This window comes from Phaenicophaeus curvirostris, chromosome 22 (assembly GCF_032191515.1).
Source record: "Phaenicophaeus curvirostris isolate KB17595 chromosome 22, BPBGC_Pcur_1.0, whole genome shotgun sequence".
Classification (NCBI taxonomy): domain Eukaryota; kingdom Metazoa; phylum Chordata; class Aves; order Cuculiformes; family Cuculidae; genus Phaenicophaeus; species Phaenicophaeus curvirostris.
Window position 1 is genome coordinate 5,016,694 of NC_091413.1, and position 278,325 is coordinate 5,295,018.

Sequence of the window (278,325 nt, forward strand, 5' to 3'; positions counted from 1 at the left end):
AAGTCTCTAGCAGTCTGTGACTCACCTTATGGACTGCCCCTCCTTTCCTCTAATTTCTGTCCCTGCTTTTGAGAGGGCTCTTTGCTACTGATGTGCACTATAGAGGAAATGGTTTAAGATCCTCACTGAACCTTGTGTGTAGCCCACAGTTTTTGACTGTTTATTCCCCCACTGCCCCTTCTCTCCCTCATAACTCCAAGTCAGATTAATGTGGGATAGCCAGCAACTAACTGCTGTTTTCTGCTTTCTTTCCCAGAGTTTATCTGTCATAGAGCTCAGGTGTGGCCTCTGCTCCACTCTTTAATGGGAAGAGTGCTGGATTGGACCTTAGCAGAGCAGGATGTTGCGTGCTTCAGGAGGAGACTGGTGAAACACAAGTCAGCTCCTGTGTCTCTGCTTCTCATTTGCAAAATAGGACAAACCTTCTTCCCTCCAGATTTTTTTTGCTGTTTTTAGATAAGTCTCTGAGGTGTTGATATAGAACAAATACACAATGCAGAGGGGCCCTAAATCCTATTGAGATCTTTAAGAATGCTGTAGTATCTAAGGGAGTATTTTGTGGCAGAGAAGTATGTGATTCCTTACTGGCTCAGCTGTTATTCAAGTATCCATTAAATTTGTGCCCCCTCAAATGAAGGAGAATCTTGACTATCCATTCCCTCTTGCTCCACTGAAACAGTTAATAGATAATGTTCTTGTTTGTAGTCCTGTCAGGATTTTTTTAATTACCTGTATGGTTTTATTACAAAATGCCGATGCTTGCTCTGTTAGGCTATTGGCATCTTTGCAGGAAGCGAACAAACCTACTGGCATCCATCAAGGTGAGTAATTACAGAGAGTTTGTTTACTTTTTTCAGTTTTCCTGATCAATACTGGCACTAGCTCTGCAGCCTGGGCTCCGAGCCTGGCTGCTCATGCAGCCACTGCTTCTCCTGCTGCCTTAGCAGTTGGCGAGTCGAGAGATGATGAGGGTTCCATAGTCCTGAAACAACGCGAGTGGGGCAGCCAGAGGAGAGCAGAAGAAAAGCCGTGTATTTCTCCCTCTGTGCCTGTCTCCTTTCCTCTCCAAAATGAGAGCCTGGGGGAAGTGGAACAGGGCCTTATGTGCTGACGTGCTGTTGATCTGAAAACTGCTGTGTCTTGGAAAGTCAGAGCAAAGGTTCCTAATTGAATCCAGCAGGCGCAGGAACCCAGCTCAGGGGCTGTTTGGTATTCAGCTCTGGTGCAAAGTGCTTAAGAAAAAACTTATTAATTTCCCCTTCCACAAAGAGCAGGAGTGCGACAGTAATCACAGTATCAAGTCATAATAATAAGAAAAACTCCATTGAAAATAGCTGTTAAGACTCTGGAGGGTTCAGCAGGGGAAGATTGTATTAAGATAAAGTAGATTATAACACCGGCAGACATTAAAGGTTGTCATTGTATGGTAAATCACATCAGGAAGTCACAAAAGCTGCTCTTTACACAGTCAGGGATAGAATGCTCTGATATAGCACTTGATTTATTCTCTGCCCCTGTTACTCCATCCCTGGCAAACCTGTAGGTAGAAAGAGAGAAGGAAGGCAGCAACTTGCCCAGCTAGACTGGATTGCTCAGCTGTGGTTTGGGGGAAGAGGGGTGGGACTGGGGTGGAGCCAGGCACATTCATCCCATCCCCTTCTGCCGGGTGCTGGGGCTCTGCATGCTTACTGCAATGCAGAGGCATGGATTGAGGCTTTCCCCCAGATCTCTCTCTCCTGTGGAGTAGCAGCAGCAATCTGAGCAGGAAACACATGGGTCTAGCAGTGTATACTCCCCAGGGAGCATCCCATGCTCCCCTTGATTATGGAGGCTGCCAGCTGGACTCATAGAATCATAGAATAACCAGGTTGGAAGAGACTCCCTAGTATTCAGGCTGTCTCATTGCCACCACAGAGGCAGCAGCCCACTAGCAGTCCCCAGTCCCCAGTATGTGCATATCCAGCCTGGAACATACCCTCAACCCAGTCCTTTATGTCCCAAAAGTGTCCCAAGCACATCTGTCCACCTTTCAGCTGTCCAAACTCCTTCGAAAATTGCCTTCTCCCTTCTGTGCCTGAACTAAATTCCCCAAATCTCTGGACTCCTTGCTTAACAGTTACAATCCAGCAACAATGCAAGAACCTGCCAGACATTTCCTGGTGGGACTTACGTAGCTTGAGCAAAGCCCTTTCACCATTGGAAGCATGTGTCTTGGTAAGTGGGCAAGACAAGGTCTACTGTCTCCCTCCTCCCTGGCCAATACTATGCGTGCATCTTCCCAGGAGTCTGACCCAGTTCTGTCTCAGATATGGATTAAACTAATGCCTGAAATTACCCCCCTTCCCATTTTGCAGCCGAGTGCTTTCAAACTCCTGCCTATTGTAGTCCTATGTCCTTGACAGACATGCAGCTGAAAGTCATTTTGTATTCTGCTCCAGATCTAGTGGTAATGATTTACCAGATAGTCATACCAGCAAGGGATGTGAAAAACATGAATGGACAGGGGTCTGTGAAGGCTGTTTTCCTACCACCTGATGATTTTCTTCTGTACAGATACTACTAACACCTGCAAAAGAGTTTTTGCTAGTGCAGCTTGTGTGGCTTTTGCAGGTGGTTTAACTGTAGGAGTGCTGAATTCCTTCCAATGGTCAGAGCAGGCATTGTATGCTCCTGAAGCCCTGGCAAAGGTTGGAGCACTGTCATCTTCCTTGCACACCGACGGTAACCTGCTCTGTCACCATCAGAAGTGTCCTGAAGAATGAAGGTGTTGCCCGGTTAGAGTCTATAACTGACAGCAGGGTCTGTTAGAGTCTCTGGTCTGGTCCACAGGTGAAGCCTAGCATGACAAAAGGCTTTTTTAAGGTGCAGTTATGTTTAAAACTTAGCCCAACCCACATTATTTTATCTTGCTTTTTCAGATCAAGCAAATATTGTTTACACAGTTGTTCTTCCGAACACTCTTCGGTGTGGAAAGCTATATGGAAGCAGCATCTCTCCACATTTTCCTGGGGAAATGCTATAGTGCCAGTATATATAGCGTGGATATCAAGGTCTTGCTAAGCTTCCACAGTTGTCTCTTGCACAGATGTGCTTCTACAACTAAAATGTATGCTTTGTTTATTGTCTTTGATACCCTGGTCTCTTTAGTACTGGGTTAAGAATCAGTATGCTGGTTTCATTAGTGCTTCTGAGTTTTATGGTCCCGAGAAGTGAGGAGAAGGCATATTAAGTATAATAGGCTTCTGCTGAAATGAATGTTAGCTTGTGTAGATTAACTTAGTAAGTTGTTTCACCACCTAATATGCACATTTAGAAACAATTTTAGAGTGTGAAAACATTTAAAAGCAATGCTAATTTCAAGCTGAGAGAAATATGTTTGTGTAGAGAATAAGAAAGCAGGGAGTGGCCTGGCAAGAACCATCTGAGTTTAATTCTGATTCTTTTGGTTCAGCTACATTGCTGTTTGCTAATGTACTTCAGATCTTTTGCCCTTCATGCTGCTTTATGAGCTCTCATGAGGTGGAGGGAGATGAGAAATAAGTCACTACATTCCTAAAGGAAATAAAGGGGAAAACGTGAATAATAAAATGAAAGCGCTGGCAATGGCCAAAGAGCTGGAATGAGAACGGAATAGCAAGCTGCATATTACAAACAAGCACTGTGATTAAACTGCATGATTTCAGCTAACTTGCTAATGTATGGTTTTCTGAAGAGCAGCCTGGGTTCACCCAGGTGCTGAGCTCTGTTGAAAATATGAAACCTCTTGTGGGCACTGGTTCTGTTCCCCTTTTTTGCCAGAATCACATTGTCAGAAGCAGAAGAAGTTAGGGGAAACCTGACTCAGTTTGTTCCTGATACTTCTTTTCCCAAATAGTCACGCAGGGACATTTTGCTGGTACAGAGGTTTTATGAAGTAATTTGCAGTTGCATGCACAAGCGCTCGGAGGAGCCAGCAAGAACATTTACACACTTCTGTGCTCTTCAGTTGAAACCGTTCTATCTGACTTACCCAGCCAACAGCAAAGAAACAGCTGCCTAAGCCAGTGAGTTTTTATCAAAACTTTATGTCCAGTGCAGATAAACTCAGTGAGCAGCTCTGAATAATGACTGCACTTCTGGAAATTCTGATTTCCATCACTGTAGAATCACAACTTGTGTGTATTTATCCTTACACAACTCTCTGAAATGTGACAGTGCCAAGAAGTTGCATCTGGTGTATACTAAGGAAGCTAAGGAGGTGACTTGGTCACAGCCTTTAAATACAAGGAGAAGATTGCTGATAATAGAAGGCTCATTAATCTAGCAGACTGGCCACAGAGAAATCCAGTGCCTGGAAGGTGAATAGCTGGGAGTGTGACTCACTTAGACATGAAATAAAAATTAAACAATGCAATAATAGGGCATTGGAACAGCTTGCCTAGGATTGTGATGGATTGTTGTTAGGAGTCTTCAAATCAGTCTGAGTGTCTTTCCAAGAAGCATGTGATGCCTTGGGTGGCAAGGCTTGTTGCAGCAATGAAGTGGTCTGTTTTCATGCTTGCTTATCAGGTTAATGATCAAAATGTTTCCTTTTGGCTATAACAGCTAGGAGCCCTGCTCCTGCTTCCACATCACATCTACCTCCTTATAGCATTATAAAGGGTGTAGAAATAGGCTGTGGATAAAGTCCCCCAGCTCGTTAAAATCAGCGGTGTCTTGGAATACTGACTTCAAAGGGATCAGGATATTACTCCTTGTTGTTTTACTGATGCCTTTGGTTCCTCCAGCCTTTGCTTGTGGCATGATGGTCCCACCAGGAGAACTGTGCCTTGCAAGTCTTGATGCTTCTTATTCTCTTCTGCTGCCTGATGGAGGGACTGGTCTTTCCCCATATGAAAACCACTTCTAAGCTTGCAGCTAGTGAGACGCTTTCAACACCACTGTAGGGTGTTCCGAACTGGATTCCGGCTGTCCCCTGTGTCTCTGTTTCTCAATGAATATTAGTATTTGAAGCAACAGAGAAGCCTAAGTTCAAGGTCCTAGGGCAAGGAGAGAGAAGTTGTAATGTAGAGCAGACCAGCCAGAAGTGGTTGTTCTGGAGTTTCCCTAACAAAACTGAGCTCTGTTTGTTTTCTTGATGTAGGGAATCCAAAAAAACTGTCTCTTCTATGTCATCTCTACCTGCTTCATGTAAACTATTTTCCAAGCAGGTTTCTGAGCATTTCCCTCAGGGAAAATCCTACATGATTTTCCTAGGGAATTTCCCTCTGGATCTTGTGTCAGACACGCGTTCCTCACCTGCTGGGAAGTATAACTTTTGTGTGTGCGGTGAAACTGCACATACAAATAGTCTCATGGAGGCTGTATGTTTGAGGCCTTAGTTCCATCATCTCCTGCTGTCAGAAGCCTAATGAGCTGTGTTATTAAATGGCTCTACACTGTTACTTGTGCTGGTGATGAACATGGCCAGAGGGCAGAGAGGAGCTAAGCTTCTCAATTGTATTGATTTCTCCAGTGCTCACAAATTCTGGGTTGCATTACTGTCAGGGAGTTGGTTTAGCACTTTAGTGACTGCCCAGAGCCTCATCCCACCTAGGAAAGGCAAATGCGACCCACAAAAGTTGCTGCAAGTAAGGGAAAGGAGGGAGCTCAGCACAACTTCTGTCTCGGGAGAGAATGCATCTTGTGTGTTTTGAACCCAGCCTAAGAACTCTCTAAGTGAGGAGTTTCTGAGAAGATGCTTCCCTTGCCCTTGTTTTGCCAGGATTTGAGGCTGGATTGTTGCTGTGATTGCTACTGTGACAGTATATGGAATCCAAAGGACAGGGATCTATTAGATACTGAGAGACAGTGTTGCTTCCCCAGAGCTGTTGAGGCAGATAAGATAAACAGTGGACAAGTGGAGAAAAAGAGGCATGCACTGACTTGCTTGTTCATTGTATCTCCTCTTGGTTGGCTGGAGGGTGGCTATTCCAGCTCTGTTGTTGCATGTTTTATTGTTAAGCCCCGGTTCATTACTTGCTCACGTGTCTGAACACCAGGACTTGCTGTGAGGGAGTGATTTGGAACTTGAGGTGGTCATAGTAACACTCAAGCAGGTACCTGCTTATTGTTCCTGAGAAATAGCTGTTGTTCCATGGAAGGGACATGTCAGATCGTGTTTTGAAGGCAGAAGATATCAGTCAGCACTTGGAAACCAAAAAACAAAGTAAGAGAAAGTTTGCCTCGTTACTGAGTAATGACTTGTTACTATCTCCCATTCCTGCTGGCTTAGAGGGAGGCAGATAGTGTCCAAGTATTTCTCTCTGCTAAGGGCACATTTGATTTAGGAGAAAGGAACAGGAAACAGCTGTGGTATGAGACACAGGTAATGCAATTATGGTGCAATAAAACTAAGAACAGGCACATCCTAAGTGACAGAACAAGGCTAAGCTGTGTCTGGAGCGTGGCAGAGCTGTGCTTAACTTCTCATCTGCCTCCCTCACCTTGTACTGGGGTGTGCTGTAGGGAGCTCGAGCACCAGCACCGGGGTGACAGGGCTGTGAAGGAAATAAATGTACCTGTGCAGAGTGCTGCCCCCGGGAACAGCTTCCTATTAATAACAGTAATAACATATGCCAGGATGTGGAAGAAGCATCTTTTGTAAAGTGCTGATCACTGCCACTGTCTGGGGCAGAAACAAATTGAGAAAAGGAGGTTTCATTATTTTGTAATGCACAATATTGCCACTTTTATATTTTTTATTATTTCCTTGTGTTTAAATTTTGTCTGTCGGAAAGCTGTTTGTTTTTAGCAGGCCATGCTGCAGATTCACAGGTAAGTTGGGGTGCTATCTGAGGGACAGTGCTCGGCAGCCCTAGTCAGAAATATCTGGGGTAGCCAGAACAGAAATGTCCCAGAATCTAGCTGCTCTGGAGCCCTATCCACTGAGACATGTCACGGTCAGCTTGTCCTCCCTCTGCCCCAGATCCACTGCAAATGGAACAATTTGGAATGCAGCCCGAATCCCACTGGAGCACTTGGGATGCAGATGGCGAGGAAAGCTGAAGGTGATTTCCTCCTCCCTTTCTGCCATACTAAATAGTGGAAGGTGCAAAGAGAAAAACCTTCCTTGTACAAAGGGAGAAGAGGCAGGGAAAGAGTGATTCACAGAATTCAGACAGTTCTTAGGCCAAAGTCTGTGCTGAAAGTGAGCTGCCTTCAAGATCAAGGGATGTCCACTCATGGGATTAAAGCAAGTATGGATGCAGTGCAGAGAGTGCAAGTCTGTGTAGCACAGGGACAAGGAGAAAGAGATCACCCTGCAAAGGTTGTTCTGAAGGAGTTAACCTGGGCAATATCGAAGTACTGTAGCTTCAATAGCTTTTACTAAGGAAAACATTTTTGCTGTTCTCATAAACTAAATACAGCAAAGCCTCCTTATACTGAATCATTTGTTTTTCCACAGGGGAAGATGGCTGTGAGTGTAGGCTCATTATGGAGAGTGCTGCAATGTGCTTTTTTGCATTGATTGAATGAGAGCGTTTCCTGCTGTTCCCTGATGCATTGAGTTTCTGTAAAGGTGAGTAATCTCTAGCCGCTGAGGGTGTTCCTGCTGGGCAGACAGTGCAGGATTCAGGCTGGCTTCCAAGGCTCCAGACCCAGTGCACACCGGGCCAGAACTTGTGGAGGCTGGTCAGAGCTTCAGTGGTGTTCATACATCTCTGCTGGTGCCATAGCTTGCAAGAAATGTTGGTGCCTGGGTTTAGAGTTGTAGCAATACAATGAGGTGCAATGCCAGATCTGTGAATGGGGGCTTCTGATCAGCCTGGCTGATTAAAACAGCCCCCGGACAGAGAGCAGCCAGGGAGAGCGGCTGCCACAGCAGCACAGCAAGCTGGTGAATTGCCTGATAATCCTAAGCACGTCGCAGTGCCCTTGGCTGTGGCACTGCCTCTACCACATGTGAATAGCGCTCCTAATAGCATATTAGATGTATGAGATGTCAAAGAAAATGCCTAGCAACTTCTTCAGGTTTTGGCTCTCTGCTCTTCTCCCAGGCAGCAACTGAAATGGCCTTGTTTCTTCCTGCTGTGCTGGGCACCCATGCAGAACTGGAAGGGTCTCCTTACCTGTGTTATGCATGTGGTCATATGGAAGTAGCAGCAAGAGGCAAACAAGAGGAGTTTTTCCTTTTTTCCTGAGGCTGAGACAACACAAGGCTCTGTGTGTGGTTTTTTTGTTTCTCTTTCCTTTTTTCTTTCTTTTTTTTTTTTAATGAGATGCACAATGAAAGGAGGAAAAGCAAATTTAATTATAAAGCCGTGTCTTCTTCCCCTCTCTGTCTTTCCGGACTGGGAAGTGCAATCATCCTCCCTTTGATGCAAGAATGAATTCAGCAGCATACATTGTTAAATTATTATTTATTTAAAATGAAAGGAAATTACTTTCAGTTTAGTGCCAGTTTCTAGCTCAGCGAGAACAGCAAGGGGAAAACATACAGCAGCAGCACTTTAGCAGGCAGCACCGTATACATGTATACGTGTATATGCCTAGCTGGTAAAGGAGCTGTGGCAGCTGCACCAAAGGGTTGCGTGCTTCCCTGGGCATGTATTCCCTCTTGCTAGCAAACAGATGTTAAAAAAAAGCAGAGAACACAGTGTCTTGTTTAATCCTCTTGCGTCTCCTTTCCATGCCAACTTGTACCATTATGACACCTAGACCCTTTAGAATAATCCACTATACTGAATTGTAAGACTCCAGTTTGCAGATGAGGAAAGAGAAGCGAAGACAAGTAATGAAATACCCTCAAAGCCAGGCTGTGGATCAGTGAAAGAGCCAGGAGCAGATTTGGTAGCCACAGCCCACCATATTGATAGGCTGCATGTGCCTCATGTGATCTTTAAAACAAGCTGAGAACACTGGATGTGTTCTCTGGGACATGGGAACTGTTCTTGGTTTGTCTTCGAACCTTGTGTAGCACAGACGAGTCTTGGTTCACTGGCTGATGCTCCTGCTGCTACCGTGGTGGGAATGGCAATATTTCACCAAAGCAGAAACATTCTTGTTTGTCAGAACATCGTATTCAGAGCAAGCTGAGGGAAGGGTAAGTGCCAATGATGAATTTCCCTTGAACCATCATTTAATTTTTCTGGTTATGAGCCAGACACCCCTTTGTCCTTGCAGTGCGCTGTTAAGAGGGAGGACAAGGCCACCCAGCCTTCAGGGCCTCTGTCTCATTCTGCTTCTCTACACTGTGAGCAGCTTGGGACTTTGTGCAAGGCCTTAATGAGGCCCAAGCAAAGGTTGACTCAAAAAATAAAAAAGTTCCTTTATGATCTGTGCTGCAGATGGAGCAACAAATGGATAATAAAAGGGCTAGAGACTGGAGGCAAATCCTCCCCTTAGATTAAGGGAAATTAAGTCCTTTGGAGGATGTGTAATGTATGAGGCTTCATTATTCTTCTTGGGAGAAGCACCATATGATCCCTTCGTCAGAGAGATAAAAGGATCATAAACTGAAATAGCTCCACATAGTGTGTGTGACTCAGATGGCACCAGAGAATCTGCTGGACATAAACTAGATACTACTCAGACTGCCTTGTGCTGTGAAGCAGCTCCTGTGACACGGGAAATCATATTGTCCCCACACTTCCGTGTCTTCTGAGGGCAGATGGATACACGCTGTCTGCATGGATGTCTTAGCTGGGGAGAGGGTCTTCTGGAGGCAAGTAAAGGATCCCAGAAGAGAGGTGTATCAGGAATAAATCCGTGTCAGGAAGCCTCTAATCCCTTCTTCACAGTCCCAGGTAACCACTCTTCTCCTCTGCAGTCTTTCTGGCTGCTCCAGCTCATGCCCGCCTCTCTTTTAGTCCCACAGAGGCTCTCCCTCGCCCCCATCCTCATCTCTTTTGCACCCAGAATCTTATCCGCCTTGTGATGCCCAAATACTTTTGGTTCCCCTACTCCCAGCTTCTTCCCTTTGTTCATTTGATTAATTTTCTTGACAAAATTTTCAGCTGATTTATTCTGTTGTGAGTGGTCCCAACACAACCTCCATCTTCCCTGAGCTTTAGGAGCACAAGCTTACCTGTAATCAGCACGATTCAAAACAGCATCGGTGCCTGTCCCCGGAGCAAAAACAAATAATGTGCTTTGTTCTGCTGCTCCCTATTCAAAGCTAAATTGCTTTTCTTTCCTCCAAGAGCAGATGCTCACTTCTTTTCTTTACCTCCCTCCCTAGTGTCTAACACAGATTTAGGAGAAATCACGTTCCCTGGCTTTTTATGGAGTTTGGGGATGGAAAGAAGGTGTATTACTAGATAACTTGACATATCTGTTATTATTGAGATGTAGATCAAAGAAAGACAACGTATGTTCTTGTACTGCTCGTAGCACTGCACAGGGGAGGGTCTGTGCATCTTTTGAGTTTACTTTCTAGATGCCTAACACACTTGTAGATTCCATGCACTCGTGTATCTGTGTGTGTGCCCCTCTCCTTTGTGTGCGCTGAGCTGTTGTACATATCTTGTGTGTTGTACAAATATCTTGTGACTTCGTGCATGCCCGTGCCCTTTTTGGTCTGTGGTGCGTGTATCTGTGTGCCAGCGCTGTTCCGAGGAGCAGGTTTGCTCCTGCTGAGAATTCAGCACTAGATTAGATTACAAACTCTAGTGCATGTAGTGAATTGCTGCAGCTTGCTTTGTATTTCTTCAAGTACGGGGCATCACCTTTCTCTTCTGTAGTGGAACTGGGGTTGAATGCCTCTGCCAGTGGCAGCTCCCTAACAATAAAATGCCCTTGCCATCAAAACCATCCAGTCATCTTGCCTGGAGGTGATTAATCTCTACCACAAAGCTGTGTAGCTAGCAAATGGGAAAGCAATTCCTGACTGCTGCTGGTATGGCTGACACCAGAAAGCCCTGCTCAGCCGTGTGAGGCGTTGTAATTTGTGGCTTTAAAGCAGGATCACCTGAATCACTGCAAACACAAAAAATGGTTTTCATGTTTCTTGTCTTGCTTTCCTTCTGTTGCTCTGAAGTTCTCAGAAATCCTGGGTAGATTTTCCACTCTTGGCTCACTGTCTCCGTCTCCATCTTTTCCCTTTGTTTCTCTTTCTGCCTCTGCAAAGTTGTCACTGTGGTGAAGCTCTGAATGGATTCCTGGGTGACTCCCACCGGGTGGTGATGGATTGCTGCTCTCTTTGCCACACACTCCAGCTGTCTCTGCAGTTCAGTCTGCCGGATTGACAGGGCCCATAAATCACTCTTGCAAGGCAAGGTGCTCTGAGAGCTCTGGCCCCGTATGCTGCTTGCACGTGGACTGTGGCTGATTTGGGGAGGATGTGGATCTCAGATCTGACTGCCAGGCTCTCATATGCCCCTCTTTGGGCTTGAGGAGGCTGGGTTACCAGGGATGGGAGCATGCTGTCTCTCCTGCTGCTGTTTCCTTTCTGTGCATACAGTGCTTCACACAATTGAAAAAGGAAGGAGCTGTGATCTGAGGAAGTTCAAGAGGAGAACTGGGACACTAGGTGATAAGGAGGCAGGAGTGATGCACCACGCAGGCAACCACAGAGCCTCCTTACAGGAGATGTGGATAGAAAGTAGGGGAAGGGAAGAATGTTTTTAGTTAGCCCTCCCTTGCCTGTTTTGGGGATTTTTCTGTGTTGAATAGAAGGAGCTGAAGGGCACAGTGAAGAAAGGGCCTTGGGAGAAAAGAAGAGGAATCTCAGCAAGCACGTTAGACTATCCCAGGATACAAGAGATGCTCAATCATTGCTTGTGTCCAAGAATTTGCCAAAGTTGTCCTTGGGAGCCTCAGCAGCAGTAGTCCTTCATCCTCTTGATGCACATGTCCCCTGTGCACCATGGGTATAGCGCAGACACCATCAATCGTTCCTGCAAAGCATCTGAGCGTCTTCCTTGCAAATTCTGCAATTATTTAATGGAAATGCCCTGGTTTCATTACCCTTGAGTCTCATCAGGGTCACGACAGCCTCACAAATCTCTTTAACCACCATAATAGCCGTAGCTTTGTGAACCTCTGGAGTGGTCCCCAACAATTGGGGGTCATCGTTTTCCACAGGGTGGCAGCAACAGGCTTCCATTTGCCACGATGAGTGATTCCACTTGGATGCTTCCCTGTCAAGGTTCTGGCTAGGATTAAACCTGAAAAGAGAAATGCTTCTAGGAGGAAGAGAGGGAATTTGCATGTACTCTATGCAGACAGCATACATCCCGAGATGAAGCATCCTGACAATGTTAAAAGACAGCAGGCAGAGCCATGTGCAGGATGTTCCTGCTTCTTTCTAATGCAGCATCAACCTGCCTTCCAGATTAACCCTACTGTTTTGTTCCCCCCTGCACAGAAAGCCCTCAGGGTGGGAGAGAGAGAGATTTTGTTTCTCAGGGGCTGAAACTGTGAAATGACAGATGAAATTTTTATTATGATGATTTTTATTTTTGTGTCTGGGTTGGAAATGATGGTGAAAATCCTCAACAAAAATACCTCATGAATATTCAATTACAGTGCCAGCAACACTTTGCAGTCATGGATTATTTATATACGAAATAACCAAAGCTTCATAAATAATAAAATAGCAGCAATCTCCGCTGTGTTTTATGTTCCCCATAGCCGGCACAGAGGTGGGGAGGATGTGTCTTTGTAGCACATTTACATGCTGTATCAGCCCTTTGCAGGCTGGGAGCTGTGGGCAGAACAGAGGTAGCAGAAGAAAGCGTACAGGTGAAGGCACAGGAGGTGTGGATGTGCCCAGCACAATATGTGCACAAGGAAATGTTTCATTTGCTCCAGTGCTTCTGGGTGCATCTTGCTGCAGAGGAATTCCAGTGTAGAATGAGGCATATGAGGTTTTGAGGGCAGAGGTGGGAGCGCATGCAGGATTGTGGCAAGGGGACAAAACTTAGCCAGGTCACGTTCTTTGTGGACAAGAAGATCAAGCACTTGACTGCCTTTGGCTTGGTGTGGCTTGACAGCAGCTGTCTATATGACCATAAAAATGTAGGGCATCCCCATAATGAACTGCAGTAAGAGCAGGACATCGAGTTGTTTAAGGAAAGGAAGCCCTCACTTCTCTGACTTGGCCCTAATTGGTCCATGGTGTTTTCAGATCATCCAAAAAGCCTTGTGTCGGCAGAACTAGTGATCCCCTCTTGGGAAAGGTTCAGGTTTGCCTGAGTGTGTGAAGGTAAAGGACAGGGCAGCAGACTTTCCCTTCAGCCAGAGCAGCACCCACTTGCAGTCCCCTCTCCTTTAAGTAAGCCTGTGCTTTAATTCCCAGGACGAATCTCTCTCAGTCCCATTTCCCAGCTGAACAACTGGCATGTGCTATGCAGCTTGTTATACAAGAAAGCATGATCCTGGGGAATGTCTAACGGAGTTCCTCTCCTCCAGCATAACCTCACTGTTCCATCAATAATAGAGTAGAGTAAGACTTAATAGCTGCTTTCCTTGTCACCAGACAGCAATGTGAACACCTCATCTTTGCAGACTCGACTGCTTTCAGGAGAAAGGCTCTTCTGCTCAAGTGCAGTGGTGAGCAGTCCAGTGGGGGTGAACAGAGAGAACTGAGACCTCCATTGCCCATAGTCTTCTCTCCTTTCCTGAAGGCTTATGCTGATGTCCATCTCCCTACTGCTCCCACTGGGAAGCACTAAATGCCAAATCAGTAAAAGTGTCGTTGGTTGCTCTGAGGGATGATTCATCACTCGGGTTTGGTGGCAGCATATTTATCCCCTCACCAGCCCACCCAGCAAGAGAAAAGAGATAAATTGCTGTCATCTCTTTTTATGGAACATATAATCAGGTGGTAACATGGAGAGTCGCCTGGCTCTAAGTCATTCGGGATGAATTATTCATTCGCTTTAAATCTCTTAAAAAGAAAGGGAAGTTGTCTCCTTGAGACAGTATCTCTTAGGGGCATTGCTGCAGGTGGGCATTGCATGAAGAGTCCTGTTCTGATGCACTGCATGAAGTATGGACAGGTCCTCATCAGAGCCAGGACCTTCTGCAGCTCCCTGATGGCTGACATAGCACTTCTGCACTACTCCCAGGGAAGAAGACGAATCTCCCTGCTCAAGGTTTGGAAACAGACTCAAATGTTTCTCAGCATCTTCCTGAGGGCTTGTCAAGGGAGCTTTAAGTGCACCTATGCCTTTCTGGGCTGGATCTTTACATGTGGGAGAAATCTAGCTCCTCTCTAGGGTCCTCACTGAAAGCATCTCACTTTTATCCCTGTAGGAATATCTGTCCCATGATCGTTGTCCCTTCCACAAAGAAAAACTCCTCACAGTGAGCTCAAGAAGGCCATGGTTCTCAGAGAAAAAAGGCTGAGATGACCTTTTCTGAAAGAGCTTCAGAAGCAATCATCTATCCATGACTGTACCTCTGTCTCACAGGAATCCGGCTTTTTAGAGAATGCCTTCCTGGTCTGTATATGAGGACAAGTGATAGTTTCCGATACATTGAATACTAATGTCCTTGTTTCGGATTCCTCTGTTGGAACTGACTGAAGCTTATTTTTTTTATGAACTATCTTAAATAGTTATAGCTTTCTGGAAGAAGGAATAGTTTATATAATAGTCCTGGAAGAGCACTGAGCAACTTGGGAGCATGTCTGAGGCTGCTGAGTCACTGGAGCGGAATGAGACATCTCCCATAGAACAGGCTTTCTACTGAGGTTTACTCATCTTGCCAAAAATTTCACCTCAGGCTCTTCCTCGGTATTTTTAGGATTTTGCTGAAAACTGTGGGGTTTTTACCCATTGGAAAATGTTTTTTAATTAAAACTTTGCTGAAAAATGTCAGTTATTGACAAATATGGTCTTTTAATGATTTTGTAGTATTCTCCATCTGGTTATTTGGAGTAATAGTCAGCTTTTTATATTTACCAAAACAGACCTTTTCAGGTTAAAGCGCATTTTTTTGTTTGTCTCTGTGGTAAAAAAATATTGATCATGTTTATGTGAAAAGTTTTGAAAGGACTGAAAATCAGCTTTTTCATTTCCCATCTCAGCCAACAAGGAAGAAGAAAAATGCTCTTAATACAGAGAAAATTCCTCTGTATCCACTTTCTCCACATAACAAATTTTATGCTTGTCTTTTTCCAGAAGGATAATGTTGGGAAGCAGAAGTTGCTGAGAAGGAGAAAGATTCTGTACCCATATCACTGGAGGTGTGGAAAAGAACCTCCATCTATTCCAGTGGCTTTCAGGTAGGAGCTACCATACGTAGCATAAGTGTTTCTGGGATTGTGTGGTGGGGTTTTTTGTGCTGTGCTTTGGGGAAAATGTGACTTAATTTCTCATTGCATCCTAATCTGTCTGTGCAAAAACATTAGAAACACCCTTATAACACCTGGAGCCACCCTTGCCTACCTGCCTTTCAGTTCTGTTTCCTTCAGGCTCCTTTTACCACGTTCATTAGCACACACACAAAACCCAGGAGAGAAGAGACTGGCAGAATTCAGAACTGTGAGCGTCTGTCCATGCAATAACAGCACTGGCAGGATATCTGAAGGGTCCTTGGCACGATCAGCTGAAATGTTTAGTTCTGAGCAGTAAACTATTTAAACTTGGATCCATCAGGAAAACTTGGAAAGGCCTCCCATCTTTCTTGATGCACTCTTTGGTCACTGTCAGAAAGCCATAACGGCTTGGTGTGTTTTACATCACCTGTCAGAACAGTTACAGTTCTTAGCACAGAGAAAGTATTTCATTTAATGATGAGTACTTTCTGTTGCATGATCTCAATGAGCTGAGGTAAATAAACCCTGTGCTGTGAGGGAAGGATGTTATATCCTTGGTTTATGAGTGGGGAAATTAAGGCAGGAGAAATCCATAAACAGTCCCTTGACATCATAAGTGCTAATGTTGTCCTTCCCTCTCCACGTTCTGGAGATTAAGGAACCAGTTATTGACGAAAGCACTTTGTTTTAATGGCCATTTCCTCTCTATTGCTTTTTGGGGAGGGGGTCTGTTTTGTTTACTTTCCACTAATTTATCCTCACTTCAAATCCAATAGCAGAAAAAAGGTAAATTACTTTCTGCTAAGAACACGGTCATGTATCTGAGCTCCTCTCTGTCCTGGAGAACTTGGGCAGTTCCCCTTTGCCATACAGGTAATTCAATTTACAAGTAAGATAATGGTGAATGAAGCATGAGCTTGTTATGTCCATGGAGAAATTAGTTCTCAAAAGAACACAGCTGAAAGAAGTAGGGAAGGGAAAATGAGCAAAATGAAATGAGAAAGGTTATAAACACATTAAGCTGGGCTTCCCTGCTTCAGTGTTTGGAGCTGTCTCTGCTATAAATTGTATTGATTAAGAAACTTATTGGAGCTACCTGCTGCTATCAATTACTTTCCACTTATTGCTTCACCTGCTCGGCAGTCGATAGTTTCACAGAACTGAAGCCCCAAGTCTTCTTAACCTAGAGCTCATGAGAGCTAGAAAACAGAAGAATCTGATTTCCACTACTGATGTTTTATACTGGAAAGGGAAACAACCCACGTGGCTCATAATGGACAGGCTCTTTGTGGTGACCGGAGATGGGATGGGTGAAGTCCATGAGCATATGGAATAGGAGCAATCCTACAAAATGCTATGAACTGATGTGCCAAGCAGTTCTCAGCATTTAGTCCCACGGTGGCTGGTAGTCTTGTTGTGTGCTGTGTTCTGAAGCTGGAATCTGCCTCCAGAGCCTTGCACTGCAGAGCAGACTAAGGTGTTGTCAGGTAATGAAATAAGGGATGGGATAGAAGATTCCTAGGACAACGTACTCCTCCATTTTTCCACTCAATGCTGCAGTGACTCTGGTAAGTTAGGAGAAATGTGATCTAACCTGTTCATTTTATGGTAAAAGGGAGGGAAAAGAAATAAAGCCACAAGACCACGAATGTCAGCAGCCCTTCTGCTGTTCTGGTGTTTCTTTGCAGTTCCCTTTTATACCCTGCAATGATTCCTCTATAATATGCAATTCTTGACCCTTTAGGCTCTCTGATGATGAAGGAAATGATTGTCTGGTTTTGCTGATTCTTTATATAGATCTATATATATATAAAAGATAAAAAATAAAGCAAAGTCTAGCTCCTCTTTTCTGAATTCAGACCTCCAGAATCAGAGCAGCCCACAGGATTTTCCTGGAAACAATCCACTAAAATAAATGGAAATGAACATTGGAGTTGTTGAAAAGGCTTTGAAAATCTCTGCCTGAGTCCTTAAAAGTCCATTTACTTTCTCACTGCTGTGACTTCAGGTCAACTTGGGCTCTTGACTTCACTAACTCCTTTAAAACTACCTTGAATTTCTCATCTCTTTTATCCTATGGGATTTTTCTTTCTTTGCCTTTTTCCTCTGACCCTTCATAAATCTTTTATTTTTTCCCCTTCTTGCACAAAACCAGCCAGAAATGCAGAGTGGAGGCAATGGGAGGGCGTGCCCAGTTCAGAAATATGCCCCTGGCATGCCTTGCAGCCACATCACCTCAGGCTGTTGTCAGCTCTTGCATGCTAAGCAAAATTGGGATGGATGGCAGATGCCAAAGGAAACCTGGAGTTTGGAGGAGGTAGTGTTGGGAACCTGTCGGCGTTCTCTCCACAAACTTATAAAGGTATCCTGTTTGATAAGCCAATGTGATGAGTTATAAACTGTCTGACTTAGGTTTGAATTCAAGGGACTTAAAGAAGCCCCAGCAGGCTTTTGGAGGCAGCTGGTGCTGTGCAACTGCGTTCTTGACCTGGAAGACCAGGGATCTGAGGGCATTTTTACTTTTAGGGTGCTGTTTTTAATTTCTTGTGTTGTGACCATGGTTCAATATGGTGTGGAGGCACTGGCAGCCCATCCAAAATCTTTCCACATAGTTTTAGCGAGATATGCAGGTCTTTATTTTTCTCCTGCTCTTTTGCACCAAGGGCTCTTGTGCTCTTTTCTGCTGAAGTGGTGGATGTGTTTTATTTACATGGATAAAAAGAGACTTTTTAATGTAAAAACCTGAATATGGCTACACATTGCAAAGAGATACTGTTTAGCATGCAAAAAAAAAAGCAGCCTTATTCTGGTGTGGCAGGAATTTGTTTTCACTTGTTAGAATGCGCTATAAATTCAGTACTTTGATAGCGTATATATATGTGCAATCTTTCTATTTAAAATTGTGACAAATTCACCCCCAGCCATGTCACGGTTACTGCTCAGTTTCACATCTTTGCATCTTGAGAAGTCATTGTGACAAAGGTGATTGAACTCGGATCTGCCTGGTTCTAAAATTAATCGCTTTTCATACATGAGCTAAAGGAATTTGCCAAGGTCCTTTTGAGCAAGACTCAGGTATGGACCGTGACAAGGATTGGCATCTCTGAATCTGCCCATCAGAGTGATGAAATGCTCCTGTGGAGGAATACACTGACACTTGCACGTGTCTCCTGCCAGATCATTTGCCTCGGCTGTACACCTCTCAACTGCCACATTAAAATTGTAATGCCTGGAACGGGTCCTGAAATTACAGTCATGAGCCATATTCCTTTGACCTTCTCGGTATTCTGCTTGGATTCACTCCTTCTGCCATTGTAGCTAGACAGCCAGAAAGTAAATAAATGCTCCCCACCTGGAAGGTGTAGAAAGGTTAGATTTGCATAAAGTGGCCACTGTAATTTCTCGTGTTTATTGTCACCTCTTCTCTCCAGCTGGGAATTCCAAGGCAGATAAATGTCAGCTGGAAATAGCACTCCAGTGTCAGTAGTTAATCCCTTCCTTTTCTTTCTCTGTAGCCTCTTTGTGCCACCTGGATCAACCCACCACCTCTAGTGTGAGCCTCTCATTACTGGGCTCTTCTCTTCCTGTTTTGCTTACAATCGTGACTTTCCTTTTATGTTTTCTGTTTGTAAATTAAATTCTTCTCAACTGGTAAGTCACTGCTAAAATGATTGTGTGAATCACCTACTACCAGTTTCATTCCCTGAATCGTTCAGTGTGTCTCTATCCTCTCTTCCTGAGTCTAGACGGATTAAGAATCGCATAGATTCTCTTCTACATGTTCATCATAGAGCAGGCAGATAATATCTAAGTTCTCAGGCTGAGAATTCAGTTCTGCAGATCTCTAGGCTGTTCCTGAGGTCACTGACTGCTGCTTGCTTGCTGATGTTACTGAGAGTCTAAAAGAGACAGTTGGAATTCTGCGTCTTGGACCCTAAAATCTCAGCAGTGCTCCTCTGCAAGTGCTGGTCTCTTGCTCAGGAACTGCTGGCTAATTGCCATGTAGGAGGTAAGGGACTTTTTAATCACCCTTTTCTCCAGTACCGTGTCTCTCTGTTTTTTTTTTTCCAGGTTTCCCATGCTTATTCTGATTGTCCTGGGTGATCTGCTCCAGCTCTGGTTATTTTTTCTTCTTCATCTTCTTGTCCTTTCTCTTTTTCTTTCACACATAAATGCCCCCTCAACCATTAGTCTACAGTAAAGCTCTGTCTCCAGCGACAGCTCTGAGTCATAGCTCATGCCCTGATAAGCCCTCGTCCTTGTGTATTGAGTGGTAACCTCCATTGCTTCAGTTTGTACCAAAGAGATATATAAATGTTCCTTGATTTAGCCTGGACCACACAGCCACTCTTCTCACTGGTTCCAATGAGATTTAACTCATCCCAGAACAACGAGGTCCATATTGCCATCTCCCTCCTGCTTTGCCCATGTGCCAAAGTGGTAACGCCTTCCAAGCAGCCACCTGCCCCCTGTTTTTTCCAGCTGCCTCCGTCTGCTCTCAGTAGAGTCCCCAATTCCTTAAGAGTTGTTCCTGGCTGGTCTAAACCAGGCTCATCCATACACTTGGAATAAATTGTACAACGGTTTTGGCATTTCTCCAAGAACAGTTTGGCCCTTTCGTGTTGGACTGTGGTGGAGGATTGGCTTTCTGTTCTGTCTCCCCTTCTGTCACGTCTTCCAAATGTGCTGTTTCAGATGGCCTCTCCGTGCTGCTATCGCTGCCTTCAGTAAGAAGGAGGAGATGAAAGAAATAGATCAGTAATTTGGTTTTAAATCACTTCCCCAACAAAGCCAGTGCTGAAGGTCACTTGTAATGAAGCTGTCATATGGGTAAGGCCTCACAATCAGAGAAAAAAAAGGGAAAAGGAAAATGAGACTGGAGATGAGCGCATGGTAATCTTGAAGCAATTTGTGGAGATGCGGGTGTTTGGATTGGAGGCCAGGATGCCAACAAGAAGGTCGTGAGAGAGAAACTGCTTGTGTGGAGCTTCTCTGTTGTGGTAGGAGAGACTGCGTGGTCCTTTAGGGGTGTTTAGCCCTAACTGTGTGAAAATCTGTGAGTCCCGTGCCATGCTTCAAGCTCTTTGGGGGAAGGAAATTATGAGATTAAACCATTGTCACCCTGCCTCCATACCTCTGAACAGATTAGACATAGATCCACATCCTCGGAGAGTTGCATGAGGATTTGCATGGAGGTTTGAAGCTCTGGGACCCCAAATCCCTTCCCATAGCAGTGTGGTGGCATGCAAAAAAGAAGCTCTGGTTTACAGGAGAAGGAAAAAATAGGATTCTTAAACAAAAGTATTTATAAGCTGTAGGAAAAAAAAAAAATTTTTTTACATTTAAAATGTATACTTCCAAACAAGAAATTAATTTCTAAAAAAAAGTAAATATGTCTTTTAAAGACTGACATAAAATGAGGTTGTACAAAATTATTGCAAAAAACCCTATCAATCGACCCAACTAAATTTTTTTAGGAAGGAGGATTTTTTTGGTTTTTAATTTTCCATCTGGTTTCAAGACGGAGATTCTAGTTTGTCAAGATTGACAGTCTCTGGCTTTCATCTCAGGCTAGCGCTGTGTCTGGGTATGGGCTGCCTGGGGCTTCTATGTCCAGTATGAATCTGCTCCTTCTGCTGCCATTCAGCTCAGACCAAAAGTTGGCACAAAAACTGTACCCATGTAGCCAGAGCTTGGGAGCCCAATTTGCCCACCCAGCAGCAGGCAAGGGCACCAGGAAAAACACTCTGTGTGTGGGGCTGAGACTTGCGTGTAAAACCTGAGCACTCCCCTTCGTGCTGCTTGTCCCTCAGCTCTGTGCCTCCATTCCCATCTGTCCAAGGCTCATCCTGGCCCCCAGTGAAACAAATTGTTCATTGATTAATCTTTTGATTCAATTTCTTGCCTCTTTTCCAAAACTATTTCCCCTGGGATTTCCCAGAAAAGCACTGCAGCAGAGCGGGGTGGGAGTGAAGGAAGGAAGTACAAGCAAGGTTTCCTCCCTGATATACAGCCTCGAGAGCTACAGAGATGTTCCAGGGAATGAGATGGGATGCTCTGTCTTTCAGATGACCCTCTAGGGTGCATCGTAATAACAGTTCCCTTTAATCCATAGGAGGAGGTGTGAAATTTAGGGTGGAAATATTTTCTTTTGGTGTCCCTGTATCTAAATCCATCCCTTGTTCTCACCCACCACCGTGGATTTCTTGTGATCTCTGGAGAACCCAGATCCCCAGCCCGAAAAAAGCATTATTTAAACTTGGCTCTTGCCCACCAGGACTCAGTGTGATATTTATACTGGCAACGGTGGGAAAAGAAATAGTGCCCTTGCTGGGTTTTACAGAGCCTGTCATGTTTATCATCACTAAAGTTCACTGGAAAAAGACTTCAGGAAGGACAAGCAGGAAGTAAATCTCTCTCTTCTCTGGGGAGGCTGTTTGGATTGTGAGAGATTTCCATGACTAAGTTCACAAGGACCTTTTCAGACTGCTAGGCAGGGGACTTGTATAGCATAAACTGTGGATTTCAGGGGGGATTCCTCAAAAAAGAGTGGTCCATCTCTTGGGTGCAGCACCCTTTGGGGAGAGCTTTGGGCCACTGATGATGAAAGGCATCAGTAATCCTTCACAGCGGCGTTTGACAGTGGCTTAAGTGAGGTGTAAGAAACTGTGTGAATCCAAGCATGTTGAACTAGACTTCTAAATGTCTTTCAGAGCTTCTGGAGTGAAGCCTGAAAGGAAAAGTCTTGAGGGTGTTTTGTCGAGGTCTTTTGTTTGGGGAGGACCTCAAATGTCTATGCTTTGGACATCACAAAGCCAGCATCCTTGGAGAGCTTATTATCACTACTCCTTGAATAACTGGCCGCTCCCAGAGGGCAGAGTGTGCAATAATGTAATGAAGAACTGTTGCCTTCAGTCTCATGCTAGAGCTCTTCTATATCACACGCCTGCCTCTTTGTACGGCTCTAGACGTGTGGCCTTTGTTTGGCTAATGAAGCTGTCTGGAGCTTTCAAAGCCCAAAGATGCTCCTAGTGCTCATTACCTGGCTCCTACAGCAGGAACGTCCACCAGCAGCGGCCTCGCTTAAATACCTGTTATCTCATAAGAACCAAAAGGATCAGTGCCATTGGGAAAGGAATCTTGGAAATAATGGAGAAAACAGTGCAGGTAATTAGGCCTGACGAAACTTTTTCATAAGTGACTACACCTTTGAAGGGAACATAATCTCCTTCCGTGGGCATCATATCTATACCCTGATGAGTGCCACACATGCATATATGGACACATATATAGGCAGGCACTTTTGTGAGAATATGACACTGTGTATGCAGTATACACGGCTGAGATGCAACTTGTGCACGTAAAGAAATACTTTGGGTCCTAATACTGCATAATACTGCCCGTATCTGTGTAAACAGATGACAGAAGTTTGGAAATGTAGAGAAGTAGTTAAAAACTGTCCTGCTCTGCTTGCATTTTCTGCAGTTACAAAATATACTGTAGCCAAAAATGTTGATTTGTTTGCTGGAAGTTTCTATCAGCACCCCTCTGTCCCAGTGTCTGGGTTTACTTTACTTATTTATTTGTGTGTCACACCTATGACAAGGACATAAAAAAAACCCACCTGTGTGGTGTTGCAGGCTGTTGTCCTGGGGCATAGTGGGGAAAATGGATCTCTTCCAACATTTAAAAAAAAAAATCTGAAGTTTTCCTGCAGAGTTTTTGTACTTGAAAATTGTGTCCTTGGTTGCAGGCTCATCTGTTAGACAATGCACCTTGACGTCATACATCCTGAGCCAGCCTGCCATCCATCGTTCCCTGCTAGAACATGTAATTGGGCTGGGGAGAAAAGAGCAATTGTGGGATACAAAACCAACTCTCCGTGGGACTCTTTACAAAGATTTTTCACAGTGGGAGCTGGCCACATTCCCCTGAGCCACTCAGATGCCTGAAAAGGGGGCTTGAATTTCCATGGCAACAGGCTGCATTCTGCTGACTCTGTTAGTCTGTCACTCTCGGGATATGTCTGTCACCTGTGGTGCTCTGAGTTTGAAGGCCAACAATGTGTGATGGACAAAGATTGAAGTGAGGTTATGATAGGGTCAGGCATCCTGGTCAAGGGGATGTACAGCAAACACACCGGGACAGAGTTGCTGAGAAGTTAAGATGATACAGGCGAATCCTCCCGTCTGGCTCAGTTATAATGGGATCTTGCTAGCTGAGCCGTTTGCAGGTTACTAGGAAGCTCAAAGGCATCATGTCACAATATGATGTGCAGAGCATTTGACACTGTCCCACACTGTCCTCGTCCCTAAGTAAGAGAGACACAGATTTGATGGATGGAGTATTTGTTGGGTAAGGAATTGGCTGGATGGTTGCACTAGATGGAAGCAAGGGAGGAGAACAAGGTGCATGAAGGGCGGCGTGAGGCTGAGTGCAAACTCAGAGCAACAGGAAAGGCTCTATCTCTGTTGAGTTTGTCCTGAGTTCAGTGCAAGCTTGATGGCTGACATAAATTTTGTTTCCCAGGACCCATGCGTTTCCCATGGGCTGCAAGAAAAAACAGGTTACAGCTTATGAGAGAGTGTTTACTGAAAGGGCTGTGCATTACGGGAGCCAGAAGACTGGCCCTGGGGGAGAGGGTAGAGGGGCTCCTAAAGGAGGCTGCTGTGATCATCTTTGAGGTCTTAGCCAAGCTGCCTGGAAATGTCTTCTTTTGACTTGTGCGTGAGGATCCTGGATTTTGCACGCAGCCACTCCAGCGCAGAGGCACTACATGTGGCAGGCTGGGCTGAGAGGAGCTGTAGAGGTGGAGGGATGGTGTCTTGTTCCATTCTGTGGGGACATGTTAGTGTGGCTGTGCTGCGAAACGGTGGGGACTGGCAGGCAGATCACTAGCCTCAGCCAGCTACAATAAAGGAAAAAATGTCTCTTAGCTCCCCTGGGGACACCATTCGTACTGAGAAAGAGATATCGAACCAAAACATCACTTCTGCGTGCAAATGGGTAAGGACTGGAGTGGAGAGATTCATCCCCTTTGAGAACTGGGTTATCCTTTGGGAATTGGCATGCAGGGGAAGCTGAGCATCTGTAGTCTGGCAGGCAGCGCTTGCCTCCACCAAGCAAGTACGTTTCTCTCTAGAGCTCTCAGCAATGTTTATGGCTGAGGAAGGGTGTAAATCTCACTGGATTCAAGTCCTTGGTGGATAATTATTCCCTCCTTCTTCTGCCCCCACTCCTCATGCTCTCCTACCCTGGCTACGAGACGTGTGAAGACTATAAGTGGATGCAATCCTATGCTTAATGTGGACAGACAGGTGAGGCACTGGGTGGGAGGCAGCTTGCCAATTCCTGCACCTTCCCACATGCAGTCAGTCCCTGAGCCTCCTGTCACACTCATCTGTGGGAAGCTCATTTCTTCCATTTCCTCTTAAAATGACTTGTAGCCTATAAAGCCCGGAGCAGGGCAGCTGCGTGCTCAGAATCCTAAGGTGCTGTCCCTAACAAGAGAAGGTGTGGGGGTGCAGGGAGGGGGGCCGTGCCACTCTAATTCCACATCAGGACTCCGGTTTGGCTCTTGCGGCTTATGAGGCTATCAAAGCCTCTCACTTAATTACAGCCATAGCAATCAATCTTTCTTCCTGTTCATTATGCTTCCAGCCAGGGTTAGCAGTATTTTTGTTCTTGAGGCCTCAGGAGAATTTTCAGCTCATAAGGAATCACAGCCAACCATAGTGACTGGTACGGGTTGTGACTGTAGGACTGCATTTCTGCCCCGTGGCTGGAGGAAAAGTGTGGAGCAGTAAAGCCTGAGACATCTGACACTGCGATTTGGTTCTGGTTTGCATGATGAAGGTCCTTTGAATGGGCCCTGTGCCTAGAGAGGCATACAGGGCTTTGCATTCACTGGACATGACCAGCTGAGCTGCTAGAGCCCTCGCACAGTGGCAGTTAGTTGTTCCAAGGCATTATGACTGGGCTGAGTGCAACATATCAAGCCATTATGGCATTATCTCTTCATTACACGGAAAGTGCTGTTGGAGCTCGGGGAGGAGCACAGGGACAAAGACAGAGAGGAGGGAAGTGGCTCATTAGCTGCCCAGAGGAATCAAGCTGAACATCTCTTTTTCTCAGACAGAGGCTCTGTCATCACCCCCAAAGGAGACATCTATTAGAAATTAGGGCTTGGCTTGAGGACGGCAGCGTATATCGGTGTGTACATGTGCAAATACACAAGCTGAACGTGTCACCAATACACCTTGACCAGTGGGCCAAGTAACACGCATACAATGCACACCTTGGATACTCCCATAATGTAAGAACAAGCATCTTCCCTTCCGTCACTGTCCATTTAAATTTAGAAACACAGGTACCAAACCATGCTCTTGCCTCTACAAACCTGCTCATCTGCATAATAGAGACTGCTTACAACCATGTCCAACACAAGTCTCACATGTGCTTAGCCTCCTACGACAGAGCAGGCACAGCAACTGCACTGAGCCAGCTCCCTGTGGACAGGGAGTTACACTTCCCCTGTATCGTTCCTCTGTGCTCACACAGTGTGCTCTGTCCTTTCAGCTGTGAAATCTGCTCCTACACAGATGCATTCACCAATACAAGCATGTTCTCGCTTTTTTCTTCCTCCCAATGTTCCTTTATCCTGGTTTCCATGAGATCTGCCGGCATGCTCTGGGGTTTCCACCAGTTTTCCCACAACAGTACCCTGTCAGAGCGAGGTGGAGCTCTTGCAGTGAACACGAGGGCTGGCAGGGTGAGGTGGCATCAGAGCTGAGTGAGCTTTCCTGGGTACCAGGAAGCATGGCAACTTGCATGTTATTGTGGGTGTCACGTAGGAAACAAACTCCTGGTGGTCTCTTAGCTCATCCACCAGCTGTGGGACTTTGTCTGCAGTGACTTTGCAGCACTCCTCATCCCTGCTGCCCTCCCTCTTCGGACAGGGGTCAGGAGGCCATTAACTTGTTTACTCCATGTTGGCCCCAGCCTCAGTGACTTCTTGCTGGACAATATATCAACAAAAAACATTTGGTAAGATTTATGGGGCTGTTGCTGCCAACTGTGGTCTGTGGAAAGTAAAAAATGTCCTTTCTGAGGCAATAAAATATAAAACAGGACCCAATTTCTCTCCAGGGTAGGAATCATTATGTTTGACAATGCTGTAAAACACATGGTGCTACAGCACGGAGGTGAGAGCCAGAGTAAACGCTGCCTTCGGAAACCTCATTCATTGCAAAGCTGGGATGTGTGACTCATTGCAAACAAAAGAAGAAGGGTCTTTGGTGGAGACAGCCTCCCTTCAGCCTTTCTCTTCTCTGAAAGGAATGGAAATCCCTCTACAAGCTTTGCACAGATTTTCTGAAATGGATTTTAAATTCAATCCATTAAATTGGAGTGAGTACTCTAGGTATAGACAGCAAGACTGGTTTGCTCTTTTATTAAAGCAGTTTGGCTTAATTGGCTCACAGAACGATTAAACTGATGGAGTTCTATGAAGAAGTTTTCACTAGTTAAACTGTACCAATTACAATTAGAAATTAGAATCCTCTTTGCGCAAGAGGCTCTGGGTTTTTTATGAAGACTTTGTCTAGGAGAGGAAATAAGGAACAGTTCTCAGCTGATTCGTTTCCACTTATGTGTCTGCCTGTTTGTCCTTGGTTTTATCTCTCCCTGTTACTGCGCTGGTCTGTGCATCTCAGGCAATGTCACTGTAGTGAAATGCTAGCTACAACAGTTTGATTTAAGTTACATTATGATAGGGAAGACCTGTATTTCTAAAATCTGTTGGAGCCAAGGGAAAGAGAAGGTGTTGCGTCAGGCAGGAATAGAAAATGAATGAGAGATGAGAGAGATGTAGCTGTAGGGCTCAGTTTTTCTCCTGGGTGTGGATGGGAGAGAGATGTTTGTGCTAGAAATGTAATGCAACCTGCATTGTCTCGTGCCCTGTGCAGCGTGTTCTGCAGAGCGTGTGTGCTCAGTCGGGTGAGTCTGGTGGGAGAAGCATTTTTTCTGGGTCCTTTTAACTTCATGTTGACATTTCCAATTCTTAATAAACTCAGATTGCCTCAGGACTGAAAACTCTTGATGTTCAGTTCTAGAAGGGCAATAATGTAAATAGAGCCCTTTGAGAGGAAGGAAAAAGTATACTGGGCAAGTCTGAGACTTCTGTTCTTTTCTCTAGGCTGACTTCTCCTGGAAATACACCCCATTCTTGCTTTGTAAGTACTAACCAGTGTCTCTGCAGTTGGAAAGGTGTCCCAATAGTCTTGTATTTGCCTGAGCTTGCTGCTGGATGATCCTCGGTAGATCAGGGAATTAATGTTATAAAGGGGGCTGGAGAAAACATAAGATGAACCTGTCCTTGATTCTGTGTATCTCAGAAAATGCAGTGCAAATGCAAAAGGCAGTGAGATCACCTCAGGCAAAGAGAGCAGGGCTTTTGGCTTACCAACAGCCCACCTTGTACGAGCAGAGGACAGAGGACTCCACTAAGTGGTTGCTTTGCATTTCTGGATGCAGACGTTTACCAGAGATCAGGCGCTGGCACTGACAACTCCCGACAGCACAGTAATAAAACTTGAACAAATGCTATTCTGGATTAATGTCTTTGGGTGCCACTAGCAGCAGGCCAGGATTCCTTTGATCCTCAGCAGTGCATGTTGTTGCTAGCTTTTTTTCTCCAGAGAGTTCCTTCTTTGATGAGTAGGTTTCTTTTCTGAAATGTTTATACCAATACTGAACACCCCGTGTAGCCCATACTGTGTGTCCCATTACATCCTAATAAATCTCTATAATATGGACTATTTGGGCTAAATTTTCACATCGTCACAAGCTAAGGCTGGACTATTTTAGAGAGATAAGCACTCCCTTGATCTCAGCTGTTTGGGAATTCTGATCCATGTGGTAATGAACTGCTTCTCCCTGCTTCTGCCTCCCCTTGCTTTTCCCCAGCTCCTTCCCCAGTCTCTGTTTTGTACATCACAACCACTTTGGTAAACATGCAAAAAGCCTGGTCCCCACTGGCTGGAAAGCACTTGAACATTTTCACACAGCGACTGCTGTGGAATAGGTCAGTGTATTATATAAAGCATTCAATGTCAGACAAAGGCGGTGGTGTGATTATGATGTGTGAAAGAAAAGGAAAGAACCCTTAAAAACAAAGGAAAAAGAGGTGATAAAACACATCGAGGGCAGCAATATCTTGTTTGGACAAGAACTATTTTTAGTGAAGAACCCCTCTTTTATTTTCCCTGGTTCTCCTTATCTTCCAATGCTGTATCTCCCTCTTCTATCAGGAACCTGCTCTGGGGTTTATTCTTTACTATGCAAGCTTGTCATGTCTGCGTTTAATGAAGTTTAATTATCTTCTGAGATTCGATGAATAATTATAAATCTCTTCAAGATGCAATCACAAGCACTTCATGGTTCGTTAGCGGTAGAAAATCAATTGTAATTCACGTAATCCCTCTCTCCTGACCAGCCGTACGCTTGTCCCCTCTGTGCACCTTGTTGTTCCTCCCTTGTTTCAACACCGGAGAATACATTAATCTATTTTCCTCTGAAAGAAGTTAGAGTTTAGCTAGGGTAGGGGTGAAGAATTGGAGAATGCAGGGAGTAGGGAATGAGAGCCTAAGCAGGGAGGTTAGATAAACCTACATGTGTGCTCTGTCTCATGCTGTGGGTGCTTTGGAGGTGTTTAAAAGATGGGTAGACCAAGTGCTCAGGGATATGGTTCAGTAGTGGACAGGTACAGTTGGACTGAGTGATCTCAAAAGTCTTTTCTATCCAAATGATTCTATGAAGTCATGAGCTCCTGTTTCCTCAGTTTGAAGAAACCTCCACGAGTTCAGTGGCCTCCCTTTAGGAATTGTCTTTGCCTCTATGTATCTTTTCATCCTCTTGGTCTGATCTTGGATTTCAACTCAAATTACAACTTTCCCTCTTGAAAATCTCCCGAGATCTGTGATCCTTTGCGCTATTTGAAAAATAACGACTGAAAGTTTATTTTTGGTGGGACTGAAAAAGCTGAAGGTGCTGGCTCTGGCAAAGGAATCTGTTCAGTGCTATCTTTAACTTCCTAAACAGCGGGTAGCATGTGAATCCGGCTGCACAATGGTCCTGGAGTGACCTTTCTAATTGAAACTCTTTAACCTTTCTGCACAATTATAGCTACAAAATTTTACTGAATGCATAAAAGATGGTTGTTTTCTACTTTTTTTCTTTATAAAGGTTAAAAGATTGAAAAATAAAAGAGAAAGTAAGACAGAAAGAGGGATGGAAATTAATGCAGTTGAGTTGCAGTTTCCAGCAGCCCCAGGAGAGCTCTGCAATGAAGATGACATTTCCATACAATTGACATTTCCCGGCTGGAGCAGTCCTCTGATTTGCAGCTGCTTGTGTGCAAAGACCATCATGAAGAGGATCATTTAGTTTCTCATATTCATCAAATGCGATTTAATTTTTCCCCATTCCCACATCCCCCACATCTCATTCCAGAACTGGCACAAGCTACAAACTCTGCCTTTCCTTCGCCTTTTGTAGGGGTGATCTTTGCCAGACCTTCTGCTTTTTTAGCTCTCTGCGGAGTCTTGCAGAAGTGAGAACGTGCTTTTTCCTTTTTTTTACTGGAAAGATCGATGAGATGGGAACAGTGGCTCTCATGAGTTTAGCTTCCAGTTTTGGAAGCAAGTTTCTGTGTGTTTTTCCATTTATTTGTATGTTTGTGTTTGTGTGCTCTTGGCAAAAGTTGCTGTACGGCACTACAAGGACCCCTCGCAGAACTTGTGGCTTTCAGGGTCTGCAGGCTCACACACAGGCTTCCAGCATCTTACATACAAGCCTTTCATGGGCAATACTTCATCCTGGGCACAGATTGCTGCGGAACAGAGCAGCTTTTCTTCCAGATTGTGGAAGTTTTTCCTAAGTGTTTCAAGCTAGAGATGTATGCTCCACAACACGACATCGCTTTGAATCTGCTTAATTCAATTGAGATGAGTAGGATATGCATCTTCAGCTGAATTATTCCTCTTCAATAAATATGTTGCTGCAGTAATCAATTGGCACGTAATTAACAAACAATAACTATCTTATTAAATCTAAATGAAATGCAAATGCCATTCTGATTCATTTAGATCGGTGGTGATGAGTTCCTTTGCTTCCCCTTCAGCCTCTGCTCCTCTTGAACAAGAGCTGCTGCTGTGGCTGTCGCTAGGGACAATAGGGTGGCACCGAAGCAGTGTTTCTTGCATGCCTTGCGCAAAGCTGGATCAATTCAGTCACCAGCTGTAGGCCACAAGGCACAGTGCTTTTATTAACCCACTGATCCTGATGCTCTCCTGCGGGGGCATTTCAGACAGCCCAGAGACTGAGGCCAGCCCTTTTACTCCTTGCCACCAGCTCTGTACCTTCTCTCTGTGCCCCAAACCGTGGCTCTTCTCAGCCCGTGCTTTGCCACCACTCAGTGCCAGGCTGGGGTGCAGCTGCAGCACTTCCCTGGACCAAAGCCGCAGCTGCTGGATGTGCACTAACTGCTTGCTCTGTCACTTTGCTGTCCCTTACAGCAGCTGCTCCCCTGCCTGCCGCTCCAAGTTGGGCTCTGAACATCCCTGAGCACAAGGGCAGGTTAATACAGTTCCTGGCCGGGAGCGGTTGTGTTACAGGGAGCTCTGATGGATGGTTGAGAGTACACTAGAAATCCCAGCAACTTGGTGAAACGGGCTTTGCTAGCAATCAGATAATGTTATTGTCCTGATCAAATCTGAATTCAGGTGGTTACCAGCTGTGTGCCTTGGGATAGGATTTTGAATTGGTGAAACAAATTAGAGAGAACATCTAAGCCTCAGTTGTCCTAAATTGCCACATACCATTGGTATGCAGTGCTCATAACACAGTCTTAGCTGAGAAATGGTTGTGTTCAGTGGTGAATGAGCTGATCTTTACCTGGTGTCATCCAGGGTGTTGAAACAACGCTCAAAGCACTTGAGTTTGTTTCTGGCTTGGCCCGTAATCTGCTCTAATACCTTAAGCAAGTTGTTTAATCTCTCTGTGCTTTCATTTTCCTCTTTATAAAATGGCTATATACATACACTTCCTGAATAAAAAGCTTCAGTATCTTTGCTGAAAAGAGCTGTGCAAGACTGGAAGTTTTATTTAATATCCTCTAGTTTGACGTTTTGCTAAAATAAAAGACACTACAGATAAGATGATTAGATATAAGTTTGGAAAGTGTTGACAGACTGTTATTAGCAAGAAAGCCACTGGAAATCATTCCTTGCAGATTTTGACCATCATGGGCCAGTTCTTTTCTACAAATGTCCCCCCCAGATCTTACTTGCGCACAGGTTGCCTTTTGATCATGCTTATACTGAGAGAATTGGTGACTGGCAAAGAACTTGATTATTTAGGAGAGAAGCTGGAGATAGGATCAGTATGTAAGTAGATAATTGCGCTTCAGTCATAGAGTGACAGAAAGACTTCAATGAGTGGTATTCCTGTTGTCTTAAGTGTGCCCACAAAAGAAGGCTACTCTTGTAAAACTAAATTGCCTCTGACCTTCCTTCAGAGCAGAGATATACGCTCACAGAATGACAGAAATACTTTAGCGTCTTTTAGAGAAGAAGTGCCAAGTACAGTGGAAGCTTCTGCCTTAAATTTCCAAACTAGGATCTCCAGGCCATATTTTCACAGCTTTTAATTAATTGATGGTTCAATTCCTGGCATCTTGCAGGTGCAACGTAAGGTAGTCCAAGAGCACGTCTCAGAAATTTCACAATTCCTCATGCTGATTTAGGCCTGATTCTCAACCCAAAGGACATGAACAGGAGTTTATCAGTGGTTTCAATAGAGCAGGGGCAAGCCCTTTACAAAAGGAGGCTTTGATTACTGTGCAGTGCTGGAAAGGGTCACTTAGAGGGTCAGAATTTTCAATGCTTATGTCTCAGAAAGAAATCCATCTGTTTCCTACACAGAATATGCAGAGTCCAGCATTTGGGATCCACGAGATCCATTGTGGTGGATATAAATTGGCATTGATCTTTCATATATTCACACTTAGAGCTGCTGAGGATCTGGTCTGGGATGATAAACTGCAAACATATCAACTTTTGTCCTTTGTGAGATGCTCTGTATTTGTAGGAAATCTAGCGACTACCCAAACCGAACTGTGGCTTTTGGAAAGGTCTGTACAAAGCTGAAAGAGTGATTTCATCCTCTGTTGTCGTGGTCCAGGCTCGTTACTGAGCAGAATGTCATCAACTGCATGCCAAGAATCTTGTTTACATAATTTTTTTTAGAAATTGTAGTTGCAACACTTTAATGCCCTTGGAAATCATATGGGAGATGAAACTAGGAGGAAGCCACAGGGGATTCTGATGGGAAAAGAACTGGCATTTGGAAATAGAATGTAAAATGCAAGGGTCCAAATGCAGGGTCTGCCCAAAAGCATTAGAACAGTCCAGGGCTGCAAAAAGGTTATGAAACACAGATTTGTTTTCCCCAGTCCTGCAGCTGTCTGCCACCCTGCTGAGTGGGAAATGGCTGAGGACTCCTGTCATGTGTGCTGGTTGCCACTTGAAGGTCCACGTCCTCTCTTCTGGCTGTATCAGAAATGGGTGCATATTTCTATGTACGCGAGCAGAACAATACAGGGAGAGATCAACTTTCTTCTGAGTAATTTTGATGATGACACTCTGGAATATATCCCACCAAGGGGAGCAGCCCCTGGACCCATTTCTTTATTGCTTTTTGCCTGCTTTCACCATTTTTTGGCAGGGTGAGATAGGTGCAATGCAGTCTTACTCCTAATGGTGACAGTTCACAACTGCTTTGCACTGATATAAGCTGGGATGCAAGAACGAGGTGAAGAACAGAGAAGGTCAAGAGTTTGCCCTACGTCCTGGAAGCTGCCTGCACTGCTGGCCTTTGCCCTGCTCTTCTTAGGAAGCAGGGGTGAGGGGCAACTTGTGTTAAGTAAGGGAGCTGCTCTTTGGGAATCATCTCTATTACAGAGCCATTAGATAGATGTTCCTGAAATAGCAGCAGATCAATTGATTCATAAGTAATTAATGCATTCCCCTCCCATCGGGCAACTCAGAATCTATAGCTCAGGAATTAAATAACACAGCTCAGCTCCGTTTAGCTGAGAAAACATTGTTACTTGTGTTCCTCCTGGCCCTGCACATACTACTGTGAGCACCATCTCTTCTACTGCAGACACCTTCCCTTCTTGTGCTGGGAGCCCTGGCAATTATCTGCTGTGTGAAATGGACCATCGCCTCCATTTCATGAGGAATTCTGGTTTTAGCTGGATGAATCACCTGTGTGCCCCCTGAAATGCTGCGGCTCTCCCACTTTTTCCCCGTTTGTCTGATAATGTCACTCTCAGTGTTGTTGCCTGCAGCAGCATGCGGAGTGAAAGAGCAAGAGATGCTTCCGATCACCACTAGTGTCATTGAGATCAGAATCAGATCTTTTCCAATGTTACAGCAAGAGCTTTGTAGAACTCTAAAAAGGAAACAAAGTCTGGTGCTTCCATCTGTGCGAACGGTGCACAGTATCAGACACAGGCTTCTGTGTAGATTTATGTGTCTCTCTTGGAGCATCAGGACTTTGCAGCCGTGTAGGAACACCTTTTCCTTGCCTGTATCGCTTCTGACTTAAGAGTATGAAAAAATAAGGCTTTGTTTCAATTCTGGATCATAAACAACTTGTCCATGATGGTGGTCCTTGTATGAGAAAGGACAAGCCATAAAACCCAGTGAAGCTGCAATGTGGCCAGCTGAGTGGTGTGTTTTTTGGGCATTCCAGTGGTGTTCTCTCTGCTGTCAGGGACAGTTCGATTAAATGGAAACAAAGACCTTCAAAAACTTAGGCTGAGTTACTACAGCTTTCTAATCTTCCAATATCCTGCAGATGCTCTGATTCCAACTGTCTGAGTGTGCATTAGGGATTGAGCTGTGGGCACGCATTGCACAGAAAGGAACCCAGTTCCTTATAGTTCTAAGGCTTACAGGTATGTTATTATTTTTATTTATTATTTGCAGTCACTACAAACATTCATTAACAGCCTCCCAGGGGAATCTGCTAGCTGTGCGTCCTGCTGGGCTTGAAAGCTACTGCGTTCATTCTGTGTTTAAGTTGATGTTTTAATTAAACTGCCCCCTAATTATCTTAACTAGCTTTTAAATAATAACTTTCCACTGAACCGTTCACATCAGCTGCTAATTGGCTCCCTTCTGTTTACATAGATCTGGCTCGCTCAGACAAATGTGGGAATGGAATGGCAGATAGGTCTGGGAAGGAGCTACGCTCCCGTTCATACCCTGGACTTCTGCTGTTGTTTGCCATCACGATAATGAATCGGATTCCAGGGTGAAATGGAGATGGCTGCGCTGGCAAGTGCTTCACCGTTTATTCATGGGCTGTGTGTGATGAGGGTATTGTACGCTTGTGTTTCCACAGTTTACTCCATCTTCAGGGCATCTGATCACTAGCCCAATGGCAAATTATTCTGTTTCTGTGCTCACCCGGTTTGGATTAATTCACAGTGCATAATTAATGGACCTTGCCCAGGCTGGGAGCAGGGTCAGTTCTTGCACAGACAGTGGCATTAATAATGTACGCCGTGGCTGTTGCAAATTGTAGAGGTCACCACACAAGCTCAATAGTTCATGGACTTGCTGTGTCTGTAATTCAGTAGGACTGGGAGGAGGAGCGGTGTATCCACAACTCCAGGCATCCCTCAGCACGCTGATGTTCTGGGAGAAGGCTGGTGTTGCCTGACTCTCTCCCTTCTCAGCCTTTCCCCTGAAACCCACAACAACCTTTTGAGTGACACAGTGTGGTGCTGGTCACGCTCCTCACACAACATCTGATGCAGTTCTATAGCAAACGTGTCTTGGGTTGATGGTGTTGATGAAGTTTGGGGCGTCTGTGGGTTATTGGATTACTTTATGCAGGACTAAGTATAAAGGTGTAGGTTCACAGACGTGAGTGTGTGCTTTTACGTGCACTGCAGGCTCGACCCATGTGCACATCTGCAAACAGCTGCTTGTTTCTGCAAAATGTGGCCCTGCAGCCCCACTGTGTGCAAGTACAGGACTGCACACTTGTTAGCACATGGAGGTTAGATTTCATTCAGAGCTCCGTAGTCATGTGTTATTTAAATGTTCTCTGCTGGATTGCATTCCCAAGGTTCTGATTTATACATTGCATCTCATGCAGTTTGTCAGCCTGCTTTTGCTTCTTGTTTTCCTGTGTTGGTTTAAAACCTCTACCACAAAACCAACAAAACATGGTGTGAAGAAAAGTGTCCCAGAGGCAGCAGGTGAACGTGTGTAATCCTTCATTACTTGTGTCACCAATGCAAACCCATCCTACGTGCCATCAGCTCCCATTTGGAGATGTGTGCTAATTAGGCTTTTATTACAATCTGTATTTGAAAACAATTAGAATTACAGCATGTGGCTAATTCAACCTCACAATGTCGATTCGGTTAAGCCAGCAACTGGTGACTTAGTTTGATTGCCAGAGTACACGTGTGTGTGAATTGTCTTTGATCAGGTGCCACTGCAGCCATCTGCCATCGCACAGGGACACACACACTCTTCAGTGCTCCCCAGCATCATACAGGCTCCTGTCTAGGTAAATGTCTCAGGGGCCTTGAACATTTATGTTGGGCCAGGAGAAGAAAGTATGTGTGGTGAATAATGTACCAGAATTGGGTGGGCTGGATACAGTCTGTCCTTTGCCTCACACTCAGACAACATCTTCTGACAGCGGTGGAGCTGCTGTGTCAGTATTTGCACCCACATGCTCCAGTGCCAGGGTGTTGTAACACAGGGATCATTCAGCTGGGGATGGAGCAGCACAGACCTCTGTCACCTTTCGAGTCGCAACTCCAGAAGTGCTTTTAGAAGGGACAGCCCTGGAATTATTGACACGTTAGTTTCTGTGGTTTTCTGTAGCTTTGTGGAATGAGACAGGACCAAGACCACCACCTTGGCTGACCTGAGACCATCAGCAGACCCTAGGGCAGTGATCACTGCTGACCCATTAGAGCCACTACCTGAAAGAAAAAGGCTTTCCCTTCACTGCTAGTCGCCTGATTTGTCTGGCATTGCTCCAAAGATCTCTGTTGCCAGAGGATGCTGAACAGAACATATTCTTGGAGATAAGTGATTCTTCCCCCTTGAGGAATTTGTATTCAGCAATCCTCATCTACACTTATTAATTTCCATGTCACAAGACAAAATAAAATCCTTCATCTTAGACATTTTCAAACAGCAGAATTTTGCCTGTCTTGTAGAAGCCTCTTTTTGCCACCATCACCATCTGTTTTCAAATAGACTGTCAGGAAATCAGGTTTGGTTTTAGTTTAACAGAGACAACTTGCTGTTTGTCTGTAAATCCTTTTCTCTTTGGAAAGGCAGCAGTGTTCCACGTCATAATTGTGACAGGTTTAACTTCTGCAGCTGTGCTTTCATGCTTTACATCCTGTATGTGGTTTTTTTAACTCGTGACTGTTAAATCTGGAGCTCTGGAAAGGAGGGAACAGGAAGAAAAAGGCCATGTGTTTTTCAGGGAATGGCTTGTCCTTCTGTGCATGCTCTCCCCAGCCGCTTCTTTTGAATGCAATGATGGGAGCCTTTGGCAGCCTTTGTCTGGCTTCCAGTCTCCGCCTGGATTAATGCAGTGGTTACGCAGTTTTAAAGCACCTTGCATGCATGCCAGTGGCTGTAATTGTCAGTTAAAATTTGCTGGTGGAAGAAAATGAAGACCCTTGAAGGTATAAAAAACTAAAGCTGGAGATAAGGAGGTGTTTTCTATTGACTTTCATTTCAGAGACTGGAAGAACACAGGCTTTTTGTCATCTGAGCAAAGCCTTTATGCACCAAAAAGGACAGAAAGGCAGAGTGAGATGCAGAGATTTATGGATGAACAGGAGGAGAGTAGGAAGGATACATAGAAAATAAGAGTGGTGAAAGGAACGGTTTCCTGTAATTTCAGTTTTACATTAACAGACATTAGGTTGCTTCTTCTAAGGGCACCTTCACAGTTCCAGAGCAGTGCAGATGTGAGCACAATGGCCCTTCAGCATTTTCCTAGCACCTAAGGGGAGCTTGTAGGGCTTGTTTAACAACACACACAGATGTCTGACGAGAGAACTACCAGTTTCTGCATGCAGGCAGGAAAATGAACAGGACGAGCTTTGTTCCCCCTTTGTGCATCTTCAACAGAGAAGTGAGGCATGTCTTTTTTGACTGGATCTTTTTGTCAAGGATAGGAGGAAACCTGAAGCTTTGATCTGCTCTGTGCTCACCTTGGCGAGCTGTCCTTACTGATCTCAGTACATGGAATATAGCCTAGAGTTAGCGGAGTCGAGAACTAGGGTATGTTCTTTTACTTTGAGTCAGTAAATCAAGACTCACGCAGAAGTTTTCCACTGAAATTACTGAACGTTTTGACACTAGATTCAATAGAAGCAGGGTTTCACCTTAGCCGCCTTTCTGAAAGGCACACTTGAAGCTAACCACAGGGTCTTGGACTTTGTGTAGCAATGCCTGGCTGAAGTGCTACGTGCTGTCCTACGCAGACTAGACTACTGCAGGACTTTCAGAGCTGATAGTATCTCAAAATAGTCCAGAAGACCACACCTTCACCAGTTTAATCAAAATGCATCATCATTATTTTCAAGGTTTTGTGCCAGTAGTTTTGAAAGTGCATCGTGAGTTGCGTGGCGCTAGTTGGTCCCCATGGTTTATTGCCTTTCCTAACTCATTGTACCTGTCTATTTGAATTCTTGCTATGGCTGGAAGCCAGAACATTTCGAGAGCTTCATTCTTCTTGACCAAAACCTCATGTTTTCCTTCTATTTCCAGGGAGGCTAAGAGAACTGAATTATACTGTTCAACTTCTTTACCTTTATTTAAGACAAGCTGTGCTCATTTTCTCTGTTAATCAGTTTGAGCTATTAACACCACAATACATAAACAAAGGGACTTTGTGTCTGGACAGGAGTCAGATTAATGAGTACACTGGAGCTATAACACAAATGAACTTTGCTGTGAACACAAATCTTCTGAGAGCTAGCTGAGAGCTAAGTGGTATCTAGTGCTCTGCTATGCTGGAGTGACGGAGGAGAGAAGGCTCACTGGACTTTCCTGGAATGGAGAAGCAGGTCTTTGGGGATAGTTTGATCCCTTTACAGCTTTAATGTTAGCAGAACTTACTCATTTTGGCCTGTTACACTCATTGTAAAACTCAGCTTCATTGTTAAAAAGTCATAACTGAAAAAAAGCTGGAGAAGGGAAAAGATTGGATTTTCTCGGTTGTATAATTTTCTTTGAAAACAAACAAACCACTTTCCAGCTGACAGGATTTATGTGGGTGTTTAATCTGGAGGCAATCACACTCCAAAAATGCAGCTTCCTGGTAGCTGGCTTGTTGTAATACCTAAATTTTATAGAATTGGTGCAGCCAATCTGGGACCCTCAGAGAATCATCTCAGCCCAGTTCCTCCTGCTGAGAGAAGCAGCCTGCTTCTTTTTATGACGTTCACCCACCCTTTCAGCTTCCCTTGATTACTGTTTCCCTGAAATTAGCTCCTTAAAATTCTTATAGCCAATCTCCTAGACCTCCCAGCTGACACATCTATCTTGTGCTGCTGTTCTCCTCCTTCATAAGAATTCACACAGAGCGTGTGAAGTGCTTCACATTTTGTTTGCTAATAAAGACCATGGAGAGACGTTAAACCAATAGAAACCACCTTACGAGAGGATGGTTTGAAAAAGATTTTACTGCTGTATCCTGTCTTTGATTCATAACCTCAGCTCCCAGTCTGGCAGTGGTTTTAAGCTGGGTATTCCTAAGAAAAACAAGAAATAGAGGTGACAATAGAAGGCACTGTGGTTTAATGGTGAATGCACCAGCTGCCAACGTTGCCACCAGCTCAGTTCTGTGGCTTCAAACCATAAAATGCCTTTATTTGTTTTTATTTTCCTGTGTGTAAAAAAACGATGTCACGTTGCTTTTTCATTCCCTCTCTTGTGGTAATCTCCCCTCCATGGTATTTCTGGTATTTTATTCAGTGCACTCGAGTAAATCCATAGCATGCAGACCTGCTTTAAAGCTTGAACCTCTGTGGATGATTTGGTAATGTCTTGCAGTTTCTTTATCTTTTATTTAGAACTTGAGGGTGAAGCATCTGGAAAACATTCCCTCTGCCATGCCCTTGTCTCTTCACTCAGCTTATTAATTAAATATTTATTTCTTTTCTTCATTATTTCAGATTTTTGGTTGCCTCTCACATCTGGAAAAACTGAGAGAAATATTTAATGCATTGCCTGCATGCGTTTCCTTGGGGAATTCCTCCTGCAAGCCTGGGCTGTTTTGGTGCTTTGTTGACTTGCCTTTGCTGAGGGGTTTTATATTTACTCAATTAGCCAAAGGTGATTATTTATTCAACCGGAAGAAAAAAATCATAAGCAGCTGCTAGGCTTTATTTGTACTTGTGTTTTTCTTCTCCAATCTGCAGTTTGTTAAAACCCACTGTACGAGTATTTAACAATCCCTTTTTTCCCTCTTGCATGCCTATTTATGAGAGGAAAAATAGACACTGATTGCATGGTGTAGCTGATGAGTTAAACAAATGCTCTGCAAGCCTCAGCCATACTGGAGCTTTCTATATTGACCTCACATACTATCTCCCTGCACATAACAAATAGCAGAGTGGTCTATATTCACACTTGGCATACACTGGTATAGCGAGAGCTGCTGATTTACACCACCTAGAGACGTGTTTACCCTGCGAGTAATGACGGATTTCATCAAATCTCCCGATGCTACTAGCAGAGCCGATGATAATGAGAGCAGGATGGGCTGGGATCAATAGCATCTTGATTTCCTTAGGTCTGCAGTCCTGTAGCAAGCGCATTTTTTTTCATTATTATTCTTTCAGAACCATGGCCGGCAGCCAAAGTGGTTCCATGCACTGCACCGAGCTCTCTGAGGGATTAAGTTGTGTCTCTTGGTTACTGACAATGGCATGTGAGTCTCTGGTGGGACTGTATAAATTCACTGCAGGCCTGAAAAATGGAGAAATGACTCCCTGAATACGTTTTCCTTATCCAGAAACGCAGCAGAGTCAGAAGCAACAAAAGAAAACAGACTCTGTCTTGTTCTAACAAAGTTTCGCATCCCCCTTATCTCTGGAGATCTGGCATTCTCATTATCCCTGAAGTGATGGGAGCAGTCACAGGCACAAAGTGACGGAATGCATAGGAGATACTCATTTATTCTTACAGATGAGACAAGTATGGAGAGAGCAGGCAGGGGGGAGTTGGCAGGGAAGATGCAATACTGCCATCCCCAACTGCTGCCGCTTGAAGACACATCTTTAGATGATGTTCCCAAGACACAATTAGGGAGGTAATTAGATAATCCTGTGAAAAACATCCTGGTAGCCAAGTATATTGTAGGCAAGGCAGGGGGTAGGCATATTCTCCTTTCTACCACTGCAACAATTTGTAAAGTTTAGTCTCTGACTCCATAAAAGTCCAAACAGAACTAAATTAACGAGCAGCGTGTTGATGAAAGTGCTGTTCATCCAAATGACTTTGAGCAGGATGAAGTTTTTGTCTAATCTGAAGTCTTGGATTGACATTATATCACAGTGAGCTTAGCATCAGCATCTTTTATTTAGCTTTTCTACATAACGATAGCAGATGGATTGCAATGGGACAGCAGTCACAGAAGGATGCAAAGGGATGGATGTAAGTGTAGGTGAGCCGTACGCACCCGAGACACCTGGAAAGAGTGTGGAAAGCAGCCCATGTGGAAATTTATGCTTCTGTTGCTGCTATGTGCTTGTTTGGCTCAGGTACTCACTGCAGGCAGACTCCAGTTGCATTGCAGATGAAGGTAACAGGATAAATCAGTTGCTTGTACTCATTTTTACAGGATAAGGGAATGCGGAATTCCACAATGATCACATCCAGCTGGAATAATGTCAAGGCATAGGCAAGACTGTTTAAATTTTCTGGGTTGCTTTTTCATCAAGGGACCTGAACGCTCTGAATTGTGTAGCAATTATGGCTGTAATAACTTGACAATGTTAAATATCATTAATGACTGATCTAAGGGAACTTGCAAATGACCATGTAGTTACACAGTGTTTGCAGCATAAATACCAATTAACGTCGTAGCTGTTGCTGTTTGTACTTAGTAGATGATATCAGGGAATCCCACAGAGTGGGAAGGAGCTCTGAATGATCCAGCACAGGAGAAAAGATTGATAATATAAAACTGATAATTAAGGAAAATCTTAGTCTTCCCTCTGGTACATCTGCTAAAGCAATAGGGATGTTTGGGAGCTGTATGCAGAAACCTGAAAAACAGTATGTGTGTGTCTCTATCTACATCCACCCATCTGTCCCTACCAAATTAGGCAAGGTAAAGGAATTACTCTGGCAGTTAGCTCAAGAAATTTTGCTTTAGCTTAAGCTGCAGAGGCTGTATTCCTAGATTAAAAGGCTCGGGGCTCTGGATTTTGCTCAGTGATTTATACAGTGATTGTCTGCAGTATGCAGCACGTATATTTGTTTCAGCAGGAAGCTGGAACATGCTCCAGTGCAAAGACACTCCTGGACTCCCTCCAGAGCCCACACTGATGGCCAGTGAGTGTCACAGTCACCAGTCACGGTACTTGGGGAGCACCAAACGATACAGCAGCTCATCAATTCCAGCAAGGAGTTTGTATCTCGCCTGATGAACTGGTCAGGAAGATGTTTGTCACTCTCATGAAAAGGGGAGAAAGCAGCCAGTCAGCCAGAGTTCGCCTCACAAGGAAGCTTAGAAAGCAGAGTCTGTATTTCATTTTAGACAGAAGTTGCTGATGCTGTTTATTTCCTCTTCCCTTGGCTATAAATGAGACCTGGAGAGATAAACAGAGAGAACAAGAAAAAAGAACTGATAAAATGCAGTACTGACCTTTCATCAATAAACTTATTTCTAATAGGAACTAGAGCAGCAGCAGGCGCCCAGTGTCTGTTCTGCTGCAGGTACTCATCCGAATGGTAGGAAACCAGATTTTAATAATATTTGCATTAGCAAGAATGTGAGGTAATCCCAGTGAACTCATGGCGTTTATCCTGGATTTGTACCAGAATCAAAGAAAGCAAAATCTGTCTGATTTATGTCAAGATCTTTCTTCACTGTAATGACTAAACCAGCCCTGCATTGCAGCTTCCCTTTCTGCAGGCTTAAGGATGCCTTTCTTTTCCTTAGCGCAGGGTTTGGCGATTCCATTTCTTGGCACATCTGTCCTTCCCTTCAGAGATGGTGGCCACTTTCCTGACTGGAATTCTTGATTTTGTGTTCTGGTCTAGTAGATGTAGGAGTAGGTCCAGCACAGGTGTGGAACACATCTCTTCGACATGGGCTGGTATCCCCGTTTCCTGCTGGGGGTAGCAGTAATCAGACATTTCTATTTGAAAGAAAGAAGTTGTAAAAGGCATAAACAAGTGGAAGAGTGGAGAGAGGGCTGCAGCTTGTATGGGAGAGGCAGGAAGAAGAGAGAAGAGATGCAGTGGAAAATTGAAGCGACAGGGGTGGGGCATTAGGTGATGCAGATGGGCACCTGGAGTTCTTCCAAATCACATCAGAAGAGACCTGTCCCAGAGCTCCGACCCCAGTGACGGCTGCATTAAAAACCTGTCCAGCAAATCAATCTCAAGTGAGTACTGGCAGCAAAAGGCGTGTTGTAGGGTGAAGTCAAAAGACCTAGATGGACAGCTGCGAATATCAAGTGCACACAAGAGCTGGCAAAAGGCTTTCAGTGCGGTGACTGGGACAAGAGCCTGGGAGAGAGGTACAAGGGAGAGCAGCCCAGGAAACACTGCGCCCTCTAAATATGTCAGTCTCAGAGAGGTGACAGCTGTCAGGGGAGATGACAGCCTGATGGACTGTCACCTGCACTAACAGCTCTGCTTATTATGGAAGATTTTATTTTAATCATGTGCTAGTTTTTTTCCTGTTTTCCATAATCAGAGAGAGTTGGTCTAGATTCTGATCTCTGTTAGATGCCGTTAGTGGTTTCCACTGCAAGAAACCCTTTTAGGTCTCATCAGAAGCATGATTTGGCTCCAGCTCCATTGGTCACACTGGCGTTGGTCTTCACTGGGTGGAATCAGAAGGATTCTATAGGCACAAATGCATGCAAGACCAGCGGTGCTCACATAACCTGAGGATGGCACTCTTGTGGCCTCAAGTTAGTGTAACCAAGCAGTTTGGAGATTCCATTATTTTTTCTCCTTCTCCTTTCTCCTCTATGGAGTTGAGGAGAGGTTGAACTGCAATCCTAACCATTAATTCAGAAGACGTTATCTGCACCTCTGCTTTATTAAATCATTCAGATCTGCGCGAGGATTTAAAAAATCTCCCTGCCAAAACATGCCTGTTCCACTTACTGTGTTGGCTGACAGGCAAGAGCAAGCAGCCTTGGAAATGCATTCTTCATCATCAGACAGGCCAGGCAGTGAGACATCTCCTGTTCCCAGCAATGTCTGGAGCAGATTATCGGGCCATCAGTGTTGTTTTGGTGCTGCTGTGCCTTTTTTTCCTGCCAAAGAAGTGATAGAAAGGAGGGCTCTGGTGGTTGTTCTTGTAGCTAGGAAGGGAGCGGGGCCATACCTCATTCTTGTTTTATTATTATAAGTTCACTCAGTTCATTCTTCCTGTACTTTGTTTTGTGTGTGAATTTAGTCCTTGAGAAGTAGCTGCAAACATTTCTGCGTAGCCGCAGAGTCAGTTCAGTGCAGGTAGCTTCTTAACTAGGTCTTGGCTCTGTCCTGGAAGGATGTTCTGTAGCAAGGATTCAGGGTTTATACCTGACCTGCCATTCCATATTTAGCTCCTGCCTTCTCTGCAAGCATCTCCAGATGCTCTCTGCAGCTGTGATTCCACAATCATTGTACAAGATCAATACAATCCTGGTTGTTCCGGCAGGACAAATTTGATTCTTGCACTCTGTTCCACATGGCTGCATTTCTATTGGATTAGCCCATGCACAAAGCTCAGAGTTTATGCCAGTTTACACTTTTATGTCGGCTTACGTGCTGCCTGTGGGAGAACGAGCAATACCTGAACCAGCACAAAGTTAGAGCAGGGCAGACGGATAAGGGACTCATTGCTTGGCAGTGTGATGCTTTATCTGGGACTGTCCTCCCAGCTGGGGAGAGTACAGAGTGTGAATAGAAGGGATGTTGTGGAAGAAACCTGGATAGGGAGAGGGAGACTCACTAAGCTGCAAAAAAAAAAGAATGGCAGAAAGAACTAGAGAAAGAAAAGCAAACAGGACCTAATCCTGTATTGTACTGAGTTCCCTTTAAGAAGCATTAACTGCTCTCAGCTCCTAGTGACTGTGGCAAGGTTGGCTTTTACTGAGTATTTATATCACTTTTTTTTATTATTTTTTCTCCACGGTTACAGACAGGATCAGGATGGAGGCAGGAAATTCTTAGTACCCTGCTGAATCTGACCCAGGGTGAAAGAGAACAGCAAGGGCACAACTCAGGGGCTGAGAAAGAGCCAGGGATTGGGGACAGCCAGGAAATCTACTCTATCATTTATCCTTCCTGCTCCGTGACCCCTTACCAAACACCAACAAAGATCATTGCACTCGCCAAAGTGCAGGAAACCATTTTACAGGGGGAAACAAAAGCTGGTAGAGAAGGCGGCTCCTTTTTCCAAATGAAGCTGTCCATTTTGGATGACTCTTTTCCTGCTGAAACATCCGTCAGGTTTGTATGAGATCCTGCACGTTGCCAGAAGAGAGCCAGAAACAGAACCCAGGAGACCAGATTGCTTGAACAGGGGGTGCAGTTCCACATCCCAAAGCAGCTGAAGGTCAAAGGCAGGAAGGAGTCTGCAGCTGGGGTACCAGCTGAAATAGTTAATGGAAGGAAATATTCACCTAACCTTTAATTATTTAGAACCAGAGTTAATTTTGCAGTTCTTCTGGCAGGTTTCTCTGGTCATTAGGGCACTGGCAATGAGTCTTTCCCAGCAATCCAGCTATCGATCAATCTCTCTGAAGGCTAATGTGTCACTGAGAGATTGGAGATGGCTGTGTCTCAGGGCAGAAGGTGAGCAAGGCAGAATTCATCTGTGCTCTTGAACTTTACTTTTCCTTCTCTCCTCCCCCTCCTCTCAGGGAGACGATAAAAATAAAGACACATAAACTCGAAAAGAAAGAATAATGGCTTCATTCCTCTGAGGGACTGTATTTTGAGATTTTGGCTAGCTTTCATCGTAAGTGCTGCTGACTTGAAGAAATTCTTTTGATCATCTAAACCTTGGCTGGATTAAATTGCCAAATCCCATTAGATACCTTGAGATTTACAATAGATGCTGAATGAAAGATTTATCAGTGGCCCACCAGGTCTGTGTGGCCGTTGAGACCTCTGCTGTCCCCAGGGGCACTGGGCAGCATTGGAGGAATCATCTTTAACCCCTCATCTATTGTGTCTGAGAAGATGAAGGTATCACCTGATCCTACCCAGGGCACAAGGATAATTTCTAATGGAAGTAGGTCCTGAACAGGGGCACTCTGGATTTCTGAGGAGATCTTTTTGTGCAAACTCCAGCCCTGGAGGGGGAGGGTAACACTGTGTAGGAAAAAGGAATTAATTCTGGGCAACAGTCTGCAAGATCTGTTTGCGTTAGGACTCTACTTTCGTGCTTTCTCCTTCTGTCCGCAGTTTTAACATCACACAAAGGTTTGGGAGTAGTGGGAATAGCTTTTATGCTATTAAATCTTGTAACCAGTGGCCAGGCTAACCAAGCCATTACAGAATCAGCTCCATTTCATGCCCTCTTTCCACTTTCTCTGGCTTGACTTTTCTGCTCTATTTGTCTGAAATGTACAGAGATGAAGTGCAATGACTTAAAGCCTCTTGCTGTTTCGTGCTCAAGACCTAGAGGGAGATTGAAGTGTTACTGTGTCTGGCTCACAATTTGTGGCTCTACTGCAACACAGCCTTTCCCCATCAAGTGCTAACATGCACAGAATCCTCTCTCCCATTCAAAACTTAATTTGCATGCACCACCCCCCTCCTTTCTTGTCTCACTATCCCTATGCTCTGCACACTTCTCCTCCATAGGCTCCAGTTTGCCAGATGTTGAATATTCCCTGAGAATTCCAGCAGTGCACAAAACTACACAGGGAGTCCAGGTGTGATAAGTGAGTTAATACTTATGTGCTTCCTTGCTCAGACCCAGAGGGATCTTGGGTACTCAGTAGGATCCTTGCCTGGACTCCAGGGAAAATGACAGTGGCATTCAATTTGATGAGGCTTTTTTCCTCTGGGATCCATCTGTAGCTTGCATTGCAATTGTATTGTAGGCACACAACATCCACGACCCCCACTGAGATGAAATATGATAGCGATGCTGTTGTTGAGGCTTCTGCCTCTCTGTGCTGTGCGAAGAAGCTGGGAGTTCTGCCTGGAGTCAGCCAGCTGTCGGAAGCCACCACACACTGGGGTTGCGTGAAGAACACCCACCAAGCATGTCTCCTTCTGCTCTTTGCTGGTTGAGCAATTGTTCCGGCTCTAACTTTTAATCCTTTCCACACAGGAGCTTCCAACTGGTACAGCCCATTCTTCCAGCTTGGTGAAATGTGTTTTCAAACACTAGCCTGAAACTTAGCGGATGGTAATTACACTTTGACATTAATATTTAAACCACAAACACAGTTAGCGCTCTAATACCGTCCCCAAAGGCTACTGCTCATTTAAGTTTCATCCTTATGAGACTTAATTATTGTCAGGGATGAATCCTAAAAGGCAAGAAATATTACAGCTGGAAGACTAAACAATCCCTTGATTATTAGAGCTACAGGATTTGGGCACAGAGCATGGAAAGGACCTTGGTTATGGTGGTAACATTGATACTGCTACTGAAATCCAGTGAGTTTTTAAATCCTGAAGCCTGATTTTTAAATGACTGCTGAGATTTCTTTGTACTTAAAATTATACGGAGAACTCGGTGTTCAGTTAGTTTACCCAAGAAATAACTTTGCAAAACTCTAGATCTCATTATGTGTTGTGCAGCTGGAGAAACAACACTGCTCCGAGGGCCTGACCCAGGGAGCATCAGGACTCTGTAGCCTCACCCTTCTCCTCTCTGGAATAAGTAGCTGAGGTGGTGATAGCAGCAAGGCCCTGATGTTTCAAGCCTGCCGGTTAACTATTCTGCAAGCCATTTCTCCAGAATAACCTCTTTATAGACCTTCTGTAAGTAAGAACACTGGGATCCCACATTTTCAAATCAGTTTGTGCAGCTGCAGTTAAGTTCCCAGGATACGAAGAGCTAGCCAGCCATATCAGATGCTTTTTGGCATTCTGCAACACGCTTCATTGTTTGCAATACAATAGGGCAATCTGTAACAGAAACACCAGTAAAAAAGTTAGATTTTCTGCTAGTGTAACTCCAGAAGCATCAAAAGACTGGGCTGTGAAGGGAGTTCGGCTGAACACCACCGATTTGGTCCTCAGTGAAGGAGTCTGTTGAATTCCTCTCTGGATTTCTTGTGCCTCTGGGTGAGAGGAGAGCAGGGAGGAAGAATTCCTCCTGTGTTCCTATGTCAGCAGACACCCCCCAACAGGTACCACCCAGCAGTGGGATGGCAACTGTTGTTGAGGAGACAGGCTGCTGTTGAGAAAAAAACTCGTGCTCCCAGGGTCGTTGTAGGGGATGTACGAACGCTACCCTGAAATCCAGATAGTACCAGAGGATTTTCTTGACCAGCAGTCATGATGTATTGTCATTTGCTTCAGCTGAAAGCTTCAATCCCAGCCAGATCAGGTGCAGGTTAGAGGCTGGTGTCTGTTGTACTGAATTAAAGGAGGAATCAGCATGGTTAGACTAGTTCACAGCCGGAGGGTATCAGGATCAAGGCATGTGGTCAGAGGTGACTCTCCTTCAATTCTCCTCCAGCTGCACTTCACTGAGGATCTCCTGATTTTTGTTTTGAGTGCACACAGAAATAGCCACACAGATAATGAGCTGAAATTACCGATTCCACCTGGCCTAGCAGTAGCAATTGTAAAATGGCTTGGTTCCAGGCTTCTGAAGGGAAATCGTGAATTCCCAGAGATCTGGTCAGAACTGAAGCCAGGTTTAAATTCGCCACCTTCTGTCTGGAACTGAGTCTTGAGCGATGTTGCACTGGACCCAAGCTTGCTCTCAAATTTTGCAAGTCTTGGCAAGCCTCTGGCTGAGCCTGGGATGAATTTCAAACCTGAGGCTGTACCCCAAAGTGTGTGAGCTTTCCTATTTCAAAATGTCATTATTTACATTTTGCAGGGTTATAATAAAAATCAGAGCCAGCAAGCTGGATTTTATTTTTCCTCCCGCTTCCCTCCTTTCAGCTTCTGTGCAGCGCTGGCTACTCAGTAGTGATATTGTATCTGGTGGGAAAACCAGACCTCACGGAAGGAGAGAACCCTTTGACACAGGTCTTTAGATTAATTACTAGTTTCTTTAACAGTCTTACAGCCTTTAATGAAGGGCAGTGCAAACTCTACCACTTGTGTCCAAGGAAAGGCAAGTCTGCTGCCATCTGCTCCCTCAGCCTAAAACTAATGAGTGCATTACTTCCAGAGAAAGATTCATAAACTTCAACTGCCTGAGGATGCTGTGAGCTGTTGATGTTTAAAGAGTAGCCTCCAAAGATGGCTTAGCTGGCTGTGCTCCGTTTTATTTGCAGAAACCCATCAGAAGGCTCCCATTATTCATAAAAAGGTGTGTGATTTTTCTGGGAGGGATACCTGTGTTCTTCTAGATTAAAACCATCATTTACATTGCTCAGGAAGCTGGGCTGGCGAGCTCCCTCCTACCTCTCTGGCAGATGAATTAAAAAATAACAAATACGGGCACAGAAGATGCAAAGTGTGTGTCCCCCCTCACAAACACGTGATGTGCGTAGGATGCTGGAGCACTGGAGTGGCTGTTTGTATGTTGATGTAAATGATGACCCAAGGAGCAGTGAAACCAGAAGGATTTACAGGACTCAGACAAGGAATTGAGTATCAGGAGCAGCACCAGAATTCACAGGTCCTATTCTGCTTCCACTTTAACTGGTGTGAAATGCTTTTTTCCATACCACCACAGCACTGCATTAATTTTCTCCATATCCTTCGAGTCAAATTAGATTTGTCCTCCCTTTGAGTGTCTAATTAGTCTCTATTTAACATGCAAGTGCAATGTTTTAAATGAGAAGCCTTGATTTGTGGAAATAGGCATTGACGTTCAATCTATATTTAAATTCATGGGCAAACAGCCTGTGGACTGAGATACAAGCTGACAGAGTCACTGAAGTCCCCGTGGAGGCTGACACTGAGAGCCTGAATCACTGCTGTGTTTGCCCCCATAAAATGATGGCATAAATGCAGATTAATACAGGCGTGACTCAGATACTTTGACTTTAACCCAGGTTGTTTGGCTGGCGTAGAGTTGGGTGCAGACTCATGTGCCTACGTTGCATGTCCCAGCTTGTTTTGCCTCGTAGCTCAGCTGAATGCTGACCTGAACCCTTTTGTGTACATTTGCCTCATTTTTAAACACCAAGCCTCTAAATTTTCCAAGTAGCTCTTTGGGGCTTTAGCCACATGACTGACATTAAAGACCTCAGCAGTCACATATTTCATTCTCATGTGCAAAGTTATCCCGAAGCATCCTGGGATGCAGCTATTGGGAACCATTCTGCTTTTTTGGCAGTTGCCAGTCGGGTGAGGGTGATGAATTTCCCTGTTGTGTTGTCTGGTGAAATGTTATGCTCTGTGAAGTTGTTGAGCACCTGCTTCTTCGCAAAGGGAGAAGGTTGGAACTGCTCCCTGATGCCCTGTCGATGCTGCTAAATAGATAAGGAGGGAGTTGGGGTCAGATGGGTAAGTGCTAAGATGAGCAGTGTGCTAAATGCTCACACCTTTTAGCACTGGAGCTTCGCACACAATGAGTTTAATGACATTCAAAAATGAGAGAAAGCAAGTTTCTGTTGTTGCTGTTGCTGGAGCTGATGTTCTCCTAGAGGCTGCGATGCTAAGCACTAACGCAAAGAAGTGCACAGCAGAGGCCGTTTGCCGTACGATATCTTTATTGTATGTAGTACACAACTTCCAGAGTGTGATCTGCTGGCCCCTGATTTTTTAGCCAGCTGCATGTAAACAGATGTCTGGGTAGCATTTTGGTAATATTTGAGATGCTAGTGACCCAGTGGTGGCTGGTGCAGGCGTTTGGACAATGACACAGCCTATAAAAATGAAAATGATACAGCGCAGTTTTAAATCTCATTTTGGAAGAGACATGGTGCCATTTCTGAGATGCAGAGGTTGTTTTTTTCCCTCGGATTAAGATGCCTAGTGCTTTAGAGAAAATATTGAGCTTTTTCTAAGACCCCTATATTCTATACATGGGTGAGAGGTGCCCTGATGCTCAGATCAGCTCAATGAAGGGCCCGACTCTGTCGTAGCACCTGACTCTACTTAAGCAGTTGGATTTGTTGTGACATAAAATCCTATTGATGACTCTGAGAGAGACTTGCCAAGAGGTAATAAAGAATAAATGTGGAAAAGCGTTCAACTGCAATTACCTTAGCTGCTTTTAGTAACAAAAGAATGAATAATTTTGTATGCAAGTGAAGCTACGCAGAGATTAATTTGGCCTATAGCTTTATTTTTTTGTGAGCTCTCTGTACATTTTTCTTTTCAAAGTCTATTTTTCTGCTCACTATTTGCCAAAAGAGATTGACCATGACAAAGAACGAGCACATGGTAGTTTTAGGAGTAGCCTGACATTTCCTGTTTATCCTTTGATTTCAAAAGCACACCAGATAGTTCTATCTGTCTAATCCTCCTTCTGTAAAGCCCTCCTTTTCTTGCTTTTTTTTTCCTCTTCATGAAAATTATAATAGTACAATTGCACAGGAGCTGAGATCTTCTTGACCAAATTGTAGCACAGGAGCAAACTTTCTGCGCCAAGACATGAAAAAGAAAACCTCGAAGGAAAGAATATAGGGAGTTAAGATGGAAGTGCTGATACGACCTTAACTTTAGTGTCATCCACAGCAATGCTTTAATTTATTCAATCAATTCCAGGGCCCTTAGGCTGGGAAAGGATAACGCTAGGATATTAAATCTGTCCCTCTCTCCAATCTGTCACCGGTGTGTCAGAACACATTGATTCTTCTAGTCCTGCTTTTATTAACTGCCTCCTCGATGTGGCCTCTCAGTCTGTCACAAACTAACCTGCAATTGCGTGCTAAGTGCAGGACCCCTGGAAAACCTCTGGATTCTCTGCTGACCCCATTTTTTATCACTGTCGTTGCAGATGTGTTGACCTGCTATTACTGTATGTCTTTCATCCCCATATACCTGGGAACTGCCACGGAAGACTCGACTAGAAGTCTATTTTGTCTTCTACTCTCTCACAGCCTAGCGACAGATGCATCCAAAAAGATGCACTGTACCTAACTAGCCATGTTGTAGATCCCATGGGATGAGGAAGGGTGCTCTGAGGGATGTTCCTCCCATATCCTTGGTGATGCTTGTGTGTGGCCCGCAGGGTGCGACCCAATCATGCTTGTATGTTGTCAGCAGCTTAGTTAGTTTGATTGCACAGGGCATTCCTGCAGATGGCATTTCCAGCTTGAGCTCTACTGGGCCCTGGGGCCATCTCAGGCAGGCAAGTGGCTGCCTGGGGCAGTAAATGTTTTAATAGTTGCTTGCTGTGCAAACAGCTCAGAGCTGAAGGGCAGGCATTTCACAGTTTGACTCATGTCAAAACACCTAAGGCTGGCTGGACTGTCCCTAAATTAACTCCATGCTTCAGATTATTATAGAAAGGACTGAATTCTTCCCTGCTATAGCTTGCTTAGTATGGATTCAAGTCCTTTTTAAAGGCTAAACCAGCTTGTAAGTCTACTTGTAAGGTTGTGGGTTAGTCTCCAGATGTACTAGTGGTTGATGTCAATAGTTTTTTAGACATTATAGAATAGAAGCATAGAAGGGTTTGGGTTGGAGAGGACCTCAAAGATCACCCAGTTCCAACCCCTGCCATGGGCAGGGACACCTCCCACTGGATCAGGGGCTCCAAGCCCCATCCAACCTGGCCTTGAACCCCTCCAGGGATGGGGCAGCCACCTCTGCTCTGGGCAACCTGGGCCAGGGCCTCCCCACCCTCACAGGAAAACATTTCTTCCCAAGATCTCATCTCAATCTCCCCTCTTTCAGCTTAACACTGTTCCCCCTTGTCCTATCCCTGCACTTGCTGATAAGGAGTCCCTCTCCAGTTTTCCTGTATACCTCAGCACAACTTTGCCTCGGCAGTTACTGACCCCCAGGAGCACAATGAAGCAAAACATACATAGTCATGAACATTAAAGCTGGGAGCAACATTTTGATCACCCGCTCTGGCCTCCTGCCTGGCGCAAGCTAAAGACTCGAACCCAAGCTGCCTGTCTCCTCAGCTCGGACAGCCTCTTATTAATTTTGGTTTTAGCTGGAAAATCTACAAGGCATCTTGCATACAAGTTGAAATGAATCAGATTAATCAGAGAAGTAAACTGCCTACGGAGCCCAGCAGGGTAAGGGAGCCACACGTGCAGCACACCCCACCTCGCATCATGAATGAGAGGCTGAGAAAACCCTGAGAAAGCCAAACATTGTCACCGGGGCTTCATCTAGCCCTGTTATTCCTGCAAAATTGTTGGTTAAGGTTCCCATTATGACCTTCCCAGCTGCAGCGTCCAAATCCACTTGCAGCTTTGAAAATGTCAGCCGTTTGGCTATTTCCTGATCACGTTCTCCACAGCCCCGAGTGCTCTAGAGATGAGCCCAGTGTTCTAAACACTGCAAAGCTGGGCACTGGCAGCGGGTGCTTCGAAAAGCTGTGAATGTTTGCAGTTGTGGAAAGAGGTGCTTTTTCCTGCTGTACTCCAAGCAATTGAGACACCTCTCTTTCTTGATTTATTTGCCCATAAAATTCCAGGTGTTTTTGGCACTGTTTCTTTCCCCTGTAGCATGAGCAAATATTTAGCAGAAAATCCTTGCCTTAATTTCATTAATTATCTGCTCGGAATTGAAGCCTCTGGAATAATTTCTGATTTTAATAGAGATCTCACAAGCAAAATAAGCTCCCGGTGCCTCCACATCTTTCTAAAGTCTATTTCTCCTTTTCTTTGAATCTGATTTTAATTCCCTCTCCTTCACCTTCCAAGGACTTTCAGATTTCTTTGTTTTCATCTGAGATGGAGAAGAATAGGTAATTGTTTTTCATTACCACATGCAATACAGTCGGATCCAGGCTAAGTTTCTCACTCCCACAAACAAACAATGAAATGAAGTCTCTAATTCATCCAAATGATTTTTCTTTTTAGTGCCTGCATGCTTAATTATTCACTGTGTCTGTCTCTGAAGATCTCTAAAGATCTCTGAAGGATGGAAAGAAAGAAGCCTGCTTGCTTTGCTGTACATATCCCAGCATGAATAATACACAGAGCGAGGAAAGGAAGTGGAGAAGAAACAGCTGACTAAAGTCTTCCTGAAATGATCCTATTCAAGTTGCAGGCTCTTATTAGCTGGAGTCCTGGCCAGGGACCCTAAAGCAGATGAGAAATCAGGATTTTTTTTTTCTAGAGAAGTCCCTGCTGCTGGGAAGTTAAATCTGACTTTGATGATCTCTGATAGTCCCGATGTGTTCTGCTGCCCCTTTCTTCCCAGCAGCAGCACTAGGACTGAAAGGAAATTAGCAAAATAAAAACATTCCCAATTGTTTAATTTAAAATTAAATATTCATGAGGATGGAGGATGGTGCTGAGAGCGCAGATCCCCACTAGTTTATGGACAAAACACTTATGTAATCACTTGGAAAGCAGACTTGCCTAGGAAAAGTACCAGGACATCCAAATAGGTGAGGCCAGCTTGGGGCAGTCTCTGCTGGCTGATGGTGCCTTGAAGGAAACTATCACAGGTTATGGATTTCTCTCATTATTTTGTAACTGACAGTGGAGAACTCCAGGTGACTAAAAAAGCCATTTCTCCCCTGAAAGAATTTGACTACCACCTTTCCTTCTTCTCAGCCCTCCCCTCTGCAACCATTCAGCCAGGGCCTACAGTGAAGGGCTTTGGAAATAGTCTTCGTCTGTGAAAACAGTGATGTCCATGTCTTGGGGTCTGTCCAGGCCTAAAGTTGGCCAATTTGCTTTCCAAGTATAGTACTGTGTGCTTTGGGGGACCCAAAGACCTCCACATTTCTCACAGAGCAAGGAGCACCACCTGATCCATAGTTGTACATCTGCTTCACTGCCTATTACGTTAGAGGTTGTGTTCTCCAGGTAGACTGGTCGCGGACTCTTGCAGCCATGAAGCAAGATTTTATTGAGTGTCCTTTTGGTTGCAGGCATGCTACCTAGACGTAAGGAAGAATTTCTTCACCATGAGGGACGGTGGGATGGTGAGGCACTGGTACAGGTTGCCTGGGGAAGCTGTGACTGCCCCATTCCTGGAGGTGCTCGAGGCCAGGTGGGGTGGGACCTTGGGCAGCCTGATGCAGTGGGAGGTGTCCCTGCCCATGGCAGGAAGGCTGGGTCGAGATGGTCTTTAAGGTCCGTTCCAACTCAAACTGTTCTATGATTCTATAATTCTATGATTCTATGACTCTATCCTGAATGGTGATCACATCAGCCTCACAATGCTAAGCAGAGTAACTTGTCAGATGGACGATATCTGTGGCATCTCAGGGAAATAATGTGTTTATTTTAATAGATCAAAGGTTGATTTGGAGCTCCAGGCATGGAGGCAACTCATTAGCACTCCTCCACTCAAGCCAACTTGAAATTAAAGCCCAGCATGCCGTTTGGTTATGGAGAGTGCACATGTGCAGGATAGACACCCTCTATCATGACCGGTTGTAGCATCGTTTTCCATCAGCTGCAGAGATTTGTCCAGCTGCAGTCTATGTAATTACATCCTGCCTGTTTGTGCTTTCCCATTCTTTCCAGTGCATTCCTGGCTCTTACAGCAGGGCCCTGGCACAGCTCCTCTCTTCTCAGTGCTTCAGCAGAGCAGGGGCAGACTCACACAGGTCACACGTCGTTGCGGTCACATCATCATGCGCTGGTTTAGTAGCACTTGTGTTCCTCCCCAGACGTGACCGTACTGCAGGGAGCAAAGCATTTTTGTTAGTGTGCACAGAGCAGCACCCATGAAGTCAGGGGAAACCTCTGCTGCCTGCAGTGGAGCTTCCAGGCAGCCTGGTACTGCCGTGCTCCAACAGCATTGCTGGCATCTTCTGTGTCACCCCATCACTCTGGGCAGATTCAAGACCTGTAGCATCTTAAAGAGACAACAATGTTCATTTTGCTAAACTTGACTTGCAGTTTTTTCCAAAAGCAGGAACGGGTTGTTGTTATTCTGATTGTGCCCCTCTGCTTGTCCCAGTTGAGAACCATCCAGCCCCTCAGCCTTTGGCTTAGAGGAAACCCCTGTCCTGCTGTACCGAGCTGATGGGAGCAGGGGTGAGCTGGTTTATTCCCCAGGGTGAGGAACTCTGTTTGCAGGTAGGAATAGGAGACTGTTCAGGGCAATGCTGGGTTTCCACACAGGGAAGTTGGTGGCTATTACAACAAATCAATCTCTTGCACATAAAATATGATTATAAACAGGGACCATATTTCTCATCTAGTCAGTCTTTCTTCTGGGACAAACAGGCGGACCAGAAGTTCCAGGAAAATTAAATACATCTTGCAGAGGATAGATCGATGTGCTGGCTTATGGGAAAGTGCAAAGCATGGCTTGTGTGCAGGTGTAGAGGGGTGACAGCTGCTATCAAGTGCTTTCCAAATCCTATTAAAAATGTTGCACTGCAGCGTCTGTGGGAGAGAAGGCTCTGTGCGAAGAGGGATGAGTGAGCCAGAGAAAGGAAGGAATGTTGGTTTCATTGAGCAAGTTTTCTTATTAGCACTCCTGAGAGCAGTGTGTGATACGTATGAAGATGTGGTAGATTGGTGTGTTAGTGAATTTTAAGTGGGGAAAATCACTTTTGTAGGAAATGCTTTAAGACAGGATTTCAGTCGCTGTGAGCATGGAGAGCATAAGTATTTGCAGAGTGCTTGTAACTAGTTAAATACACAGAAGAAGGACAGTGGATCAGTCAGGACAGTAATCCCAGAACTGGGACAACTCACTTTAAGAGTGCCATGGGAAAATCATTTAGAAGATCTCCCAGAATAATTAGGCACCGTCTCTTATCTTTATTTCTAAATATATTTGTTGGTCTGTCTCTTTTTTTAATCTGAATCTCATTTTCCCACGAATATAATAGGGGATGTTAGCAGAAAGCCTTTGGGGATGAAATACATCAGCTGTTAACATCGTACCCAAACATCCTGGCTGGGAGGACTGACAGCAGTGAGTAGACAAATAGGCTGGTAGGTAGTGGCAGATAGATCGGTAGATGGATAGAGACAAGCAGACAGGCAAACACATCACTGTGTGCTGTATGGTTTGCTTCTATAGCTTATCTAAGGCTCGCTGGTACAAGCCGCTTTCTGGATTTCTGCTCTTGTCAGGAAATGAGCATGGGGTTTGGGCCCTGTCGTGGACACACTGGTATTTAAAGGCTTCAGTGAAACCGAGTGTTCGCCTCTTTGGGCTTGGCTGGGAATTCCTTCCAAACTTGGTGACTCTGTCAGGTTAAAAGGAGAATTGCAGTGATTGCTGCAATCAACTGATAGCAATAGAGGCTTCTGAAGAAGTACGTTACAGGGGTAATAGCACACACAAGTGGAAAAACAAGGGCCAACATCTGTTTCTAGGCATTGACACAAGATATGGGGTGGAAGAGAAGGGTGTAGTTCCCATAAATAACTTTGCAGGCACTAACTAGTATATATCCACAGTCTAGAACATGTTCCTAATAGTGCCTCATCTGAGCAGTTGCAGCCCCAAATTGAATTGCCTGGTTAGGTCATCTCTGCGTCTCCTAATCATGTGTGACATTAAACACTTATTCAATGAAACTCTTTTCTCCAGCACTAATTATTAAGCATGAAAAGTTGATATTGAGCGAGGCCATTGAGCCAAGACGATTCAATAACTAGCAGGGAGGAGAGATTATTTCAATAAAATAAGTTCGCTTGAGCCAGATGGAATTCCCAGGATGCACTGGGACAATATGACACATGAAATTGTCCCCTGGCTTGTGTTGACAACTCTAACTGTGCTATTAAAAAGCCATCAATGAACTGGAGTGAGGAGCTGCAAGAAAGGACACAATGATGGGGGGAAATTGAGGGCATTTTAGACAAAATGGAGGTAAGTGGTGAATATAAAAAGTGCAGCAAGGCATGGCTGGAAGACTCCAAATTCCTCTGCCATCCCTGGGGACAAAGGTCCAAGGGAACCGCTGCATTTCTGCAGGATTAATAGGCAACTGTGACTTGCCCCGCACAGGGACAGGCTTGTCCACCCAGTGAATTTCCAGCTAAAAGACCTCTGCATCCCACTACTTAATTTAAGAAGGAAATGCTTTGTGTTTGTGTTGGGAGAAACCTCCAAGTCAGTCAGTTTTCCCTCTAGATATGGAGACTATAGCTGGAAGACCAGTGCTGGTATCCACCAGTTGAGAGCCACACACCAGTCCTGCTAGGTCTGTAGAGAGACAGCTGGAGATGTTTGTGCACTAAAAGACACATTTGTAAAACCAGAAAACACATTTTGAAACCAAACTCTTTCTACCTTCTCTTTTCTCCCCTCTTTTATATTTGCTCCCTTCCCTTTCATTTTCTTCATCTCTTTCTTGCTCTGTATGCTGTGCCTTGTCCTGTTTTCTCCTCTCTCCGTTACTAACCTGACCCAGAGAGGTCCAGTTTGTGGACCCCCACTTTGTGGGACCTACGCCTCGTGTTGTCTGTCCTGGGATGCTGCTAACAGCCTCTTTAGGAAAGGAAATGCCGCCCTATAATAAGTCGGGTGGTATATGACATCTAATTATCCAAACAGAATATAATGTAATTTCACCCATGGGCAGCGCTGAAAGGAATGAATTTCCTCTGAGTGTGATGTATGAAGCAGCCTCTGCTATCTCTGTTTGCTGAGCCCCTTGCTTCATTCCTAGCTCCCCGGCAAATCTCTAAAGCTCAGAAGACGCTGGAGCACAGCACGTTTCACAGCTGAGGAACCAAGATAAACCAGAGACATAGCAGCTTGTTGTTTAAATCCCAGAGCAAACAGAGGCAAATTAATGGATCTATCTATAGCCCTCCCTTTCACTCTTCTGTTTGTCTTTTCCTTTCTTGTTTTCTCTCCTCTTTCCCTTTTCCTTTGTTCTTTTCCTTCTTTGTTTCTTGTTATGATAAACACGATTCATGCCACAATGGCATTCAGCCTTAAAGACTTTGCTTTACATCAGGGGACTGGCTAGGACAAGACAGGACAGTTCAGGGGATTTAGCAACTTGTATTTAACCTGCTTTTCCCATGGATGAGGTGCTAGTTGGAAAGGAGGACAGAGCTGTGCTGAGATGGGTTAGTTAAATCCTGAAGGGAGGGACCAGTAAAGGCACTGGGCTTTTTCCAATCTTAAACCTCACAGATTTTACTATTAGATATCTCAATAGCAACCCTCCAGTGAGGAAGTCAATAGCATTCTTGACTGGCTCTGGTTAGGGACAGAAGTTTAGAGATGTGGAGGCATCTGCAAACAGAGAAACACATCTAGCAAGGTGTTCAAAGCACCTGAACAGTTTGGATGTTTGACTGGGAACATGAAGGGGAGGCTCATCGCTTTGGGTACTTACTGGGGTCTCGCTGCATGAGGGTCTGCATCACGAGGTGCCAACAGCCCACAGTAACTCTGGCTTTGTGTTTTAGCTCTGACCAGTGGATGCACAGCGTGTTGTGCTGCCTTTGAGTACTTGTACCCTCTGTCTGCCTGCACTAAGCAGCGTATTGCTGCTCCTGAGTTAAAAACACACAGCAAACTCTATTCCTGGTTGCAGAGTGCCTCAGGCAGCTTTGGGAGGTGCAAACAGAGACCTGGATGTTATTAACATGCTACCCTGAGCTCTTAAAACTTCCTTCTTAGCAGGGAATCATCCTGACATGAGCAGCAGATTATGCCGTGATTAATGAACCACAGGTGTGAGAAAAGAAAAGGAAAGGATAGAGGAGTTGCTGGTAGAGAGGTGGGATGTTTTAGGTTAGAGCTACTCAGGTCCAAGCAGAGGAGTTGCTCTGATTAGCTGAGATCAGGTGTGGGATTACCCGAATGCAGCAGTGATGGTCTCTGTAATCCAGGGCTGTGCCACTGGAAAAGGACAATGATACATCAAAGAGAGTCTGGGTAGACTGTGATGCAGCCTTGAATTGTAGGATCACACACAACCTCCTGCATCATGCAACACATCAAACGGTGTGCCCTGCAAACTCCAGCTGTATTCTCTTAAGCTTCTGCCTTCATGTTTATTTAAAAGAGCTGGCTGTGAAGCTTGTTTAAAAGTACATCCAATGGAAAATGACAGCAAATGATGCTGAGAGCAATTGTGCAAGTCCCAAAGGCCTGAATGTAAGGGAAACCCCTTTCCTATGGGAACAGCAGAGGGAGGATGGAGGAGAGCCAGTCCTGTCAGCCCTTTTAATGTTTCTCTTCTACTCTCCTCTCTGCCTTTCTCCTTGCTGTTTAAGGTAAATACCAACTGGTTGCTCCAGGCATCTCTGGCCCTCTGAAGTGCTGGTGCCTATTTGATCTGCCATTTGAAAGGACGTTGTAGCAGTTTGGCATGTGTACGTCTTTTCTGCTTCCTTGCTGTGTCTTTGTCAGAGGTATAATTTAGGACTAATTAGTTCTCAGCTCTCAGGTCTCACAAAGGAGCATCAGCACCTGGTGGACTCTGTTTGCTAAAGCCTTTATGAAATGGGAACTCATCGGTCTTTCATCTTATTGTACAAATAATTAGAATATCTTAGCCAAAGTCCCCTGGGATGCAGTTCATGCTTAAAACACTTGGCTTCCATGTCTGGCTCTGTTGGCCCTCAGAGCAGAGAAGAGCTAGAGGGCCAAGACTTCTTCCCTCTAGACACTGCCAGCCTTTTGTCTGTATCCCCGTGGGCTCCAGTCCTTTCTAAGAAGCTGTATGTCAGATCTGTGCCTCTCCTAGAGAGCAGCTGAAAAGAAGGGTGATGTATAAGCTTGGAAGAGGCAGGATGGATGACAGATTTTGTGTGTGAACGCAGTAGATTCTCTAACAACTCTTCCAGCTTCGTGCATGCCATGTCTTGAGGGACATGCCTTTCTGTCAGACCCTTTGACTCCATGTGGTTCTGGGTCACCCTGCCAGCTCAGTACAACAGAGAAGCACATGCAGGAATGCTCACTTTGGCTGGTGGAGGTCAGCAATAAAGGTAACACCCCCCCTCATAGAGTCACAGAATTGTTTGTTTGGAAAAGACCTTTGAGATCAAGTCCAACCATACCTGTCCTCTACTGAAGCATATGCCTGAGCACCTCACCTACCCATCTTTTAAGCACCAGGGATGGTGACTCCACCACTTCCTTGGGCTGCTGTTCCAGTGCCTGTTGAGATCTTTTCTGGTTTTGTGTGAGACATCTTGTCACAGACAGATCTGAAATGTTTCACATCTCTGGGATTTCAACCTTCCGCAGTCCTTCCGCTGTCAGTAACGTGAGCCCCTCACGCATATTCAATTGCTGCCTTGGGTGATAATTTCCCCGCTTTTAATGTATGTGCACATTTGAGGTTGAGTTACAGTTGCTGTGGGAACCATAACTTTGAGGTTTATGACTCAAAAAGAAGAAAAAGAGTATATTTATATAATTTATTTTGTTATGAATCAACATGTTAATATTGATGCAATGGAAGGAGAAAGAGAAACAAATTTCTAAAAAGAAAGGATAACATCAAATACCAATCTGTTTATTTTCCCTTCTGCAAAGTTCCCCTAACAGGCAGAATCTCTGTGATAAAAAGGGAGAAATTATGAACTAGGAAGAAGACAAAAGGGAAGAAAGAAAGCAGTAGATAGCTGAGAGGTTAAATTAAGTTGTTGAGAGATAAAATGTTTGATTTAACAGACAGATCGCAACTTGCTGGCAAGCTTTATAAAAAACCAGCCAATAACTTGAGACGGTGAGATCAGTAGAGTCCAGGACTTACTGTGGGCAATTCAAATGCTGCTGCTGTTGTCGTTCAGGGGAGTAGGTAGGGAAACAAATCAGACAGAGAAGCACATGGGGGAGACCTAAAATCTGTATATGGCGTCTGTCCCGCAGCCCTAGGGGAGCTCAGGAGTTTGTGAATTTAAAGCAGAAAGGTTTCTTCCTCACAGACTCAGAGGAACTGGAATGTGTTTGTAGAAGGCTCTAGCTGCATTGCCTTTTTTTTCCTTCCTCAGAGTGAGGGCTCTGGTTGTGAGCTCTTATTGGTGTTAAGTCAGAAGGAACTTTCTCCAAGTTAATGGTGTTAGATGGCATAAAGCAGGAGTAATGGGGGAGAACCAGGCTGGGCAGTGTACTACACCGGTGTTCCACTTCCCAGCAGTGGCCAGAACTGTGTCCTAGTCACAAGTTAATATGATGTAGGATGCTAAAGTGCATTCTGTGTCTACCAATACCTAGCACAGCTACTTCGGATGCAGCCACAAAGGTAACTTTTTTCATTTTCTCTCTAATTTAAAAAAATACAACCCCTTTCCCTCTTGCAGCCCACAGCCACTCTGTCACACTGCCTCCTGCGATTTAATTTGTTATTGATTTTTACTGAGGTGGTGTCCATAACGGAAGTGAAGCAGCCCGAATCACAAGTCCCTTCTGAAAATTGTGATCAGCTTCTTACCAGCCAGCGGAGAGGAGGATTAAAAATGACTGGAAAGACATAATCAATCAGAGCGCTTTGCGAAGTTGTTTGGATGTGCAAAACCAAAAAGCAAACATTAGCAATATTAAAATCAGATTCTTTCCGAAGCTTCAGCTGGCCCCTGTGTGACAGAAAGAGCTTTGTTTCCTAAACACAGGGCAGGGATTTATTTCCACGGCAGACAGGGACACAGATGAGGAGGAGTCGCTCTAGTGTGTCAGATAAATAATGGCCATTTCTAACATTATTTTGCACTCCAAAGCTCACAAAAGTCACAACGGCCTTCAGGACAATAAATCTAGAAAGCAGGTTATGGATTTAACATTTTAGCTCCTGGATAGCTGCTGTGAGAGGGGGGAAATGGGCACCCTGGTGGATCCATGGGTTCTCAGGACACACGTGTGCCGCTCAGTTAGGCTCCGAGCTGTGAGGAAGAGCTCACCTGCAGCCCATGGCCTCATTCCAGTACCAGCAACAACTCCCGTTGGGGTCAAGCATAATTTCAGTGATGTATTCACAGGGTTGCTGTTTTCCTGGGAGCACAGCACATGGATATTTATAGATGTAGGCTCAGACAAACCTTGGGAAGCAGTGAAGCGTTAGCACAGCCATGGGAATCAGACACATGCAGGCATTAAATGACTTACCTGTGCAGCCCAGTGTCTCACTCAGCACTTGCTGTCAAGGTCTTCAGTGGGTGTAAAATGGTCTAAATCCATCAGATTCACTGGCAATACACTGACCACACTGATCTGGATGCCCAGGTTGAAGAGATTGCCCAGAGAAGCCGTGGCTGCCCCATCCCTAGAGGTGTTCAAGGCCAGGTTGGATGGGGCTTGGAGCCCCTGATCCAGTGGGAGGTGTCCCTGCCCATGGCAGGGGGGTTGGAACTGGATGAGCTTTAAAGTCCCTTCCAACCCAAACCACTCCATGATTCTATGATCTACCCCATGGTATTTTGGAAATTGTGGCCTCAGATGGGTCTGAGGTGATTGCTGACTGTGAGAATCTCTCTCACCAAGCTCAGCTGGATGATCTGTTGTGGTATGTTGACAGAGCAGGTGACTGCTGGGAAGGAGGTCCAGAGAGATGTCTCCATCCTCTTGTAAGGCAGAAGCGAGGTCTGGCCAAGCCATTTCTGTTCTTGCCTGTCAAATGTGCTAGTTCTGCATTTCCATTACATCAATTATGGCCACAGCAAATATTTGATTTTAGTGAGACGTGAAAGGAAAGGGAACTACCTTTTCTTCCTGGCTCCAGGTGGGCTCGATGTGAGTTGGAGTAAAAGAGATGGGGAAGCGGCTCTCACCGTTTTGTGGATGAAGTGGCATGAATATGTATGAAGCTGTAATTGGCTCCCACACGTAACCAAGGTGCCTGAAGGCCCAGGCGTCCTGGCTAATTGTTGTAGACAATTAATAACTTAGATTTTGCTAATTCCATATCGTGCTGTGCAACTCATTACAGGAACAGAGAGTGAGACTCTGCAAAAGCTGCTTGGAAATAGGGAGTGTTTGGGGATGCAGGCTCGGGAGCAGAGAAGGTCACAACTGGGCTGGCACCATCCTTGGCTCAAACACCAAGAAAGAGTTGTCATAAATCAGAGCCACAGCAGGAGACAGTGACTCTCAGTCTGTCCGTCAGCCTTTGGCTCAGTCCCAGGGAGGGAAGTCCCAGTTCTGCAGTCCCAGGGAGGGAAGGCTCTCGCCCTCTTGCTGCTCCCTAGAAAGAGGAGCTGGATAATGAATGAGTCTGTGGGTTTTAGTGAAGCACAGAGCAGATCAAACCACATCCTTGTCTTGTGACCCAGCTTACACATAGACCTTTCTTGTGATGATCTGAATTGGATGGGGCCTTGGACAGCCTGATCTAGTGGGAGATGTCCCTGCCCATGGCAGGGGGGTTGGAACTGGATGATCTTTAAGGTCTTTTCCAACCCAAACTATTCTATGATTCTGTGAATCCCAGAAGTCAGAAACATAATTAGGCTCCATTGTGTCCTACCCAGTGGGATCTCCCGCACGCTGGGTGACCAGTGCTGGTATGTGACTTCCTGAAGCCCACATGAGGATTTCATGATAACTTGCCACCGAAACCAAGTCTTCTAGAAAGGAAACACTAATAATTGCAAGAGGGGCTTGTGGCAGCTCCCCAGTTTGCTCTCTGTTGCAGGGCTTGGCATCGATGCAGACTGGATATGCAGGAGGACTCAGGCTGGCATAAGCAATGCCTCCCTGCGTGTCCTGGAGAAAGCTGGTATCACTCCCAAGCCAAACTGTTCTATAAGTAATCTGCAAAATGATGGACCTGGTTTTCAGAGTCTAATAAAGCTCACTTTTGCTGGGTTTAATGCACTTGTCACAGGAGCATTCATCAAAAGCAAACAGCACCTGAGAGAGTGCAGCTCCCTGGTGCTTGAGCGCCCAGGAAATGGATGGTGCTCTGAGCTGAGGTTTTGCAGGCAGCATGGAGCACATTACACCTGGAAGCAACTGATTTTTTATGGTGTTCCAACAAGCTCCTCCATTAGCCGCCTCTCCCCTCTCCTTTCTCCAGCATTCAGGTACTTGGGCTTGCTGGGGTTTTAACTGCACAACTTCAGTGACTTTTCTTTCTATTAAAGATTTTCCTGGAGTTTCATGCTAGACATAAAAAAAAATCATCCTCTGCAACTTTTCTCTCCCTCTTGCACAAATTCTGTAGCAGCAATGATAGGTGCCAGTCCTGTGCTTTAGTTTTCCTCTTCTGTTGTACCATTTTTAATCCCCTCACCTCTCCTCCACTCTTTTTCTCTGTTCTCCTTCCTATACCCACATATTCCCCTGCTTTTTTACTTTCCTTTCTGCCCTTTTGGGCAGCCTGACCATAGCAGAAGAGGTTCTGGAAGACCCTGGGCCTGTCTCTGTGTTCTGAAAGGGGCTCAGTGTCCCACAGATGGATGTCCGGGCTTGGATTACGGTGGGGATCCTGGATGCCCTGTTGTGGAACCGTGTGAGCTACATCAAACAGTTATAGAAATCCAAATAACGGCAATTCTAAAATGTAACTGCAGGGAAAAATGGGAAATAATTATAAATGAATGAATGTAACAGACTGCTGATGGGCACTGGTGGAACTTTAATCTCAGGGCTTTATTAAAGTAAACACATCCACACCACCCACCAGCTCTGGTCATTCTCACTGCTTTGCCATCTGTTGTAGGACGGCTGGTTGGACAAAATTTCCATAATTTGTAGAATGTCCTCATGCGAAGCGCAATAGGAAGGCTGCTGATAGTTTCTGGTCTTCTGGCTTTGAGGAGTCAAAGCTGGGCTTTTGCTCTAGGGAGGAGATCCAGATCCCTTCACGTGTAACTCTCTCTCCTTGGAGTTTCAGAGCTAGCAAAACTTTTTCAGAAGTTTAAGAAATTCTCCTTATTTTTCCCCAGGGAAAATGAATTTCCAAAACATCCCATGGACTGCAACTCGAACAAAACAATTCTCTGCCAGCACCTGAGGCAGTGTGGGAAGCAAAATAAACACGTACAACCCAAGCCACACGTACTGCCTGAGCTTAATGCAAATAAATCACAGAAGTATTAAGTTCAGTTCTAAATCTCTGTCCTTCTTCCTGTCTTTCATGCTGTCTGTTTCTTGCCTAAGAATATTTTATCAATCTGTCAGTCTGGGTTTACGTACAGTTTAGCTTTTTCCTATGCCTCTGTCTGTGTGCTTGCCTGTCTCTACTTCTCAATTTAACTTTATACTAAGACACTGTGTTGGTAAATAGGAACATCCCACCTAAAGGGACTGTGAAAGCTGTTCTCCAGCCCACCTCCCAGAGGACAATTGACTCCACTTGAGAGAAGGGGCTTTTCTGCAGCGATGGTCACATTCTCAGCTACACCTGAGCAGGAGGTGACCGCAGGTGGATCTAATTCCACACTGCCAGGGCTGCGTTTCACAGCCCTCCACACAGGGGGTTGGAACTGGATGGGCTTTGAGGTCCTTTCCAACCCAAACCATTCCATGATTCTATGATTCTTGGTCTCTAAGAAAGAACCAGACCAGTCACCGAGTTCCTCGCCGTGGGCTGGAACAGCCTTTCTCCCACCCCAGCAGCTCAAGCAGGCTGATGCTCAGCTGGAAATGCCTGCACAAAGACACAAAGCTTCCCTAAGAATAGGTGGAGGGTTTCAACTGCACCCCCAGTTTGCTTGAGGTATGAAAACAGCACAAGCTTTTATTCTGTTTCATAATCTAAGGCAAAATGCTTTCCTTTGCTAGATGGAAAGACCCAGAGATGAAAGGAACATTTAGCTGCTTAATTTCCCAATATATAAATAGCTGTTGCTGAGATAACTCTATGTGTGCTATTTTAGAGGGGGGACAAAAGATTTATTTGCCAAGCAGATACTATATAGAACTCGCTACTCCTGCTGTTTGAATGGACAGGTAATGAGTCATACACTCCACTGCTAGGAACTGGCCAGCCTCTCTGAGGTCGAAATGGAACAGGATTGATTTATAGCAGCTATGAATTTAGTCCATGTTTTCCCTCTACACTTAATTTTTTTCCAGAGTGGTTACATTAACAGGAAAAATACCTGATCTAAATGTGTGGAATTTGAATGACATCTTCTCTTGCATTAATCATTAAGCCAGAATGTGCCCTGGGTTTCTTATGTGCACGCTGGCACTTTTCCCACATATGGCTTGCAGCGATTTACAGTGGGAGAAGGTTTGATTTTGAGGAATCCTTTTGCTTACTAGGAATTTCTGACCTAGAACCTTCCTAGAATTTTTTTGGTTTCTGGGTTTTTTTGAGCTAGAATCTTGCTATATATTTTTTTTTCTTTCTGAGAACCTTTTATGTTTTATGGGAATTCTTTGCTTTCTTATAATTTTCTGACCCATAATCACTTCTGCAAGCAATCCTGGCTCTCCGGTACTTGAGGAGATTAGTAATATTCTCTGGTTTCCAAAGTGGTAGTAGGTACACACCCTAGTTTCAGCATGGAAATGCTTTAGTTTGATTTCTTGTCGTCCTCCTTTTTTTTCCTGATTCTTATTCTGTTCTGGCTCCTGGAGCAGGCATTTCTCCTGCCTGATTCTCAGAAGCACTTTTATACCAATATGCAAAACATCCTGATTGTCCCCACTGCATAGCTGGTGGGAAAGGCATAAGGAAGGATGCTCTGCTCAAGCATATTTTATTTTTATTACTTCAGAAGGGAATATCTGAAATCCCAAATATTTCGCTTAAACTAATATATTTAAGTTCCAGACAGTGCCTCTTAAAGATTTGTGTTTCCAGTGGAGGAGCTGACTTTTTCTGCTGGTACATTTTTTAGAAGCTCTTTATTCCTATTTATTTATTTGGGAAAAAATGCCCAGTTTTGAAAAGCTTTGAGCACTGACAAATTCTATTACAGGAAGTGGGAACTCCAGGTCTGATGCTTAGGGGTTTAAATATGGATTTGAAAACCTCCCTTTCAGCATCTGGATTTGAACATCTTGGGGTTTTATTATTGGAATGCCCTGACTTCTCCCCAGTGTGCCTGCTTCTCCTCGGGGTGTATTCCTCCTTTCGGGTCTTGCCTTCATCAGACAATTTCTGAAATGCATCAGGACACCGAGTGTTCCGAGTGGTTTCTGGCTGTGACACACAGCAGCTGAGAGGACCAGGAGACTTCTGCTACATGAAGGTCAGGCAGCTGCTAGGGCATTTCCGTCAGTGAAAATGCAGTCGAAGAGCTCAGTTAACAGCTCTCCCTCCGTGGTATCGGGGGGGCTCGGGGGACTGGTAATGGAATACGGCACTCTCTGCCTCCGCTTAACAGTTATTACTGGTAAGTAATAAGTGAAGGCTAGTGCCAGCTGACTGTGATTTTTAGGCTCTTTGATGTGACCTTGTGGAGTGAACTTAGTTTCTAAATGCCAGATTTAGTAGCCTCCTTTCAGCGCTGTAGGTGGGAGAGCGTTGCTGGATGCGGTGGGAGGAGGGATGTGCAGGGTGTGGGTGGAGAGTGTAACTTGGAAAGGGCATGTTTAGAAATCACCAATCTACTCTTCAGACACAGAGATCTGAATGTGGTGAGGGCAGCTAATAAGAAGAGGCAAGAGTGGACAAATAAATGGCCCCCCAAACCCTTCCCACCAGCAGCTTGTACAGAAGGGAGCAGAAGGCTTGTGGAAAGCCAAGTAGAGATGACCCAGAGTGATCTATTCGATACCCTAGAGTGGATCATAGAATCACAGAATGGTTTGGGTTGGAAGGGACCTCAAAGCCCATCCAGTTCCAAGTCCCCTGCCATGGGCAGGGACACCTCCCCCTGTATCAGGGGCTCAAAGCCCCATCCAACCTGGCCTTGAACACCCCCAGGGATGGGGCAGCCACCCTGGGCCAGTGCCTCATCACCCTCAGAGGAAAACATTTCTTCTTAAGATCTAATCTAAATCTCCCCTCTTTCAGCTTAAAACCATGACTGCCAGAGGAAGACCAGTAAGAATAGGGCAGCACTATCCTAGTTTATCTGTCCCTGCAGGGACACGGCTGCTCCATTTGTTCTGCTGACTTCCATCTCAGAGGGGCCTGTAGCGTATAACCTCACCAGGAGGCACAGGAACGGCTGCATCTCTCTCTCCTCCGCTATGTCCTCTGGTGAGAACACTGAAATAGAGTAAGGGATGTCATTCTCAAGGTCGCAGAGTGAAACAGTGGCAGAGCGAGCTGGGGACAAGCCTCAGGGCTTCTGGAGTCCCTGGCCTGCATCCACTGTGCATTCACCGGCACGAAGCAGCTCTGCAAATCCCGCATTCATTACAATACAATAAAGCTTTGCTGCATGGGTCTTACTTTTTTTTTTTTTTTTTTTACAATGTCTCTCAAAAACCCAAGCCTGATTTGCATTTTAAAATCACCAGTTACAGCTCAGGAAAATGCTATTCAGTAGTTCCCAGAGCTCAGGAGTAAAGATTCTCTCTCAGTTGTTCTCTCCCGGTTCTTTAGCCTAAAATATATTTTTGTCCAAATTGCACAATACTTATTGCTAATGTTGACGTCGTGAATATTCATGGCATCCCGGGGCTTCACGACTCCAGTGGGAAGCGAGCACAGGAGGCACGACAGCCCTGATACTCCTACACTCCATACGGACCGGGTAGAGAGTCAGGGTGAGGCGGCTTGTTTGGTTGGGATGTGAGCTGTGGGATACTAATGCAGTCTAGAAGCCTTTGGGGAACGCTGTAAAACTCCATTAAACACTGCAGCGAAGGCCTTTTGAACAAATAACTTCCATAAAACCATTAGCTTCACTTAATTGCAAGGAAAAGGCCCCATGCGCAGCAGGGGTTTAGAACACGCCGTCTCTCTCTACATCTGCTCCTTTTTCTCATGCAGTCTGCAGATGGGCCACTCTTTCCCAGTCAGCTTCGGGGCTGGGGAAGCTCTTATCCTCAGAAGTGCAGGATTGTACCTGTCAGCAGCGACGATGGAGGCTTCCACGTGCAAACTGACGCTGTTGCTTGACACCGTTGTTTAGCCTGGAGAAGAGGAGGCTGAGGGGAGACCTCGTTGCTCTCTCCAACTCCCTGAAAGGAGGTTGTGGAGAGGAGGATGCTGGCCTCTTCTCCCAAGTGACAGGGGACAGGACGAGAGGGAATGGCCTCAAGCTCCGCCAGGGGAGGTTTAGGCTGGACATTAGGAAAACATTTTTCACAGAAAGGGTCACTGGGCACTGGCAGAGGCTGCCCAGGGAGGGGGTTGAGTCACCTTCCCTGGAGGGGTTTAAGGGATGGGTGGATGAGGTGCTGAGGGCATGGTTTAGTTGATGGGAATGGTTGGACTCGATGATCCGGTGGGTCTCTTCCAACCTGGTTATTCTATGATTCTATGACTGCAGGAAAGCCTCGCCGTCCTGCACTGCCCCGCGCCGAGGCAGCTGCCCCGGAGCTTGCGGCTGCACGCTGAGCCGCTCCAGCGCCGAGCTGCCATGTGCGGGACTGGGTCACGCTTCCCTTTCGCTGCTGTGGCGAGAAGCCTTCACTGCTGTTCAGATGGTGCCATCTGGCTCTCGTGAAATAGATGAGAAATGTTATCCAATAAAAGAAGGGGCTGGCTGGCTGCGTGCCTTCACCTCTGTGCTCTTTGGGGAAGGGATTGTTTCTGCATCTGGGAAATGTTTAATGTGATTTTTGGAGCACTAGTGTTGCCTGAGTAAGAAATAATAGGCTGGCAGTTTGAATTCAGGCCTAAGTCAGTGGTAGCTGGAAGCTGTTTTGCTTGATCAGGTCAAGGCTGAGGTTTATAAATACACAGTGCATAGAGAGGGCTTGTGATGTGCCTTTGTTTGTTTTGTGGAGGGACAGGAAATATCCCTTTCCTTGATGTTCCGTCAAGCAGGATGTTTGGGTTAGGAAAGACAAGGAGGGGGAAAGGTCTGAAGTCTCTGACAGGAAGACACCAGGAAACAAAGAGCACAACTTCAAAAAGGTCAAGGGATGTTTCTAAACAGAGCGTTTTGTCCACGGTCCCCGTTATTTCTTCTAAAAATATGCTTTATCTGCAGCTCCATATCCTTTAGGGATTGCCCCTGGGAGCTGAGGGGTGTTGAATGTACCTGCAGATTCTTCTGGGACACTCAGCCGGCAGCTGATGAAACAGAACCTCTCCGGTTCTGAGGACTCTTTCTTCCTGGGTTTCTCCATTGTTTTTTCTCCACTTTATTAAGCTTAGTGGTGTATTCCAACAGCCTTGCTTTGAGCTCCGGCTAACAGCAAGCACTTGCAGAAAGCTGCTCAGGTAGGGAAAGTCTGAACTTCAGAGCTGGATTCTCTTCTCAGCTGGGTCCCCACAAACCCCGCTGACTCCTAAGTGCTTACTCTGCGGTGACATTTCTGTAGCTGAGCTCAGACACACAGACACAAACCCACTCCTTTTGCATGCACCCACGATCTTGCACTCTCTCCTGCACAGCATCACCCTTTGACGCGGGCTTTTCTCTCTGACAGCCAAGCACACACATTTGTTTTTGCACACGCTAGTGGAATCCCAGCCAGGTGCTGGAGACCTCGCACGCCTTCACGCGTACGCACTCACACGTCTGCATTTCACCTTCCCAGCCTGGCTCCCAAGCCACCAATGGTGTTTAATAGAAGTTCAGTGCTCAGTTGTTACCCAGGCCTCTCGGCTGTATGGCTCGCTGTCTGGTACAAACGTGAAAGCCTTTCAGGCAATCAGGCAGTAATAGACCTTGTGGAAGCTGAAAGTCCCCCAGATCAAATTTACAAGGCCGGAGAGAGCCTGCCTGGCATTATTTAACGCTTTAGTAATGAGCACCTGAACAGGAAAGATTGCTTGGGTAGTTTTATTCTGCATAGATGAGCAGTCAGAATTTCAACAAGGGGCCATAAATACAAGCAAGCGAAATGGCCGATGGTGCCTGATTTTGGTGTGGAAGGCAGTCGTGCTGAGGCTGTGAGAAGGTTAGAGAGCACGAATAAAGGGGAAGATGTTTTTCTTCAGCTTCCCAGCTGTTCCACAAGCCATCCTTTGGCCTGGAATGGCTGTAGGTGCAGTAGCAATCCTTTTCCTGCCTGCTTGTGCCCTTGCGCCTCTGTGCATGTGGCCAGGAGGTTCTGAATGCGCAGCTCACTAACGAAGACTGCAGTACAGTGCTAATGTCTCTTGGTGTCACGCGTGCGTTTGTATACCTGTGTGGCTAATGAGGACAACAGCAGCGTGCGGCACATCAGTCTGTGTGCTAGCTGCTTGCCTGTGTGCGTGGGGGGTTAATAGAAACCACAAATAATGCTAATTCTTTGTAGACACATTTATTTGCATTGTTAGTGGAGTCTGCAATAAAGCGCTGAAAGCTTTGTGTCTGGTTACGTGCAAATAATGTAGGTTCAGCTTGATATAGTTTGTGTTTACGTGCATGGCTATTACTGCTCATGTAGATAGTTCTAACCGGCGTCCGAGTAAAACATGTTCAGTGTTGCTGATTTAAACTAGTAATGAATTATTTATTCATTTTGGCCACACATGCTGTTTTGTTGAACTCTTCTGTGAGTCCTGAGGGAGGGAGATGACAGCAAGTCAGAGGCTGATGCTCTCTGAGCGCAGAGGGGCATGGAAGGAAATGTTAAGCCAGGTATAAAGCTTTCGCTGTGCACCACCCTGCCCCTGCCAGCCTCAGACATCTGAAATGTTTTATTTCCTTGCAATGCGGAATGAAAGAGACTGAAGTCACAGAAGTTGCTACAGAGCAGAACTGTCAACCCCCCTCACGCCTTCCCATCCAGGTGGGTATTCCAAGTGGCTTTTCTAGGGCTGTGTGTTGACAGAGTGGTATTTAACAGATGACTGCAGCATCTGAATGTCTGTGTATTGACAGCGAAAGGCATATTCTTCCTGTATGTATTCTAGGTGCTAACACAGCAGGAGAAACTTCTAGTTCAGCTAAGGGCTGGCGTAGCTCTGTGCTGTGTGTGGTGAAGGAAGGTGTCATGTGTGTTTATGCTGTCAGAAAACCACATACAAATCCTAGAAGCTAAAGCTGTCAAGTTGATGTACTTCTGCATGCGGAGAGGAGATGGGAAAGATTCATGCGAGAGCAGGTGTGTCAGCACCACTGTGTGTCTGTTTGCCTCCGTGGGCACTGCAGGACTCGGAGCACTGCATGCTTGTACAAAGAGGGGAGCAGGGGTCCGACGCTGGCTCACACGTGTGTGCCTGGCTGTGCCTGGAGCACTGTCGGAAGCGCTGCCGAGGAGAATCATCTTACTGTCTGAGAGCTCGTACGCGGCGCTGATTGATAACTCCCTGCAGTTTGCTGGGCTCTGCTGTGTGACTGATTGAGCGCTGTCCTTCACATCAGGGTAGGCTCCGCTCACGTCACCAGCAAAGTTAGGAAAAGGGATTTTTCCCTTTGCTGTACGCTTGCAGTTTTCAGCAAAATTGCTAACCCTTCACCATCACCTTCCCTGTTGAAACCTCTGTCACTGGCAAAAATGTGCAAAGCTGGCAGAATGCACTTTTCCTTCCGAAGCCTCATTAAATTTGCATTCCTTGGTGCCCCATGAGGAAGATGATGGTCTGGCTTTGTCTGCCTGGCCACCTATTCACTTTGGGTCACGTATCAGAAAGAGCACAATGTCTCTGGCACAGAGGCGCTGGGACATGTACTGTGCTCCTCTGATACTGACTTGACAAATCTATCTAAAAAGTGAGGTTGGGGATACTTTTCCTAGGCACCATCAACCCTCAAACAAGAATATTGGGGAAAACATGCTTAGATTACCTCTGTAGTGCAGTCTGATTAAAAGCCATTCCCATCAGGTTGTTCAGCAACTTACTGACATAATCCTGCTCTTGCAGGAATCCACAGTGTGGAATCAAAGAATCGTTTGGTTGGAAAAGAACTTTGAGATCATCGAGTCCAACCATACCTGTCCATGACTAAACCATATCTCTGAGCACCTTGTCTGCCTGTCTTTTAAATCCCTCCAGGGTAACCGGTCACCCCAGTACGTGATGGGAGGAATGCTGTTCCCTCCCTGCCTCTGGAACCGGAGTGAGTCACGGAAATAAATAAATGCAAGACCGCTGTTTCCAACACAGTCATCAGAGACCTCTTACCGCAAAGCAGAGCCCCTGTACTCAGGGGTGTTTTTATCACAAACAGAACTCTTTGGTAAGGGTCTGTGGTCATTGGATGAACAGCTGTGTAAAGGGCAAGCATGGATAGAAAAATGATTTTCTCTACCACCCTAGTTAATATATTGCCTTGCCACCTCTCATTTTATGACTCCTGCTTAGTTCAGGGATTGTTGCCACACTCCCCTGCCACTGAACACGGATGGATGTCTCCTACACGAAGCATTTATCTAGTCGTGAGCGCACAGCAAAGAGGCCAGATGAGCCGGAGCCCTGGCTCTCTGCACGGGATGGACCTCCAGCACTGCCCTGTGCTGCCAAAGTTCCTGGTAGGTTCTGTCCCAAGACGTGCCTGGCACTGGGGCAGTGGAGGTGCTGGGATCGCAGCCCAGCTCCAGATCCCGTTGCACTGGGCATTGCCTCCAGACGGAAGGCTCTCTTGGGGGTGGACGGGGGAATCCCAGGAGGCTCCGCATCCTGGGAGGGCTCCAAGTGCCCCTTGAGCTCCTGGCCTCTCCTCTCACCTGCCCTCTCCAAGCTGGGTAGAGGGGAACGGGGGCTGCCTTGGCGGGGGCTGCACGTGGGGCAGGGTTTGTAGCATGGGGCAGGGGTTATAGTGCGGGGCAGGGGTAAGAGCACAGGGCAGGGGTTATAGAACAGGGCAGGGGTTATAGAACAGGGCAGGGGTTACAGTGTGAGGCAGGAGTTATAGTGTGGGGCAGGGATTATAGTGTGGGACTGGGATTACAGTGTGGGACTGGGGTTATAGTGCGGGGCAGGGATTATAGTGTGGGGCTGGGATTACAGTGTGGGGCTGGGGTTATAGGGTGGGACCGGGATTATAGTGTGAGAATGGGGTTATAGTGCGAGACTGGGGTTATAGTGTGGGGCAGGGATTATAGGGTGGGACTGGGATTATAGTGTGAGAATGGGGTTATAGTGCGAGACTGGGGTTATAGTGTGAGACTGGGGTTATAGTGCGGGGCAGGGATTATAGGGTGGGAGTGGGGTTATAGTGCGGGGCAGGGGTTATAGTGTGGGGCAGGGATTATAGGGTGGGACTGGGATTATAGTGTGAGAATGGGGTTATAGTGCGAGACTGGGGTTATAGTGTGGGGCAGGGATTATAGGATGGGACTGGGATTATAGTGTGGGGCAGGGGTTATAGGGTGGGAGTGGGGTTATAGTGTGGGGCAGGGATTATAGCACAGGGCAGGGGTTACAGTGTGAGGCAGGAGTTATAGTGTGGGGCAGGGGTTATAGTGCGGGGCAGGGGTTATAGCGTGGGGCAGGGATTATAGCACAGGGCAGGGGTTATAGTGTGGGGCCGGGTTTATAGACCAGGGTAAGGGTTATAGCGTGGGGCAGGGGCTGCAGCACAGGCAGGGGTACATGATTTCGGGGCAGGGTCTGTAGCAGGGGCAGGGGTCCATCATTTCGGGGGAGGGTCTGCAGCACCGACAGAGGGTGTATGGTGTCGGGGGAGGGTCTGCGGCAGGGGCAGGGCCGTGTCGCTGGCAGCTCGGGGCTGGCGGCCGCCCCCTCCGCCCCCGGGGGCCGGCGGGCCGGGCTACGATCCGGCCGCGGCGCTCGGCGGAGCCGCGTTAAAAGGCGGCGGCGGCGGCGCTGGCGGCTCGAGGGGGAGCGGGAGCGGCTCTCGGCGCCGCTGCCGAGCCAGGAGGGGACGCGGCGCTGCGGAGCGAGCGGCCCCGAGCGCCGGACACGGCTCTGCCCCGGCGGCGCTGCCAGCCCCGAGGTGAGCCGTGCGCTGGGACGCGGGGGATGCGCTGGGACGGGGTGGGATGCGGTGGGACACAATGGGACGCGATAGGATGGACTGGGACACAATGGGACGCGATAGGATGCGTTGGGACGCAATGGGATGCAGTGGGATGCAATGGGACACGATAGGATGGACTGGGACATGAAAGGATGCAGCGGGACACAATGGGACGAGATAGGATGCAATGGGATGTGATAGGATGCAATAGGACATGAAAGGATGCAGTGGGACACAAAAAAAGATGCAATGGGACATGAAAGGATGCAGTGAGACACAATGGGACGCGATAGGATGGACTGGGACATGAAAGGATGCAGTGGGACATGATAGGATGCAGTGGGACACAGTGGGACGCGATAGGATGCAATGGGATGCGATAGGATGCAATAGGACATGAAAGGATGCAGTGGGACACAATGGGACGCGATAGGATGCAATGGGACATGAAAGGATGCAGTGGGACACAATGGGATGAGCTAGGATGTAGTGGGACATGAAAGGATGCAGTGGGACACATTAGGATGCAATAGGACATGAAAGGATGCAATGAGATGATAGAATGCAATGGGACACGAAAGGATGTGATGAGAACACAAAAGGATGCAATGGGACACGATAGGACAGGGGGCTGTGGGGCACAGCCATCCTGGCTGCACCGTCCCCTCGCTTCCCTACCAAGGTGGCCCTGGGATAGGATGTGTTCCCGGGACCCAGGAGCTCGGCTCGTAGCTCTCCCCTGCTCCGCAGTTTGCTCGTTTTCTTTTTTTTTTTCCCAAGCCCACCTCCACTTCCCCTCTCCCTCCTTATATTTTTTCTTGCTGCGAATCCAACAGATCAATCCCTCAGTTGTGTGTTTAGCCAACTCTCCCTGGAAGCTCTGGAAAGTTCATGAATATGCACAGAGGAGAGCGTTTCCCGGGGAGGCTGCCTCTACAATGAGCTGATTGAGCTGTGCCTGCAGCAGGGCTGTTCTCCTGAGGGAAAAGTTGGGTGCCAGAACTGAGCAGCTTTGTGTCCCCGGCTTCCCAGAGGGTTGGCTGCCCTCCCTGAGGAAGAGGAGAGCCAGCAGAGGCATTCTCCATCCCCAGGGATGTTAGCAGGTCCAGCCAGGCGGGATCCTCGTCTCCGACAGCAGCTGCTGTCAGATATTTATCTAGAAGATGCAAAGAGAATCGTGTCACCGGGCACACGTAAGGCAACCTTCCTCTTTTATACTGGCTTCTGTATAAATTGACTTTTCCTGCCTAAAAAGCCCTGGTCACTTCGTAAGGGCATTGCATTGCTTAGCAACCGTCCCAGTGGCAGCCCAGCCAGGGCTCTTGCTCTTCCAGGTGGTCTCCAAAGCCGTGCCAGCAAAACAGCCTGTGCCCTGGAGAAAATGAACTCTTTCATCTTCTTTCCTGCTCGGTGATGTGATGCCCAAACCAAAAGAGTGGGGCTGGTTGCCACTGCTCGGGTGTGCGAAAGCTCTCGAGAAAGGAGGGAGCTGTCGGGGGGCTGAGTATAACTGGAAACCTGCAGGACAGAGGGAGGAAGATGAAAGTGGCAGCTCTCTCGGCACGGGGAGGACCCTGCGTCTGCCTCTGCATCCTCTGTCGCTTGTACTTTTGTTTCGTGCACAGGCACTGCAGCGTGTTGGTTAGCAGCCTTGGCTTATGCAATTATTAGGATAGTGTTTTGACAGCTGTGCTGAGTCTGTTAGGGCTTAATGTAATATGCAAGCAGTAAGTTCCTTTAGAACAAGGCTGATGCGTGCCCTCCTTTGCTGCTGCAAAACGTGACTCAAGTTAAGTGGGATGAGGACTTGTGTGTTGGAAGAGAGGTACTTTTACAATTCAAATGACAGAATAAACACACAGACTTTGTGCTCACAAAGCCACGCGCTGATACACAGAAAGTCTGCAACCCTGAAAGCTCAATTTCATTTCAAACAATTTTCCCATGAAAATTTGGGTGTGCTTCTGAAACTGGCTTTCTATTCTCAGCAGTAAAACTTTGCTCGGGGACAATATTTTTCCCCTTTTCCTCCTCAACAACCTTGTGAAGTGTTGATAAAGATATTATCCACAGCATCAGCTTCCTTTGATTGCTCTTTTAGGCTGTGTGTCTAGATGGAAACCTAGCAACACAATAGTGATATTGAAGGGAGAAGTTTCAATAGCTACACTTCTTTTATCACACTGGATGCATCTTCAGAGGTTAGATTCGTCAAGCCAGTCTTTTTACCCCTTTGGAGCTTTATAGTTTGATTCCCTAAGTCTGGAATAAAACAAACCTGAGCTAGTGCAAAAGACAACATTAGATGGGATGAAAATGCTTAATAAGGTAAAAGAGCTGTTCCTCCTTTCCTCCTGCTGCCCCTATGAATACCTGCTGTATTCCAATGGTGAAAATGCTCCAGTGTAGAGGGGGAATGCTAACAGAAAAATGTTTCAAGAGGAAGCGAGCTATCAGTTTGTGACTGTTTCACCTAAACGTGCGTGGGGATAAGCTAAGGGATAAATGGCCCAGAGCATCAGCATCGTTCCAGTCACCCACTGTGCTGAAGATTGTGATTCAGTACAGGGCCAAATTAATCCTTAGGGGTGAAACAACCCCACTACCTGAAGTCGCTGACCCCAGATCTATGTTTACCTCACAGGCTATATCCTAGGGTTCTTGGCTGTGTTGACAAATACCCTTGTTGTACATACTATCTCTCTACATAAGTGGAGTAAGACATTTATATGGAGTCAAGATGACCATATCTGACTCGCTTTGTGTAATTTGGGGGCACAGAACTGAAGGATTTCACACTGGTGAAAGCTCTGTTAGTTTTCAGGTGTTTGGGGAGAGCATCTTTGCTGGGTGTTAAAAATTCTCTCAATACCCACTATGTCCTTGGCCATGCCCCCCAGGAGCTCGTACTTTTTCAGCATTAATCAATTAAACATCACAAATACCTTTGTCGGGCCAGTAGAAAAAGTTTTGAATTACAGGAGAACTTTGACCACTTCGTTATGTGTCATTTCTGACCTGTCAATGAGAAGTGTGCTTAACAAGCTGTGTTGTGCAGGAGGTGATGGGGGTAGCCGCAATCTGTGTGTGTGAAGGTGTGACTGTATAGCATGAGTGTTTGTAGGATGTGTGCATTTTGATAGGGCACTGGGGGAGGGTATGGATACGGCGTTAACATTGTGCATCCAAAAAACCACAGCGCATCTGGAATCCTCTTGTGATGCCAATGCTCTGAGATAAGTGCTGCCTATACAAAGACTTGCCTGTTGGGTACAAGTACTTAATAAGTAAGCTTGACTGAGACTGGAGAGGGATAGGAGTTCATACCCTGACGGCATATGGAAAATCTGGATAAGCTGTGATTTTTATTTCTGAAGTTTGACGAGGTCCTGCTGTGAGTCCCAGGGTCTCTGGGTGATGCTGCTATGGTCTCTGTGCGTGCCAACATGCAGTAAATCCTGGCAAGGCTCTCTTTAGCACAAAGCATTTAGCATACAGTTGGTTTAATCCTCTAATCTTATCAAGCACTGACATAAATGAGAACTGAACAGATTAATTCATTCTTTAAAAAATCAAACCCCATTCTATTTCTCAATGTAGCGCGCAAGATTTCTCCTTCCACTTTACTTAATTGGCTTGTTTTAGTTATCTGGGTTTTTTTGCTTAAAAGTATCAGACTATAGATTTGGGCTCAGTGGTGAAAGGTACTCCTAATCAGCTCTCCTGTGATGTGTGTTTATCTGCTGTTTAAGTAGCCTCAGGGGATTTTGGAATCAGAGCCAGTAATGTGGTCTGGGAGGCTTGGTTGCTGAAAGCTGCGAGTCTGGCAGAGGAAGGAGTTGCTGGTAAGTGTGGGTATTTGTTACCTCCTTGGTGACAAGCAGTCCCGTTTACTTTTTGTGCCTTTTGTACCAGTCAAGAGGAGCAGAACGTGCCCTTTGCCTTCCTCCTTCCCACACACCTCCCTGTTTCTCTCTGTACGGAGAGATAAGACCGTCCTCGCGGGCTGTGTGCACAAGCTGCCATTTGGCTCTGGTAATGCACAGCCAGGGGCAGGGGAAAGTGTTTCTAGACGTTGTGATGAATTTGAAGAATGAAATATTAGTTTCTAGCACACCCTTACGTCTCCCCTGTGATAGCACAGAACAGGCTGTCTCTTTAAATGATTGATTTCACACAGATTTACTCGAGTTCATTCATCTCGCTGCAGCTTTACCAGGGTGAATTTTCTGAGGTTTAGCCTTACTGATGTCTTTTCCAAGGGCTGGATCTGCCTCCTTTCCTCTCGCAGAGGAGTACCTTATTTCATTAATAGCTCTGCTGCATTCAGTGAGACTGTTTAAAGAGTAAGGTGCTGTGGTGCCTGTGACTCAGACTAATGCAAGTCAATTTAAAGGACAGATTAAGCGCAGTGTGAGTATGGATTGCAGTGTCTGGCCATTAATGACTAGTTCAGGAAAATGGAGGAGACAGAGTAAGAGTTAAGTGCTTAATCCAGCGCCATGTGAAGTCAGCAACAGACTTTCCATTGACCCCAGTCCAGAATATGTTTCAGAAGGGCTCATCTGTGAGTTTGTAAATTGTCCCATTGATGGCAGCGTGCGTCAGGCGTGAGCTTCAACGACTGTCTGAATTAGCACCCAGCAGAATATTATTTGCGACCCTCTTGTCTGTCATACTGTCATTAACTGTCCTCTGCAGCACCACCAGAGAAGTTTTCTGAGGTCTCAGCATTACTATTGAATCGTGTTTTTATGGTGTTGAAAAACAGAAAAGATGAATAGCTAGAGTGCGGGGAGAAAACGCAGACACAAAGTTTGGGAAAGCAAGCTACAAAGGTTTAATTTTGGTTGCTTAGAGCCGAGCATGATGCCCTCCTCTTGCGCGAACAAGGCGCTTGTGTGTCATGGGTTTCACCAGAACTGGACCCTCAGCACTTCACAGCTCAGGAGTCCACTTGTGTCTATTCCTGCCAGTGGCTGATGGGGGATCCACCTTCATGGGGGTCAGTTGAACCCCCAGGCACTGGATCTGCTTCACTGAGGTGGGGATGACAGAACAGCTGTCTTCTGCTGATGGGAAGCAGAGGATGCTCTGCACCTGCAGCTCGTTTTGTGCTGTGGGTCTGCAGGAACCGGGAATCCTGTCTTTCCAGCTGGCCCAGAGGGGTTTGCTTTCCTATAAAAGGTAGAGTTCAATGCTAATTTTTTTGATGATAGCAGCATTACTGACTTGGAGGGGCAAAGCATCTCTCTTTCTTATTGGAACTCTGTAAGTATAAAACTTGCAATGAAACCTATGTCTGTGCTCTCAGCTGCAGATCCTGGCAGCACAGCAAGCTTTACTTGTCCACAGGGAGGCAAGTGTGCCCGTGGCAGAGCAGGGCACCCAGACACAGGCGATCCCCTGCACTGCAATTAGGGCTTCAAAGATACCTGACCCTTTTTCTCCTGTTTTGAGTTATCTCTGCTTGCCGGGAGAAGAGCTTTGGGGAACAAGGCTGGGATACTTTCCCTGCCATCTGCCTTAAGGCAGCAGGCTTGAAAGTTGGCACAGTTAATTCCTGCTCTTTGCCAAGCTCTGTTAATAGAGAACGACTCCTCCTGGATAGAAGGCAGTTCACGTTACATAAATAGTGGAGAAGAGGGAGAGGCCAATGTGTTTGCAGGGGGTGAAAGACATACTGGCAGTCATCTGCTTCTTAAACTGCTGCTAGTCTTGACACTCTGCTGCTTTACTGGGGGGAAGTCAGGGGTGAGAATCATTTACTTTCTGCCTGGACTTCAGGATGTGGATGGTGTTGCTTCTGGGCCCTGATTCTGCAGCTGCAATCTCACTCGCTCTGTGTAAAAGCAGTCGCGTCAGTGAAGTCGCTTTGGATTTGTTACTGGGGAGGTGAGCTCAGGATCTACCTGCTAAGATGAGTACGTGGAGGAGTTTGTGTGGGCTTCAGGGCATCCTGTCTGATGCTGCCACGGATTTTCTTCCCAGCTGAACACAGAGTAGAGTCCTGGGAGATCTCTAGTTTTACACTGAGCTCACTTGGCTGTCTGATGTTGGGCTAGCAAGTCAGAGTCTCAGTTTCCTCATCTGTATGTGATGATATATATTTAATAAATCATACTCTATAATAATTTTGCACCTTCATTTCAAGGATCATTTGGTTCAATACGTTGTTTCTTTCACCGTCTATCTATGAAAATGTATTATAGGAGCCCTGCTTCCCTCTGCCTTCCCATGTTCTAAAGGATCTGTGTGTTTGCAGACCAATAGAAAGAAAATTCATGTCTTAGCATCACAGGCTTTCGCTGGGTATTAACTTCTTTCCACTTTATGATCCTGAGCATGGGAGGAGCTGGGACATCTGGTAATCAAAGCAGGGGATTGGGAAGACTTGGGTCCTGTTGTTGCTCTGCCACAGATCGTGTGATTTTGAGCAGATCTGGAAGGTTGCTGTAGCAAAGATGACTCTGGGATTCCGATGCCTCAGTTTCTGGGCTCCTGGATTGTGTCACTGACCGGAGTTGTAGGCACCGTTGCCGCTCCCCAAATGGTGACTAAAACCAGGGTCCACTTGACCAAATTAGTTGTAACTTGCCTGGTTTGTATTTAGCTTCTGTTAAAGTCAGCAAAAGTAACGGCTGAATTCCAGCAGAGCTGGAGCTACACTGTGGAGTCTTGCTTGATTCATTTGTAAACTTGAATATAATCCGTCCTGTTTCCCTAGAGGGATCAGGAAATTGGATCTGATAGGTGTTTGCAAAGGGTTTGTGCCGTCTGATAGAAGCTGATACGATGCACAAATGCAAAGTGGTCTTTGCTCCTAGGGAGATGTGCTATACGTTGACTTGTTTCTTGGCTCTGATTTACACCCAGGAGCTGAGAATGAATTGCTTTTGAGTGTTGGATTAAGGGCTGTGGAGACAATTTGGGAAAAAAGCAAAACACCACCTAATCCTTTCTACTGCTTGGGGTACTGCTGAACATGCAGCACGCCTGATTCCTGGAATCAAATAATTTGTCTTTTTGTTCCTCCTTTTAACAAGGCAAATGAATTCCTGAAGAAGATAGGTCTGCAAGCTCAGATTTGAGCTAGAGCACAACAGGGCATTTTAAGCATGTCTGAGAAGCCCAAAGCAGCCCTGGCTCCTCCTTGTAAATCAAACCTGGCCAAATTCTCTGTCTTCATGTTTCCTTTGCCGCCTCTCTCCCTTCACCTCCTCCCTTGCACACTCTCCCACTTGCTTTCCAGCTAACAACTCATGCGCCAAGTTTAATTTCCAAGCCAATTTTTATGGCTGAGTTGAAATGGAAAGGTGGACAGGCCCACAGGAGCATGAAAGTGACTCAATAAAGCAGTGGGCTCCATTTAGACTGAGGGCTGTGAGTCGGGACAATATAGACAACAGCTTGTTTCGAAAGCTAAATGTGTTTTGCTGGAGAGCTTGGGCTAGTTCTTGAACAATGCAAAGAGCTGCTCCTTCTGGTGCTTCCTGCCAACAGTGGCAATTTCCATTCCAAGCTGTGGTTCCTCAGGATCCGTTGAGCCTTGGACTCCCCTGAGTGTCAAATCTATGGACATGCTTTTAAACAGAGTGTCTCAATCTGATGTACATGCTTCAAGCCTTTTTATTCACATCCAAAATGAATTTTACTTCCGAGGCCAACCTGTCTCATTCTCATAATCGTAACCCTTCTCAGCTCTGTTGCTTCCCATGGGGCTCCCTGAGAAAGGCAGCAAGTGAGCAGCTGAGTGGTCCTTGGTCATTGGCCCATTTCACTTTTGTCACTGGTGTCGATACATGTGTGCACAGAGCATGGTAGAGACACTGCAGCGTTGTAGGGAGCTATAAAACACCAGTCTATGGCAACTGGAAACAAGATATAGCAGCAGGTAAATGTTTCATCCCCTGTGACACTGCTTAAGCTGAAGAAAGGAAGCTTCATTCCTGTAAATCTGCTACACGGAACCAATTCCTTGGTGGAAGTTACCTCACCCTATCTGCAGAGCTCATAGCATAGGTCTCCATGTAAGTGATACGCTGAAGCATTTGACCTTATTTGGATTCCAATAACGGAGAGCTGTTCTCTAAGTACCAGAGGCAGATTAAGTTAAGGCTGTGATGACATTTCCTTTACAGACTTCTTGCTGTTTCTTCTATTTCTGCTGTATTTCTGATGTGTTGTGGGGGAGATCATTCCTTCTGGATCCAGATCTTGGCACACATGTGGCTAAATTCATTCCTGCGTGCACACCACCTGCCTACATTCCCATCTATTCAGCTATGTCGCAGATTCTGGTGCTGTTTGGATTTCCATTCCTTTGGCTGATTTGGAGGGTGCCTGCAGTGAATTTGTTCCTGTACTCAGCCAGCTGGGCCTGGTTTCCAGAGGGCCAGACACAGCTCCCCTTCAGTATAGGGCAGCGGAGCGAGTCCCTTTAAAAATCAATTTATAAATGTCTGTGCGAGAGTGTGTTTGCTTGTGGAGGGGGATCCCAGGAGGGTTTGGGCCGAGGTGCATTGTAAAAGCATAGAAGATAAGATGGAGTCTCAGACTTCAGAATATGAGAGCAATTCAGAAGCAGATGATGTGATCTGCCCCAGGAAAGCAAGAAAAACTACTAGTGGAGCCACAAATGATTCCTTTGTTTTTGTGGTTTAGCTGCAGGACAGTTAGCTTGAGCAGCATCTCAACCTGCGAATGCCTGGCTGAAAAGTGTGGGATGCGGTAAGGAACTAGGAACAGTTGCCTGAAATGCTTTGATCCTTTGCCAAATGGCAGTCCCTCCGTATCCTTTTGAGTTGGACAACTGCCATAGACAAAGCTCCTGAGCTTGTGCGGCTCGCATGGCTGTTAATCTCTGAACCTTCGGTGGCAAAAGGGAAATAGGGTCAAGGGTGGGGTCTGCCTCTTCCTGAACGGCTCCTGTGCTTGACTTCAGTCACGCTCCTCCAGTCTGTGTCGGGAAGGAGAAGAAGAGGGGAAAGAAGAGACACCGCTGCTGTCTCAGCTCAGTCTTGGAAGCCTGTATCTGTATCCTGTAGACATGACTTCACTGGCGGCTCCTGGGAGCTGCCGCCAGCAACATTTCCCTCCCTTGCACACGAACTAATAGGAACCAGCTCTTAGCGTCCCTTGTCTGTTCTAGGAAGCATTCTGGACTCTCCGTGAAATTAATGTGTCATTAAAGCCTGTTTGCTTATTCTGAGACTCTACGCCCTCCCCTCCTAACAGTCTGCAGGACTGTGCTCATTGAGCTGTGGTAACATTTAATGCGAGTTTCTGCATGGTTGGTGCAGTCAGCAGTAAGCTTTAAGTCCTTGTACTGGCAGGGGATCTGCCGACGTGCCGTTCAGGCATCTTGTCTCATCGCCACATCCTCCCCTTCGCCTCAGGAAGTTTTCTTTCTGTTCTGAAACCCCTTGTGTTCACCCAGGTGCTGCTCTGGACCACTCAGCTGAGGCACTAGAGGTTCTCCAGCCTCTGGGTTTTACACCGCTGCTTCCAGGTTCCTCACCGGTCCCGGGAAGATGAAAAAGCAGTGCTGATTAATCTAATTTCAGAAGCACCAGGTTTTCATGGGAGGAGAGCAGCTAACTGCATATGTTTCAGGGAGAGGGAAGTGTGCAAGGTGAGCAAGACATACCTGCTCAGATTCCACTTCATGGGCTGCTGAGAGCCAGCTGGCTGCAAGCTACTTTGTGAGTCCTTCTAAGTTTTCCCTGGGTGACAATAGAGCATGGTTTGCTGCGGTTATTCCCACTCAGATGTGGTGACTGTCAGGATGAATTCTCCCCAGAATTCAAGCCCTCGCATTCTCAGAAATAAAGAGGCTATGTCCACACCACAGATGAGCCTAGCTTGGTGCATGGAGCTGGGATGGTGCATGAACGACGTTGGGTCTATCTTCTGCTCCCTCATTTATGAGATAACTTCAGCATCACCCATTCCTCTTTCTTGCTGGCATGTGGAAAACCCTGCTGTACAACTGGGGATGGCTGAAAAGCCATGGGAGCTGTGTCCTTGCCGCAGACTGCAGTCCTTATAGCCTTATTGTTTTGAATCTGGCATTTTCTGGTGTCAGTGGCAGCAGCAAAAAGAAAAGACCTTTAGATCCATCAGGATGAGGCTAGACAGCATCTGGAGTGAGACACTCTGACCCATAGGAATCTAACACAGGTGCAGATGGGACCTTCTGTGTGTACCTGGAAGCTCAGAGCATGATGAGCAGAGCTAGTGGAATACAGACACTCCAGATGAACAGGAGTACTTGCAACGCTTTTTTTTTTTTAACCTTAATTGTACCTTTAATTTGGAATGGTGATTAAATAGCTGCCTGTGCTGTGGCTGGCGAGTAGGACTGGCAGCCCAGGTTTGCATTCCTACCACAGAACCACAACCAGCACAGTCCCCTCAGCACAAACTGCTGCTCAGGCTGCTGGTGAGAAAGCAGCAGTGAGGGAGAAATTGCCCTTCTCCTTCTGAGTAATGAACTAGCAGCTTATGGAGGCTCTGGAGAGGGTGTTTTGGTGGGTCCCAGAAGCAGAGTGCGCGCACAGGCAGGCTGTGGCTGGGGAGCTGCAGATGGAGGAGAGGGCACAGCCAGCCCTTGTCCTCATACTTCCTCTCGCTGCAAGGAGCAGGTGTGGGGAGCAGGGGCAGAGCTGGCAATCACGCAGCTGAGCCTGGAGCGCGAACGGTGCCCACGGTGACGTAAACTGGGGAGCCTGAGCACAGGGTGGAATAATAAATGACTGGCAGGCGTTGACAGCAGGACTTGGCTTTCCTTTTCAGGGCGCCAGTGGGATGGGAAGCTCGAGTTTATCGATGAAAGAGCAGCACACAAGCTTTGGGGATGGCAGTATATTCCAGGGGCTGGGAATCGGTGCGTTCTCTCTGTGGTCTGAGGTTCCTTCCTGGAGTGAGCGGCACTTCTGGGGATAATAATACAAGGCCCTGGTTTGTGGCAGCCATCTGTATGTAATGATCTGTAAAGGCTTTGCTGTGAACACAGGTGCTCAGGGGTAGACACCGGAGCGTGGAAATCCACACACCTCTAACAAGCTTGTTATCTTGGGCCCCTGGTAGGTGGGATCCAGGGTGCTTTTGAAGTCTCTGTCAGGCACCCAAAGGCACGCAGCTGATCTGGAAGCCAACCTGCTACTGAACAACAGCAAGTGGCTGGGGCTCAGACAAAATCAGAGTAATTTCGTAGTGCTTAGGTAGGTCATTTCTGAAGCGTATCAGTCTCGGCTTACTTGGCATCTGTGTGCAGAAACCTCGAGGCGCCACATGCCTGACTGACAGCGGGGCCTTATCATTCACACAATTAACTCAAGTGGTAAACACGGCACAAGGCTGCAAGGCACGTTTCGTGAGATTATAACCAAAAAGCTAGCTTCTGACACCTGCAATCATTAGTTACAATAACCAGGAGCAAATTATTTTATCAGGAAATGAATTTTTTTTCAGCACTGACATGCATGTTAGCAAAGTTCTTGCACGCTTCGAAAGGGTTCTCAGGCACTGGAACAGCTGCCCAGGGCAATAACTGAGTCCCCATCCCTGGAGGAGTTTAAAAGATGGGTAGATGAGGTGCTCAGGGATATGATTTCAGAGCAGACAGGCCTTGATGAGCTCAAACATCTTTTCCAGTCAAAAGATTCTATGATTCTATACTCTCTGACACTCTGAGATGTCCCAGGTCCTGGCACGTGCATCCTTGGTTAGCATAGATAGTGTGAAATTGGCTCTTCTTGTGGAGGCTGGATGTCCCTCGCCAGCATAGAGGTTACGTTGCACAATGATGGTTACACTTAATGTTAGAGCACAAATTATGCTCACAGAACAAAGCAGAGTTTGCAGTTTCTTCCACACAGCCCCTCTCCGTGCCGTTCCATGCACTCTAGGTATCTTGTGTGTCAAACTAGGCACCCAAAATAAGTGCCTGTTTTTCCCTTCTGTTCTCCTAAGCTTCTGCATCTGTCAGATGTGGACTATACCACCCTCTGCTTCTCAGAGATGCTAGGAAAAGATTCACTTCAGATGCTAGGAGAAGATTCACTTCAGGCCTGTTTGTTCAGCCCTCAGACGCTGTCGTGACAGTGTTGAAAAGCTCATGAGGAAATTAATAATTCTGCCTCTGAGCCAGGCGTGAGCTGCGTGCAGGAAATGAGGCGTGAGACCACACGCTGAACAATGAGGAAAGAACAAGGTAGAGAAGAGCTGCTGGGTTCAGGGAGCATCAGCCACTGCGTGCGTTGGTGAAGGGCAGAGTCTTTGCCTGCGAACACCGGGCTTGGAAGGAAAACTGCTCTGCAAAGCATTTACAGAAGGGGGGCAAATTAAGGATGCTGTGTCAGCCCTGAATTTGGCATTTCCTGACTGGTGAGTGCTTGACTTTGCAGCTAATCTTTCCACACTGTTTTTGGCATGCAATTATGAGTAGAGCTAATCAGTGCTTGTCAGACACCTGGAATAGCAGGCGGGTGCAGGCAGGAGATTTCGATGTCGTAGGCTGAGAGTGCTCCAACCAGCACCCTGGTCCACCCTGAAATCAGGTTGAGAGATCATAGAATCTTTTAGATTAGAAAAGACTTGTAAGATCATCAAGTCTGACTGTTTCCTTCTGTTTCCAGCTGCTCTTATCTTAGCCAGGGTGTAAAAGTGCTTGCAAGGGGCCAGAAGGGTAGGACAGTTGGCAGTGAAAGAGGACACCAGGTAGGAGTGTGTGTGCATGGACTTGATTTCATAAAGCTTGGGAGACCAGACAATCCTCCATCCCGTATACAGCCCCGTCCTACTCTGTTGCCTTCTGTGGGCAAGTGGAATTGCTGACAATAGAGCTTTAAATATATATTTTCTTAATCATTTTGTTGAACTTTTTCCCAAGCAAACACATATTTACATCCCTGTGCTACAATTCCAACCGCACTGTGCTGCTGGAGCGTTTTTGACGTCATAGTCATCTGCAAAGTGTGGGGTCTGGCAATGTGTTGGTGCATTGTACCAAAGGATTTCAAGCAAGTGGGAAGAGAAATGCAAAAGTCCCAGAAAGAAAATAAGATTAAAGCCTTGTTGCTGCATTGTGCTGTGCAGCTGGAACAGTAAACCCGCTTGATTAATAGTGGTGGAGCCAGCCCAGCCAGCGATTTACACCAGTGCCTTTAAGCAGCGTGTGCATCTCTGGGCTTGTAACCCACTGAAACAGGTTTTGGGTTGTTACCTCAGGCACCGGTTTTGGTCAGTGGCTGAATTAAGCCTCTGTTTTCAGATGTGTTTAAGGAGATTCAGGGTCAGGTGCCCACTTTGAGGTGTCCTGGGCCTGCTTTGCTTTTCCAGGAGCGCAACACCAGGGAAAGTCAGACCTCCAATTAGAGGCTCTGAAACTGTGTTATATCTAATTCCTCCTCACTGTTTCATTTATTCCCACTTGGGAAAGGTAGCTTGCCCTGGCAAAGGGCAGCACGGAGCTTACTCCGCGTACTCAGTTACAGCCGTGTTGATGAAGGGAGAGCACGGACCACTGAAAGCCCTTCTTGGGTGGTTTTTTAATATTATACCTCTGGACTAGTCTTATTGAGTCAAGTGCAGAACAAAGCTCTGGTCCTTAGCCTCTGTGTCACTGTGGAACCCTGTTTTAGAGTAGATACACATTAATGATGCCCTCGAGTTGTTTTACACGGCCGGAGCTGTGTACGATGTTCTTCAGCGTAACAGGGCCTGCAAGGCACCGTGTCCATCCCCGCTGTCAGCTGCTCTTCGTTACGGAGAGATGGCTTTTTGAAGTAGCTGGATGCTCTTAGGATCATTTTTGCGAGCACAAAGCGCATTTCTCTCCCTCTTAGAGCAATGTTATGTAGGTAGCAAAGGGGCCTGAAGCTGCCTTTGGTAGAGAGTACTCAGGAATACAAATAGGACCACAGAACTGCTAGCTCTGCTCTGAAAGCTTTGCCCATGGGAAAAAGGAATGTGAAGTTTAATTATTTTGTCGATAGGAATCTCCCATATTACAGAAATTGTCTTTCCCTCCCCTTCTAGCCTTGTGCTTTCTGTCCTTTTTTCTTTCTAGCTTGCTGATGCACAAGGCTTCCTTCTTCTGTAAGAAGGAACAACCGAGTAATTGAAATGGAACACTAGTGAGGATTTTTTAATCTGAAAGTCAGCATTAATTAGCTAGGTCGGGTGTAATTAGCTTCCTCATCTGTCACTGCCTCTCCCCAACTTGTCAATGACTTTCCTCTATCCTAGAGCTCTTGCTTCTTGCTTGCAGGCTGGATCAGGGCTGTCCGTAACGTGGCACTGTAGGTTCCTGCAACATCTGGCTTCATGTAGCCAGGCACACCTGTAGCAACAGCTTAGATCTGAGCAGGGAACCTTCTTTATAAGAGGTCCTGACTGGTTTTGAACCAGGAGGAAGCCTGTTTGATTTGGAAGGGGCAGAAGAAAGCCCAAGGAATCTGCATGCTGACCTCATCAGGCTGAATGAGTGCCTCTTCTCCAAAGCGATGGATCCAGGGCTCCTAGGAGTGCTCTGGTCCTCTGCTGCTTCCAACCTGGAGCAGGTTAAGCTTGCAGGGGGGCAAGGCAGAGCTTTGGTTAGGGCTGCAGGATTAAGTCCACTGTGCATATGCTGGAACTGAAAAAGTAACTGGGCCACGCTTCAGTCCCTGGGTAATATGGGAAGTGGTGGAAGGAAAACAGGCCAGCCCCCAAGTAGAATTAAAGCAGAAAAAGATGCATTTCACTCCCTTCTGGCTGATTTCAGGGTTTATCTCCCCCGCTAATTCAGTTTGCCGTGTTTTGGGTTGGGTAAGCTTTCATCCTGACCCAGGCAGGATCTGACGAAGGCGGTAAAGCCAGACAAGTCCCAGGGGCAATGCTAAGTGAGCTGTGTCTGGCTTTGCAGCCGAATCATGTGATGAGCTCTCTTTTGAAGAGAGTTCTGAGCTGTGGTGGAACTAGGGCAGGATGCACGCATGTGCTTACCCCGCGTGCAGAGAGAGGCTGTCACCATCAGGGACAGCACAGCCCAAGAGCCTCGCTACTTGCCCTTGCCCTTCTGCCTGAACTGAAGCTTGATCCTTCTCAGACTTGCTTCTCACGTCAGTGAATATAGTCTTGGGGCTTTTCCAGTATGTGCTGCACTGGGGTTTACACCAATGTCAGAATTTGAACCAGTCTTTAGCTAGAGGGTAGCATGTGTTGGCTTTCTTACATTGTGGGTGTCCATCTCTTTCTAAGACAGGTTTTGCAGTCACCATGAGAGTGGATGGGAGAGCCAGAAGGAGCTGCCTGAGGTCTGATCCCTTCCTTGAGTTGAGGATTTAGCTCTCGGTTAAAAAAGAAGATGGTATGATCCTTTTTCTGCTGGCTTATTACTATCTCAGTCTCTCTCATTTCCCTTTCTTGTCACGTGCGGGCTCTTCTGTTCCAGGATTAGAATCTTTTCCCTTCTTCTCCTCAGTAGCTCAATAAATGGGAAATTATTATGGCTCTTTACCTCTCTTTCTAAAGAGAGAATGCATATGCTTGAGCAGATCTTGCAGTAACTCCATTCTGTTGAAGGAGAGCCCAGGCCCGTGGGAGAAAGGGCATCTGGGTGGAGGGGACGTAACTGTATGTACGGGTGGAGGGGACATAACTGTATGTACACAGCAACTTGCCCAGATGGGACGGGTGAGGTTTGCACCCGTAATTGTGCAGCACCATCTGCAGTGCTAGCCTGAGCTGGAGCTGTAGTCTGATTGTCTCTTTGAGGCAGAAGGGTGATAATAGTTGTCAGCCTGGGCAGGGGCTTGCATGTGGTGAAGATGTTTGTCTGCAAAGGTGAGCATCGTGGATGTGGTGTCACTGTTGGATGAGCATTGTGGGGCAACCTGTGACCTTTGTCAGCATTGGTGGGATCGTGGCTGCTCTGTTGGGAGAGTTTGGGAGTGCAGAGTGTGGGAGAGAAGGCGAAACTGCAGTAAGGAACAGCTGGGAGAGGGTGTATATGCAGATTCAGGGACTTGAGAGAGCCTCCTCCCTGTCGTGATTCGAGTGAGGCTCTGTAAGCAACAGCAGAAAAACACATGTATATGCCTGTAAAGTTGAGGCAGAGGAACACCTGCACGCTGGTAGCTGGTTTGGGCAGCGTTGTTCCTATGCTCTTGGCTTCTCCCCAGTGCTGAAGGCTCCTACAGTGTCTCTTCAAGAAACTTTCAGACACTCCCTGCCTTCTGAATATTAATGAAACCTTAATGGAGACTAAAACCAGCTAGACTTCTGCTGACCTTTCTAGAGGCTTGAAAAGACACCCTCCCTTTGCTTTGTTCTTGCCGTTTAACAGCCCTGCATGTGAAGGGAGAAACAACATAGCAGAATTTTGTGAGCTGCCCGCTCTTCACCCTATTTGTTAGTCTCCTGAGGACTGGAGGTCTGGCAAAAGAGGGACTGTGGCCATCTGCCATCAGTGGTGCCCATCTGCTTGCACTGTGAGATTGCAGAGCAGGAGGAGGACTCGGCACAGGCTCACACGTGCCCTCCTGCACAGCTCTCCGCAGCCTGGCTGAGGCAAGCGAGCCAGCTGCACCAGCCTAACCACAGTGAGGGGCTGGGAAAGTCACAGCTCTCACACTGACAGGAAGGGTGGAACGTTTAGAAGCCGTATCAGTTGCAGATTAAAGCCACTGATCAACGTTTGTGCTTTCTTTGGTGTAGGCAGGAGCAGGGCAGCAGGAGCTCCAGGCTTTCCTGTTCTCCCCAGGCTCAGCAGTGCTGGGAGCGCTCTGCCTGTCCTGCCAGCACAGATGTTATCCGGACCAGAGTGAATCCCATGGGATCTGCTGTGGCCATGAACAAAGCCACAGACCTCACCCAGGCTGATAGAAGCCAGGGAGATTGCTGTGATCCTTACCCTTTGCACGTCTCTCTTGTGCCACGGAGCATTTCTGCCCCGTTGCTTTCCCTCTTGGTCCAAGGTCAGGCAGCTCCCGCGTCTTCCGAGGACCTCCATGTAAGGGGTACTGGCAATTCATCTTCCTGCTGATAGAAGTCCTGTTGAAATAGAAGCACCAGTTAGGAGCAAAGCTCATAAATTGCATCTGGCCTGTGTGTAAATCACAACTATCAGGGTCAAGCAACAAACTGAACCTGTTCATTCATTCTGTGACTCAGGGCTGCTGGCTTTGGTGCCGGGAGCCGGGAAAGAGAGTGACACTTAGCATCTGGGTTTTGTCCTCAGGGAAAACCACTGGTGGCCTCCTGACTTGAGAGGCTACTGTGCAGAATCCCAGAGGGGCACATGGGAAAGTCGGGGAGCCTGTGTGTGCTGGCAGCCCCCTGCTGTGGGACCACCTCCCAGGGAATCTCCCTTTCTTTTCTGCCCAAGGGATCAGGGAGAGTTTGCTCCTGCTCATTGCACTGTGGACAGGAACTGCTTTTGTTTCCTGGCTGTACCACAGGAACTGGAAAAAATGACTCCATGAACAATATCCTGCAGGGGTGGAAGGAAAGCGGGTTGTTCAGCCCTTTCCCCTCCCATGTACCTGTCAGGGTACAAGAAGTTCTCCGAAGGGTCAGCATATGCGAGCGTGTGCACAGGGGTATGTGCGTGTCTGCAGGTGTGGATGCGTGTGCTCCTGGTTCTGTGTGTGCACACACATGCTCCCTTTGAAAGAAAGATGAATACAGCTGGAAATAGCTGCAGGGCAACCCATTGTCAATTTTAAGGAGAGAAAAATCAGGTCCGTTGCATTTTTCATCCGATAGCATGAACTGTTCCTGGGCACGAGAATAGGGTTAGCTAATTAAATGTCCCTGCTGCTGCACTCTGAGCAGCACCCTGTGAATCCCATGCTACCTTCGTGCCTGGTGCTCCCAGAGCGACGCAGAGCCCTTTTCTGACAGAGCACTGAGCTCAGTGACTATAGTTTGAACCTCTCCCCTCTCTGGTTTCTTTGCCAGGCAGGGTGTGGGATATCCCATGGCAATCCTACTCTTGCAGTGGCTGTAGTGAATCTGTAGGGTTTGAAAGGAGTTGTATTTGGCTGCTGAGGATGCAGGGCTGGAGTGCTTCTCTCTCCCTGACTTTGCTGCTGAGACCCTTCGGCAGCTGCTGGGGGTTCGTGGCTGTGCCTGGGGACACCTGGGCCTTGCTGACTGCTTTTCTCTGCCTCTTTGTGCAGGCGCTGGACATGGACACAGAGGATGACCCCTTGTTACAGGATGCCTGGCTGGATGAAGAAGATGAAGAGGTAGCCTTCAGCTCCCGGAAGAGGTGTGAGAGTGCTCTGTTGTGTGGGAAAAGCCCATGCAGAGTCAGGCCCCTGCGTGTCACGCTGCCTGTGAATGGCTTCTGGAATATTGTTGGCTGGGTATTTACCAACCCGTACTGTGCTGGCTTCATCCTTTTCCTGGGCTGTGCCATCCCTGCTGTGCTTGCTGTTGTCATGTTCCTCTACTACCCAGCCCTGGATATTGACATCTCCTACAATGCTTTTGAGATCCGGAACCATGAGTCTTCTCAACGCTTTGATGCACTTGCCTTGGCCCTCAAATCCCAGTTTGGTTCGTGGGGGAGGAACCGCCGGGACCTGGCTGACTTCACCTCCGAAACCCTGCAGAGGCTCATCTTTGAGCAGCTCCAGCAGCTTCACCTCAACGCTTCCCATCTCAGGGTGAGCGCGCGGGTCAAGCGCAGCACTGCCGAGGGCAGGACGAGCTCCTCCAAGCCTCATGCCCACCTGAACCTGGGAAATCAGACTTCCCGAGTTGGGAGAGGTGCCCCACGCTGGGACTACTCCAGCACTTACATCAGTGCCAACACACAGACACATGCCCACTGGCGCATTGAGCTCATTTTTCTGGCTCGGGGGGACTCTGAGAACAACATCTTCACCACTGAGCGCCTGGTTACCATCCATGAGGTCGAGCGCAAGATCATGGACCATCCTCGCTTCCGGGAGTTCTGCTGGAAGCCCCACGAGGTCTTGAAGGACCTGCCCCTGGGCTCCTATTCCTACTGCTCCCCTCCCAGCTCCCTCATGACCTATTTCTTCCCCACTGAGAGGGGAGGGAAGATTTACTATGATGGCATGGGACAAGACCTCGCTGACATCCAAGGTGAGCTGGGGGCTGTGGGCAAGGGCTGGCTTCTTTAGGGAACGCATCTCCTGCAAGTTCAGGCAAGCCCTTACTGGCATGCAGCTGGGAAAAGTGACTGCCTTGTGCAGAGAGGAAGATGCTGCCATGTTGTACCTTTTCTGTGCTTGGGGCACTCTTCTACTCTTTCAGCCAAGCCACCGTAGCCCCAGTCATGCGTCACACAGGCCCAACAGGCAAGTGAGAGAGACAAGTGAGGAGGAATCATGCGTTGTACAGATGCCTCCTGCTGACCTTTGTCCTCTGTGAAAAACTGGTTAACTAGAGGAATGTCAAGTCTTGGACAGACAATAGGGATAAGCTTCCCTGCACCATGGAGCAGATGAAAGAAGACTGTGGGCTGCTCTGGAGCTTGAAAGGGAGCTTGTGATTCACCACCTGGAAAGGCTTCTATAAAGAGAAGAGGAGGAAAACTGTGCCTCCTCCTCCTAGCTCTGTACCCTGTACTGTGCCCCTCTAGTAGAGCAGAGGCTCTGGATGGTGAAAAAGAGGTGAATCATGAGGAATCCGTGGGTGTGATGTGGCTGTGGGATGAAGCCTCCATCTGTCTCCCAAGCACAGGCTGCAGATGGTAGCTGTCCAGGAGCCATACAGGGAGCAGGCAAAGAATTGACTCCATCTGCTCCAGGATGAATAACCACTCTGCTCCTAAAGCAGGGAACAATGTAGTTTCTGGGTCTTTCTGCTGTGAACTCAAGGGAATCTGGATTTTGAGGGTAGATAAACAGTGTCTCTTACTCGGAACTAGCTGAGTGCCTGCATCGCTGCATCACTCACACCACCAGGTCACAGCACAGCCAAGACTCCATCTTCCATGTTTAGCTTTTGTGCTTGCCAATGTAATGGGATAAAATTTGTCCCACTGTATGAGAACTGAGTGCATCCAGCAGTGGGAGGATTGATGGGGATGTTGTGTGCATTGCTGCTTGGGGAAGCTGTGGTTCACGCCACAGTCGGGTGAAAGGTGCATCCCTGCCTGCAGGCAGCATTGCAAGCAGAGTCACAGAGCAGAAGGGGAAGGTGAGTCTTTGCAATCCAGCTTTCCCTAGTTCCCTTTGCTCTCTGCAAGGCAGCAGCAGCCGGCATCACTGACAAAAGACAGGCTCACTCCCAGTTTCCCTTTGTCAAACTAGACCCAAGACAATTAAGCAGGACCTAATGAAAGTGGTGCTATTTTCTTCCAGGGTCCTTGGAGCTGGCCATGACCCACCCTGAATTCTACTGGTATGTGGATGAAGGTTTGTCTGCAGAGAACATGAAAAGCTCCCTGCTGCGGAGCGAAATCCTCTTTGGGGCACCACTGCCAAACTACTACTCGGTGGAGGACCGCTGGGAGGAGCAGCGCCGCAAGTTCCAGAGCTTTGTCATCACCTATGTGGCCATGTTGGCCAAGCAGTCCACCAGGTGAGGGTCTTCACAGGTGGGGCAGGTGCCTTCCCAGGAGTGGGTGAGAGCAAGGAGGGGCTAGGTTGCAGGGGATGGTGCTTTCTGTTTCACTTAAGGGAGTGCATGGAGCAGGCCCTTTAGGGTGTGAAAGCTCTGATTTAAGGCTTAGCAGGGTAGACAGGCCTGCTCCACCCTGATAGCCCTGCAGCATTCAGTCTCGCATGGAAGGCATGGAAGGCTTGGCATGCCAGCTTGTCAGTCTCAAACAGCGGCTGTGGCATAATGCTCTAGAGGAAGGAGGAAAAACATCTTTGAAGCTGGGCTCAGGCACAGTGCTGTGAATGAGGGTGGGGAGCATATGGCAGAAAACACTTGTATGCTTCCCTTTAATGCCGCTTCCGACTACAGCAACACGCCAGAGACATCAAGAGACAATGAAAGGGAGCCAAAGATTGAATCCAGTGCCTGGCGTTCCGCTCAGCCCCTGTCTGGCATTGGATCTGTTTGCTTCCATATCACAAATGCCATTTCACTGGCTCCAGTAGAGCCGCTTCTCTGCCTTCCTAGTATGAATTTGGCCCCAATTGGTCTGATGCAGGGAGTGAAATGTTCCTTATTGAAGGCATCAACCTGTGGATAAGCTTCAAGAAATGCAGGCTTGTTTCCCCATCAGGTCTGTATGACTTTGGTTGAATAGAGCTTTTGCTCAGTGCTTGTGAGAGGGAGGTGGTAAAATAGAGCTAAAAGGGCTAAAAGAGTAGCCCAGCATCCAGACAGCTGAGGGAAGGCAGTGAGTCCCAATGTCAGTGTATCTTCTCAGTCTTCAGCTCACTGCACTCTGAATCTCAGTAGCTCCCAGAATGAAGGGATACTGATCTTCAAAAGTGGAGTGAAACGCAGCCAGCCCTTGTCAGCCCTGAAAGCAGGCAGCCACAGAGCCTTCTCAGCGACGCACTGGCAGAGTGGGTTGCAGTTATGGAAGCTGAAAGGGAATTGAGGCCAAGGCTCAGTTCTGAAGCTTGGATTCCTGATAGTTTCCTATGGTGCCATGTTGTTGTACTCCTGGTTAAATTATCTTGGATTACTTCTGCTCAGAGACTGCTTCCAGAAGCAGAAGCTGGTACATCGTTTGGTTCCTGATAAGCTCTCACTCTGCCCATGTCTGCTGGTTATTACCTTTGTGCTTAATATAATAAGCAATGATTAGGATTCCAGATGGAATTGGCTTTGGAGGCTTCAGGAGCTGTTTGCTGACAGTAAGAAGTCTATTACTGCCAAAGACCCACCATGCACTGGAGGAATTTTAGAACTATTAGACCCGCTTTTTTATTTTTCTCCCTTCTTGTGTGAACTTCACCTCCAGCAGCAACCTTGTTCAACCTGCTCCCACCACACTGAGCTATTTTCTCAGAGAACTGACAAGTTTTTAAAGCAGTGACCTCCTTTGGCTCTGAGGGACACATTGTGCTTTGTAAAATCCCCCAGCTCTGCTCCTTTTACACTCAACTCTGCCTCCTCTTTCTTCTTTTACATCCTCCCACCCTAGCAAAGTCCAGGTGCTGTATGGAGGGACGGATTTGTTTGACTATGAAGTGAGGAGAACCTTCAACAATGACATGTTGCTGGCCTTCATCAGCAGTAGCTGCATAGCTGTCTTGGTCTACATCCTTACCTCGTGCTCAGGTAGGCAGCAGTCACAGCCATCCTGCTCTTTCACACATCCCTGTGTGCCACAGCTCCCTGTGTCTGTCTGCAACCCCAGGAGAGGCTCTGGTGCCCTGACACCAGCCTGGCTTTGTGGCACAGCAGCATGCAAGTCAGGCAGGTTTGATTCTCCAGGGCAGACATTTGTGAGCAGGGTTTTGGGGAGACTCACAGGAATATAGGAATAAGATGCAAATTCCCATCTTACTGACGCTGGTGTAAAGCTGATGTGATCTCATGGATAGGCCTCATGGGAAGGAGCCTGCAAGCCGTACTCTTGCAGCCCTGAGCTATTCTCTGTTACCAAGATACTCCTGGGACCCAGTATCCCGACAGGGCAGGTGGGAGGTGTCTATTCTTCCTGGAGGCAGACAGCAGTACTGTTTTATCCGTGTTCCTTTCTTCCTATAGTGTTCCTGTCGTTCTTTGGCATCGCCAGTATTGGGCTAAGCTGCCTGGTGGCTCTGTTCCTGTACCACGTTGTATTTGGGATCCAGTACCTGGGTATACTCAATGGTGTGGCTGCCTTTGTCATTGTGGGGATTGGTAAGTCTGGCCTTACTCAAAACCCACCTGTGTTGCCTTGCCATAACTCCTGCCTGCAGGAGAGAGAAAAGTGATGAAGGCAAATGCAGACTGAATTCTCAAGCCCTCTCCCTCTGTTACCTGCAAGTGAAATATTTGCAGGTCAGAAGTTGAGGGGAAATTAGATTTTCAGCCTAAGTCCCTGCTGCGAGCAAAGTATCAAAACATGCCCCCTTTTTTCCCAGGGGTTGATGACGTCTTTGTTTTCATCAACACCTACCGCCAAGCCACTCACCTCAAGGACCTGCGGCTGCGCATGATCCATACAATCCAGACAGCAGGGAAGGCCACCTTCTTCACTTCCCTGACCACGGCTGCAGCTTATGCTGCCAACATCTTCTCTCAGGTACAATGCAGCTTTGGGGTTTGGGGCTTTCTCTTTCTGCCAGAGGCTCTAGTAGAGAGGGAAGCCGCCGGCACCATCTTTCTGGCCTCTTCTCCACACAGGGGCATGCCAGACTTGCTTGCCCTAGAGGGGTGTCCTTTACCTGCTCTAAGGTAGTGGACACTCCCTCTATCAGCATCCGAGGCAGTATTTCCTATGCCACTGGTCAGCTCAGCGCCTACCGCGTGAGCTGACTACCATGACTGCAGTCAGCATGTGCTATTCTTAGGTTCTGCTGGTTGTGTCTTTCTGGCCTGATGTCCCTCCAGTTCTCCTGCCTCAGTAAATCCCATGTCCATGTTCCCTCTCTTTGTGTAGATCCCAGCCGTGCATGACTTTGGTCTCTTTATGTCGCTGATTGTGTCCTGCTGCTGGGTAGCTGTGCTCTTCACCATGCCAGCTGCTCTTGGAATATGGACTCTTTATGTGTCCCCACTGGAGAGCTCCTGCCAAACCAGGTAAGCCCTGAAGCCTCCTTGTGTGGGTGGGAAGCTGTTGTGGAGCTCATGGCAAAGGCAGTGCACAAATCCCCATCCTATCCTTTGTTATTCTCATCCCTCTCAGGCAGCTTGGCTTCACCATTCCCCGTTGCTTTCTAACAAAAGGGAAATGTAACTCCTGCCATTCTAGACAGCAGCAAAATGGAAGGGCTGCATGCTGGTCTTATTCCCTGTGGTGCACAAAGAGGTGCCTCCCAGGACCCAGACGTTGCCAGTCATACCTCTTCATGGAGTATTGGAGCCATTCGTGTCCTCAGAGCACTTACTGCACGTCTAAACAATGTGAAGAGCAACGAAGCTGGTGAAGGGGCTGGAGAACAGGCCTTATGAGGAGCGGCTGAGAGAGCTGGGGGTGTTTAGCCTGGAGAAGAGGAGGCTGAGGGGAGACCTCATTGCTCTCTACAACTACCTGAGAGGAGGTTGTGGAGAGGAGGGAGCTGGGCTCTTCTCCCAAGTGACAGGGGACAGGATGAGAGGAAATGGCCTCAAGCTCCACCAGGGGAGGTTTAGGCTGGACATTAGGAAAAAAATTTTCCCAGAAAGTGTCATTGGGCACTGGAACAGGCTGCCCAGGGAGGTGGTTGATTCACCTTCCCTGGAGGTGTTTAAGGCATGGGTGGACAAGGTGCTAAGGGACATGGTTTAGTGTTTGATAGGAATGGTTGGACTCGATGATCCAGTGGGTCTCTTCCAACCTGGTTATTCTATGGTTCTATGATTCTAAACCTTCAGGCTGTGGGGACACAGGCCCTGCAAGGCAGACAAATCAACATTACTCCTGCCTGTGAGCACAAGCAGTAAGTGCAGATTTGTATTGGATAGTCAGCACGTTTCCCCTTCCCCTGCTCTTTAGCCGTGCAGATGACCTGGCCTGATTTAATTCATTAGCAGGGAGATGAACTGCTGAAACTTCTGTCACTCAGCACCCAGTATTCATGGCTCGGCCCTGCTCTGTTTATCCAGCCCAGCCTGCTGCTGCCTTGTTGTAGCAACTCAACCCCTGACCTCTCAGCACTTAGCAATGGAAATTGTTTATGGCAGCGCCTGTTGCCTTTCCAAGTAATTGCAATGGTCTGTTGCTGCTTTCTTTGTCTCTGAAGGAGCCACTGGTAACTCTTTGCAGGCTATGTGGTGTAAAACTCATGCCTTTGTCTCCTTCCCTGCTCCAATCTAGCTGTAGTCAGAAGTGCTCCAAGAAGAGTGCCTTGCACCTGGCTGAAGATCTCTTCATTGCCTCGGAGGCCACCTCCAGAGCAGGCAGAGAAACGCTTCCCTATCTCGATGATGACATCCCACTGCTCAGTGTGGAGGAGGAATCCGGTATGTGCCTGCTGTGTGGTGCCTTCAGGGGGACCCCGCACCCAGTTCAGCCTGCAGTCCTTCCCATCCGTGCCTCAGCTTTCCCAAACTGGAGATGGTGCTGTCAGGGGAGGCTGTAGGAGTCCGAACTTACTAATGGTTGTAAGTTGCTTTGAGATCCTCAGTAGGTGTCAATACATGCTTTCTAACTACTTTACTAGTCCTCTTGAGTCTAATGTGGGCTGTACTTTCTGGCTGGAATCATGAATTGTGACACAGATGTCACCACAAAACATCTAATCCATAGCACCAGGACAGCTCATCTTTGAGTAAAGAGTTTTCCCTTCTTCCCTGCCATTCAGAATGCTGCATTTGGAAAGCAAGTGAGAGAACGCTCATTTTCTCCAGCATCACCTCCTCAGAGCCTCTTTCTTCACAGCAAGAAGCAGGCAATGCTTTGCCTGAGGGAGACCACAAACAATCTAGAAGAGAGCCCAGAAATTCCTTGTCTCTTGTTAGCAGGAGATAATTCTTCTAACCCTGATCAATGCTAAGGTGCTTATGAGGCCATGTTCTCTTGTACTTGGCTTTCAAAACTTGCTGGGGCCTCTTCCTTTTTAAAACCCCTAACAGGAGTGGTCTGGGCAGGGAGCAGCCTTCAGGCCAAGCAGAAAGCTGAAACTGAAGGCAAATGGATCACTGGCTGAGAGCGCATTGATCCTGCAGCAGGGTGCATCCCTTCTCCCCACAGAGCAGGCTCTGAGCTCCCTCTTACAGGCAGGCAACTGAGCTCTGGCTTTGTGCTGCGAGAGCTGTCTCCTTAGTATGCCAGAGCCACAAGCAATGATAATGCGTGGAAATAACTTTCCCTGCCCTTGTGCCAAGTAAATGGCAGGAGGCTTCTCTCCGGGGGCCACTGGCATCGGGTAACCTGTGAAGAAGCAAAGCAGCTTGTTCCAGTTGGTGACCAAGCATGGTTTGTGGGTCAGCTGTACAGCATGCCAGGCACGCTTTGAGCCACTACAGCAAGCGCCTGCTTCTCACCTGCAGAGAAGAGGGCAGTTCCCTAGGCATCCCTGTGAAGAGATCGGGTAGGAGCCAGGCTGTGGGCAGGAAGAGGTGAGCTGTGTGTAATTAGCTGCAAGACATACTTAGTGGGACAGGGACTAATTTTGCTTGGCCCAAGAAGCGTGCATTGTCCCTGTGACCATATGGACAATGTTAGTGGGATCTGGCAGAGCAAGAATAGCCTAGAGCATAGGCTTTGGACTGAACTATGGATTTAGAAGTGTAGCTGTCACATGGCAGCGACTCAAGAAAGATGCTTCCTATGACACCCTGGACAAGCCTGCCTCTGCCTGGGTCTTACTTCATCTCCATACCTTAAGTGAGCTGTATAGCACCTTGCAGAAGAATTTGTAAAGTGGAACAGAAAGCTATGAGAAACACTCATAACACTGAGCACTGAGACTGCCTTTGATTTCTCTCTCTTTCTAGTCTCCCTGGAAATGGGGGATGTTCCCTTGGTATCTGTGATGCCAGAAAATCTGCAACTCCCCACAGAGAAGAGCAACCGAGGTCACTTGATAACTTATCTGCAGGAGCTGCTGGAACACTGGGTGCTGTGGTCTGCAGTGAAGAGCAGATGGGTGATTGTGGGTAAGAAGGAGGGGGTCATTCCATCTGCATGGATTTTAGAGGGTTGGAATCATAGAATCATAGAATAACCAGGTTGGAAGAGACCCACCGGATCATCGAGTCCAACCATTAGCATTTCAATCAGTCCCCAAGCCTTGATTACTAGTGATGAGAGATTGAGAAAAGGGGCATAAAACATGGCTTCTAACTCAGTGTAAGAGTGTCCCCAGAACAGTCAGTCCTTAAGGGAACTACATGAGGAATTCTGACTTTTCCATCCATCTCCTTTCACTCAGATCTGAAATGGCAAGTCCTGGTGGAGTTATCCAGGCATGGAGTTCATTACAAAAAAGCCCAGCTGCCACTGTGCTTTAGGGGCTGTTCCTTTTTCGTGTTGAAAATACCATCTTTCTGCCACACCCCTGCTGTCTGATGCGTGTAGGGTCCCACAAACTTAGCTATGCTTCTCCTTGCAGGGCTCTTTCTCCTCGTTTTGCTCCTGTCCATATTCTACGCTAGCCGTCTCCATCCAGCTAGCCGCGCTCCAGTCTTGTTCCGGCCAGACACTAACATCCAGGTGCTGCTAGACCTGAAATACAACCTGAGTGCTGAAGGCATCTCCTGCATTACCTGCTCAGGTGAGAGTGCTGGTCCCCAGACCACGGCGGGTGCAGCCCTGGGCTGAAGGAGCTGAAACGTGAGGTAGAGGCCTCCGTTGCTCAGATATGTCAGTGGACATTGATTGGAAGGGAGGTGCACACTGGGTGTGGGGTGGCTGAGCTGCCTACTAGAGTGGAGAAATTTGAAAAGTATTATTTCCTGCTCTAGCCAGGAACTGCCTGAGTGTTTTTGCTGGAGCAATTCCTTTATAATCCATACAAACAAACAACTTTCACTCATAAGTGCTGGCCACATGCCGGTGACTGGGTCTGAGGCTCTATATTCCCTGCTTAGGCTTTGGTGCTGAACAGCAGAGTCCCTGGTGTGCGCAGGGCTGGCAGGTCTCTTGTCATGCCATTCACTCTCTCCTCCCTGACTAACCTTGTGGGACAGGTTTGTTTCAGGAAAAGCCCCACAATTTGCAGAGCAACATCCGAACCTCCTTGGAGAAAAAGAAGAGGGGCTCAGGGTCACCTTGGGGAAGCAAAGGGAGCATGAGTGAAACGGGGCAGCAAGGTAAGTGGGACACGATGATTCTGACCACATTGGGGTCCAGGGCCCAAGGATCCATTCAGGTAAACTCTAAATCAGACAATGTGGATAGCTGATGGGGAATAATTCTTTTCTTACTCTGCCCTGCTGAGCCCTAGCTTGGTGCTGGATGTGGGGGGCATCATTACAACCCCCTTTCCCCTGAATGCCTGCTCTTCTCTAGGACACAGTCCTAAGACCCAGGTGGCAGTACAGTCTAGTGACAAATCCCACTGGTCTGAGCACAGGGCTGAGAGCTCAGAGCTTTCACATCCCAGTCCTGTGCCACAACTTCGTGGCAGGCTGTAAGAAGAGTAAATAGAGCCTGCTTTGCAGGGGATTTTGAGGATAAGAGAGTTATTGGGCCAGGTCCTGAGATGACATGAATCAATAAGCCATCGGGAATTACTGTAGCTCAGGATGTATTTGTGAACACCTTTGAAAGGTGTGCTGTGCTGCTAGAAGGTACAGGCTGTGCCTGCTGCCCCAGAGGTGACAGCACACCAGAACCCTCCTTCGCTGCAGTCCCTGTCTGTAGGATTTAGTGACTGAGAAGTACTGCTAGCCCTAATGCCCTCTTGTTTTCTTCAGATCTCCAGGGGACTGTATATATCTCCAAGTCCAGAAGCAAGGGAAGACCAGCCATCTACAGATTCTCACTCAATGCCAGCGTCCCTGCCCCCTGGCAGATGGTGTCACCGGGAGACGGGGAGGTGCCTTCATTCCAGGTGAGTCAGTCCAGGGATGTTGGACCCCTCTATCAAGAGTGCAGCTCTCAACAGGTGAGCATAAGAGCCTCCTCCTGTCTCTCCATGGGGTCCTAGGTAGTGCAGGGTGAAATGTGCAGGACGTTGCAGTACAGTGGCTAACACGAAGGGCATTGCACCTGCCATCGTTAAAGATTATGCCTCACAATATGTCTCTGTTTCTGTTGCGATGTGACTGTCAGCAACAGGAGCAGAAGTGTGGGTGTCTGTGGAGGCCAGATGAGGTCTGCCATCATCAGCTGAGCTTATTCTAGTAGAAACTGCTACTGAAACAGCTGGATTCCCACTGCTTCCTTCTGTCCATCCGCAGACATAGGCGAGCAGGCAGCTTGCGCAAAGGCTGTATCAGACACCCTGTACCCCTCAGGAGGACTCATTTGCATATGTCCCTCACTCTGAGCAGAGCAGCCTCCATTCAGCCTAGGCCACAGAGAATGGGGGTGGTGAGGGGTCCCCTCACACACTGACCAACCCTGAGAAGGAGGCAGGCTGGGGACTGGCTGGGTTTGTGCCTGCAGTGCTCATTCTGTGCGGCTGTGCTAGTGCTCAGGGAGGAGGGGAGTGTGTGATGCTAATGTGCAACAGGCTGCAACCCTGTGGAGTTAAGTGTCTGTTTTCATTAATCCATTGCTTAGGTGTATAGAGTGCCTTTCGGTAACTTCACCAGGAAGCTGACAGCTTGTGTGTCCACAGTAGGGCTGCTTAAGCAGACGAGCCCCAGGAAGTGGATGATGACCACCTTGTCGTGTGACACCAAGAGAGGCTGGAAGTTCGACTTCAGTTTCTACGTGGCCTCCAAGGAGCAGCAGCGAACACGGTAACTTTCCAAACCCCATGCAGAGCCAGGCAGCAAACTCAGCACAGCAGAATGGCTGACAGGGGATGTCCAATGTCTAGTGCCAGTCCTGCCCTCAGTTAGTGACATCTGTGGCCCTAGGACTTGTTTTGCTGCAAATGTGCCCCATCCTTGCAAAGCTATTTTGCAGACCTGTAGCAGCTTTAGTGTGCCAGAGGCTTGAAAGGTGCTGGCCTTAAGCTCTGCCAGGGGAGGTTTAGGCTGAACGTTAGGAAAAAGTTTTTCACAGAAAGGGTCATTGGTCCCTGGCAGAGGCTGCCCAGGGAAGGGGTTGAGTCACCTTCCCTGGAGGGGTTTAAGGGACGGGTGGACAAGGTGTTGAGGGACATGGGTTAGTGTTTGATAGGAATGGTTGGACTCGATGATCTGGTGGGTCTTCTGCAACCTGGTGATTCTGTGATTCTATGACTGTGACTGACTGGCGAAAAGACATTGCTGATGTTGGTCTTGCCCTTACGTAGCTGACCAAACAACACCAAGTATGTGATGGCTAGGGCTTCAGGTCTAGAGTTACTCATTTTCTCCCTTCTTTCTGTCCCTGAGAATGTCTGTTTCCACATCATGCTTTCGACACATCTTAACTACCTCTGGTCCCCCGTAACAAACTTTCTTTACTGTGCAGGAAACTGTATTTTGCCCAGTCGCACAAGCCCCCTTATCATGGCCGAGTGTGTGTAGCACCTCCTGGCTGTCTTCTCAGCTCTAGCCCAGACGGACCCACCAAAGGCATCCTTTATGTTCCCAGTGAGAAAGGTAAGCTGGTGAGGACTTGTTCAGCCATGTCTGGCTGTCTGGGCTAGAGAACCAGACCTTTTTTTGCCACCTTCTGTAACCAACCTTTCTTCTGTGTTTGACAGCAACACCTAAAGCAAAGCTGTCAGCCACTTCTGGATTTAATCCTTGCATGAACACGGGCTGCGGGAAGCCAGCGGTGCGGCCACTGGTAGACACGGGAGCCATGGTGTTTGTGGTGTTTGGGATCAGAGGTATTAATCGCACGAGGCGCCCGGACAACCACGTCATCGGAGACATGGTACACTCATTCTGGCATGCTGGACAGCTTGAGGCTGATGAGGGAAGGGAAATCTCCCTGGGTGGTGTTCAGTTAATCCCCAGAGCCCAGGCAGTGTGGTCCAGCAGCCTAGAAAGATGCAATAGCAGAGATGATAGCATTGCAATGAAATGAACCCAAAGTACATTTCTGTTTTAGCAAATTCACAAATAATGGAATTCAGGAAGCCCTTGCTGAAGTCACGTCTCACTTTTCAGAAAATCCCTTTCTGAGTGCAATATCTAACCTTCTAATTTTGAGTCTTAATCTGGCTTTCCTGAAGATTTTAGAAGCAAACCTTCTTGAGCTCAGTATGAAAATCTCATTACAAATTCAAGATCCAGGAAACTGATATTTTTCTGTAATTGTTTTACTTGTTATGAGATATTAACATGAAAAAATACAAATCAGTTACTCAAGGGAAAGGTTACTAAATTTGACTTTTCCAGAAACAGCTTATCTCCCAGATGTGATACCTTGATGCAGTTACAGCCTTTCCCCAGAAGAACTACTGGGCAGCTGTGCCAATGCCTGATGACCCTTTCTGTGAATAATTTTTTCCTGATAACCAGTCTGAACCTCCCCTGGTGCAGCTTGAGGCCATTGTCCCTTGTCCTGTCCCCTGTCGCTTGGGAGAAGAGCCCAGCTCCCTCCTCTCCACAAGCTCCTTTTAGGTAGTTGTAGAGAGCAATAAGGTCTCCCCTCAGCCTCCTCTTCTCAAAGCTAAACAACCCCAGATCCTTCAGCTGCTCCTTGTAAGACTTGTTCTCCAGCCCCTTCACCAGCTTTGTCACTCTTCTCTGGACACGCTCCAGAGCCTCAACATCTTTCTTGTAGTGAGGGGAACAGAATTGAACACAGTTTATCAGTGTTTCTGTCTTACTGCCTGATTGTTAGTTATTTCATTTCTTTACATAAGTTTCTTCCTGGATTTTCTGGTGGGGTTTTCCACTGTAGAGGCTGTGGTTTGTATAATGTAGACCCAGGCTGTGTAGCCAGGAAAGGATTCAGTTTCTACCTTCTTGTACCGGCTGCTGTGTGCGTCCCTCACGTGTGGTGCTCTTGTTGTTGTGTCTCCTTGTGAAAGGGCAGCGTTATCTATGATGACAGCTTCGACCTCTTCAAAGAGATTGGCAACCTGTGCCGCCTCTGCAAAGCCATCGCCAGCAACACCGAGCTGGTGAAGCCAGGAGGAGCCCAGTGCCTGCCTTCTGGTAGGTAGGACTGATGCCAGCCACCCAGTCCTTGAGGAGATCTGAGGAGTAGGGCTGCTGAGGGCTTTTAAACTTTCAGGTCCCAGCCTGATGAAGCAGGGAAAGGGAAGGAAGCCACCAGTCAATGATAAATGCGGGCAGTGTAGGGAAGAGGGGTGTTTCTCAGCAGTCAGCGTTCCTGACCAGGCTGCAGCACGGCTCTGCCTGCTTCCACCTGGCTTAAGCCGCAGCAACATGGACCATTCAGCTCATGCTTCCACATGCTGTGCCAACCATTTTGGGGAGGAGAAATATACAGCAAGTGGGACAGGAAGATCAGACTCCTGTTCTGCAGCTTTCCCTTGCTCTAATGTGCTTCCTTTCTGTGTCCTGTCCTCCATCCCTTGCTCTTTCTTTCCCTCTAGGATACAGCATCTCCTCCTTTCTACAGATGTTGCACCCTGAGTGCAAGAACATCCCTGAGCCAAACCTGCTGCCCGGACAGCTCTCTCATGGGGCAGTGGGGGTGAAGGATGGGAAGGTGCAGTGGATCTCCATGGCATTTGAATCGGTGAGCACATGGCATCGCTGTCTACCCTTGTGCCAGTTTATTTTTGTGACTTCTGGGGTTTAGTTCCACTCTTTCTGCACTGGCCACCTGCATTCGCAGCCATAATTTATTGTTTGCTAGTGTTTGTGCCTCACTGCAGACAGATGTCTGTGCTCACAAGTTGCTGGAAGAGGCTGCTCATGCCACAATTCACATTTACCATGAGAGCTCAGGCAAAGAGCCTGGTGGCAGATTTGCTCATCTGCCACTGCCAGTTCTCCCTGGTGCTGCAATTCCAGCTGGCTTGTTCTCCCTCTTCCCTTGCATACCCTGTCCCAACAGCAGGACATGAGAATAACATGTTCATCTTCTTACAGACAACCTACAAAGGGAAATCTTCCTTCCAGACTTACGCTGACTACCTGAAATGGGAGACATTTCTGCAACAGCAGCTCCAGCTCTTCCCAGAGGGCTCAGCTCTCCGGCACGGTTTCCAAACCTGTGAGCACTGGAAGCAAATCTTCATGGAGATTATAGGCAAGTGACTGCTGTGTCCCTCTCCCTGAGGAGCCCCCGCTCTCTGATACATCTTCACAGCACACTCTGTCCCATCTGATGGGCACGCGTCATATCTTCGGTTCCTCACCACTGCTGTGCAGACTCCTAAAGCCTGTTTCTGCCCCACGTGCCTATACTGTCTAAATCCTAGGCAGAGCTTAGGGAAGTAGAGAAGGGAAGTGCTTCTGCCCTGCTGATGGGAGAGGCGAGAAGTTGATCACCTGCTCTCCACTTTCACCCTCCCCTTCCATCTCCTGGTGTTGTTGCTGGTTTGTTGTGAGCAGGACACAGTGCCTTTCTCATCCCAGCTGTCACCTCCTAGGAATCCGATCAGCTGTCTCTTTTCTTCCAGGAGTGCAGAGTGCCCTGTATGGTCTCGTCCTCTCGCTGGTTATTTGTGTGGCTGCTGTGGCAGTGTTTACCACTCACATCCTCCTCCTGCTGCCAGTGCTGCTCAGCATTTTAGGTAAAAACACTAATTCCACTGTATCAAGCTTTCCTTTTGCCTGAAATTGGTGGGTTGTGGTACTGCCAAGTCTCTGGTGATTTGAACTGAATTGCTTTTACTCTGTGTAAACCCTTTTGGCTTACCAGGAGCCAGTCCTGCTATACCCAGGTGAATGAGAGAAACTCTCAACAAATGCGCAGGAACCTCATTGGGAAAGTAGATTTGTGTGTCTAATTCCCAGTGTGTTTTATCTACACAATCCCTTTTATTTGTTTAAATAAGGGGTTTAGCTACACAAATGCCATCCCTGCCTGTTATGTATAATAATGTGATTAAGGTCCCACATGCTCTGAATAACGATTGTACTGCTTCCCAAGGATCTGCACCATAGTTGCTGTTTCCACGCAGTAGGAGATTTTAAAAGCCGAATACTTTAGTCATTTTGATAGTGTTTGAAGGAAATTTGTAAATAGTTCCCTCTCCCTGGCTGGTGATTTGACGATATTGGAAACTAAGTGTGTTGCTAAACTTCTCGGTTTAAAAATCAAATCTATCATTTTAAAACCACTTGAGTCTCCCACACATGACTCACAAACATCACTCTTGCCTTTAAGGCAAACCTGTGCACGTGCTCAGCCTGTGGGTAACTCCAGCAAGCAAAACAAAGGGCCTGCTTTCCTGTAGAACATGTGTGCACACACACTTGCCTGGGCTTGGATCACATAGCAGGCATTAGTCTAGATTGGCATTAGTCTGTCAGCTTGCCTAACGCTCAATTACATGCTTCACTGTCCCCAGCAGGTCTGATTACCTGACTGAGTGGTCCCAGCAGCCAGTGGAAGGTGGAGAAGTGTTGCCTCTGTGGGTAGAAGGGAGTGTGTGTGAGATTCAGACCTGCAGGGCTGTGATCCCGGAGTCCCCAGTGACTGACTGGTGTCAGTGGGCCTGGGCAGCAGTCCCACAGTCCTTCAAATTCACCTAGTGTGACCTTCTTTGTGCAGGGGTGGTCTGCTTGGTGGTGACCATCATGTATTGGTCTGGCTGGGAAATGGGAGCTGTGGAAGCCATTTCTCTCTCCATCCTCGTTGGCTCCTCTGTCGATTACTGCGTGCACTTGGTGGAGGGCTACCTGCTGGCAGGGGAAAACCTGCCGCTACACCAGGCAGAGGTGAGCTCTTCTCTTCCTATAGCCTTGCATCCCCTCCCCTCACGCCCTCTGTGCCACACGGCTGCGCTGCAGGACCTAGGGCGTGATGCGCAAGGAGGGATGCGTCTCGCCGCCATCACAACGTACGTGAGATCATAGAATCATAGAACAGAATCATAGAATAGAATCATAGAACCACCAGGTTGGAAGAGACCCACCAGATCATCGAGTCCAACCATTCCCATCAATCACTAAACCATGTCCCTCAGCACCTTGTCCACCCGTCCCTTAAACCCCTCCAGGGAAGGTGACTCAACCCCCTCCCTGGGCAGCCTGTTATCCTTGCTGCTTATCCACAAGTACAGTAAACCCAGCTGAGGGTCCAACTCACATGGTTGTCCTTGCTTACCGGCCATAGCTGTGTCCAAAGCAACCCCCTTTCATGGCCAGTGAGGACTGTCTTGTGCTGGCATGGCCCTACACGTGTTCTGTGACCTCTGCAAATTGCTTTGCTTTGCTGTGCTGGGCCTCCAAGTCGTTTCCAGCCGTGGTAACATCTTTTTCCTCTTTGGGAAGAAGGAGACCACAAAAGCTTGGAGATCTCTGATCCCAAGTATAGCATTTGCACGCGGTGCCTCTGTTGTGTAGACCCAGCAGTCAGTCTGATGGAGTTGAAAGGAGACACAAAACCCAGCGACTTTTAACCTCATGGCCGCCTACCCAGCACGCTCGGAGACTGCACGAACTGTCCAGTCTGCACTCACACAGCATCTCTATCCTGGACCAGGACCACATGAGCTAGGCCACCCTCTCAAAACTGAAGTATTAGTGCAGCCTTGTGTGCTTGTCCACACTCCTCCTTAACGCTGCTGTCCCTTCTGCCAGGACCCCACCGCGTGCCGCCAGTGGAGGACGATTGAAGCAGTCCGTCACGTGGGTGTTGCGATTGTCTCGAGCGCCGTCACCACGGTGATTGCCACCGTCCCGCTGTTCTTCTGCATCATCGCCCCTTTTGCCAAGTTTGGGAAGATTGTGGCCCTCAACACGGGAGTCTCCATCCTGTACACGTTAACTGTGAGCACAGCCCTGCTGAGCATCATGGGGCCGGGCACCTTCACCCGCAGCAGGACTTCGTGCCTCAAGGCTGTGCTGGGGGTGCTTCTCGCTGGCCTGCTGGGTCTCTGCGTCTGCCTCACCCTGCTGAAGAGCGGATTTAAGATCCCTCTGCCTAACGGGACAGCCCTGTAGACCCTCTGCCAAGAGCCACACGCTCTATCCTCTTGCTCTCTTTCTTTTTTCTTTTTGTTTGTAAAGGATATTTTTTGTAAGAAAAAAAAAGAGGAAAAAAATCCCCTTTTTCCAGAAGTTTTTCAACTCCAGATGCACTTTATTTTCTAATGGGTTTTGCTCTAAACTTGTATTTATTTCAGTAGTGATGGATGGATGACGGACAGTGAGGGCTGCCCAGGGAATACCTCAGCCCGTGAGTAGGGGGGAGGAGGTCTCCTTCTCTCAGTTTTATTTCTGCTTTTCTTTTTCTTTTTTCTTTTTTTCCTTTTTTTTCCGCCCCCAAATGATCAGAGCCTTCTGGAACCACTAAGCTAAAAGGGGAGAAGTAGGGAAGGCCATCTGATCCCTTTCAAAACACTTCTCTCTGTCCCTCCCCTCCCCTTGACCAAGGTCAGCACTGCACCAATAACCCTTGAGGTGATGTCCTACCCCCACGCCAAGCCTGGGCCTCACTGCCTGAGCCTTCGAAAGTGGCAGTGAGCTGTCAGCCAGGCCTGGGAAAACAGCGTTGTCGTGACCCCTCAGCCATGCCCTGTGCCCAAGCTAGACCAGCAGGGAGCTCTTTTGGGTGTCATGGTGGGATCCAAACTTCAGCTGTTGGGTGGCATACCCAGCCAGTGACCTGCGTTCATCATTCGCGGGGGCCATCGGGATGCATGGCTTTCCCCTTCTTTCTGAAAGGACTGCACACCTTTCACAGGGATCTTTTGGGTCTAGGAACAGTCGTCAGGAACACAATCGCAGCCCTCAGTGGCCTGCCCTCCTCTCCCTCATTGCAGTAGTGAGGCTGAGGCAGTATCCATGCCTGGTCCCTCCTCCTGCTTGGTCTGTGGCTGCCTCTGCACTTCATGCCGGAGAGAAAACAGGAGCCTTGAGGTCCGTGCAGAGCCTTTTGCTCATGGCAGCCCGCTCTTAACCTGAGGTGAGCCAGCTGCTGCGGCCAGGTGGCATGCATGAGAAAACAGTGGAGCATCCTCTGTGGCAGCTTAGAGACACCCTCTGCTGTGGGGACATACGGGTGGTGGGGCTTCAGCCCACTCCAAACAGATATTGAAGTGATACGGAATCACAAACTGATGCCATTAACAAGTACATTTTAAGCATCACTGATTCTATCATATTTTTTAAATGGAAATAGCTAAGTGTGTGCATTGATATGCGGCACATCTGGTCCTCAGCGGACGGGGAGGGGTTGGACCCACTGGAAGGTGCGTTAAGTTATTTACAGGGATGCCAATAGAGGGGTGTGGCCAGAAAGCAGCCTGACTCCATGTGCTTGCAGGTACCATGACCCTGGTAACTTTGTGTTCTCTATCTGGATTGACCCTTTTTGTAAGAAGGAAATTCCAGGAAGCCCATCCCCTTTGCCAGCCGCGTTCTGGGGGCTGCTGAGACACACCAGGAGCTGCTTCTGCTTGGCTCAGTGTATCCCTGCTCTGATCCCTGCAACTCTTACACCTTCACATCCTGTCATCCCTGTGAAACTGGATTGAGTTTGTTCCTAAAGTAGGTTCCTCAAGGTGAAGAGAGAGGAGAGAGCAGTGCCAGGACAGGACTGTTGTTGATGCCAGGGGAAATCAGAGCAATCCTGCTGCAGGCAGTGAGTGTGGTAAGTGCATGAGCAGAACAGAGCCCAGCAGGGAAGATGACCAGCCTGACTGAACAAAGAGCTTTGGTTGGAACTCAGGAAAAGACTTTGTGACCTTTAGAAGATGGGGCAGGCCACTCCGGAGCACTACAAAGGTGTCGTGAGGTTATGTAGGGAGAAAGTTAAAGGGCCAAAGCCCAACTCTGGCAGGGAGAGCGAGGTAGCCCTAGTGCTGCTGCCAAGGATGCTCTGGCTGGTGGCTTGACCTGAATTTAGCTAATGCTTCAAACTCCCTGGGGTGATTAAAGCTGATGGATATTTCCAGGTCACCAGAAAAGAGAAGAAGGCGCTGAGTGCTCCCTTAGAGGAAGTTCCTCCCTCTATGAGCCTGAAGAAATCTTGAAAGGTCTTTAAGACGAGTCATAGATGTGCTTTGAACCCCACAAAGTTTAAAGCTCATTTAAGTCCCTAGTGTCCCACGTTTGTACTCACTATAAAAAGGGTATATAAGCCTCCCACCTCCAGAGCAATTCTGGACACACCATGCTGGGACCATGAATGATGTTTCATTCAGCTGTTCTTGGAAGGCAAAGATTAATTTCAAAGTAGTGGAAAACCTTTTATGTCTCTTGGGTCTGATCTAGCACTGTCTGATCTACAGACAAAAATAACAGAGTCCTGGCACCTGACAGGATCTGTCCTGTTTTCTGGAGCAGGTATGGGAAAGGACAACCTATCATTTTCCCTCCTCCTCTGTGGCCAGCCCAGGCTCACTCGGCACTGAAGGGCTGGCTGGCAGGAGCAGGAGCAGGAGCAGGGCATCACCTTGTCCTTGTTTGCCCAAGGTGGTGCTGGGAGAGGAAGGGCTGGAGTGATTCAGAAAGGAAAATGAGACACGAAGAGAAGGGCAGAGCTGCAGCAGATGTGTTGTGAATACAAAGGCGTATTGAGGAGGTTGTGCCCCTCCAGCAAGGAAACTGAGGCAAGGAGAGGAGGAGGAACTTGCTCCAGATTGTAGTCGAATGGCAGAAGAGCCAGGGGATGCTCCTACATGATCCTTTTCACTGCAAGGACCCACTGGATGTTGGTAAGCTGAAAACTTGATTAAACATAGTCGTGACGCTTGTCTGAAGAACTAAGTAGACATTTGCCCCATCACGATTTCACACTGCACAGCCCTGTGGTCAGGGTGGTTGGTGCTTTCTCCACGTGCTGTGGAGTGAAAGAGGCTTGGAAGTGGGGCCCAGCCTTCCCTAGAATGCTTACAGCACCCTCATCTCCCCAAGTGTCTGTGGAGATAATAAATCAGTAGCAGGTGTGTACATCCATCTCCATGTAGGCAGCATCCTCCTCGGGATTAGAAAATACTCATAAAGTTACAGAGGTAAGAAAACGAATGGGTTTATTTGAACAAATGCGAAGGTGGGGCTGACGGCCCTGCTGGGAATCAGTGCTCTGAGGCAGATGCTCGTAGCAATAAAAAGCGAGGCCTCACCTGTCTGGTGCTGTTCCGGGAGCAGATGCTCACCCTAAATTAATTCCTCCCACAGCTCTGCCTACCTTCTTTCTCTGATGACTCCTTTGTTTCCCAAACCATCTCTTGGGCTCTCATCTTGCTGAGCAAGGTTCAGCCTTCTCCGTGGTAGCTGCTCTGCCTAAGGTGCTCACAAAGTCTGCACGAAAAGTGGCTGGAGATTGTCTCAGGGAGGATTTCTCAGGCAGAGGAAGGTAAGGAGTTAAAATGCTTCATACGAAGCTGTCGGTTTTGATGTTTTAAATAGTAGAACACAGCAGAGCAGCCTTACTTGGAAGAGAAGCGCTTCCATTTTCATTTCAAAACAATCTTGCTGCAATTAAAAGAAATGTACCTGAGTTCTCTATTAAGTGCACTGCGATGGGATAGTGCTGTTTACTGCCTGCTCCTTTATTTCCAGTAAATGCTGTTCTGAGGGTTACGATCTGAAAAGCTGATGCTAGTGTTTCAGGATGGGGGTCTGTGCAGTCTCCTACAAAACAGTAGTACAGGTCCTGTCCTGATGAGAAGCTCTCTCCGTGCCAGCCCAGGGTAGTTGCAGAAGGGCACTGCTCTCCAGTTTTGGGGCCCTGTGATCCACGCGCAGAGCTGGAGGTGCTGCTCTTTGCCTTCAGTGGAGCTGCTGAGTGAGTTTGAGGCTGGGGGAACTTGGGGAGAGAGCCTCTGCTCACAACAGCCCTGGCAAAAGCAGCTTTGGAGCGAGGAGGAACAGAGCTGACGTGATTTACAAAGGTCAGTGTCAGAGGAAGGAATAGACCCAGGTCTCCTCGCTCTCTTTCTTTCCTTATGTTGTGGTGCCTCTTGAGTGGCTGGGTTCACATGGGCTGTACAGGTTTGGTACCAACCTCAGCAGTTTCAAAAGCTGCAGATGCTGACAGGGGATCGGCGGCTGAGCTGGGTTTCTCAATCCCTGCTGCATCTGAAACTATGTTAAAGCAAAGCCAGCCTGGGAGATCTCCCCAGGGAAAAGGACATGTGGCGTGCTTCCAGGGTTACTGGGGCCACTGATACCCTAGTCTGGATGCAATGGTCTGAAGAGACTGTTGGCTTTGTCTCTACTGGAGCAAACCGGGAGGTCACTTTATGTCACGACATCTAATTCTTTTAGCTTGTCCTGCACTGAGTTTTCTTACCAGAGCAGCTTGCCCTCCTGGAAAGTTTAAAAAGGCTTTTTGTTTAACCCTGTGACATCTCTAAATCCTCCCACACCGTCCACCAAGGAAGCTGTACTGACTGATTTGCAGCCAGGCAGGACAAACTCACAGTCTCTTGGTTATTTCTTCCAAAATCACTCCTCACCCCAGAAAGCCTGCAAGCTGTAGATCACAGGTTATGCTTTCTCAAAGCCCTTTGCTGACTGCTCTGCCATGGCTTAGGACGCAGGGTCCCAGAGCTGAAAGTCTTTCCAGGCCTGAGGATGCATTTGTTCGGCTTTCTCCGCTCTGCCCCTCCTTCGGGCAGCTGCTGGCAGAGATGGGAGGGTGATGGCCAAGCCCAGGGGCAGAGCAACAAGCAGAAGAGCAGGAAGGCTTGCAGGGACAAGCAGAAGAGAACAAATGGGAGGGAGGAGGGTTCAAAAGCCATGGGGAGAAGAGACGTAAGCACCCCAAGGAGGGAGGGCACTGCTGTTTTACCACGTCGTGTGCAGACCTTAGAGTGTCGGTTCTCAGAGTGATGTAGCACAATTCCTGATGTAACGTACGCGTGTTACTTTTGTAAGTCGTCTCCTACCCTCACTATTTTCAGTGTTCCTTGGTTTTTGGAGACTGTTGTAAATAAAAAATTTTGACATTCGCACCTTTGGATCCTTCACTCATCACTGTCGCTGTCGCATGGGAGCGTAGCGCCAGCAGGAGCGGCACTGACGTGCTGTGTGTGGTTAAGTGATGCAGTGGGGATGAGGTCACAGCACCGGTTCCCACCGTGCACAGCTCCTGCTGCTGATATTTGGCCCCTTGAAGCCAATTTAACACATCCAGAAAAGCTGACGGTCTGGAAAAGCCTCGGGAGAGGCTTTACCCAAGTTTCATGGAGGCCTTTTACTCCTCCGCTCCACCCTGTGCTATGGGCAGTGCATGAAGATTGCACTCCTGCCTCTGACCCCCGAGGAGAGGATTCATCTGCCACCCCCTGCAGCACCACAGGTTCTCATGACACACGATGCCTGGAGTGAACTTCAAGTCAAGGTTTTGACTGTGTCCTCTGCTGCAGCGGCAAAGAGCTACTCTGCACCTCCCAGGACCAAGCTGAACTGATGCACAGAGAGGCCAGCAGGACAGGAGGAGAACCCAGGTATTTCTCTGTCTTTACAGCCGTGCTGAGCGAGGTGACAACCCTGCTGGGAAGGACAGTACCGACAGCACCGGCCAGCAAAAACCACCCACATTTTTGAGCCCTCTCTTCTAAGGATGAGGCTGAAATTACTGGTGAAATAAGAAATACCAGGAAGGCTCAGGGTCATAGTTTGATGAAGTTTGACAACGGCCGCTGGGCTGGGGAAGGGTTTGGGACAGTGCAAAGGGCTCAGAGGAAGGATTATACTGGGTAATGGCAGCTCACTCTTCATTTCAAGCTGGTTGAGGTGGGATGGAATTGTGTTTCTGTCCACGAGCCTGTCCACGCTGGGCTGCTGGCTCAGCCCCTGTGCTGCCCTGAGCTCTGAAAAAGCTGGCACAGCCCCATCTCTTCTTCCAGGCGAGTGAGCCTGGTGTGAAGTCTTCATTACACACAGCAAATTCCCCCTTGCTCTTCTGTCAAGCTGTGCCTCCTCAGCGCCCCGCCAGCGTTTCGGGGCTCAACCTGTGCACCCCAGGATGCTGCAGAAGGTGCAGCCTGTGCCCTTGCTCCCACACGCTCCTTCCCACCCCAAAACTGAACCCTGAGCCCTGATTCTGTGGTTTTGAAAGGGAAAAGCTACCTTCTCTCTGCCAAACTGCCTGCCCTTTCCACTTACAAAGGACACTGTCACTGTGCCTTCATCCCTGGGTCACCCGGCTGTCCCTGAGAGCCTTTTCGGGGAGCCAGGAAGATGGGGTTGGGCTCCTTGATGCCCCTTATTTGGGGGCAAAACTGCTAAAACAGCCCAGTGGGGGCTGCAGGATGTGCAAGGGGGTGGAATGAGCCCTACTGCCTTTGCACGAGGTATTCGCACGAGGCATTTGCATGAAGCATTTGCACGATGGATTTGCACGAGACCTTTGCATGGTGGATTTGCACAAGGTGTTTGGATAACAGGTTTGCATGAGGTATTAGCGTGAGGTATTTGCAGGAGGCACCTGCACGAGGGATTTGCACGAGGCATCTGCATGGGGCCTTTGCTTAAAACGTCTCTGCAAGGTGTTCGCACAAGGGATTTGCATGAAGCCTTAGCACTAGCGATTTGCAGGAGGTATCTGCACAAGGGATTTGCAGGAGGCATCCTCACGAGGCATTTGCACAAGGCACCTGCACAAGGGATTTGCACGAGGCACTTGCACTAGGGATTTGCAGGAGGTATCTGCTCAAGGGATGTGCAGGAGGTATCTGCTCGAGGGATTTGCAGGAGGTATTTGCACGAGGTATTTGCACAAGACATCTGCACAAGGCATTTGCATGAGGCATCTGCATGAGGGATTTGCATGAGGCACCTGTAGGAGCCACTAAGTGGGCTCAGGTGCCCCCGTTCCCCACCGTGGGAGCCGCTGGAGACTCTGCCTTCCTCTCATCAGGACAGGACTTGGTGTCACCCCCAGTGAGTGGCTCCCCCGTGGCCAAGGGGCCAGGATCTCAATGGCTTAACACAGAAATCATAGGGTCATACAGTAGTTTGGGGTGGAAGGGACCTTAAAGATCACCCAGTTCAACCCCCCTGCAAAATATAGGGAGCTTTCAAACGCTGGGCTCGTCTGCCTCAGCCCCGCTGAGGAAAACAAGGCTCTTGGGGGTTATTTTTAGTCATTTAATGTTTTTCCAGCCCAGTTCTAAAGGTGGGCTTTGCTCCTGATCCAGTGGGAGGTGTCCCTGCCCATGGCAGGGGTGGAACTAGATGGGCTTTAAGGTCCCTTCCAACCCAAACTATTCTCTGATTCTATGATACACAGGGCTGGGGCTTGGCTGGCTGCCGTGCAGCCCCACATGGCTCGTTATCCATCTCCGAGCAGCTTAGGAACAGTCTTCTCCCTCTGATGATTGACACAAAGGTCAGGCAAAGAGGATGACTCGTTCCCATCCCATCCCTGGTAATTTGTCACCCTGTGGATGACACATCTTAGTGGCTCCTCAGGCAGTGAGCACAGCTCTGGCAGACCCGTGGGAGCTGTGCCTCCGGGATGCTCTATTTTTATCCTCCTGGCTGGGTTTATTCAGCTATTACGTGCTCCCCAAGGCCTGAGGAAGGCGAGGAGAGAGGATGGGTGCCAGGCTTTGCTGAAAACCAGCGCAGGAGCTGAAGTGAGCGAGCCTAAAGCAGCAGGAACTTTGAAGGTTTGTGAATCAGGTTTGTCTGAGTGTCGGTCCACAATGCCTATTTCTTGTTGTTTGGGTTTGATTTTTGTTCTTTTCCTCACAAGTTAAAGCAAGTTTATTGCTCCAGGAGCTCAGCTTGAAGACAAGTTTCAGACTCCAGTGTGCAAAAAGCAAGAGGAAGAGCCAGGGACCTGGTGGCACCGTGGCAGGTGCTTTAGCAGAGAGTAAAGCAGTGAAAGAACCTGGAGAGGAATAGATCTTGAAGTGCATTGGGCTGAAATGAGCAAGGTTGTCAGAGATTTGAGGTTCAAACTTGGGTTTGAAGCAGAAAAGCCCCTTTGCCAGGTGGGGTTGGGCATATCTTGGTCTGGAGGATGCATCAATCTGCCAACGATGAAGCGCAGCTGCGGCTGGGCTGAAAGGCAGCAGCTGGAAACTAGGCTGAAAACAGCCCCCGGTGATGGGAAGTGGAGGAGGTTTCGTTGGGCTGTGGTTTAGGCAGCAGAAATGTCCCCCATCTTAACCATGAAAGGTTCTCCTTGTGAAAAAGGAGCCTGTGAAACAACAATAAGGACAGGGAGGAGGAATGGGTAAGTCATGTATGGCCTAGCCAAGGGGGGTGATGTCTGAAAAGGGTTGGGGAGCTGATCTGACAGCGTATGGGCAGGGAGGCTGGGTGATGTCTCCTCTTCCAGTGGAAGATGTGGCAGTCTTGGAGCCCTCAGAATGAGGGTGGGTGTGAGGACATCCCGTTGCTGAAAGGGCGAGCTGAAATGGGGCTCTGAGAGCATTTCATAGAATCATTGAATCACCAGGTTGGAAAAGACTCATTGGATTATAGCGTCCAACCATTTGTGACTTGGATGCTTTGGCAGGTAGACAAGCACTTCTTGCTATCTCACAATTGCTTTATTTTAACGCTTGTGTTCTGTGTTAGGCTGGTCTCAGCTACAGGTGTGGGCACTGATGTGTGGTTACCCATCACCCAAGAGCTCCGCAGCCTTGCGGGAGCACTGTGAGTGGTGGGTGGTAGGTGGTGGGTGATGAAGAAGCCCTCCACAAAATGATGTGGGATTATTTCCATAACCAAGCTGAACCCAGAGGGTGCAGGTACAGGAGCAGATGTGGCCCTTTGCAGCCTGGGGCAGGGAAAACTCAGCAGGGAAGCTTTTAAAACAGCTGTATGGAGGTGGTTTTTGTTTTCTTAAACTCTAATGACCTTTTCAGTTGAATCTCTAGGTGCTGAGTGAGATGTTCAAGGTCATGTGTCTGCACTGGGACCTTTAAACGTTTCTAGCTGGTGGCCTCTGTCCCACCAAGCTTCCTGGGTCTATGTTATGTTGGATGGAGGTGTATGAAGAGGCAAGAGGGACTTGGGTGTTCTCTTTTCAAACCCTTCCTAAACCCACTGGCTGGCTTACGCAGGCTCCTCAAAGCCTTTCCCACAATGTGAGAGCCAGAGCTTCCCCAGGCTTTTTTTGCAGACTAACGAGGTTGGAAAAATGAGATGAGCTAATGGGGCAGTAAGTGCATAAGCTGATTGACCATAACTGACTGAGCCTGGGCCAAAGTTCTTGTCTCAGCATTGAGCGTTGCCTGTCACAGCAGCTCCACGCGATGGGAAGTGATGGAGCCAGGAGATGTCCCTTGGTGACATTCAAGAGCCTGATGAGTTTGCTGCTGCCTGCTGCGGCTGCGCTGCTTTGCTTCAAGGAGTTTGTGTGTGATGGACAAGGTGGTTTTGTCAGCAGAGGGTGAGCAGTGGCAGTTTATCTCCTTGAGTGTCACCTGGGCTTGTAATTGTTTTCTTAATGAGACACAGCCCAGGAGCTCTGAAGGATCTGCTGCCTGTGGGATTTTCTTTCCAGCTTTTTGTTTGGAGAGGAGGAAGTTTCTGGCAAGAGAAACTCCTTAGACTGCGAGGCTGCTCGAGAGGAGGTAGTGGGGAGGTGCTGCTTTGGTTGCGTTTGCTGGCTTTGCTTCTCTCTTTAGACCTGGTCCTTGCCCTCTGTCACGGCGTCTCTGCTGCCTGCAGAGACCTGAAATGGTTTGAGGGTCCGACTGAATGCTGTGAAAGTTAGACTGGCTTTTTATTTTCACTGCAAGTGCTGTTGATCTAGGATCTGGATGGTGCTCAGTGCTCCAAGTTCGTGCTCTTCGGGGTAAACTGCTCCTGGTGACAGCTTTTCAGGCTGGCTGCAGAGGATGGTGGGCTGGTTTTTTAATGTTTTTAGTCCCTTAGGGAGGTCCCTTCCTGGGGGTTCAAGTCCATCAGACAGAGGTATGAGTGAGCAGCAGACCTGTCCCTGCCCCTGGTATTCATGTACCTCTCAAAGGAGCCGCTATAAGGGAGCCAAAGGGTAGACTCGGGTTGTTGTGAATGCCTGGAATGACAGTGTTGATAAATCATGAAATCTTGCTACTGCTTTGTCTGCCTATCCTTAAACTTTGTTTTTCACAATGTAAAAATGGAAGTGACATCTGTGTCTGTGTGAGGCTGTGACCTCAGTGAAATCCACTGACGGGTGCTGCCAGGAGGCCCTTGAGCATCATCTAAGGCTGCTCTGTAGAGGCTCTGCCCTTCCCGAGCTGCTTACTGTGGAAGGACCCTCAGCATCCCGGGGCTCTTGCTACTGGCTGCAGATACAGGAAGGTTGTTGCTTTCTTGGGGTCTGGCTTAGGCCGGCCACCGTGGAGCTTATATGGGGAGAGAAAGCACGCTCTGAACTGCCCCAGCGTGTGTTCAGGCATCTGGTGTGGTGACAGGTCCTCTCTGACCTCCCAGTTAGCTTCTAGCTGCTGCCAGAGCCTGGGTTTTGCTGGCCCTTGGCTGCTTTAGGGCTGAGCAAGCTGTGTGGATGGTAATAAACCTGAGATAAGAGAGAGTGCCTCTAACCCTGGAAAGCGCAGGGGGCACTGGGTCAGAGACACTCAGTTAAAGCTTTAATTCTGTCCCCTGCAGGCTATCCTTGTGTGCTACCGAAGAAGTCCACCGGTGCTCTCCAGAAAGCCTTCTCTCTGCTGTCTGCTCTGCTGAGGCTGTTTCTAATTAAGCCAACTGCACAAAAGCAGATCCAGCTCCTTCCTGACGCGTGGAGACAAGTAAGTTCTTCCTCTAGCATTGCTGCTCTGACCCCCTTCCTGCTGAGCTGAGGAAGCCCCCTGACCCCACTGGCTCTGATAACCCTCCGTGCCCACCTCGCGGCTGGTTTCTGGGGCTGCTCTGCGATGGTAGCTGCGCTGTGACAGCTCCCAGGAGGATTAATGGGACATGTGGGACAGAGCTGGGACTGCTCCCTGCGCTGTGTTTGAAGGGAGTTGGTGGTTGGTAGTGCTTGGATCAGAGCTGCTCAAGGAGCCTGGCTGGGGATGGGTGGTGGTGACCAGCCGCTAACTTCACGTGCGCCTGGCAGCCTGCAATCTCATTTATTAGCACTTAAATTTTGCTGTCTCTGCTCCAAATGGAGTGTTTACAGCATTGACATGAACAGCTGTCCCAGCGAGCCCGATCATAACAAATGGGAGCTCTGGCTGGAGTGTTATTTTGCTGCAAGGGGGCAATACATCTTCTTACTAAACAGTGAGGCTCGTGATGGATGGTGATGAGTCTCTTTGCTGTCTTGCTTGATGATCACACTGGAAAATAAACATAAAACTGAAGATGTTCCCAGGGATCTAGGCAAGTCCTCGCATTATACCTGGGAAGAGACAGTGTTGAGGTTCTCTGGTGCTAACAGCAAGAGACTTTGCATCAGGTTATGGGTTGTGCTGCCTTCTCACTGGGAGGGATGTGGTGTTTGGGGGGGAAACTCAGGGGGAGAGAGAGAAGGAGGTGCTGGTAAAAAATGGAGAGCGTTGCAAGAGCTGAAGACAACTGGTGTCTTCCCTGACAACACTGTGGTGCTCTTGTCCTTGGTGATATTACCTGTTGTCTGATTATAAGGCAGTACAGGTCAAACAGAGACAGTTTGATCCAGCCTGAAGCAGGGCTGAGTTATTGGAGGGGCGTGTGGCTTCAAGAGGGGCACTGGGGACGGGCTCCTCCATGGAGGAGAATGATGGTTACTGGGGGCACAGGACTCTCCCGAGGGCCAGGTGCTTTATCCTGCTGCTGCAAATAACTCGCTCGGAGGGCCAAGCCACTGCCTCAGAGCAGAGAGCTGGAACGAACAATATGCTCGTTTAATGCCAGCACAAAATTGGAGCAATTGTGTTCAGTGGAAGGAGGTGAGCTAGGCTGATCAGCCACCCTGCTTCTGAGCAGCTGCCGAGCTCAGCCCTGTGCAGGGACCTTAACTACAGCTCGGTCGCTGCAGAGGTATCGATAGAACCTTAGACTGAGCCAGGAGAGCTGCAGAGCAGTGCTAGCTGGTGGAAGATGGTGTGACTCATTTATCTCTCAGCCCTTCACCCACGCAGCCTTCTCCTCGTGTTGTCTCTACGAGCAGCCAGCACAAGGACTGCTGGATTTTCTTATCTGCTCTCCCCCACCCTACGGGTGTTTACTTTTAAATGGGAACTGTGAAATCATCAGAACAGGTGGTGCTGCGATTTCACACTAAAATAAATATATTCGGGGCACAAGTAGGGTGAGAAGGACAGACCCGGGGCATCAGCATCTCCTCTCTCTGGGCTGCAGGGGTAGGGGTGCAGATGCAAGAGAAAAGCAATGAGGACTGGTACGGATGAGGAGTGACATGGGTAGCACTGGAAAACTGATTAAAGCACGTTTAAAATATTAGCATATCAGCAGGCAGGAGTTCCTCCGATTGGGTTGGTGTCACTAGGAGATTGGGGAATAGGGCCAATGTTCAGCTGGCAGTTTTTCTACCAGCAGGCTTGCATTCATCACCCAGCCTGCCCGAGCATCGCTGGGATCTGCTAGGGGAGAGCAGCAGAGGGGCTTGGTGTCTCCCCAGGGAAGGGCATTCCCAGCATTGCACTCTGGAAGCAGGAGCTGCAGCAATGAATGGGTGGTGGAGGGATGAGATCTGGGTTGGGAGCCATGAAAGCAAACAACAAAGCAGCTTTCTTTAGGTCTGTGTGTTTGTGGAGTAGATGAAGGAGGGGGAAGCATGTAAAAATCCCAGTCCTTTTTTTCCCAACAAGCTCTCTCTGGTGTATATATATATATTTATATTTAGTATCCATTTAGCAGAAAAGAGGGGAGGGCTGTCTGCGAGGGGGCTGTAATCCAGACATTCAAAGACAGACTTAAATAGAACATTAATGGAAGAGGGAAGGGTTGAGATTGCAGCTTTCTAATTTGGCAAAAAATGAGCTTTTCTCTGCGTGCTGCCTGCTGCTCCATCGCAGGGGTGGCTGGTCCCTGCGCGGAGGAGCTTTCATTTATGTGTCCACAAGCACTCTTGAGAGTCTGTGTGCTGGCTGGAGGGGATTTTTGGATCAGGTCCTGAAGAGATGAGGAAGAGAGAGTGGAGCTGGTTTGCACCAGGGTGGAATGAGCAGGATTGCTTCCAGCTTTGGGGCTCACTTGCCTTCCCTCCAGACGGAGCTGAAAGCATCCTAGTGATCTGCAGGCTGCTGCTGGATGCTCAGCCTGGGAAACCCTTCGTGCTTTTGCCTTTATCCCCAGGTGGAAATTGGCTTTGAAGCACCGTGGAGCAGCACCTTTCCCTGCTGCCTGGCTGCCTCCCGGGCTGGCTCTGCTGAGCTCCCATCACCTTGCTCCTAGACTCATAGAATCACTAGGTTGGAAAGGACCCACTGGATCACGGAGTCCAACCATTCCTATCTTGTGCTGTCTTTTCCCCAATCTCAGTAATTTTAAGGAGTCCGGTGCTGAAAGATTTGCTGGACACCAGGCTGCAGGAGAAATCATTGTGCTCCCTTTGTTATTCCTGTCAAAGTCATGATGCACTTGGAGATTTTATTCCTGACTGTGTAGTAAAGGCGAGTGCTGGAACCAAGGAACCCAGTGGCTCTCAGGGAGCAGTTTCCCAGGTGCATTTGGTGACAATCAAAGCCCATCTTCCTCCCACTTGTGTTTTTCTTGGTAGATATCAATATTTGAAGTCATGTTGCTTGCTTACCATGGGCCACAGAAATTGCACAGACTTGATTTCTGCGGGTGGCTGCGTAGGGTGTGCAAGTAACACCCAAGCAGCTGCATGGGATGGGGAGGGAAATTCAGGTGTTGCTTGAGAGCTGAAGGACAAGGATCCAACAGGCGAAACAGCCTGAAATAGGAGTTAGTTGACCAGATACTTAACTTTTGTGGACCTGGCTACGTGATATTAAAAGCAGATAACACTAGAAGTAGCTGTACTGGAATTATTAGGAAAAGTCAGTCTCTAATACTTCCATATCAGCAAAGAAATCACAGCATGGTCCCTGGACACAGCCTTTAACCATCATTTCCTGCTAAGGCTTTGGCCAGCGACTCCGTCACTCAAATATTTGCTGAGAGGGGAGGTTCTTAGCTCAGTCTGTGCCTGGCTGAGTCCTTGCCAAGGAGGCACAAGGATGATGGGAGAGGTGACCTGGGCTGGTGACGGTTTCTGCACCCAGAGGAATTTTTGCCTCTGAAAAATGCAAATGTGGTTGGAACCAATTTTGCTCAAGAATGTGAACAGACACTCAAAGGACTTTTTTTCCCTCTCCCCATGACTTCTTCTACTCTAATTGCTAGGATGAATGTATAAACTCTTATACTGAAGTGTTCACAAGAGCGGGTTTACTCATTTTACTCTCTTTCTTGGCATAAAAGGCATCTTATTAAGCAGGTTTTAATGTTTGCTCACCAAGAGACATGGATTATAAAGCTTTAGAAATAACTTGCATCTGGAAAAGCCAATTAATAAAACAAAAATTCTGATGTCATTTTCTCATAAATTAACAATTTATAGGTAATTTACAGTGCTCATGTCATTAGGCAAATGGACTTTAAATTGATTTCGAATTAGTGGGTTAATGATTTCCCCCAGGTATCGTTTCAATGGGCAGTGTACGCGTGGTGCTTTCTCAGTAGAGGGGTAGGTGTGCAGGAGCCTCTGTAATCGAGGCAATAATTGGAGCGGTGGTTGCATTCAAGAGCAGTATTGATCTGCAAAAAAAAAAGTGCTGACTGCCTCCATCGTGGTGGCAAAGAGGAGGTAGGAAAGGACTCTGGGTAAGACTGCAGCCTCTGCATATTTCTGCTATAATAACTTTCTTTTGGTACCCGTGAACTCCAGGTGATGCATTAAGGTGGCCAATTGATTCTATGATTCTATGATTTGGTATTGTTAAATAACCTTGCAGTTTGCAGCTGTGGAAAAAATATTCAGCAGAGTTCTAATTATGGTTGTAAGGGAACAATAAGTCCTCAAATTGATTAAAATGGGGTGATGATTGCGTGGAGTCTGAAACTAACCCGAGGCGGGAGGTGGAAGTGTGGGAGCTGTCACTGCTGCTGCGATGGCCCAAGAGCCAGTCTCCAGCCTTGTCACCGCTCCAGTGTCAACTTCCATCTTTATGTGACTTTCTTTCACCTCGTTTTTCTTTTTCTGTCATTTCATCCTGCCTGCAAAGATTGTAAATGCTTCAGGGGACAGCACGGCTGGCTCGTGTGTTAGCACAGGGAGCTGAGATTGGAGCCCTGAGGTGCCAGCAGAACATCAGCAATTGATATCTCAGCAGGGCCAAAAGTTAGTTCCCAGGAGGTCATAGAAGCATAGAACCGTTTGGTAGGAAAAGACCTTTGAGGTCAGTGTCCAACCATACCTGTCCACTACTAAACCATAGAATCAGAATAGTCTGAGTTGGAAGGCACCTTAAAGATTATTCAGTTCCAATCCCCCTGTGAGGGGCAGGGACACCTCCCGCTGGATCAGGGGCTCAAAGCCCCATCCAGCCTGGCCTTGAACATCTCCAGGGATGGGGCAGCCACGGCTTCTCTGGGCAACCTGTTCCAGTGCCTCCTCACTCTCATCATGAAGAAATTCTTCCTTATAGCTAGTCTAAATCTGCCTCTCTCCAGTTTATACCCATTGCCCCTCATCCTATCACCACAAGCATTTGTGAAGTCCTTCCCAGCTTTCTTGTAGCCTTTTCAGCTACTGGAAGGTAGCTCTAAGATCTCCATACCTCTGAGCACTTCACCTACCTGTCTTTTAAACACCTACAGGGGTGGTGACTCCACCGCTTCCCTGGGCAGCCTTTCCAGTGCCTGAGAGCCCTTTCAGGGAAGAAATTTCTCCTAATACCTAATCTGAACCTCCAGACTGGTGTCGTGTTGGAGCAAATCCGGACCAACTCCACTGGCTTGCTTAGCATTTCTGTAGGCTTGCGTTGGCGTTAATAAATTGATGATCTGGGTTCTTTGTGTCTCATCACCCTAATGCAAGAGGCATAAGAAATGCTAATGAATTCCTCCTCTGGGAGATGAGGAGTTACCTGTCAGGGAGAGCTGCCTGCCCAAGGTCACGGGAGGGAAGAAGGAGCTTCCCTCCTATTGGTGGCTTTTTGAGGTTTGCGAGGCAGGACAGCGCTGTACGGAGTTTCTGGTCTAAATTTGCAACCCCCTCAGCAGTGCCCTGGGTGTTGTTCTCCGTCACCACGGCTGGAGAGACCGAGTGCCGTGGAGAATTACGTTTTGAGCACAACGGACAGTAACTCGTGAATTAAACGGCTGTGGAAATAGATTTTGTTGGCAGGGCGTATTTGTGGAGTGCAGTTTCCCCGCGGCTGCTGTTTACACAAACTCTATTGCTTCCAGGCTTTGTATTGCGAAATTAAATTCCTCCTGCATCAAAAATTTATGTTGGATGAAAAGATTCGGGTATTGAAAACTTGGTGAGAATATCCCCCTCCATGCACATACACACCTCATTTAGATGTACCTTGCCTATGACTGCCAGCTGATGATCCAAATCATGCGAGCGAAGGTTTATAATTACCTTCTATCAGCGCTCTTTAGGAAGTGGAAAGGTGCCCTTAAATAGGGGATGATCCCTTTAAAGGTGAAATTTATACCAACTGCAAAGTTGTTATTGCATCCCTTAGCATCGCCTGTGCTCTAGAGGTGTTGAAAAGAACCTACAGAGATAGATTTATGGGAAAGCATTTTCTCACAATGTGTGATTTTGGATTCAAGGACACTGTAATTCTGTCATTTATTGCACAGAGCTACTTGTGTCGGTACACAATTCAGCTCGCAATTATAGCCTTTCATCTTATTAGCATATGTAAGAGTTTATATAAGTTTTATCCAAACATTTTTTTAATTCATTAGGTGTTCTCCTTGTATTTGCTGTGCCCTGGGGCTAAGAAACACTCTGTGCTTGTTTTCTTATGTAAATTAGACCTTAAAGACATACATAAATCCATAGACATTGTTCTACCATTTAAAAGTGATGCCTTAAGATGCGTACAATGAAGGGAATAAGGATTTAAAGCCCCATTTTGGTGCGATACGCTTTATTTTGTGTATATTTTACAGGAAAGCAGATATAGCAGTGCATCTTGAGGGACGTTTGGGGAGAGAAGTTGGACTGAGGGATGGGAGATGAAAGGGGGAGAGGGCTGGTGGTGATAGAGGAGGTGAGCAGCCTGAGGTGGAGACCCAAACAGGGCAGGGATGGGAAGGTGGCAAGATAGGAGGAGGCTGGAAAGGTCTTTGGCTTCACAACAAATGTGGTCTCCCTGCTGTAGCCACCCTGGAGCAGGAGAGACATGGAACTCTAAGCACAGGCTTTAGTGCTGCTGCTGGAGTAAAGATTCACAAGCAAAGAGTGACGATGCTGCTCTGGGAGGGAGCCCCCACCCTCTTTGCAGAAAGATGCCTTGGTGCTGGCTGTCTATAGCAATGCTCCAGTAGGGGTTTCCTCTGGCCAAGTGGGGTTTGGTCTCTTCTGCATGAAATTATTTTTTCCTGTTAAATCGCACGCTATTTATTTGGGTCTTCTTGGCTTTGACTGCACACCAAGCCTGGAGGAACCAGGAGCTGAAGGGACCCTCTGTTTCTGTAGCCAGGCAGGAGGAGTGGAAGGGGCTGAGGAGAAGAGCTTCAGTTCAGAGAGCACAGGAAAGCCTGTGCTGCTGTTTTCTGAGCCTCCTGGCTGTCTTGGTGCTTTGAAGGGTGGCAACAAAACCAACTAAACAACATCCCCTCTCATTATCCTGGGCAGCTGTAGTGGGGTCAGGTTGAGCGTTTCTCCCTGCAGATGGAGAGGCTGGGAAGAGTGGCTTAGAATCATAGAATGGTTTGGCTTGGAAGGGACTTGACTTGTTTTATCTCTGCATCAGAAACCTCCCCTTGGTCGCAGGAGTGACCTGGTTTTCCTCCAGCAGCTGCAGGGCCTTTTGCTGGCACAGCAGATCACAACCTAGGAGCACCTGCCTTCAGAAGGACTTTGTCTGACAACAGACCCCGGTCATCACCTTCAGAAACCCTCAGAAAGGCTTTGGGTCCAGACCCACAAAGGCACCGCGGCTCCCAATTTAGGAACCCAAATGGGATATCGTGATGATTTTGCTGCTGGCAGCTGGTGAATGAAACCCCCTGCCCCGCGGTGTGTCTGTCACTCTCCACCTCAGTGAGAGCGGGAGATGCCACCTCTGATTAATGCCTCCAGGGAGTTTTTGCAATATTGTTTTGCAAGCAATTGTCGTTTAACATTAAAGTAAATACCTTGCAGCTATGAATTAGAAAGCCTGTTTTCCCCTTCCTTTTGAAAACAGCCTCTTGGCTTCACAAGCTCTCGGCTAATGTTCAAATTGCCTCTTTCATCTGCCAGCTCCCCAACCAACCTGCTGGTCCCCTGGAGCTGGCCCTGAGCGCGTGGTCACCTGCTCCAGATCGGGTCACGGGCACAGGGGCTCACTGGGAGGCATTAGTGGGGAAAAGAAGGAAAAGTGGAAAGGCAACTTGGTGCTTCTGCCCTTTTTACCTCTTGTAGGAGGCTGCTGGTTAGTTGGCACAGGCTAGTGCTGAGTGGTCGGATATGTAAATGAGTTCACTTTCATTAGGGATCTTGAAAACACCATTAACTCCATCAAGGCTCATCTCTCTTAATACCTGCTTCCCTGGAGACGTCTAAGTTCTAAGCTAATAATTTCTTATCAGACTCTGGTGAATTTTACTTAAAGTAGCTTGATGGGGGGAGACCATATTCCTAATGTTTTTCCATAATTTCTAAATGACATAAAGTCTTTTAATCTCTGAAATATTTAGCTTCCACCTTTGCTTGGTCCTTGTTGCCTCGTTTGGTTCTTGCTGATGTAACCCAAGCTACTGGGTTACTCTGATAGTCAAAAACATCCTTCCTCTCCCCCATATTCTGCGTCGGGGTGGTGGCTTCATTGTCGCAGGTGGTGATGGTGCCAGCGTGTGCCCCACACACTGTGAAGGTGACGGAGGTTTTCTCCTATGAAGGACAAGAGTCTCTCCTTTTCCAGCGACCCCCAGAAGCCGGCAGCGTGCCTTATTCCGATTTCTTCACAGAAATGCAAACAATTACCATTGCGTGAAAGCCGCGGCTGCCCATGCTTTAAGAGCGTTGCAAATTACGCTCATAAATTCAGAGTGCAGCTAATTGTTGTTTTATGGAGTAGATGTTCCTTAGGAAAAAAAAAAATTAATCTGTAAACACTCTGATGCCCTGCTGAGCAGAAGGCTATTTATCTTGGGTGAGGAATAGCCTTCCAGAGCAATGCAAGTGGAAGGTAGATCGCGGGCTTTTCAAGGGCACTTGTGAACCCCTGGGGTGGTTCTGGACCAGGTGGGATCTGCAAGAGGTTGTTTCATGTGGGGGTTCATCTGCTGCTAGAGCAATAAGCTTTGCAACTGCAGTGTTATCACTGATTCTGGAAATCCTGGCGTGGCTGGGCTCTCCCGTGCCACCCGCTGCCCTTGTGAAGGGGAAGGATGCAGTTGGTTTGAAGGATTACACTACAAGTGGATGTGACTGGCTGGAGACAGAGGTATAAACCTCATTGCGCAGGGGAAGCGAGATGCTGGGCAGACTCTGCTTTGTTAATTTGCCAAGCCGCTGTTACGTGGTATTTGTCACCATAAGGAGGTGCCATGAGAAGGTTTCTGCCCTTCATCTGTCTTAAGGCTGTCCTGAGGATTGATGGGAGAGGCAGGAATGAGATGCTCTGGAGTCTTGGCCCACGGCGCTCACCTGGAGTGGCCTCATCCCGCACCCAGAGCACCCAGTGGGGAAGCTGGGGGGTATCCAGGCTCGCGCTGCTGGAATGACCCCTTGAGCTGGGCTCAAGCTCCCCTCCCCGAGTCCCCAGCAATTGTAGCTCAGCCAAAACCTGCTGCTTCTTGTGGTGACAGTCCCATCTCCAGAGGCTGCTCCGTACCACGCTCTGCATGCTAATGTGGCCCTTTAAAAGGCCACTTTGCTTCCCCAAGTGCTATCATTCTTCTGAGCCTTCCTCTCTTTATTTCTTATTGGATCCGCTCTACTCGATTGTCTTCATCTGTGGAAATGTTCTGAGGGTGAAGTTTCAGCAGTTCTTTTTCTTATGATAATTTATTGTATTTTAATTCTGGTTTCAGCGAGCAGCGTCTTGGCAGGGTAAGAGATTTGCAGCGAGGCAGAGAGTGGGAGGCTTTATAAATAAAATACCTGTGTCTGTTCCATCTCCCTTCACGACCAGGGGCTGATCCTGGTTACACGAGGACAAACCTGGGAAGAAACCTTCCACTAAAATTTAGGGTGGCACCATCTGGTGTAGCAGAGATGAGAATCTGAGTGCATGTGAATTATCAAGGCTGTAGCTTTCTGGGCTCTAAATAGACAATCTATGTGTATTTTAATTACTGTAACCTTCACAGCAGGCAGTTTCTGCTGAATGTGCAGAGAGTAAGCCTGCATTAGGAACGGTTGATTGTGGTAGATCTTGATATGCTGTTTGGACTGGGCTTTGCTTTGCTCCAGGAGGGTCTAGCGAGGCTTTGGAAGGGAATGATGTGCTAATTGAGAATTCAGCAAATAACAGCTCTTAGAAGGTCCTTGCCTAGTAAAATAAGAGACACCTCTAAGAACATGCTTTCACTGGTTAGAAGCACGTACGAGAATGTACTTGTGAGCTGAATGGGAGACTTTAATTACAAGTAAAAACAATGCTTTGAGCTTTGCGAACGCTCTGTATAATCAAACTGCTTTGGTCCTTCCTCGTCGTGCTGAGGTGAGGCAGATAAGGACGGGGAGGCTTCCTCTGTGGTTTCTCCTTGAGGAGCTGCGCTGGAAGCCCCGTCCCTTGCCCAAATCCAGCTTCTGAAAAAGACTTGGATGCTGCAAGGAGCTGTGGTGCAAGTGCTGAGGTTGGCGAATGCCTCGTGCAACAATGAGCATTGCTGGAGAGCCAGTCGGAGATCTGATGCTGCACAGTGTGGGAATCATAGAACCATAGAATCACTACGTTGGAAGAGACCCACCGGATCATCGAGTCCAACCATTCCTATCAATCACTAAACCATCAGACCTTCAAGCACTGTTTGATTCGGCTGGGCTTTAGCTTGGGTCCCGTGCCAGTGTGTGGCAACTCCTAACTCTTCTTTTGGAGAGGGAAAAAACTTTGTAGTGTGTTGAAAGTGGGCAAAAGCATTTTAAATGTAAGGTTGAGCCAGGCTTTCACATAAACAATGTGCCTTTTGCCTTCAGCGTATTGGAGGCTTGTGTGGAATCACCCTTGGCTGACAGCCCTGGAAGAGCTGATGGTGGCCTCTTCTAGGAGAGGGAGAGGAAAGGTCTCCCCAGGAGGTGCAGTAGCTTCGTGCTGCTGCTGGGGTCTTGTCCTGCTTCAAGAGGAACAGACACAACAAGGGGCAAGAGCAATCGCAGAGCACAGGAGTGGCTGCTCTAAGCACGGACGTGGCTTGTGGCTTTGCTGCTGCAGGACCTGAGCCCTGACCTCCTGTCTGTTGAGGTCCTCGTCTCTGCCACTGACTCAGGGGTTGCTCTGTTAACAGGGCAGAGAAGGCAAAGGCTTCAATAAGTGCTTTGCTGTGGTTGTCAGACTAGAGCTTGCACGTGCGGCGGTGTGAAAATTCCATGAACGGAGAGGCAAGGTGGGAGCCAGGTTCCCCCGGGAGCACTGGCTCTTGGCAGTTGGTCAGAATGACTTGAAGGGGAGAAAAAACTTCCTCCATCTCCTCCAGATGTGATTTAAAGCAGTCAGTTTTTATTCCTGGCCTGAATGTGGCCTTACTCTCAATGTTGAGTCTCACTGTGAGCAGGCTCAGCTGTATTTGCCTGTGGTCCCTCCTGCTGCTGGGCTGGGGCCCCTCAGGCTCCCACTGCGGCACCTTCTGCAGCTGAAACCTCAGCTGTGACAGATTTAGCTTTCCTGGCAAAAGTTTTCAAGTAGGGCACAAGGCTTTGCAGGCAGCGCGTGGGTGAATGTGAGTGAAGCCAGCAAGGTGTTCAAATTCAAGTAGGTCAAAAGTGGGAGAAAGAATTTCACAGGGAACACCGAGATGTGTATTTTAAGTGATTTTGCTCCAAATGGAAGTCAAATAAGCTTTTTTTTTTTCTAACCTCAAGTTTTCCAGAACAGAATCTAAAAAATAAATCCCTTCCACTCTGAAAATAATCACCCAAACCTTGAGTTTGATTGAAACACTTCTCTCCAGTAGGTTGGGTGGGTGCAGTTCCAACCTGGGGCAATTTAAGATCATTTCCAGGTTGAAATGTGCGTGATTATTCATTGGGACATTTGAAAAGTTACTTTACTTTTAACATCTGATGCAGTTCTGTTGCCCTCAGCAGCCTGCAGGGATGCAGGTCAATCATTTCACAAACGAACGCAGTGCTGTGACCTTGGGAATTGCGCAGCTAAACTATCCTCTGGGGTTCATCTCCATTCCGTGCCTGTCTGAAAACCTCTGCCTTTCTGCTGGGGTCTGCAACCCCAGCAAATCATAGAATGATAGAGTGGTTTGGGTTGGAAGGAACCTTAAAGATCACCTGGTTCCAACCCCCCTGCCATGGGCAGGGACACCTCCCAGTAGATCAGGCAAATCCAGCCCATGCGGGAAATCCCAGGCAAATAGATGCCCTTGGACACATGGTTTGGATGCTTTCTGAGCTGGGAGCTGGTGTATAAACCCTCTGTGAGTACCTGTGGGAAGAAAAGGTCCTTATCGTGCTGTCACCACATTTGTTGCATGGATGTGCTCCAGCGGTGAGGGGAGAAGAAGGGGAACGACCTTCTGTGCGATCACAAAGCTGAATTCATTCTATGTGTTAATGTAGCAAGTGTCGCTCTCTTTACACAAGAGAAAGTTCAAAAAATAAGAGGTTTAACTTAAGTCATCAATACAAAAGACATGCCTCTGGTTGTACTGCTGTAAACAAATGAAGCTGGATGTCTGTCTAAACAACCGATAGCTCGCAGGCAAGTAAATAAAAACCACTTGGGATGTGTCATTTCTTCAGGAGGACCTTAATGTTTTTATTTACCTTCACTAAGAAGCAGAACAGGGTTGTGTTTAGCCGAGCTGCCCAGGCTCTGAACTTTGTTGGCTCCAATGTGGTTGTGTGAGCACGGAACACGGATCCCTGGGGAAAGGGGCTTGGCTGGAGCCGCCTGGTGAGGCAGAGGCTGCATGGGACACTGCGGAGCCGGCTCTGCTGCTGCCCAGCTCCCTCCAGGTGTGTCTGTCCTTGCTGGGCTCTCTCAGGTCTCTGCTTTTTGCAGGTTTTGGAAAGCTCCTGTGGATGTGGTGGCACCGCATGCAATTTGAACTGCGTAGCTGTCTTGCCTGTACCACAGAATCACCAGGTTGGAAAAGACCCACAGGATCATCGAGTCCAACCATTCCTATCAATCACTAAACCATGTCTCTCAGCACCTCGTCCACCCCTCTTTTAAACAGGATGGAGGAGCTGGGGTTGAAGCTGTGTGTTTAGAGCAACGTGCTCAGTGATGGGAGCAAGACGTAGATAAAGAGTTGGAGTGCTGCAAACCATGTACTGGGACCCTCTAGGCTGGTTTCATCCTTGGTAGCACTTTAGTCACCCTGTGGAAAAAGCTTCGGGCAAGTATCTTGGAAGGCAAACTTGGACAGGATTGTTGGGGCAGCATCTCTCTGCTCTGTGGCGCAGGGATCAGCGAACGCAGGGATCCGAAACACCAAGCGTCTCCTTGACATTTCCTTGTTGCCCATCCTCAGCCCCTGAAACTGCTGGTTTATGGCTGTGAACAGCAGGAAGCACAGGAACGATTTCTCCTTTGACATTTAAATTGCAGACAACATTTCCAATTAAATTTCCCTTTTTTTTTTTCACTCGATGTTGGTTCAGTTGTATTAGCCTCTTTATTTTATTAGGGTTATTATCTGTTGTCGAGACTGCTAGCGGTGCAGAATTTGCTGACGTTTTTGCAGAAAGGCTTCTGAAAGCATTGCCTCCTCTTAACCTTAGGGAATGTGTGGGGCTCTGCTGTTGGGCACTTGCCAAGCCTGTGGCTGCCTTAAAAGTTCTGCCTTTCTGCTGGGATCTGCAAGCCCAGCAGATCCAGCACGTGTTGGAATTCCAAGGGCATCCTTAACTACCTCCCTCTTGGCCGTGGCTTGTAGGGTAGGAGATGGGAAGGATGCAGAGGGAAAACTCAGACTCACCCCTGGAATTGCCTCCCAGAAAGGTAGAGGGCTGAGCCCTTATGTTTTTTAGTGGCTTTGCTTTTCATCGGTTTCATCCTGCTGGCCAGCTGAAGGCTTTCTTTTTCTCATCAGCATGAGAGATGTTTTTTTGTGAGGGCTCTTAATCTCTGAGGCTGTGCAGATAAACCTACAGACCTGGAAAAACAGGAGAGGAGGATGTGGCTTAGTCAGGCAGAGAGAGGGACTGAAGAGAGCAGTGGGAGGGAAATCGAGGGGGAGACAGAGCTTAGGAGAGGTGAGTTATGTCACGTTGTTAATTTGTGTTATTTGTCCTATTGTCCCAGGCTGCTGTGAATTAGAACAAACTGGGTCAGCAGAAACTTGCTGGTCTCCCAGCAAGAAGCATCAGGAGATGATGTACAGGGGTTTAGCTGTATGATTTTTTTTTTATATTATTGTTATTATATTTTCCAGTGCACTGATGCTGGGGTTTAGCTTGGAATAGCTTTATTGAGAGACCTGCAAGGCAACGGTTGTAGCATTACCCAGAGCAAGTAGGAGATGCACAGGGATCATCTGCGTGGCTGTTTCAGGCTTTACAACAAGAATATTGCAGGGATTTTGCTTTGCACAGAGCTGTGTAGTTAAATCCTCTTCAGCTTCTTTATGACTGATGCTGCTCACATAAGTTATTTCTTCTCTGGTAGAGACAGCTCTGGTCCTGGTGTGATAGGAGAGAGGGATGCCCTTTGCTTTGCAGGGTGTTGAGGGCTAATGCAGCTGCTTCTGCTGGTTATTCTGCTCAGATCCAGGGGCTGTGGGCTCGGAGGATACATGGGGAGATGCTTTTGGGGTTCCTCAGCCATGCAACTTGAGCGGGTGGCTGAGACAGAGCTGTGTCTGCAGCCCCGTGGGACAAGGTGGATTGCCTGGACACAAAAGCTGGAATTACCCTGAACTCAGCCAGCCTCACAAGCGCTTCCCGCTTGGTGCATCTGGAGGGATGTCACTGAGCGCTGTTAAGTGCACCAGCCGCGCAGCACAAGGTCTGGTTTCCTCTTCTCTACGTGTGTAAACTTAATCTAAATGATTGTTAGCCCGGGCTGGATCAGACTCCTGCTGGTATTTAGGGCAAATGGAGCATCTGTGCCCCAGGACTGATGGTTGCTTTAATCAAACTCCGTATTTCTCTTGACAGTTCTTTGCCTCTGCGTAGAATCTTCCATGTCAAAGTCCCAAAGCATTTACAAGCCTTAATTACCTGCCTTTTTCATCACATCCCTGTGGAGTAATGTAATTCCCCAGTTTATGGAAGGAGCTTTCAGGTTCTGAGAGGCTAAGGTAAAGACAAGAGCTGCATGTGGAACAGTAATACGGGCCGGCAAAGAATTTTGACTCTGAAATTCCTTCTGATTCTGAAGGAAAATCAGAAATACTGAATTATCTGTGCCTTCACAAATGTCCCCAGCCACATTCAATGCAGCTCGTTCCTTCACTATCACAGATACAAGGTGATGAGTAATTGAGAGGAGCACTGTGGGTCCCTTAGCAGGGCATGGGACTGTATAAATCTCAGCAAAAAAGGTTTGAGGCTTACAATGTGAAGCAGGAATGAAATGCGATTTATGAGGGCGTAGATTTAAATGAATCTGTTCATTTATAAAATCAACTTCTCCGGGCTACATAGCTTTTTGATGTCTCACCAGTATTTAATTGTCTTAACTTGGTCTTAATAGAATTATTAGGTTTTATATCTCTGTAGATCTTGATTTATTTCCTAGCTCTCGCTCTATTTGCCCGTGGCAACACTTCTGCTTAGCTTTGATTTGAGGGGCAGGGGTGAGGGGAGCAGTTATTAGACCGGCAAGTTTGTCCTGCATTAGCAAAGGGAAAAGTTTTTAACCAAATCATCTATGTTTTGTGCTGCAGATTAAGTGAAACATGACTATGGCTATGCTTACCATGCTGTACACGCTGGATGTTATCTTGATGAGTTACTTATTCTCTTTTCCCATCTTGGAATGGCCTCTGTCCCTCACTATCGCATATCTGAGTTTTGCTATCCTTTCTTTCTCAAATACAACCTTAGCTGTAAGTCTGCCAGGTGACTCGGAGTTGCAGGCTGTTTGAAGTCAAGGAGGACTGTTCCATAGCAGCTGTCTGCTCGATCATAGAAAAGACCCCTAAGATCATCCAGTCTGATCTCATTGAATCACTAGGTTGGAAGGGACCCACTGGATCATCCAGTCCAACCATTCTCATCAATCGCTAAACCATGTCCCTCATCCACCTGATGAGCCACCGATGGTGGCTTTGCTGCTTGCTGCCCTCTCGTAGTGCGGGGTTGTTGCTACTAAGTCAGAGAACGTAGGAGAAAACCTTTTCCAAGCAGAGCTGTGAAATGAGGTTTTGAGTCAAAGTTGGTGCCTGGAGGGTGAAGTGAGGCAGGAAAACAAATATCTGAAGTTTCAATATTTGTGGGGTTTTTTTTCCAAAGTATGTTTTGAAAGAAAGTCTTTGTTCAGTTTTGTTCTGTTTTATACAAAATAGGACTTTATGGAGTCGAGCCAACGTGAAGTTTCACTTTTCACATCTTCCTCACTCAGTGACTAAGTTAAACAAAGAAATGAACTCACTGAATCAGCTGTTTCCCCAGGCTGCCAAAGTTTTGGCTGGGAAAGGCGAGCTTGGCCCCATATCCTTGGGCATCCTGATTTTTCAGAGAAGAAGCTGGGGAAGGCATCTTGGGACACCAGTGGGTTTAGCTCCTAATAACAGCAGGGGTCAGTGACAACTCTGTCTGGGGCTGATAAGTAAAAGAACAAGCTCAGAGCTGCAGGTCAAGAAACAGCGGCTGTCATTACCCTAGAAGCCCTGATAACATAATCCTTTAATAATACCAACATAATACCAGCAGCTGCGGGCAGGGGAGAGAAAGGAAAACTGGAAAACCTGGCTCTGTTTTGTGTGGATCGAGGTGGAAGAGGAGGACGTGTGCCCAGGTGGGGCGCACAACAGAGGCGAAGAGGAGGGGGTCTGAGCACAGGAGGTGGCTTTGCTAGGAAGGATGCTGTGCTGCACGCCTCAAGGTAATTGTTGTTGTTGTTGAAGTGCTTTTCCTCCACCCCAAAGGGAGCAGTGGGTCCTGTGCTCGTGCTTGTGCCCCGAATTCGAGTGCTAGGAGGGGGAAGCACCTTTGGTTGCCCCTTGACCACTTTGTACCTCCACCAGAGGTACCAGCAGGGGATCCTCTGGCTTGAAGACCTCGTCCAAGGCTCTTGGGGGCAGCAGGGATTTGGTTAGCAAGGAGGTCCATGTCCTCGGGGCTGTGCAACTCTTCAGAAGAGGGGAGCCTGTGCAGAACATTGAGAATAACACAGTGTGGCTTGCCCATTACTGGCTACGTTGTCCCTCTGCCCCCTGCTTAAGAAAATATTGCCCTCCAAATTCAATCCTGTAGCCTATTATTCATGAGGTCATTACAGTTTAATTTAATCACCAAATGTCAGTTGAATCCCATTTATTCTGCCAGCTCACTTGAGATTTACCTATTTATTTTACATTTCAAATGAATTGCTCGTTATTCTGTCATTCTGGGATTTTATTCTGTAATTTATTTTGTGGGCTCTGACAAGTTGAAAATGAGCCCTGGTTCTCTCCTCTGTCTTGCATTTTAATTGTCAGGCCCACGGTTCAATTGTTCGCTCGGAGCAAGGGACCTGACCCAGTATTTGGGGAAGGAGGAGAGCCAGGCTCTGTCGTCCCACAGCTGCTCTTGGTGATTCAGCTGTGACAAGAAGGCAATACTTTCTCTCTTCTCTCTCTTGGGTCAATGTCAAAGGACAAATTGCCCTGTGCAACTGGCTATCGAAACACGTCACGGCGGTTCAGGGGTGCGTAGCGGGCACGGGTGTGGATGTGTGGCTGGAGTCCTGAGAGCAGAGGCTGTAAAATAGGAAAGCTGGAAAGAATATGCTGTTTGGGGTACGAGTCAGCCTTTGGTTTTCATAGAATCATAGAATCACCAGGTTGGAAAAGACCCATTGGATCGAGTCCCACCATTCCTAGCAAATACTAAACCATGTTCCGCAGCGCCTCGTCCACCCGTTCCTTTGATGAGGTTAGGATGGAATGGTCCTCAATGAGGGACTGTCCTTAGGTTGCCTATTTCTAGCTCTTCTTTTCTTTGATTTGCTCTTGGTTTTGTCCTGTGCTGGTGCTGGGGAAGACATAGCATTGCTCTGCTCCACCTAGTAAGGTCCCTGGCCTCCTGCGTGCCCCTTGCCTGGGTTAGGTCTTTGCTGTAGGTCAGAGAATCATTAAGGTTGGAAAAAATCTCTCAGCTTATCCAGCCTGACTGCCAGCCCAACAGCCCTGTGCCTACTAAATCATGTCACACAGTGCCACGTCTACGTGTTTTTGGAACTTCTGCAGGGATGGAGGCTCCCCCACTGCCCTGGGCAGCCTCTGCCAGTGCTTCCCCCCTCTTTCAGTAAAGAAATCTTTTCTAAAATCCAATCTAACCCTTTTTACTTGGGAGAAGAGACCAGCACCCACCACGCTAGGTCCTGATCGCCACAGGTTGTGGTGGCTGAGCTCACGGATCAGCTCCTTGCAGGCAGGTTGTTGTTCTCGTGTGTTTGTCCGGCCACAGAGATCCCTGTGTGCAATCTGAGCCCCATCCAGCCTCTTTCTCCTTCCTTTTGCAGAACACGGTGTTATAGGAAACCAATTTTCCGTCTGGATTAGTTCTTTATCTAGCAATTGAGCACTCTGTACTATCTCTCAGATGCCCTGTGAGCTGCTGGGACCCACGGACCCTGCTCGCTGCCCCTTTATTGTCCAGCTGAAGAGCAACACTTCTGTGCTGGAGAGAAGACTTGTTAAGGGTTTTCACAAAAGGCCGATGGCACTGGCAGGCACTAGAAAGAGCAAGAGGAGGAATTCAGAGGATATGAAGGGGGATTTCAATCTTAAGGCTCATTGCTTGCTGGAATATAAGCTGAGCGTGCTCTCGGCTCGATGAGAGCAAGCAGCAAAAAATCCACCGGCGTTGTCTTTGAGTATTTCCCTGACTCTGACACAAATTCAAAGCACTTCATTGATTTTCCGTTCTGCCCAGCCTGAGATCAGCACTATGAGATTGCTTCTGTTTGCTGGGCTGAGCTATTGCCTTCTGCTTCCAGTGAACTTCCCTGGCAGGTGTGAGAGTTAATGGGGTAGACCTGTTTGGCTTTTTTCTGAGATGCTGTTCCTGGACATGGTGTTTTCCCACCCTCCCTCCTCAGCCCGGGTGATCAAGGGCGTGTTCTGGAAGTCGCTGTTTCACAGAACTGGAAAAAGCTTTCTTGAATCTGCCTCACCATCTCATCTCACCCCTGAAAGGGGGGTCTAGTTGTGGATGAAACAGGGTCTTTCAGACGTGGCTGCAGTATGAGCAGGTGCAAAAGCACCTAAACCATGAGCAACTCACTTCGGTGCTGTTCCCCAAGAGCCTTCACTGTTCCTGGGGTCTGGATTGAGCTTCTGTGCCCTCCCCTCGCTAATAAGGAGGGATTTGCCTAGTCTGCAGTTGCTGGAGGCAGGGAGGAACGGGGTGACTGAGTGCTCAGTTCTTGTTCTTGTGAACAATGGCTCGAAAAACGTAGTTTTCCACCTGGATGTCAGGCATGTTTATTTCTGGATGCTTAAGTACTGTTGACTTGGCTCTAACTGAATTTGTGTCCTAGCATTTTTCTTAATTATACTCAGATTCCTCTATGTCAGTGTTTAATGGGAGATTAATTGGGAAAAATAGTAATATGCATCCTGCTAGAGGAAATGGACCATCAGCATTTCATCCGTGCTCCCAGTGGGCTCTGAGGAGGAGCCCAGTTAAATTTTGACCTCGTCTTCTCCTTTCAAGGTGAATATCCCCTCTGCTTTCCTCTCCGCTGCACTGCTGATGCCAGGGAGGAGAGTCGCTTGATCATCACCTGTCCAGGAGCAGAGTGGCTGTGCAGGCTCTCCATGCATCTCCCTGCACAGTGGGGAGGGCTCTTAGACCATCAGTGGGTGCTTGGTGGAGGAATTAGCTCCTACCTGGTTAGATCCTGCTCGAGAAAAAGCTTTGAAGCCTTGCTGAGCACTCCTGGCTCTGCTTTCAGCTGCACACGGGATGACAAATAGAGGTTACTCCTGCAAATGTTCCTTCCACCCATTTACAAGCGGTTAACGGTGCAGGGATGCAATAACAATCCCTCAGACTGACTCGGGGAGGTTGGATGGCAGCGTCCCTGCCAGCAGCATCTCTCGCATCCTCCTGTGACTGGGAGAGCAGTGAGGGGGATGAGGAGACCGCTGCCAGGGGAGTGGGATAAATTTAGAAGCTTAAGCTGCCTGCTCTGCCCCCATAAGGTGAGCCCAACCACGGCTGACAGAGCTCTAGCAGCTGGTGTCCCTCAAAATCACTGACAGTGCTGCAGGCAAACACTTGCTTTAGGCTTATTTTCCCAAAAACTCAGCGTTCCCAGCCAGGTCAGGAAAGCAAGGAGCAATCTTTGCTCAATTCTGTGGGCTGTGCGCTGGCTGGGGTGGCTGTTTGATGTTGCAAAGCTCCTTGTAACTCTTAACTGTCAAAACTCCTGCTCCTTTTGAAGCTGCATAAGCAGTTGTGTTCCTGAGAGCACTAAGTAGAAAATAGAGCCCCTCAACACCTTCCCTGCTGGTAACACATTGTGAAAAGCTTCCTTTCCTTTTTAAAAAGAGCAAAGAGCCTTGCTTTACTGCCAATAGGAGATGCATTTCTCTGGCAATCGGCGTAAAATAAATCTATTTAAATAGAGGTAATTTGATGCAAAGGAATCGATTTTGCTATCACAGCTTGTTGGATAACACGAGTTGATTTCTTTAAAAAACAAGGTGGAGGCAGGGCTACAACTTGGTACCGTGCAGAGCTGTGTAGCTGTTTCCCTCTGTGTTCTTGCAGTCTGTCCCAGAGGGATGTTGCTGTTCCCTTCCCACACCCCTCACCCCCATAGGTTTAGTTTTGCTGTCTTATTTAGCATCAGAAATGCTTGGCTACTTAGTCCAGCCCCACAGTCCAAAAATTCTTCTTTAATTTGGGATGATCCGACTTCTAGAGGAGATAGGGGGGTGGCTCAGAGATGGCAATGGCCTTGGACACCCATGAGCTCTGGTAGAAGATGAAAGAGCTTAGAGCATCCAATAATTGCACCATAGGTTGCCTGCAGCTGAGCGCTAAACCTATGGAGTGTCTGCAGAGAATGGGTATTTGGTCAGCTTAGGCTGCCAAGTTGCAGAGCTGGCTCACTTTCTCTCAGTTCTTTCCCTCATTACAAGTAGGGTGCTTTCCAGCTCTGCCAAATTATCCCAGGGCCGTTTTCATTTTGAAAATGGGGAAAAAGCATTGGAAGAGGCTGCCCAGGGCAGTGGTGGAGTCTCCAACCCTGGAGGGGTTCACACACTGCGTGGCCGTGGCCCTCCAGGCCATGGTTTAGTAGGCACCGTATTGTTGGGCTGATGGTTGAACTGGATGAACTTGGAGGACTTTTCCAACCTTCACGATTCTATGGTCTGTGATTCTAAGTCTGGGGTTTGACTCGTTTCATGGTGCCATGGTGGCCTTCGCCCCTTCCAGCCCCTTCTCCAAGCTGAGTTTGGTCTCCCCAAGGAAGGCTGCAAGCTCCCCTGGGTTCTGTTCCTTGGGAAGAGGCTTTTACCTCTGTTGCTCCAGTGGGTGCTGGCTGGAGTGAGGATGGTGGAGAGCAGCATCCCAGCAGGCACTGAGCAGCAGGGCAGGATGGAGCTGACCCAAGCAGGTCTCCTCTCCTCAGTGCTTGTCAGTCAATAGCATCCGTCAGACCTTTGGGAATGGGGGTAAGATGTGAAGGGGAGGGTTGAATTATGGATGGAAAAACACCAGATTTCTTGTTTTTTATCAGGAAACCTTTCAAACTTACCTCTGCGGCCTGGCTAGTCTAATAATGAATTGATTTCTCTGCACCTTGGCACGTTTTACAGAAGCCCTGTCAATATAAGCCACTTGATTTAGTCAATAAGAAATGGGCTGGGGACTTCAGGCTGGGATTTAATCATTGCAACATCACCGGTGACATTTCAAGTGACAGATTTCCCATTAACCTGGGGAACCCTGTTTGCCTTGCTCCTGAGGTGCCCCCTGATCAGTTAATGTTTTTGGGGGGAAATCCCTGCACAGACAGCGCTGTTTGTGGCCACAGGACCAGAGACCGGGGAAGAGTGAGACTCCAAGCCGGGATGGTGCTGTGCTGCCTCAGCAAACGTGCTGCTGGCTCCTTCCTCACGTCCCGCTGTCACGCTGCAGACTTAATAATCCTTGGCAGCAGCTAATTAACACAATAACAACTGCTTTCTGCTACAAGCTGCACAGACCCTGCGGATCAGGATGCTCTGCCCTGCTGGAGAAGGCTGGGATGCTTTGTCCCCGGGCTCCAGTGAGCACCAGCAGTGCTGCTCTGCGGCCAGGGTGGAGTGAAGAGCTCTTGTTGCTTCAGAGGAAAGGTCACCGCTCGCAGATGGCAGAGGGTGCAGCCTGTGAGCACAACGGGGACTTGTCAAGCATGGGAAGATAAGTGAGCTGGCTCCTGCTGAAGTGGGAGAGCCACACTCTTCAAAAAGCGTAGCCACACCACTGTCTCATCTACTGGTTGGTATTCCCTCTGAGACCAGAGCGTGCTGTTTGTGTAAGTGGTGGTTCTGACCTATCCAACTAAATCTTTGGGGCACAACAACCCTGAGCAGCTACAGACTAGGAAAAGTCTGGCTGGAAAGCTGCCTGGAGAAGAAGGACCTGGGGGTGTTGGTTGACAGCGACTGAACATGAGCCAGCAGTGGCCCAGGTGGCCAAGAAGGCCAATGGCATCTTGGCTTGGATCAGAAACGGCATGGCCAGCAGGGCCAGGGAGGTTCTTCTCCCTCTGGACTCGGCACTGGTGAGACCACTCCTCGAATCCTGGGGTCAGTTCTGGGCCCCTCACCACAAGAAGGATGTTGAGGCTCTGGAGCGAGTCCAGAGAAGAGCAACGAAGCTGGGGAAGGGGCTGGAGAACAAGAGGAGCGGTTGAGAGAGCTGGGGGTGTTTAGGCTGGAGGAGGCTGAGGGGAGACCTCATTGCTCTCTCCAACTCCCTGAAAGGAGGTTGTGGAGAGGAGGGAGCTGGGCTCTTCTCCCAAGTGACAGGGGACAGGACGAGAGGGAATGGCCTCAAGCTCCACCAGGGGAGGTTTAGGCTGAACATTAGGAAAAAATATTTCCCCGAAAGGGTCCTTGGGCACTGGCAGAGGCTGCCCAGGGAGGGGGTTGAGTCCCCTTCCCTGGAGGGGTTTAAGGGATGGGTGGATGAGGTGCTGAGGGACATGGGTTAGTGATTGATGGAAATGGTTGGACTCGATGATCCAGTGGGTCTCTTCCAACCTGGTTATTCTATGATTCTATAATCTTAGTGCTGGTAAAAATGTTCTTCAGGCTGGAGTCATTTTGCACTTGATGCAGAATGTTAGTTCTGCAGGGCTGGTAGCCGGGCTGCTGCACTGGTGGATCTCCTGCCAAACCATGGAAAAACATGGAAAATTGAGATGTCAGCATGTTCTGGAGTACAGGGATGACCAGGACACCACACTTCATCAGCCATCAGAGCTAAGCAGACGTGCAACCTTGGGCTTCTCCCTGCATTATGTCATCTGGGTAGTGAGCTGTTGCTTGCTTTCCTTCCACCAGAGTGGCCTTTCCCACTGCCGGGGGGGGTGCCTGTGACCCCCCAATATCACGGGGCACCATTCCCTTGGCAGCAGTGGTACCTGAGGTCTCCTTGCTGCAGCAGAGCAGCAATTGCTGATAGTGCCTGCTGCCAGCTCTCTGCTTTTCACCAGAACCCTTTAGTCTCAGCAGGGCAAATCGAAAACCCATGACCCCCTCTGCTGGCAGTCATCTCCCGTTGAAATATTATTTCAAGCCAATATAAAATTAATTCATATCATCATCAGTGTGAAATGAGGAGGCAAGGGTTTTCCTTGCTCTTCCCATTAAGAATAAATCTGCCCTCTGAGGCAGCCTGTTTACATCCTTTAATGAGCCTCCACTGTCTGAAGCAGGATCACTGACTGCTCTGCAGGATGAGCCACACTTGCTGAGCGCAACCCTTGTCTTTCTGTTCCTCCTGCAAGGGGTGTGAAATGCTCCTGAGTCCCCTCTGTGCAGCTTCTGGGACCCCCTCGCCTGCGACTGGGCTGTGTTTCAGCTCTGTTGGTGATACTGGGAGTTTTGTTTAGCTGGGGCAGCCGGACGATGCAGCTGAGGATTCAGAAAGCGTTTTCTTTTTGCTTTGTTAGTGAAGGAGCTCATTCTGCAAATGAAGGTAACTCAGGGCCCTTGGGGCTAGGGATTGGTCTAATTGGCACATTAGCTGAGGGGCAGGCAGCCAGCAGCATGAGGTCTGAGCTGGGGTTCGGGGTGTAGGGTTTTTTAAGAGATACTTTGGAATCTCAGAGTTTATTTAAGACACCTTCCTTTGGGTTATTTTTAGCCTGCTGTGCCAGTGAGATGAAAGCATCTTCCAAGCCTCTCTAAACGAGGAACCGCTTGCTTCTCTTCACTGAATCTGTTTTATAGGTGAAGGAAGAGAGTAATACAGCCAGAAATGTAATTATATCTCTCGCAGCGTGGGGCTGTGCCTAGTGGTGAGACCTTTGCTCTGTGCCTAGTGGTGAGGAGCAGCTCTCAGCTGCAGGATTTCCACAAAAGAAATGATGCGATCGTTTGGCTCCCTCCCCAGCTCAGGCAGCCCTCTTCTCCCAAGTGACAGGGGACAGGACAAGAGGGAACTGCCTCAAGCTGCACCAGGGGAGGTTCAGACTAGATATCAGAAAGAAATTTTTCACAGAAAGGGTCACTGGGCGCTGGCACAGCTGCCCAGGGAGGTGGTGGAGTCCCCATCCCTGGAGATATTTAAGAGACGGGTAAAGAGGGTGCTCAGACGCATGGTTTAGCGGCAGATAGGAATGGTTGGACTCGATGATCCAAGAAGTCTTATCCAACGTAGTGAAAATTAAAAAAAAAAGTGATGTTTTGCTACCCATGGAAACTGGATAGTATCCTGAGCTGGCTCCACTTGGCTGCAAAACGCTCTCCTGTGACTTGGCCTCGATCATGGAGGAGGAGGAGGGTGCCTGTTTACACCAGCTGTGGTGCTGACCTAGTAACTAGGAAGTAGGGGGTTTGTTAAAGAATGGAATCGGTCCAATTTGGTCTGTACAAAGCAGCTTTTTTAAGCCGGTCCTGCTATGCGAGTTGAAAAACAGTGCCGAAATAAAAAAAAAAAATCTCCATCAAGAGGAGATCTTGAAGATTTTATCCTAATCATGTGAACGCTTTCTGCATTTATAGCGTTACTATAATGAGTACATGTCAAAGGCTTTGCTGGAAAAGCCATTAAACCAGATTAGAGCATCTATCTGTACCATAAAAAGGTCCTTTTAGTACAACTGACCATAATTCCAGCTATCACAAAGCGAGAGACTCCTGAAATGCCCTGTGAGCGGCCGTTAAAACTGGGGAAGACACAGCCACAAGGTCTTGCTTTGATTGTTTTCAGTGTGAAAAGTACTTTGACCCTTGGGCTGTCGCTTCTTGGGGAACCTCTGCCTAAAGGAATTAATGACCTCTCATTAAACCAAGATAAGGGTCAGCTCAATTCCCAGCCGGCTGTGGGAGGAGAATGAAGGCAGCGTTGTGTGATGTGCTGTATAATGCGACTTTCCCTTGGTTCCTGGACCTGTCTCCAGCTCCCTGAACACCACATTGATCAAGCAAAGGCTGGTGTGACCCAGGGTCAGAGAATCATAGAATCACCAGGTTGGAAAAGACCCACCGGATCATCGAGTCCAACCATTTCCATCAATCACTAAACCATGTCCCTCAGCACCTCGTCCACCCGTCCCTTAAACCCCTCCAGGGAAGGTGACTCAACCCCCTGTTCCAGTGCCCAATGACCCTTTCTGTGAAAAATTTTTTCCTAATGTTCAGCCTAAACCTCCCCTGGCGGAGCTTGAGGCCATCAGGCATCAGCAAAGCTGGGGAAAAGGAGTTTACAGAGACCTGGGTGTAAGCACCAGATTGAGGCAGGTTGAGAAACTTTGGTTTCTTTGGAGTTCTAACAATCAGAACGTGCTCTTTTCACTGCAACAATTTATTTTTATATCCAAATCCCCTCCTATCTCCAGCAGATGTATGTTTTTAAAAAAAAAATAAATCCTTCCCTATCTCTGGGACTTTAGCTTAGCTGAAATTACATGTTCACCTACAGGAAAATAACAGGAGGAGAAATACCTAACCACCCTGGTCGTGATTCCTCCCCCATCCTCAATGAAGCAGTGGGGATGGAGGGACAGATGCCCAGGGCTGAAGGAGCTACGGAGTGGCTGAGAGCTCACATTAGCATCAATGCTTTTGGGTTTTTGCCCTAGTAACAATTCAAACACCAGCCCCCAGCTCCTTGTTTTGATCCTTTTGAGCTGAGAATATAAAACAAGTGCTCCTCCATATTCAACAGATGCATCTGAACAAGGTAGAAAGGGGAGAGAAAGTGCCAGATCCTTTAACTTCTTTGAAGAACTGAACATATGAAAGAATGCTTTTTATTTTAAAAGAGGGCGGGGTGTGGAATTAGCAGGGTTTAAAAAATCAAGAAAGAAAAGGGGGAGGGATGCATTTTTTAACCTGCAATTGTTCTCTCTGCACTCGTTTCACTACTCCAGAAGACGTTCCTTGTGCTGGGACTCCTCAAAGGGTTTTTCACTGTTGTCCCCACAATCTTTGGCCATGATGTGTCTTTGTTGCCTCTGTGCTTTATTCTCCATCCCAGAATGAGATACAGCCCTGGGAAGAGACCTGGCTTTGCCATTACGCTCCTACCACATGGTTCATGCCAGCACAAAGCTCTGGGAGTTTTGATTTTGGATTTTTGCCCCATCCCTCCTTTGTCCGCGTGTCTTCAGCCACCTATTTCTGCTATGATGATTCTGTTTCAGCCTTGATCAATCAAGCATCGCAAGCACCGTGTGGTGTTTGAGCTGCCCGCTCTGGTCCCACAACAGGGTTTGTTTAGACAAAAGCTTCACACAGGCAGATGGTTTCCCTGCTGTCTTCAGTTCTGGTGGTTTACCTTGAACATCGTGCTTTTAATGCATCCTGCTTTGTTCGGAATAATTTGTCTTGCAGTCTCCACCTTGTGCTCCTTTCCCTTGCTGATAGCCCCAGGTTGTGTGTCGGAGATAAGCATTTGGGAGGGTGTCTGTCTCTTCATCCTTAAACAGATGTTGATGCTATCTGAAAAATATGCATTATATTACCAAACAAATCATAGAATCATCAGGTTGGAAGAGACCCACTGGATCATCAAGTCCAACCATTCCTATCAAACACTAAATTATGTCTCTCAGCATTGCGTCCACCCATCCGTTATCAACCAACTGCGCTTAGATTCGGGGGCACCTATGATCACCCCCACTTGAGGCAAGACTTGCTGGCTTAGCAGAGAAACTGAATTGTTTTTCCAGTGCTTTGGTTGCATGTATAAATTATTTTATAGCCCGGTTGGGAAATTCTAGTGTTGTTTATCAGTCCTTTCAATGCCGGCGTGGGAGGGTGACTGGCTATTAAAGCGAGGGCGGCGATGAGAGCGGTCACTGGGCAGCAGCGCGGTTTGCAAGAGGTCAGGTTGCTTGAACAGACGTGCAAATTACTGTTGGGCTGTGCTGAATCCCAAAGTAGGTGGAATCCTTCCTTGAGAGAAAACACCAGGACAAGCCCCATTACTGCAGCGCGCTGAGCAGTGACTCTCAAGTGCTTTTGCGCTTTATTTGCTTCCATTTACAGTCAATTGACTGACCCGCATTCTGCATCGACAGCGATGGGATTGGAGCTTAATGAGAGCATTTTAAAATGCTCTGCAGCTGCCCCGGTGGCTGTTAACGCTGACCCGTACGAGCACCTTGTAGCTCCAGGACCCTCTGGGAGTGGAGCTGGCATGGGTGGAAGATGCAGCTGTGGCTTTGTCTCCTGAAGGGCTCGCTCCCAGCAGACAACTGGTGTCCCAGGGCAGGTGGGAGCCCAGCTGCTTAGAGTTCTCCTGTTTCTACACCATAACAGCTTGCGCATCTGCAATATTCCGCTGCAAAGTTATTCCAGAGGGACTCCCAGCAGGGGCAGAAGGTGCTGCCGCAAGCAGGTTTACGTCCGTGCCAGCTTTAGTTGGGAAATGCAGAGCTGTGGGTTTCTTCCAGGCTGCCTCAGTGTGGGAAAAGGCAGCAGGTCCCAGCCCTTGAGAGGCAAATCGCTGTCACGAGGCGTCCCGCTTAGGCACAGAGCCAGGCGGAGGGCTCCGAGCATCCCTCATCTGACTGTTGCTGGAACCAGCCTTGGCAGGACAAGCACAACTTAGAGCTGAAACCAGTGAATGATCCCCTTGCTACTACTGCTGTGTAACACAAAAATAAACCACTTTTTATATATGAAAGACTGCAAGGTAATTAATATCCTAGCCATTAAATTCCACTGTAGTATACTCGGTGTTAATAAGCTAGCGAAGAGCTCTGCTTGAAATTAATAAGTTGCAAATGACCCAAGGGCCGCTGCTTCATGCTTGCTTTTTTCCCCATTTACCCACCCAAAATTACAGAATTTAAATAGAAAGACAATTTTCATTTATGAGCTAGTATCATTATTCATAACTGGAGAGTTGTAAGGAATAAAAAGCCTTTCCGGTTAATTAGAAACTTCAGCATCTCGGGGAAATTTGCAAGAGAAGAAAATCTGAGCTTGATTGAGGTGCGCAAATATAAAGCACAAATCGAAAGGGTAATGTAATTTCTGCAGAAATTTCAGAATGCTTGATCCTGAGGGTCTAGCTCTCCTCTGCAGGCCAACGATCTCGCTGCAGGGAGCGTGGAGCGTGCCAGGAGGGAGAGTTACTGGATAGCAAAGGTGATTCCCCATCTCCTCACTGCTCTCTCTCAGGAGAGAAAGGTGGATGTGCTCCAAGATGGAAAAATGGGAAAGAATGGCCTGATCAGCTTCTGATTTGCAAAAGGAGGCAGTTCATTTTGCTGGTTGTGTCATACAACTTTGGAGCTCTCAGAGAATCATGGAATGGTTTTGGTTGGAAGGGAGCTTAAGCCCATCCAGTTGTTCCAAGCCCCATCCAACCTGGCCTTGAGCACCTCCAGGGATGGGGCAGCCACCGCCTTTCTGGACAACTTGTGCCACTGCCTCACCACCCTCACAGGAAAGGATTCCTTCCTAAGATCTCATCTAAATCTCCCCTTTTTCAGGTGAAAACTATTCCCCTCGTCCTGTCCCTGCACTCCCTGACCAAGAGCCCCTCTCCAGCTATCCTGGAGCCCCTTTCGGTACTGGAAGTTACTCGAGGTTCTCCCTGGAGCCTTCTCTTCTCCAGGCTGAACAATCCCAGCTCTCTCAGCCTCCTCTTGTAAGGCTCCAGCCCTTGGATCATCTCCGTGGCCCTTTGCTCCGGCACTGCTCTGCTTGATCTGCCCTTGGAGAGCTGCTTGCAAGGGAGCAGGAGGAGAACTGGGCAGCTCCTTGTGCTTGGAGTCACACAGCTGAGACTAGTGGGTCAAAATCCCCTCTCCTCTTTCCAAAGGGGCAGGATGGGAGAAACGTGCAATGTTTGTGTGTGTAACTGTGGCTTTTTTTCTTGTTCTCAGAGTTTCAGCCTGCTATCCTCTGCCAGCAGCAGAATCTCTAATTAAAACAAATTAGGGAGAGAAGACCTAGAAGTAGAGAAATGCCCTTCTAATTAGGTGGCTTGCTTAGCAGGAGAGCTGGCCTGTGGTTTTGTTGGTGTCATTTCTAAGAGAAGGTGGCATTGCTCAGAGATGCTGGGAAGAGAGAGAGGGAGCAGTCTTGGAAACCTGAGTTGTTTGATTTGTACCCATTGTATGAGTTTGGATTCCCTCTATGCCCAAAGTATCAGCCTGATGCCTGTATTAATCCTGCTTTTTGCACTCTCTCTAAAAAACTGGTGTTTGTACTGAGCTGCTGTGTGCAAAAGCATCTCTAATGTTCTGTGCAATCCCCCTATAGCTCCAGATGCTCATCTTCTTTTCTTTCATCCCTACCTTATCCCATAGGGACAATTAGGGAAGCACTTGTAAATTCATAATTATGGACCTTTTCAAACCTAGATTAGTTTCTCCAGTCTATCAGGTGAATACATATTTATAAGTGTTCTTAAAAATGCGCCATCCTTCACTCAATGAGGTGTAATGAATCCATCATGTAAATACATGCTCAGGTGCAGAATGGAAAAATCCTTAGGGTATTTTTTAAGATTATTACAGGGATGTTTCTTGAGTAGCTTGGCTTCTCTCAAAAGTGATAATAAAAGTGATTTAACTATATACAATGCACAGATCACCTAATGGATGTTTCTACTCTATCAAAAGCATACGGGTGCTCTTCAGGCAAGCAAGGTCGTTCTCTTATCTCTGCAGCTTGGTTCACGTTAAGACCAGTAAGTTAAAAGAACTTAAGGAATAACTCGCCTATGCTGAGATCAGACTCTAAAGAGTGCTTCTTCCAAGAGTGCCTCTTTCAAATGCAGAACAAAAAAGCCAGTTACAGATACAAGAAATGGTGTTTGAGATGCCTGGATCTGGGATTTCTTGCTATCTAGTCTCTTCTCTGCTCTGGGAAGACTTAACTCATTGCTCTCTCCAACTCCCTGAAAGGAGGTTGTGGAGAGGAGGGAGCTGGGCTCTTCTCCCAAGGGACAGGGGACAGGACGAGAGGGAATGGCCTCAAGCTCCGCCAGGGGAGGTTCAGGCTGGACATTAGGAAAAAATTTTTCACAGAAAGGGTCCTTGGGCACTGGAACAGGCTGCCCAGGGAGGGGGTTGAGTCCCCTTCCCTGGAGGGGTTTAAGGGACGGGTGGATGAGGTGCTAAGGGGAGTAGTTTAGTGTTTGATAGGAATGGTTGGACTCGATGATCCAGTGGGTCTCTTCCAACCTGCTTATTCTATGATTCTATAGTCTCCAAAAGGCTGATGGGTGCCACTGTCCCAGTGGTTCTGCTGCATTTCATGTGGGAAGCTGATGCTTGAGAGGGCTCTGACTCTGGAGGAGAATCTGTAGGGGGGCTTGCAGTGAGAACTGGGGTTTGTGACTGTTCCCCTGGTCAGCCAGACCTTCCTTTCTTCCTCTGTGTGAGCAGTTCTGAGCTCTGCTAGGAGACACGATGACCAAGAACGAGTAGCCTCTCCTCTAGGGAAGGCGTTGGGTGTAGTCGGCTCTCAGGAGGAGGCTGGTATTTGTCCCCATCATTGGCTCCAGTGCTGACTCGTGGGTAGCCTTGAACAATCAGTTCTGGTTTCCTTCTTTGTACTGCAATTTCTCTGACTGCAGAACCTGGTATTTATTACTGGTTGGAGTAGCTTAGCTTTTTTTCTACTCACAATGTTAGTAGTGAATCTTAAAATAACACCTAGGGTATGTCTCTGGGACATACCCGTGATTACGGTTAATCAGGGCTGTAAGTGCTTCATTGAACTGATGCCAGGGCACTCGCTCACACTCAAAGTCAAACCTGCCTCTCAAATCCTCCTGCTACTATGCGGAGAATACGCTTCCTCCAGGTTGCTGAGTGCCAGGGGAGAGGAATACTCCGTACCACTGCTAGAAATGAGCTTTTCTCATCGATAAGCCAAGTTAGGAAAACTTGCAGACTGCTATCCTGACCTTAATTAATAGAATCTATTCTACTTTCATTGCATGCCGCTACTTAATGTCTTAGAAAGGAGGAGGCAATTATTCTGGAGTGTTAACAACTATCCTAATTTAATGTTGCATGTGCTAGCTGATGCAGAAAGAAATCGGGGATTTTATGACTACAACCCTCTGGAGTCTGCCTACCAAAAGGGAAAGGACTTTTTTACCCTGAACAAATGGAGCATATTTTGTAAAGCAATGAGTCAAGAAACGCATGAAAAGGGGGCAAAACATTTTTCTCCCATGGCCTTTTTCTTGCAGATTCATTAATTGCTACGTGCCACAGAACAGAGCGGTTCCTCCTCGTCAAACCAGCAGGAGGGAAATCATATCCTCAGCCCAAGTATTTGCAGGTGAATCCTGTGTATGTGGCAGCCTTTGTGATGCTGAGGTACCACTCTGCTTTCAGGGGACGTGCAACAAATCCAGAGATGCTCAAGCCGAAAGATTGCGTGCAGCTTGGAAAAACTTGGCGTGCATCTAGTCCAGACTGAGCTTGTGTGAACCCTGCACTCATTAAATTCGTGAGCAACTGTGCATGCTGCACATTACCACTTGCCACCAGCCACAATCCCTGGGTTTAAAATGAAAAGAAGTAAGGTACCTGAGCGTGGGACTGCGGGGCAGTGCAGAGAACACACAGGGGAGGTATCTCCTTTCTTCCTGACAGCCCTTTTCTCCTAAACTGCTCTCCTATACCTCTCTGGAGGTATTTTGTTTTAAGCCATGGTGCTATAGTTCTCCTTGGCAGATGAGATCAGCTCCCGGCGCTGACTGCCAGCAGATCTTTCCCCAGCGATCTTTTTCTCCTTTTATACTGCCCTGTTAAGTTTGCCTTGAAAAAATTACGATTTCTGATGTTACAGCCTGAAGATGTTGCTGAAAAGTTTCATTAATTGTTACAGCTTATTCTGGTTTTAATTACTGCATTTTTTTTTTTTTTAGTGTAGGCTGAGCTTTCTGTAACGTGAATCTGTTTGTGTTCCCTGTTTTCTTCACATAAAGCAAAGTGCTTTACCATCTCATTCCAGTGGACTTCATAGAGTCAGCTGTGGGGGCAATATTAACTACCCTTTGTAGTTAATTATGTAATTATTTCTTTTTATGTTCTTTGCATTGGGAAGCTCAGGAAAAAAGAACAACCAGGAAAGTCAAGGTTTTGAGGTGGGAGCAGTTGTGTGCAAAACCTCATCAGCTGCTTTCGTGCACTGCTGATCTGAGTTGCCACAGTGGGATGCAGCAGGCTGCATCCAGAGCTGGGGCACAGCACAGCCAGCACCAGTTTCCCTGCTCCCTCTTCTCTTTCTGCTCCTAATATTAGAACATCAATGGTTTTCATTCCCCACCATCGCCCCAGACTCAACCTGACGGTAAAGTGAGCAAGCAGGGGAGATGGAAAGAAATTGCTGGCAATAGTGCTGTGGCCAGGTACTTATTAAAATCTCCTCTGACTCTCACAATGACCGTTAATGACTAATTAGTTGTGTTCCCAATGCCCCTGCTGCAGTAGTGATTAATTTAATGAGCCTCTCCACCGCATGCAGTACCCATACAGAAAAGTGGGGTCTGCTTGGCATGCAGATGCCAGCAGCCGAGGAGGAGGGTGTTCTGGTTGGTGTTCTGGTTGGACTCAATGATCCGATGGGTCTTTTCCAGCCTGGTGATTCTATGATTCTGCTGTACCCACGGCCGGTGATGGCTCTGGAAGTCGGTGAAGCCAGCTCCGCTGCTCCAGGTCTTGTCCCTGACAGCAAGGAGCGTGGGGTGCTGGCTGCTCTCCTGCCCCAGGACAGGGGGAGCAGGCAGGAGGTGACTCGCAGCGTGCGTTTATAGTGGCCCAAGTGCTCCTCTAGCTCCTGCTGTAATTTACTGAGGGCTCGTGGTTTATTAACTGTGGTGTTAGAATGATGGATGGTGCTTGTTTAATGCAAGCCTGCCTTTGCTGCGGCTTCTTCAACAGCTGCTGATTTGTTTTCTTCCCTCCTCTGCATCAGAGCTGGGACCAGGCACCCTTTTCTCTGACTTTGCTACGGGCATGAGCTCATCCCTTTACTTCCCACTCCACTAGCCACCTCCTCTCCCCTTTGCCTTGGTAAAAGTCAGGTACAGGGCAGAGAGCTCTGCACGCAGAAGCAGGAAAGCCATGAGCGGGTGGCTAGTGGCCACAGGGCAGCATCCCATGGATGCTGGGGGGAAGAATGGGAGCAAGGCTGGGTGCCCAGAGCCAGTGCAGGGACTGGGTGCCCAGAGCCAGTGCAGGGACTGGCTGCCCAGGGAGGTGGTTGAGTCACCTTCCCTGGAGGGGTTTAAGGCACGGGTGGACGAGGTGCTGAGGGACATGGTTTAGTGTTTGATAGGAATGTTTGGACTCGATGATCAGGTGGGTCTCTTCCAACCTGGTGATTCTATGATTCTATGACAGAGCTGTCTCTCGGGTCTGCAGTGGCACCTCAGGAGGGGACCGCGTTCTACCCAGCGTTTGGAGGGCTTCCAGCCTGCTGGAAAAGAGAAAAGAGAATCTGCTGCCCTCCCAGCAGCTTGGCACAGGGCAGAGACAAGAACCAGCCCTGCCACGGGGGACAAAGAGGGAAGGAGCAATGACTGGGGGACAAAACTGGTGTGTGGCAGGAAAGCTTATTAATTGCTTGGCGGTTCTGTGTTACATGGCCCATTTGCAGCTTTTTCTTGTCTGTTTTGAAACTGTGAAATGAGGCACAGTAATCAAGGAGGGTTTTAATAACCATCCTGGCTCCGACATTTAAATTACAGATGGCATTTTCAATTAAACAGGCACTCTCGGAAGGTTTAATTTAGCTATCAGTTCTGCTCTGTTCTTTAAATGCTTTCTTAAAAACAGTGATGAATTCAAAACTTGCTCTGAAGGGAGAGGAAGATGAGGAGGGATTGGAGCTGGTTGTAGAAGGGGAAGCAACTTCAGAGGGTGCCGAGTGTGCAAAGGGAAACCAGAGACTGAGGAGGCGAGATATTCAACTCTCCCTGCACAGATTTGTGCACAGGATGCCTGACATCCTGCTCTTCTCAAGTCTCACTTTGTGTGCCTACACGCTTGCATGCACAGTCACAACACGGTGCTTCCAAACACAGCGACATCTGGACTCGAGCGCCGCATCTATGCTGCGGCTGATCAGGTGCCTGCGTGCACGCCTGCCTGCTTTCGCTCCTCTGCTCCATGCCATCTCTCTGATGGCAATATCTTATGTATAATCTGAGAAAACACGCCTGGCTGACATAATCTTGGTGTATACAGCACGGTGTTGCCAGCCTCGTGCCTGGCTGTACTCCATCTCCAAAGAGGATGGCTGTGCCGATGCTGAACAACCAGGCTGAACAACCCCACTCTCCCAGCCTGTCCTCCTACGGGAGGTGCTCCAGCCCTCGGATCATCCTTGTACACCCCTCTGGACCCATTCCAACAGCTCCACGTCCTTCTTATGTTGAGGATTCCAGAACTGGACACGATACTCCAGATGAGGTCTCACAAGAGAGGAACAGAGGGGCAGAATCGCCTCCCTAGACCTGCTGGCAGAACTTCTTCTGATGTGTCTTGAGGTGAGAGAGCTGGGGGTGTTTAGCCTGGAGAAGAGGAGGCTGAGGGGAGACCTCATTGCTCTCTATAACTACCTGAAAGGAGGTTGTGGAGAGGAGGGAGCTGGGCTCTTCTCCCAGGTGACAGGGGACAGGACGAGAGGGAATGGCCTCAAGCTCCACCAGGGGAGGTTTAGGCTGAACGTTAGGAAAAAATTTTTCACAGAAAGAGTCACTGGGCACTGGAACAGGCTGCCCAGGGAGGGGGTTGAGTCACCTTCCCTGGAGGTGTTTAAGGCACAGGTGGACGAGGCGCTGAGGGACATGGTTTAGTGTTTAATAGGAATGGTTGGACTCGATGATCCGGTGGGTCTCTTCCAACCTGGTGATTCTATCATTCTATGTAGTCCTCCATGGCAGAGCTCATCATCCCTTGGGTTAGAAATGTCTCCTGTTACCTCCATCCCCAGGTGAAACAGCTGGAGATACAGGGCAAGGACACCTTGTGGTGCTGGTGAAGGAAACTTATGTCAAGCAGTGCGATTTGCTGACGTCCTGCTTAGGTCAGAGCTTGAAAAGTGGATGGGGTTGGGAGCTGAGATGTTGATAGCCGGCTCTGCACACTGTGCTGCTGCAAAACCTGGAGGGTGCAGCTCATGTGAGGGTTTAGTTCAGGTGGACTCAGCTGATGTGTGTGCTTCTGGTCCTCGGCTGGTCCTTCTGCAACAGATGAATGTTGCATAAATTAAGGCCACGGTCCTGGGCCTTTCTTTGAGGAGCTGTTGTGGCACTTGGAGGTGAGTCTTTCCTGCTGAGGAGAGCGTCTGCTTCCTCACAGCTGTCACGAGGAGCCCCTGTATTTCTCTCCAGCGTAAAACAGAGCTGGATAATTTCATCACTGCTAATAACATTTCTAGCGAGGCAAGCTACAATAATGATAAGGGTAATTGAATCTCATGCTTCAGGGATAAGCAGAGCTCAGGAGGGGGATCAGGGAGGAATTCATTTCCCCCTTCCCTGTGGAAGCTGCTTTGCACCGTTGATCATTCGTGTTGAAAGGCTGATGCTTTCCCTGGCCCAGGGGCTGAGCTGACCCTAACAGCTGGGCTTCGGGAGATCCCTGTTGTCTGTCCTGGTGCTCTGGTCTGTGGAGAAGGCTGAGCCGGCTTTTCCTGCAGTCGTTCCAGGAGAAAGTTGAGGGTTATCAGGCGTGTGCCGCTGCGTGCCGAGAGGCAGCGTGTGCAAGTGGGCAAGGGTGCCAGGAGCAGCGCAGCTGGCTTGCTCTAGGAGAAGCCTTTGAACAACTAATAGTTGTAAATTGTTTTAAGTCTAGAGCGCTGCTTTGATTTTTAGCTCTAGAGGGATGAGTTAACCCATAGGGACGTGCAGTTAAGTGCAGAATATAAAGCCAGGCTGCCCTAAGAGTTGCCAGGAGAGAATGGCGGGGGGTGGGGTTGGAACTGGATGATCTTTAAGGTCCCTTCCAACCCAAACTATTCTATGGTTCTATGATCCATGCCCTCTAGCAGTGTCACTCCTTGTTCATCAGCCAAAATCTGGGTCATGTTCCAATCGCCTGCGTGCTGCTCTGTGCCAGCATGTCCTGTCTCTTCTGGGGCTGAGTGCCTGCGTAAGACAGTGGCACGTCTCCTGTAGTCCCATGCATGATGGCTTTAACATGCATGTGCCAGGAAGCATCTCAAGTTTGCTTCTCACTGGAGTTTTGCTCTTTTCTCTCCTTTTCTCCCTTTGTGCAAACACAGGTGTTCCAAGCTCTGCCTACTGCTTTTTATGGGGCATTTGCTGTTTTCTAAAGGTGCTGTTCATCCTTATCTAGTGATGCGCAGATACACATAGGGTAATTTCTCCAGGCCTGTTTCCAGGCTCAGCTGTGATAGTGTCAAGTAGTTAATTGGGCTCTGTGGCATCTGAGGCCAGCTTCAGACTCCTGATTACCCGTGCGGATGAGGCAGGGAGGTGCTGCTGTGCATGTTGATGAAGACAAGCTTCCTGTGGGAACCTGCTGGGCTGGGCCAGGGCGATGAGCAGAGGTGAAGGTGAGACCCAGAGAGAAGAGTGATGGCCAGTGTCTGCGGAAGAACGGATCAGAGGGTGTGAATTGCACAGCAGCAGTCAGATGTGGCTGTGGAACAGAGCCTAGTAAGCAGGGCAGCCAGCTGTAGCAAAGTCCTCTCTCTAGGTCACCGTAGACAGAAGGACACTGTGGGTCTCTCCTGGTATGCTTCATCCCCTGTATTGTGCTTTGTCTGCTTTTGTTCGTGCTTGCTGTGCAAGACCTGCTTCATTAAGGTGCAAAACTCAGCAGGACTCTTTCCCAGGAAAGCCTTCTGAATTCATAAAATCATAGAATCATAGAATAACCAGGTTGGAAGAGACCCACCGGATCATCGAGTCCAACCGTTCCTATTCTTTTGAAAGACAAGAGCAAAGTGAATCAAGGTGTGAAACTTAGTCGCAGTCCTATCTCCTCCTACATGAAATCATTAGACTTATGATGGTGTAAATGCAAAGGAAGAGGCTTGGCAGGAGCAGCTCCCAGTGTCGTGTGGGATAGAGGTCACTACCCAGCCCTGTGCCACTCTCTTTCTGCCTGTGTGAGAGATGCCTTCCAGACACCCCAGGGTATTTCTCAACTGTTTCTCTCTCTGCTGGGCATAACAACCATTTCAGCTGCTTTCTGCCACTCAGACGTGCGGCAGCAATGTGCTTGAGGAGGGAGAGGTTGTGTGGATTCCCATCTGACACCAACTGGGTGTTCTTGTTGAGGGAGGTAGACCTTGACACTAGTGGGGCTTGGAAATGAGATGAAATGTCATTCATCTTGCATGCAGGCAAAAAGCACGGTAAATGAAAGGATTAGGTGGAGTATGCATGAAGGGAGAGCTTGTCCCGATCAATAATTCAAAAATTTCCAGGCAAGTGAGAGATAGGGCTGCATGTATAAAGCAGTTACTTGAGGCTTTGAAAAGGAAAGTGCAGCAGCAAAAAAAAAAGCTTCAAAGAAGCTATTAAAAAGACTAGATTGTTCAGATTTACTGGTTGCACTTGAGCTGAAGGTTTCAGTTGCATTTAACTGGAATGTGTGCATGTATAGGAGCTCCTGGTTACTTCTGTTCAAATTGCTTTAAGCTCTATCCATGTTGTGATAGCATAAGGGAGAATAAAAAACTAAGATAACCCTCTCCACTTAGAGGAATGGCTTTGGCTTACTGGAATATTAACAATTCTAATGGCTTTTCTTAATGTTTGCTGATTGTGGCCAAACTTGTATTCCACATGGCCACGTGCTGTGCTAGAGGCTGGAGGGAGCAGCACGATGAGGCTTGGCTGGGGAGGCAACGTGGTTCAGAAAATGGGGCTGTAGGCTTGGAATTCTTGGCTGTACTCACAGGCTTCCTATGAGACTTCTAGCTAAGGCAGCCTTATGCCTCCACCACCCCTGTGCTAAACCAGGGATAATAGCTCATGGAAAGTAATAAAATCTGGTGATGGTTCAGAAGGACGTAGGTATTTCATGGCCCTCATTCCCAGGGCAAACACTATCTAGATACAGATTAGGAATTGATGCAGCCCATGCTTTTTATTTTCTGAAAGAGATCTTGCCTTTCAGGCTTGCGTGCCTGTATCAAAACCCCTTTCCCACCTCTTTTCCATCTATTCTGATTCCAAAACTCTATTAAGAACAGAAGCGTTGACCTTCATACTCATTCATCAGCAGCGTCTCCTTTTCTGAAAGGAGCGTGTTAAACAGCAGCTTCTCATTTCTTCGAGCTGAAACACCCAGTGGCAACAAATCAGTATCATTTCCTTTGTTTTGTTTGGTTTTCCTTATAATCTCTGCTACCATCAAAACTTCCATAAAAGAAAAAAAATCCTCTGGTGCTTCAGCTGTACCGTGACAGCTTCTCATCACTCACCACCCGGGGTGGTGCAGCCCATGCTGTGAGAAGCAGCGGCAGAGCGGTAGCGACAAGTGTTGGTGTTCCTTTCCCTCTGGGACAGGCTGATGTTATGGGTTTCGACTCGGACATCCCAGCAATCAGCTCCCAGTGGTGCCATCTAGGAGCTGGTGTACCCTCTGGGGACCCCCCAGAGCCAGGAGTGCTGGTCGATCACCCCAAACGAGGTGTCGGAGCTTGGCAAGCAAGAAAGAAGGGTCAGCGTGCGTGTGCTGCTCTGGAGAAGCCTGGAGAAGAGGAGGCTGAGGGGAGACCTCATTGCTCTCTCCAACTCCCTCAGAGGAGGTTGTGGAGAGGAGGGAGCTGGGCTCTTCTCCCAAGTGACAGGGGACAGGACGAGAGGGAATGGCCTCAAGCTCTGCTAGGGGACGTTCAGGCTGGACATTAGGAAAAACTTTTTTATGGAAAGGGTCATTGGTCCCTGGCAGAGGCTGCCCAGGGAGGGGGTTGAGTCCCCTTCTCTGGAGGGGTTTAAGGGACGGGTGGATGAGGCGCTGAGGGACATGGGTTAGTGACTGATGGGAATGGTTGGACTCGATGATCTGGTGGGTCTCTTCCAACCTGGTGATTCTATGATCCGCTCCTTACCCTGCTGTAACCACGCACTTGGCCCCACCTTGGACATGAGAAGGTGCATTTTCTGATTCATTTCATTGGGTTGGATCAGTGAGTGCCTCCCTCCACTTCTCCCTAGCCCTCTCTCACTTCAGTGCCGTGTTTCTTGGCTTTATGTCCATGGTTTTGTTTGCTTGCAGCCGCCTTGCACAGGTTATTACACCTCTGGTCACTGCTGGGTGAGCTCAGACTTGACCCCGTCCCCAAGAGGGCGGTGGGAAGCGTGGACTGAGCTGTGCCCTCTGCCCTCCCGTGCCCTGGTTCCCATTGATGGGGGTTGACAGCGAGTTTGCGCCGTGCAGGATCGCGGGAACAAGCATCTCAAGCATCTGGAAAGGGCGACTGCTGCTTGATTTCTTTTAAATGTTGCTTGGAAACCAAACTCAATATTCCTGAACTCCACCAGATCTGCAGTGCAGCACTCATTGCACAAGGGGAAAGGAGATTTTTTTATTTTCATTATTATTTCCTACTTTTTTCCCCCCCCCTTTTACAAGAAATAACTCACTTTTCAGCTGTTGGAGAAGGCAGTAATTGATCTAGAGATTTGCAGCTTGCCTTCCGGAATGGTTTTATTCTTAATGTAGGAATAAAACTCTGTTAGGTCAAATACACAGCAATAAATACAAGAAGCACATTAGCTTTAATATATTGGATTATTCCACTTGGTGGTGACGGGGAAAAAAACAAGATTTAATTCCCCTGGCAATGCAGGCAAAGAAAATCGCTTTCCCTGCCTAGTTTTGTTTTTTGGGTTTTTTTTTTTTCTGTTAAGTCATTTTTGTCTGTCAATGCCAGTGCTGCAGGCTTTGACAGGGTTTAATTTTACTTTTCATTTTTTTAATGTGTTGTGAAAGTAAGAAGTATTTCCTCCAAGTAAATTGCCATAAATTCACTCAATGCCTTTTATTTCTAGCTGTTACAGATTCCTTCCCTGGTGGGATGTGGGGAGCTCTTGGTACTGTCAGAAAAGTAGGGATTGTCGTGAACTGGCAGGGTAGGGTGGATTTTAGCTTCACTCTGCTCTTGGAGTGGGACAGCGGGTTCCCTGGAGGTGTTTAAGGGACGGGTGGACGAGGTGCTGAGGGACACGGGTTAGTGTTTGATAGGAATGGTTGGACTCGATGATCCGATGGGTCTTTTCCAACCTGGTGATTCTATGATTCTATGACACAGCCGTTGCCCTTTTTTCAGGGGTGCTGGCGTTGCTTTCTGTTCCTACCCTGAACCTTCCCAGTTAGAACCAGGATTTGGTTTTCCATGCCAACTTTGTTGGTGCTGTATCAGCTGTTGCGTCTTTCCCTGTGTCCCACAGGCCAGCGGTGGCTTAGGGCTCCCACATGGTGGTGAATGTACTCAGCAGAGCATGAATTTCTCTCAAGTAGCGTGCCTTGCAGTGCTGAAGTCTTTCATCGAATCCCATAGTCATTCCTTGTGCCAAGCTTTCCCTTATTTTCCTGGGAGAGCAATGACATTAGATCTTTTTCCTACAATGCCTGCTTTTCCCAAAGCTCTATTATATCTCGGGAACGGGGCATCTGAGAAGAGGCAGGAATCATAGACTCGTTAAGCTTGGAAAAGACTGCTAAGGTTCTTCTCCCTCTGGACTCGGCCCTGGTGAGACCGCTCCTCGAATCCTGGGGTCAGTTCTGGGCCCCTCCCCACAAGAAGGATGTTGAGGCTCTGGAGCGAGTCCAGAGAAGAGCAACGAAGCTGGGGAAGGGGCTGGAGAACAAGAGGAGCAGCTGAGAGAGCTGGGGGTGTTTATCCTGGAGAAGAGGAGGCTGAGGGGAGACCTCATTGCTCTCTCCAACTGCCTGAAAGGAGGTTGTGGAGAGGAGGGAGCTGGGCTCTTCTCCCAAGGGACAGGGGACAGGACGAGAGGGAATGGCCTCAAGCTCCACCAGGGGAGTTACGCTGGACAATATTGCTTTCCATTGTGGCAGGCAGAAAGGCAGAAGGTGGTTCTGCTGTGGACCGGGCAAGTAGCTGAGAGACTGCCGCTGAGATTTAGCTTGGATAATGGAAAGGAAACATCTCCGTGTGGCGCAGGGCAGTCAGGAAGGACTTGCAGGGTTAAAGCCTTCATAGACAGAGACCTTTGAAAAAAGAGTCAATGAATCTGTGCCAGGAGAGCTGTGCAGATGGGGAGATGTCTGCTGTAGGCAGGACAAGGGGACTTATTGTATGCTGGGCTGGGTGAGTGGGGATGGTTTTAAAGCATCTCCTGGGTGCAAATTCGCAAGAGAGGCTGGCAAAAAGAGCAAGGTAGGAGTCTACATGTGGTTAACTGAGGCCTTGCACTGTATTCGTCTGTCCAGGCAGAGTTACCGCTCCAATAAGCAGGGCTCCTCCACCAGCACCTAGACTCTATCTGATTGCATTTGTCTAAGACGAGAAAGACTTCACAATAATCCTGCTGGCAATTAATTGGCTTTTGTTCAGCAAGAGCGAACAAGATCTCATCTTAATCTGTTTCATTATTTCTCCTTGTATAGCACAGTCAACACAAGATTAGGTTTAATTTACAAAAAAATGTGAAGTCATTACTCATATCTGGATCAGGATTTTATCTGCTTCATTTTGCAATGCTTCATGTGTCAATATTAACGAGAGGAGCTGCATGGAGTGTGGCGAGCTGGAAACGGCACTGCTTGACTTCAGGACCTTTTGGAAGGATTGCAAGTAGCAGAGCTTTGATATCATCCTTCCCGCTCGCATCTCCCGCCCCTCCTCAGAGAAGTTTTGTGCTCGGGAAAACCAGCCCGTTCCTGCAGGGAACCGCAGTGGACCATGATGTTCTTACTACCTGTCTCCTACCTCCTTGCGTGATAGCAGCCCTCGACGTACGTGTGGAAAAGAGCTCTGGGAAGCCAAAGGGAATGATGTGAGGTCCATGGCAATACCAGCCAGAGGTGGGTCTCTGTTACCAGCTGAGAGGTTGCGCCAGTGCCCTCTGTCAGTGTCCTAGGACGTCCTGGTCTTGGCAGTGCAGAAAGGCCAAATGGGTGGTTTCTGAAATGCTCTGTGTGGCTGTGGACGTGCTCACATGCCTGTGGGTTTATCTACCCCTGTGCATTTCAATGCACTCTCCTGGGAGCGCTTGTACAACCCACCCTGCTAGCCAGGCTCCCCTCGTACCCTGTCCCTGCCAGGCAGCTGGCTTGTGAGCAGGTCCTTCTAGCTGTAACATGCCCGGTGAGAGGCATAGAATCACCAGGTTGGAAAAGACCCACCAGATCATCAAGTCCAACCATTCCCATCAATCACTAAACCATGTCCTTCAGCACCTCGTCCACCTGTGCCTTAAACCCCTCCAGGGAAGGGGACTCAACCCCCTCCCTGGGCAGCCTCTGCCAGGGCCCAGTGACTCTTTCTGTGAAAAATATTTTCCTAATGTCCAGCCTGAACCTCCCCTGGTGGAGCTTGAGGCCATTCCCTCTCGTCCTGTCCCCTGTCCCTCGGGAGAAGAGCCCAGCTCCCTCCTCTCCACAACCTCCTTTCAGGGAGTTGGAGAGAGCAATGAGGTCTCCCCTCAGCCTCCTCTTCTCCAGGATAAACACCCCCAGCTCTCTCAGCTGCTCCTCTTGTTCTCCAGCCCCTTCACCAGCTTCGTTGCTCTTCTCTGGACTCACTCCAGAGCCTCAACATCCTTCTTGTGGTGAGGGGCCCAGAACTGACCCCAGGATTCGAGGAGCCGTCTCACCAGTGCCGAGTCCAGAGGGAATATCTCACTGGCAAAGCTTGCTCCCCTCCCTGCTTAGCGCTCAGCTCCGCTCCTGCTGCCGTTAGGTGTGTTCCCCCACGATCCATCAGTCTAGCGAGTGCTCTTATGGTTTTATTGTGGCCTCTCTGCCTTTCTGGGAACGCTCATTGCGCTGTGCTTAATGGGTCTGCACAGATAGCAGCTCCAGATGAGTTGCTCTAAGTGCCTGCGAGGGAGGTGAGCCAAGGGCACGTGTAATATCGCTGGGACTCTTCCCTTGCTGGGAAGGGCTGTTGAACTTCATGTGCAGGGAAGCAAAGTGCCTGGGCATGGTGCAGATGGGGGTGCAGACAGCCCTGCTGCTCTGGGGGTGATTCTTCCAATAATCATGGGCTGGATTAAAGTAAGAAGATACTCTACGAGGAAAGGAATGTACTGACTTGAGTGATTCTTTTAATAAATCGATGCCCCAGGATAGCGCTGGGCGAGTTGTGCTGCTTCCAATCAAATTTGAAAGGCAGGCATTGATCTGTGTTCAAGAAAGCTTTCACTGTTGTCTGTTTAGTGCATTGCAGTTGAAAAGACTGCCTGCATCCCAGAAAAGTGTGCTCCGAGCCTCCCTTGCCCAAGAGGCAGCTGTACTTCCAAGATGCATGGAGTGTCCCAGAGGGCAGGGATCAGCGTCAGGGTCTATGTAGCAAAAGCTGCTCTGCAAACCATGAATCATAGAATCATAGAATCACCAGGTTGGAAGAGACCCACCGGATCATCGAGTCCAACCTTTCCTATCAAAACAGCAGATGTTTCACAGATTCATGGAATGGTTTGAGTTGGAAGGGACCTCAAAGCCCATCCAGTTCCACCCCTCTGCCATGGGCAGGGACACCTCCCACTGGATCAGGCTGCTGCCTAAGGAGCTCAGCCCCTTGCGTAGGTGTCACAGGCAGCAGTTCTGCTTCCCAGCTTCCATGAGGCTTTCCCAGTGGAGCTCCCTATAAGGTGTTCTTTCCGTAACTCTGAAGTGCCTCCCCAGCAGGAAAGCGTCTTTAGGCTCTTTCCTTTCTCCTGATAGGTAAGGAGACTGAGAAGGACAGGGCAGCCGCTGCCCCTAGGACATCAGGAGGAACCATCTGGATGGAAAGAGAGGCAGGAATCAGGTTCGCTCAGTGCCAGCGCTGTTCACCCATGGACTTTGTTTTTCCTGGAGGTATCTGCATGGTGTAGGAAGGGGGTGTAATAAAGGGGGCATGGGAATGGCTCCATCTGAACTACAAGGGCAAGTGCGTGCCCAGGGGATGTTTCTTCATGAGCCCATTGTTTCCCACTTCTTCTGAGGTTTTGTACTCCTGACTTATCCTTGTGCAGGATAAGTTACAGGTTTTCCATCCTATACAGGACTATACTCAGCTTGGCTGCAGCTTTAGGCTGGAAGCCTCTGCTGCAAGTGTGGCTGATGCTCTGCTCTCCTGGCTGTCAGGAAGCGCTGTTCCCAGCCTCTACGAGCTGTTTGATTTAGAGGGAATCAATTCCTAAACTATCCTCCCTTTTACAACTAGCTAGAACAGCTGGGTTGCAAGCAGCAGGGATTTGTCAGTTAGGTTTTCTTCTCCCCCATTCCTCCCATCCCAGTCTTGAATGCCTGGTGTGGGAGCAAACTCCTCCATCTGTCCACGAACCCCCCCAGGTGGGTAATAATAGATGCTTCATATAGAAAAAATCAATTAGACTTGAGATGTATGCTAGTGCTTCCTTGCTGGGGCCCCATCTTACTCTGTTCTGTTCCTCTGCAAGAGACTTGCTGTCGAAGCTATTATGGGGGGAAAAAAAAAAAAGCCACCCAACCACCCTCTTACGTATAATGGCATTTATAGCAAGGATAGCTTTGTAGAAAAGAAAATTACAGAGGGATCTTGTACAACTGCAACCACCAAGATGTAATTGGTTACCCAGGACATCAGACGCCAGCTGCTGCGAGCAGGAAAAGGCTGCGCAGTCGCTGTATCTAGAGCTTCCCTTAGTGCCTCTTGAGTGTTAAAGCAGCCAGGGTAGGAGGTGTGTTCATGCCGGCGCCTTGGCCAAAAGTGAGTTGTTTGCGTCTTAAACTCTTTCTCCAGTTCTCATCATCCTGTGGTTTTGTTCCAGTGTGAGATGTCACAAGGACATTTCCATTCCCTGTGAGTGTAGCTCATGGCTGAGCTCAGTGATCTGCTCCAGAGATGCTTGAGGTGCACAGGGAGCCCTTTCTAAAGCTCTTGTTACCATGATCAGGACTGGGAGGAGACCCCTCTGGCACGCATGGTCCAGCAACATTCAGTTTCTGTGTGCTAATGCTCAGAACGCTAAATTCTCTGAGCCTGGGCGATGATCGGATCTGCTATAAGTTACCTGGGCACACATCTCTTTTCTGTCTGTACTGCACACCCCCCTGCATTGCTCCTGGAGGTTCCCAAAAGCTACTGCGTAGGATCACACGGCTGCTTGCTGGTGTTGAGTCCCCAGCTGTGTGTGGTGGTGCCCTGCAGTGGTTGGGAGCATTAATACATCTGAACAGTTCGAGCACAATTGCAGCACGACTTTCTGTATGAAATTGCATCACCTCAGTTTGCATGAAGGCTGCAACCCGTGAGAACCCGTTAACCTCCCGCACTCTCTTCATCTCGGACAGGTGAGTCGACAGCATCTTGGATTTGGATGTTTGTGTGCGGTGCAGATTTTGGTGTGTCCAGAGTTCTAGTCTTTGGTCAAAATTCAAAAGGCACTTGGAACAAAATATTTAGAACGTGGGTGAGGTATTTTTGCTCAAGTACCCAGGCACTTGCTTGCTTTGGGACTCTAGCACTGAGGTGGCTGAAGAGGAGGAGCAATCAATCACTCGCTCAAGGTCAGCGGCAGTTTTTACAAGAGCCTCTGCGGGGTGGAGGTAGCTGTTCTCTGCAGGGAAGCTGCAAGGTGCTGGGCATCTTGGAAAGCACCTCTTGGAGGGGTGGGAAGGTTGGGACAGCTTTGCAGGATGCCCCTTTGCAGGATGAAGGGGAATTGTGGTGGGAGAAGCCCCCAGGCAGCTGCGTGCATTTAGTGTTCAGCCTCGATAAGCCTAAAGCGGGGACCGTGGCCCTGCCCTGTATTTACAGGGATGCAGCATCTGAAGGCTCAGTCCTGGGGTTTATCCTGGCTGTGAGACGGTGGCTTAGGAACAGTTTGGTTTAAATATTGCATCGAGGTGTGGGATATCAATCCCCTCACTGTTCCAATTCCTTAGGGACAGATGGAGGCCTCATTTCTTCGGTGGGGCTGAGCTGGCAGCGAGTTGAATATTAACTAGCAACCTTGTCAGCTGCATGAAAGGCTGTGAATAAAGTGGCATCACGTGAAGGGGTAACGGAGGGGAAATTTTGATCTGGTTCTGGTCTCTCCTGGGTCTGAACCAAGGCTGAGCTCACAGCAGAGCTACAGTTACAGATGACCTGGAGGGCATGTGTCAGGTTCTGTAGGAGCCTGGGCCTCCTCCATGCCTTGCATGAATTCCCACTGTGTTTTAAGGGCACCTCTGCTGCTCTGCAAACCTGTTCCCCATGAAGCGCTTCCAGCAGGTTCAGGCTGCTGGCTCAGAGAATGAAGCATGTACCTCTTTCTGGGAGATTCATGGTGTTATACAGGACATAACGACTCCTGGTTTTTGGATAGGACTGGTTGCCATCGTTCCACATAATAGGAATTTGATAGGAACGGTTGGACTCGATGATCCGGTGGGTCTCTTCCAACCTGGTTATTCTATGATTCTATAATTCTAGAACTGAACAGAAGCAGCATGCTTAAGCACAGGACACAAACACCCAGCACACAAGGGAAGATCCACACACAATTGTGTCGTTTTATTATGTTTGCCTGGGCTCTGGCTTGGCACAGCTGTGGTTTGGAAGACCAGCGTGCCCGAGGCATCGAGGTGCAGCGCTGCAGGAAGCCCGATGAAGCAGAGGAAGCTCTCCTTTGGCTACAGGTAACACTAGCACACTGCACTTGTAACGATGCACTTTGATGCAAAGTGGCATTTCAGTAGGTACGCACTGGCAGCCCGGGAAGAGAAGACAGGCAGGTGGACACAAAAATATAAGTGCCTATCTCTCTAGGCAACACCGGCTCTATTAGGGGGATGCTCTTCTGAGAGAGCTGACGAGCAAGAACAGGCTTGGCTCAGGGAAGCTGAGATGTCTTTGTTCAGGATGATGGGTGACAGCCCTGAGCGGTATCGAGAGGCACTAGTGGGAGTGGGTACAAAGTGCTGCCTTGTCAGCGAGCATATGGAGTGGAGGCAGACGTGTACTTTTTGCAGACACTGTTAGTAGGCAGGAAGAACTGAGTTAAGTGGGGCTATTAACAGCTTTCTGCGTGAAGAATGTCTCCTGCCTGCAAAGAGTCAGATGCAGAGGATGCCCAGGGCGAGTGCTGCATGAGGCATGCAGAGGTCAGGGAAGGGGTAGATGAATTTTTTTCCTGGACCCCCTCTCCAGTTTGCTTCTAACCCCTTCCCCTAAGTTCTCTCTCTCTCCCAGCACTTACTGCCCGTTACCATCTGTCTGAGGGAGCCAAGTGAAGCCCTAGAGCAGGACACCAGAGAGACTTAACGTTCCCAACACTCTCCCTGATAAACAGATGCCGGGAACAGTGTAAGGGAGAAGGATCCAGCCCCTAATGCTTGGCATTATCACTAAAAGCTAAACTAACAGCACTTGACAGCCAAGCAATCGCATCTATTATTTATAAATGGGAGAAGCTAGGTTCTCGCTGCAGGCCATGGAAGCAGCTGGTGACAAATGTGACAGGGCTCTGTGTTTCCCTGGTACATTCTCAGACACAAGGTCTACGCTCTTCTTTCTTCCTTTTCCCCCACTCTTTAACTTCCAGAAAATATGCCCAAAGTCCTCCTTAGAAGTTAAGGGGTGTCTAGGTGTGGGAAGCAGGCAGGAGGGGTGTCTAGCTTGGGCTGGGTGCTAGAGGTTGGTGGCTGAGGAGAAGAGTAAGGTCTGCATGATTTTTAGGTCGTCTCCCGTCTGAGAGAGAACATCAGTGCAAGCAGCAAGGCTGAGTCTGATGCAGCGCACTCATCAATCTAATCGTGGTCTTTGCATTGTCCCCCTGAGGAAAGACAGGTGGTGGCTCCTGGCATCACACACACGCACGTTCATAGGCAGAAAGGCTGTATGCTCAACGGCCTGGAAGCAGCACCGTGCAGAAACCATCCAAAGGCCATGGGATGTCCTGAGGGAAGTCAGCTCCAGCATGCAGCCCCCAGTTCAGCACAGCTACGGCTCCACTGTCACGCTGCTGTTGGTAACACGTACACCATACCATCCCTTCCAGAACAGCGTGTCCTGGCCACCGTGTTCGAAGCGGACAAAGCGGACCCCAGGCCCATAGCTGGAAAAGGTGTGTGAAATCTTTGGGACAAGAGACAAAACGGTTGTTGGAAAGCGTCAAACCACGATGAAGCTACAGAGCCTTCAACCCCACCCGCCCAAGTCATACCTACCAAGTTGGGTAACAATGAAGATCTTTACAGTGGGAGTTATTGGGAGGAGCTTTGATCCCACTGCTGTTTAGAGGCCATTGAACCTCTCCCAGCTGGGCATCTCCTTCATCTTACACCCGCAGAGGTGGCCCAAGTTTTATGTAAGGTAGCCTTCCAGTGTAATCCCTTTGTGCAGTCACAGGCTCATGGCTCCACAGAACACAAGACAGAGCCTTCTCCTCCTCCAGGAGGACTCTCCTGCTTCTCTCTGCTTGATAGGAATGGTTGGACTCGATGATCCAGTGGGTCTTTTCCAACCTAGTGATTCTATGATTCTATGAAAATATTCCCAGCTCATGCAAGTTAGGTGTCACCTGTTTACCCCACGGCTGTAACTCACCTCAGTCCAGTTGGCATCGTTGTCCTGTGGGATGGCGATAGTCTCACTTCTGTACTCAGCCAGAACATCTTCATTCTCTGACAGCAGCTTCACGCAGACCTCGTAGAGGCAGCCGGCATCGCTGCGTCCTGCATACCTGCAAGGAGATCCAAGCCCTACCTATATGAACTCGGCAAAGAGCCAGAGCGAGCAACTGCTTCTTGATGATCGCAGGCTCTACCAATCTCATCAAGTCTTGGTTGGAAGTGGGAATCTGTAACGATCCTTACCCCAACCCACCACCTCCCCTCATCCACCACAGGAAACCAGACTTCAGAGGCTATAAGCACGAACAATTTGAAGCTTGTGGGAGCTGCCAGTGGTTCTGTAAGCCAAGCCCAAGCCCTGGCCCACATCTAGTGGATGTGGGAGCTGAGCTTTTAAAGCCTAGATACATGCCCTCCCTGCCCTTCCTTCTCTCTCTTGACTCTCTGCCTGCCTTCTGAGGCATCCCTGCTACTTACCAGTCTTTTACCACAATTTTTGGCTGGGTTGTATCCATCAGCTCTTCCCAGTAGCCCTCAGCCCGAAGGTCGATGACCTGAGCCTTTCGACACCACCTGAAATGCGAGAAGTTAATTGGTATCACAGTCTCTCCCAGGACCAGGGGAGCCAAAAACGTCCCCTTCCCTGAATAAGAGAAGAAAGCAGCCTTACTCATAAGAAGTAACAAAGTATTTATGGACTTCTTCGCTAGGGAATTCTTTCCCGAAGTCCCCAGGGAGCTCTTCAATTTTCCAGCCATCACCTCCATTCTCTACCTCTCCCCAGTGCTGCAAGTCTTCTGCAAATGGCAGAAAAGAGACTCAGATGAGTCTTAGTTTCTGTGACCCCTGGGGACCCAGACCCTCTCTGACTTGGGAAAGGGACACTGTTCGATGCAGCATTAATTTTGTATGTAGAGTAGGGATTTGCTTGTTAAGTAGAGCTCAGGTAAAAACCTTTAGTCTGGTTGAATGCAATATTAACAAACTTTACCATTACTCACCCAAATCACTGTGTGTGGGAGGGTTTATTTAAGAAAACACTTAAGAAAAGTGAAATTGTGTAGGTATTCTGAACTGGGGCAGCACTATGAGTGTCATAATCTAAGGAATAGCCCAGGGAGAGATGCTAATTGCTTTATTGCTAACTTGTCTAAATTGCTAAGTGGTATTTCTAGAAGCAGCTTGGCACTAAACACTGGACTTTGCTGGCCTTAGCCAGAGGGAACGTGGACATTGGGAAAAGCTTGCAGAAAAGTAATCTGTAAACAAAATGGGGAAGCTGTGTTGATATTGCTTTGGTCTCTGATGTGTGAAATGTATTTGTTGCTGCTTGGGTTATGAGGCTTGGTTACTTGCTTATTGCTAAGCACCCTGTAGATGTGGCAAATGAAGTCCATAGATTATCAGAGTAATGGCAAATGGGGTACGCGCACAGCTCTGTATCACGGGCTGGAGTAAGGAGGGTACAAACAAGATTTGCCTGAGCTGCTTCAAGGAAGGAAGCCTGAGGTGCCTGGTGAGCTAAGGGCAGACCAGCTCCTGCGTGGGGAAAGGCTTGATCATTCATCCCATGGTTTGGCAAGAAAAAATCTGGAAATCTACAAGCCAGTACCATTACTGCACCAGACACGGGCTCTGCAACAGACACTTTTGTCTCTCAAACGTGATTCTGATCCCTGCAGGGGCTTAAGTAAAGTTGATGTCAAGTAGAGCCCTCCGCAAAGGTTGATTATCAAAGGCATTCGTGTCCATTAAATGATTTCACTGCATGCATTAAGTGATTTGACTTGGGCAAGAAGAAAATGCTGTAACCCAATGGCAACTAAAGTTGTTTTTCCAAAGACTGGAGATGCCAAATTCCCTGTGACTGGTCATCTCTGAAATCTGAGGGCTTGTTATGCTTGTCTCTCACCTTCACCACACGGGTTCTTGATGAGATTCTTCCTTTTCTTACTCAGGAAGTAGAAGTTTTGCCAGTTCTCTGCATTCTCCTCTGACTCTGCTCCAGCGAGGCCTTCCTGCTGACACTTCAGGATCCAAAGTGCGGCTCCATCCACCAGGTTCTTCCACTGGCAGCAGACCAGGCGGCACACCAGCACCAAATCCACCGCAGGTATGGAAGCCAGGATTCTGATCAGGACTGCTTCGGGCAGGGACTCCATCCTCGGGCCAAGCTGGGTGAGGCTTTCTGAGAAAGAGGAGAAAAGCAGTGGTCACGCAGTGGTCCTTCAGAAGTGAGGCTCTGCGGTGATGTCAAACTCTAGTGCATTAGAAAAAAAGGGAAAATAATCACGTTATCCGAAAGCAGGATTTGGGTGGCAGAGATTGCTTCCTAATCTTAAGGCCTCTATGAAGTCAGTACCCTCAAGCATGTGAGCAGATCAATATTTTATGTTCCAGGTGAAGCCCTTAGTTAAATCCATCCACGAAATGCAAGCAGTTGACACCTGCAGTCGTGGACAGTTTGCCAGTTTCCCAGACTGGAATCAGTCCTTCCAGAAATCTCTGCTGCTGCAGAAATCTGCTTCTTAGTAACAACCTCCCCTGCAGAGTGAGGCATCTGGGTGTTTGTTCTGCCTTTATGAACATCACTGATAACAAATCTTCTCTTCTAAGCAGGGATAGGTCAAGAGGAAATGGCCTCAAGTTGTGCCGGGGAGGTTTAGATTGGATATTAGGAAAAAAAAAAATCTATACTGCAAGTGGTGAAGCCCTGGCAGAGGCTGTCCAGGGCAGTAGTGGAATCTCCATCCCTGGAGGGGTTCAAAAAACTCATAGATGTGGCACTTCAGGACATGGTTTCGTAGGCCTAGGGGTGTTGGGCCGATGGTTGGACTTGACAGTCCTGGAGGATTAGTAATTCTGTGATTCTATGAAATGCTGCAAAGCAATATCTAAGTATCAGTGGCGAGCATCTTGCCAACCGCATTTGCAGTGGTTCATTCTATACCTGAAAGGCTTTCCCTCAAGAGGCTACCACTTAAATCTCCTTAGTCATGAGGCTTTATAAAAATATATATCTGAGCACAGCTGAAAATAACTCTATTGATATTCTCTAACATTCCTTTTTTTCTGGCCTTACGACCTGAACAATTAAGTCAAAAGTGTGTTCTCGAACTTGAGGTCCTAATTCTGCATCCTGACTCCCGACTGCTCTGCTGCCCTGAGTCCGAGGCCTGGGTGATGCAGGAATAAGGGAAGATGAGTGTGCAGATTCAGGGCCCCGTGTCATCTGTGCGGGATGCGCTGGGACTCTGCTTCCATCTCAGCTGAGTCCTGCTGCTGGGAAGCTGCCGAGACTGCAGCAAACTGCGGGGACGCAGCCAGACTCCTCAGGAGTCTAGGAGAGCGCTAGGAACAAAGCGGGTCGCGTATCCTGATGAACTGCTTGATGAAATGTGGCAGTGCCCAGCCTGGCAAGGGGAAGGAAGGAATAGGGAGTCACTAACAGCATCCTAAATCCAGATGTTCCAGGTGCAGAGCTGTCTGTCCTCTCTCTGCACTGCAGACAGCAGGAGATGACTGTCATTTGAAATTCCCTAGCTTTTTAGGGGGCAGCATTGGGGATTTTGCACCCGCTTAAGCCTCAACCATAGACCTGAAGGGTAAAATGTGGTTTTTAAAAGAGAAAAAAAAGGAGCAATCATACCGATTTCACCCCCTGCAGGAATTCCACCTGCCTCACCCAATGGAGCATTTCTGCTCTCCTTGCTTAGCCAGGCTTTCCCGCACACACAGGGGGAAGGGGGAGGGGATGAGGGTTCTTGGATGACTTTCCTCATCCCCTGCAGCTCCTGGTACCTGCCAGGATACCCCCCTCCATCCTTCCAGTGCTGCCTGGAGGGTCCCCACTTCTCCAGCCCCCCCCACCCCCGACCTCTTGGGGTCCCCCTTCTCCCATCCATCCCCCTTGTGCCTCCTGGGGTCCCCCACTCTTTCCATAACCCTGGTGGCTGCAGGGTTCCCCACTCCCTCTATTATCCCCTGGTACCTCCAGGATTCCTCCCCTTTCTTCCATCCTCCCAGGTTCCCTCCATCCCCTAGTATCTCCAAGATCCCCCACTCCCTCCATCCTCTGGTACCCCCAGGGTTCCTCCCCCTTCTTCCATCCCTGGTACCTCCAGGATCCCCCACTCTCTCCATCCACTGGTATCTCCAGGATCCCCCACTTTCTCCATCCACTGGTATCTCCAGGGTCCCCCACTTTCTCCATCCTATCTCCAGGATCCCCCACTCTCTCCATCCACTGGTACCTCCAGGATCCCCCACTCTCTCCATCCTGTCTCCAGGATCCCCCACTCTCTCCATCCCCGGTACCTCCAGGATCCCCCACTCTCTCCATCCCCTGGTACCTCCAGGATCCCCCACTCTCTCCATCCCCTGGTACCTCCAGGATCCCCCACTCTCTCCATCCCCTGGTACCTCCAGGATCCCCCACTCTCTCCATCCCCTGGTACCTCCAGGATCCCCCACTCCCTCCATCCCCGGTACCTCCGGGGTTTCTCCCCCTTTCTCCATCCCCGGTCCCCCCAGGGTCCCTCCCTGCACCCCGGTACCTCTCGGGGTGTCCCTCCTCCCTCCGCTCGCCGCGGGTCCCCGGGGCCGCCCCGCTGATAAAGGGCAGCGGGGCGGGGAGCGCGCGGGGCCCGCCCCCCCCCGGGCCGCCCCGCGGAAGGGCCGCGCCGCGCATCCGGCAGGTGGGGACGGGAGGGGGACCGGGAGGGACAGGGGGGGACCGGGGATTGGGGCACGGAAACGGGGGTGAGGGATGGGGGTCGGGGCAGGGCGGGGATGGGGGCTCAAGGATTTGGGGGGTGGGGGTCAGGGAGGGGAAGGAGAGGGGGGGGTTGGGAATTTGGGGCGTGGAGATGGGAGTCTGGGATGGGAGGGTGGGTCAGGGATGGGGGTCGGAGCTGGGCAGGGGGCACAGAGATGGGGACAAGGGGATGAGGGCGTGGGGATGGGGTCGGGGCTGGCCGAGGGGTCAGGGATGCGGGCTCGGGGCTGGGGACGTGGAGTTGGGGTCAGGGATGGGGGTCGGGGCTGGCTTGAGGGGTCAGGGATGGGGGCTCGGGGATGTGGACATGGGGGTGGGATCAGGGATGGGGGTCGGGGCTGGCTTGAGGGGTCAGGGATGGGGGCTCAGGGCTGGGGACGTGGGGGTGGGATCAGGGATGGGGGTCGGGGCTGAGAGGGATGAAAGCAAGGGGATGGGGGTTGAGGCTGGGTGGGGATGGGGGTTAGGGCTGGGCAGGGGTCTTGGCACAGGGATGGGCATCAGCACTGGGATGGTTGGGAGTTGGGGCCTTGGGGATGGAGGTCGGGACTGGGCGAGGGTCCTGGGATGGGGGTCGAGGCTGGAGCTGCGGCGGGCAGGGGGCTTGGGACAGGGGCCTGGAGCTGGGGGGCACAGCTGGCTGGGGGCACGGCTGGGGGTTAGGGATGGGACCGATGTGGGGCTTGGGGATGGTCAAGGATGGGGGTCAGGGCTGGGCGGGGGTCTTGGCACTGGGCTGGGAGCTCTGGGCAGGGCAGGGGCCTTGGGACTGGGACAGGTGGAGGGCAATGGGGCAGGGGGCTTAGTTTGGCTCAGGGCTGGGCTGAGCTGGGCAGGGCAGAGAGCTTGACGTGGGGCTGAGATGGGTGTGGGGGGCTCAAGACTGGGGTCTTGGCTTGGGGCTGGGCAAGGCAGGGGGCTTGGAGTTGGGCTGCAAGTGAAGGGGGGGCTTGGCTCTGCTCAGGGCTGGGGGTGGGGGTGAGGTCTTGGTTCAGCTCAGCTCGGGGCTGGGGCCTCAGTTCAGTTCGGCTCAGGGCTAGGGCTGGGGGCTGGGTTCCGCTTGGCTCAGAGTTGGGGGCTTGGGGCCAGGATCTTGGCTTGGGGCAAGGCTCAGTGTTTGCCGTTAGTCACTGGAACCAACCCTGCTTGTGTGGGCAGGCTCTCAGCGGGGTTTCCCTTGCACTTCCCTCCATCCCACTGCTGGAGCTGCCATGACCACCATCGGAGACCTCCCCGAGGACGTGCTGGTGGAGCTGCTGTCGCTGCTGCCCGCCCGCGACCTGAGCTGTGCCTGCAGGCTGGTGTGCAGGCAGTGGCGGGCGGTGGTGGAACTGGCCACCCTCTGGAAGCGCAAGTGCCAGCGGGATGGCTTCTACAGGCAGGGCTTGGACAAGAGCATCTCCGACTGGAAAATCTTCTACATCCTCTGCATGTTGAAGAAAAACTTAATCAAAAACCCCTGCGCTGAAGGTTGGTTTCGATATTTATGGCAGAGAGCTACGGGTGTTTCCTCAGAAATGAGTCAGTGTCCTGCATTACTCAAGTACTCGTGGTGGCTGGGACTGTCGGGCTGCTCGTAGATCTCTGCCGGGTCAGACCCACAGGGAAACACCCATGGCAGAACTATGGTGGGTAGAAGTCTCGAGATGAAGTCTCGGATCTCTGCCAAATCAGATCCATGAGGAAACGCCCTTGGTGGAACTGCTGTGGGTAGATGAACTGTTGGTAAACACGTATGTGTGGTTGCAACTGGAAAAGTTGCAAGTACATTACGTTAATGAAACTACCAGTTACTGAGATTAAAAATCTGGGCAGCTGGGGAATTTTTGTTGTCAAACACTTGACTAATATGACTACAGTAATTCTACTTGACAAACTTAATTTCTATGACAAGGTTACCCACCTAGTTGACCAAGGGAATTCAGTTGATATAATCTTACTAATTTCAGTAAAGCCTTCAATACAGTCTCTCACAGTGCTGATCTTTTCTCCTTACCAATGCTAGGACCCGAGGGAATGGCAGGAAGATGTGCTGGGGAGGGTTAGGCTGAGTATTAGGAAAAGTTTCTTCACCCAGAGGGTAGTGGAGCACTGGAACAGCTCCCCAGGGAAGTGGTCACAGTGCCCAGCCTGACAATACTCCAGAAGTGTTTGGCCAACACCCTCAGACACAAGGTGTGAATGTTGGGGTGTCCTGAGCAGGGACAGGAGTTGGACTTAATGATCCTTCTGGGTCCCTTCCAACTCAGGACGTTCTAGGATTCTACTTTATTACCAATTATGAGTTTCTGGTGTGGTCAGAAAGTTGCTACCTATTGTCCTAGCTGCTGACAGCCACACTAAAAGTCATGGCAACATGAAGAGTCGCTTTCAGCTGTAGGAAAAATATAGCGTCCCTGAAAGCTCCTCAAAGGTTCCCATTGTTTTGTAGCTGATTCTTTAACATAGGCAGAGATACTGCTGGAAAGTGGAGTCCTAACACCTACCTTTGATATCAATGTTTTTAGAGAACTTCCATCACTGGAAGCTTGATCATAATGAAGGAGATAAATGGAGGATTGAGGCTATGCCTGGAGCTCACGGAACAGAGATACAAGTCCCCGACGTACACAGATACTTTGTCACTTCATATGGGTAAGAACTGGATTGCAGTAATGTGGAGCTGGGAGACCTGCTTCCTCCTGTCTGTATGCACAGGCACTAGGGCTAGAAGGCAGGTCACTCAATGTCAACCCACATGTGGGAGAAGGAAGGAGCTTAATTAACCTTTTATACTGGTTAGCCTGAAGAGAGAAGCGTACTGCTGAGAGAACTGATTGCAGTATGTCCTAAATTTCTCTCCCTGCCAGGAATTACTCACAACTTTTTCATAGTCATGGTAATCCACATGGGGATCACTGCTTCTCTGGCAAAGGTTGAGGTTTGCCAAGCGAATCAGATGCACTTACCTGGCAGGATCAAAGCTCTGGTACCTCATAGGTACCATTTATTGCAAGCTGTTTGTCATGCTAACAGCTTGCAATAAATGCTGTCGATGGAGGAGGATGAGCTGTTTTTACGTCCGTTAAGCAGTAGTTTCCCATTACCAATATATGATCTACATACACAGGACTCCTCTTAATCCATCTTGTATGTAATTATTCCTTTACCTAGGAGTGAAGCTAATCAGTTCACTTCCTTGTCTAGTTCTGGCTATGGAAAAAGACATGCCTTAGCCACACCAGCCTCGGTGGCCTTCAGGGTCCGGGTGGGCTTTTGGTGAGAGTAAAGCTCCCTGGAAGAACGTGAAGGTTGACAGAAGAGACATTTTGTGAGGTTGTGACTATTTCTATTGTTGCAGGCCATGCTTCAAGTCTCAACTCATTACCCTGCAGAACGAAGGATACTGGAATCAGTTGATGGATGAGAAACGGCCAGAAATTGTAGTCAAGGACTGGTATGTATATGTGCTAAAACCGAGAACTTGTGGCAGTGCCCAGAGATAAGCTAGGCCTCTGAAGCTTTTCATGCTATAAAATTAGTTCTTCATCAGGGCTTTAGGGAGGTGGCAATCCTGTGAAAAGCAAGATGAGTGGAAGTTTTAGTACTGCTTCATAGCTGTGGGGATGACATTCCTTTTCCTCTGCAGACGGGGATTCCTTTGGAGACTGTTTTTGAATGCTAAAGAAAATTGAATGCTGTATATACAACCCTGCGCTTTGGTCCCTGCCTCTCTAGGTATGCTGCCAGATTTGACTGTGGGTGTCGCTATGAGATTACGGTGAGGCTGCTTTCTGAAGATTACCTTGTCCTGGATGAGTTCCACCCCGAGCCAGTGGTTATAGAGCAGTGGAGTGATGCACTGTGGAGAGAGGTAAGCAGCAGCCCTGCGGGCAGTAGCTTTACGTCAGTGTTGCGACACTTGAATCTTGCATGTCTGTCTTGGCCCAAAGTCCCAAGCGGACCTACTTTCTCTGCTCCTCAGCCTCCTCTACGCAAGACAAAAGATAAGTCAGCCCTGGCCAGAATGAGCAGTAGCACCACGAAGGAGCTAGTTTCCGTTTGAAGGTGCCCAGGGTTGTCTAAAGAGTATCCCCCAGGGTTCTGTGTCATTCTCTAATTGTTTCTGGGTTTGTCTACGTAACTAAGTTACAAGAGCACAGTTCTTGTTTTTATTGGATCAAAAAGCTTTGTTTTCACACCACTGCATGGCTGTCATTTAAAGTATTGTAAACGTTACTGTTCTTAAACTGCTAACAATGTTTAACTCATTTGATTGGCTGTACATTCCCCATTACATTCTTGCTTGCATGACAAACATACCTAAGAATCAAGCTTAATGTTAGGTTTGACTTTGAGAGGATTTCAGGCCAGAGGGCTGAATAAAAGAGCTTTTCTAGAGACCAGACTCGCATACCGTAGTTGTCCTAACTTCTAGGTCGCCGCTATTTCTTTCAGGCAAATTAAGAGGGAATTTTCTTCTTATTTCCAGATTTCTCACACCTTCCAGAATTACCCACCTGGAGTTCGTTACATCTGGTTTCAGCACGGAGGCCAAGACACCCAGTGCTGGGCAGGATGGTACGGGATCCGAGTGACAAACAGCAGCATCACCATTGGGCCCATGACATTGTCATGAAAGCATAAGAGAAGTGTTTGCTTTTACCTCAGGACTGTAAGAAGGTGGTTTCAGTTGTCCTTATCTGTCTGCACTTTTTGGGTGAGCGTCCTTGCTTTATCTTGCATAGTTGATATCAAATACAAGCAGCTAGCTCTCCTTGTTCAGAGCAGAACTTCTGCAGGCTCAGCCCTTTGGAAGGCCTTCTGTCCTTCCATCTTTCGTCTCCCTGTACCATGGATGTTACTGCTATTACTAGTGCCCTTCCATAGCAGGAAGACGTCGGTCTTTTCTAGTTAATATATCCCTGTGCTACAGCCAAACATTAAGTCTTAAACAGAAACTATTTCCTCCTTGCATATGGAACTTACGAGATGAGGACAGCATTGGTAAAACATTTTAGTCCTAAGGGCTTTGCTAGAAAGAGACTAGTTTTGTATGGCATTTTCCTGTTTCAGTTTAATTATGCATAAAAACATGTATCTTTCATATCAGACCTTTCATAACATAAGGAAACTATCAGCACTTTTTCATAAATGCTGTGTCACCAGTACTCAGTTCCTTACCATTTCTCGAAGCGTATCTGATAAAAACGGTACGTTCCTTTCCTGTCCAAATACAGCCCATCATTGTTTGAATAAACAGCTGGAGAAAGAAGAGATAAGGAATCCCTTAAGGTAGCTACCTTACAACACAAGTGCCTTTTGATTGTGCTGGGCTTTTTCCGTACCGCCTTTGTACTACCAAAGTACTTGGTTTGTACTGAACAGTTTAACCCTATATAAAATGTTGAAGCAGCACACAACCTTGATCTACAGTGTTCTTGCACTTCTTACTTGGTGGAAGCAGGGATGTACTATACTGGCTTGTTCTGACCAACAAGCTTAGCTCAAATACCCTGAACCATGTCTTCTACCCCTGTACGCACAGAGCCAATACTGAGGCCTTCTTCCATCTCCTTTGAGAGGTGCAGGATTAACAGCGTTTCCCTTGTCTGTTCCCTGTTAGCAGTAGGACATTTAGCAAGTGTCTTTGCTGGACAAATTCCACCTTGCAAATGCCACTCCTGAGTGAAAGCTCTCCCAAGGGAAAGAGAGAAACCAAGGTTGTAGAGCATCTCATAGGAACCAACAGATCCCACACATGTTCCGGAAATGGTATAGAAAAAAAAGTGGTGGAAGCTCCACACAAAATACAAAAGCTCCATACAAAATAAAAATACTTCTTCGCTTAAGAGTGGGGAGGCTGATTTGGACAGAACTCAGCCTAGTTCAGCTATGGTAAAATTTAATGTTTATTGAAGAGTTCTTGGGACAGTCAGAGCGGACAGACACACATAAGGCCTCGCTCACCCTTAGTATGAGTCGGTTGCTCTAGTGGAGCAGGTAATGGATCGCTGTACGTTACTACCAAGGTGCAGTGGAGATGCCCTGGATCTGTACAGAGTGCAGACTGCATGCTGCATTGCTTCTATCCTGCCCCCACCCCCAGGGACTCACTGTAACAGACCCTATACTCACTCTAACACACGAGTGTACATCGGAACAGGCTCTGGCTCCACATTCCAAGTCAGTTCTATTTACAGCGGTAAGAGCACTTGAAATAAAGAGGCAGCAGCTGCTCTACATTCACCCAGAAGGCCAACTGAAGAGATGGTTATCAAGGTATGGTTTGTGATATCCTGTTCCACTGGAAGATCAGATGAGGCTTGAAGGCAAGGAAGAGTTAAAATCAGGTGCCTTTGTGGGCTCGCTCTTCTACATACAGCTGCATCTGGAGGAGAGAAGCAAGCGCTGATTCCATTTGATATGCAGGTAGGTGAATGGAAAAAAATGTTTGCAGTTGTCTAAATAGGAAGAGTTTGTACCTTATCCCATAACCAGATTTCCTATTTAGTTATGAGGAATCTTGCCCTGTTTTTATTAATGGCACAGCTATCTGCAAAACTAAGCTACTGCTCAGCAGTGTTAAAATTGTTACCCTACAGAAAACTGCAGAGCTGGCGTCAGAGTCAACAAAGCTTAGAACTACACACCATTCCAACCTCCTACTGGGCCAGAATGCTCTGCTCACCTTTAAGAGATCAGAGGTCATCGTTTTCAGGGGAATAAGCCGGGGGTCGTGCATGTGCACGTCTTGCTCATCAGCAAGGATCCACGGGAAATCCTAGGGCAGGAGCACAAGGGGTTTTATTTGCAGAGGCCTGCAGGCTCTGTAAGGTGAGCTGTTTGTTAGCACTAGGTCAGCGTTAAGTGAATGAGATCCAGTGGCTGAGGGACGAAGCAGGTAACTCAAACCTTTCCTAACAGCAAAACCTAACACTTGGCCCTGTGACTCAGCGTAATTATCTTCGGTTACAGCATCAAGTTATAATGTTAACTTTACTTATTGCAAAGGTGACATCTCACTTCTGATGTCCTAAGCTCACATGTGATGTGCATTACACCAGCATTTAACTGCAACTCCAAATCGCTCAGGGTATGGATTTCTGTCCTGCCTTGTAAGGTTAAAGGCTGGCCTTCTATACCACCAGTTTCCATTACCAAGCAGTACAGAGCAGACTTCCATTTTTATACTTCACTAGCTTTATTTATTTGCCTTAGGACACCCAAATAACTTGGCTCAGGGAAAAAAGGTTTCCCTGTACCTAAGCAAGGATTCTTAAAAAAATACCTAGCTTTAAAATGTCACCAGCACACACTTTCCTCCAAGATAAAATGTAAACCCCACTAGTTACTTGAATATTATTCTTCCTTGCTATTCATAAAGAACCAGCCATCTGTACAAAGCAAGTGGGGATGAGGGCTTTGTTGTTGTTGATTAAATTCAAGTACCTGTTTCATATGTTGGAATAATATTAAGTGACTGAGCAGGCGTTATGCAGCAAGCATTGTTACAATCTAATTCAGCACTGAAGCAGCTATTGTCTGCAATTGTGGCTGCTGTGTGGTCGATGTGCTCAGTCACCTCGTCAGTGTAAAACATTTTAACTCATTCAAAACAAAGTTGCAAAGTGTATCGTGAAGCTTACATACTCAAAACATCTAGCGGCCTTAACCTCAGAGATGACCAGAACGCTGTAATTTCCAGTCTTTGCAGCTCACTCACACACAATCCAGGCAGCCAAAGATATCGCTCACCTTTATCACCTGGATCTTTTCCATGTTCCGTGTGGCAGCCTCCCGCGTGTGAACCAGAACGGTGAAGGTGCAGCCTGCAAAAAGAATGGGAGGCTCCGCATCAGGGGACAATTAATAGAGGATTGGACACTACCTGTTGTTTCAAGTCAAGCAATCCTGTGCTATTAGTCTGTATGGATGCATCTACCTGGGGGATTGTTGTCAAGCACAGCGTCACACACACTGATCTTCAGGATGAAGGCACGCAGCAACTGCTCCACATGGGACAGCAGGGATTCGGAACTGTTGAGGAGACAGCAGTCGTTACTGGCATGCAGCAAAGCACGAGGGCCTGGAGCTGCTGCCAGAACATCTCTGCGGTGGCAGGAGCTGGAGGCCATGGGCAAGCAGTAACAGAAACGTTACCTGATGGAAAGAAGGGGTGGCTGGGTGATTTCAAAGACAAATCTCTCCACAGGGTGGTGCTCTTTGTCCAGGATTACAACTACAACTTTCTCCACATCATTCTGCAAAAACAGAGATAAAAATCCCTTCCTTACAACGAACTGTCTACTGCTCCCAATGTGCTTCACATACTTCTGATAAAAGTGTGCGTTATGGCTCACTGCACTGGCAGATATCCAGAGCTTGAGCACTGTCAGATTATTCTTATTGATCAGAAAAAATGCTTTTGCAAAGCCCTTTCCTTGCCAGATGTTAAACTGATTGCTTGTCACTAAGGCCTAGGGAGAGGAATTGCACTAAAAAGTACATTTCTCTAGATGCTGTCTTGGAACAAAGAAGAAATGTACAGCCATCTCACTGCATCAATGGCCAACAATGAGGAAGTTGAGATTAACTTCTTGGCAGTGCTAGGATGGACTCAATGACCTTAAAAGTCTTTTCCAACCTAAACGATTCTACGATAGACTATTGGCCAAATACAGCAGCTTTGTACAACCGCAATGTAAAACTGACTTATTTCCCTTCTCTAAATGTGTATTAAGGTCGTCTGTAAAGAGCAGAAATGCAAGATCTGCCAGCATCCTATATCCTGACATGTTTTGTATGGTCAGACCTTTCTCTTACAAAACCTACAGTTCCAACCTACCTGTGCTTGCTGGCTTACAGCAAAGCATTCAAACTATTCTGCCAGACAGGTGCTTGAACTTAAATGTATTCCAAAGCAGAATATGAAGTTAATGTGTAGGATGATGTAGCTGAAAATATATAAATATATAATCTCATGCTAATAATGCTAATAATCAGCAGCAAGGCAGAGCCTTAACTGCAAGGAAAGGTTATGGATGTTACTTTTTATTTTTGTTAGTAACTTTATCAGCTAGAATATTGTGTGTGGTAAATTTGTAAATAAATTCTGCAATGAAGACAGTGCTTATGTTTTCTTATTCTCTATCAAAACCATTTGCAACCACCTCCCTGATATGATCTTACCTTCTCCAGCAAGGGCTTCACGCAGTGCAGCGTGTCCTGGATGTACCGATTCAGCTCCGGGTGGCAGGACATCTGTGGCAAACACAGTGAACAGTCAGAGCTGTGTTCTGATGGGAACCAAGACAATGCTAAATGGAAAGATTTAAACAGAAGTGCTGGTGTCATACAAGGTCAGGTAACATTTTTTCACCACTAAGTTGCGAATTCAAACCGGTAAGTCTTTCATAGAAGCGTTAATTAGCTGAGGCACTGCACCCATACAGTTGTGGTATATCGGTGTTGTGGCTTGAACTGAGGTAGAATCAGTTTTCTAACTTCAGCTCAGTCTCATCTAAGTAACTTCATCTTCTGAAAGTTAACCGCATGTTTTTCAGACAATGCTTCTCTGTAGAAGTGGTAACACAGGGCACTGGGATGCAGACAGCAACCAAGGCCATGCTCGAGCTGGTGGAGTGTCGTAAGTCCAAGATGAAGAAGGGTCGCACCTGCAGGGAGGGGTGGCCAGGACAGGGGTGCCCAAACTGACAGACTATTCCATACCATATGCATCATACTCTGTATAAAACTGAGTAATCATGAGGGTCTCAGAATCACAGAATCACAGAATAACCAGGTTGGAAGAGACCCACCAGATCACCGAGTCCAACCGTTCCTACCAAACACTAAACCATATCCCTCAGCACCTCGTCCACCCGTGCCTTAAACACCTCCAGGGAAGGTGACTCAACCACCTCCCTGGGCAGCCTGTTCCAGTGCCCAATGACCCTTTCTGTAAAGAATTTTTTCCTAACGTCTAGCCTAAACCTCCCCTGTCGGAGCTTGAGGCCATTCCCTCTTGTCCTGTCCCCTGTCACTTGGGAGAAGAGGCCAGCACCCTCCTCTCCACAACCTCCTTTCAGGTAGTTGTAGAGAGCAATGAGGTCACCCCTCAGCCTCCTCTTCTCCAGGCTAAACAACCCCAGCTCTCTCAGCCGCTCCTCATAAGGCCTGTACTCCAGCCCTTTCACCAGCTTTGTTGCTCAAAAAAAAAGAAGAGAGCTTTTGTCTCGCTCTCTTCTGTGGTAGCTGATGACCAGTGAGGACCTCATCTGTTTGTTTACACCTGATCTTGGATCCATGTGTTCCTGAATCTAGTTCCTGTGTCCGGCTCTCTCCTGATGCTGACCCCTTCCTAGCTGGCTCTGCAGAATTTGTGGTGATCTACAGTCATCAAGGGGTGGGGGAGCGACTTCATATATTTGTGTGCATTTATTATCGTTGCTATTGTTATCATCATAGTATTAAAGCTGTTATAGTTTAGTTTCCAACCCACAAGTCTTTTTCATCTGACTTCTCTTTTGCTTTTCCCTGGGGCTGGGGGAGAAAAGGGATTTGGGAGCCCAACTGCTCAGTTTTAGCTGCTGAAATTAGCTGGCCGAGGGCTAAACCATGACAATCAGGAACAGTATATTCCAGTCATCCCTGCTTCCTAGGAAGCAGGCTTTACCTTACTGCTCACAGCTGGGGAAGCTTTCTGCTACTGTTGTCTGTGACCTGCTTGTTCCACGAGTACTGCTGTCTCCTCAGCTACAGGGCTGTTTTCCCTTTTGACAGGAATGAAGTTCTCTTCAAGAATAAACTTGCACATTATAACAAACTCTGGAAGTTTGTTTGTTCTGTTGAGTGTTGACTGATGCCTGCTACTTTCCTTGTCCGTGTGGCTGTCAGCTTCCAGGAAAATCTCCTACCTGGACAGGTACGTTGTATTTTTTCCTCTTCTGAAAGATGCCAATAGGGTAAACTTCTCTGACGTATAAGATAAGGTGAACAGCCACTTCCAGAAATTCTGAAAGGACATCTGCAACAACTGAAAAACAACAGTAAGGGATGCTGAAGCAGGAAAGGTGGGAAGCGTGCAAAGCAACACCATATATTCACAGAAATTCAGGGTTTTTTTCCCCTGCACATATTTCACCTGATTCCCCTTAGCTGCAGGAAGTTTAAGGACAGAGCAACCCTCAGACAACAGTCCCACAAGCTCCTGTGCCAACAAGAAACCTTGCAGTTTGCAGTGTAGCAGAACAATTACCTTGCCCAAAGTTAAGGTCCTGCCGTGTGAGAGTGGTCATCTTTCCCAGAACCTGGAAGTGATCACAAAAAAACAATGTTTATCCTCTGGCTCCTATTTTATTAACATGGTCATCTCATGAAGCCATCCTCTCCCCTGGAGAGAATATCTCAGGTTGGAAGGGACCCATAAGCATCACTGAGTCCAACTCCCTGCTCCTGGCAGGACTACCGAAAACTAAACTAAATAACTAAGAACATCATCCAGACACCCCTTGAAAATTGATCCCTGTTCCCCATCCCTCTTGGTACCGATCCCCAATATTGATCCCTGCTCCCCATCCCTCTCGGTTCTGATCCCCAATATTGATCCCTGCTCCCCGTCCCTCTCTATACCACTCCCAGTGCCTGATGCCCTCTCGGTACCGATCCCTGGTACCACTCCCTACTCCCCACCCCTCTCACTACCGCTCCCAGTGCCCTCCCGGTACCCATCCCTGGTACCGCTCCCTACTCCCCATCCCTCTCCGTACCGATCCCCAATATTGATCCCTGCTCCCCGTCCCTCTCAGTACTGATCCCCAATATTGATCCCTGCTCCCCATCCCTCTAGGTTCCGATCCCCAATATTGATCCCTGCTCCCCATCCCTCTCGGTACCGATCCCCAATACTGATCCCTGCTCCCCATCCCTCTCGGTACCGATCCCCAATATTGATCCCTGCTCCCCGTCCCTCTCTATACCACTCCCGGTGCCTGATGCCCTCTCGGTACCGATCCCTGGTACCGCTCCCTACTCCCCATCCCTCTCCGTACCGATCCCCAGTATTGATTCCTGCTCCCTATCCCTCTCGGTACCGATCCCCCTCCCTGGTGCCCTCTCGGTTCCACTCCCCGGTACCGCTCCCTGCTCCCCGTCCCTCTCTATACCGCTCCCGGTGCCCGATGTCCCCTCGGTACCGATCCCTGGTACCACTCCCTACTCCCCATCCCTCTCGGTACCGCTCCCGGTGCCCTCTCCGTACCTATCCCCCTCCCCGGCGCCCTCTCGGTGCCGCTCCCCGCTCCCCCACCTCGGTGCGGCTCCCGGTGCCCTGTGGGTGCCGCTGCCCGCCCTCAGCCGGTGCCGCTCTCTGGCGGCGCGCGCGGGTGACGTCACGACGCGCGACGCGAGCGCCCCCGGGCGGCGGGAGGAGCGGCGGGGGGCGGCGCTGCCCTCCCCGCTCTCCCACCCCGGGGAAGCGCAGCCCGGGCCCCCGGCGGCCCCGCCTTTGGCTCCGGGCTGTGGCTGCCCCGGTTCGTGCCCCGCCGGGCAGGGGCTGCTCCTACCCCGGCCCCTCGGGAGCCCCGCGCTCACGCTGCCCTGCTCCTCCTGCCCCCTCGCCCCGGGGCATCATGCGCCTCCCCTGCACCTCTCCAGCTCCCCCCGCACCCTCTTGCCCCCCTGCACCCCTCCAGCCCCTCGCCTTCCCGCAGCCCCTGCACCTCTCCAGCTCTCTCCGCACCTCTTCATCTCTCTCCACAACCCCTGCACCCCTCCGGCTCCCTCTGCACCCCTCCAGCTCTCTCGGCAAGCCCTGCACCTCTCCAGCTCTCTCCGCACTCTTGCCCTCCTCCAGCCCCCCATGCACCTTTTCAGGTTCTCCTGCACCCCCTCACCCTCCCAACTCCCCTCCCTTCGCATCCCCTACATCTCTCCAACTCCCCTTGCATCCCTCCAGCTCTCTCCAGCTCTCCCCTGTCCCTCTCCAGCTCCCGGTGCACCTTTCCAGCTCTCCCCTGTCCCTCTCCAGCTCCCGGCGCACCCCTCCAGCTCTCTCCAGCTCTCCCCTGCCTCCCTCCAGCTCCCCTTGCACCCCCACAACTCTCTCAGCTCCCCCCTGCCCCCCTCCAGCTCTCTCCGCACACCCTGTACCTCTCCAGCTCCTCCTTTCCCCCCCTTCCTCCTCCCCGCTCCCCCCCGCACCTCCCCACACCCCGGCACACCCCGAATTCCCCCGCCCCGCGCACCCCAGTCCCCCGGGATTCCCGGCGTCCTTAGTTCCTCTCCACATTCCCCCACTGCCTTCCCCCTGTCTCCTCCTCCTCCTCCTTCTCCTCCTCCTCCCGGTTCGAGCCCCCCCGGTCCCCCCGGCAGCCCAGGCTCAGCGCACGCCCCGGAGCTGCGGACAGGTAAGCAGCGCTGCGCGCACCGGGATGCTCCCACCAGCCTATTTCGCTTTGCTTTGCTCCACGATCGGGGGTGGGGGGCACTTTTTTTCCGGAGGAGACAAAGGCTGGGGGTGGCGGGGACACCCCCGGTGCCGCTGTCGGGACGGCATCGCTCGGTGGCGGGTGGGGAGAACCTAGCACCGAGCTCGGACGGCGCCGGTACCGGTGCCTCCAGTTGTCACCCGTGGTGGAGAGCGGGGCTGCCGGCTCCCCTTGAGATGCACAGAGCACTTTGCACCCCATCACCTTCCTGCAAGTCCCTCTTAATTCAGAGGGGGCATCCAGGCAGCCCAGTTGTCACCCGTGGTGGAGAGCGGGGCTCCCGGCTTCCCTTGAGATGCACAGCGCACCTTGCACCCCATCACCCTCCTGCAAGTCCCTGCTAATTCAGGGGTCCATCCAGGCAACTCAGTTGTCACTCGTGGCAGGGAGCGAGGCTCCCAGCTCCCCTTGAGATGCACAGTGCACCTCGCACCCCATCACCCTCCTGCAAGTCCCTGCTACTTCAGGGGGTCCCTCCCAAGATGGCTCTCCGTGTCCCTGGAAGCAAAGTCACCTCAGATAGAGGCATCGTCCTCTCTCTCAGCTGCCAAGCCCTACGCGCACCCCAAGGGTTCATCCTGGCTCGAAGCTGCTGTGGAAAGTGGCCAAGGGGTGAAGGAACATTCTCTCACCGAGTTATTGTGTTTGCAGAGCCGCGCACGGAGCCCCCGAGTACCCGCGGGTTATTCTCTTATCTTCCTCTGTTGACAAAAGTGAGATCTCGTTTCTGAATTAAATCAATTTGGCATCAGTTAATGGCTTATTACAGCTAGTAATTCATCATGTAGGATTTAAGTGACATTTATCCAATTCACACCTGAAGTCTTCCGTCATCCAGAGGGTTTAATGGAAATGGGTTTGTATTCCCATCTCCTCTCCCTTGCAGAGGGAGGTATTAATCCTACACGTTTTGTTTCAAAGTGAGAATGATGCGCAAGGAAAAATGTTGAAAGCACAGCCTAACTATTCTGCCGGTCGGGACAAATCTACCTCTCTTCCCGGTGAAGATGGGGCCAAATCTGCCCCCCCCACCTTCTTCCCTGTCACACTGGTGGGTGCTTTCCAGCTGGGTGAGCAATGACCTTTGCTATTGATTGTGTCTCATTTGTCACTAGGCATTGTGCATTAAACTGGAGAGTCTTCTCTGCTGTGCTGACAGCAAGCGACTATATCTTGGATGCTAATCTCAGACTCATTGCTATTTTAATCTCATTATTGGGTAGGGGAGGCTCTGTGTTTGATAGCGGGTCGCTTATGATGGCTGTGTCAGCCACTCCGTGAAGTCCCAGAGGGAAGCAGAGCAGAGGGTACTGCATATTCATTCACTCTTCCACTTCAGTACCGTGCTGGGCTGCTCTGTCCCTGGAGGATGTTGGTGCTGCACCCTCCCTGCTCGCACACCGATGCTGAGAGCAGTGAAGTTCTCTGTGCGGGTCAGGGTAGGCACAGGAGAGAGGGTGGCATGGCTGTGGTTGAAGGTGAGGTACGTAGTGACTTGAAGGATTTGCAAGGTGTCCAGTATTCATCATAGAATCATAGAATCACCAGGTTGGAAAAGACCCACCGGATCATCGAGTCCAACCATTCCCATCAATCACTAAACCATGTCCTGCAGCACCTCGTCCACCTGTCCCCTAAACCCCTCCAGGGAAGGGGACTCAACCCCCTCCCTGGGCAGCCTCTGCCAGGGATCAAGGACCCTTTCTGTGAAATTTTTTTTCCTAATGTTCAGCCTAAACCTCCCCTGGTGGAGCTTGAGGCCATTCCCTCTCGTCCTGTGCCCTGCCACTTGGGAGAAGAAGCCAGCACCCTCCTCTCCACAACCTCCTTTCAGGTAGTTGGAGAGAGCAATGAGGTCTCCCCTCAGCCACCTCTTCTCCAGGCTAAACACCCCCAGCTCTCTCAGATGCTCCTCATTAGGCCTGTTCCCCAGCCCCTTCACCAGCTTTGTTGCTCTTCTCTGGACTCGCTCCAGAGCCAGGGTGTTGCAGCCCAGCAGTGACTTTGTGACAATTACAAAACTGCCAGCTTATTTGTGAGTCTGGGCTGCAGGAGAGGGTATTTCCTCTGTGAAGAAGTGATTTCTGTCTTCAGCTGTGAGGAGGGCAGAGCACGGTCTGTCAGTGAGATCCAACCACTGAGAAGAAAGAATTGCCTGGGCCACTGGGTCAGCAAAACCAGAGTCCCCGTTCCAGCCCTTCAACTGATGTTGAGTCACGTTTCAAGTGGTCACTGGGTAAGAGTTGTCCCAGAGAGATGCTTTGTGGAGGCACAGGGGCAGCTACAGCTTCTGCTCAACCCCTTGTAAGCCTGAATCTCCGTGCCTTGTCTCTTGTGCCACTAGTGCAAGTAGCGAATTAGTGAATTTGGCCCTTTCTGCCTTGGAGTGCTGTTTGGTGATGGCAGAAAGTGAGAGAAAACAACATGGGCACAGGAAAGCAGATGTTTCCAAAGGTGGTGGCAGGATTCAAGTACCCCAGCCTAAAATATCTACCACACGCACAGCCATGAGGGACAAGTAAACTGTGGAGTCAGGTAAATAAGAAAGGCAAGGTAGGGAGGAAAGGTGACAATAGAGAGCAGAAACATAAGAAAGGAGGACAGCTTCGAAGAGGGACCCAAAAGGATCTCTGAACAGGAGGTTCTGCTGCTTTGTCGTCCCAAGGATGTCTGAGCCAGCAGCAAAAAAAAAATTCTTTAAAAAGTGAGTGTGCAAAAAATGTTGGAGAGAAGAAAAGTGTTTTTACTTTTGCCCTGGGGAGGAAAAGAAAAACATGCATATAAGATTACCTGTCTTCTTTTGGGAGCCCTAGAAAGCTGGGAGAGAGCCCTTTGAAATAGGAAGGTCTCTTAGCAGATTGTTTATGAAGCTTCCCAGCATTTGCCTCCAGAAACAGAAAAACAGATGGAAAGAGACCCAGCAGGGAAGTGAAATCTCATTTATCTGCACAATGCCATCGTCCTGGCTCCAGCCAGCTCTCTGCGTGTCAGCTACCACAGAGCCTACCCCGTCCATTCTGCTCCCGGCCTTCCCAAGCCCCATCCATCACCCCATGGCTTCTTATTTACGGGGAGCTTGGCACACATAGCTGGGTTTATTGTCTGTCATCCCTGCCACACATGAACATATGCACGACACCCATGTAGACGCGCATACACTTTGTCTATTGCTGCAGCCTGGGATTGTCTGGAGCCCAGGAAATCTTTACGCATTCCTGCCAAAGTCTGAGCTTATCAGAGCCAAAAAGAAATCTGGCCCAGCGTATGTGCTTGAGTCTAGCTTTGTTCAGCCTCGAGCATAAAACTGCATCATTTGTGGTCTAGGGCGATAAAGGATCTTGTTATTCTCTTTTTCTTGGTTCAAGAGTTTTGTTCTTCTCAGCTGTGACATGAAGAACATGTGAAAAGTTAGAGCTAGGACTGTCAGGTGTCATGATTTAAGTGAGATATGTGAATGAATGTAGATGATCTGATGTTCCTGCTTTGTCATATGCAAAACAAATGCAGCAGGGGCACTTTCAGAGCCAAAGGGACTTAAATGTATTTACAGGGGAAACTGTGCCTGAATTTGTGCGTACCCACTCAGTCCATGGCTGAGCAATAGCAATCGTACCAGTGAGTCCAGAGGAAGAGACTGCCTGCAGGGGAAGTCACCCAAGATGCAAAACCCCCCCGTTTTCCCTTACTGGATTGCGACCATCCCCTACTATCCCAAAATGGATCAGAAAGAGCAGCTGAGAGACAGCACTGCAACTCACTCATCAGCCCTCAGCCTGCATCCTGGGTAGTTCTAAGGCCTTATCTTCACTTAACACATTTTCTTGTTAGTAGGCAGATTTGCTTTATCAAGAGGCAGGTGGCTCGTAATCCCTGGGGTATATAAAGGAAGTGCACAGCACTAGGTGGAGTAAGGAGGATGTAGGTCTGGTGTTATGAAGAACTACAGGGACAGCTTATCTTGGCAGGTATTTCAGCTGTTCTTTCCCTTATTTATATATGAACCCTAAGAAGAGGATGAGTTCTGGACTTGTTTTAACACCTGTGCTTGGTTTAGAGCAATTTAGGAAAGGCATCTCCTTAGAAGGGCCAGACTTCTTTATGCCAGGTGTACATCTCGGGGCAAAATTTCATTAGCAGTGTGAAGATGTTGCTATCACCTACGCCAGCAAGCGTGGGGCTAGCACAGTATTCTTTTGTGGACTGTGGTCCTGACAGAGAAAAGGGTGAAGCTTACTTTGGTGTTCAGACATTGAGGAACCTCAGCACTGAGAACCAGGGATGATGATGTGCTATCTAGCTGCCTTTTGGAAGTGTGGATTTTACAGCTTCTGTACAGTAAGAAAAACAAAGGATGTAGGAAGAGGTTTCCGATATTAAAGATGGATCAAGGCAGGGAAACAAGCAATTCAGAGAAGGCTGGGACTTCTGTGCCGCTGGCACAGCAGTGTTGCATTAACCCAAGGTCCCCATGCTTGTCCCTGCTCTGTTTTGGTTTGGCAAACAGCTCGGATCTCCCCTGACAACAGTGCAGTACAGGTATTTATCTGCATTATTAATGTAAGATTCCCAGTGACGCGGTAACACAGAGTGTTAGCCTGCCCTGAGGCCAGTGCAGAGATGAGGCAACCCGCGTGCTCTAGCTGCACTTTCATCCTATGTCATACCAGCAAGACAGCTTAAATAGATGCACTTTGAAGCAGACCTTTTGTTTAACTGCTCTGCAGCATTTAGCTGCTTTCTAACTCCTGCTGAAAACCAGAATCTGCAACTAATGTGTTTGTCAGGTTCACCATCAAAGGGTCCATATCTGTGTGAGTGAGATTGGAGACACCTGCCTTGCATTCTCTTTGCACTTGTTCTCTCCTCTTGGCATCTGGCCTACAGATGAAAAGGTAGGATGCTGTTTCCAGCTCTTTGAGTTGTTCTGAGCGAAGCCTTGATCCAGCTGGTTTGTTCTGGTTCTTAAGAGAAAATTCCAGGGAAAAAATAAAGACAGTGGATGCTGAGGCCGGGCTTTGCTTGATTGCCATTTGTTCCATTGGTTTTGAAGCAGGACTTCAAGTGCTTTGTTAATAGATTTAGCTGTCAGTCTGGTTTTCCTTTGTCCCAGATAGCTGCCAATAAAATACTATTTCGTAGTGTGATGCCTTCAGCAAATAAGCTATCCAGCACCTCCTAAATCAGTCCTCAAAGTAGCAGTTTGTTGTCGTTTGTGGCCAGTAGAAATACCTGCTTTTCTGACTCTGCATTAAAGAGAAGGCCCCTGCGCTGCCTAACTCTTTCCATGGGAGGTCTGAACTGAGAATGTGCTCCCAGGCACTGAGCAATAACAGAGATGAATCTTGGAAAGGCAGAATCAGCTGGTGAATGAGCAAGCAGGCTTTTCAGTTAAGAGGATGAAGCCACCAACCTCTAAACTTCCCAGATGCTCTATGAGGCTGGGACTGCTGTGATGGCAGAGGTTTTGCTGACTCTAAACTCTCTTCATCTGTCTCATAGTTTGAAAAAAAAGAGGAAAAGAAGAGCTGAGGCTGTTCTTAGGGTGTCTCCTGTCAGCTCCATGAAAAGGCACAGAGATTGGCCTCGAAAGATGTTCCCTGCTGCCCTTCACAGGTGACAATGGTTGGTCAAGTAGCAAAGCACCTGGAGGAGGGTGTACCAGCCAATGTAATTATGCAGCAAATTGGCTCACCTGGTAGACAGACAGATGGAAATCAGGTGCAACTGGGGGCTGGGCTGCAGGTGGGGAGGAGTTTGAAGGAAGAGCCATGGCTGTAGCTTTGTGACAGGTTTCTCAAATGTAAACATAGGTGTGGTTTTCTGACAGTGTCACAGGGAACCCTGCTTTAAGCATGCTGCCCAGATTGAGAGGGACAGTTTGATAAAGCTACCCCAGCATGAAAGACTGTGCTGGAAATGCTTAAAACGCCTCTTTCGTGGTAAAGGACAGGGATAGTGACCTAATTGGAGAAGTGTCTGGCTTGTTACAAGCCTTGTCTTGTAACACAGGGATGAAGGAAGAGCCTAAAAAACATTACAGTGAAGCAGAATGGCTGCAGACTATTCTCACTCATTGTGCTGAGGGACTCGGTGTCAGTGTTCTTTGGACTTAAATCACCTTCCCAGTGACAGCCCCACCTGATGGGGTGATGGTAAGTGACCTGTGCAGGCTCAGGGAGGGAAAGTGGGACAAACTAGAGAAAATTCAGGCTGCCTCCCTGCCCTTGATCTTTAGACAAGCACACTGCTGGCAGCAGCAGATTTCTTTCTCTGCTATTCTGTGAGCACAAGATCTCCAGTATTTTTTCTTCTCTTGACCAGTTTGAGCCACCCTGAAGCAGTGTGCGTGTGCATGCGCGCGTGTCTCTGCTTTGAGCCACTCAGGGCTGTTGCTGGTCCTGTGAGGCCACCATCTGCCTCCAGTTCTGTTCATCCTGACATCTTCATTGCAAGGAAACCAGCTGTGAGGAGAGGCCAGTGCCAGCCAGGTCCAGGATGCCAGCCTGGCAGCAAACAGCCCCAGCTGGTGCTGTGCGGGCGGCCAGAGCTGTGGCCCAGGAGCCAGCCTCCCCAGCCCCTCAGCTGGTAGCTGTGAATGGGAGGGAGGGGGGAGCCAGGGAGGAATCAAAGGGAAACGTCCTACTGATTGATGGCCCTCATTTGCACATGAAACTGGGACCTCTCAGCCCTGCAGGCCCTGCACGTGTGTCTCAGCTGCTGTCACCAGTGGGAGAGGAGGAGGTAACCAAGGAGGGGAAAACTCCCTTCCAGCTTTGGACACCATAGCTGTTTTCATCTAAGTGTCCTAGGTCTGAATCTTGTTTGACTTTACGGTTCCTAGAGGCTGGTTACTTATTTTTTCTTCTGTTTGCTTTGTTTTGGCTTTTTTTTTTTTTAATTGCAGGTGAGACAGAGCATCCAGGATTATGGCAACTTCTTCCACCTTCTCTCCTTTTCTTCTCCTGTGCGTGCTGGTTCTTTCTGACATCAGTCTTGCAGTCTCCCTGGACCCTGCCACAAAGCTCAAAAATGTCCCAGAGAACAACAACCATCTTCAAAACCAAGAGATGTGGCTACAGCAGCCCAAGAGCGGGCACCACCACAAGCATGGCTTGGCCAAGAAGGAGAAGGTCCATGCCACATCTTCTAGAGGGCGGCTGGTGGGAGAAGAGGCCCTCAGAGTGGGTAGCGGAGCTCCTGCTGTGGAAGAACTGGCAGCAGAGGGACAGCCAGCAGCCCTGAAACAGAATAAGGATGTGTTCCTGGGTTTTGAGGTCCCATATTCTGAGAGGGAGAATCAGTCCCCTGGATCTGAGAGAGGCAAGAAGCAGAACCGAGAGCATCGGCGACACAGCCGCAGGGACAGGCTGAAACACCACAGAGGTATATGAGCTCCAAGGGAAGCTGAAGCTGTTGGGTCTCTGGAAACGTGTCGCTTGTGTGAGGGCAAGATGATGTGGCTGTGGTTGAGCTCATGGGTGTGTGGAGGGTGTGGGGTGCGTGCCTGCTCTGGGGAGAAATCTGTCCAACAAAAGAGGCACAAGAGAAAAAAAAGGAACTCCAGAACCAGAGGTTTTTACTGTTGGCTGCAATTTTGTGAAAATGACCCCACTTGCCTTACAGGGGGAGCTCTGAAATTTCCTAGGACTTGAGAGGTTGATTTAGGGTGGCCTGCATTTTTTTTTATTTTTATTTTTTGCCTTCTTTTTAGCAAATGGTTCAACTTATGAACAAACATGTCCAAGCTGTGCTCAGTCTCTCTACCGACTTCAAAATATGACCAGAACTAGAATAATGCAAAGCCCCTACTGCGCTTGAAGATTAATTTCTTCTAATCAGGATTTGTTCTTCTGTATTTATGCTGAGCTCCAAAAAATATAAATTATGCATATGTGAAATTGCTTTAATTACTTTAAAATGTTGCTTGTTTTTGACTGGGAATGCTTTCCTTTGCAGGTCAAGTTGTGAGTGTCTGTTTCTCTGTGCTATGGTCTGCTCAGTGTGGTAAATTTTTAGTTCTGTTAAAGCCAGGCAATTTGCATCAATCTACGCTATTTGCCAAGCTCGGCATCAGTACCCCTGAGTTCCAGCTATGACTCCTTTCAGCATCAGTAAGGAGAGTTCTGTTGTTTTCTCAGGGGAATGACTAAATAACTCGCATTAAGCAATATAGAAGAAGATGCAACAAAGCTGGTTTGAAGCAATATTTGCAGACTACAAAACAGACCTTGTTTCTTTTGTTTAACTTAAGGTCTATATTTAAACTAGTACTTAGGAAAAGCAGGGATCGGGTTGTGAAGGTAGTCTTATTTCAAGATGGGTAAGTCCTGACTTGAGCTAAATTGAAATAACTCACTATTAAAATCAAATAAGAGTGCATCCACAGGTATTTGCAGCAGCTTAATCCAGTGGTTTAAAATGGTTAAACAAGTACATTTCATACTCTCGAGACCAGAAAAACAAATACTTTCCTTCTTAAGCATGAGATATCTTCAAGAAGATGTGATTATGTATGACTTGAACGGTTGGACTCGGTGATCCGGTGGGTCTCTTCCAACCTGGTTATTCTGTGATTCTGTGATTCTGTGACTTAAGTGTGTAAAAGCCAAGATGCATATACTCTGGACCTGATCTACCACTTTAGTAGCACAGGACTTTGTTTTACACTGGTTTAAACAGTAGCTTAGGGTGGTAGAACACTGGCCTGTGGCTGGATGAAACCTGAATTCCTTTGGCTGAAGTCTATGGCACACAGAGAGAAAAGGGATGCAAAAGCTAATACTACTGTACTTGTTGCCCTCTGCAGGGAGGACTCCTGATGCTGCTGGGCCAAGCTCCCTGTACAAGAAACCTGAAAGCTTTGAAGAACAGTTTCAAAACCTCCAGGCAGAGGAAGCTACAAGCCTGACTCCCACTATGCTTCTCTTCACTGCACTGGAACTAGCTGTTTCCACAGAAGAACCTCCTGTTCTTCCAGCCACATCACCACGGTCACAGGTAAAAAGATAGCTGGTAACTGCACTGCACCTCTTATTCAGGCAGAAATCTCCTGCAGCCAAGGTCCAGTTTCCCCTTTTTTTCAATTAGAAGTAAGTGCTACTTATCACCAAAACCCTCCCTCAAAAGTACCTCTGTGTCTTGCAGACATGTAAACACCTTTTCCTCATAAGCAGTTCCTTTAGTTGCTTCTCTTCCGTGTCCTACCTCTCCTTTAGCTACCCATCTTCATTCAGCTTCAAGGACCAGAGAGGCAGTATTTTCCTTGTTTGCCTTTTGTCCTTACATAGAAGCAGTGAAATCTTCCCTCTTGGCTTCAGCTGCAACAAGGGAAAGCTCTTTCCTTTTGAAAATGAGATGCGAAGAATCCCCAGTGGACAAGACAGGGGGGGATGTGTGGGGAAATCATAACGCCTTTTTGAGGTCTAAAAGCACCAGGAAAATTTGCAAAGACTTCAGTGTCAATACAGAAGTGTAATTTGACGTCTCTTTGGTTTTTTGTGGTTTGCAGGCCCGTCTCAGGCAGGATGGGGATGTGATGCCCACCCTAGATATGGCACTCTTTGACTGGACAGATTATGAGGATCTCAAACCAGAAATGTGGCCATCTGCTAAAAAGAAAGGTGGTAAACCTCCCTGACCTCTCCCCAAAGTCATCCTGTAAGGCTTGTCCCGTGGTTAGTGATCACAGATGTACTAAAGGATGGGAGATCGTAGCAGTGGGGGAAGAGAGAAAATAGCATAATGCTGATTGTGTTTTGTGCTCAGTTTCAGAATCTTCCCTCCTCTCCCAAAGCTTCAGTGAAATAAATAAGGGGAGCTCCCTAGCCATTGCTGCTGCACATTAATAGATGCGTAGTTTGAGGGCAGAGGAAAAATGATAGATGGAGGGTTGAGAAACAGGGAGGAGATTAGACTATGAAGGTATATAGCTCAAACTCTCAAAGTTCGAGGCTTTTTTTACCCTGGAACAAAATATTTTCCAAGATAAAAACATTAGCATGAAATTTTTATCAGCATCTGTATTTTTTTCATAGAAAAACGCCGCAGTAAGAGCCCCAACAGCGGAAATGAAACTGTGACAGCTGAAGGAGAGCCATGTGATCATCACCTTGACTGCCTCCCAGGTCAGGAGCAGTGTGGTAGAGTAATTTCTCCAAATGTGAGATGTGTTAAAACCCAAGCTAGATTTCAAACAAAGTATCCTGACTTTTAATACTGATGGGAAGTGGTATGCAGAGGGCATGGCAGAGACTCCCTAGGCATGCTGTGGGAACAGATGATGTCTGTGCCATGGAGCTGGCTTGGGTATCGGTGGCCCTACAAGGGAATGGGGTAAAGGAGCTGTGCTGACCTTTGTTCCTGTGTTGCAGGCTCTTGCTGCGACTTGCGTGAACACCTCTGCAAACCACACAACCGAGGCCTTAACAACAAATGTTATGATGACTGTATGTGCACTGAAGGTGAGTCCAGCTCTTTTCTCTCCTTCTTCCAGCTGCCTGTGTTGACTCAGAATGGTGGTTTGCATGTGAAAATAGGAGTCAAGCTCTGCTGCTCTTAGCCTTGTGACCATGGAGTCATCTGGGATGTTTTATTTTCCCTCTTGAAAGCAAAAATCCTGATATCTACAAACCTAACAGAAGAAGCCACAATATATTAACAGTTCAAAGGCGCTTTCAAGTATCACAGGTTATAAAAGCAGACTACTGTCATTGTTTTACATGACCTTCTGCTTTCCTGAGTTAATTTCAACAGAACCTGTTGCAATTTAGTAGATGTGGGCAGGACACAAACATATTTTCTTAAACCTATTTCTGAAGAATCCACAGCGGCCCTTAATAAACAGTTGTGCTAGGAAGATGTTGAAAGGTGCTCTTCTAGTCTAAACATGTTCAGGATCAACTTGAAGCACTGGGTCTTGTCTGCCAGAACAAAACTCTGGTTTTGACCAGACTGACCAGATCATTCACCTACTTTTTACCCAGCTAAACAGGCTGCTTTCCTGAAGCTCCAGTGTTAAATGATGGTCGTCACCTTGGGTGTGTCATGTAACACTTGAAGGTCCTCATCAGAGACGTATTCTGATAGATTAGCCCGGAAAATTGTTTCTGCAAGCCTAATGAGGGCTGCCCCCCGGCCGCTTTATACTCAAGCTAGTTAAAAGTTGATGCCAAATGTGCATCCTCTGTAGCATTAAAAAGATCCCCAGAGATGTAGGGTCAGATAAGATAGACAAGATGCTTAGATAAGAGCAGAGCTCTGATCTTGTGTATTCTCCTTCTGGGAGGCCAGACTGCCCTTGGGGGATTGGTAATGAGGGGCAGAAACCCAACTTCAAGCTAGCCGTCTCACCATTGCCCAGGGACACGCGCTCCAAAAGGCTGCTCACTGACCTGTGTCATCAAGGCTGCTCAGTGACCTGTGTCACCGGCTGGGTCTCTGTCGTACAAGTACACAAGGACAGTTTATGGGCTGTCTCATTATAAAAGCCTCAGCCTCTCCCACTCTAGGGGCGCTGGCGCTGTTGCTATCTGCTGCCTGCTCTGGAAGTAAAAAGAGCTGCAGTTTCTAGGATGATCAAATCAGCCTCTGCTAACCCCAGTACGCTGAAAATCAGGGCTTTTGTGAGAATTATTTATACATAGGCTGTGCCCAGTTTGGCCCAGCCAGCTACATATTCAGGTGTAACAAAGTCACACAGTAAGTACCAAAAGATAAATCTGTTGGTGCCAGAAACCGATGATTTATGCTGACCAGAGTGTCCCATTGCCTGCCCTTGTCATGGGAGAATGTGTACTCGCATTTTTTTACAAATAAAATGCCTCTTCTCCCCTTTAGTCTTCATCAATGCTATATCAGATAGAGTCTAAAGGAAGCTGCACTCTGAGCAGCATCCAAAGCAGAGAAACTGAAGGAGATCAGCAGTGAGCTTTTGATCAGGCCTCCCACTAATAACGGTTCAAAGTCTCTCCCCTCCTCTCCTAAAGCTTCAGGGAAATAAATAGCAACGGGAGCTCCCTAGCCATTGCTGCAGCACATTAAGTCTATAGTAATTTCCCAATGGAGAGATCATTTAGACAGTAATGGGAAGTAATAAGAGGAAACCAAGCAGGACTTCCATAAAATCACTCGAAACAATCAGGATAATTCATTGGTGTTTCCAGAAGCCAGTGGAACCTTCTGCCTGAGCTTATGAATCTTGAAGCAAAATAGCGGGCCAAACAGAACAGCAGGGCCCAGAAAGCAACATGTGAGGCATTTCTCTGCCACTTCATTTGACACAGCTCAGGTTTCCCAGCCCTGGGACTGTCCCCTCAGCAGCAGGCTCTGTCGTGAACTGAGGCCAAGAGCGAATCGTTTGATGCTACTGTTGTAGTGAGCCCTGGTCCCTCCTGCTCACTTCTGCCTGTCTTTTCCATAGGGCTACGCTGTTATGCCAAATTCCACCGGAACCGAAGAGTGACCCGGAGGAAAGGGCGCTGTGTGGAGCCCCAATCGGTCAACGGAGAGCAGGGATCATTCATTAATGTTTAGGAGGGTAGGGTTCCTTCCCAGATGGTCAGGAGGTGGGGTCAAACTGTTTATACCTAGCAACGGGAATTAGAAGAAAAAGGCAAGCAAATGACTGAAGCTGCAGGCTCTGAACATGCCAGGTTCCAACAAGACTGAAGCTCCTGTTAATTCTAAATAGAGCAATGTCAGTCTTTTCCATACCAGGCTGTATTCCCCCTCCCTTCCCTCAGCACATTCCTGCCGTTGAGCTAGGTGGAATCAAAGACAGGAAAGAGAGCTGGCTGCTTTGGTGAGACGACCCTCTGATGGAGCTCTTGCTTTCTCCCTTGTTCATTGCTATAGGCAGATATTCCCTAGCTGTCACACGCTACTTCTTCCTACCTCTTGTCTTTGGGACAATCCCACCCCCTCCCTCCCTGAGAAACACCTGGTTCCTTCAAGGATGTGGCAAGACATTCCAGCCTGCAGCTCTCACTCATTTAGTTAACTTGCTAAGTCTGTTATTTTTAATGATTATTTTTAGGAGCTTTCTGGGGAAGTGATAGTTTTCCTAGCAAGCCAAAAATGAAGTATTTGGTAACAGGAGATAGGGACAGGCTGTTCCGTTGTAGTAAATCCTGTGACGTTGCATGTGTGTTTCCATGATATGTAAATAAAGATATGATAGATAGTCTTTGTGCAACTCTTCTGCTTTTTTGACTGATATGGCAGGAGCCAGAAAGGCCTGTAAGGAAGCTGGCCAGCAGGTAGCACTAATGACTTTAGGTAATCAAACAGACCAATTGTGCCACTCAGTAGAAAAATTTCTTCAGCCGAATTGGGGATCCAAGCTTCCCTGTCTCCTCACTCAAATTGCAGCTAACGGTCAGTTACTGCCTGGTGTAGACATCCAGATGTTTAAAGCTTCTTTATGTTACTACTTAGTTACTGACTTCAGTGTTTTCAGAGCATCACAGCCTACCTACGTTAAACAGGAGTAGTGTTAGTTGATAAAGGTGTTCTTTTCTGCTGCTAACACCTCAATACCCTGGCTTCTGGTGGGAAATGGCTCTGAAGCCTTTTATATTCAGGAACCTGGAGATGTACAGCATTTTTTGTAGGAATAGAAATATTAATCCTGGTGCTGTGGTCAGAATCCTCTTTATGCTGCCACCCTGAACCCCGCTGTTTTCCATTAAGGGAGGCAAATCTCCATTTTGCATTCCTGTTTTTGTTGTAGTGTCACTCTGCATTGTGTATTCACTCAAATGCTGCTGGAATAATAGTTTATGCCTCTAATATGATGAGTGCCCAGTCATGACTACAGAGATATGCTATGAATACAATATTAGTCCTGACCTGCATACACCTGCACTGCTAGGAGGTCCACTAAAGGAGGAATTTGTAAAGGAGCATTTAGGCAAAACCTACCATTCTGTTAGAAATTGCAGTGCTGTACACAGAAATCTAAATAGCTTTCTTAGCCCAAAAGGCAGGAGTAAAAAAGATGGTTTGGCTCCAGCTCTATGCCACAGCAGCAAGGATGCAATTTGTTAACCCCGAGAGAGAAATGCAGCCCCTCCTTCAGCCCAGATGCAGAATAGTGGGTGGTGCTGCCAGTGCCATTGTCAGTGGAAGCATAAAGGGAAAAAAGGCCTTAATTGATCTGTCAATTACAGAGCTCTCAAACCCTGGTCTGCGTGACACCTATGAGAACTACATACGAAGCCATTATCAAAACCATGTTTTGATACCACACTGCTTTGCAACATAGGAGCCAAGAACTGTGTTGGAACAGCACAATTGAAAGAAAGCAGGTAATCTTACAGGGGTCTTTATCCTTGGTGATACAGGTATTCATTGCCTTAAACACTACACACAGAATCCTTGTAGGATCCTGAGCAGTGTTCTGGGCAAGACTGTGTTGCAAATCATTTGAAATAGAAGCACGCTTGAATTTTAAGCCAGAGCTTTTAGACTCCAAAAGGAGACTTGCTGCTTCAGCTCTTGCTTTTTCAGCTTTTGGTCTGCCATTAGCTCTGAATATAAAGGACAGCTGATTCTTAATTGGTGGGATTAGTTAAATGTCTAAGGACAGTGAAAACTGAGTTAATTATTACGAGTCAAGTCACAGGATTATTGGATTGATTGCTCACATTGGAGTTCCAGAAAGAAAGCTCATGACCGAGACTCATTCTTTCTGAATCAAACTGTGATGTTAGAGAGGTGAAGCAGAAAGGGGAGCAGTGGCGTAGGCACATGCTGCACAACCGCAGCAGTGTGAAGAGCATCAGGCATCTTGATGTATCTATCAGCCAGATCAACTACTGACTTTGCAATTGCAGTGTAAAGGAAAACTGTTGAGTAAATAATATGCCAAGGTGTGGAATGCAAAACCAGCCTGTGATATAAAACACCACAGGAGCATTTGCACAAGAAGTTCAACCCATTTCTGAGTGTAGCAAAGCTTTTTTAGTGCCATTCAGTGCTGTCTCAAGGGTATGACAGCAGCTGCAGAGCAATAGTATCACTGGGTCACATTTAGAAACTTTCCCCTTCCTTCCCAGTATGTCCCAGTCTCAATGCAATCAGTGACAGTTCTGCCTTTAGAGATGTTAGGTCTGAACAAGAGAGAGTGAGACAAATCTCAGGCAAGTCTTGATTTATGTTCTTCTCAACTGGTTGGTTGTGAAGCTCAAATTAAGAATTCACACAAGCTCAGCTTCATCTCTACTGCCTCCAGAGAACCTAAGCCACAGCTTTTGCAAGATTTTCTATTGTCTTGAAAGGACTTTAGATCAGGCCCAAGCCAGCCATAGCAGGACTCTGTGGAATCATTTTTAAAGTTAATTGCAGGGCATGCATGCAAGAAAGGTGAGTGACAGAGTCCCACTCAAACTCCTGCTCTGCAGCTACTGCTGTTAGCAGCCTCACAATGAGTCCGAGGGGTATGCATCATTTTAAACCACTTCTCCAAGGGTGAGAATCATTAGACATGGAAAACAGAGAACAGCATGCTGATTTGACATAATCATCTCAGCAGCTGCCTGCTCTGCAAATGCTGTTGAATCTCAGGGATGTTGCTGGCAGTTGCCAAAATTATGACTGCAAGGGAGACAAGGAGTGGAAGCACAAATTAAAACACTTGGGAATCATTCTGTCTCAGGTCTGTAATAGTCTGCATTCTTTATAGCTTGGGGGTGTTTTCCTGAAACCCTCTCTCCTCCCTCCCCCCTGCATAATAACCCTGTTGTCAATCCACAGAGTGTGAAAGTGCTTCAATTCCTAACCCATGTTGTACTAAATGGTTCAAGTCCATGACAGTCACTCTCTGCTACATAAAGCCTGGAAAAAACATGCTTTCACATTTTTTTACCAGAAAAAAGAGGGCCATTGTTTTCTTGGAATGTTCAGAGTGATCATATGTACCAAATACACCCTTTTCTGTTATGTCAGTTCATTTCTAGAGCACCAATGAATCTTCAAGAGGAGCTCCTCAACTATATCTCGTAACTCTAGTTAGATTTTAGAAAAAAAACCAGAGAGGAACGGCTCTTCTTTGCTGACACTGGAAAGGACTTTCAAGTGTGCTTGTTAAGATACCACAAAAGTGTCACCCTCTCTTCTTCCCCAATGATCTTGCCATAGGCTGTTTTGCAGCGAAGTTGCAGGAGGAGGCTTCCCACCAGCATCACAAAATGCCTTCAGTTTCCTCTCCAATCCAAATCATGTTTCTGCGTGGTGGTTTCCCATTGGGATTTAAAAGGGAGTTGTAGAACCAGGACAAGTTCTCTATGCCCTTCCTCACTGCTTATTCAGAAAGGCTCTATTGATAATATACATATTTGTGCCAAGCTGATGCTTTCGTTGTTCTGAGCTCCACAGCTGGGGGCACAACTTAAAGACACTGGTGTCAGCTGTAGTCTTTAGGTACATTCAGACTAGACCCCAGGTGAGGGATGAGAAGGGCAGAACTATGAGGGGTGAGCTTGTCTCCATCCCTCCATCCAGATAAGGATGGCAGAAACAATTGTCTTAGCTCCTCTATTTCCCCACAGAACTGCTATCACCTTACCCACCAAGGGTAGAGTCCTCAAAATGCAAAGGAAAGCATTTCTGCCTTATCAGCCTCACTTCTACGCAGTCAGGAAGGGAGGCTGCTGTATATTAGGTTTTTACTCAGTCTGTACAAGACATACCACTAATATGTTTGACATAAAACAGCCAGTTGCTCGATACTAGTTGCAGTGAGCTGAACTCACCTGGACCAGTCTTCTCATCAGGAAAATCTCTGTATCCTCTTTCTAGTCTCCTGGGTCGGCTGCTTCTCCCCGCAGGTCTTCTTTAACTTGCTGCTTATCTTTCTCTCCGTGTTTATCTTGTTTTGAGTTATCAAGCCTAGGGAAGGGAACAGAGACAGCAGGTTACACAGAGAGGCAATTTACAAGATACAAGCAAAGCAAAGCTGCGATAAAAAACAACCAAACCCCGAGATCAGATAGGTGTGAGAGACGTGCAAATGCATAATGTCTATCATAGCTCTCATTGTTTTCATATCCATGAGATCATTAAGACATTTCCAAGTCCCTTGGGTCCATGACATGCAAGCCCAGGATATAATGAGCAGGGTTGAATTAATTGCTTGATACATTGATGAAGAAAATGAAGTAAAGTGCTTTTATTGTACAAGGGGAAACGAATGCTTTGCATTAAACAGCAGTCACATCAATCCAAATTATGGCTCATACTGCATAAATGATAATGAGACTGTCTCAGTCAGATTGAGTGAGAAAGCTGAAAGCAGCAAAGACGCCCACATACTGCTGCATCTAAACAGTGCTTATACTCAAACTGGGACAGTGGAATTTGTCTTTATGACAAACAGTTCTCCTTTGATAGATACCTATCCTGGTGGGAGGGCATCCCTATTGCACTTGGCACCCAAACACTGAGCCACTAATATGGCTATTCAAACTCTCTCTTTATCTTCCCCACCCCAGGTGTGATATCTTCTTTTTGTCATTTAAGGTAAAATCCAGTCCTTAACGTCACTGGGACCACTAGCATTGACCCCATTTGATGCCACTATGTCTGTGAACAGAGGCAGGGCTTCCCTGCAAGATACAGAAATGGAAATGAAGTCACAGCTGATCTGTGTTGCAATAGATGAGTTATATTTCAGTCTTTCATCAGGTGAAGTGGCACATTCTGAGATTCCTTGGGGGGGGCTTTTGCAGCACTTTTTTATTTTACTGCCATTGTGAGCTATGCAGCCAGTCAGTTTTGTTCTGCTGCTTCCTCTGGTTAGCATTTTCTAGGTTGTTTCATTTTGGCATTTCATATTTTGCCTTGGGAGATCTTCAAGCATGCTGCATATTAGCAGTCAATAACACTCAGGGTGCAATGAAGGACAGGATACACAGAGCTACATTTGTGGCTTGTTTGAGAATGTTTGGGTGTAGGTTCAGCACTGCACAATTCTCATGCACAACCTTGCACTGCACCGCTTGAACTGGAAATAAGATTGAAGAATGAGTCATACATTTCCACATGCAGCTTCTGCAGTGAACTTCTGACTCCTTGCTTACTACATAGAGTCTCCATCTTTTCTGTAAGAATAAGTGATGACCAGAAAGCAACTGACCCAGTTAAACGTTGTAGTCTTACACTGTGGACAGGTAAAGTATATATTAGGCAAGGAAGGGAGGGTTCCAGAGGGGTCATCCTGACTTCTTGCCTCAGTTCATTTGCCATACTCGGGGAGAAGACTGCTATTGCCAACTGGACAGGAAAGGGTAAGTTACAGCTGAACTGTGTGGGGTTGGGTTGGTCACTTGTCAACTTCCCTAGCTCTGAAAAGCTTGCTTTCAGAATGAGAGATGAGGAACTCGTGATTTCTACCAGACTTTTAGGCAAAGAGTTCAGTCACCTAATTCCAGGGAAAACTCTCAAGCCAAAGAACAAAGTACCTGCCACCCATTCCAGCTCCATGGCTGGAGACTCCAGCGTTCAGCCTCAAAGACTGACGCAAACTCGACTCGGTTATTGCGCGATACAGCTGAGCACATCAATAAGGTCTCCCCTCAGCCTCCTCTTCTCCAGGCTAAACAACCTCAGTTCCCTCATTCGGTGCCACAGGATTGACATCTCACTCCCCTTGAAGCTGCTGAAGAGGGTTAACGCTTCGCTGAGTCTCAGGGTGGAGGGGAGCCCGCTCTGTGCTTGTGCAACCTCACCTCAAGCACTGAGTGCAGTTTTGGGTGCCAGCAGATAAAAGGGAACCGAAGCTATAGGAGGGCATCCAGAGGAGGGCATGAAGCTGGTGAAGGGATTAAGAGTGGAAGCTGTATGAGGAGCAGCTAAAGTCTGTTCAGGCTGGAGAAGAGACCGAGGGGAGACCTCATCATGGTCTGCAGCTTCATAGAATTGTCTGGTTGGAAAAGACCTTTGAGATCAAAGATATGGAGCTGTTGGAAGGGGTCCAGAGGAGGCTATGAAGATGATCCAAGGGCTGGAGCACCTCCTGTACGAGGACAGGCTGAGAGAGTTGGGGTTGTTCAGCCTGGAGAGGAGAAGGCTCCGAGGAGGCCTTAGAGCGACCTTCCAGTACCTGAAGGGGCTACAAGAAAGCTGGGGAGGGACTGTTCACAAAGGCTTGTGGTGATAGGACTGGGGGCAATGGGGATAAACTGGAGAGGGGCAGATTTAGACTGGACATAAGGAAGAATTTCTTCACCATGAGGGTGGGGAGGCCCTGGCCCAGGTTGCCCAGGGAGGTTGTGGCTGCCCCATCCCTGGAGGGGCTCAAGGCCAGGTTGGATGGGGCTTGGAGCCCCTGATCCAGTGGGAGGTGTCCCTGCCCATGGCAGGGGGTGGAACTGGGTGGGCTTTGAGGTCCCTTTCAACCCAAATTATCCTACGATTCTGTGATCACCGAGTCCCACCGTGCCTGCCCGCTGCTGAACCAGCTCCCTGAGCATTTCAAACCCATCTCCTAAGCCCCTCCAGGGCCGGTGCCTTCACCTTCAGTGAAGGAATTTTCTTAAGCTCTACAACCTCCTCACGTTGGGGATCACAGCCCGTCCCCAGCCGGACCCCCCGCCGCCCAGGCCTCGGCCCAGCCCCGTGGGTCCCTCCCGGCCCGGGCGGCGGCTCCGGCCTCGTCCTGCCCCCGGGGCGGCGCCGCGGCTCCCCCCGCCCCGCCGGCCGCCCCCAGCGCCATGGAGCTGCCGCCCGTCAGCATCAAGGTACGGGGCGGCGGGGTCGGTGCCCCGCTCTCCTCTTGCCCGCTGCCCTCCTCGCTCTCCTGTCCGGCCCTCTGGTGACTTGCCGTGTCCTCCCTCCAGCTCTGCCCTCTCTCCTGCCCTGTTCTCTCTCCTCTTGCCCTCTGAAGTGTCCTCTTTCTCCTGCCCAGCCCTCTGGTGACCTGACCTCCCCTCTGGTGACTTGCCCTCTCCTGCCCTCTTCTCTCCTCTTGCCCTCTGACCTTCTCTCTCCTCTGCCCTGCCCTCTCCTGCCCTGTTCTCTCTATCTCCTGCCCTCCCACTCCTCTTGCCCACTTCCCTCTTCCCTCTCCTGCCCTGCCCTCTCATGCCCTCCTCTCCTCTCTCTCCTGTCCTGCCCTCTCTTCTCTCCTGTCCTGCCCTCTCTTCTCTCCTGTCCTGCCCTCTCTTCTCTCCTGTCCTGCCCTCTCTTCTCTCCTGTCCTGCCCTCTCTTCTCTCCTGTCCTGCCCTCTCTTCTCTCCTGTCCTGCCCTCTCTTCTCTCCTGTCCTGCCCTCTCTTCTCTCCTGTCCTGCCCTCTCTTCTCTCCTGCCTTGCCCTCTCTTCTCTCCTGCCTTGCCCTCTCTTCTCTCCTGCCTTGCCCTCTCTTCTCTCCTGCCTTGCCCTCTCTTCTCTCCTGCCTTGCCCTCTCTTCTCTCCTGCCTTGCCCTCTCTTCTCTCCTGCCTTGCCCTCTCTTCTCTCCTGCCTTGCCCTCTCTTCTCTCCTGCCTTGCCCTCTCTTCTCTCCTGCCTTGCCCTCTCTTCTCTCCTGTCCTGCCCTCTCTTCTCTCCTGCCCTGCCCTCTCTTCTCTCCTGTCCTGCCCTCTCTTCTCTCCTGTCCTGCCCTCTCTTCTCTCCTGTCCTGCCCTCTCTTCTCTCCTGTCCTGCCCTCTCTTCTCTCCTGTCCTGCCCTCTCTTCTCTCCTGTCCTGCCCTCTCTTCTCTCCTGTCCTGCCCTCTCTTCTCTCCTGCCTTGCCCTCTCTCCTGTCCTCTCCTGCCCTCCTCTCCCATCTGCCTTTCCTCTCTCCTGCCCACTGCCCAGGTCTCCACCTACAGAGCCTGGTCAGGCACGAAGGCTTCTGAGAAGGAGAGACTGGCGCTTCTCCAGAGGGCTGGAGCACCTTCTGTACAAGGACAGGCTGAGAGAGCTGGGGTTGTTCAGCCTGGAGGAGAGAAGACTGTGAGGAGACCTTAGAGTGGGCTCCAAGAAAGCTGGGGAGGGGCTCTTGATCAGGGAGTGTAGGAATAGGATGAAGGGGAATGGCTTTCAGCTGAAAGAGACCTCTTAGATGAGATCTTAGGAAGAAGTGTTTTCTTGTGAGGATGGGGAGGCCTTGGCTCAGGTTGCCCAGAGAAGTCGTGGCTGCCCCATCCCTGGTGGCCAGGCTGGATAGGGCTTGGAGTCAACCTAATCCAGTGGAAGGTTGGTTAGGGGGATTGGAACTGAATAGGCTTAGGTCCCTTCCAACCCAGCCCATTCCATGAGTTGAAACCTTCGTCATCACACGGGCAAGTATTGCGAAAGGTTTGGGTCGTTCAGACCGGCAGGCAGCAACTCTGAGGTTCCCCCTTACTGGCTGCGGCACAAGTGGTTGAGGACCGGGCTGAGAGAACGACTGGTTATTAACTGATGTCCATGGGGGTCTCCAGCTCAGCTGACTAGAGCTAATCCAGGGTAAACATTACATGAGGTCCCGAGGAGACAAAGTTTTGGCTCATCAGGCAGAATAGCTTTAAAAGGTGATCCCTTGCGTCGGGGTTAGGTTCTGGTAGATAAGTGAAATTGCATCTCTGTTGGGAGAGCGTCACTTAGGGGAAGTCTGAAAATTTCAGTGATTATCTGGTAACCAAAGAAGTGGGAAATAAAGGACTTGCCTCGGTTACGTTATGCTTTTCACAGTGGGGAGAAGCATATCCTTGTGGAGAAGCTGAAGGACTCTAAAATTGTGATTTTGCTTCTGATGTTGGGGTTTGATATTAAAACCTTCTCTGATAACAGACGGGTAAATTTTTCCTCTGTTTTATTTTTGCCTTTCATATTTTCAGAGCTCTGAGATTTCTGGGTGTGTGTGCTTTTATCCAGCTTCACTACTTTGTGTATCTTGTTTGGCATGGCGAGTTTCACGTACTTGCTTTCTTTAAAGCTCTGCCTAGAGCATGAAAGCATCACCAACCCCATCAGGCTTTTTTTCTGCTATTGATTCATAAAGCTGTGAGGAGTGCCCTTGGAGCAGGTTAGGTGGGAGGACAGTATTATCTCAGCTGCTGTTATGAATTCAGCTTTGCATAGGAAGGCTTTTGCATGGCTATGCTAAATAAAAGCTTGGCATTCATATAATGATGTTTCCCCCTCTTAGTAGTTTATCAAGAAAAGCAGCTTTCCTTGTTAGAGGCGAGTAAGCACGTGGAATTTTCAAGGCTTGGCATGTGGATTATATGTATCCTGGAAACTGATACTTTGCTCTGACAAGTTTGGACTCTTGTGTGATTCCCAGGGCGCTAGGAAGATTAAAAAATCTTGTCTTCTGCTTTGTTTTTTAAATTGGTTTGATTTCCCTCCCTCCCCATGTTAAAACAACAGTGAAAAATAAGAACACTTAATTTAAAAGTTTGCCAATGTTAAATACGTGTTAAATAGGAGATAGGGGAGCTGGAAAACAGACTTCTTGAATGAATGAGTCACCATGACAACACAACTAAAATGTTGCCTTTCTGCTCTTGTTTCAGATAACCATTCCCTAATCATTTACTAGATAAGAGTGAGCTTGTCCTGGGCAAACTGTTTTCAGCATTAAGAAATTCCTTGTTGTCAATTCTGCCAGTGCTGCTGTAGGGCTGAAGAGCTGGGAATGTGGAGTTAGTAATCCCACCTGCATCTTTATACTGTTCCTGAATTAGGGCCTGTTTCCCTGAAACTTATTGCAAAGGTGGGAAAGATTCTTATTCAGAAAGGGACTGGAAATAACACACACTACTGCTATTCATCAGCATGAGCTGTTTTCAGTTTTGGTGAGATTAAAAAGATGAGCCTCGTGATAGGAGTAGCTCTGATAAAACTGCATGACTTGGCTGTGTTTGTGCCAAAACATAGCAATGTCTTAGCCTTGAGGTCACTCCTTGAGCTGCATGCAGAGCTATAAAATTAATGTAGCAGCTTTTGCCCTGAGTGGATGAGGATCATGGTCATGAAACAGCATCTACTAGCTCAGCTCTAATAGTAATGCTGGCAAAGCACGTGGGAAGCAGCATAGCCACATTTTTGCAGTGATGAGTATGACTGCAACAACTCTGCAGAGCTTCAAAATATGAAGTTTGAGTTTGATCAAGCCTGGACAAAGCCCTACAATTCATTTGCCTGGAAACATTGGTTTTGTGTTACTGATTTTTAAATGCTAGGTCACAGAATCATAGAATACGTTTGATGGAAAGAGATCTCTGTGTCGCCTAGTCCAGCCTCCTGTTCAAAGCAAAGATAACTTCAAAGTTAGATCAAATGGCTCGACTCAAAACTCAGCTGACTTTTAAAAATCTCTAAGGATAGAGCCAGAGCAGCCCCCTTGGATAGCTTGTTCTCTGCTGCCTAACCACTCTCATTACTGTCACTTCGTTATAATAATGAGGAGCAGCCTCACTGGTGGCTCACTCACAGGTGGCCACTCAGATCTATATTTTGGTTGGTATATCCTCAGGTGAATACCTCACCCACAGAGTAGTTGAGCTCCCTCTCAACAAATAAAAGTTAAGTGAAATTTAAAAAGTTAGGTACTACAAGACAATAATTCTTGTTTGGAACCGTGTAATGTTCAACTTTAGCCTCATGCTATGTTTTATGCTGAAGGATGTTTAAAGGAGTGAGTTCCTGTTCCAAAGAGTTTCCCATTTAATGAGACCAAGGCAGATCCAGACTCTTTTTATGCTTGGCAATTAGTTCTGTCACATGCTGAGATTTGCAGAGGAGCTAGGAATTCCCCTTGGATCTCCCCAATTTCCAATGGGATGCTTATAATCACATGCTCATCCTTCTGCCCAGAAGGGGTGGGGACAAAGGTCCCACCTTTCTTATTTTCTGCTCTCAGCTCTGACTCAGGTCATAGGAGTTATTTAAAAGAAGAAATATATGCTTCTGTTAGGTACAGACTGAGGTCCTTGAACAGATGGAAAAAATGTAAATGCTTCTGCTGTCTCATCAGGGCACTGCCTGCAAATTATCTAATCTCACACAGTGACTGCAGCTTTAAAGAATGCTTTTCATTAACACTACATTTTCTATGTTAAAGCATACCAAGACCACCAGCTTATTCGATAGTGCCCTGAAGAACTGTCAGGTAAATTGGACTAATAACCAGGAGGGGAATGCCTTGTTTTTATTTCAGCAATCCCTCATACCATCAGCCCTAGTTTACCTCATTTTTATGCTGATGAGTAGGCATGCTTCATAATTTAATAACTGCAATATTAATCTAGACAGCTTTATAAAAAAAAAAAGCCCCGCTGCCTAATTATGTTAACTGGTGAGCCTTGAGGGGTCTTGCGGGTATGTAACATGCAATTAAATACTACCTAATTAAGAATTTCCCTGATGTTGTGGTAGTCTCTGGAGTAAATGCTATTTGCATGTCTCCATTCTTATCCAAGAACATCTTGTATTTTACTGATTAGCAGTTTCTGCCGTGTCTCCTTGGTACAGTTTGGGAGTAGGGAAAGTAGGGGGTGGTGGTGAAGTGCTTTGTAGGCTTTTGTGAACAATTAAAAGAAATCATTAATAAAAATCTGTTTAAGCAGCGTTTGCAGTTACAACAAAGTCTGAGCTGCTCAGGGTGGATGCTCTACAGATGTGCTGGGGTGCTGCAGTGAAGCAGGAGCTTTATCTTATCCAAAGGCATCTACATCGAGGCATCTTGGCAGAGCAGAGTGAGCCACAGCAGCTGCGTCACTCCTGTTGATTCCCTGGCTGTGCTTCACGCAGCTCACAGATCCATTGGTGATTTAACACTCTTCTCGAGTGACTAGTTTTGTATCAAGTTAGGGCATGGATCGACATTTTAAGTCAGTGAGCACAGCAGGATATCAGTAGATCTTAAAGTTTTTTTAGTGTCTCAATGCTCCGATCAGCATACAGCCTTCCTGCATCCAGGAATTCGGCCTTTTGCCACTGACTCATTTCCAAATTATTTTTTTTATTTTTTTTTTAAATTGTGGAAGTACTGGGAAATGCTTCAGAGGGGGTTTAGTGATGGGTATTTTCTTTATACCGAGGCCATTATGAATGCCAATGGGAGCCTTTCTTACAGCTAGAAAATATGGAAGAGTGCCTATTTTCCATGGGTTCTCTAATATGTCAGGCTTCAGCCTTTCTTTTTGAGGCTGCTAATAGAGCCTGTCTTCCATATTCTTGTTTTCACAAATGTTTAGAGAGTGAATATGTGTTATCTCCTTTTGTAGATCTTGGCCAGCAGTCTCCAAAGAGAGTGAGCACATGCTTATAGGTACAGAAAAAAGATTGAAGTGGTATATTCTTGTTCCCATTTGCTATCTTAATAAACACATAGGGTATGTCTCCTTGGTTACTGAAATGTCAAGTGCTGGTGAAGGGAATCATTGCGTCACTTTTTACAGTAAGATGCTTTCTTCTTGGATTTGTCTCCTCAAGTACAAGGATCAGGATCATTAAGGGCATCTGCAAAGTACAGAATCTGTGACAGGATTATTGTATTGCTGCTTAGGGCGCTGGTGGCTCCGCTGGGAGTGAAAGGAGTTGTGGGCTGTGGGAAGATCGGGTTCTCAGGCTCCTAGAAGATGCCTTCAGGACTGTTAATGTTGTGGTGAGGTCAAACCACGACTCTAAACAGATTGGAAGGAGGCAAAACGAGGGTTTACTGAGGACTGGAGTGAAATTGCTGGGAGCTACAGGCATGACTTCCCATGGACTTCTTGGTGATGGGATGCCAGATTGGTCACGTATAGACTCTGCTTGCATAGCGTGAACCGGATTGCCCAGCTTTCTATACAAACTCTTCTGGAGTTCCAAAATCAATAACCCATTTAGAAAAGACTAAGTGGGCTCTGAATCAACTGTCGACAGAGGTGACAATAATAATGAATGACCACAGCACAGCACCACAGGAAATAGTCGGCAACAAAAGCAGAGAAAAATGGGTTTGTATCTTCACCCTCCTGGTTGCTATGCCAGCTTTCTGTGGTGGTTTCTGGGTCCAGGGCACTCTTCCACCCATTCCTTGGAAAAAAAGATGGTGTCATTTCGTGTGGATCCTCCAGAGTTCTCCCCAACTTGCTGATGTGCCTTCCTCTCTGTTTTTTTTCCATAGGCCATCATTCTGGTACACTGGCTGCTCACAGTGTGGTGAGTGATTGGTAACTACCCCGGCCTGGGTGAGAAGAGGGTATTCCTTCAAATTGGGAATGGGATATTCCTGGGGAATCAGCATTCCCTGTCTGTGTGCAAGAAGATCCAAAATCTAGGAATGAGGTGTTTGTATGGGAAAAGGAAGAATGCAAAGAAACTCTGCGGGCTTATTGTGAATGTGGGCCAGGATTTTTTTTGTCTTGTTTGGCAGGGGTTGCATGAATCACATATTTCCAGCTTCCTATGCCTGGGGAAATTTCAGTGTCCTTGCAATGGGGATCTGGGCCATTGTGCAGCGAGATTCCCTTGATGCCATCATGATGGTGAGTGTGAGGGTATTTGCCTCCACAAGGCTGCTCAGGGAGAGGGTGGAGGGCAGAGGCAACTTCTTTGAGTCAATGATGGTTTTCAGCTGTTCCCAGGACAGCAGGAAACAAGTCAGATTCACTCTTGGAGTTGTTTTGGGTTTTTTTAAGAGAGTACGTAAATCAGTAAGTGCTGTAAACCAATGTGAGAATCATTCACTGTCACTTATTTTGCTTCTCAGAGGTGAGGCACGCTTGATTCTTACTTTTTTTATGTGGTGATTTGACTTGTAATGCCAGGGCAGAACTCAAAGTGTTTAAAATGCTTGAGTCAGAGGGGCTTTTTAAAACCCTCCTCTGAACATGAAAGAGATACTGTGAGATGATGCCTCACAGATGTGAAGAAAATGCACAAAATACAAGATCACTCATTTAGGAATGTCTCTACCTGGGGCAGTGTCAAAGATTAGCAATGCGTGATAGCAGGGTAAGGAAACAATTGTGTGAACACAGATCTGGCACGAAATTTGCTGTAACTGACTGTTACTCATAGTGGTTAATCTCCTGTTCAGTTCGTGTCCCATTCTGTCTTTGTTTCCAGTTCCTGACTGGCCTGCTGCTCACAGTCCTCACAGACATCATTCACGTCTCTGTCTTCTATCCTCCAAACCACTATCTCAGTGATGTGAAGCGTTTCAGTGTTGGCATGGCCATCTTCAGCCTCCTTCTCAAACCTGTGTCCTGCTATTTGGTGTACCAAATGTATCGGGAGCGTGGAGGAGAGTTCGTCTTTAACATAGGTAGGATGCTTCCTCTGCCTTCATATCATCGTGGACCAACTCTTCAGGATTCTAAGGGAGGCTGCCTTGCACTTTGGACCCTTTAGCTGAATTTTGCCCTGCTTTCCAGGGAGGGGGTTGCTCGCTCTCTTTTGTTTATGTCTGTTCTTCCATTTTGTTGTTCTGATGTGTCTTAGGCCTTAAATTTACATGCTTCCTCTCTTGCCTTGCAGACCTGGAGTCCTTGTCTGACAGCTCTTTTACCCACAATGGTACTGATATCACAGCTGTCTCTCTTATTTAATACAACTGAGAAGCCTTTCCTCCTCCTGCATTTCTGTGTGCTTGTTGGAAGCCTTTGGGTGTCCTTCTCTGTTTGCCAACCCTTTCTTTTCCTTCTAGGGGAGAGTACAGGGCAGCATCCCCTCTAGCTGGATTATTCATGAGACGGAAAGAAGCTGGATTTTTAACTCCATGCTTTTTCTGGGCCTCACATGTCCAAGCTACTTTGACTGCTTTGGATCTCCGTTCCTTCACCTGGAAAATAGGACTGATATTCACCTTGAGAGGCTTTGCCTGGAGACTCTAATTTTTCTCCTGGTTGTACTTGCTAATGATAATGTGGCAGCCTTGACAGAGATGTGGGGCTGCGGCTGGATGTTCTGGATCTCAGTCAGCTTCTTTGTCAAGCATGCGTGGTGCTAGATCATGCTGAGGCAGCTGCCAGGGCTTGTTTGCTGTGTAGGACCTCACCGTGCCAAAACCAGCAGCCTGGCACAGTTATCTCGTTGCCTTCCTAAGAAGACTGGGCAGGACAAAGGATAGTATTACAGTGTTTGAAAGCTGTCAGTTGTTCTGTTTTGGTGCTAGGGAGGAAGATAATGCTTCCCGTAAAGGAGGGGAGGCCATGGCAGGAAACCATGGGTTGGGCAATACGTGCTATTTGCATCTCTCTGTTAGTGGAATGTGGGTGCCTTCTCCCTCAGCTGCTTGTGCAAATGCCAGGCAGATCTGTCTGAACTGGATCAGAAGGCCTGCAGTTCCTTGCTGTGGGTCATGTTTGTGCCAATATTTAATAGCTGCTCACTGCTTGTAATGGGGTCTGGACATTTGTATCCCATGGGAAGTGTGGGTATCATCAGGAAGTTCATCCCTTCACTTTGGACTATTCCTTCTTTCCAGCCAACACAGGCACAATATGGTCTAAGAGTCTCCTCTCAGGCCCAGGTTGGTATTCAGATGCTTTGTGGTTTCATATCCTCTCCTGAACTGTCTTTCTCACAGAGCTTTTCAGTACCAACTGTGCTGTTGTTTTGTAGACAGGTTGCTTGGCAGCATCGTTGCTGCTAAAAAGAAGCCTCTGATATGGTTTGGTGCCCACCTTTGATTCAGATGGCTTTCTAGTCACCACAGGTGCTTGGCCTATAGATGAAGAGCTGTCCATTCACATTCTCTGTCTCTCTCTTTTCCCTGCTCATCCCTTCGACAATAAAATTATTTTGTGTCAGTCTCGTACCACAGGAAAATTGTTCATAGTGCAATTGCGAGCGTTGCTGGATTCAAATTTAGTGCTGTGGTGTGGCACGCTTGAGGCATAGCTGCATTGTTGGGAAGAGTGGTTCATGGATGAATCATGCTCTTAAATCTCTGCTGTCAGTTAGCCCTGGTTCCTGCTGCTTCTGGTTTTGTCTGTTCATTTTTTCACTGCATCTCATAAACTTGATCTTGCTGAAATACGTTATTACAGGAGCCTGTAATGCTGCTGTGCAGTGTTGTGGGTCCTGTTTTTCACATAGCCACGTGGCTACTAAGAGAGCAGTTCTTAGAGAATTAATAGGTGTGTTTCAATGTGTTTCAGTTATTTTGCCTTTGTTGGAAGGATGAGTTTTCTTACCTCCTGCCTGGGTAGCGAGGGTTACAGAACACAGGTGCTGGAGAGCTGGGAGAGCAGCTGATGCAACGTGCTCTTGAGCTGTTGGTTTCTTCCAGGAGACTCAGTTCTTGTGGGTTTTTTTTTCCCAAGCTTGATCTCTTCCCTTTCCATTCAGGTGTCGCTCGTGCGGGCCGGGATCGCAGCACCTACGAGTCAATCGATCAGCAGGATGCTCCCCCACCATGGCCTGACACAAGCAAGGCAGCCCAGCAGCCATACTGAGGCCCACACTACACCACAGAATTGATGCTTCCCTCGCCCAGTCCAGCCTTCTGCTCTTCCCACGTCCATTCTTGATGGAGCAAAACCTGCTACTGAGCAAACAGAAGAGGATCTGATTTTACATTTCTCTGACTCCCTGAAGGTTAGGCAGATGGGTTCCTGGAGTAAGTCCAGAAGATCTCAGAGATGTTGTGTTAAGCACTGTGACTCTTTGTAGTCCTGGTACTCTCCTTTCCTCCCTCCTCCGAAATCCCTCCTCTGTATCTGTGAATGGATGCAGCTTCTCTAGTCTTCCAAGTCTGTGGGGTTGGTGGTTATGCTCTTACTGGGACAGGGAGCTTGAGCCCCCAGTGTCTAGTCTTGGGTTTTATTCACTGATGATTTTATGCAAGTTGAACATCCTTCAGGATACATAAAATGGCTGTCACATATAGTTTTCGATACTTTGTGCCTTGAAATGTCCTTTTGCCTTCAGTTGCTTGTCTTGACAAAACTTGAAATGTTGCAATTTTCTAAGAAAACTATAAAATGAACATTTTTCTGTGTTAGAAAAAGTTAACGCTGGTCACTTATGTCTCATTTGTAAATGTAGGTATTTCTGAGGGTTTCAGACTGTAGCGAGATGGTCTGGGAGAGTTGTTATGGGGGAAAGTCTGCAGGGCTTTGATTGCTTTTCCTCTAAGCTTTACTCAGACAAGTAGAGCATATTGTTTGTAAATGTGTGGGTGGTGAAGGTGGGCTAGTAAAATGGGGATTGGGGAAAGGAAAACATGGCTTTATTTACACTGCAGCAGTGAGCTCTGTGGGATGCAACAAACTATCAACTCTAATCTTACACACAATATTCTGCCCTGCTGTGGCTTTCAGGGTAGACTCGTAAAAGAAAAAGAAAGATGTTCAACAGGATTCTTTTTCAGAAGAAAAAGTTTGTCAGCTTTGGCAGAATGAAAATACCGGTGCTAGGAAGCGGGTTCATTTTCAAAGCATATGCCTGTTATTCTACAGTTGCACTTCTCTTGAGAAGACCTGCTGCTGCATTAACTCTTCAGTGGCCAAGAGTCTTGTCACCTTTGCTCTGACCTCAAGAGCTGTGCCATTTGTATTTTTAAAACCAAGGAATTTTCTCCTAGGTCTCATCACTTTAAACATAAAGAGCTGCTTCCTCCCCTATGCTGCACAAGCCCTACAATGACCTGCTGCTGTACCTGAACCGTCATCATCATTTATGCCTGGATGAAGCACGTAGTAAATGCCCCAAGATGACTGTTGGGCATTCATTTTGCAGGCTACCATGCATAGGAATAGGAACCATTCTACTTTTGTGATCAAATGTGGAAGGAAGAAGAATAGATAGGCAGAAATTTCTGGTGTTTGTGGAGTTGCAGAGCTGGTCTTAATATTCAGTTGTTTGTTTTGTTTTTTTTTTATTTCAGCTCTTCACAACTATACAGCAACAGCATAAATCCATGAATAATGCATTTTAAAGCTCAGGTTTTTGCTTCCGTATACCTGTGAAGTACAGACTGAAAACAGCTGTTTTAAATGCAATGATTTTTAGGTATCTGCACAAAGGGTTACACATAGTGAGGCCAACCCTTCTCCATTGCAAAGTGCCCATCTAGCTGACCTGCTGTGTGCTTCTTCGAGGAGAATTCAGCACATGTGGGAGCTCAGGGGAGCAGAGCAAGGCAGGAGTTATGCTAGGCTTACTGTGCCTCAAAGATACCTGTTTTGGGCAGTAGATCAGAGAGGCAAAGGTAAAAATGAGGCTTTTCTCCTGACTTCTTCTGAGGAGGAGGGTGTTTGTTTTGGAACTGCTTACAGAAAAGCACCAACGCATTTTTGGATCAGTACCTGGTTCAGAACCAAATGGGTCCCCAGCTTGATGGGCCCCGCCTTGTTTGGGCCACCAAGAGCAGCTTTCCTGTGGCCATCTGTGGCCCCGGTGACAGGCAGCATTGCTAATCGTGGGGGATAAGCTGCTTACAGTGACTCAGTTAGGCTGTGTTCACTGCTGAGCTTTGGGCATTAAGGAGGAACAAAGCTGGAGGTTTGCCCCAGTGCTCAGAGGCACAAGCACAGAGCCGTGTGTGTCTGTCCCCAAGGTTCTGGTGAAGTCCAGCAGTGGCCATCGGAGTGAGTAAGTGCTTGTGAGGGGAGGTGTAGCCTGTGAGCTGTTGGGGATGCTGAGCAGGGGCCTGGGGCACGTGCCCCAGCTGTGCCAGCTGAGAGCCATAGAAGCATAGAATCATAGAGTAGTTTGGGTTGGAAGGGACCTTAAAGATCATCTAGTTCCAATCCCCTGCCGTGGGCAGGGTTGTCCCACTAGATCAGGCTGCCCAAGGCCCCATCTAGCCTCACCTGGAACAACTTCCCTGGGCTCCCTCCCGCTCCCACCACCACATCCCGGGGCACTGGCTGGTTCTTGGGTGGCAGCAGGCAAAGGATGCTGCTGTGTGGCTGTTCCTCAGCTGCCAGAGCAGTAACTACCCTCTTTCTGGTGAAGGGCACTCATGTGTGCCTGTTGATCTCCAAGAGGCAACAAGAGGCTCAGGTGTTGCCAGTGATGGTTTAGTCTATAAAACTGAGCAGTGGGGGAAGAGCCTCATTTCTAAGGTATGTGAAAGGTGATCTTGGACCAATTGCTAGTCCCAGTTCGCCTTGGTTGGCAGGGATGGGAAAATTAGAATGCTCCGTGTGGTGCTTAATGTGTTTATTATGGGTCTGTCATTGTCATCGTAATGCTAAAATGGCATTCACTTGAAACTGCTTGATTTACTTTCATGAACTGTGCTGTTTACTTCCTTTTGCTTACAAAAACAGAAGTACATTGATCAGCTTAATTTTTGTTTGCTTAATTGGATTTGTTTCAGTTTTTAATGTGTTAGTGCATTGCTGCAAATTGTGTGTAGTGAGCATGCATTAAATGTTTTAGTTGGAAACATCAAAGCTAATATGAAATCCATTGGTCATGGATTTTGCAGTTCACAAAAATCTGTGCCTTGCCTTTGGTATCTCTTTTGGCTTTAGAAGAAGTTTTTAAAAAGCACTTCATAAAATCTTGTTGCCTTTTGAGTAAGATTAATTACTGCTTAAAAGTGGTTTGTTTAAAAGGGGGAGTGGAAAAGAATAGTAGTTAGAACGACAGAATGATTGACAACTTGCTTTTAAAATTTGGGAGAATGAAGGCACAGTCCCATCAAATTGCACTTACCTGTTAGCAGCAACTTAGGAATCTGTGTTCTGCATGAGTTAGAGGTGTAAGCATCTGACTTGATGGCTAGACTACAAATTAGGTCTCCCACCTATGCTGTAACCTTCCAGGATAGGGACAATGTAAATTTTCTGGATGCGTAAACATGGCTTTATCCTTCAGCATGGACCAGAAGAAATCAGCCTGCATAGCTTCGAACAGGGCTGTCCCATAATATGTGAACAAATTTTCACTTGTTAAGCAGTTAAACAGCACCTTATGTCAAGACACTGCCTTTCCTGCTGGCCTTGGAGAAAAAAACAGGTGTGGAGAACATCTGAGCTGGATTTCCAATCAACAAAGCAGGGTAAGCACTGTCAGAGCAACTACGTTGCTCTGACTTCTGTAAAAATATTTTCTTTTAGACCAGTTCTTGTTTGGTGTCACTTAGGTCTGGTTAGATGTAAAGTATTCTGGAAAAGCAGCTACAGACCATCCTGTCTTGGCAGGAGGATAATTCATCCTTGCTAGATATGTTTTTGGTGCAGGCTGCAGGTGCATGGATAATGCTGGAAGTCTTTGTTTTCAGGGTTTTCTGTTGAGAACAGAGTCTGTCCCCTTCAGTCATTCCTGTTGTGCCAGACATGATTGTCTGCTGAGGGACAGGAAGAGAGGAGTGTCTGTAATCTTTCAGGACTGAAGCTGGTGGATTGGAGACATTAAAATTGTAAGGAGAATACCCAGAGCTTTTGGCAAACTATGGAAGATGTGACGAGAAATATGCATGCTCCTTTGTTTATATTTCCTCTTCCTTTTCTTCAGAGCAAAGAAACATTTAGAAGAACGTGAATGTTGGTCTTTATTTGGGGACTAGAAGTTGAGTAAACATTTCTCATCACTGGCTTGAGGCTGTGGCATTCAGTGTATCTCCCAGCTTGAAAGCAGAACAAAGCTGGCTGTGTACTGCACCTCCGTCAGCTGGGAAGAAAGATCCCAGTCTAAGACAGACTAATCTCTCCTGTCCTTCTCAGCCATTCCAGGACATCACTGGTCAGTTCTCCCATTCCTGCTTCCTGCAGCAGACTAATCTCTGCTCTAGGCTGCGGCAGCAGCAGCACAGCTCCGATTGTGTGGCTCGTAGGATTCCCCATCTTGCTTTGCCAGTGCTCCCTGCTGGGAATCTCCCTCGGAGTCATTCACAGTTTGAGGCTTGTAGTTTAGAAGGGAGAAGGAATGAGAGTATTGACTTTCCTCAACAACACTGTCAGAAAGCGAAGGCAGCTGGTAGCTGCTCCATATACATTGCTCATCATTGCTTTTTAGAAAGTAGGAGCAGGAGTAGTGACTACCCAGAGGGAAAACAACAGCATCAGCCTCCTGCTGCTTCTTGTATGGATCCTGCGAACCCTTCACTGGTCGATGCACATTTGTCATCTCGCACTGTAGATTCGCCTCTTAGGCACCAAACAGTGGTGTGTCCGTCTTCAGGGAGGTCAAGTGAGAGTGTGAATGCTTGTCGTAGTTCAGCCCTGACCTTGGGGCGTCTCGATCCATCTAGTTTGGAGTCCCTTCAGTCTCTTCTGCAGTCCTCGCAGGTTTCTCCTGGGTTACACTGTACAACCCAGAGGCTTAAGCAAGAAAGTGCTTTGATGGGGACATGGGGCTCCCTCCCTCTGGAGCCCAAGTCTTCTCCAATCAGTGGCAGTTTGTGCTTTGCTTCTGATGATTCAGCTCCTGGGATCCAGAGCAGAGGAGAACAGCTACCTGGAGTAAAGGCCAGTGCTGCTCAGGCAAGATTGAAATGGGGTGTCCCATTTGCGAAAGGCTGGAGCCTTAGTGCAGTGACAAGGGACTTCGGTCGTGCAGAACCTCTCTCTGTCTCTCACAGATACAGATACATTGACTCCAACGCATGGAGAACCAAAATTTCAGGTGACATCTGGGAAACCCTCACTTCTCGGGTGGGCTCTGGTGGGCTAGTGGATACAGAAGCAGATCCCTCCTACAATTACTCCCCTTATTTCAGATGCCAGTCCCGGGCAAAGCCGACTCTGGGAACTGGTCTTTATGTTCACAGAAAAAGTCATTCACCTCTAAAGGTTCTTAAAGGAGAAGAAAGTGGGGTATCCCCGTGTGCTGTAACTTGGAAGAAAGACCTTCCAGCCAATCTGTATCCAGAGCATCTGCATGTGTCGCTGGAGACAGATTTGGGCTGTGCTCAGATGAACATTGGTGTAGCCATGTATGGGACTCCAAGGGAAGTGTGTGTGAGAGTCACTTCTCCTCCCAGAGATAAAGAGTTTAGAGCAGTCCAGCAGGTTAGTATTAAATCTGTAGAAGTCAACAACTCAGAGTCTCATATTAAATACAGCAAAGAATTAGATAAATTATGTGACTCCAGATCACAAGCAGCCAAAAGAATGGCTGTGGTGGGCCCCAGGCAGTCTAGCCCTTTCTGTATTCCGGTTGAAGAAGCCTTTGGTGAATATTCTGGCACACATTGTATGAGTGTGAGCGGAGAAGGAAAGAGAAACGAATACTCCCACCCAAGCAGCTGGAGGAATTGGGAAGCTGGTGCTAATCTCGACCAGTCTGAAGAACCTTCTGTGGAGAGGAGTAAAGAATCGCGGTGCTGTGAAGAAGGGAACCAGACGCACAAAACTGTGTCCAGAGAGGTAAGGTTGTGCTCCCTGTGTAGCATCCCTGTTCACAGATAATACTTGTGCTTGTTTCCGCTGTAGAGTTGCAGCGTTGAGGTACAGGGGTGATGTTTGTCCTATAGTTTTTTTATGGCACAGAATAGCCAGAATCTCCTCTCATGGTCTTGTTCCGTCCCAACACACGCATCTTTCTGTCTCACATCCTTCTTCCTCAAGACCAGCTTGTTAACTGTTGTTCATGGGTCTACAGAGGGAAAGCATTAAACTGTTTTTCACTCTGTGCATAGTTGCAGGACACTGAGATTTCAGTTGTGTTGTGCTTTTCCATGTCTGAAGTATGTGAGAGTATTCACAGAGCAATGGTGAGGGCAGCATCAAAGGCACCTGACATAAATATGCTACCCTGAGCCATCACTGTTCTGGTCTCCATCCAGAATGATTTGCCATACTGAGCACAGACTAATTCTTCAAGAGAGCAGAGTAGCATGAATAATGGTGTGAGTTACTGTCTTTTTGTTTGTTTGCAGCTCTCAGAGAACAGCTTCAGGTTGCTGAACATGAATGAGCAAAGGTAAAAAGCCTGTTCTTGTGTGAGTGTGCTGGTAGTTAACATGGGAAGAAATCTGCTGGAAGGTCGCTAAAGACCCATGTTCCAGGGAAAGCTTGTTTATAGGACTTGACCTGCATCATTCTTCTGTGGTTGGCTCAAGGGCTGCGTACATTTCTCTTCAAACAGGTTGCTATCTAGAATGGAGCATGCTCTAAATGATTATTTCTGTATCTTTTAAATTCTAACTTCTAAATTCAACCTTAGTTGTTGCATTGGTACCATGTATACTGCTTTTCAGTGCAGCAAATTCAAGCATGATCACTGCATAGTTAGCACAGATCAAGAACAGAGCTTATCCCTGAGATTCAAATTTGTGACCTGTGGATAAGATCTATGTGAGATTGCTACTAAAATTAGTAGCAACCTGTAGTTGATGTGAGGCTGCAGGTTTTTCACTCATTAAGGAGAATGATTTCAAATACCTCTTTTCAGTTTGGTAGCTGAACTCCAATTGCCACGTCCTGTCTGTGTTTAACTTTCCTTTCTGTTAACTGGAGCTCACTTTTGTTTTTTTCTCTTTAAGTTTCCAGCACTGGTGTGACAGACAAATGCTAACTAGGTGTTTCCAAGCCTGGAGGGGGCACATCCTCTGGCAAAGGGCTGCAGCCAGTCAGCTTTACAGACAGCAGCTCCTTCGGAAGGGCCTTGGAGCTTTACAGTGGGCTGTGCACCAGAGGAGGATGCAGCTGGAGGTAGCTCAGCAGAGACATGCCTCGGCTCTCCTAGCTCTGAGCTTCCGCAGGGTAAGGATGGGCTAGGGACAGAAGTGGTGCCACAGGTTTTCTGTTGTGCAGTCAAAGAAGGCAGAAGTTCTGTTTGGATAAGGACAAGGAAGGGGTACTCTGTTAAATTCAGTGTTGTGGACTCTTGATACTCCGCCTGCAGTTTGTTCTAATTGTGTGGTTTCTCCTTCAGTGGAAGGAAGCTGTGGAAAAACAGAGCAAGAAGCAAGCTCTGAAGCCTGAGCCGTATTCTTATACCCGAAGTTCATCAGTGGGGTGTTTTGGAGTAGGAAGATTAGCAACTATGACAACCTCCGCTCAGCAGCAGCTTATAGTAGGATACTCAAAGGAAGCTGAGCAGGCTTGTAGGTAAGCTGAGAGTGTTCTCTTTCTGTTATCTTGGACAAGTGGAGGTTTACAAACACAGGGAGAAATTTTCTCAGATGGTGGGAAGCTTGTTTCCAAGTCCTTGGATATATTGCTGTGCATAAGCACTCCAAGAATGAGTAACTTGGGAATTAAACAATTCAATTCTAGAGCCTCTGTGCACTAGTACTTTCAGTGTGATTTGAGTGTCTGACAGAAATACTCCTGCACTATTTCTTGAGCTCATCTATCACCTGCATATGTGATGCAGGCATAAATGAGGTTGGAATGAGGCAATATCCCAGTCTCTAGCAGTAGCGGTGTCAAAAGAAAAACCTTTTGCTGTGCCGTCTGATTCTGAAGACAGACTAAGTCCAGACAAGAAGAGAGAGCTACCTATGGAGGAGGAAGGCTCTGGATTCTGTTCTCTGAGTACCTCTTTGGACAGATGGATGTTAAAACATACTTACTCTTTCAGAGTGGAGGGAAGACTGTGGACACAGCTTCATCGTAGGCAGAGAGGAGATGAGTTCTGCCGGAGAGCTCAAGCAATCAGAGATATGAGACGGCTAGCGGGTAAGCACATGTTCCTTACCCTTGGAACAGCTTGGAGGTACTCACTCTTTCACCACCTTTCTTGGTTTGCAAGTAGTCAGGTGCTATACACCTTTTGTCTTGTTCCTTGTATTAATTTAGATGCAGCAGATGCTGATGCTGCAGCAATGTGAGCTTGGCTCCCTTAGGTGTCCCTTCTCAGACAGCTGAAGTTTAGCCAGGGGATATTTGCTTTATGACACTAAGTTGTTTGAAGTTATCTAAGTTATTTTTTTCTTCCTGTCAATCTCTTCCTGCCCTGCAACGCAGCAGCTTTCAGACTGTGGCGCCTGCAGAAGGAGCTGCTGAGCAAAGAGGAAGTCTGGCTTTTGGAAGCCCGTGCTCTGCTGGAAAAGAAGAAGCTACAAAACATCTTCTGGGTGTGGCATTCCCGATGTTTGGAAAAGGAACGGATTTTAGCACAGACAACTTGGATCCAAAGAAACTTGGTCTCTCAGTAAGTTGATGAGGATTATTTTTCATGTGAACAGTCTGTTCACCGTGAAACTCCAAGGAATGACAGACCCAACCCAGACTGTGATGTGTGGTTCCATCTTAAAGCAATTTACTGTTTTGTTTTAGGAGTTAATAAAGGGAAATTAGAGATAGAAACATGAAAAGGAACTATTGTGGCCAGAGAGTTTGACTTGCTTCCTGTGCACTGCCAAAGTTTTCTGGTCCTGATCTTTGACATCCATAAAGACCAAACCTGACAGCATCTGCTGTGCTCTAAGCAGGACAGTGGCTTTTTAATGAAATAAATGAATAGAAGCTCAGAAGGTGACAGCTTCTCTTTCATTTTTCCTGAACTAAACCCAGTCTTGGGAGGAGTCGCAAGCTTGTACACTCTTCACAAGTTTTTCTATGTGGTTTTAATTCTTTTTTGTTTTCTCAGGTACTTCAATGCATGGAAGGAGGCTGTTGAGCAGAAGGTGCTTTACAGGTGCAACCTGTCCCATCTCAGAACAGTATCGCTGAGGAAATACTTCCAGCAGTGGGTTCAGATGCTGCAGGTCAGAGAAGGTGATAAGCAGGCAATGGTGAACTTCTTCCTCCTACGATGGAGGCAGCATTGTGGTGAGCAGCTTGGAGCCTGTGCAGAATCTTAAGATTTGGAGGTGCTTAAACACCTTCCTTCCCTTCTTGTATGGTGAAAACCAGCTGAAAACAGCTCAGAGAGGCTCAGATGATACACGGTGTTAACAATCCAGAGTGGGTAGAGGACTAGTTGTTCGGGACGTGTCAGTGAAGCTATAGTGAGATTTGTTGCTCTGCTTCATAAACCTAGTAGAAAGGCTTAAACCTTGCTGAAAAGCAGCAGTGTGAGGGCTGGGCTGCGTTTCTCAGGAATGTGTTCTAACAAACATTGTCTCTTGTCACCCTCTAATTGATTAAGGACCAGTTGTAAGCTCTGTAGGTGACACGGCTGTGACGAAGAGGCATGAAGATCAGCTGTTGTGGACTGCAAAGAGATGGTTTCTTGAGAAAGCACGCTGCACTCTTGATGACTTCTGCCAAAAGGTGAAGGTCCAGAGAGTATATCTGCTGTGGAAAGCAAGGCTTTGCGAGCATCACAAAGCTGAGTGAGTGAAGTACCTGTTCCTGGAGCCCTGCACTTATTAGTAGTGTCCACTTGACTTTCTGTCCTTCTGGAAGAACTCCTTTTACTATTTGTCATCCATCGTATCTGTACTATTGTCCCCCTTTGGTACCCCTTTTCAGTGACTTTGCCATCTCAATATATGCTGTCTCAGTTCTTTCTCTCAGGCTTTGGAGCACTGTAGGCTCAGAAAAGCTCTGAAATTATGGCACCAAAAGTGTTTCATGCTGAAGGCAATCGAACAAAGTCCTAAGCACTCATGTAGAGCTGTCTATGAAGAACCTCTTGCCATGCTGTTTTCTGAGGACCTCTCAACATCTTCTGGCTTTGACAGCAGTGCTTCAGCTACTCTGGCCTCTCAAAGCTCTTTGGAAAAGGTGAGGTCTTGATTCATACAGACTGCCCTGAGGTATTAAATTGCAGGGATTTTTCAGGACAAAATTTCTGCTTCAACATGGTACTGTCACCAGCAAACAGCTTGGTGTTTAGGCCTGAACAGCACCAAGCTTTTAGGAACTGAAAGTTTAAACAGAAATTGTAAAGTCATTTCTATCTGTGCCCTTCTTGGTTTCTACAAAGCCAAGGAGGGTCTCTTTATCAGGGAGTGCAGGGATAGGATGTGGGGGTACGGTTTTCAGCTGAAAGAGGGGAGATTTAGGTTAGATCTTGCAGAGAAATGTTTTCCTTTGAGGGCGGTGAGGTTCTGGGAGAAGTGGTGGCTGCCTCATCCCTGGAGGTGTTCAAGGCCAGGTCTGATGGGCCTTGGGCAGCCTGATCCAGTGGGAGGTGCCTCAGCCCATGGCAGGGGGTTGGAACTGGGTGGGCTTTGAGGTCCCTTTCAATCCAAACCATTCTATGATTCATCATTTAGCGATATGGGGAGGTGCTGAGCTAGTGAGGTTCTCCTGTGCAGTTTCTTCTGCTTGAGGCCGCAAGGTGGAAGAGTCGAGGTACAAAGAACCTCATCCCTGAGAAAAGGGGAAATGGGCATCTGCACTGCCTCACTGATGGTTTGCTATAATTGATTACTGGTCGTTTGGGGTTTAACCACTCCCAGACTTGTATAGAAGAAACTTTCCCATCATGTACATTTGCACACTCCAGAGCTGTCCTTGCTAGCCTGCAGTCCCTTTGGATACATCCTGGGTTTCCCTGAATCCCTCTCAAAAAGAGGAGTAAATGGCATGGTCAAACCGTTAGCTGAGTGATTGCATTGTGAGAACGCTTACCATGTTCTTCTCTCCATCCCTGCAGGAATACAGTTTTAGTGACAGCAGCCAGCAGAGCTTCTCCCCTGTTCTGACTGCTGAGGATGTCGCACACGTGCCGTGTTGCAGCTCTGTCCTGCAACTCCACCAATGCACAGAGCTGCCAGCTGAGCTGGAGGGGGAGCTGTACTTGCAGGCCTCCTTTCCTCCATGGAATACTGGATCTGGGTGAGTTGGATACTGGTTCCTTAGGATGCTGGTTGCAGTGTGACCCCTTTTTTGATCTGGCTGAATTCCTTCTTCTGGTTTCTCCCTCATGTCGTCTCACAGCATCCTTCCAGATACTTTATCTACTTCTATCTTTCCATTTTCCCCCATCATTCCAGATACTTTACCTACTTCTATCTTTCCCTTTTCCCCCATCATTCCAGATACTTTATCTACTTCTATCTTTCCCTTTTCCCCCGTCACTTTTGTCTTGCAGAAGAAATTGGTTTGTGGGAGGTGAGTTCCAGTCTTTGGCACTGCAGAGCCCGGAAAGTAGTGTCCAGCCTCTCAGCAGTCACCCTGCAGCAGAAGAGGTAAGGCTGAAAAGTGGTGCGATGCATGTAAATGTGCAAATGCTTTCTGCAGAGCCCAGTTTGGCAAAGAGCCTTTGGGCTTCAGTATCAGCATATGGAAGATCTCGGTGCAGTTCTCCCTTCTCTCTTAGACAGAAGGTTTGGGAGATTGAGGCATTTCTCAGGGTAACTCTTCCCTACTGCTTGCCAGCTGAGTTAGATATCAGTCGTGCATCAAGGATTTAACAGAGATGTCTTAGAACTTCATGTCTGGGTGTCCATGAGGTGGTGGTGGGGGTAGCAACAGGGAGTTAGACAATCATACAAGTCACAGCAGCAAGGAGAAAGAGATGGAGTTGGATGCTGCATGGAGTGACCATGTTGTGGTAGCTGTTCGAGGCCCTTTTTAGCTTTTCTGGATTACAGGACTGCAGTTCTGACAGGGAGGACAAGAGTTGCTGGCACCAAGCAGAGAGATACTTCCTGCAGAGGTACTTCGTTGTCTGGTCAGCCCAGACTCAGCAGCTTGTAAAGGCCCAGCAGTACTGCAGGCTTGTTCAACTGTCTCGGTAGGTATTGTGCTTTCCAGAAATCTGTCTGCTTTTAGAGCTTTACACTTTCTTTTAAAAACTTCCTCTTCTAGCTACCTGTTTCTGTCTTCAGTGGGAGCTTTACAGCCCGTTATTTTGTTTTTTTCCTGCTTCAAAATTACTATATCTGAGCAGGATGATTTCTGGTTTGATGGGATGCTTCACAAATTAGAGCAAGCCCTGGTAAATTCCTGTCCACTGAGCTGGTCTTGTTCTCTACTCATTCAGAAGTTGAAGAGAACAACAGACTTGACACAGCCAGGACAATATCTTACTCCCAATAACTTGCCCTGTCCATGGTTTTCCCTGATGTTTAATGGGGAAAGGATGTTAACAGATCAGATATTTCCTCAACTCCCTCATGCATGTTTATTTTTAAAGTTTTGCTTATAAGGGTGTGAATCCATGTGAGTTGTTCCTGCAGCTGATTCAATGATCTTCATCTTTCTCAGAGCCTTTCTCAGCTGGCACCACTGGGTTGTGGAAAATAAGAACCGAAAAGCAGCAGCAGTCCTAAAATATCAAGTTCATTGCTGCCAGATGGCTTTCAGCCTGTGGAAGAAGAGACTGGCCCAGAAAGTGGAAGCTGACCGGAGATTCAGATGTCGCGTTCACCAGATGACTGCTGATGCTCTGTGGCGTTGGCGTTCCTGCTGTGAAAGTGAGTTACCCCATCCTACAGCAGCACTCGTGTCTATACGAGAGGGCTACTCTGGGAATGGTTGGGGTGGGGAAAAGCCCTGCTACTGGTTGTAACTCCATGTATGTGTTCTCTGCTCTTATCTGGACTTCACAATGGAAAAAAAAGAGTTGCTGGGCTCAGTTCAACAAGCTCTTGTGTTCTCTCCCAGGGAAGCGTGCTATGAGAGAGCTGCAGCAGCAATGGGCTCAGCACAGCTGCCAGGAGAAGAAGAGGCTGGTCCTGCAGGTGTGGTATTGTCAAACAAGGAAGAAGAAGTTTGCTGCTTTATTCTGGGAACGTCTTCTCCTGCACAGGTTTGTTTCTTGCCCTCAAAGCATTTCTGAGGGAAGCTTTGAGTGAAGAGCAGTTTATGTAGCAGAGAATCCAGTGTATTCAGATCAGAGCTTGGGTTTGGAAGTACAGATAACTTGCATGTAAACGGAGCTGCTTAGGGGTGCTTCTGCAGTCAGGGGCTGTTATCCATAGCTTCACACTTGCCATCTCATTCTTCTCAAATGAAACTTCTTTTCTTTCCAGAACAATCAATCTTAGTTATGTAGTGGTGTGGTATTTGTAAACTAAGCAAGGGAGATGCAAACAAATTTGTGTAGTTTAAAAAGTGAAAGGCCGGTTTCCACTGGAAGTATTCAGTATTTACCAAAAGGAATACAGGGCAGAGATCTAACAGAGATCTAGTGTTTACAAACCTTTTAGATTCTGGACACAGCATGGTGATTTTAATTTCAACTAATGTGAAAAATTGAGTTCAGTATATTAATGCATAAAAGCAATATTTAGTAAAGCCTGTGCAGGGAGAACCATGATATTCATTTCATTTCATTGTTGCTTACAATATAGGTGAAGCTGTTGTAGGATTTGGAGTGTTGTGTTATGGGGTAGAACCTGAAAACACTAGAATTTATTCTGAAGAGCAAGGTGTCTGCTGCCAGTCATTAACAACTTCTTTTCTGTTGTTCGGTAGCTTTCTCACAGAAAACTGTTTTTGTTTGTTGTTTATGATGTGTGAGGCTACTGTCTACCTGAAGCTCAGCAGCAGTGAACCAGGAATTGCTCAGGTGGTTCTTTTTTGAGAGAATTCAGGAGTTTAAGAATGAATAAGGTTATTTATGTTATGGATTCATTTAAGCCATGAGAAGTGCAGGTTTAGCCCCAGTAGATTTCCTTCTGAATTGCAGGTTCAAGCTGAGAGGAGACATCTGCAGGGGAAAGAGCAACTAAAAACCCAGTAAAACCTTAGTGGCTGTGATATTTAGACTCTGCACTCACGCCACCCAATTGCATTTTCTTCTGCAAATCAATCTGTGTAGCGGCACCCTAGTGGGAATTGTGTTTGAGAGATGTCCTTAATGTTGCTCCTTCCCATAGAGTGTGTCTCCACCATTAATCTTCCCTTCTCCGTTCTCCTTTGATGAGAGAGCACTTCTGATTTCTCACCTGGATATGGTACAGGCTGAGCCCTGTCTTTTCTGAGGGGAGGCATTTTTCATGCTAGGATAACCTGCAATAGAGTCTCTTGATCTTCAGAGAAGCCTGCCAGGCAGAGGATATTTACACCTCTGCCCTATGGTGCAGTGGGATGATTTGCATAATGAAAGTCCAAGTGGAACAAGGAATAAAAAGGATAAGCCAGGAGTTAAGAGCAGATTGGCTGCTGGGGTTGCAGAGGAAAACTGGCCTCCTGTGCATCAGCTTGCTAGATATAGAGAGATTACTGTGGGTGCAGATTTACAGTGCTGTTTATAGTAACTCCTGTAAACATTGATTTTTTTTTGGAATAAAATTGTCTCTTTAAAGATGCTGTATTATTCTAGTGGTACATCCCGTGTACACAGGACCTTGTTTTGTGACAGCCAAGGAAATAATTAAAATCTAAATCTTGACAACAAGCTGCTCTCTTAAATGCAGCCTGGTTCTGCAGCGAGCAGACTTAAGGAGTGTGCAGGGTTCCACGCTAGAGGAGATTTTAGCAGTTTTATTCTCATCCCATAAGGACGAAGCTTTCCTCAAGCATCATCCTAAAGGTCAGCTGCTAGCTGAAGATTGAACACTAAGTTAATTCCTTCCTTTTTTTTTTTGAGGGATCCGGTATGTGTAGGGGTAGGGCAGCCTGGGCAAAAGGACTTGTTTCCTAGGCAAAGGAAAAGCCTAGGACAACACTGCATTCAGTTTGCAGAGGCCTTTGAAGAGGAGGAAATGCTAAAATGGCCAGAGGGAAGCAGACATACTCCTGGGCTTTGAGGAGTTGAGGGGTAACACTGCTGGGAATCTGAAGGAAAACGAGGGCAAGTTTTTAGCAGAAAGATCCTGTAGTCGGGGAGTGGGAACATACACCTCTTAAGGAAAAGACACTGGAAAAATAAATAACACAAAGAAAGATACATAAATGTGGACTGCCAAAGGAATAATAGGAACAGTCGTCTTTCTTGTTGAATGCTCTTCTGCTCGCTTTGGCCGCTTACATGTGACACTGCAGGTGGAGTTTGGTCTATAGCCTGGTCGGTGCTGACATGGAAATGTGACTTTAGGCATCTGCTGCTTTTTGGTGCTTGTCTTGTTTTTCAGGTGCCTGGCTGCCTGGGCCCAGGTCACCGCGTGTAGACTGAGGCGGCACGAAGCCCTGGCTCATTTTAAAAGGGTCAGAGAACACCATCTCCTAGTTGTGAGCTTTACTGAGTGGAGGGTGAAGTTCTTGAGAGCTGAGCAGCAGACACGGGAAGAGAGAAACCACGGGTGGCAGGAACCCTCTCAGGGCAGAGCCTGCCACCGCTGGCGACTGGCCACACGAGGACAGCAAGCCCTGCGCCAGGGATCCGTGGCCACTGTAAAACAGGTAAGAAAAGGTGAAGGTCTCTATGAGACAGTTACTGATAACTGTGAAGAACTCAGTGAGTCACTAGGCACTGACATACAGTGACAAGGCTGGTATAAAAAAACCGGTATGACTCATGGTGACTGTCTTGAAATTCTTTACAGACACTGCATGCAACTTCATCACCATAATCTGGCATTGATTGCAGCAACCATCTGGAGCACAGCCATAAGGAATGGGGATATTTTGACCAGAGAGATGGGAGCACTCTTTTCCTCTCTGCTCAAAGATGAGATGGGATAATCGCTGTCCCTGCAGAGCAGAGCGAGCTGTCAGAGTTGCAGCTTTTTTCAAAAGGCTCCCAGCTAGCAAACGACAAAGAGGTCGATTGATTTGGAAGGGCTGAGTTAGTCCTGCTGGGATCTCATCTGTGCCGTTTCTAACCTGGGGTCTAGCACATTAAACTTCCTGCAGGGATATGGACATAAATGTATCTCCGAGGCTAGTTTGTGTCTGTATTGTCTGTGCACGTTGTGCTTAATCACGGCTGCGGCTGTGTTCCTTCTGTTTGCAGGCCTGCAACTACTGGACAAAAGCAGCTGCCTTTTCCCAGTGCTCACGGCAGCGCAGTACCCTGATCGGTGCTAGGAAGAGCAGGAAGATGTCTCTGTCATGGTCCATGAGTAAGAAGACGCCCCCTTCTCTCTTCCTTTCCTAGGTCTACGTGGGGAGTTTGAGGGAAAGGGTTTGCCAGCCAGATGACTGCGATTCCTCTGTGGAAGAGATGCTCATGGCAGTCAGACTCTGACTCCTGTGTTCAGGAGCCAAAGAGCTAAGGGCTAATGGCAGCTTAGATCTCTCCCTCTCTAGCTCCAAGGTTAGCTCCCATGTGATTCCTCTTTTCTTTCCTAGAAAGCAGAAGAGGCAGAGAAGAGGGTTCACCAGCTGCCCCTCTTGGGCTATTCCCCAGTGCTGTTCGCCACTGGCTAGTGATCTACAGAAACCAAAACAGGGCTGAAAGGCTGCTGCTCCCTCACATGGTAATGAGATTTGATGTGGTAGGACCTTCTCCTGAACATGCAAGGATCCAGGAGAACAAACCAGAGGTAGACTGGGAGGAGTGGCATAAGAAGTGGCTTGGGTAAGTGGAGTGGGCATCTCTGGGCTTTGTCTTGTTGCTGCCATCAGGGAAGGAGGGATGATAAAGCTTATTTTCCGCTCTTGCCTATAGCAGGAAGTATCTGAGGTGGTGGCATCACACGGTGATACTTCACCGGTGCCAGCGTGAGAGGAGGCTGCTCTGTCTGGCCAGGGAATGGCATCGGTGGAAAGAAGCCAGCAGGGTGGCGACACTGGCTCAGGTGTTGGTGAGTGTCCAGTCCTGGTCGTGATGGGTGATACTGGGTAGGCTCGCCCTGTCCGCAGCCTCACCTGTGTCCTGGGAGATGGGACCTGGGCATTTAACAAGTACCAGCGTGCACTAGAAGTCCTGGTTTGTTGCTGTGGCTGCTTTTTCCCTCTGAAATGGCAGCATGGCAGATGGCACATCCACACACATAGTTGTGCTTCACCCCATCTTACATGGGAGGCTGAGACAGGGGGGTTTGTACAGATTGTCTGTAGCCTGTGCAGAAAGTTCACAGCAAGTATCACAATCATTGTCCTCATCCGTGTTCCCCCTGGTGTCCCCAGCCTGTCATTTGGCTTCTGCTTTTTCTGTTACTAATGCAAAGTCATTCAGGAGGGACCTGGCAAAGCAACTGGAAGCGAGATGGGACTAGAAGGAAGGGAGGTTGGTTGCCTGCTGGAGCCCAGCTAAGCTGTGTGCTGCCTCTTTTCTTGGCAGGACCAGCAGCGGCTGATGGAAAAGGCCTGGAGGGTGTGGAGACGACGACATTTGCAAAGCTGTGTGGTGCAGAATTTTTTGGAGGAGGAAGCCAGGAGCCTGCTAGCTCAGGTAAGTGTTTATGACTGATTTAATTCTGTGAACCTCAGAACCAAAAAGCACCCCAAAGGGAAAACTGGTGTTCCCTGTATGTCTCTCCCTGCACAAAGCGTTTGCTTAGGGAGAGGTTGAGTACATCAAGGCATGGGACTTGCTCGTAACAAAGGGAAATAGCTTCCAGCTTCATATGGGTTCATCTGTGGGTGTTTTTCAAAGCTTTGTGTCAGCAGTCAATTCCCTGACGTGTGCCCCCTTCCCCACTGTTATCAGAGATGCTAATCCACTAATCCCCGGCCTCTCAAGAGCCCACTCAGGGCAGAAACAGGCTCTGCCGTGGTGCACGAGGCTGCTGGGACTCGCACTCGGGGCAGGCAAAGCCTTAGAGCTCAAGCAGCCAGTTTGCTCCTTTGCCCATCTCCCCAAGATCTGCACAAGGTTAGGTCCACCTTGGAATGAAATGAGAACAAGGACTGAAATTAGAGGGCAGAGGGGGCATTGCTCTTCTTTTTCTCACATTGATTTGTACTGCGTGCTTCTCTTATTGGCTACAGGAACGCAGGAGAGACAGGGAAGGGCTCTGAGTGAACAGTGAGGTGTTGGCGTAGCTTTTGCTAGAGGAAAAACTGTTAGCGGTACTGAGAGGTGGCTGCAACCCCTCAAGGGTAACCCGAGTATTTGATTTGTCCACTTTACCGTTTAAGGCCTTTGGAAGGTGGCGCCAGCTAACAGCATTCCAGCTCAAGGACAAAGGATGCTGCTGAATGGTGGGGGCCTGCCTGCAGCTGCTGCTCATTTCAGGACGTGTGGAGGCTACAGCTGGCTGTCACAACAAAGCGCTGGTCCTGTGCAATCAAGAAAAAGCGAAGGCTCTGCTCATGTGATAAAAGCAGCACTGCAGGCCGGGAGGTGATAGCCAAAGGACAACCTGGAAGAGGTGGTACCTAGTTTCAGGTCCTCTTTAACGGGCTGATATCCTACCTCCCTAGCAGCACAAATAGAGAAGTTGTTCCCTTTTGTTGTGAGGTTGCATCCCCTTCTCTGGACCCTGATTTTGCTGGAGTTCTGATTAAAGGTTGAAAAATCACCTTACAGGCTCTCTCTTTACTCATTGTTTTTTCATGAACCCGAGTTTAGTGTCACACAGGAGAATAAGCAAATACCTCAGTCCTAAAAGAGGTGAGCTGGAGTCTGCCTGTGCTCCATCCTGTTGATTCCAAAGTCTGGAGTGTCCTTGGTAGGTGCAAACATAGGTCTCTGTTTTAAGATGTGGCTTCTCTCCTGGGGGGGAAATCCTACATGCTCCCACCTCCTCCCCCTGTCTAGGTCCATCAGCTCTTCATTAAGCCTTCCAGTGGGTGGCCAACCTCTTGACTGCTTCCTGCTGGTTCCTTTCTGTGCTGAATGGGATAGGGATGAAGAAACCTGCTGGGAACAGCTGAGCACCAAAAGCTTTGCTGAGGCAAGACAGGCGTGTCTGACCCCCAACCTTCCCATTACTTGCTTCTGTGATTGATGCCCTGTAATTACCCTGGATATATGAGCCCCGTCTCAGACAGCTGAAATGAGAGGGTCTGAAGAATCTGGAAAAGGCTTTTCTTCCTTGCTTTTTTTTCAAAGAGATGCTCACAGCGTGGTAGGGATCTCAAAATCCCACTGGGAACTGCCCCAGGGTCTTGTTTTCCTAGCCTGGGGTAGCTTTGCAGGATTGCTAAGTACACAAAGCGGCCTCCATAGCTCCCCCAACCCCTTATTTCAAGGCTGTGGGGCATAAGCCTGTTAAGAGTCACTGGGGCAGGAAAGATAGGTTATCCTTCCCTAAAGGAAAAGGACCACCCCAACTCCTGTGACCTTGCAGAATGAAGCCAAAGGTTGTAGTTGGTTACTTGTGGTAATTCTAGGATTTAATCTTTCTTTGCTCTACCATGGAGCTTTGCCCATACTTTACTTGGGGCCCTGAGTTGGAAGTAAAAACACAACTCCCCCATAAACAGCTGGTTATCTTAATTTTTCCTTGTGCCAGGCTGCTTAGTTTCCAAACAACACGACTCTGCTACTTCGAGGAGTACAAGTGACAATTGTATTTGTGAGTTTTATTATACTTAATCCAAGAAATAGAGTGGCTTCTATTCATTCTCATCCAGAAATGAAATTCACATATTCCTGTTAAAGTGAAACAGGAAATATAATAAAAGGAGAAAAGTTAGGGAGAAAACTTGAACCTTCTACTGGAAGGAGTGCAAAAGAGCCTGATATGATCAGTTATGAAGAAATACATCTTAAGAGTGCAATGTAAAAGCAACTTGAGCTTCTTTTCAGGGTTGGTAACTGCTGAAATAATCTCTGCCCATAAGCAGCACTGACAGGAGTGTTTCTGCCCCCCAGGCAGCATTTCAGGCATAAGCAAGTTACCAGAATCCCACTGAGCCTTATTACCTTGATCCCCTGTTACTGTAATCAACGTAGCCATGATTAGCACCTCTTCCTCCTGCAGAGCTGGCCTTCAAGCTCAGTTTAGAGCCTCAGCTCAGAGATTCAGGTAGTTCTGGCTATTATTGAGTCGGGGGCCTTTCTTTGTGCTGGGGACAGAGGAGTATGTAGTGTGGGTAGATCACAGCTAGCCTGGTCACTGAGTTTTGGAGTGTGTGGTCCAACAGCACAGGAGCTGCTTTTTCTCTTCCCGCAGTTAGTGGATGGAGGAAGGAAGTAAAGGGATTAAAAAAGGCATTTTCACTGTTGAGTTGGAGAGTTCAACAGCTCAAAAGTATCATCCACAACCTGCCAGAGGCAGTTTTCGAGGGGAAAGTCATTGTCCACGAGGTTGACCAAGTAGTAGTTGTCATGGATGTACTGGATGATCATGCGAGAGGGCGACTCTTCTTCATAGAGCTTGGCCCACTGCTCGATCCACAGTGCAAAGGCCTCGTCCTGCCAAGGAAAAAATGTTGGTAGTGGTGTAACGCGCATGTTAGAGCTGCATTTTCATATTGCCTTGTTTAAGACAACCTGTGTCCATGTCTGGCCAGTCTGGCTTGTTTCCTCTCAGTAAAAATTGCAAGAGCTGAGCAAGGAGCTTTGTGTTTCCAGTCAGTGGAAATGCCCTGAATACAGCTGCTGAGTGCCAAAAGGAGACGTGTTTGCAGTAAAACAGCTCAATGCTGCCCCTGTGCGAGTAGAGGCGAGGGAGAGCTGCTGCCTCTGTGGGCCAGGACAGCGACAACCGCAGCTCCCAGGCCTCCTGTTACTGGGCACTTAGTGTCTGCGAAGAGCTCTTGTAGGAGCAAAGTTCTCCTAATGCTGAGGGAGGAGGAGGAGCAACATCTGGATCTCTGCAAGCTAACACCACTACAGCACTCAACTGCGAGAAGTGTCACAGGCTTAAAACAAAGCAGACTGAACTTCTAGGGCATCACAGCAATGTATCCAGCAGGAAAAAGGACTCACCTTCCAGTAGAGGAAGCTTACAGGATCCACTACGGTGGGCTGGATGATCTCTCTGCCTGGGAAGATGCCCCAGGTGACAGCATTGGGTTGCAGATCTGGAGAGTTGGTGATATTCTGGCCCTGCCAAAGGATGGAAAACCTTTCTGAAGCAACTGCTGGAGGAGGTATTGAGTGAGTTGGAACAAGTGCACTTCCCTTCTCCTTGTTAAGAGATCAGGCAGCTGCTGCACATCAGAGCCGACTTGCTTCCCTTCATGTCCCACCTCATTCATGGTTTATCTAAATCTTTGATATTTGCCTCTCTCCCAAGGTGGTGAAAGGAAAGTGTCCACACAGCCTACCTTGACATTGACAATGTGGTAGTTCACTCGCAACTCATATTTCTTCAGCACTTTGAGCAGTGCCGTGACAATCTCGCTGGAGGTGAAGAACTCCAGGTATGCCTACAGGGAGGGATGGGGAAGGGAAAGAAAGTAAGAGCCTTAACTCATGGTAGGGCGGGGGCAAATAGAATCATTGAATCACAGAATGGTTTGGGTTGGAAGGGACCTCAAAGCCCATCCAGTTCCAACCCTCTGCTATGGGCAGGGACACCTCCCACTGGATCAGGGTCCTCAAACCCTCATCCAGCCTGGCCTTGAACACCTCCAGGGATGGGGCAGCCACATCTTCCTTGGGCAACCTGGGCCAGGGCCTCCCCACCCTCACAGCAAAACATTTCTCCCTAAGATCTCATCTGAATCTCCCCTCTTTCAGCTGAAAACCATTCTCCCTCATCCTCTCCCTGATCAAGAGCCCCTCCCCAGCTCTCCTGCAGGCAAACACAGGCAACCAAGAGAACAGTTGTAGGGTCTGTGCTGCTTGCAAACCAGGCAGCCTAGGACTTGCACGTCCATTCCCAGAAACATGTACTAGAAAAGATGCTTGAGCAAAAGGCAGCAGAAATTGGCAAGAGAGCTGGGGGCAGAAACAGAACTGGGGAGAGCAGAGGTTCACAGCCCAGGAACAGCCAGCTCAGGAAGGCTACAAGCTTCCTGGTTTGCATCTATAGAAGCAGAAAGGCAGGAATAAGCTCCAGCCAGCATAAGCATAACTGCTGTGCCCATAAAGCAGTCTGTACCACACAGAGTAGAGTGCTTGGAAGAGGCCTGAGCTTGACCTCTGTTCCACATGGTACCCTGGAAACAGCAGTGTCCTGCCAAGGCAGCCCAGGCTGGTGGGAGCAGAAGTCAGAGGGTCTCAGCTGGGCTTTCCCCAGCACCCTACCTCTCCCTGTTCTCATCCTTGTTCACGATTCTCCGTTACACACCCTCATTCTGTACTTGCTCCATTTACTGCTGCTCTGTGCTTCGCTACTCCCAACAACCGCTTCCCCTCCCCCCAGTTCCTGGCTATTGTGCAAGATGATGGATTTCCCCTCACCTCAGGGGAATTTTTCCCTTTGAAAACATAACTGCATTTGCCATCTGCTGGTCTTATGGCTTTAGCGGTTTGGATCCCTTTTGAACAGGGCTGCTTTGTTTCCTAGTCTGAGCCACTCGCCAGGAGTTTACCTTGATGGGAGATTCCTATCGCAGCCATCAGTGGCAAAGCTCTAGGGCCTGAAAATGCTTGACAGGAGGAGGCAGGCATGGGAGAGAAAACTGCTTGCAGGCCAGAGAAGGAACGTGGCAGCTGTCTGAGCAGCACAGCAGTGCTGTGGGGTGGGGGCAACTGGTGGAGTCGGCCTTAGACAAGGCCAGATAGGGGAATTTTAAAATGTCCAGTTATCACCATGAGAAGCTGGGTGGTAGAGACATTACCTCATTGATTCTCATTTTATGAAAAGGCTGGGCGTTTCTTGCTTTGCTGAAGGGGATCAGATGCAGCAGGCAGGCATGTGTTTGTATCTAACGCTATATAGCCCTGCTCTGGGATGAAGTTACCAATAATTACTTGCTGAGAGTAAAACCAAGAAACTCTGTAGATGTTCAGTAGACAGTTTGAGGTGGGGAAAAGAGCTATGAAGTGAGCCACAGAGATGACGAAGTCTGTATCTTAAGACCCCAAAGGAGCTTTGGCTCATCTCAGCAAGAAGGCATTAAGATAAGGAGCAGGCGGATGGATTATCTGGGTGAAAGCCTAGGACCTCCCAAATTAAAAGAGACCAAACTGGGTCGTAACTCTTTGCTGCCTAGCCCAGAGCTGTGCGGTACCTTTTGGAAGACATAACCCCCACTGGGTCCCCAGCCTACAATGGGGTCTGTGGATGGCTTGCCATTGATGTTTGGCTGGGAGTTGATGGTCAGGATTCCTCGTCTGTTAACTTTCTCCAGCTGCTCCTTCAGAAGGTTGGTTTCAGTAGCAAGAGGGTCGTCATTCCACGGCATACACGTAACCTACCGTGAGGAGAAAGGATGTCTCACAGTGGATGTAACAACCCTTTGGTTAACATCTGGATGCTGAAGGAACTCAGAAGTGCCCTGATGGTCTCAAACACACCTGCTTCAGGACAGAATTCCCAGGTTTGGGTCAAGGGACAGGATATGCTCAACTCTAAGGTACGAACAACTGCTCAAGTCTCTCGGTGTTGGTCCTGTCATACTGTAGCAGCTTTCCTTTCATGTTGAGCCCTAGGTCTGGCTGCTTGATTCCCTTCAACCACTATCTCAGCAAGTCCTTCTGGATAGGGAAGTGCTAATCCTTGTTTAGAAGAACAACGTGGTACCAGGAGCAAGAGGAAATATGCACTGTTTTTTGGCTATCCCCTCTTCTGGGGCCATCACTCACCTTGTACCCATTCTTGTTGGGTTCTCCAGTGATGTAACATGTGAACACCTCAAAGACGCTTTCCTCACTAGTCAACTCTTCTCCCCACATCTTCAGGAGCTCCTCCCGGGGAGACTTGCTCTTCAAGTAGAAGAGATAATAGTCCTTCAGTTCCCCAAAGGCTGGAGAGGAGGAGTTACCCCTGTAAAGGAAGCAGACAGGGTTAACAGGCTTCTGAGGAAGATGAGCTGATTTGGTGGTACAGAAAGACAGCCACCCAGGAAGAGAAATATCCAAGAAAATCCACCTAGAGACCAAAAGCCTCAATACCTTAGTGCCATCCTCCTCACCTCATTCAAAGCGAAGCAACTGGGGACCACTATATTAAGAAGCCACCTGTTTTGTCAAGCTCAAAGTGTGCTCAGGACATCCACTAACGACACAGAACAACTGTGAAACAGGCTTTTACACACCACACCAGCCTCACAGCCATTGCTGACAGCTTACCATCGGCCATTGGGGAAATCATCCCATTCTTGAGTTCGATAGATGTAACTCTTTGGCCTAGAGGCCCAGAAGATTGGTCGAACATCTTCAACTCTTCTCTTGGGGTGAGCGCTGACTGCCCAGGGCAGAGGCCGCCTGCATGGGAGAGGCACATTAACACAGTTCTGCTGACTTTCCTCTAAAGACTGGAAGACCCTCCCCTGGAGAACTCTGCCTCTGGGGACAGCGAGTAACAGGAGCCGACAAGACTCCTATTTGTCAGGAAGTATGACAGAAAACTTGTTTATGGAAAATCTTTTCCCACTGAGTTCCCTCACAGGATGCTCAGTTGGTGTCTCTAAAATGGTTAAGTACAGGAATGACACTTGCAATTTGATGAGGCAAGAGAAAAGCACTGTGTGATGCTGTTTTTAACAAGAAAAAGCAGCTCTATTTTCCTTTGATTCCTCTTGTATGCTGAAGCCTGTGGGCTCAGAGAAGTCCACATTCCCTATAACAGCTGCAGAGAACCCCAGAAATCCACAACAGGAGCTAACATAGCTTGTAGGTGGGGTTGTGACAGACCTCAAGAATCACATTTCTTCCAAAAGGCAGCTCTGAGACTTTTAAGTTTATAAAGTTCCAGAACAGGCTACTTTTAAAGCCACTTGACTAAAACAAATTGCTCCTTCAGCTGCCCTCTCTATTCCTCCCAGATTTTGCCAGAGAAAAAAGTGCTAAAAAAAACCCAAAACAGCAGCAGAGGAGAGATGCCAACCTATCCTTCGCTTGAGCCTTCAGTAGATGGGATTGGATGGATATGAAAGAGAAACTAATGGAACCCAACACATTCTGCTCACCTGGGGTCCTCTTTCCATAGGCCCAGGCGTTTAAGGACTTCAGTAGTAGCCACTTCCCGATTGAGGGTGTAAAAATGGAGCCCGTGCACCATGCCACTATCCAACAGCTCCCGGCACATGGACACTGCCAGCTCCACCCCATAGTTGCGGATAGCTGCATCGTTGTCCTTGATGGGTTCGATCACATCTTTAATTTCTTGAGGCACTTCCAGCTTGGAGAGCTTCACCAGCTGGCGCAAGGAGTGGTAACCCTGGATGAGGATGCAGAGGATTTTCATTTTTCCAAGGCCCTTTTCAGACATCCGAGTAACACGGGTACATGATCTCAATTTTGTGACAGAAGACTTAGACTTGGGGCTCCTGGATTCTCCTCCTAGGCTCCATCTCTGGGATGGTAACGCAGTCCTGGTCATGTCACTTTGGGTGATTTCTTCCCAATTCTTTGCCAGACCCCAGCGTGCTGGCAGTGATGATTAACACCACAGGTCTGGTTGACCATTATCCCTCTTTGACACAGAAAACCTTTTAAGCTTGTTATTATGTGCCCAGGCATTTAATTTGGCAAACTATCTACAGATTTACCATGTTTAGTACTTTGCAGAAGTTTTATGGAGGATAGTTACAGAGCTCTCCCAGGCCCTGACGCACAAACATCCTGGATCCTAACTCCCACCCCCAAAGAGAATTACTGGATTTCACCTGTATGGGGAAGATGCCAGGAATAATGGGGCAGGTGATGCCAATGGCTTGACAGTCCTTCATGAACTTGAGAAAGGTTTCTGATCTGAAGAAAAGCTGTGTAATGATGAAGTCTGCCCCAGCAAAAACTTTCTCCTTCAGGTGTCTCAAGTCTGCCTCATAGCTCTCTGCTTCAGGATGGCCCTTGGGGTAGCCTTCGGGAGCAAAAGGGAGAGGGGAAAAAAGTCAAACCCTGGTGGGGCAGGACAACATGCTAGAAATCAGAAAGTAGCTAATCTGATAGTATTGTTGCTTACAGCCCAGGTCCAGAGGACTGCTGAGCTGATTTCCTTCTCTCAGACCCTATCCCATACTCTGCAATGACAGATATTTACCTGCCACACAGATGTCAAAGTAATCATCAAATTCATTGCGAATATGCTTAACCAGGTCAACAGCATAGTTGAAGCCCTCTACTTCTTCCTCCCATTCCTCACCTGCAGGATCTGAAAAGAGAACAAAGCCACAGCTCTCTCCAACTGTTTGCTGGACTCGGATCTGCTACTGCTGTAAAAAACCTTCTATCAAGGGGAACACAAGATGAAACCTCCATGTTTGCAGTTTTACCGTGGACTGCTTTTGTTCACCTTTGAGCTGGAGTTATTGGTAACAAAGGGATCAGGCGAAATGCAGTCTCAACATTTAATTCGTGCAGCAGAAGGAGTCTTTAAATCATATTTCTCCGTATTTACCCTGGAATCAAATACAATAACAACATAAGCTACGCATAAACCTACACATCATAGAACAAAAGGATTCACCTCCACGCAATGCCATGATGTTCTTCAACCCAAGCCGCTTGGCCTTCTGCAGATGCCCTGTGATATCATCCTTGGTCTGATTGCAGCACGTCATGTGCAAGATGGTCTCCAAACCACAATAGTTGACTGCAGTGTTGGCAATAATCATAGAAGAGGTTTCCTTGTCAGATCCTGGGTCTCCTGCAGGGTGCCACGTCACATCAATGAAGAGGGGACCACCTGCTCCCATGCGGTCAAACCTGTGGATTTCAGGGCTGTGTTAGCCTCCCAAGTAGCCAACTCCCCTCTCTGTGCCTGGAATATCTTGCTCAGTGCTGGTATGTCAGCAACAGGCAGAGAGAGCTTGGATGACAGGAGGAGAAACAAAGAAAAGTATTCAACTAGGAGTTCAGCAAACGGCCAATGTAAATAAGGAAAGTCATCTTTTAAGGCTGTATGAGGAGGAGCTTACAATCTCCTTGAAAAAGAGGCAACTGAATTGTTCCATGTAGAATGAGCTTCTCTATTAGACTGCTACGTCTTCTGATAGACAGCAATGCAAGTCCCGTTCCTTTTGAGATGAGAGGGACTCTGCTGCAACCTCCTGTTCCCAGCTTTAGCTGTAGAGGCCACAAATACGACAAGATGGACCATATCTCTGCATGCCTAACAGAAGCAAGGAAGTCTCCCCTAAACTTGTTCCTCTCCTCCTCTGGGTTGGAACAGGCTCTTGTGTTTAAGTAAACCTAGCGCTGGCACACAGCAGTTACAAAAAGAGTTATGAAACTCCTCCTCCAGATGAGTACATGGTGGCTCCTGGGACACTCCATTAGGTTCTGGGATAGCCTTTAGCTTTGCTGAGAACTCTCCCCTTTCATTTAGCATGTAGATGGGGACAGCTGCCTCAGAAGCTAGAACTGCAGTCCTCAGTAAAAGAGGCACAAACCATAGTGGCTGGATGATTCTGACAACAAGCGGGAGTCTCTGTTTCAGAGACAGTGCCCATCCAGTAATATTTTCTGCTTTTTATAGGTACTTTTCTGCTCTGTGTCTCCCGCCCCCCCTGCACTCTGCTTCAGCCCCAGAGCATGACAGTGGGGTTGCTCCATCTTCACAGAACATGGGAGAACGAAAACAGTCTGGCCGCCCACCGTGACACTTAACTCTTCAGGGCCTCCAAGGGAAGACACGTTTACCTGGTGTCCATTACCCTCCTCAGCAGGAAAGCACAGCCCCATTACCTGCTTCGTCACCTGGAAGGGGAGACAGAGCATGGGGCAGAGCCTGCCTCATTAGCTATTTCCCAGCCCTCCACCAGACTCTTGACCTCTCCCCTCTCCTGCCCTGCAGCCCTCACCTGGAGATGAGATTGACAGCAGCATTGGCTGTGCGTGGAGGGAAGAACTCCAAGGAGAACCACTTGTCTCCGGAGTCCTGCCGTCGACGCATCTTCTCCCGGAGTCGTTCATGACGGTCAGCGTCGAGGACAGGGGTGGAACAGCGTGAGCTGTCCTTGGAGCTCTCGCTCCCACTACTGCTGCCTCCATCAGACTTGGAGCTGGAGCTGATGCTGCAGGTGTGCTGGGTCTCGTTGACCATGGTGGGCTCTCTGGAGGAGAGGAACAGAAGGAGCATGGTGAGTACAAGACAGGACACAGATCTCAGCAAGAAGCAATTACAGCTGGGGTAGGCAGTAGATGATAAAAAAAGAAGCGTGTGCTGAGACACAACATTGATCATTACCAAGCAATCCCTTCTGCCAGCCCTCACTATAAGCTGTAGTGGGGGATTTGGTGAAAATACAATAAGAAGTGTGTATTTAGATAGTACTGAGAGAAATAACACAGCAGATGGCTTCATGCCACGTTGATGCAGCTCTTCTGTGCCTGCTGGGTCAAATTTGGCTCTCAGAGGAGTTAGGTCAACATCGCTTTTGCCCTTACTACAGCTTAGCAAGCCACAACACCCACATGTGTCAGGTGAGGGCCTCTTTGATCTTATGGCCTTGGGGTGGACGTGCCAGCAGAGAATATTTTTGTCCTACAGCAGCTGCTTCTTGGATGGTATCCACCTTCAGTTTCCACTCTGTTCCCAAACAGTGCTTCTTTATGGTGTAGATAAGAGAGCAAGTGCTAGTGAGGCAGATACACAAGAATGCACAAACTATTCCTCTGCTGGAAGAAAGTGAAGAATCCCCTCTGATCAGGCCACCCCCACAAATACCATCTTTTGTTTTGCCTTTGGCATCGGACAGTGGCATTTCTAACCATCAGCCTTCTTCCACAAGACACACCATCTCCACAGACAACTGTCCCCTGCGCCAATACCACCACACGCACTCAGCTCTTTCCTTTACCAGATCTGTTGTTCATGCTCCTTTCCTCACCAACTGTGGCTGCTTGGAAACAAGGTCAGCAGAGACCATCCCCTTCTCTCTGCCTCACAACACGATCAGCTGTACTTGTTTGGCTTCACAGAAGGGAAACCACCACAAGTCAGGTCTAGGATGTGCAGTCCACGTAGGTCCCAAAAGTGTTTCACCCCTTTAAAATTAGGTAGTGATTACAGAGAATTAGAGAAGAGCTATCACACAATTTGGATCTGCGTTATTTGCTTATGTACCTGCCAAAATCTAAAATTGTCTCTGGGAAGCAGCACATTGTCTGAGCATTACATAATGCTGGAACCTGTTCTGGAGGAAATGGTGCACTTTGTCCTTATCAGTAGCTCTGTCAGTTTAGCTCATCCAAGAAAACTTTGAACTCATCTTCTAGTGTTTACACTGAGTTGCCAATCAAGCAAAACCCTTTGGGAGAAAGTATACTTTTATCACCTGGGGACCTGGGACTTATCAGCTGGCAGGAGATATGAGAAAGGAGAGCAGGCCTTCTGCTGCCAACAGGAACTGGAAGTCTTAAATCACTTTGTATGCAAACATAGCGGACCATACTAAAAAAAAAAGCAGCAAAGATCTATTGACAAGTGAAGCAAAAGCAGCCACTTGCACAGTAACAGCCTGGACCAGGCTCTCTCAAAGTACTTTGCCAGACATCCACGTGGCACCAATGAGGGGGAATTATCCCAAAGCATATGCTGGTGATCAAGCTAGGAGCGCAAAATCACATGCAGTCAACTCCCAATACCTCACTGCTAGCAAGCATTCCACAGCTCCACAGGCAAATCAAAGGACTTCTTGTTTTCCCACATGAGATTTAACACTCATCCCAAGGGAAGCGTTCAGGTATTAATGTCGCTGTAGGATAAGCCTTGCTGTTGAGGAAAGGTCCTTATCCCCAGTAGAACCACAACAACAGGAGAAAAGCCTCACTTAGATTTTATTTATGGGCAGCATTTGGAAGTTTCCTTACCGTCAGCTGCATCACAGATCTGCTAGCAGAAGCTTCCAGTTACTGCAAAGAGAAAATACACTTTCTAAATAACATAAACAATTGCAAAATAAGACAATCTTAAACACCCATGTACACCCCTGTTCCTCTGTTTCTATCACACTCCAGCTCAAAGATTCGTGGCCCAGCACATGGATGCTGATCAGCACACGTGCCTGTTGTTTCTGTGATGCTGATGGTACCTTTCTGCTTCGCTGGGGGGTATTTTTACAGCTTCCCGGCCTGAGCTGACACGTGCACAAGCACATCCCTCTAAGCATGATTTTACCACCAGATCTGGCTGCGTGGACTTACACTTTGCATGAGGCACACACGCCTGTGAGAGACCGGTCCTGGCTGGTGGCACGGGGCAGTCGGAGGGCTGGATTCCTGGATCCACTACGTGGACCTATGGGGCACAAGCACCTGCAAGGGACTTGTCCCAGCCATGGGATAGACAAAGGACTGGATCCTTGGATCCACCACATGGATCTACACTTCTATGGGGCACGTATGCTTGCAAGGGACTTAGAATCATAGAATAACGAGGTTGGAAGAGACCCACCGGATCATCGAGTCCAACCATTCCTATCAAACACTAAACCATGCCCCTTAGCACCTCGTCCACCTGTGCCTTAAACCCCTCCAGGGAAGGGGACTCAACCCCCTCCCTGGGCAGCCTCTGCCAGGGCCCAATGACCTTTTCTGTGAAAATTTTTTTCCTAATGTCCAGCCTAAACCTCCCCTGCTAGAGCTTGAGGCCATTCCCTCTCATCCTGTCCCCTGTCACTTGGGAGAAGAGGCCAGCACCCTCCTCTCCACAACCTCCCTTCAGATAGTTGGAGAGAGCAATGAGGTCTCCCCTCAGCCTCCTCTTCTCCAGGCTAAACCCCAGTTTGAACATGTAAATGAACAATAAAGACTTGTCCTGAGCCATGGGACGGGGCAGCCACCGGGCTAGATCCACCACCCGGACCCACGAGACACGCATCCCTGGAGCGACTGCTCCTGGCCCAGGGCAGCCAAAGCGCTGATCCGCTCCCTGCGAGGCTCTAGTGACGGGCCACGGCCCCGAAGGGCTGGCAGACAGAGGGCTTGGGGTGGCGGTGGTGGGGATCCCTGGCTCCCTCGCCTCAGGCGGCCCCGCTCCCCACTCCCAGTCCCGCTCACCTGCCGCCGGTGCCGAGCGGGGCGGCCCCGCGGCGCCTTAAGGGCGGGGCGGGACGCGTTCCCTCCTCCAACATGGCGCCGCGGCCTCACCCTCGGGAGGGCGGGTCACGTGGTGCCGCGCGCGTGCCCTTCTCCAACATGGCGCCGCGGCTTCAAGCCCCTGTTGGGGTTTGGGGGTGGGGGGGCTACTCCCGTAGCGCCGCGCGCGTTCCCTTCTCCAACATGGCGGCGCGGCCTCAGCCCCGCGGGGGCGGGCGGGCGCGGCGCGGCGGGCGGGGCCGGGAAGGGGCGGTGGCGGCGGAAGATGGCGGGGTGCGGGGCCGGGCCGTGCTGCTGCTGCTGCTGCTGCCGCGAGCGGGAGAGCCGCACCCCGGAGGAGCTGGTATGGCCGAGACGTCTACGTGTATCCTCCCCCGTCCCTGCCGGCGGGGCTCCGGCACCGCGTGTCCGCTCCGGGAGCGCCCCAGGGCGGGCGGCGGGGAGGTGCCGCGTTGCTATGGCGCTGCGGACGGGGCCGCCGCCTCGGGGCCCGGCACCTCGCAGGGTCCGGGATTTCGGGGTCCGGTGCTTCAGAGCTCGGCGCCTCTCGGAGCCCGGTGTCTCCGCCTGCGCTCAGCCCCGCGCCTCAGGATTCGGTACCTCGGAGCCAAACCTCTCGGGGCCCGGCGCCTCAGAATTCGGTTTCTCAGGGCCCAGCGCCTCTCAGGGTCTGCTACCTTTCAAGGTCCAGCGCCTCAGGGTCTGGTGCCCCTCAGGGCCCAACATCTCTGAGCCCCGTGCCTTAGAATTTGGTACCTCAGGGCTCGGCAAATCTCTGGGTCTGGTACCTCTGGTTCTAAGGTCTCTGAGCCTGGTACCTCAGGGCCTGGCACCTCTGCCTGCGCTCAGCCCAGCACCTCAGGGCTCAGCATCTCTTAAGGCCCAACAACTCGGAGCCCAGCACCTCTTAGGGCCCAACATCTTGAAGCCCAGCGCCTCAGGATCCAGTACCTCTCAGGATGTGGTACCTGTCAGAGACCGGCGCCTCTCAAGGTCCAGTATCTCAGGGCCTCACACCTCAGGATGCGGTGCCTCAGGATCCAGCACCTCGGAGCACCCAATACCTCTCAGGTCTCAGTGCCTCAGGGTCTGGTGTCTCAGGGCCCAACATCTCAGACCCCGGTGCCTCTTGGGGTCCAACACCTTTCAGGGCCCAGCGCCTCAGGATCTGGTATCTTGGAGTGCCTGGTACCTTTCAGGATCTGGTACCTCAGGGCCCAACATCTCGGAGGTTGGTGCCTCTCAGGGCCCAGCGCCTCTCAGGGAACAGCTGCCCAGGAAGGTGGTTGAGTCCCCATCCCTGGAGGGGTTTAAAAGATGGACAGATGAAGTGCTGAGGGATATGGTTTAGTTGAGCTTGATTATCTTAAGGGTCTTTTCCAAGCAAGCAATTCTATGACTCTGTAGATGCTGACCATGGCAGTTTCTTGTCCTGTACTTCCTTAAAATCTGTTGCTGTGAAGGGAGCTGGGCTGTGGGTTCAGTACTCTGCTTTACTGTGCTGTGGGGAGCTCCCATATAGAAGTAATGTATCATTTCTGAGAGGCAAGCTTTACAGTGATATCCTATGCAGTTCCCCCAGAGTAAACAGTGGTTTGGTAATCCATACTCTAACTTTATGAGCCATCATGGCTTAAGCTTTCCCTAATTTTGGCTTCACTGCCAGTGTTCATGAGCACCTATACATGCATTCATTCCCCTGATAATTTTCTTCTCCCATGTTTTACAGACAATCCTGGGAGAAACTCATGAAGAGGAAGATGAGATCCTTCCACGTAAAGACTATGAGGTGGGATGTTAACTGATAGCAGCGTTTGAAATCATTGTGAAAACTGCAGACAGGTTTGGATCTGTTGGAGCTTGTAGTAGGCAGCTACTCAAAATGCATTGCCAGTTAGATTGCATAGGCACCAGCAGAAATACCAAGAGTTGTTTTACTTGCAAAGAACTGCTCCTCATCGTTACGCATTTCTAGGTTAAAACTGTGTGAGTAGAGCTTCAGCATCCACTGCTTAAGTCAGACTTTTGTAGAGAAAATTCATTTTCAAAGTCAGCTGCATTGTTCCACTTTTTTAATGTGAGAGGCTCTGGTGCAACTCTGCATTGCTCCCTGCATTTAACTCCCTGCTGTGATAAACTTAAGAATTGAGGCTGTTCATCTGGAGAGAAACACCTGTCTGGTGTTCCTGTTGTGGAGAGAGATTAAATATCTAATGCTGTCCCCTGCAGTATCAAATTGGAGGCACTTAGAGGGGTAAAGTCTAAATCTGTACAACGTGACTTCTTTAATTTAAAATTGTATTAATTGGCCCTGTTCTTGTTCGGTTCCATATCTCTCTCAGCTTGGTTGGTGAAATTGGTCTGTTCTTTCACTTCCTGATTCTCAGGGCCTGGCTCTGCTGGAAATATTGAAATGAAGTTATTTTCAGGAGTTTTTTCTCTTGCTGTCATTTGCAAAACCTACTGTGGGGGTAGTAGTGACTTCTGTAGTATTTAACATGGTCTTCTATCTGTAGTTTTTGCACTTTTATCCATAATCTTTTGGCATTCTTTCAGAGCTTGGATTATGATCGATGTATCAATGACCCATTCTTGGAAGTTTTGGAGAGCATGGATAACAAGGTAGGACCTTGCTCTTTCTTTTTCACTAGCTTGAGAGCTAAAACGATCGAAAATGCCTAAAGAAGTGGTGGCTGCCGCATCCCTGGAGGGGTTCAAGGCCAGGTTGGATGGGGCTTGGAGCCCCTCATCCAGTAAGAGGTGTCCCTGCCCATGGCAGGGGATTGGAATTGGATGGACTTTGAGATCCCTTCCACCCAAACCATTCTGTGATTCTAAATACTCTTCACTGCAGGAGGTTTTGTGGGTTTGTTTGGGTTTTTTTTTCCTTTATGTAAGAAATTCTGTGTGCTTTCTAGATTTCTCTATGAAAAATTAAAAATATGTGTTGAGGTTATAGCTCCCAGCATCTGTTTTCATCCTCAGGTTTAAAGTGAGCAAGGTGTTCAGCACTTTTAGCTCCCTGTTTTCAGTTTACTGTTGTCACCATCTTCTGTTCATTTATCATTCTAGTTGTAATTGAACTGTGGAGCCCAAAACAGTGTTTTTCTGATCACCATTTCCGTGTTGCTTTGACTTTCCTTTTGTTGTTCTTTAATCTTATTCCTAAACAGAAAGCCCAGAGATACGAAGCAGTGAAGTGGGTGATGGTTTTTGCTATTGGAGTCTGCACAGGACTGGTAAGAGTCATGCTGTTTGGGGAATGAAGACGATTTGGGAGACTTAAGCAGGAATAATTTAGAGGTCAGTAACCAAAGAGTGAGGAAGAGGAAACATTCTCCTCCTTGATGTGGAGAGCTTAGTAGCTGAGGTTGTCTTTTGGGAATCAAGCTTTTTGGTTCTAGGTTATTTTGCAGGAAGCTTTTTTTTCTTTCAGGTCTTGCTGTGCTTTCTTTGCAAAGTATTCTGACAAATTCTTTGATTCTGCATAGAGAGAAACTTATCCACATGGTGCACTTTAAAAAGGATGGTAGTTTACAGTTGAACTATATTTTATGTTTGACGTTACCAGCTTCACTGCATGTGCTTTCTAGAGCGTTTGAAAATGAGCTTTGCTGACTGTATGCCTCAGTTAAACACCAGCTTTCTTCTGTACCCAGAAGTATGCTGTGGGTGTAAAAATGCTGCCAGATTAATATTCTGGAATGCATCTCTTCAGGAACAATTCTAGGATCAATTTATCCCAGTGGTAACAAGGGAGACAGCACATCTGAGCTTCTGAAGTTACTTTACTCTGAACAACGCTTCTTTTGTGTTCTTCATCCTGTGTCCTCCCATGTGTGCATAATTCTGGTGGGACTTGCTAGAGGGTAGTTGTTGTTACTTGTGTGATTTCTGATAGTAGATCTGTCTTCTTTTTTTGTAGGTGGGCCTCTTTGTGGATTTCTTCGTGCGGCTCTTTACCCAGCTCAAGTTCCGGGTGGTGCAAAGCTGTATCTTTTACCTAGTCTATGAATTCCTGTTGGACCTTTTCCTTTCTGTTGCCACATTTTGCGTAGAACAGCTGACACTCAGACTTCTGCCATCAGTCATGTTCTTGACGATTAATCAAGTTTTTAACTTGCTTGTGTTATTCAGCCCTTGAAACCAAGAAATGTTTCCAATATCATGTGCATAGGCAAAGGTTAATCTATGAGAGAATGAGTAGTTTCTCTTCCTGGTAGCTCAGTCTCGAGCTCTGAAGAGGAAGCCTGACTTCATGGTGTGTTTTATCATCTGCCCTGGCTGGATTAGAAAGTACAGACTAAGCTTCAGATTTCAGTGGGACCCACAGACAGTACCAAATTATTGTATGTTGTTGTGGGGAGAGTTGTTTTCCTTGACCGTCCCTGCAGCGGTGGAAGAATGCACTGAGAAAGGTTGTCTTGCCCTGTCCTTGCTGGAGCTACTGGGGTTCAACCTGACCTTTGTTTTTCTTGCCAGTCTTCTGGTCCTGATCCAAGTAAGACTTAGGTCCACTGCTTCTCCTTACACAGCCTCTCTTTGCTCTCACACAGGTCATGAGTATGAAGTTCCTGTCTTGTCATGAGCATGAATTTTCTGTCTTGCCAGGAGTATTTTCTGCCCCAAGATTTCAAACTAGCTTGATGGTGCTAATTGATTTCGCTAAGCAGAGTCTTTTGGCCCCTTGCTGTGCTCTCTGATGAGATAGCATTGATCATCTATGAAAGCAATGCAGCACAGTGTCACTGTTTCTTTTTTGCAGCCTGTAGCAGCTGGATCAGGAATTCCTGAAATTAAGTGCTACCTCAACGGGGTCAAGGTTCCAGGGGTTGTGCGTCTCCGGACAGTGGTGTGCAAAGCTTTGGGAGTGCTCTTCAGTGTGGCAGGAGGTAAGAAGGGTTGTGGTGGCTTCATCTTGTTGGGGTAAGGAATCACTGACAGGGGAGAAATGCACTTAGAGTGCCAAGCCTGTGGAAGGCTTCACAAAGATTTGGGGATGGAGGGGGCAGAGGCACCTTCCTTCACTGCAAGAGGAGAGGGAGGAGCTGCAGGTTTGGCACAGTGGACTGTGCCATGGCATGGGAGTGATGAGCAGATCTCTCCTGGCACTGTTAGCAAGACAGAAAGGAAGAGGAGTGTGTTGTCTCATCAATCCTGTTTTCCAGGTCTTTTTGTCGGGAAGGAGGGTCCCATGATTCACAGTGGTGCTGTTGTGGGTGCGGGTTTGCCACAGGTTAGTGCTGGCCTGGGTTCCTGGCCTGGTCACATCACTGCATTGTAAGATTACTGGGAGGGATATGTTTCCATCTCCTGCGTTTCTAAATCTTTACTTTGTTTGTAGTTCCAGAGTATCTCTTTGAGGAAGATCCAATTTAACTTCCCATACTTCCGTAGTGACAGGTATTGTACTGGGGTATGGAGAAGGGGAGAGCAGGGTGAGTGGCAGACTCTGGGAGAAGGGTGGCAGGCTCGGATGAATCACTCAGTTGTTTTTTCAGTTTCTCTCTAGTGTCCTGCAGTTTCATTCTGCAGCAAAACAACAACAGGACTTGACTCTTCTGTGCTGTTCTGCTCTGGTCTCCGCGTTCCTTGATATTCTCTTGTGCTACTAGGCAAATCTCTATCCATTTAAAACCTTTAATCTCAATGGTTAAATGATTTCGTTGTTGGGAACAAGCTTAGTTACTCATCCCTTACAACCAAGATGTTCTATAGAGAAAGATAATTACCTGAATGTGAACAAAATCTTGCTCTTCCCTCTCTGTAGATCTTTAAAGTGGTCCTAGGACCCTTTGGTTTGGGATGGTTCCTCTCATACAGGGCATTGTGTAGTGCCAGAGTTTTGCTCTGTATTGCTGCACTAGAGGGAGAGCATGATGCTGCAATGACTTAATGAATAAATGATGTTTCCACGGTAGCCCACATTTCTCACAGCTGTCACTCCTGTATCCCTGGGATATATCCGTAAATGGGAATGGCCTCTTAGTTTGCAGAACCTAAGCATCTCCAGAGCTCTCCTTTCCTAAATTGAGATTGTTTTCCTCTTCATTTCAGGGATAAAAGGGATTTTGTATCTGCTGGAGCTGCTGCAGGGGTTGCAGCTGCTTTTGGAGCCCCAATTGGGGGCACTCTTTTCAGCTTGGAAGAAGGTTCCTCCTTCTGGAACCAGGGACTTACGTGGAAAGTGGTGAGTAATGACTCTGGCTCTTTCTGCATGTCTCTTCTTGAGCTGGACCTTTGGGAAGGCTTGTCTGTGAGGGCGTTCAGTTTATCCTGTCTCCTTCTGAGCTCTTCTGTCAGGGGGGAGATTGCCTGCTTGATCAGTGCTCCAGAATTTCTATAGATCAAGAGCAGATATGAGTCAGGAACTATCTAGAACTCTATAGGCCGCAGATTTAGTTTACCTGGGAGAAAGGGCTTTTGTGCCTGAGCTCTTTGCAGCCCGACCCTTGGGGAACAGGCACAGTAGGTGGATTCTGGATTTTCTGCTTTTCTCTGCCTTGGGGAACTATGTTGCAGCAATGCCTTGTGCCTTCAGGTTGCTAATTCACTGCCTGTAGTGCCTGTTTTCATGAACTTGACAGTATTTAGAAAACGTACTGGATCTCATGCTGATTTTGCATTTATTATGCCACATGCCCTATTAATGGAATTCAGTTAGTCTACTCTTAGCAGAGATAAAAGGAGTCAGGGGATTTGCCGAGGTAGCAGCTCTCTCAGAGCCAATGAAGACCTCAATTTCAACTCTAAACAAGCTGTATTAGTGCTTTGCAATTGATTTGCAACTACAAATTAGCATCTTTGGCAAAAAAAAAAAGCTTCTGCTGCAAGAAATACTAGGTGAAATTTCTAACTTGTGTGGGAAACCAAATCAGGCAATTACAGTAGTCCAGTCTAGCTCTGCTCTCTATTGCAACAGGGAATGGATGTTAAACCTCAGTAGGACTGTTTTCCTAAAGCTTGAGAAGGCTCTGAGGTTCCCTTCACCAGGCAGATGTCTCAAGAAAGAGCTGACTGTGCCAATCTAAATCCGAGGAGTGTTTATTTCTTCCTTCTTTTTCCCCCGCAGCTTTTCTGCTCCATGGCAGCCACCTTCACCCTGAATTTTTTCCGCTCTGGGATTCAGTTTGGAAGTTGGGGGTCTTTCCAGCTCCCTGGGCTGCTGAACTTTGGGGAATTTAAGGTAAAATTTAGTGCTCTTAGGCCTGCCTCACCCACTCTCTTGTCAATTCAGTGTTTCTTTCTGTTTTTTTCAATACACACTTGTATTTCAGTGTGGGGTAGTTGATATGTAGCTGCAATACGTAGATAGCCTAAGACAGAATTGTTCCCTAATTGTCATAGCTGCTGAAAGTCTCCTGCTGCAGAGACAGAAGTATTGGTAAATACAATGACTACTCTGATGCTTTTGTTATGCTTTCCTGTCCGTAGTGCTCTGAGTCTGATAAGAAATGCCACCTCTGGACAGCTGTGGACTTGGGCTTCTTCATTCTGATGGGGATTGTAGGAGGCCTTCTTGGAGCCACGTTCAACTGCCTAAACAAGAGACTTGCAAAGTACCGTATGCGGAATGTGCATCCTAAGCCGAAGCTGGTCAGGTATTTGTGCTTTCTCAAGTTTGTGCAGGGGGTTCTGATCCGTGTTCAGTGTCCCAAAGCAAAAGCATCAATCTGGAAGACTCAGTGAGAGGGGTTGGAGGAAATCTCAGGCCTAGTATTTTGGAATTCACAAAATGAAACCTCTATAGAACTTCGAAGTGAACACCAGAAACCAGATGTTACAGTCCCTCTGCATTTTTGTAATTATTCTGGTGGTACAGAGAGAGCTGCAGCTCCCCTCACGAGGGCTATGAAGGGAGCTCTTTATTATAAAGACTATAGCTGAACAAACCAGAGCTTTGTCTCCGTGCAGATTTTTTGCCTTGTCCAAACAGATGTGGAAATAATAGCTGATCCCACTTTTTTTTTTTTTTTAATTATCTTGGTTAATTAAATCCACAACTGAGCTAATATCTGTGCCGTTTAGAGAAAGAATTGTCATGTAGTTCTGGAAAATAGCTGTTTGTTTGCTCTAGACAATTCCTAAATAAGAAGCTGAGGTTTAAAAAAAAAAAGGGTGTATTTCAGCAGTTAGAAAAGAGATATGAGAGACCATGCATCAACCTGTCCAGTCCTGTTTAGACTTTTACCCTGTAAGGATCTACCAAACGTTGTTTCCATGTGAACAGCCTCATTGCTGAACCCTTCCCTGTGTCTTTTTATACGTGACTGTGCGCAGAAATAGCTCCTTTTTGGGGCAGGCAATTAAAAAGGGAAGTTAACACAATCCTTCGCAACCAAGTCATAATTCAGCTTGACTTGCAGAGTGCCCTGCTTCTGGTGCTAAGCTGTGATGAATGCTGCTTCTTGCAACCTTACCAGAGTTCTGCGTGGAGCTGGGACTGGGTTACACGGCTAAGCGTGGCTTCAGTGTATGGTTTCTCTTGCAGAGTCTTGGAGAGCCTGCTGGTGTCTTTGACTACCACGGTCGTTGTCTTTATAGCCTCCATGGTTCTGGGAGAATGCCGGCAGATATCTTCCAGCAGTCATAGTGGCAATGACACTCTGAGCCTGCAGGTGAGGAAGCTTGCATAAAGATTATATGTCCCCATCATATTGTTTATCCTCCAGAGAAGCACAGGCCCGTAACGAGCTTTTGACAGCATGCAGTACATGTCAGAACTTCAGTGAAAGCCTACAGACAGTTGCAGGAGCTTTTCTTTATTAAATGAAAGCTGCCCTTTGTGCTTTTGTGTTTTGGTGAAGCAGCTCAAGCTATGAATCAGGGAGCCCGCTGAAGTTGCAGGCTCCATCTCTGCTACTGATGTTTGGTCTGAACTTCCCAAAGCGTGGGCTGACAGCACTCTGTAGAGGGGTTACTTGCATTCTGCACAAAGGCAATTACAGGGGAGAATGGATTTGAACTGTTCCTGTCTTTTGTGTCCTGCATCAGGGTATGTCAGAGGATGTGAATTCAAGCATCAAAACATTTTTCTGCCCAAATGAAACCTACAATGACATGGCCACACTCTTCTTCAACCCTCAGGAGTCCGCTATCTTGCAGCTCTTCCACCAGGATGGTGAGTAGCTAGGAGACAGTGCCCCATCCCATTCTTAGGCTTCAGAGCTTCATCTTGCTTGAAACAGCCTTATTGTAAGAACCACAAGGCTAAGAGCATCTTCATGGCTCTGTGGGGCCGCTAGTACAACAGGGGAAAGCCTCCTCCATGGCAGAAACACCTGCTTTTCCTCTCCTTTTCACTTACTCATTCTTTTTATGTGCGTTTGGACTGGGAGAGTAAGTAGCTGTTGTGAGGTGAGCCTGCTGTGAACTGATGGATGGATGGTGCAGTACTGCTGTCTTTGCCTGACAGACCTGTGCCCTCTTTAGTCACGATTCTTCTTCTGTTGCAGGTACTTTCAGCCCAGTCACACTGTCCTTGTTCTTCCTTCTCTATTTCTTACTCTCCTGCTGGACATATGGGATATCTGTGCCCAGTGGTCTTTTTGTGCCATCACTGCTTTGTGGGGCTGCCTTCGGACGCCTGGTCGCCAACCTCCTCAAAAGGTGCATTGAGTGTGCGTGTGTGTGCAAGAGACCTGCTGCAGATGCACGCTGAGCCCTCAGTCAGGTTATTCTAATCTCTAGGCTGTGTTCTGTCCTAGCTACATTGGCCTGGATCACATCTACTCGGGAACCTTTGCACTAATTGGGGCCGCAGCATTCCTGGGAGGTGTGGTCCGCATGACAATTAGCCTGACGGTCATCTTAATTGAATCGACCAATGAGATCACCTATGGGCTCCCAATAATGATTACCCTCATGGTGAGTGCGTGGTTTTAGCTCTGGCTTCTTGCAGACTGTTTGAACATTGGCTGAATCTCCATTCCTTCCAGGGTTTTGATAAGCCAGGAAGTCTTGTACTTGGAGCAACAACTCAGTAGACCTTCTGTTTGCTCTGCAGGTAGCCAAATGGACAGGAGACTTCTTCAACAAAGGCATCTATGACATTCATGTGAACTTGCGAGGAGTGCCTCTTCTGGAGTGGGAAACAGAGGTGGAAATGGATAAGTAAGGCTATTCTCCTTGCCAGGGGCGTGGGTTAGAGTTTGTGGTAGAGTTCTTGCTCAGAAAGGAATACTGTAATGCAGGGGGGTTGATGCTTTGTCTCCAGTGAACCTGGCTGCTCCGAGAGGATTGGTGCAATGTTATACTAAAAACAAAATCATTTGTACCAGCATGGCTAATAACACAGTGAAAGTGAGCACACAGGTACAAAGAGCTGGCAGAACTGAACTGAAGCAGACTTCCTTCTGGATCTCATTTTTGGACTCATTTGTTAGCCTTCTGTTGCTGTTATGGTCCATGCAGTAATCTTTTCTGCGTCCTCAGACTACGAGCCAGCGACATCATGGAACCCAACCTGACATACGTCTACCCGCACACCAGGATCCAGTCCCTTGTTAGCATCCTGCGCACAACTGTCCATCATGCCTTCCCTGTAGTGACTGAGAACCGGGGCAATGAGAGGGAGTTCATGAAGGGAAATCAGCTCATCAGTAACAACATCAAATTCAAGGTAAGAAGTTGCTTGTTTGATAAGTTGAAGGGTAAAGAGCTTTGGTTTTTAGGTGGAAGGCCATTTCTAGGCTTTTGTCAGCGCAGAATTCACGTGAGTTATAAGTACCTACTGCAATACAAAATTTTCAGGGAGATTTTTGTGCCATTCTGTGGCTCGTAGTAAAGGCAGAAGAGCAGACTGCGTTCTTAGAGGCAAAAGTTAAGAGGACCAAGTAACCTCTTTAGGATAGTCATAGAAAAAGTGTAGTTTTGGCACTGAAGTACTGAACCTACCATTGTGATCAGTAGTAGGTGCTAAATGTTTCTCCTTTGTAGGAGGGATAGCGGGGCAGGTGCTTTAGTCTCTTGGGAAACTTGAAATTTAAGATCAGAATGAATAATGAACATGCTTGTGGCATACTTGTGCTCTAGCGATAAAGGTTGACCTACTTCCTAAATTCCAGGTTCTCTGTCTGAGAAGAGTGTAGTCCTATTGGCTGTTCTTAGAAGTACTGCAGCAGCATTAAGGAACCCTTTGTATGTTGAAATACAGTTGTGATCAAATAGTTCATAGTAGCTCTTGGGTAACTGTTGGCCTGCTTATTTATTGTATCCAGAAGTCTAGCATCCTCACCCGAGCTGGAGAGCAGCGCAAGCGTAGTCAGTCCATGAAATCCTACCCTTCAAGTGAATTGCGTAACATGTGTGATGAGCACATAACAACGGAGGAGCCACCAGAGAAGGAGGATCTGCTGCAGCAGATGCTAGAGAGAAGGTGAGATCCTGATAGGCACAAACATATGGAAATAGGGTGCTGAGGTGTGTTGTGAGGTTTTGTACAGTTCCTGTCATTCTGTATGTCAGAGGAAACTGTGCTAGTTTCCATGTTTTAGAGGTGACTTCTCGGGTCTCATCAGCCAGTGCTGGGTCTCACGCTTGTGGCCGAGTTGCTAGGCTAATGGCTTCATGGTATCCAACCACAACACTTAAATTTCCTTCAAACACCTATCCAGAAATATTTCCTAGAGAGGATGGAATACCTGTGGATATGTCTTGTCTGTAGAAATCGATACCCTTGTGTCTGCAAAGGCATCTGGGGGCTCTGCAAAGCTCAGCTCTCCTAAGAGAGGAGCTGGTGTCCTGGTGCCATAATATTGGTAGCCCCTGAGTCACCAAGCTGGCATTGCAATTGCTTCCAAGCACAATCCCAGTCTAGCGAACCAGCTTCCATCCTAGTGATTGTGACTCTTATGAGTGGAATTCTGACCCTGATGTTTTGCCAGATGCTTTTGTTAGAATCTGAATAATTTGGCACTGAAAATTGCTTTAGTAGCAAATGATTTAAAGTTGAGGGTTAGGAAACTTGTCTCCATTCTGCTGCTGTTTTCACAGTCTGCCTGTGGTATTGGCTCCTTATCCCTCTCTGCTATTTTGTTTGGTGGAGCAAAAACTTGCTTTTCTCTAGCGAGAATCCATGAAATGTCCTGGAGAAGGCTGCAAAGAGCTAAAGTAGCTGTTGTTTTGGAGGTGGGTGTGTCTCCCCTTAAGTTCACATAACTTATAACTTGTAGTGTTCAATCTGTCACAGATACACTCCCTACCCCAACCTGTACCCTGACCAGTCTCCTAGCGAAGAGTGGACCATGGAGGAACGCTTCAGACCTTTGACCTTCCATGGCTTGATCTTGCGCTCACAGCTGGTCACCCTCCTTGTCAGGGGTGTGTGTTACTCCGAGAGCCAGTCGGTGAGTCTTCCTAATTAGGAATCGTAGCAAAGATGTTCCTATCATCTTGTCTGAGAAGGCTGAGAACAATATTTATAGGCTGCCAAAAAGGATTTACTATTTTTACACTTTAAGGAATGTGTCTCTTTTAAAAGCTGTGGCCAAATAGTGTGAATTGTCCCTGGCAGCTCAATAATAAAGAGAATTGCATTTCTGTTTAAGCACCCCTAGCAAAGAGGACAGTTACTGTTTATAAAATAAACCAACGGATCCTGTATTTCATAAAGGTGCAGTCCTGTCAGAGTTGAAGAATGGAGGGCAAATATTAAATACAAGTAGAGCAACTAGCGGTGTGTACTGTGTGTTTGAGGCCCATCTTCCACAAGGCTGACTTGTCGCTGCCCTCCAGTGTTGAGAGTAGATCTGTCAGAGATTGGAGAGCAGATCTGTTGCTCTGTCAACTAAAACACACGTAGGATTGGTCTTGCACTACTGTGCTTTGAGATGAACTGCTAGGAGTTCCTCTGCAGAAGTTGTGTGTGTGGGCGTGGGGGGAGAAGGAGATCTGAGTGAGCAACTGGGAGTCGTGGTTTGCTGTGCAGCTTGCAGGCCGTGTGCTGTCTGGGATAGTGGCAAATCGGTTCAGTGGGATTTGTTTTAATTGCAGAGTGCAAGCCAGCCTCGTCTGTCCCATGCAGAGATGTTGGAGGATTACCCCCGCTATCCAGATATCCATGACTTGGATCTTACATTGCTGAACCCTCGCATGATAGTAGTAAGAGATGCACTGCAGTGTGTTCATGTTCCCTGATACATGTTTAGGACCCAAGCCATTAAAAAAAGCTGAGAGCATGTTTAAGTCCACCCTTGGGTGCAGTAACCAGCATCCTCTGCCCCTCACGCATTCACTTGGACTTATCTGCATGTGGAAATCTGTCCTCGCACCTGCTAGGAGGTAACTGCACACAGGTGCTTTACTTTAACGCTAAGATCTGGCTGACCTTCCTTCTAGATGAGAATCCTGCCTGAGTGAGGTGGACAGGCAAACTGTTGATACCTGTTTGGAGCTCTGTGTGCTGTCAGCTCAGGCAGTGGCAGGCCTGTCATGGTCTTTGTGACAGGAAGGTTGCTGTGTGGGCCAAAGTGCTTTTTTAATATACATTCTTATTTTCGTGGGCCCGCACTTATCCTGCTCAGAGGCTTTCTGCAGCATTGGGCTCTTAAGATCATGGGTTACAGTGTTCAAACAACTGTGACAAATTCATGTTCCTGAAATAGTTTTCACGTTTGTAGAGAAGTATAAGATGCACACTGTCCTGTACCCTATCGAGAGATCAGTGCATTGGAGGACTTGTAGGAATTGCTTGTTAGGGATTCCCAGAGATGATGAAAATACCTCTTGTAAATAATATAATTGTATTTCTTTCTTAGGATGTCACCCCGTACATGAACCCATCGCCCTTTGCTGTCTCTCCAAACACTCATGTGTCACAAGTCTTCAACCTGTTTAGGACAATGGGACTTCGACATTTACCAGTTGTGAATGCAGTTGGAGAGGTGAGTCCTTACCTCCATTTTATCTTGGCAGAGAAAGGAAGCCACTGTGTTTTTTGCAATGCTACCTGCCTTTGGGATAATTAAGATCTCTTTTAACATCGAACAGAAATGCTTAGAGAGATCAGAATGTGATCCTCTTAAGGCTGTGAAGTACTGTTGATTACTGTGACTTTATACCATCTTTTGTGTCCAAGCCTGTTTCCTATTTTCACTGCAAAGGGCAGGAGATGCAGGAGACTCCTGTCTCAAGTTGGCAGCATGTGGGAGCTCTTACTGCCTTGTACCTGAGCCTTGAGCTTATCGGAAGCCACACATTTGGCTTCCTCTTTGACAGCTTTATTCCAGGCCAAGAACTGAATTTCTTGTGTGCTGGGGTGGATTTTCCAGCTGGAGGGGGACTTTCATTCTGTTTGTACTCATAGGACTAGCAAAATAAAAGGAGTCTTTGAATGGTTTGTGCTTGATTGACTGTACTTGTCTCTTTGCTGTATCCAGTGCTCAGGAGTAGTCAGTAGGTGTCAGTAGCTTCCTTTAATGTAACAAGAAGCTGTTCCCCTTAAGCCTGCACTGATGTGTCCCTGTGAGACAGCAGTGCTTTTTCTGCTTCTTGGTTTTCCTGCTCTGCAGAGCCTGTTGGTTGAAAACAAGAGATGCTGATTTGTTCCACGTTTAGAACAAGATGCTCTTGCAGTACAACAGAGCAGCCTAGATGTAAACTCTTTTAATGTGTAAGATCATTGAGCATATTTTATCAGCTGAAACATGTGGTTTGACTGTTTCCCCAGCAGGCTGGGAGAGGGTCCCTTTTGTGACCTGCCAGCTAGCGATGGCCAATGTGCAGTCACCACTAGCTAGTTTTTACTGTTTCTCTGTTCTGGTCTTTAGAGCTTCCTAGAACGTGTCTGGTACAAGCTATCTGCAGTCATGTCATGTGGCACACCAGAAATGGCTCAGCTTTGTTATTTCCAATTACAGTTTTGATTTTGCAAAAATTTAGGTACATCTGTATGCTGCCTAACATGGGCAGGATTTCCCCTCCTATCCGGGGTAACTACTGCTGTTCCCAGACATGACAGCAGCAGTTAAGCTGTCCATTTGGCTGTAGTTATAGCAGTGTCTTGCCTGTAGATAAGTGCTGGGAGAGGGAGGGGTGGGTTTTGGTGAGATTTGAACTTGAACCCACTCTAACTCAGCACTGGTCGAGAACTGCTTGCATGTTCCCTCTTTTTGGGGTGTTGGAAAGAACAGCTCTACCATGCATGTCTCTTAGTGGCATATCTATGATACTGACGTGTATCTTTTTTCCTCTTTTCTTCCTCTTTAAGATTGTTGGGATAATCACTCGGCACAACCTGACCCACGAATTTCTGCAGGCAAGACTGAGACAACACTATCAGACCATTTGATGCCCTTGCCCACCCTGCCCCACTGTCGGTGTGGCTACCTCCCTCTTCCAGGCCTGCACACGCGCTTGCATTCTGCTTGGACCTCTCAAGGCCCAAGACTTGCCGTTTGGCTTCTCACATGCATATCAAGCCTGGGGAGCTGGAAAACATCTTGCTAGCCAGAGAATTAGAGGAGCTGCCTGAGCCCAGAGGTGTTGATTGGTCTCAGGCACTTGGTTTGATCACTGTTGATCCAGGTTTTTCCCTTTCTTGTGCTCCAGTTATCTCCTTCCATCAGATGTTGTCCTGACACTATATGTTCTACTATTTTGGTTTGGGATTTTTTAAGGGTTGAAAAAAGAACCGTCTAGCTTCACCATGTCCTGTGCAGAGAACTGCAGCATCTTTTCCCGGTCCTCCTGTATGTCTCCCTTTGCCTCTTCCTCCCTTTTTCCTGCAACTGTTGCCTTATTTGTGTGAGAAGGGTGTGGCTGTCAAACCTGAGAGGAGGTGCTGAGGTTTGCGGTTATCAAATAGCTGCTCTGGAAGATGTTTTTTCTCAAAAGCAGTGTTAAAAGCCCAGCTCTTTGGAAATGTACCTCTCTCTCTTTGTCGGTGCTCCCAGTTGCCCGTATTTTTCTGCTCTGGCTTCATTTCTTCCTAATTTCCTTTCATGGGGAAGCATCGCTGCTGTGAAGTTTTTGACAGCAGCTGACTTTTGAGAGCAGCTCAGCAAATGAGGAGTTCAGAACAGTTCAATTCCAGTTACTGTTTTGGGATTATAATAAATATTTAATACATTTTCAGAGCATCTCAGGGAAGGGAGATCTCTTTTTCCCTGCTAGCTGTTGCTATTATCTCCCTGTAAAAGACTCCTCAAAGAGACACTTCGTGGCACTCCACTTTGTCACTACCCTGATTTCTTGGCATTTGTAGGCACTTTGTCCTTGTGCTGACCGAACAGCGGAGAGCCTGGAACACCTTTCCAGTTAGGGTTAGAGACCAGGGAACCCCGTGTCCTCAGAGCATGGTGAAGTGCTGCTTTCTGGAGGCGAGTAGAACTGATGCCCTGTCTCTGGGCTTGGTTGAATGATCTCTGTGTCGTGAGAGGAGCTGGAGGAGCTTCAGGCTGCTGTGCAGGAGGGAGGGATGCCTGGTGTTGGTGACCAACAGGCAGGATCTGTGGGTGCTAGTGGGGTTGGCTGCTCTAAAAATCCTTGGGATAATGTTTGCAACTGCAACAGCCGGATATCTCTAAGGGTAAAACCAGCACTTAGAAGCCAGTTGCAGCCAGTTGACTGCTTTAGCAGGTACCATCCTGGCCAGCACCTGTATTGTTCCAGCAGGCACCTGCCCTGAGTTTTGCATACAGATAACCCTCAGTGGGAAGCCGGCATTGTGCCTCCAGGGGCTGCAGAGCTGATTGGCTTGATAAAGCACAGAGCATTCTCTCAGCCAAGAGACTGGGCCTCGTAACTTGGGGAATGTATCCCAGAGAAGTTTCTGCACAGCCTCTCCAATTAACCTGTTGTCTGCCATAAGGAGCTAGCAGGATGAGAGTTGTGGTAGAAGGAAATTGGACATTATTGTATGTTCTGAATTCAGGAACTCATCTGTGCTGAAAAGTTTCCTGGCTAAGCCTGAAGAGATTCTGCCCTTTACTTGTTTGTGTCAAAAACACTAAATCTCCTTGACTGGCTTTGTCAAAGCTAGTTGTTCCAGGGCTCTGCGAGCTGCTGGCTGCTGAGCCCTACTGAAGTTAGGGTTAGGAGGAGCTTTTGTGCCCAGGGCACTAGCTATGATCTCAAAGTAGGGCTCTTTAAAAGTCACTGTAAATACTTAGATGTTCATGGAGCCTTTGCAGTCTGGTCAGCTGGTGGGCAGATGTATTCTCTGGCTGTGCTTGCAATAGACAGCTCAGTCATGGGAAGCTCTTGACATTTGTCCAGCAGATGAGAGAAAACTTGGTCTTACAAGTGGTTCCCGAGGCAAGTTTTAGGGTAGAATTGCACTTTGTTGTACAGTGCATGACGTGGCTCAGCTGGGAAGTTTGGTTTTAGTAAAGCACTTATTTCTTTTTTTACTTTTTACTCCTCACCACTGACATCTGGTCCTTTTTTTCCTCTTAGTGTTCTTCCCCACCTGCTGCCTTATTAAGAGAGGAAGGACAGGTCTTTGTTTTTCAAGAATGGATTTATACTGTTTCCACAAAGAAAAGATGAGCTGTGGTATGTGCAATGCCAGTTGTCAGCAAGGAAGCCGTGTGTGTCCCAGCACCCTTTCTAACTATGACCACTCCCTAGGGCTGCTAGGGAAGTGACCAATCTGAGGAGCAGGGAATATATTCGTTCTTTTCCCTTTTTTACTGTGGAACTTGCAGGAACAGCTTGTCTCCTCCACTAGAATAGTTTTGCTGGCTTCTGAATATTCTAGTTCTATTTCAAATAAATTGTGCAAGCTCTTATACTTCCAAGAGTAAAGCAAAGGTGGTTTCTGACAGCCAGTACGCTGTGCTTCAACCTGTGCCTTAGCTGGCACAGATTTGGCACGTTCCTTAGAGCACGTAAGTTGGCATTGGCTACTGCTCTTGACTCGCAAGTTGTTGCCCTGTATGTAGAGTAAGGATGTTTGGTCTTTTTAGATAGTCTCTGCAGATGATTTCTAAAATGCCTGTGTTCCCTGAGCTCTGGTCTTGCACTGAGCTATCCCAACAGACTTCCAGCACCCTTTTGCACTCCCTGAAGCCGAGCTGTAGGTCTGATATATGGAGCTGTTAACCTTCCTTTCAAATGGATATGTACTTGTAGGCAGTTATAAATCACAGGAATCCTGTTTGAGTAGGATTTTGGATCCCTACTGTGGAATTAGCAATCCCATACTGTGGTAGCACCTGTCAAGGATGCCCTGCATCTCTCCATGATGAATCTTCTTCCTCTTTCTCATGTTGAGTGATCATGTGTGGAGGTTCCTTCTCTTCCTGCACATGAACAGGGCTCCTTACATTGTTTGCCTTGAGCTGGTCATGCTCTGTTTTATGTCGGTACATAACCTGCAGACATCTATTTTGCTGCAGGATGTCTTGTCATCACTGCTGAGGCCTAGGGTTAGGCAATCCAGACAAGACAGGCTGAAAAATCTTGTCAGGGTTTTTCTGAGCACCAGCTGTGCTTCCCCATAAGAGGGCCGCTTGCCTTCAGCCTGCTATCAGCATTGTCTGATCTGCCTATGCATCTATCTTATTCAAACCTTTTAGCTGGGAAACACACCCCTTTCACTCCTTCAGTAAAGACGTTTAAAACTAGGACAGTGGGTGACTACCTGAGCTGCTTTAAAGGGAAATCTCTGTGCAATCACTGTTATGTAGCCCACAGAAAGAGAATTACAAGTTCATCTGAGTTTGGACATGCAGCATTTCCCTTCTGCTAAGGGCTGGTGCAAAGGGGCTTTTGTTGAATTGGTCTTGTTCTCACACTTTGGCTACTAAGTTCCTTTCTTACAAGACACTAACTGCTTTTCCTCTGGCTCTGGTTGCTTAGTGATTTACCTAGAAACTTATTTCTCACATAGGTGGCTGTAGCGTTTTACTCAGAGCAACACTAAGGCAATAGTAACCAAGAACTGGATTAGTATTGATGGCAAAAGTTAGGGGTAGTATGGGGCATTCTCCCCTGTCTCATGGGTTCTGTGCAGTGTTATTACACAGTTTTGAATTGTTAACTTACTGTGAGCCATTCCAATGGTAGCAACTTACCTTTCCGTTTGGGGTTTTTTTTTGCACTGTTTTTGTTATTAAATGATGTAAGCTAATTCCACAGTGTATATAAACTGTATTTTTTTTTAAATTTGTATGAATATATTTTTATTTGAACTATGGCACTTGGGAAGTATTCATGTAACCGTAACATGTCTGAGAGTAAAATGTTTGTGTCTCCTTCAGCACTTTCCAGGCCTTTTGATGTTTCTAGTATTGTCTTATTTTTGCCCTTTATGATAATAAAACTGGCAGAACATGGCAATATCCAAGAACATGATTTGAGGTGGATGAGTAGTTGCCATTTATGAGCTGTCTGGATCGAACAGTTTGTGCAAGAGGTGCTTTGAGCCTGGGTAAAGATAGAGATTAACGTAATCCTTTCGGTTGCAACTACTCTAGTCCCCACGTTCCGTTACTACAGCTGTTTAAAAGCAAGGAATTATCAAATATGTGATAAGGAGCTGGATTGTGCACATAGTGCTAGAGGCAACTGCTGCTTTTCTTACCTGAGAGCTCTTGCTTCCACCTACCTCCCAGTAAGTTAATGGAAGACATTTTGAGTGCAACGTTATACCTCTTGTTTTACCGGTGGCTTTCCCAGGATGTGAAAAATCTTAACGTCATCTTTAGCTTTTATTTAGTTTGTGGCTATCTTTCCTGCTTTATCCTGCTGTCTACCCTGCAGAAAAACACTTGTGACAATTTTTGATCACATGCTTACAGCCAAGAATGTGAGTAAACACAGTCTTTGAGCACCTTAGAAACATCTGACCCAGAAACTCACTGCCTTTCCAGGTTTTTGCTGGTTTTATGGATCAGGGGGCTGTTTTGTACAGGACACACTTCGTAGTAGGTTTCTGATGCACTCGAATATGAAATCAGCCAGCAGCTTTTCTGGCTCCTGCCCTCAGTCTGTCACTTGGTTTGTGTGTAATGACAGAGTCTGAAATAGACAAAGGAATCCATGGGGAGGGGATGGCATAAAATCTCTTTGGGAGCTAAATAAGAAGTGCCATGGAGGTCTTGAATTAAGCTTTACTTCTAGAAAGGAAGCAGGGTAGAAGACTCATCAGGAGAAAAAGAGCAGGAGAAACCTTGCCTTCGCTCTGCTCCTGCCTTCGGTCACAAATGCAGTACTGTAGGAGGGAATGGGAGAAGCTTTTCCTTCCTAAACCAGCTGCATCAACTGCCCCTTTAGTGTAGCAGTAAAGGAGGAAATGGAGTATCTATCTTTTGTCTACGTTCTCACCTCCCAGTGCTAGAAAACGGGCTGGAGAGATATGTGTGTCTGTTACAGACACAGCTTGACAATTTAGTGTGACCAAGTTGCAGCCAAACCTGCTGAAGCAGCTGTCTGGGTGGATGCAGGTACCAGACAGTTGGTTAGAGCTTTTATCAGCTTTAGGGCCGCTTTGCAAAGATTAAGTGCAAAGTGGTTCCTATTGCAGAGACTAAAATCACTCAAGTTTATTGCCTGAAGGAGGGATCAAAAACATGAGTGTCGATTATAGAAGTTTTTACTACAAAAGCTGTGTAATACGTTTATGCTTAAAGCAACCAACTTCATGTTTAGATTAAAATCCCTTTTGAGCAAGGTTTATACACTCTTTAAATTCAGCCATGTGTTGTGATCCCCATATCTGTAAATCCTGTGTCTAGCAGAAGAAATTAGTGTTCAGTGAGGTTTTTTTTGCTTTGCTGGCAGGATACAAGCTGCCTGCTTTGACACGCAGCAAGATTCAGCACACGCAGGAGGCAACGGAGGACGACTGCGTTCAGCTTTGGTTGTGCATGTGAGTGCGAGGAGAGAAAGAAGCTGCTCTTCTTGTCCAGGGTGCTGAAGCGCTTTTCAGCAGCAGAGGGAAACGCTCGGCCTCCTCAGCATCTGCTGTGGCTTTTCAAATGCAGTGTGTGAGAACATGTTTTCCTAGCTGGAATTAGATGAAAGTGAGTTCTGCTCTCTGGGAGGTGGGAGGTATCAGTCTGGGAGGTTTAGAAGTTGAGGTCCCTGTTTAAAAGCAAGCAGGGTGTCTCTCCAGGCTGTTTCATAACTGCAGAAATTAAAAGTACAAGTCACTGTATGAACCGTGTATGGTTTCACACACGTTTTAGTGTGTCTTAAGCATCTAGGAGCAGGAAACTGGACCCATATATACTAGTCTGAATAGATGAGTATAGAAAACAATACTGTGTTCAAGTATTCATGAGTCTAACAGAAAAGTCAGCCCTGAGATGCTTGCTGACTTCCCCAGCATCTCCTTGATGCTTATACTGGAGACTGTCTCTGTGGGATGGCTGACTTTGCTCAGTGATTTTATCTTTCTTTTGCTTCTTCCCAGTTCCCAGCATAGCAGGCCTGCCCCTAGGTACCTTCTGTTTTCTGTTTCCTGTGTACAAAGGGCAGTTGTACTGTTGAGAGGGGAACTGATGTGCTCAGTTTTCTTTGAACTACGAACACCAGTGATACTAATTCCTTTTGTTCTGCTCAGACAGGATAATAGGAAGGCTGGCCTCAAACTATTACAAGTGATCAGTGAAAAGGAGCAAAGGCAGCAGCTCTTTCTGGTTGCCAGCAGTGAGGTACAAGAGCCCATCTCGTGGCATTAAAGTTTCTCCCTGACTTTTTGTTTCACTCCACTGCTTTCTTTCTCTCACTGTGACACTCTGATCTCGAGATATCTTCTCTATGTACTTGCTATGATGGCGGGAGTAAGACTCAAAGAACAAAGCCCACTGCATTCTGTCACTTGCTCTGATAATGGATCGGAGATTGGAGCCAGCAGAAGATTCCCTTCTGAAGTTATTTGTCCATAGCAGCTGTCACTGGACTGGCAATGGTTCAGCTCCAGCAGGGGATGACAGCACAGGGACATCTGCTGCAAGAAACATTCTTTATTTGTTTCAAGATGTTTCACGCTTCAAAAGTGTGAGAAAAGCACCAGAAAAGCTCCTCTTTCCTTTCTCTCAGCTGTGCCTCTGAACTCTTCCTTCTTTGGTGTGAAAATTCAGACTAGGCTTGGCCAACTGTCTGAAGGGAGCGTAACTTTGAGCAAGCATGCAGGAGACCCCGTGAGAGGCTGTTCTCAGCACAGCAGGGTTGTCAACAAGCTTTCTGCTAAATTCTGAACCATATGACCATGATGCTGGTAGCCCCTGTCTTCGGACACGGTACCAGCATACTGTCTTCTGTAAAGAGCTGCTGCTTAGGAGGGCTGGGACAGGCTCTTCAAGCAGCCTTCAGTCACCAAAGGCCTTTGGGGGCCAAACTTCAGTTAAAGTAAATCATGCAAGCTGCATACAGCCGGATTGTTATGCAAATTGGCAGAGCTCTACTCCTCTCTGCAGCAGCAGAGGATGTGTGCCCAGTACTTCACCTAGGATTTCTTGGGGAAACAGAGCAGTGGTGACAGGTCCTCATAGTGTTCTTGCCAGCAGACTAGGATTGCAGTGAAACATTTCACCTAGTGGAATCTGGAAAGGGATAGTGTATTGTCTGAGAGGGAAAGAAACCCTCAAATTTGATTTGCAGAAAGAATGCCAGGCTAACCAGACCATGTTTCCAAATGAGGCTTGTGCCTCACAGTGTGCATGAAGCATGCTCCTCTAATTACTGTATTTTAAAGTTCAAAGGAAAGAAGGCTGCTAAATCATGCACTGCCAGTCAGGGTCACTGCCAGGAGCTATTAGGAACTGAGTATGAAGGCTGGTGTTGCAGGAGGTGGCAAATGTTATTAGAGCTCGGTAGAGGGTGTTAGCCTGGCCCGTCTCTGATCTCACTGGGATATTTCTTCCTTTGCACGATGAGCACAATGGCACTTGGATAAATCCTAGGCGCTGTGTTATAGTGGCTGATTGAGGTTTATAAAGCACTCTGATGCTTGCCAGGGTGGAGAAGGGCAGGATTTCAGGACCCTGCCCTACACTCAGTGCTGAATGATTGCTCGAAACCTAATCCGCATTAGCTGGTTTTGACATCAGCTCTTGCTTTGCAGTGACAGCTTTGTCCCAAAGGCATCCTGTGGTTAGACTGTTTCCAAATATTTTACAATTACAAGCTACACTGATTCTCTGTCTTGGGGCTGACTCACTGTACATTTTCTAAAGCAAAACTTGGTGCTGTTATTGATGTGTCATGAACCTTGTCCTCCCCTAGCAGAAGTTTCTCTAGAAGGCTTAAGACCTATCTTGGATAGATGGGAAGACATAGTAGGAATATGTTAATCTATAGATCATGCCCTCACAAGAAGCTGGTATTGCTTGTTTCTCCTCTAATCCAGTCCCATATTCTCTTCCAGAAAATTCTACGAAGTATTCGTTTTCAAAATTTACAGGCACCAAAGCCAGATCCATTACAAACCTGAAGGAAGCTGCCTCATGTTTAGCTGTGGGTCTGAACAGAACGGCTGCTGCTGGAAGAGAGCAGGGCCTGGTTAAAAGGGAATACGCGCATCCTCTCATGGGTAGCAAGTGCAGCTGTGCCAATCCACTGCCGTGAGAGCAGCAGCACCAAAAGGCTGTCAGCTTCACACCTGATGTGTATATGAGACAAGACTCTCCTGTGAATCTTAGAGCCATGAACACAAGTCCACGTGGCTGTAAAGTGAGGCAGGGCATGAACATGTCATACATTCCGTGCTGTGGTAACTGCCGGTGCCTCTTTTCTTTCCCTGCTGCAGAGGTCAGCCTGCTGACCTTCAGTGAAGAGCAGAGCTGTGGCACCTGCCGTTGATACTGCAGGGTCACAGTGCACATGGCTGTTCTGTGAAACAGAGGGTAAATTAATTCAGTTGCTAGCCCACTTCAGGATCCTTCATTTTTGCATCTACAGGATGAAATTCCTGGCCTCACTTAAAGCAAGTTCCTAGTGGAGCCTTTTATGTTTTCTATAGGCACCCTCTTGACCACTGTGTTTCTTTACCCTCTCTCGGAAGCAATCAATACAGTTCTGGAGAGACTCTTAGCTTTCAGATGTCCTTGCCTTCTCCATAAGCAGTAGGCTGCTTTTGTCACTGTGTTTGTTTGGGACTGGCTGTTCCCAAGACTGTTCCCTGCTCTTTCTGATCCAGCTCTCACATCAACAGTGGTCACTTTGCTTGTCCTTGTGGCGGATGCTCTTTACCCGTAGAACCGATCAGTGCTAAGTTTCTCTTGTTCAAGTGCTTGTTTCTGTACACAGTCCTACTCTGACCTGTCTGTGAGGTTTCCCTGGGGGAGCTTTACAGCTCAGTGTGTTTATGAGAGTAGCAGTAAAAATCCAGCCATGGAGATGCTTTTTTCCTAGACTGCCTGCTCTCAATTAGGTTCTCCCAGACCGTGGGGTCTATTAACATGCTGTCTACAAGCCAATGCAGACTTGTTCCACCGGGAACTAGCTTGCTGTTAATGCTGGACCCATCTGGCTTTGGGTCAGGAAACACTAACTCTTCTTGCCATTTTTAGCACATTCCACTGAACTCATTAGTACTTTGTGCCTTGAGGGGCTGACAGGGAGGAACAATTTACAGGGCCTTGATGTGTCTATGCGAGTTTTGCTTGACTGGGTAAAATTCAGCTCCAGCAAGGGCTGTTATTGGTAGAGTCTGTGGATTGTTTTTACTTTCCTTTATAGCAGCACATAGGAAGTCAGGCTGTTGCCCAGTGCTAGTGTGATCACCTGCATGTTTCCATCTTGCTTCAGCAGGAAGCAGGACACTGTAGGGGTGTGTTTGGAAAGCCTGTTTGAGCAGGCAAAGTCCCTGTGTCCCCACAATGGCTTCCCAAAGGGTGATTTCACACCACCTCGATTTGTAAAACCTCTGAGTGAATGCTAAGTCCCTGTAACTTCTCACTGCAGAGATGTCTCATGGTGGCTGTTGGGAGCCTTGACCAGGGAATCAGTTCTCCTGTTAGGGAAACCTCTTTGGGTGCTGTTGCATTATATTTTGTCTTTGGCTGGTGCTGCTGGAAGGAGAAGCTCTGACATGTGATTTGTGTCACGCTAGATGCTGTGTCCTGTAGGAGTGAAGTAAAATGATTCCCACAGAGCAGGCTTCTGCTCTTCCCTAGCGAAGAATCACAAGGCCCCATGTGGCAGGGAGCGTGCAGATGCTTCTCGGAGGCCATGTCAGCAGTACAGGGAGCGATGGGAGGGCGGCTTGTCAGAAGTGGGATGTGTGACATGAGCTCTGTTGAAGTGGTACAGCAGGCTTGGCTGTAAACAGGCGTGTGCAGGAGCACTGTGCCATTCAGCACTCCAACTCACAGTTTCACTGTAGCTGTCGTTCCTGAGAGCTGTTGTCAGCAACTGCCATGGCTCTGGCACCTCTGCCTCCCCATAGCCTGAATATCATCCCACTCCCTGTGTGTGTATGCATGAGCAAAATCAAAATTGGGCTTCTGCAGGTAAGTCCATCCTGCTGCTGCTGTGTTATTAGGCCCTGAATGAGCTTTACGTGGTGCTTGAGTAATGGATGCTGGGAACAAGACCCAAAATTAGATGCTTAAGGTAATGCAGTTTCTAGTGGTATGTGAAATCACAGGACAGTTGCATGAGCCTGGGCTCAGTGCCATTCCCATGGCTGCCTTGGGAATCCAAGCTGTTTTGTCCTTGGGGTGCCAACTGAATGTGGCCATGGCAATAGAACCCTGTATGGCGAGGAGAGAATGTGTTTTGAGCCAAATTCAGTCCATATCTGTGAAATCTAGCTACAAAGGCTTGAATTAAACCTTTATCAGACTTGCAGGGTTACCATTAGCCATGTTTAGAACAAATTTGTGAGCAGCCATTCCCAGAAAATGATGTGTTTTGTACAAGCTCCTTTGTAATTGAAGTGATCTCACCTGCCCTCACTTGAGAAATATTGTGATACGATTCAAGTTCTGTCAAGAAACACTGGGGACCAGCACCTCAGCCCCATGCAGAGTGACACAAGACACAGTTAATGATGCATCTTTCTGTTGATGCTCATAGCCTTTATTTGGTCAGTGCTAGAAAGCAGTTACAATGAATTCCCTTTCCTCCCTCTGATTATCTTGAAACTTGTGGAGCGTTCTCATTTCTTTTCATGTAAATTTTGCTTATGTGAGGGATTTGTGACAGTGACGTGGCAGTTCCCTTGACTGAATAATCTATACCAGCAAAAGGACTCTCTTATTACTGAAACCCTGTCTATAGGAGGACTCACGTTGGTCTTTCAATGTTGAGCGAGCTTTTTTTCATGCTAATCTGTTATAATTTCTTAGTGCAGCAGGAAAAACTCTATTGAAGAACTCATTTTTGTTTTTACCAAGTTCATATGTTCTCCATCTTGTCTAAGAAAGATCCAGCCTTGTGGGTACCAGAGTACCAATAAAATGTAGGCTTTTGACTTGAGGAAAATACAAGAAATTTTAATGCAACAGACAGGAGAGAGGTCCAGCATAGATGTCTAACGTGTTAGTTTTATTTAAAGATGGTTTCTTGGTGCTAGAGTAAGAAATGTTCTTTAAAAAACATCAAATAAATAAATAAATAAATAAATAAAAATAGGAATAACTTTCTGTTGAAGAGTTTAGAAAGCATCCGGCTTTCATCTTGGGAGGAACGGGTGCTGTGAAGCTTTCTTCAGAGTAAGGTGTAGGGAGCTTGTCCTAATTCCTCCTGGGACCTGCAAGCCAAATGTGAAGTAAATGTTACTAGAATCTGTTTCTTGGTCTATGCCATCGTCAGCAGTGCTTTCACCTACCAAATCAATAGATAGTTTCTTTTGAAAAACCAACACTAGCTTAAATATTTGACTAAAATTAATTCCTTCTCAAACTGGGTCTTATTAAAGGCTTAAATGAGAACCTGCTCCTCCCTTGCCTCATAACGCAGATGCGTTCAGTTCTATTCAGTAGAATGGCTTAGGTGGGACTCACCATTGCAACCCATTCCACTCAGGGAGCCGATTCTATCAATTCTCCTCCCGAAGCAGCCGGAATCTCTCATCATCCTGGGCATCTGCAGCCCCCTCAGTCTCTTGAGGAAGGGGTCCCTGTAGGACAGAGGGGGGCTGGGTGCTAGCCGGGATTCAGCCTTCTGGTCATCGCTGTCATCTATGGGTTCTGACGGGGTCTCCTCTGGGGTTTTGGGCTCTTGCAGGTCAGTATTGGACTCCAGGGCTTCAATCATTGCAAACTTATCCTCCAGTTTCTCCAGCAGAGCCTACAAAAGAAGGATTAGTTTCATGAGACTCTTATTTTTGTGGTCATTTGCTAGCTCTTCCAGTCATCCAATTCTGCATTCATCACTGGTTCTAAAGACACCCCTAGAGAGACTGTAAGGTTGGATCCCAGGCTTACTAGTGGTACTTGAGCTGTGCCTCTGCAGTAAATCCCTGCTCACCTGTGGGTAGCTCTAGCTGAGAGCTGATTGAAGCTGCTTGGTGCAGAAGTGTGTGTTACTGGCAAGGTTAGAAGAGCTCTTGGCAGAGGAAAAAAGCAAGGCCTGAGTTGCATAGGGAGATCCTACTCAACCCACTGATGATACACAGTCTCAAAATACCTCTAATCCATAGTCACTCCCGTGTTCTCAGAAGGTGCCTGCAGTGCTGCTTGCCAGCAGTTGGCTTTCTCATCTCTTTTTTTAACTAAGACTATCTGCTTGCTTGTGAATATTGCTTCGAGAAGCTTTGAGTGTTTTCACTGATCTCTGCTCCAGGAGTTACAGGATTGTTGCTCCTGGAAGCAGCCTGCATCTCCATGAAAATACCTGTATGCTAAACAACTTTTTCCTGGGTACCATTCCCTACAATATTTAAAACTTTTTGTAACAGGGATCACATAACCTCCTCAAGGGCAGCTCAACCAATTAGAGGGATCTATTGTCCATCTCTAGAGGTAGAGTGGAGAGGAGTGAGCCTTACGGCTTGCTTGACAGTGAATGCATTTGGAAGCTGCTCATCGAGCCGCTGGAAACAGCCTAGAGACATGGGGCAGTTTTAGTTTTGGCTGACACTGTTCTAATCATCCTCAGGAGTTTGTTCTCAGGCTCTGATGCTGCAAGAAGCTGGTCGCTGATACCAGTCCAAGGAAATATTTGAACTTTCACACTTCATCTCACAAGACTGAATCTTAAAGCTTGTATTGTGCTGCACCAATGGTTGTTCTCTAAGTATCGTTTGTGGTAATATCATAGCTCTAGAAGCTTTCTGTCTGAGTCACCCTAAATGATCATACTATTCCTCTAGCAACTTTTCTAAATGTTTGACTTGAGGAGGTGAAGCGGAGCACCCAATCTCCCATCCACATGCAGCCAGTTCTCTTAAATCCGCAAAGCTAGAGCTGTGTGGCTGTCTTGCTTCACTATTCCTGCCATTTGGTGGGATAAACACGAGCCCGAGTGAAGGTTTTCTATTTGTTCCTGTAGAGCTCCTGTGATTTGTTCCCTCTGTGGGACTCTTCTCCCAGGAAAGTGGAAAAAGAACCAAAAACCCAAAGCAGACATCCCACAACATCTCAACTTTGTTTCTCACTGCTACCCCGGAGCTTAAGAGAACCCAGCATGGGTCAATATTGCTATCCAGAG

General features: G+C 47.7%; 10 protein-coding genes across 25 annotated transcripts in view; 6 read left to right on the forward strand and 4 right to left on the reverse strand.

Moving 5' to 3' along the window:
- The first annotated feature begins 15,173 nt into the window (after nt 1-15,173).
- Nucleotides 15,174-116,211, forward strand: DISP3 (dispatched RND transporter family member 3). Of its 5 annotated transcripts, XR_011338995.1 has the most exons (22): nt 90,859-90,939; nt 93,755-94,691; nt 95,915-96,134; nt 97,663-97,799; nt 98,232-98,366; nt 98,591-98,751; nt 99,109-99,248; nt 100,465-100,610; nt 102,087-102,248; nt 102,704-102,865; nt 103,281-103,403; nt 104,010-104,146; nt 104,821-105,002; nt 105,664-105,794; nt 105,899-106,074; nt 107,180-107,306; nt 107,711-107,856; nt 108,213-108,372; nt 108,746-108,859; nt 109,843-110,009; nt 110,874-114,594; nt 114,801-116,211. XR_011338995.1 is itself a non-coding variant. In XM_069874817.1 (21 exons), exons 2-21 carry the CDS (start codon nt 93,764-93,766, stop codon nt 111,234-111,236), a joined length of 4,017 nt encoding a protein of 1,338 aa, XP_069730918.1. In that variant the 5' UTR covers nt 15,174-15,193; nt 93,755-93,763; the 3' UTR covers nt 111,237-116,211. The 5 variants fall into 5 exon arrangements, 4 of the variants coding, with proteins under 4 accessions (XP_069730918.1, XP_069730920.1, XP_069730917.1 ...); XM_069874817.1 differs by lacking the exon at nt 90,859-90,939 and adding an exon at nt 15,174-15,193 and having other exon boundaries at nt 110,874-116,211; XM_069874819.1 differs by lacking the exon at nt 90,859-90,939 and adding an exon at nt 75,471-75,560 and having other exon boundaries at nt 110,874-116,211.
- A 52,696-nt stretch (nt 116,212-168,907) lies between these two features.
- Nucleotides 168,908-173,196, reverse strand: LOC138730126 (F-box only protein 2-like). The gene is made up of 5 exons (XM_069874990.1): nt 172,923-173,196; nt 171,681-171,807; nt 171,488-171,583; nt 170,985-171,120; nt 168,908-170,513 (listed from the first exon to the last, which is right to left on the reverse strand). Exons 1-5 carry the CDS (start codon nt 173,170-173,172, stop codon nt 170,379-170,381), a joined length of 744 nt encoding a protein of 247 aa, XP_069731091.1. The 5' UTR covers nt 173,173-173,196; the 3' UTR covers nt 168,908-170,378.
- Nucleotides 173,197-175,686: 2,490 nt separating this feature from the next.
- LOC138730124 (F-box only protein 6-like) lies at nt 175,687-184,041 on the forward strand. 2 transcript variants are annotated; one of them, XM_069874984.1, is made up of 7 exons: nt 175,687-175,707; nt 176,946-177,257; nt 178,295-178,421; nt 179,128-179,223; nt 179,505-179,640; nt 180,259-182,198; nt 183,563-184,041. In XM_069874984.1, the coding sequence occupies exons 2-6, from the start codon at nt 176,999-177,001 to the stop codon at nt 180,403-180,405; spliced, it is 765 nt and encodes a 254-aa protein (XP_069731085.1). In that variant the 5' UTR covers nt 175,687-175,707; nt 176,946-176,998; the 3' UTR covers nt 180,406-182,198; nt 183,563-184,041. The 2 variants fall into 2 exon arrangements, with proteins under 2 accessions (XP_069731085.1, XP_069731084.1); XM_069874983.1 differs by lacking the exon at nt 175,687-175,707 and having other exon boundaries at nt 176,877-177,257; nt 183,475-184,041.
- Nucleotides 181,661-189,038, reverse strand: MAD2L2 (mitotic arrest deficient 2 like 2). Of its 2 annotated transcripts, none has more exons than XM_069874993.1 (9): nt 189,014-189,038; nt 187,027-187,078; nt 186,686-186,804; nt 184,959-185,030; nt 183,930-184,030; nt 183,712-183,806; nt 183,525-183,598; nt 182,458-182,550; nt 181,661-182,157 (listed from the first exon to the last, which is right to left on the reverse strand). In XM_069874993.1, exons 2-9 carry the CDS (start codon nt 187,064-187,066, stop codon nt 182,116-182,118), a joined length of 636 nt encoding a protein of 211 aa, XP_069731094.1. In that variant the 5' UTR covers nt 187,067-187,078; nt 189,014-189,038; the 3' UTR covers nt 181,661-182,115. The 2 variants fall into 2 exon arrangements, with proteins under 2 accessions (XP_069731094.1, XP_069731093.1); XM_069874992.1 differs by lacking the exon at nt 189,014-189,038 and adding an exon at nt 188,077-188,141.
- A 44-nt stretch (nt 189,039-189,082) lies between these two features.
- On the forward strand, nt 189,083-202,421 carry DRAXIN (dorsal inhibitory axon guidance protein). Of its 2 annotated transcripts, none has more exons than XM_069874963.1 (7): nt 189,083-189,175; nt 196,161-196,639; nt 198,063-198,253; nt 198,765-198,876; nt 199,291-199,380; nt 199,627-199,716; nt 201,675-202,421. In XM_069874963.1, the coding sequence occupies exons 2-7, from the start codon at nt 196,183-196,185 to the stop codon at nt 201,785-201,787; spliced, it is 1,053 nt and encodes a 350-aa protein (XP_069731064.1). In that variant the 5' UTR covers nt 189,083-189,175; nt 196,161-196,182; the 3' UTR covers nt 201,788-202,421. The 2 variants fall into 2 exon arrangements, with proteins under 2 accessions (XP_069731064.1, XP_069731065.1); XM_069874964.1 differs by lacking the exon at nt 189,083-189,175 and adding an exon at nt 195,386-195,408.
- Nucleotides 202,422-208,934: 6,513 nt separating this feature from the next.
- Nucleotides 208,935-219,163, forward strand: AGTRAP (angiotensin II receptor associated protein). 3 transcript variants are annotated; one of them, XM_069874834.1, is made up of 5 exons: nt 208,935-208,992; nt 215,333-215,367; nt 215,582-215,693; nt 216,277-216,475; nt 218,503-219,163. In XM_069874834.1, exons 1-5 carry the CDS (start codon nt 208,966-208,968, stop codon nt 218,607-218,609), a joined length of 480 nt encoding a protein of 159 aa, XP_069730935.1. In that variant the 5' UTR covers nt 208,935-208,965; the 3' UTR covers nt 218,610-219,163. The 3 variants fall into 3 exon arrangements, with proteins under 3 accessions (XP_069730935.1, XP_069730934.1, XP_069730936.1); XM_069874833.1 differs by lacking the exon at nt 208,935-208,992 and adding an exon at nt 214,760-215,162; XM_069874835.1 differs by lacking the exon at nt 208,935-208,992 and having other exon boundaries at nt 215,346-215,407.
- A 4,007-nt stretch (nt 219,164-223,170) lies between these two features.
- Nucleotides 223,171-237,253, forward strand: C22H1orf167 (chromosome 22 C1orf167 homolog). 2 transcript variants are annotated; one of them, XM_069874836.1, is made up of 20 exons: nt 223,171-224,477; nt 224,990-225,033; nt 225,596-225,815; nt 225,988-226,163; nt 226,639-226,736; nt 227,025-227,211; nt 227,650-227,831; nt 228,151-228,337; nt 228,509-228,731; nt 229,609-229,790; nt 230,047-230,143; nt 230,549-230,691; nt 231,165-231,373; nt 231,564-231,708; nt 233,978-234,245; nt 234,799-234,907; nt 235,137-235,365; nt 235,456-235,591; nt 236,071-236,181; nt 236,871-237,253. In XM_069874836.1, the coding sequence occupies exons 1-20, from the start codon at nt 223,194-223,196 to the stop codon at nt 236,928-236,930; spliced, it is 4,290 nt and encodes a 1,429-aa protein (XP_069730937.1). In that variant the 5' UTR covers nt 223,171-223,193; the 3' UTR covers nt 236,931-237,253. The 2 variants fall into 2 exon arrangements, with proteins under 2 accessions (XP_069730937.1, XP_069730938.1); XM_069874837.1 differs by having other exon boundaries at nt 227,028-227,211.
- Nucleotides 237,254-238,248: 995 nt separating this feature from the next.
- Nucleotides 238,249-249,804, reverse strand: MTHFR (methylenetetrahydrofolate reductase). 5 transcript variants are annotated; one of them, XM_069874915.1, is made up of 13 exons: nt 249,739-249,804; nt 248,551-248,592; nt 246,540-246,791; nt 245,204-245,442; nt 244,778-244,888; nt 244,404-244,597; nt 243,705-243,955; nt 242,866-243,000; nt 242,380-242,560; nt 241,806-241,988; nt 239,952-240,053; nt 239,611-239,730; nt 238,249-239,094 (listed from the first exon to the last, which is right to left on the reverse strand). In XM_069874915.1, the coding sequence occupies exons 3-13, from the start codon at nt 246,779-246,781 to the stop codon at nt 238,897-238,899; spliced, it is 1,956 nt and encodes a 651-aa protein (XP_069731016.1). In that variant the 5' UTR covers nt 246,782-246,791; nt 248,551-248,592; nt 249,739-249,804; the 3' UTR covers nt 238,249-238,896. The 5 variants fall into 5 exon arrangements, with proteins under 5 accessions (XP_069731016.1, XP_069731017.1, XP_069731018.1 ...); XM_069874916.1 differs by lacking the exon at nt 249,739-249,804 and adding an exon at nt 247,569-248,131; XM_069874917.1 differs by lacking the exons at nt 248,551-248,592; nt 249,739-249,804 and adding an exon at nt 246,347-246,435 and having other exon boundaries at nt 246,540-246,675.
- Nucleotides 249,805-250,025: 221 nt separating this feature from the next.
- CLCN6 (chloride voltage-gated channel 6) lies at nt 250,026-268,981 on the forward strand. The gene is made up of 23 exons (XM_069874494.1): nt 250,026-250,120; nt 251,507-251,566; nt 252,334-252,399; nt 252,951-253,016; nt 253,703-253,769; nt 254,172-254,278; nt 254,543-254,669; nt 254,946-255,013; nt 255,122-255,180; nt 255,835-255,967; nt 256,850-256,963; nt 257,212-257,378; nt 258,269-258,395; nt 258,772-258,898; nt 259,233-259,386; nt 259,485-259,644; nt 259,784-259,890; nt 260,212-260,398; nt 260,997-261,154; nt 261,968-262,124; nt 262,771-262,878; nt 263,535-263,660; nt 264,986-268,981. Exons 1-23 carry the CDS (start codon nt 250,043-250,045, stop codon nt 265,064-265,066), a joined length of 2,604 nt encoding a protein of 867 aa, XP_069730595.1. The 5' UTR covers nt 250,026-250,042; the 3' UTR covers nt 265,067-268,981.
- Nucleotides 268,982-276,287: 7,306 nt separating this feature from the next.
- Nucleotides 276,288-278,325, reverse strand: part of LOC138729939 (natriuretic peptides A-like) — a 2,321-nt gene continuing 283 nt past the window's right edge. The window contains exons 2-3 of one of the 2 annotated variants that reach the window (XM_069874545.1): nt 276,678-276,963; nt 276,288-276,424 (exon numbers count right to left, since the gene is read on the reverse strand). In XM_069874545.1, the coding sequence (XP_069730646.1) occupies nt 276,408-276,424; nt 276,678-276,963 (303 nt within the window). In that variant the 3' untranslated portion in view covers nt 276,288-276,407. Of the gene's footprint in view, nt 276,425-276,645; nt 276,964-278,325 lie in introns of those variants that run through there. The other variant, XM_069874544.1, reaches the window with a different exon arrangement.

Excerpts from the sequence above, each read along its gene's own strand:
- C22H1orf167 (XM_069874836.1), top strand. The coding sequence starts at position 223,194 with ATGGATCCTGCGAACCCTTCACTGGTCGATGCACATTTGTCATCTCGC. Across the intron at positions 225,034-225,595 it reads CTGAACATGAATGAGCAAAG|TTTCCAGCACTGGTGTGACA; the intron begins GTAAAAAGCCTG and ends TTTCTCTTTAAG. Across the intron at positions 229,791-230,046 it reads CCATGGAATACTGGATCTGG|AAGAAATTGGTTTGTGGGAG; the intron begins GTGAGTTGGATA and ends TTTGTCTTGCAG.
- MTHFR (XM_069874915.1), bottom strand. The coding sequence starts at position 246,781 with ATGGTCAACGAGACCCAGCACACCTGCAGCATCAGCTCCAGCTCCAAG. Across the intron at positions 245,443-246,539 it reads GCTGTCAATCTCATCTCCAG|GTTTGACCGCATGGGAGCAG; the intron begins GTGAGGGCTGCA and ends TGAAATCCACAG. Across the intron at positions 243,956-244,403 it reads CTGGCATCTTCCCCATACAG|GGTTACCACTCCTTGCGCCA; the intron begins GTGAAATCCAGT and ends ATCCTCATCCAG.
- AGTRAP (XM_069874833.1), top strand. The coding sequence starts at position 215,103 with ATGAATGACCACAGCACAGCACCACAGGAAATAGTCGGCAACAAAAGC. Across the intron at positions 215,694-216,276 it reads CCCTTGATGCCATCATGATG|TTCCTGACTGGCCTGCTGCT; the intron begins GTGAGTGTGAGG and ends CTTTGTTTCCAG. Across the intron at positions 216,476-218,502 it reads AGAGTTCGTCTTTAACATAG|GTGTCGCTCGTGCGGGCCGG; the intron begins GTAGGATGCTTC and ends CTTTCCATTCAG.
- DISP3 (XM_069874815.1), top strand. Across the intron at positions 105,003-105,663 it reads AAGGAGCAGCAGCGAACACG|GAAACTGTATTTTGCCCAGT; the intron begins GTAACTTTCCAA and ends TTTACTGTGCAG. Across the intron at positions 107,857-108,212 it reads TCTCCATGGCATTTGAATCG|ACAACCTACAAAGGGAAATC; the intron begins GTGAGCACATGG and ends ATCTTCTTACAG.
- CLCN6 (XM_069874494.1), top strand. The coding sequence starts at position 250,043 with ATGGCGGGGTGCGGGGCCGGGCCGTGCTGCTGCTGCTGCTGCTGCCGC. Across the intron at positions 259,387-259,484 it reads GTCGCCAACCTCCTCAAAAG|CTACATTGGCCTGGATCACA; the intron begins GTGCATTGAGTG and ends GTTCTGTCCTAG. Across the intron at positions 263,661-264,985 it reads TTGTGAATGCAGTTGGAGAG|ATTGTTGGGATAATCACTCG; the intron begins GTGAGTCCTTAC and ends TTCCTCTTTAAG.
- DRAXIN (XM_069874963.1), top strand. The coding sequence starts at position 196,183 with ATGGCAACTTCTTCCACCTTCTCTCCTTTTCTTCTCCTGTGCGTGCTG. Across the intron at positions 199,381-199,626 it reads TCACCTTGACTGCCTCCCAG|GCTCTTGCTGCGACTTGCGT; the intron begins GTCAGGAGCAGT and ends CCTGTGTTGCAG. Across the intron at positions 199,717-201,674 it reads TGACTGTATGTGCACTGAAG|GGCTACGCTGTTATGCCAAA; the intron begins GTGAGTCCAGCT and ends TCTTTTCCATAG.
- LOC138730126 (XM_069874990.1), bottom strand. The coding sequence starts at position 173,172 with ATGGAGTCCCTGCCCGAAGCAGTCCTGATCAGAATCCTGGCTTCCATA. Across the intron at positions 171,121-171,487 it reads AAAATTGTGGTAAAAGACTG|GTATGCAGGACGCAGCGATG; the intron begins GTAAGTAGCAGG and ends ATCTCCTTGCAG. Across the intron at positions 170,514-170,984 it reads ACGATGCCAACTGGACTGAG|ATTTCACACACCTTTTCCAG; the intron begins GTGAGTTACAGC and ends CTTGTCCCAAAG.
- MAD2L2 (XM_069874993.1), bottom strand. The coding sequence starts at position 187,066 with ATGACCACTCTCACACGGCAGGACCTTAACTTTGGGCAAG. Across the intron at positions 185,031-186,685 it reads AATACAACGTACCTGTCCAG|ATGTCCTGCCACCCGGAGCT; the intron begins GTAGGAGATTTT and ends TGTTTGCCACAG. Across the intron at positions 183,807-183,929 it reads CCACCCCTTCTTTCCATCAG|TTCCGAATCCCTGCTGTCCC; the intron begins GTAACGTTTCTG and ends TCTCCTCAACAG.
- LOC138730124 (XM_069874984.1), top strand. The coding sequence starts at position 176,999 with ATGACCACCATCGGAGACCTCCCCGAGGACGTGCTGGTGGAGCTGCTG. Across the intron at positions 179,224-179,504 it reads GAAATTGTAGTCAAGGACTG|GTATGCTGCCAGATTTGACT; the intron begins GTATGTATATGT and ends CTGCCTCTCTAG. Across the intron at positions 179,641-180,258 it reads GTGATGCACTGTGGAGAGAG|ATTTCTCACACCTTCCAGAA; the intron begins GTAAGCAGCAGC and ends TCTTATTTCCAG.